This window comes from Corvus hawaiiensis, chromosome 1, assembly GCF_020740725.1.
Source record: "Corvus hawaiiensis isolate bCorHaw1 chromosome 1, bCorHaw1.pri.cur, whole genome shotgun sequence".
NCBI lineage: Eukaryota > Metazoa > Chordata > Aves > Passeriformes > Corvidae > Corvus > Corvus hawaiiensis.
The window spans coordinates 86,363,519-86,651,876 of record NC_063213.1 but is presented as its reverse complement, the minus strand read 5'-3'; the positions used below and the strand labels follow the sequence as shown (position 1 = coordinate 86,651,876).

At 39.6% G+C, this 288,358-nt stretch overlaps 1 protein-coding gene and 1 non-coding gene across 17 annotated transcripts; both read left to right on the top strand.

The window, feature by feature from the left end:
- The first annotated feature begins 59,245 nt into the window (after positions 1-59,245).
- COBL (cordon-bleu WH2 repeat protein) lies at positions 59,246-265,670 on the top strand. 16 transcript variants are annotated; one of them, XM_048312734.1, is made up of 21 exons: positions 60,324-60,421; positions 99,688-99,947; positions 103,390-103,453; positions 105,322-105,393; positions 107,535-107,597; positions 137,334-137,444; positions 150,483-150,689; positions 159,636-159,846; positions 160,556-160,784; positions 162,905-162,949; positions 165,292-165,386; positions 168,775-168,858; positions 192,747-192,941; positions 213,759-213,897; positions 216,852-217,022; positions 240,155-240,467; positions 252,533-252,636; positions 253,882-255,899; positions 256,515-256,634; positions 258,903-259,154; positions 264,355-265,670. In XM_048312734.1, the coding sequence occupies exons 4-21, from the start codon at positions 105,344-105,346 to the stop codon at positions 264,370-264,372; spliced, it is 4,425 nt and encodes a 1,474-aa protein (XP_048168691.1). In that variant the 5' UTR covers positions 60,324-60,421; positions 99,688-99,947; positions 103,390-103,453; positions 105,322-105,343; the 3' UTR covers positions 264,373-265,670. The 16 variants fall into 16 exon arrangements, with proteins under 16 accessions (XP_048168733.1, XP_048168691.1, XP_048168706.1 ...); XM_048312749.1 differs by lacking the exon at positions 103,390-103,453; XM_048312743.1 differs by lacking the exons at positions 60,324-60,421; positions 99,688-99,947; positions 103,390-103,453 and having other exon boundaries at positions 105,106-105,393.
- TRNAI-AAU lies at positions 159,188-159,257 on the top strand. Its single transcript has one exon. It is a non-coding gene; the product is annotated as a tRNA-Ile (tRNA).
- Positions 265,671-288,358: the final 22,688 nt, after the last annotated feature.

Here is a 288,358-nt window from a genome sequence, read left to right as displayed (position 1 = left end):
AGCATCAAAAAGCTGCAAAATATAAGGCTGACAAAAGGAAAAGATCCATATATGAGCCAGTGACAGTAATTGCCAGGTTTAACAAGGATGAAGGGTTATATATTATATTCTTCATTTGCAAAGAAAGTAATAATCTGTGCTGGTTTTGTTGATCATGGCATTTATGTATTGTTCTAAGTTCTTAAGAGAGTTCTCAGAACCATTTTTTTGTTTCCCTGACAATATAAATTGAACGCCTCTGATGTACACTGTTCTATGATTTTAACAAGGATGATCTATCTGTTTTTGTACAACTTCTTTTTCACATTACAGATTTTGTCACAAGTGTGATGAATCCATATTTGGATACACGCTTTAGTTTAGGAAAGACAACAATATACATCCAAGCTTTTGTTTTCTGATATTCTTGTATTTGTTTTCTCTCCAAGTTACCATCTTCCTGAGGTTTACCCCTACCCCAGGAAAGTAGACTAAATGCAGTAACATTCTGAAGAATCTGTTACCTGGGGCAGAGGCTTGCTTATGATGTATCAAATATTAAAATAATGAAGCTACCTTGCTAAACAAAGACCGTGGCATTGTATTTCAATGAGAAAAAAAAAAAACCACCCCTGTTAATTAGACTAATGTCAAGTGTAAAACTGCTTCGAAGCAAGGAGGTTTTGTTGTTGAAGTTGTAGTTTTTCTTTATTTTAAAGATAGAAGTAGGTTTTTCCTACCCTTGCTGACATTCAGTAGCACCAAGCACTGTGAGTAGGTCCACTGATCTTCTCTGTATTGTTTACCTTGACTGTTCCAGTGCTCTCTGTGTGTCACAAGAACATGCACACAAGCTGCTGCCACAGAGCAGTTGATGGCACATAGGCTTTCATCCCTGCTTGTTCCCCCAGTAATCTGTAGCAGCAGGCAGAGGGCCAGCTGTTTTTCCAAGGTTTCAATTTTTAAGTGTCTGCCTTGTGGTGGTAAATTGATGACACAGGCACAGATGTTTTTGTAACCATGAAAGACTTGTGATTCTAAAGATTTCTTCTGTTTCTTTTTTCCCTTTCTTAGGAACAATTTGCCATCTGAAAAGCAGAAACTTCTGTGAGCAGTTCAATTGCAGCACCAGAAAAATGAGGCATATGCAACACCAGGTGGGTTTCTTAGTTAGCTGTTTCATCTGTTGGTCTTCTGCCTGACTTAAAATATTTACTGTATCTGCTATTCCTTACTCTTTACTCTCTACATTTTCAGATTTTTACTAACCGTCATGAAATTCTCTTTTTCTAAGGCAGGTCAAATTTGTTCATGTGGATTTTCTCCCTATGCATATGTTACAAATCTAAATATATCCATTCTTTGTGTATCAGTTATATTTACAAATATGATACATGCATTTCTTTTAAGTTTCTTTAATATGGAACAACACCGCCTTGTGCTGAAATGAGTTTAATGAATTCCAGTAATAGCAACTCAGCTTCTCTTAAGAAATTGAAACACATCTGTTCACAAATTTTTCCTCCTACACATTTTGAACATTTGCTGTCAGAGCACATATCTGTAAGCCAAAAACGGGTTAAAGGCCAACGTTTTATACTGTCTGTGAATTTGACAAGTCTAGTGTTAATTACAATCTTGACATCCTTGGACAACTTAAAAAAAAGGAATGTGTGGTTGACTGGTAAAATTCAAGAAATATTGAATATAAAAAACCCCAATTCACAGATATTTACATCATGATTTCAATAAAAATAGATTGAACCAGGAAGTAAATTGTACTAGGGAAGCTGGAGAAGAAATAAGAATTTGTTAACATTACTCTAGTTGTTTTGTGATCATAACACGGAATTTCAGGAATAATTCACTTCTGACACTGGAAAAGAACTTCACTGGAGAAAAAGTATCTCATCCTATTCTTTCTTTAACTCCAGTAGTTTGTCTGCTTTGTGCTTAATCCAAAACCAATCTGAACATATAGAATCAACTCTCCCTGAAAGAATTTCAGGCCAGGCTCTAAACTGACTACAAAAAAATAATTGTAACATAAAATTAGCTCAGTTTTAGGAATATATTGCAGATGGCATTTGGCGTTTTGTTTCTTGGAGGTATGTTTTTCAAATTTGTGAACCTATTAAATAGAAGTACAGAATTTAGCATATTTTTACACTTAAAACCTGTAAAATATTTCCAAATTATATTGATTTCTTTATTCACTTTGCACATCTTTCTCAAGCATTGGGCTCCAAATAGGCGGGTGTTATATTATAGGATTAATTTACCAGTGTTGTATATTTAAGTCAGTAAATTTTTGTTTCTCTTTATTTCACTGAGTTATACCAGCATTAAATTGATATAATGTAGCAGTGGATATGGCTCAGAGATTATGCAGAGTTTATTGTGACTTTATGCTAGATAAAAATAAGGGAATCGAAACATTTATATTCAGAAGAAAGCAGTTTAACTCTGATAAAATGAAACTCAGCAACTTTACTTTTGTAAGAAAGCATTTGTTCCTTTCAAATATGCCAAAAAGTAAATTACACTTAATTAATCAAACTTTGAGTGATTTCCAATTAGCTTCCTACAGTTCTTCTATGACAGCTCTTTCCATTATTACAGTGTGAAAAAAACAAGCAAAAGAGAAAGACAATACATAATAACCAGGACAAATTCAAGCATTATAACTTCATAAAACACTCTGTTTTTCATGCTCTGGATGCTTACTTATAAGTGAAAAAACCCCATACTTGTAAAGTCCAAAATTAAGTTTGGGTACACAGTCCAAGCAACATCTATTAATAATATCTCTGGCACCTTCCATAGTGATGGGACTGTCCCAGGTAGTCACACAGAGTGCTCCTTTGCTCCTGTGACTTACTATAGGATGAGAAAGATAAAACACTTCTCATTTTAACTAAAATCTTAATTTCAATGTGTTCTAATTTCCCTAAGCAAAAATAACTCCCGGGTGGAATTCTGTTCTTGCTCTTGTTCATCCTTGTCTTGCTGTTAAAGCAAGTAGAATCAGAAATTGAGCCTCAATGTTTTCCTTTCTATCTAAACCAAGACATTTAATCTGAGAAAACAAAACCAGACAGGAAATAAATACAAAAATATAACTCATAAGTCAGTACTTCCACAAACAATAGCTAAGCTGAAAAAGATAAGGAGATTTGTAGTATCAGGCCCATTCTTCCTACTACATAAACTGAATTTGTAATTATTCTTTGTAGAATGTCAGCTCTGCCAGTGTAGGAGAAACATTTCCAGAGCAACCTATAATTTCTTTCTCTGTGTCAAATGTTACTGGTGTCTCTTACACAAGCAGATCACTGATGCACTCATTTTCAATTGCATCTCCCTGACTATGAGATTTCTCTGTATATATTTAAACAAGTGCTTCAGCAAATGATGATGAGAAATCAGTTTGTTTTAAATAGTATCGTGTGCTATTATATTTTCATGCTTTTACTTCTTATTTTTCTAAAAGCCAAGCCAAAGTAATTCTCAGTGGTTCTGACCCGCTTCTCTTTGCTTTTTTTCTTAAAAAAAATCCCACTTAAAATTATATTATCTTGAATATAGCCTATTTGCAGAGTATTTCTGATTCTCAATGCTCAATCATTGCCTTCTTAACCCTTAGCTGATTTTAACAGTAGCATCCTTTGCAATATTGTTCTGGTTTCTGTGGTGAAACAGTTAATTACTATATGGACTTCACATGTGCTTGCAACCATCTCAACAAAAAGTAGCATCTGGAAATTCAGCTTTATTTTTTACTTTGTTCCTTTTACAGGGAATATTTTATATCACACCCTTCTGTGCTGGCAATTTTCAAATCTCTATGTCATTGACAGCTGTTAAGCCTAGGGAGGAGGCTGCTGAAAACACGTGCATTGTAAGACATGCACAACTTCTTTACTAAGCACAGCTGCTGGCTGAACAGTGTCTTTTCAGGGAGCAGAATAGAAGAACATGGAAAATTACTTGGGAGAAAATGGACAAGAGAAGTCATGTGGGGGAAACTCACAGTTACCAGAGATAATACTTCACAAAAGGTAGAGGGCTGGTAAAATGCCTGGCAAGTTTCTCAGATGGATAGTAACAAGGTAATAGTTATCTGCTGCTTTTCGCTGTATTTTCTATCATCTCTCTACTCAAGGATAAACAAAACCATAGCAATTGAAGTGGTCTAAAACTTTCAGCTCTGGAATTTTCCAAAATTTTCATCTCTTAGCTTAGGATGGGAAGACTTAGGTAGCTATGTCCAAAGAATAAAAATGCTGTGCAGTCATAGTATGAACAGGCAGACATAGAGGCAAGAGTAACAACATATCCCTCTTAAAGGTAAGGAGCCCTTTCACATGGGAAATAGAGCAGCTAGGGTGAGAGGCAGGAATATAAGCGAGTTGAACCTCCAGAAATAATCTGATATCTTCAGTGAAAAAAAAGAGTGATTTATAAAATATTAGGCTTTGACCATTGTAAAAGACAGTCAATGAAAATATCATTCAGTCTCCAAGCTAAAAATGACATAAAGTCATAGTGGCTGCATTTTACTATAAAATTTGTTTGCACTTCAGTGCAGTGCTGGTTGCAAGGCTGAGGTAGCTCTGTCCATTACTTTTTCCTGCTTGAAAACGGTAAGAAGGGCATAACTGACTAACATAGATTCAAACTGGTAATAAGAATTATGATTAGTCTTAAGGGAGCACCTCTGTAAAGAACCGGATTTCTGCAAAATTTACGTGAACCACTCTTCACACTTTTGCACTGGAGATGTTAGGTGCAAATTGGGATCAGACAGTAGTGAGATCAATCCTTCCAATGGTTTCAAGCTGGGAGGAAAAGTGTCTGTCTCTTTTCTCAAGTGAAAAAGTGGTAGACTGTGGGAGACAGAGGAGTAGAAACTCCTGCAATTAAAGGAGGCTTTGATTTACAACCCTGAAAGAGACTAGGTCTGGCTTAATTGACAGAGATTTGTGGACTTTAAGCAATAGGATTACAAACTCGTGTTCCTATCATTATAAGTAAAATTGTACACTGGGTGTTTTGGTGAAGGGTTTTAAAATATAATAGTGTGGTTTTATATAGTTTAAGTTAAGAATGTAGATGGTATAATTGTGTGTATGTGACATGAGAAGTTATTGGTCAAGACATAGCTGCATTGCAGTGAGAAGAGCCACAGGTGATAGGTCATTAATCTAAAACAAAGTGTCATTTTAAGTATCTATTGGATTAGAAAGTTATAAATTACGATTTAACCCTAAATCTTGCGACTAGTCGCCATTACTCGGAGGTGTTGTAAAATCTCACGCCTCAACTGATGCGTTTGTTATTTTAAACAATAAATTTGTGTAGTTGCATAGTCCCATCCCTTAAAGTTATTTTCCTCCAACACGTGAAAAAGCAAGAAACGGACAGTAGACAAGAGGAAAGAGCCCAAACTGGCTGCAGGGAAGTTTAGTCTGGATATTATGAAAAAATTTCAGTACTGCAACAGTCACAGCATCGGAAAAGGTTGCCCAGAGAAGTGGTTGAGTCACCATCCCTGGAGGTATTTAAAAGGTGTGTAGGTATGGCTCTTGGGGACATGGTTTAGTGGTATTTTTGGCAGTGTTAGGTTTATGGTTGAACTTGATCTTAAAGGTCTTCTCCCACCTAAATGATTTTTATAGTTCTACTCTTACACTGCTGCTGGTGTACGCGTGAGTGAGCTGGAAACTCCTCAGGCAGAAGAGAGAACAGAGTGATCCGGAGTTTCACCTTATGGCTTCAAATCTGACACTGAGGTATTCTTTCATCCAACAGGCACAATCACAGAAACAGCTTGGAGAGGAAGTCAAGAAATAGTAAGGGTCTATATTTAATTTTTAGCAAAAAATGAAGGCAACTCATACAATACAGGACATAAAAGTTTCATCTCTGGGAGACTGTGAATAACATTGGACTTCCTTCAAACCCAGCTATTCCTGGTGGTATTCTCTATGAAAATCTTTGAGTTAACCTAATGGCGTTATCCTTCTGTTTCATACTTTCCAATAAGCCTGCCAAGGATGTTTAAACTGCATCTCAGAGCTACAACATTTAACTACTCTAAGGAGTCACAGACCTTCACAATTAATCGAAAATCTCTCCTTTCCCCAGGAGCTCAGGGATTTGAAGTTGTCACAGTGCAGTTTTTTGGGCCTCCTAGAGTCCCAAAAGGTGGTACTTACCTGCAGTCATCTTAAACAGGATTACAAGTTGATATTATCATGAGGCCTGTTTAGTCTGATATTCTTTCTCCCCTCTCCCTATCACTGGCTCCAGGAAGTGGGGAAACCCCTTTCATAAAGTATCTTTATTATGTGAAGCTCTTAAAAAGGTGCTTTTGATAAATGGGCTCACCTCTATTAATGAAAATCTAAATTGTTTTAAAAGCATAATCCTGAGAACTCTTTTTATATATAGTATTTTCAGAAAACACATTGTAAAGCAAGGCTCTAGCCCCATGTTCTGAAAAGAAAACAATTGATCTTTATGCAAGTGTCTGTTGGAGAGCAAACCCCTTTGGGAAACATGATTTTGTGGCCTTCTTAGCTGCCACTGGTCAAGGATGTGCCCATCTGAAAGAAGGTTGTAACCAGGGGGCTGGCCCCTTCTCCCAGGCAACTAGTGGCAGGACAAGAGGAAGTGGCCTCAAGTTGTGCCAGTGGAGGTTTAGATTTAATATTTGGAAAAATTTCTTCAGCAAAAAGGTTACTGGAAACATTGGAACAGGTTATTCAGGGAAATTGTTGACTCACCATCCCTGGAGGTGTTTAAGAAAAGACTGGACGTAGCACTTAGTGCCATGGTCTAATTGACATGGTGGTGTTCAGGCATAGGTTGCACTCAATGATCCCAGAGGTCTTTTCCAACCTAACTGGTTCTGTGATTCAGTGAAACGGATCAAATATAATTCCTCAGAAAAATTTTAAAAGCAGAAAATACTACTAAACTTCTGATTCCTCTGGAATTTCTAGAAGCCATCATAGAAACAGTAGTGAGCATGAAAGGGACACTGTAAACACCATCAGTCTGAGGAGTTGCTGTAGCTGGTGCTCCAAGGCCAGTAGTCATGCATGGTTTTCAGGGCTGAACACACAAGATTCAGCCAAGTTTACATTTTTACATTTTTAATTCCTTTGAGTGGCACAATAGAGTTGAAAATGTGAAGCAGATCTGAACACTCAAGATTCAGCATGGATTTGACCTAATTATCAAAGTGATTCAGAATCCCTACAAGCTGTCCAAACTTAGAATCCTAGGAACATGAAGTCCTAGACATCACCTCCAGTGTGTGTTTAGTAGGGATGGTTTCATCATTCAGCTAAAAAACCTGTTGAGTTCTCCATCTGACTTGAGACAGACCCTGTGCCACCACATATTTCCATTGCAGTTTAATCAAGTCAAACAAAACAAAATCAGTATATTTGGCAATAATTTTTCAAAAGGAAAACTGTTAGGAGACCTAAAATACTGGAAAATCTCCTTTAAATTCATAGCATTAAGGATGGAAAGAATATCTAAAATAATTTCAATCAGATCTAGAACTACCGTGTAGAGGATTTAGTACTCAAATAATAGGTCACTGTATGGTGAGAAACAAAGAATCTAAAGGGTCTTTTCACATGTCTGGAGTCTAAAATGTCCCTCTCCAAAAATGAAAACTCTGGGCAGGAATGAAACGATTGGATATTTTTGACATACCAGCCAAACTGTAGATGATGAAACGGAGAAAGAAGAGGGGGAAAAAAAAGAGAAAGATAATAGATTTGGAACAATATGATAGTCTGTGCTTAGCAGATAATAATGTCAGAAACACTTTTAAAAGAAATCTTTTAAAAGTGAAGTTATTTTTTTCTGTGCCTCTTTTAGAAAGCACCTAATTCTTTCAATTAATTGGTTTGAATGACAGTTGTAAACTAATGAGCTACAGATGTCCAACTCTATAAGCTGCAGTCAGGAAAACATGGTTTATTTATCAGTTCTTTACAAGGGGAAAGAAAACCCAAAAACTTTTTATCTTTTCATTTGTGTTTAGTTCCTTCTATCTTTGCAAAAATCTCTAGCTCCATCTTCAGAGCAGTAGTGTGTCTGCACCTTCAAATCAGAGGCATTGGAATCTGTTAAACATATCACAGTGCTCTGGAAAGTAACACTGCCCAAAAGCTTTGAAATAAGGCTAAAAACAAGGGAGAATTTAAACCAAGTGTGAAATGGAAAACCTTAAACTACAACACCTCCCATGGATTGGTACTGATTATGGAAGTTGTTTGTCCTAAGTTGGTTTGAGGAGTACTTGTATGGCTTAAACATTTGTTTGAGTAAATACTTGCCTGAACAAGGGTATGTTTTACTAACATGCATCTAAAAGATCACTGAAAAACTCTTGGCTGGTTTAGGGGAAAAGAGTAGGGAATGCAGGAAAAAGTGCAGTAAAAAATGCTGATGCATTTAACCCAGTAAATTAGTGAGCACAGTGCTGAGGGACTTAAATCTGTGGCTGAAAGTTGACACTCAGCTGTTGATAACAGAGGCTGAATATTTAAGAGCCTACCATGTTTGGAAACAGGAAAGCCATCATTTGGCAGAGTTAATGGGCCTGTTGTCAGCTGCATGATAGTTGGATTTTAGAGAAGTAAGGCTAAGGAAGTCAGAGGACTACAGAATAAACTAACTCTCAGCTGAGATTATGGTTGCTTTAAATGTCAGTACTTTGAAGGCATTTCGTCACTTGGAAATGCCAAGTATGCTTTTAGCAATGGGGTTTTTTCCCCCCCTCCCACCAGTACAGCTTCTGTCTGAGATCAGGCAGGGCTATGACCTGTGCTGCTGCAAACTTTGCATCTCCCTGAACTGCCAGTAAATCTGAGCAAGCTTAGGTTGCTTTATTACTGTTTCGGTTACTCAGCTTGCAGTGTTTTCAGCACCCACTTCATGCAAATAACTCTTGCAGCTCAGTAACATATTTGGGATCCAGTTTTACTGTAACCACATGGGTGTTGTAGAACAGACTTAAATCCTTACAGGTTTGATGTAAATATACACATTCAGTTGAAAATGCTTCAAGTCCAACTTTAATAAAACAAACTTCCTCATCTCAAATTCAGCAAAGTATTACCTACTGTAATTAAAAAGCCACTGACACTAAGAACATTAATGTTTGCATTGTTTTTTTAATAAAGGCCAATTAAAGCAAATTTAAGTTTTTATAATAGCTAGGAGAATAGTACTTAAGACAATTCAAATTAATCTGGACACATTATTTCCAAGACAAGTGTCCCAAAGCAACCCTTACTAATTGCCAATTGTCCTCATTTCTGCAAAATGCAATCCTTTCAGTCTTAGGAAGATTCGTGTTGCCCTGGAATTCACTTGTTATCTCTTCATCTCTCTCCCAAAGTCAGGCTGCAAAAAGAATAGCTTTAGCACTTATGGAACTTGCTCTTACTCGCATTGATTCAGGGTTGTGCAAAGAATAGTTGGACTGGTTCAGCAAAACATTAGAAGCTGCTATAACCATAACAAATTTCTGAGTTACCTAATAAAATCTGCTCCTAAGGTGCCTGTTGCTACTGATCTTTTTCTTCATGGGTTACAAACAGCATGTTCAGCTCAGCTGGTACTTTCTTCTTTACCTGTCAAATGCAAGTCTGCCTATCAATGGAAGGACAGATAAGTTGACTCAATCTCTCTAATACCAAATAAATAGTTAAAATAGAAAGTGGAGAAGGAATGTGCATGAGGTGTAAAAACAGCAGCAGCTCTGGTCCCTCAAATTTATCCCTCTAGAGATGCTGGCTTGCACCAGATACTGTAGGGACTACATTAACTTGTCCCTAAAAGTAAGCAGTACCCCACAAATTAAAAAAGGCAGCAAACATGTGTGGGTGTTCTCCTCTAGTCAGAAAAAGATGTTTCCTGAATACATTCCAAGTAATCTTCTCTGCCAGTTATTCAGGGAACTGAACGGTTTTAAGCAAAGGATTGAAGGTCACTTTTCACAGCCTTAAGAGACACAGTTAGAAAAAGAAATACAGTTGCTCTCCCAGTCCTACACTAACATGAAGGAAAAGCACAATCTTTTAGGAAAACACAAATTCATATGACAGAAGACCTGGCAATACCAGGAAGTTGTAAGATAGCCTTCAGACAATTCCCTGCCCTGAAACTGAAGTCAAACCATAGACTGTCCTGGCCAGCAGAGAGAGCATTTCCCAGGATCTACCCATTCTTATCTCCTGCTGCTCCCTCCACGCTGTTCTCTAAGTTAAGGTGTGTGTATAGTAATATTGGCCCTTCAAACATGCCTAGAAACCTGAAATTAAACAACTCTTCCCACATGTAAAATTAAGTAAAGGAAACAAGAGTGATTGAAAGAGGGGTCAGCTAGGCAAATTATTTATGTTCTGTATGCGTAAGTGCGATACTCTTAATATTACCTAGACTTTGTAGCTGGATTTATTTCTTAGTCTTGTGTAATGCTTTTTCTTAGTAATTGCCAGTCATTGTTTCTACTTTATTTCTGTTTATTTTTAAGAATACTCTTTCTAGAAAAAACTTGGTGTTCTCTAGTTCTTAATCTGGTTATAATTAATCTGAACTGCCAATCTGATTGCGTTAGCATATTGACGTAAAGCAAACGGGACCCACAAGTTAGAACTTTCAGCTTGATGGCTGGTGGGCATTAATAGATAAACTTATGGTTGCATTAATTCTACTGGGATCTAGTTCATGCCCAGTGCATTAAAACTGTCTGCTCATACTTCCAAGAGCTATTAGAATTTCATGTCAGAAATATCACATGGATGGCTGAAATAAGACATTTTATACAGCTGTATACAATAATTTTAGCGTTTTGCTGACTAGTGGATTTTGTTGGGAGAAACATTCTATAAGTATTCTAGAGACACAAGGATGTAAATAATGGGATTCAAATTGCTAAAAAAAATGCTCGTCTGGGACAACACTGCTAAATACAGCATACCAGGTGATGGACTCAATGACCATTCCAACTCAGGATACTCTATGATTCTATGATTCTATGGTTCTAGGACTCTATGCAAATTCAGGCACAATCAGACTAATTGAACTAGTAATTTTTATCTTTTCTCTTAGATAAAAAATTAAAATAGGGAGCAGAAACTTCATGGTAAACACCTTTCCATGTCCTGTGCGAGCCTGCAAGCTCTCTTCTACGGAGATGTTTTCATATGGCCTCAAATTTTCACCACTGCAAAAGCCTACCTTCTCTAGTACCTAGGATGGATGGCACACAAGCAAAGTCACAAACAAGGAGAAGCAGTGACTCACTGTCCTGCTGAATTTCACTACCTTTGGGCTCCTGCAAAACTGCAGTCTCTTTCAACACAGATGTTGGTAATTTGAAAATTAGCTCCAAAATCTCTAGTTCCACTGTCACAGACTATACTGATGATGCAGCTCGGTACAACAGCTTGATAAGACAGTTTTAAAGAGTGTAGAAAATGCTTGTTAGTTTTAGGAAATATCAAAATATAAATATTTGTATCCTTCAGGCCCTTGATATTCCAGGATAAAAGCAAAATAAAATCTAACCCTTCAGTGGGTTATTTCTGTTTTGTACCACCGCAAGTTCATTTTTACTTGCATATCAGACAGCATTTGCTCTCTGTCAGTTTGAGTACTTTGAACAGGAGATACAAATAACTATCCTCATCCACATACAGAAGAAACAGAAATGAAAAGATGTGAACCAATCTGGGAAAATTCATGATGGAAATCACTCTAATAAACAGGAATGGAACATTGGTTTAGTAGAAGAGAGGTTCCCTATTTAGCAAGACATGTTGCTTTTCATTAAAAATCCTTTTAGAAAGTATGTCCTAATTCACTTGTTCAAGGTGACTATGACAATATTCTGTGTTTAAATAATGCATCTACCTCATAATATATTATCCATACTAAGCACAAAAGGGTGACATTATTTACTATCCACATGTGAGAATAAACTGATTTTACATACACAGCTCTAGTGTCCATTTTCCTGAGGGGAGCTGTAAGCATTTCATGGATTAAATGGTAAAAATTCATAGAAGCTAGATAGTGCATAGTTTTATCTATGCTGCTCTTCTACATATCATAATGTGTATGTATAGAACACTTTGCCCCTTTTTTTCCCTTGGTAAGGACATGAAAATAGGTGTTTTTACTAGAGTTCTCAGAACCGGCTTGTTCTACTAAGAAGCAGAAGTTGCAGCAAGTGCATAATTGCTCTTTACCCTGCTGAATTTATCTTTAGAGATTTCACAAAGCTCAGTTTGCTTGCAAATGTGGAACTCCTTTTGTTGTTTCCCCTTGTTCTTACATTGTACCATGCATCATTCCATTAGTCCACAGCTTAGTGCTCATTGACTATCATCATTCTTTCTGTGCTTAATAATGTTTACTAAGATTTTAGCAGCTTTCCTGCACACAATAGCTGTAGCTAACAGATGAAAAACACAGCCATTTCAGTGCAAAACAATTAGCTTACATATCCTTGAGACACTGCTTGCGTTATAAAGTGTAAGTTAAGAAGGAAGAAACCATGCATGATAATTGGAAATCAACAAAAATACATTACTGCCATGTATTCAGATGCAGCAAAATGTAGCACTTAAGCACTGCAATTAATAGGTTCACTTCACAAGGAATATTTTATTGCTTTATACTCTTGCTTTAGAGGTCTGCATAAGTAATTCTGATCATCACACGTAATTCAGGATAGTCTTGCAGTACCCAAGAGGCTGACAGAATATGTATATGCCCCTTTCTTCCTCATTGTACCCAAGCTTCCTAGAACATCATTGTGCTCTGCATCCATGCAGGCAGTCTTCCAAGGAAGCCAGCAGTATGTGGCTGGGCATCACCAGAGTTGTCCAGTACCGAGCTTTCTTTGAAGTCTAGTAGAAAATCTTTTCAGAACAGTCAAAACTCTTTTCTGCAGAAATCGAGAACAAATCCAGGAGACAAAAAGTCGTTTATGTGGCCAGAAAGTGTTGCCTGTGAACGCAGAGGAGGCTGGAAGCGTGACAAACTGCTGCCACCTGCTGCTGGTTCATTTTCAGTCACCGAAGCTCCAGCAAACCAAATTCAATCAGCAGCCAGTAGAAATTGCAGATCATCTCTTTCTTTAGGGGAAAAGGGAAGAAACAACCTGCTATATTTATCCCAAGAGAAGGAAAGCACTGATTAGACCTAGGGCACCAGTACCAGTGCTGTGGTTGCTAGCATTCAGTACCTTGGCTTTTCTACCCTGCAATTGCCACTCTGTCAGTAACTTAAATGTGTGACCTTGAAAAAGCAAATTGAGCTTCTTAATGCTATTTTCCAAACAGTAAAAGGGAAATAAAATTTCTGAGGTTCTTTCAAGTGTTTCTAAAGGCGATGAATATATTTGAGTGGTTGTTTAGGAGTGTGCTTTTTATTAATATCTTCACATCTTAATTATTTCAGAAGGCTATTTTAATAAAGCTCCCACTGTAATAAAATTTTCAGGCTTTATTAGTAAGCAAGAATTAATATTGAACTGTAAGGCAGTTATTCTGCTCCAGTTGTATATATAATAGGCAAAAAAAGAGAACAGTCTGGATTAACAGAGTGAGGTTAGATAATGTAATGTTTTTGTGAAGGTTTACATCTGTGCATTGTATGTGGCTCTGTGCTGTTGTCAGTGAGGCCATTAAAAAAATGACAGGGTGTATCCAGAGACCTGCTTTTTAAATATGTCAGCAATCACTGAATTTCAGATCAAACTCAGGGCTCAAGTAACCCTGCTCCAGGTTTACTAATACCTATTAGTAATTCATGAAGCCCCACCATCTACTAGAGGCAATAAAATGAATGTAATGTATGCTAGCCAGATAGCTAAGATCTCTGACTATTTTTGCCACCTGTGGGTATCACATACTTTTGAAGGAAATCCTACCGTGCTGGTGACAGTGTAATGCAAATTGTCCTGATCTCACTGCCAAGTATAGAAGAGTGAGCCACAGAACTGGAACTGCGAGCATTTGATTTTCTGTGATCAAGATGAGTGTCTCCATGAGGGGGCTTTGATGGCCCTGGGTGAAGATGAAGGGAACTGGTTCCCAAGCTGGCAGCTCTCTCAGGGGCAGGAGCAAAATCCTTGAGCTCTCAATGTTGGGGATGGCTTGGAGCCTGATCATAGAATCATTAAGGTTGAGAAATACTTTCTAGCATCACAGAGTCCAACCATTAACTCAACTCCACTATATTCACCACTACATTAATATCCCCAAGCGTCACATCGCATGTATTTTGAACGTTTCTAGGGATGGTGACTCTACCACTTCCCAGAGCAGCCTGTTCCATTACCTGACCACCTTTTCAGTGAAGAAATTTTTCATAGTACCTAATCTGAACCTGCCCTTGGGCAACTTGAGGCCATTTGCCTCGTGTATTGAGGGACCCAGAAGTGAACACATTTGTGTTGGGTCTAGCAGGGGTGAAGTTAATTCTTCCCACAGCAGCCCTCACAGTGCTGTGCCTGGCATTGGCAAGCACAGGGACATTCATGGTGTAGCATCAACACTCTGAAGGTGTTGATGACACACCGGTGTTTTGGGTACTGCTGAGCAGGGCTGGCACAGCATTGGCGACGTCCCCACCATTCTGCCCCTCCATCAGTAGGCTGGGGGTGGGCAAGACCTTGGGAGGGGACACCACTAGGCCAACTGAACCAAACTGGCCAGTGGGATTTTCCATACCATGTGACATCTGCTCAGATATAAAAGTTAAGAAAAGTGAGGAGAAAGAAGAAGCATTAGTTTTTATGTTCATCTTGTAGAGCAGCTACTAGGTGCCCTGAATTTCTGCTTCCCAGGAAGTGGCAGAACACCACCTGCTGATGGGAATCAGAGAATAAAATCTCTAGTTCCTTCCTTAGCTTGCACGCATGCAACTTTTCATTTTTGCTTTAGGAAACTGCCTTATATAGACCTACAAGTTTTTTACCATTGCATTTTCTTCTCCTGTCTTGCTGAGGAGGGGGAGTGTTTGAGCAGCTTGGTGGCACCTGGTGTCCAGCCAAGATAACTCACTGCAACAGTATTTGAGGTGCGGTTTCACCTGCGCTGAGTACAGGGGGACTGTCACTGCCCTGGTCCTTCTGGCCACACTACTGCTGATACAAACCAGGATGCCACTGGGCTTCTTGGTCACCTGGACACACTCTGGTTCATGTTCAGCTGGATATCATCAGCATTTCCAGATCCTTTTCTGATGGGCAGCATTACATGTACTCTTCCCAAAGCCTGGAGCAACGCGTGGGGTTACTGCGACCCAAGGGCAGGACCCAACATTGACTTTGTGGAACCTCACACCATTGGTCTCAGCCCATGAACCCAGCCTGTGTAGATGCCTCTGCAGAGCCTTCCTACCCTATAACAGATCAACACTTCCTTCCAGCTTGGTGTATTCTGCAAATGTCTGAGGGTGCACTTGATCCCCTTGTCCAGATCATTGAAAAAGATATTAAACAGGACTGGACCCTGGAGAACACCATGTGTGACCTTCCAACACCTGGATTTAATTCCATTCATCATCACTTTCTGGATCCCTCCATCCAGACAGTATTTACCCAGGAAACAGTGCACCCATCCAAGCCATGAGTAGCTTGAACATTCAGGCTCTTATTTAGTTATGCTTCTGAAGGCTGCACATGCTCACTACAAGGCAAGTATTCTCCTGATCTGAAAAAGACCAAAATAAACATGAAGTATAATAATTTTATCTACACATTGTCCACACATTTTTAATCATTATTTCAACCCCAAATGTTTCTAAGGTCGGGACCATGGGAAGATGCTCATATACATGTCTGTTATAACAAACTGCACATACAAGACATTCAGTGACTGCTCACGTGTGTGATTTTTGTATTGGTTTAGGCAAATGAGCAAGTTGGACCATGCAGTGAGTACTCAATAGCATTGGAGAAAGCACCCTGGGGACAAACTGCCCACTGGCAATGTGCAGTGTGCAGCTGCTTCAGGGAGCTGAGTTTCTTATTTCCCATCTCTATATCAAAGAACAAGGCTTGTGCCTCCGTTGCTCCTTTCATTACTTCAATTCTCAGATACTCAGATACAAAATTGTATTTGAGTGGTGGTATTTCTCCCATGTGGTTTTTGTTTCACCATAATCAAAAGGAGTACATGGAGGTTGCTGTCTGTGATAATCTTATCTTGGAGCCTCTTGGCTTTTCAGATCAAAATTAACTCCATGAAATCCCAGGGACATTCATGGTGTAGCATCAAACTCTGACACTGTAAAAGGATGAGTTATACATTTCTCAGTATGACAAACTCTGCTGTAACTTCTTCTTACTTCCTTAAAAAAATATGAATTTATTTTAAGAAACAAACAACATGTGCCTCTTCTTTCTACTGTGAAAGAAGGGTAATTCATCCCCTGTGTACAAACAAGTGATAGCAGTGCATCTTTACTCTCAGTCAGAAAAGTTTCCATTAGTCAGCTCAGTATAACAAGCTAGAAATTCTATCTTTATTTGAAGAACGGCTGGGGTGTGAAAAAATTCTTGATGTTGGTTTTAATAATGGTTTTTGTTATCTATCATTGTTGGCCTGACTGTGAAATAAAAACCTTACCCAAGATTTTCATTAAAATAGAGATTTTTATATTAGGACAAAGTTATTAATTTTTAATGCTTGAATGTAAACCAAAGTGTACATACCATATTTTTGTTTTCAGCTTGGAGCACAAACACAAAAAATAAGAAAGAGAGGCTCCTCCTGCTTGCTGGGCTAAGGCATAGCCACTCTCTGCTGTCAGCCACCTTCCTTACCTTGAATGAGTCGCTTGATTTTTCAGTACTTGTGTTTATGCAAGAAAGAGACAAGCCTGCATCACTTTCCACATAAATCTCTCCGAGAACTAAATAAATACTCAAGATTCCCTGGTTAATCTGTGAAATGTTCTAAGGCCTGTTCATGTGATACTTTCACCTCAGCTGAATATTAATAAAAACCAGAAATTCTGAGAAAATATAATCCTTTGAGATTTTCATGGAAACTGGTACTCACATGCCCAAACGACTTGTAGAGTAGTCAGCTAAGACAATGATATATCTGTAGTTTCTTATTTTTAATCTTATTACGGTATAGTTAGAATAGTTTATGTCCTCAACTTGTAGGTCCATAGAAGAACATACTTGTCTGCTCCCTCTGGAGCTGGAAACGGTACTTTCCAGAGGGAAGTTGTGCTGGGTCTCATTTCTTGTTTTTCCTTTCTTCTTTCCACAAATCTTACTGATAATGTCGTGATACAGATTTTTTTATTTCTGTTCCCATCAAAAAATTATATAATGATCCCAATTCATGAGAGAGGCAGCAGAACAGGATGCAGTATTGACATTAGGCTAGCCTACTACACAGGAAATGTGAAGATCTCTGGACAGTTGCAGACGGGTAGATTAACTGGAGTAAATCAGATGTCACCTCCTTCTGTTTGAGTTCTATCACGATGAGTTACAACACAATCAGTCACTGAGGCTGAATGGCACATCTGGAAATGGTCTAGTCAAACCCCTCTGCTTAGAGCAGGGTCACCAAGATCAGGTTGCTCAGGGCCATGTCCACCTGGATTTTGAACTATTTAAAGGATGGAAGATAGTTTTGTTCAGTGTTGAACCACCCACACAGTTTAGATTTTTTCCTTATGCTTAGGTTGGGATTTTCATAATTAATTTTGTGCTTATTGTTTATCTTGTCCTGTCACTGATTCGGTCTAGTTTCATCCATTTTTTACCACTTCTCACATCAGATTCCAGCTCACTCAGCCTTTTCTCATACAACACATTTTCAGTGCCTTAATCATCTTTCTGACCCTTTTCCAAGTTTCTCCAGAACATCCATGTCTTCCTTGCACTGGACCCAGGCTCCAGATGTGTCTCACCAGTGCTGTGTAGAAGGGGAGGCTCACCTCCCTTGACCTATTGGCAACAATTTTCCTATCACAAGCCAGGGAACTACTGATACCCTTTACACCACGGCTGAATTGCTTGCTCATGTTTGTGTCCACCAGGACACCCAGGTCTTCTCCTGCCAAGCTGCTTTTCAGTCACTCTGTCCAAACCTGTACTGTTGCATGAGGCTGTTCCCTCAGGAACAGAACTGGACATTTTCTTTTGTTGAACTTCATGAGGCTTCTCTCAGCTCATTTCTGCAGACTGTCAGTGTTCCTCTAAGTGGCAACATAACTGTAGTGCATCAGTCACTGCTCCAAAGTTTCATATCATCTACAAACATACCAAAGCTGCCTTCAGTCCCATTATTCAGGTAGTCAAAGATGCTGTTAAATAATACTGGTCCCAGCATCAGCCCCTGGGGTACACCACTACAGACAAACCTCCAGCTGGAGGTCCTGTGACTGATAACAATCCTCTGAGCTTGGCAGGTCAGGCAGTTCTCAGCCCATCTGGTGATCCACTTATCTAGCCTGTTTTTCTCAGTTTGTCCATGAAGAACCTTTGAGAGACAGTGTCTTGCAAAGTTTGAGATCAATGACATCCACTTATTACTTAATTATTTCAGTGTACTAAATTTGAAATACAAAGTTATACGAGATGCCAAAGGGGAAAGCATAATAAAATATCATGAATTGAGATGCATGACCTTTCTTAGATTTGTTCACTCCAACACAGAGTGTGTTTTGGGATAGTCCAACTAGCTTTACTGGTATGCAAGAAATTGGCCTGATTAGAACAGATGAAATATATTGCTTAGGCAATTGGAAGTGAGAGCTGTCAAGGTCACAGTGCTGATTATGGAATGCTTTTCAATGTCTCTCTCCTTATGTGTTAAGTTGCTATAGTGATTATCCATCTGCTTTTACAGCAACTTCATAAACATGAAGGAAAACTAATCCATTTGCCTGTAATATTCATTCTGAATATTAAACTGTTATATGAAATAGGGTGATACTTGACACTTCTAGTTCATTAAAGGTTTCCCTGGACACATCTAAAATGATATTACAGGGCATTTTTGAGCTGTAGGCAAGAGGTTTTCAAACCTGATAAGCCAAGTAAGGAAGTTACATATGTAAACAAGAACAGCAACTTGTACCAATAAATCTTAGTAAGAATTTCTGAATGAAATTGTAGTCTGTAGTACATGTACAGCCAAAGGAAACACCACAGTGTGGTGTTTATTTTTTTCATGGCAAGGGTGCTATCATAGCATTAGCATCAGTGCACAATTTGAGGATCATGTCTCTGTGCTAATTTAGTTAAGGAGCTCTGCATATTAAGGCCTTCCATCTATTAACCGCATAAAAGGTATAGTGACCTAGAAGATCCTGTAGTTCACATATGTCTTAGTGGACAGGGATATTTTTTCCCTTACCCTGTTGTGAAGTATTGACAATAAAATAATAACTTCCTCAAGCTCTTGCAGAGCACTTTAGTCAGCAGATATCCACAGAGTTTGCAAGGAAACACCTCTCTATTGTTGCAAACACAGTAAGGTAGATCCCCAAATTATGTTTAATTTCATGGAATTTTGTAGGTAGTCATGCAGATAAGAATATTATTTGTTTCTTTTAGAGCATTGGCAGATTTCCTTTTAGTTCCTACCAGTCATATATTTTAACTTGAAATTACTTTGCATGGGACTTTGGAAATAATAGCTAAGATTTTCAGATAACTCTTAGAAAAATAAATCATGCTGTGATATATAATTTCAATCACAAAGAGACTTTCTGGTTTGTGTTGTGGCTTCTTCCACAGCAGGGTAAATTTCCATAACTGGAGATCCTGAACATCCCTGTGATGCAATGAATAAATAATAGTGCCTGATCCAAAACCAATTAAAAGCAGCTCAGCTTTAAGTCATGCTTAAGCACAGATGATAAATTGGGAAGAGATCTTAGCATCTTGCAAGATATCCAGCTGTTAGGTCCTGATAAATACATTTCTTCCTAGCCAGGCATTTCGTGGCTTATAGGTTCACTTCAAGCTCTTTAAAAACATTGACTAGGGACCTCTCAAAAAGCAAATAAAACTTCTCCCAGTCCCTAAAATGAAAGGGAAAACAAACCAGACTCTCTTTTTGGCAAGTTGACAACAGCAGCTTGATATTTTGCAGCCTACTCTGAGGAATGTGAAACTACTGATAATGCTTAAAACTCTACATCTTCCCCTGATGCAGGAAGGTATCCACAGTGGAACTATGTAAAACAGGATGATGTTAATTTATTAGAACACTTAAAATACTAAAAATGTGATGATCCTTTCTTACAGATAAAGGCTTTTTAAGAAGAGATTTAAACCACTCAAGTAATTTGAATCTTTACATCATGTAGCAAGAACTCCATCGGAACCGGGATAGTATAATGCAAGGACATGTATACATAAGAGCAAATCTAAAAAGTCTAAAAAGCAAATCTAAAAGTCTAAAAGGGAAATTGTGGAACCTAAGGTCATATTCACCCTTTTCTTTAAGCAGTACTGAAAATAGAAGTAGAAATGAGAGAGAAATGTCAGAGCTTCTCACTTATGCAGTCAATCCCTTCTTTATTTAAAAAAAAAAAAAATGGCAGTGAGAATGTACCCAGAGAAATAAATACGGTGGTGTGAATGATGTTGTGTGGTGTTTGCAGGAGCTAGGGAGTAGGAAACTGGCATACAGAGCAGCAGAATACTTGGACATACTTGGACAAGGATCCTATGTACAAGACTGTGGATTTGTTTATGATGGATGGTCTAAGGGCTGATAAACCCAGGAATGTGTAGCCATCTAGCAAAGATAGCCAAGTATTCGTGTTCTAACAGTAGCAGAAAGAAGATGCTTGCAGGAGATAGGAAGAAAGAGAATAAGGGAAGAAGGGCTCTTAATAGCTCTCTAGCTTCTGTGACATCTGGAAAAGCATCTGGAGGCCCAGTAGAGAATATTTAGAAATAAGTGCAAAGAGGTTAAAAAATAAGAGACCCAAGTGTCAGCACTGAGTTTTGTGATGCCTGCTTGGGAGTGATGTCAACCAAGTCCTATAATGAAACATACAATTGGCATGATGATTTTTTTAATTCCCTGAGTTTGCTAACTGAAAAGCACTACAAACCAAAGATGGTCTAGATGACCTGCAGCTTACCTGGGCATGGACTTATATGTTTTCTTCAGATAAAAATTGAGTAAACTTAACAGCTTAACAATAGGACTCAATGGAGTAACTAAGCTCTCTTCAGGCAGGTGATAGATACAGTTATTGGGATAGATAACTGGGCAAGAAACTTCCTTATAACCACTCCGTGGCAACTCTTTTCTCTAGAGATCAATATGGAAGAATATCCATCCTGTTATTCTAGAATGAAGTATTTACTAACCCATCCTGTAATTCAGAAATTTCAAGCAATTTTAAGAGACAGTGGCTTATTGTCGGTGTCTTTGTCGACAAACGGGATGGGGAGCCTGGCACTCCAGGAGCCTTTTATTATTTTATTCCGTTATCAGTCTCACATACCAAGTGGAGACAGAGTTGGTACAAAGCTCAAGCTGCCAAGGACATCCAACAACTTCCTGATTGCAAAGCATTTTTAAAAGCTCCTTAGCCAATCAGCATGCTTCTAAAAGTTACAGACAGCTGTCTTAACCAATTCGTAATAGCGCATGTACAACTGTTGAACACAATTCTGGCTTGTTATGCCTTGACATAACAATACACAATATCCCATTAAAAGGCTCAAACTTATCTATCTCGCTAAGCATATTTTTTTGCAACTCCAAAATCTATCTAGGCCAAACCTAGAAACCCTTTGTTTTAATGTCCTTGATACTGCATAACTCTATCTTCTTCTAGTTTTCACAGGCAAAGCTGAATCCTAAATCCTTTTGCTTTATTTTCTGAAGCCTGCTTTTATTTCTCACACCTAAAATCCTTTCCACCTTTTGTGTTTCCCCACAGCTTATCCTTCTCATTTAGGAAGAAAGGTACAGATTAAATGAACCTATCTCAGAAAGTCTAATTAATTTTCTGGGTTTGGCTCTCCTTGTAGAGTGAAGAAGTTCCCTAAGGCAAGTAAGAAATAAAGCAAAATTGTCTGTTTGGGTTCACACTGGAAAAGTGAGTACTACACAGGCAAAATTCCTCAGACGCAGATCTGAAAACATGGTTTGTTTGTTTTTTTCCTATCCATATGAAGGAAGTGGGTTTTTATGCCTCAGTGCTTTGTTGTGGGTTGTTACACTCCTGAGCTGTACTACAGGCACAGCTGTTGCCAGTAAACAGCCTGAGCCTCAGTCTCACAGCCAGATGAGTACCATTAAACTCTTACCTTTCACCCAGTTTTCAAGCTCCTTGCATTTCATGTTCATGAAAATAACAGGTATTTTTAGGTACCTGGCTCTTCAAAAGGCTATTTGAATTTACAAACATGTGCAGTTTAATTCACAAAGAAGATTTAGATGGTTACAAATATGCTTTCAGTTACAAAATTGACCTCTGAAAATTAGCTATATTAGATAAATAAAATATGGTAAAGGTTTGTATTGGCAGGAATAATGCATGGTGGGGTGTGAACTTTAACAGCTTTAAGAGCATGCAGGCCTCAGATACATTGATGAGTAGAAGGCTGAGTTCACTTGCACTAGAGAAGAGAATCTAACTCATTGTCGTGCTTTAATCCCAGCCAGCAGCCAAGCCCCACACAGCCATTTTCTCACTCTCCCACCAGCAGGGTCAGGGAGAGAATCAGAAGGATAAAATATAAAAAACTCATGTGTGGAATTAAAGACAGTTTAATAGGGAAAGCAAAAGCCAAACATGCAATCAAATCAAAACAAGGAATTAATTCACTCCTTGCCATGGGCAGGCAGCTGTTCAGCCGTATCTGGGAGAGCAGGGCCCCATCACACATAATGGTGACTTGGGAACACAAACACCATTCACTCCAACCTTCTACCTCCTCCTTCTCCCCACTTCATATAGTGAACATGATGTCATACAGTCTGGAACATCCCTTTGGTCAGTTGGGGTCAGCTTTGGCTGTGTCTCCTCCCAACCTCCCAAGCACCCCCAGCCTCCTCCCCAGCATGGCAGTACGAAAAGCAGAAAAGGCCTTGGCTCTGAGTAAGCCCTGCTCAGCAATAACAAAAACATCTCTATTATCAATCCTGTGTTCAGCATAAATCCAAAACACAGCCCCATACCAGCCACTGTGAAGACATTTAACTCTACCCCAGCCCAAACCAGGTCACATATTAGCACCACAGACACATGCACCATGGCTGCTCACAGAGACAAGCTGTTTCCACTGTATTGACCCTTCCAAGAAGTGTAGGCTTAACATCTCTTCTGCTGGTCCCTAAAATGTTAAGACCTTGTGGGAAGATATGTCATAGAGAAAATCCATTGATATTGCCTTCCCTGAAAATATCACCCTGCCTGGAACTAATAGCCACCTAAAACTCAGCAGCAGTGAGCCTGTGAGAGCCTGACTGTGTCAGCACATGGCCCCAGGGACCTCAGCAGCACACCTTAGGGCAGGGAGCAATCCAGCAGAATGACTTTGAATCACAAGAGGAGCTAACACTGTCTGTGTTACGGGTACGGTCCTGTCTAGCTGCAAGAATATCAGGGGTCATTGACACCAATTTTGTGGGCTCTGATGTCCTTTCATGGACAAGACCAGATGAGCAACATCTCACATCACAGTTCCTGCATATAATAGAAAGCAAGCAATACAAGTGTATCAGCTTATCCCATTTATGGTGAATCTAGAAGAGGGACTTTTTCAGCTTCCTAACCAAGCAAGCGAAGAGCTGAATGATATGCAATATTGTTTACTGTAGGAAACAGTATTATGTAATCATTGGTCATGCAGTTTGCAAAAACAAATAATTGGTGTATTTCCTACTTCTTTCAGGCCTAGCCTATATTTCTGCAGTGGAAAGACAAACAAATTAAGCTGTTCAGCTGACAACATTGAGCTTGGCCAGGTCATCTCCCCAAAATCTATTACTCAAAGGAGAGACAAACACTTTTCCTAGCAACAAATGAGTACCAAAATCTATTTTCTTCACTGAATTGCCTCTGGGAGACACCCATTTTAAGTCTGGTTGCTCAAATTTGGTGGTCTTGGTCATTGAATCATAGAATCGTTAGGTATGGAAAAATCTCCGAGATCATCAAGTCTGCCCTTTGACCAAATACCACCATGCCCACTAGAACATACCACAGAGTGTCACATCTATTCTTTTTTTGAACTTCATTCACTTCCATGGATGGTGAATCCACCCTTTCCCTGGGGAGCTCATTCCAATCCTCTACCTCTCTTTCAGTGATGGAATTTTTTTGACCCTGGTGCAACTTAAGTCCATTTACCCTTGTCCTATCACTACTTGCCTGGGAAAATAGGCTGACCCTTTATGATCTCATATTTCCTTATATTAAATTACACTTCAAATTGGACATCATCTCAGTGAATACCCACTGGTATGTTTGTCACCTGTTTTAGATTAACTCCCTTCCAAAAGAGTAGGATCAATGATGTGCACTGTGTTAAGGCCTGATGCTAGAATCCTGGCAGTCAATTCCATGTTCAAAAAAATGGGGAGGATGAACTTTCATGATGGCAGTCTAAGCAAGGAAGTCTCTTTTTCTGCAGTCCCCAGCTGTCAGAATGCCACTCACTAAAGGAACACAGCAGGTAATGTTGAAATTGTGTCCCTTAAACTGGCAGATACTCACTTGAAACCTGAACATATTCTACTGTCAATCACACTGTTTAAAAAATCTTTTTTTAAATCATAGTGCTGCTAACTCACCTTTCCTGCAAGGTGACTTTCTATAAATAGTTAAGTATTTTAAGAGTGCTATATTTTAGATTGAACAAAAAAGGAAACGTTTACCATTTGCTTCACATGGAACACAGTAATACTGTCTGGTTCAAAGTCTTACCTGGACTTAAACTCATGAGTCACACATGTCAAGGCTTTGCTAAATTTCTCCAGGGGCTGACTAGGAGGTTTTTTGGGCTGCAGATATTCTGGACCATAAGCAGAAATAGCTTGGGACTGATGAGAACTACTAAGCTTGAAGGCTGCAGACAGAGGGCAAGTCAGAACAGAATTACTGCTTCTTTTTTGTAGGGTTTGAAATAGTCTGCTCTCTCCCCAGTGCCTCTAATCACTGGCTGTACGTGTAGCCTGTGTACAGGTCTGAAGCTAACAAAGCATTTAAGCATGTTGTCAGAGAAGGTTGAGACTGCACATAATTCACAGCTGATGACAGCATAAAAAGAAGTTACTTGCAGACTCAACCTGCAATGCTGACAGTCTGAGCCAAGAGGGTCAGAGAGAGGATTACTTTAATCAGATTCAAGTTACCTTTTTTCCTCTGCTGTTACTAAGCAGTGAAGTTGGTAGTCAGGTAGATTTCAAGGAGTATAAATGAGTCAGCAGTTCCATGTTAGGACTGCTTTCAAACTAATTTTCTTTCTTACTAGCATTGCCATTTTCCCAGAGCTTTCTGTGGGATGTTATTACTTTTTTTTTTTTTTTTAAAATACTCCAGAATCATCTAAGCAGAGAAACTATGGGCTGTTTGCTCTGTCACAGATAAGGTGAATGGAGGAAAGTATCCCACACTAAGGGCTGTGCTTTTGTCCAGCTGCTAGTAGAAAAATCCAAAGTTACCCCCAAACAATAAAAATTAATAGTACCCCAATAGTACTACATTTATGTTCCCTGCTCTATCCCAGATTTTCAAACTAATCTCAGCAAGTGACTGAGCCTTGGTACTTTAAAGCGTTCATAAGTATCCAATTCCCAAGAATTTCAGCAGGAGTAGTCTTTCACTGCTTTGTGGTTCTGGGATTTAGCTTCTCTATACCTCACATCTTCATTTGTGAAATGGAATAAAGAGAATTGAGTTCCCACTGTAGCCTCCCCTTCCCAGCATAGCATTATGAGGCAGAACAGTGCAGAGCTAGTTAGCTGCTTCTCTGCAGCAGAGGAAACTTCCCTGGCCTCAGTCCCTCCCCTGCCTAACTCACCCTTCCACCAAAACTCTTAAAGAACATGTCCAAGTACTTTACTAAATCATAGCCTCTGGTACAAATTAGGAGGAGCAGCTTTCATTACCTTCCTCAGACTCCTGAGAAAAATGAAAGGCAATACCAAGATGAAGTCACTCAAATGAGGAGATAAGTAATCAATACCACACAGTCCCAGACTACTCCCATCTGGAATTAATACACGTGGCAATCATTTGAAAGCAGAGAAGCTGAAGGTTGAAGCAGTGGAAGGGAAAGAGGAGAGAGTATATTTCTATCTTTGAGACCATGGAATGCAGCAACACAGAAGATGGGGAAGCTTAATTTGCAAATAAAAAATAATAATGTGCCTGCAAGTAAAGTGTACATTAATCAGCACTGTGCTTCTCTATAGCAGAACTTTGTGCTTTTAGTCACTGAGGTTTTTTTCTACACTTGACAATGATATACAACTACTGGGTAAAACCCTTAAGTACTGTTTTCTAAATCTATATTTATATTGGAACAGATAATTTATCTTTTTGACAATATTAGTCACCCAAAATACAATCTGTAAATTAAAAATCGTATAATATTGTTACCCAGAAATACTCCATCCAGCTGAGAACATTTGTTTTCTGTGTTGCTCTTCTAGTAGAAAAAAAGGTACTATCTTATTCATTTAACTATATCTGTATTAATTATGTCATAATTTTGCTGTAGTTTTCTCAGCTTCTGTAAATTAAATGAAAGAGTTGACTCCTCGAGAACCTCTTCAGATTCTATGTTTTGAAGATTTATATATATTGCAAAGTGTTAGAATATATTTTGTCAGACATTTAAAAGTCTAAAATTCTTTACTAAGCTGGACAAAACAATCTAATACAAAGCACATAGCTTAAAGCTCCTGAGTAGCTCCACTAGTTTACATAGTCGTGGGCCACTTGCACACCAAGAGCCTGGTATGAACTGTTTCACTAATACACCATAGATGCTGTTGTTATTTTGCAGAGATTCTCCATTTTCTCCATTTCTGCCACCAAAAAAATGTTCTGTAGTTGGAGCCAAGAAATGACCACCTGTTGCCCTAAAGCAGTCATCCATGGCAGGTTCCTTCCTAGGCATCTGTAGGCACACCAAAATCCATGAAAATATCAATGGGAAAGGAAAAGAATTACTTAAATTTTCAAGCGCCTACCTTATCTCCAGAATCACCTGGTAGAAACCTTGAAAGATTTTCCTTTAAGACTTTAAAAAATAAAAAAGACAATAGACAAAAAGGAAACACACTCCTTAAAAAAACTCCACTGTATTAACAATCTCCAAATCAGTTATAATTTTATATGTAGCTGCACTGTAGAATTTGATGTCTTTGTAAACCTAATTGCAAATTAGATTACAGAGCAAAAGTATGATTCATTGTAATCCTCAGGCCTACTGAACTAGATAAATCCTGATTACATTAAATTCTTTCCTTTTTTTTTCATTTTAATAGTAATTTTTGGCTGACAGATATCAAAGCCCTCTGAAAATTTTGCAAAATAAGAATTATCTCTAGCTCATATACTACGTTATGCCTATAGGTTAAAAACGTTTATCAGGTGCCTTGTAAGGTGACACATTCTATTTTTCTGTACTTTTAAAGTACCAGCCTCCCTTTTCAGATAATTTACTATCAATATGGACATATTAATTCTCTAGCATAAGGAATTGGTTAGCACTGGAAAACATTTTTCACTAAGTCAGTTCTTTTTAATTTTTAACCCATTAGGACCATCATTTGGAGTGTTTCTGTTGAATAAAATATTATCTCTGCTTTTCAGATCCATTTCAAAGACCAAGTAGGAGGCAAATCAATAGAAGTCAGGTTTCATTTGTTTATCTACTGAGAAAGTGAGGTGGTTCTTTTCAGATATATTCACATCTGTATATGTATATCACATATATATATCACACATATTTATATTACATCTATATAACATATAGATGTATTCACATATTCAGCTCCATCTCAAGCTTTTTCAAAGTTCAGTATCTGCTTTTAAAAGATATTTTGACTTTGTTCCTGGTGTTTTGCCAACTGACAAATGCAGGATCTTCATGTTCTGCAAGTTTTCTCTAGATTCACAGAAGTCAACGGAATTTGTTCAGCCATTAAGGCTGTGTCAGATTTCAGAGTTTGGACAAAAAAAGCCTCTCTAAAAGACTTAGGTCTCTTTTTCTAGTCAAAGTTTTGTCCTTCTGTAAAAGCTGAAAAAGAAGATATTGTCCATTGAAAGCCTAAATAGACCAATATTTGAATCCCTAGCATGCCATAAAACATGAATGGTGCTAATCCCTTTCCATCACTACTCTTGTGCATTTTTGACAGAGCCTGCTGAATGGGACATGAAGGCTCTCTACCCAGTAATCTCAATACTATATTTTCATAGCATGCTCTACAGATGAGAAATTGAGCTCGTTAGTCCCTCTGAAGTTGACAGGATGCATTTCAAAGAACTGAAAGCATATCTCAACCAGATTGTTGAGAAACAATTTTAAAGCTACCTGTAGCTGTCAACTTTTTTCCCTTTTAAAATCACTTTCTTCATTTTGTACAACAAAAAAATAGTAAATGCCTATTTCATTAATTACCTACATTAGGCTTGATGAAATCAGTGATCATTTTACTCTGTTTTTTCTGCCTTCCTTGGTCCATCTTTATTCAACCTAAGGTTCACCTCTTTCTCACTGTACACCTTTGGTCTGTACTCAAGAATTTTATTTTGATGTGACACTCAAGGTGATTCAATTATATCAAATAATTGTTTTATTATTTTTGTTCCCCATGAGAGACTACAGTATTACTCACATGACTAGTTCTGCAAATCAGCAGTTCTCAAAATTTAAGACCTTATGAGGTCAGAAGTAATTTATGTATATCTCATTTTATAAAGTACAGTTATGAACTCTTTTAGTTACACTAGGCTAGTTTTTAGCATGTATGTGTGAGGCAATTGGGTTCTGAATACAGGCCGATCAAAAGTCTTCCCCAAAAATTTCCCAGTAAATTCAATATCAGTTTTACATAGAGATATCATAATTACACAGAACACCAGGCAATCTAAACAGCATTATAAAACGTGACTTTATCTTTTTTCCTCAGATATTAAAGAGTTCCTACTTAACTTGGACCAATAGAAAAAGAAATTTAATCACTGTAATGAAAAACAGTACCTGTGCATATATTTGTCCCATCTTCCGTCAATATTTGTAAGTGAGAAAGAGAGATTTTTGCATATATACCTATATATGCATATACACGCACATTTAAAAATGAGGTGTTTATTGCACTGTGGTTTCATTTCACAGCTCAGCTAAACTGCAGAAAAGAAAATTTCCTACTTGCCAACTACATAGTCAGTGTGAAAAGCCTTTAGTTACCCTTGTAGTTAAAGAAGATCATACTAGAAGAGGTTCTTCTTGAATGCTCCAGAGATGTGTGTCCATAATTCAATACAATCACAGAACTGTGAAATTATTGTGTAGGGACGATTCATACAGAGGCAATCTATGGCAAATGTAGTCACAACTGCCTTAAACATGAAATGCCAGGAAATGTCAGGAAAAACAAACAGAATAAGCACATGTGCACTCAAACATCTCATGACTGGATTTTCAGAAAACTGTTTCATTTGGTTTGTTATTGTCAGAGTATTTTCAGTACTGTGTCAATAATAACTGTCATGAGAAGGTGTTCCAAAATACAGTTTTTCAGAACCTTTCAAAATCAGTACTTACAGGAAAGAATTCTCTTTTTTCCCAAGATTTTAATATAGAGAAGAATAACAGCTAAATACAGAAAAAGAAAATCTGTCTTCAGCTTCCAGTGGGCAGCTCAACTGGTTTTGTGAAAGAAGGGCACAGACCTGCCTTTGCTCCCGTGGATATAAAGGGGAGCAAAAGTCAGCTAAAAGACAGCTATATGGGATAAAATTTCAGCAACAGTCCTTACTCCCTGCTGGCTCTGTGTATGGTAGGGAGTAAGATACTTTGGGGAAAAAGACTGTATAAAATCATCAGTTGTCCCTGTAAATCAAGAGTCAGGGACAATGAGTAAACGTATGTTCTCTGGTCTGCTGCTCAGATGGATTTCAAAGTCTTACAATAGGCCTTGAAGCTTGAATGAATGTGACAAGGTAGCCCCACCTGAGGGCAGGAATATCTCAAAATATCTGAGGTAAATACAGTGGTTATTTGGATTTTGAGAAGCTCATGTGTTTCTTAATTGGACACTTGGGCATGCATCCACACACCATTCAGCCACCTAAAAAAAAGAAATTAAGCTCCTAAGTATCTCTGATGCTGTACATACAGAGCAGGTATTAATAAATGCAGTGGCATATTAATAAATGAAGTGTCACTCTGCTTACAAGGAGTGGCTCCTGTTTAAATTAAATGGGATGTACTTGATCAGAGGTAAGTAAATGAAAAGCAATGTCTAGGGCACATTAACATGAGTTAGAGAGATGAGAAGAAGATATGAATCTGAGGTAACTATGTCTCCTTGGTTACATGGAATGTGGATGAGAGAGAAGAACAGCCAAGTAGATAGACTTGCTAATTTGGGATTAATTTTAATAACATGCAAGCTTACTCTTTCATGTGAAGATTCTGACCTATGTAGGGTTTGTTAGAAATTGTTATTTGTTAACTGTATATTGTTAAGTGTTTTAGAAAGTTGTATCTAAGATAAATAAATAATTTGTAACTTTGGATATAGTGAAGCAGGGGACTGGATTTTCCTGAGCTTCAAATTACTAAAACTTTCTTTTGAATTCACAGCTACCAGCAAAATTTGTAGCCTAGCTGTTATGAAAAGTCTGGAGAAAAAGGCAGGTGTTTACTCTTAATTTAATTCCACTTTGAATTATAGATTTTTTTTATGCCAGCTGATTAAACTGGACTGAATTCCACTGCTGGGGTCTGCATAATACTACCAATTTACCTTTCCAATTAAGCCACATTTTTTTCTTTGTTGGACTGAATTAAACATTCTGTAGACCTGTCAAAATAATCAGTGGGATCAGCAGATGGCAAAAATTTAGTTCAGGATTTTCTTTTAGGCTGGTCATCTGGAGACCAAGTAACACCTCTGACAAGTTATATAGATTTACACACTGGAGGAAGTGTTTTATCCAATATATTTGATTTTGTGGATACTACTTAAAAACTGTACAGTTGGCATGTACATTTTTCTTTTACCCTTTCCTTCTGTTGGCACTAACGACAACAAATTTTATCAAGGTGTCAGTTCATAACAGACCTGATTTTTTACCCTTGTAAATATTTTAGTCACCAAAATTCCAGTTTGATTCCAAGCTCTTCCATTTACACACTTGATAGAATATAGTTTGAAATCTGATTGGACAAAGTGAGGAAAGAAATCCCTTTATTCCAATTGCCTCAAAAGCCTAAATTATGGAAGACACTGCAATGCTGGGAAAATCCCTCCCTCTACTGAAAAGTTCTTGAAACCCAGGACTGGTTTCAGCTACAAAGCTGAGCAGGTAATAAGACATCATGGGACATATATAACACAATTGGAAAGATGTCTCTACCTCCTAGTAAATCCTTTGCTCTTTGAATTGTCATTTCTTGTGAGAGTCATTTTTCCAGCATGCTGGGTTGACAAGTGGGGCTAGAGGTCAGAGATATGCTCTGTATTGTTTTGCTGATGCTGTCTTAAATATCAATATAAAAAAATTAAATATTTTCTCAAGGTGATAGTCAGTGAATTATCTCAACCCTCCGGGCTAAGGAGAGATATCTTTCTTAACTCACTCTGTTCTCACAGATCGTCCTTTGCTACATTCCTTTCTGTGTAAGGTTAACTAAATTTTAAAAATATTTAAAATTAATTTAATGTTTTAATACCTAGTATTTTAAATTAATTGTAGAATAACAAAGTCACTTTTTCATAGAGATTTGATCAAAAGTAACTCAAATTGGCATGAAAAAATATGTTGAAAGGCATACCAAAGTTTCTCAGTGCTGAACATTGATTCAGGGAAGCATGACACAAAACAAAAAATATCCACAACAGTCACATTTTGTTATATCTCATTGTATGGTCTGACCACACTCTGAGGAGCAAGGATATATAATACTGGTAGGCAAGTACAAGACAGTGCACAGATATGCCAGCTCCTGGGCAGAACGATAGGGAAGCAATTTTTCTTAGGTGATAGTAGAACAGAAATGCCAGTCATGTAACCACAGAATCATTTGCCAAATCCACAAGACTCGACAGATCTGCACTCATCTCTTTGTCACTGCTTAAAAATCATGAGTTTTTTCAGCTGCAGTGTCTGTGTGTGATTTGTCAAGGTGTTTTTTAAGGCGTGGCTGAAGGTCAGTCTCCACAAATCCATTATCACATCAAAGTGACTGATTGCTGTCAAGCTGGCCTGAGTCAAGAGTCAGCAATGAGCTGTGTTTATTTATCATGACAAGGGGTGTGGGTAAGATGTGAGGCACCAATATCCATGGAATGTGAACTCAAAAGAGTGTATGTGACAAACATTTTGCCAATTAAGACTTATCCCTCTACAGGCAAATGACTTGATAATTGAATCAATCATGGAGACATTCAAAAGGGTCTTTAGTAATTACAGAAAGAGATAATGTATGATAGCCAGAAAACAGGAATATCTTATTACTTTCTGCAGATCTTGAGGAACAAACCCTCTTAAGAAAAGGGAAGAGAGACCTGCTGGTTTAGATCTTGACACAACTAGATGTAACATTACTCCTCTGTATGTTCCATCTAAGTATTTTGTAACTATAATGTCCATATTTGGAATTTGTAGCCAACTTTTATTGTCTATTTACCTTAATCCAGCTTGTGCTGCAAATGATTTCAAGGTCCCAGCAATATGACAGTGTTCATTCTGGCAGGTCAGTGACCCTCGTATCAGGACACTGGACAGGATGGCAGTGCTGTAGAGCACTCCAACAGATCCAACAGGCAGCTTCTCCATGTAGCTGGTAGATCAGGGAGATAATAAACATGGAGTTTTATGTGGTAGAAGTGAACTGTGGCACTTCTGGAGTCAGCCTGGTGAACACAGAATTAGCAATAGGACAGTGGTCCAAGTGTCCTTGAAACCCAGCTACCCTGGTGAGTTCATTTCACTGGGAAAGTGTGTGAAACAGCTGCTTTATAAGTTAAAGCAGTAGAAGATTTTTAACAGTGATAATACTTCTAAATACTACCATTTTAGAGCTAGATGTCCTTTCAGAAAGTGTTTTAACAGTGTGCTGGACAATTTCTCCTTGAACTCCTCTCCTTTTACATTACTACTAATCCAGGTATTTTAGAACTATATACCCATTATTACCCATCACTTATGAAAGTCTAAACTATAGAGATAAATCTTCAGCAGCTGCCTATAAGCAAATGGATTAAGACAGATGTTGGTAGGTAAGGACTGTGCTGTGCACAAATGGGCTGAAACATCGGTCAAGAAGCGCTATGAGACATAGCTCCCTTTACTGCAGAAAGACATATGATGTAGGAAACCCTTGGGACCCATCCCCACTGTTAAGTACAGATTGAAAGTATGATTTTTTTTATTTCCTTATTTTGAACCTGCCATCATCTTAGTTGCTTCACACACAACAACTTCAGGGATTATTGTGGAAATACTTACAGCTTTTTCCGGCTAGGCTCATAGTTCAATACCTTAGAAAGCCTCAGGCAGCCTAGAGAGGTAGCACGGGCAATCCAGCATTTCAGTAGCTCTAAAAGCGGCAAAATGGTAGCTGCAAAGCTGATACCACCAGTGGAAGCAGAGGGAGAAATATAGTCTTCGGTTGCCAATTCCTGCAATTAGAAGCTTTCAAATAGAGACAGAGACAAGATGTTCACAGAAGGGAGGTAAGCCAAAGAGGGGGGGCTCCTCTTGGGCCCTTCTTCTATTCGGAGAAGGGGAAAGGGGAGGACTGGGGGCAGACCCTGGGTGACCGGCCAATCAGATACTGCTAAAGAGTTTGAGTTACATTTGGTTTTGCCCACGCTTGGAACAAAGGAGTTCAGAACACATGGCAGAGGCAAATCCTGGCTTGTCTTGGGGTGGGGGAAGGGGAGCTCAGAACAGACAGCAACAGATTACAACCTAGAAATTGTCACAGAAAAAAAAGTCATGCAGCAAAGCTGTGTGCTTATATTACAAACCTGACTTTCATCAATTAATACTTATATATGCATGCATATGTGCATATCTATCTGTGTGTGAGAGAGAGAGGGTATTAAAATTATGTATGTACTATAGTTTTAAGTACCATACTTTAAAATAAAATCCCATCCTTTAAAATACTTCACATAGTATAATGAATATGCATATATATGTTTTATTCTGTTCCTCTGGTTAGTATTACTCTTGAATTATGCAACCTGAAATGAGAGGATTGAGTCTCTTGAGTGATCAAAGAGGGTGAAAAGGTGCTTGCTTATTTATTTTCTACATCAAACAGAGCTTTGTTTTTCTAACAATGAGCTAGATTAATTTCAGCTATTTATTCTCCCCGTGAAAGCTGCTAACCCCTTTTTTTACTATTTAAGCAGGAACTGCTTGCCATTTTCATTTACACTCATCAGTAATGGTAGAGAACTCTCTATTCAGTGCAATAGCCTCATTGCATTAGCCTCCCTTCTGTTTTGCATGGTTCTATTCTTTCAAATATCTGTGTATCAAGAGGAATTTTCTTTTACCTCATACCTGAACCTCCCATAAATGTAATTTTTTGTTGGTGGCATCATAAGTACCCTCACAAAGGGAAAGTTTTCACAAAGGGTTAGGGTCATCACATTAATAAAACCTAGATCTAGGTATGCACAAAGAAAGAGCATCCATTTGCAATCACCCATCTTCACTAATTAGCCACTTAAAGAAAAACCAACCCCTAAATAAATGATAGATCCAAATGTTTTTGAAACTTGACTGAGTTCATAAGTTCACTTCTAAAATATTCATCCTGATGTCAAAATGGTAATGATACCAAGAAATTGTTTTCAGTGTCTATATCACAGGTATTGTATTTTATTTCTTTCTCTTTCTTTTTTTCTTTCTTTCTCTTTCTCTCTCTCTCTCTCTGTTTCTCTCTTTTTTTTTTTTTCAAGAATAAGCACAGAATTTGAATTTTGGATGGTTATCTGCAGACCATTAACAGGACAACACATGCATTCAGAGGGTCACATAAGTGCAGTGATTTTTCAGTGACTGTAGGGATAGGACTTTTATTTAGTTCCTGTGACAAAAGTTGTAGCAATAAAGATTGATTGAAGACACTGATGATACTGGAACAGGACTTCAGCTAGAATGAACCAAAGCATCTGAACTGAGGACCTAGTCCATTATTTCAAAAAGTCTTTGTTCATTTTCTGTACTTTTGGTCTACTGCCAAATACACTTAAGATTGCACTGATAACAGTTCAAGTTCAGCCAAACAGCTACACAATACCAAAGCACAACAGGTGACATAGAAGAGGCAAAAAAGAAAATCTGTAGAGTTCATATGTGTGTCTGCCAAGTATGAACTTACCTATATGTCGTGGGTTGGGTTTGTAACCGGGCGGAAACACCAATTTATTGTAGTGGTTTGGTCCAAAATACTCATTACTGTTTATCTTCTGTGAGATAAGAATTAGGAGAAATGCAAAGCAGGCACCAAACTTGAAAGAATAGAAAGAAGTTTATTAACAAACCTAAAAGAAGGAAAAAAAATTATACCACCTTCAGAACTCTCCTCCTCCCCCCACCTTCCTCCCTTCTCCCACTGACAATGTAAAAAGACAACCCTTGAGATGTTCAGTCTGTTTACCACTTCCATAATAACCTTGTTCAGTCCATTTAGAAAGAGAAGTCTCTTCTTGCTTGTGCTATGAAAACATTATCACAACGAGACAGCCGCCCACTTCCAAATAACTTTGTTCAGTCCATTTAGGAAGAGGAGTCTCTCTGCTCACATGTGAGTCCCTTCCCCCCCCCCGACTTGCAGCTTTTCCCGCAACTGTTTTCGAGGGTCCACTCTTGAAGATTTTGGGGTACAATTTTAAGGTTGAGCCGTTCAGAAACAAAAACAGAGGCCCTTCTCCTTCCCTGGGAGCAAAGGGTCTTCATCATCTTCATCATTAGGACTATCTCCGGGAGCATCTCTAGGAACTGAGGTTTTCTCCTTTCCCGTTTGGAGCAAAAGTCCTCATCTGGTTCATCTCTCCCTGTCCAAACTTCTCATGAAATTACAGCTGCGTCAGCATCTGCCTATCTCAGCGCAGGTGCTTTTGCTTACGAGTTGAACACTCCACCTCCCATATCTTCATGAAATTACAACAGGATACTCTGATATATCATAGCTTCACAACAGAATTTCAGCTTTAAGCATCTCCTCTCTCTCTTCCCTCAGGTTTTCAGCTCTTCACAGCAGTAAAAGGGTTAATCTCACCTCGGCCTTGCAGCTTTGCAGCTGGAATGTTGAATTTTCTTATCGCAGTGGAGAGGGGGGAGAGCCGAGCCGATCCGGCTGCCCACGGCAACGCAGTGGGGGGGGTTCCATGGCTGGAACAGGGCCCATCGGCTCCAGGATGGCCGTGGCCCGGCCCGGCCTGGCCCAAGCAGGGCCTGGCCAGGCCTGCTGGCCCCCACACGGGGCCCGCAGCCACCTGTCCCAGCGCTGGAAACGAGAGAGAGAGAGAGAGAGAGAGAGAGAGAGCTGTGAGGGGTTTGTCTATTCTTAAGTGTGTATCACAGAGGCAGTCACAACTTTAAGTGGCTTAAAGAATTGTCCATATTCAAACTGGCCAGCTGATAGGTTCTATCAGTTCCCAGAGGAAACTGTAAGCACCCCTTAGCAAGGACATCCCTTCCGGGACCATGCTTGCTAACCTATGACACTATAAAATAATGGCTGTAGAGGCTATCAGGATGTTACATGATTGCAAGCATGTGATGATGTGTATGCTCAATCATAGTGTGTAGAAACCCAAAAGCAGCAGTTTTTCTAAAACACTCTCCTAGCCACTTTAATAAGAGCTTATAGAATAACCACAGAGGAATGTGAACAAGTGTAAAATACATTGTAGTGCAGATGTGGTGCTATGGATGCTCCGTTTCCCCTTTGCTCAGGGCACATCCTCATCTGCTGGCAACCACAACACATTAATGATAACACAAACATCTTACGTGCGGTGATGTTGTAAATAGATGTCTTGTTTCACTAAGTTGAAAATGCTTAAATACCATAGAGAGCCTACAAGCTGAAGAGATTTTCATATCATTGAAATGAATAGAGCCTGTATATCCAAAGTTTCTCTAAAACTTTCAGCTTTGTTTTCAAATACATGTTTATGACCTATACATCTACTAGGAGTATATTTATTCTTAAAGTATTAATGTGAGTAGTAATGTGCATTATTCTTTGATTATTACATTTTAGTATACTGAGGCTAACAAATAAAAATAATAAATTCTCTGGAAAATATAGCTCAGTTGTTCTACATGTATTTTGAATTTACATTGTATTTATTGAATATTTTCTGCTCAAAAAAGATATTCCATCATCGAAAATTGACTGAGGAGGAAATGTGTGAAAACTTCAGAAAACCTTGATGATTGTGTTCAATGGGGGAGGAACAGAAAGGGATGCAAACAGAAACAAATGGCAGCATTGCCAAGGCTCAGCTCAGACTTATTCTATGAAACTTGTTACATTTTTCCAACAAGGCCTTAAAATCCATCACAGAAGCATATGATTAGGATAAGCAATTAAACTTTGTTATAAGAGCAAGCGTTTCTGAGTAACCAGAGAGAAGTGTGCTCCAGTGCACATTTAAATGCTAGTATTAAGAACAGCAGCAGCAAGACAGAGAAAGAGAATGCAGGGGTTCAGCAGAACAAATTACTACACTGGTTTTCAGAGTATTTCACTTGTTCCCCATGTTTCAATGTATGCGTGCCAAGGCTACTTCTATGTTCACTTTTTTCTTCCTTCTGGCTTCCAATAAGAAAATATTTGCTAATACTTGTTTTACCTACTGGTTAAGAGGAGCAGCTCTGCTGTCCTTTATAAACTGCTTTGCAGATCAATCAATAATACATGCAGTCAGCATCCCAGTAACTAAAAGGGGGTAATCATTTTTGCTTCAGTGACAATTAGAGGCAAAAGTACTATATTTGCAGCAATGAAATATCTATTAGTTAGTAACCTTGCTCATGTAAGTCCATTTTTCAGATTAAATACTGGTACATTGTGCATACACATACAGATGTCAATACATACAAAGTAGGATGAAATAACTGTCCTGTCAGTGTACTTATGGCAGCACATGATGTATTTATGGAGCAATTTCAACAAGGCTAAACTATGAAATGACCACTTCAACTACTATTTTATTATGATTGCAAAGTCATTATTGCAAACCATGGGCCCAACCCTTCTGTTATGCCAAGACTATCAAACATTTCCATGATAGCTGCTTCAGGCTGACAGTGAAGTACCTGTCAGAGAAATGAGAGCTTCTTTCTTTCTGACAGGTTCCTGTACTACACCATGCTATGCCAAAGCCCGGTAACAGCCATGAGCACAGAGCAGCAGCAGTGATGCAAACAGGGAGCTGCACAGCCCCGCAGCCTTTGCTGACAGCTTAAAATCATATTGATTGCTTGAGGGTAGTAACAACTTAAAAGCATAGCTGTATTGCCCTCTACCCCTCTTGCTGTATATCTTTTCCTGGCTTTTGAAAGCTAAGACTAGCTCTTTATAGGACCTGAATCTCATTGAGGCATTGAATTCAACTGGAATATAAATATCAAGTAAAAGTAATTTTAAAACCTCTATGAGGAAAACTTACTGTAGGTACAAAATACATTTAACTAAATCCTTCATATAATTATGTAGTCAGTGAAGAATTTTACTGGCACTCAATTTAAAGTCTTACACAGAGGCATAGTTCAGCTTCATCTTGGCCTTTCATACCTGTGAGATTTCAAACAAACTGCAGACTATCAGCCCCAGAATCTTGAAGCTTGTTAATCAAGGTATTAGCATATTCCAACAGATTGTTAACAAAGCAGAGACTGAAAAATGCAAACCAACATTAGAAAGGAGAGGTTTCAGCATACTTATGTTCTGCAAATGCTAAATAGCACTCAGAAAGTAATTGCAGATCTCGGACATAATCCACACGTCTTGTTCTAGTATTAGAAGTGAATTGTGGTGAATCTTTATCTCAGGAACAGGCTGATTAGGATTTTCTTGCTAAAAATGAAAGACTCATCACCTGTTGCAGTTGTCTTGTGCTTATTTGGCAGCTGCTAATCCTTTATATAAATTTCAAGTGAAAGGAATTTAGCAGCCAGAAAGGATCTGTGCAGCTGAGACTGGTGGAAATGTTTATTGAAGGCCCTCCAGAAGGTTTCCAGCTGTTTCTTCCACCTGCTTTACTCTAAAGCCTGGTGCAGAAAAATGGAAACAGCTGAGTCCAGATGCCCATTCTGGGATTCATTTCAGTGTAGATCAGCACAAAAACTTCTTGGACATACGAAAACTATGTGGCCTGTGTAAGGTGGCTGCCAGTAACTTATTTGTGTCCTTCAGATGGCACATTCTGATGTCCATGCCAGGAACGGTGAGTGGAAATCTTAGCTGCTGGTACCAAAATCTTCACCGCGTTGGCCAACTTTGACATGGTCTCGATATCGCAGATTAATATCCTCGTAGTGTAGTCTGGAGGGTAAATTTTGTTTCCCAATGTGACGAGAACAAGAATGTAAGTGGCATAGTATCTTTTTAAGGACATTATAAGTAAATAAATGGTCCTGCTGAATACAAGACCTGCAGAATAGAGAAAGAGCTAAAGATTGTATGCAACTCCTTAGAGCTGGTTATAAAGCCATAAGTTCAGAGTGAGGTTCTTGCTGATGAAAGCTGTCAAGAGTAGCTGAACTTAAAAGGGCTTTCCTGGGTGCAGAAAACACCTTTCTCTAGAAATTAAAATACCCGAAAGTGACTCCCATTCAATGTAAGGAAAAGTGGCAGCATCCTTATTTCAACAGTCTAGATTGTGTGACTATTCTTTCTCTATGAAATCAAGTCAATTAGCGAAACTTTTAATTAGAATGGCTATTGGTATGTGCTAGATCATAACCAGGTTGCTGCAGAAAGCAATCACAATTATTTAATCTAAGGAGAATTATTAAATAGAAGCATAACATCTGGAGCTTCTTGGGAAGAGAATAATATTAACCTAAAATACAGGGGATTAGAAATATGGAAGAGAGTAAAACAAAGGTCATCACCTGATAGAAATGTTTTTCATTATCTCATGGCAGGCATATATCCTATTAAGGTAAAAGAGGAAAAAGTGATCCTTGCACTCATGTCATGATTTAACCCCAGCTGGCAGCTACCACGCAGTCACTCTCTCACCTCCCCACCAGCAGCCCAACCAGCCCAAACCAGCATAACTTTTCTTTCCTATCAGCAGGAAACACACCTCACTGCTACCACCAGTAGAGCATGGCGAAAGTTGTCCTTTTTCCTAGGAATGAAGAGACTTTCTCCTTCAGATCTACTCTCTCCTGCTTGACAATTTCTCTCTCTGGGTTTGTTATTTTACTTCTAACTTTGCTTTTCATTCTCCATTTTTAGCTGTTTGCTGAATTTTCCTTTTTTTGCCACCTTCTGTTTCACTGCCTAGTTTTTTCACACTCTCCTGTTGACTCAGCATCTTTCTCTTTGATCTTACATTTTTATTTTGCTTTCTGATCTCAGCCTTCTCTCCAGTGCAAAGTAATCCTTTCTGTACATAGAGAAAGAGGGGTTTAAACTAAAGTTTCTGGAGGAGGGGAACCTCATTCCATCCTACTCTTACCAGTTTGATGTCATTTTCAGAAAGAGATGCCCAGAGCTTGGAGAGGCATCACATGTCAGGGGGAGAGCACCTGAAGAGCAGCACAGAGGAATTCCAGCTACTAGGTCAGCCTCTTGGGGGGCCCAACTCAAATGCCTCTATGCAAACACAGGCAGCATGGGGAGTAAACAAAAGGAGTCTAGAGACCTGCACACGCCTGCAGGGCTATCATCGCATTGACATCGAGAAGATGTGGTGGGAGGGCTGCTGTGACTGAAGTGCTGGAATGGAAGGATGCAGGCTCTTTAGGAAGGACCGGCTGTGCAGAAAAGGAGAGGGTGTCAATGACCAACTGGGGTGCATAGGGGTAGATGAGGATCTGACTGAGAATTTATGTGTCAGGAACAAGTGACATTATACTGGGGCTCTGCTACAGGTCACCCCGACAGGAAAACTTAGCAGATGACAGATATAGACAGACACGAGCACCGTCACGTTCATAAGTCCTGATCCTCATGAGAGACTTCAATCATCCCAATATCTGTTGGAAGAACAGTCCAAGAGGTTCCTAAAATTCACTGGTGTTAACTTTCTTTTGCAAGTGAGAGGAGCCAATGAGAAGAGGTGCTGTGCTGGACCTTGTTCTCACAAACAGGGAGGGTCTGATGGGGAATGTGAAGCACAAGGGCAGCCTGGACTGCAGTGGCCATGACATGGTGGAGTTCAGGATCCTAAGAGAAGTGAGGATGGCACTCAGCAAGCCCTCTGCCCTGGACTTCAGAAGAGCAGACTCTTCAGCGATCTGCCTGGTAGACTACTGTGGAATACAGCCTCCATTCCTACAGAGGGAAGAGAGGCCCAAGAAAATGGGTTAATATTCAAGGATCATCTCCAAGACCAGAAGCTATGACAACAAAGAGGAAGTCAAACAAAAATGCCAGAAGACCTGTGTGAATGAACAAGGAGGTCCTGGACAAACTCAAACATGAAAAAGGATCCTACAGAGGGCAGAAGCAAGGAAAGGTAGGAATACAGAGAAATTGTCCAAGAAGCCAGTGATGAGGTTAGGAAAGCTAAAGCCCAGATGGAATTGAATATGGCCAGTCATGTCAAGGGCAACAAGAAATTATTCCATAGGTGCATTGCTGATAAAAGGAAGGCTAGGGAAAATGGGGGTCCTCTCTGGAAGGGAACAGGAAACCTGGTAACCCAGAATATAGAGAAGGCTGAGGTACTCAATGACATTTTTGTCTTTCTTCTCTGAGAAATGTCCCAGCCATACCACCCAAGTTGCAGAAGGCAAAGACAGGCACTGGGAGAATGAAGAGCTGCCTGCTGTAGGAAAAGACCAGTTCCAAGTCTATTTAGGGAACCTGAAGGTGCACAAGTCCATGGGACCTGATGAGATGCATCCATGAGTCCTGAGGGAAATGGTGGATGAAGTGGCTAAGGTACCATCCATTATATTTGAGAAGTTGTGGCAATCTAGTGAAGTTCACACTGACTGGAAAAGGGGAAACACAACCTCTTTTTCCCCAGCAAGGGAAAAAAAGAAAGAACCAGGAAACTATAGGCCATCTCACCTCAGTGCCCATCCAGGTCATGAGCAAAAGCCACTGAAAACACTCTAAGGCGTATGGAAAATAAGGACATTTGTGACAGCCGAGAGTGGCTTCACTAAGTTCCAATAAAGACAGGCTGAGAGAATTGGGGCTGTTCAGCCTGGAGAAAGGCAGGCTCTAGGGAGTCCTTACTGCAGCCTTACAGTAACTAAAGGGGGCCTACATGAGAGCTGGAGAGCACTGCAAGGGCCTGTAGTGACAGGACAAGGGAGAATGGCTTTAAACTGGAAGAGAATGGGTTCAGATTAGGTACTAGAAAGATGTTCTTACTGTGAGGGTGATGAGACACAGGAACAGGTTGCCCAGGGAAGTTGCGGATGCCCCATCTCTGGAAGTGTTCAAGGTCCGTCTGGATAAGGCCCTGGTCCAGTGGAAGGTGTCCCTACCCTGGAGGGTTGGAAGAAGATGAGCTGTAAGGTCCCTTCCAACCCATATCATTCTATGAGTCTGTGATAACCAATCCCCAACTTATAAATCTCATTTCCTATTCCCTCTCATTTCCTTCTGTCTCATACATTATTTTTAATGTTTTCTCTTCATTGTATTATTTTTATTGTTTTCTCCTCTACTTTCCTCCACAGTACTCAGAGCTCTTTCTATCCAAGGCATTTACCTTAACCTTAACATGGGAAAGGGTTACCCAAAACTTACTGATTTTTACTTGCAGATAAAAGTTTGTCTGCTATTAGCTTGTTTTATTTAAGAACAAAGTGTAACAAGACTTCAGATGTAATGAAAACGCAGATATTCTAGTAGGCATAGCAATTTTATTAAATAATATTCTGTCTTCCCACTTCTTTAAATATTTAAAATCGTTTTGCAGCTCTTTTCACATATTACACAAGCAGAAAGCAATTGGGCAAAAATAGCAGTCATTAACTTTGTAGATGCACTAAGCACAGCAGGTAGTGTACAGGATTCAAATTCAAACCACCCCTTTTCAGAAGCAAAGTCTGGAGGTGTTCTGCTTTCTGCAGAAGACGCAGGGAGTATCATCTGAAGGCTCATTAAAATAAAACATGAGGGCTGATCCTTATATCTTTGTTGCAATGAGTAGAAAAACTTATTTGGAACTCAGGAAAATTATGTGTAAGAGGAGAAAAAAATCCTTAAACAAAACCTATGAAAAATATGCTAGATTAATGAAATAAACAAAATATTAGTTAACTGCATTACAGACTCTAAAGGAAGAAAACCTGACTTTTGCAAATGTGTGAGTATGGTGGGTAGAAGTCCATAAAAGTTATTTGGTACTTTTCAGCATGCAGAAGTGCAGTATGTAGTAATCCAATATTGCCCTTAACATGTTTGTTATCTCTTGGGGAAAAGGTACATAGGTCATATTTGTAACAGAACATAAAGAAAAGTGTGCTATTGATTGGTCTCACTGGCTGTGCACTCTGCTTTTGCTATGTTAATTACAGCCACCTTCCTTTTCCACCTTCTCCATGAAAGTCAAAAGTTAGATTCCTGTCCAACAGTTGTAAACTGTAAATAGACCCCACTGAAAACCAAAGAATAATTTTCTGTGAAGGTTGAGTCCCTTGTCCCAGCAGGAATAACCACACTGCAGATCACCAAAGCTGCTCTCAGCAACCACAAGATTTTTGGCAGGAGTACAGTGACTCCACATAGTTGCAGAATCAGTGGTGCCATTCTTAATCTCTCTGTGACCTCCAAGACACAGAACCTCCCAAGTTACCCAAGTTTGTTTCTTTACTGAATGAGAAAACCAACCAGATTTTACTGCATTTCATATCCCTTAATGTCATGTAATTTCTATATTAGTAAATTTAAAAGCAACCACCACTGAAAATTTGTATCCACTATGAAAGTAATCATGTCAATGTTATTGAGACAGTACAGGCTGCACCACAGGCACAGGTTGATGCTTTAGAGAGGTGCCATTCAAAAGAGATTTTTGCAAATCATTTAGAGGCTTCTCCTTGGGGTCTGTGAGTTCCTCCTGTCCACAGACATAGGAAGAATGCTGTTTTTTGCAGTGCTACTTCAACTGGTCAAAAGATTATCTACTACCCTGGGCTGAAATAGAATGTGAGAAAGGGCCAGTTATCCTAAAGTTGCTTGGTATCCAGGGAGTTAAAAAAATATGTTGACAATCAATCTTTGGAAACTTTCCTGCTAACAAGCCCTTTGTAGTGTCCTCTGTTATATATGAAGAGTTGCTGGTTTCAGTCTCCAGCTTTGTAGACAGCTTTCAGAAGGAAGGAAACCAACATAAAACTGCTTTGGTTGGTTGCAGCCTCAATAAAAGGTCAAGGATTAAAGGTGGAAAAAACAGAACTAACCTTCTTGCTGCAAAGGTGCCATGGCTATATATGGGCAAAAGGATGGTAGAGAGGCAGTGGGAGAAAGTTCACTTATCCTTACCCCATATCTACAGAAATAACTGTCCCAAGGAGAAGGCTGAAGGACTTCCATGTGCAGGGACTTCAAGCATTCCCCTTTCCTGAGCACTTCATTTCCCTCCATGAGTTTTATAATTAATTAGCAACATGCCATTAGCTATGGCATCATACAATAGACTTCACCTAGTCAGGCCTTTCCATCCATATCAAGCAGGATAATATATTTCAAAGTCAAAAGGAAAAACGCATTAGGTAACATGATGGCAACAGTAACCCTTCTGGATATATTGCACCATAAATACTAGGAACCACTACAGTAGAGCTTTTATCAAATCCTGCCCCTGAATGTAAGAGACTGAGGCTTCCACAAATCAGAAAAATGATAAAATAAATCAATCTTCCTGATGTCATATTATTGCAAGCTGCCATCCCTAAAGAACACAAGATAGCCAATAGCTGGTATGACAAATGGACCGTCCACTGCTGCAGCTTTGAGACATACAGTCATCGCAGGTTAATCAATGTAAAGGAAATAAAATACCCAATTCTTTGATGCTGTTATTCAAAGCTCCTGTTTGGCAGAGTATTAAAATATATATTGCTAATTTGGAATTCAGATTGCCTTCACCAGCAGCCCTCCTAAACTTAAAAGTAGGCATGCATTTAAATTTCTTACAGAAATGGAACTTAAAAGGGAAAATGGGCTAATAAAGATTCAGTAGTCTGAGCTGACAAACCAACCAATTTTAAATTCAGACAGGGATGGTGCTTTTCATGTTATAAGGAAGGCACCAACTGTTCATGTTTGCTACTTTGTAAACCATCATACTTGCTCTGTTGGCACTGGCATCCCATACTTTTTTCCCTTATCCAATTAAGGCTGAAGCTGAAATTCCCCTCATAAATCTTTCTTCCCCAAATAATTCAACTGGTTTTACTTACCTCCACTATGATTAGCTGAGCATGCATTTTCAAAGCCTTTTTCTTCCCCCCATTCAAATGTGAGGTCATGTGCTGGCTTCGAAATTGATTTTCAAGGAAAATGTGCTTTACTGAGCACCTCAGCTTCCATGAACATGGTGGGACAGGATGTAAACCTGTGCAGGAAGGCCTGTAACCAAGGTCACAAAGTGGTAGCGATATCACTAGAAAAAGCAAGAAGGAGAGCTGACACCTACTCCTGTATGAGCCCTGCGTGACTGTTGCTGGCTGCCTCCTCCATGGCCAGAGATGAAGTTCCTGCAGAAGAAGGCATAGAAATGGGTGTTGTACGTACCTGTATGTTGCCTGAAACAGAATTGCCTCTGCATATGTGCAGGTTATTAAAATAAATAAATAAAATTTTGGCCTAGAAGCTAAGAACCATCGTCTTCATCTAACCATACCTAAATTCATGCCAGCTGTTGTACCACATCAGACCTACCACTCTTCAAATTGCTGGAATAATGCCGAAACATGGTCCAAAACACACTGAATCTAGTCTGTTACTTTGGGGCAAAACTGGGAAAGAACTACAACTTATCCGTAAATATCATTTAGCACAAATTGCAAAGACAATGCATTTGGGAAGGTCTAAGTGAAGTTTTGTTTAATATAAAGCAAACTGTGAAATTGCAGGAGTCTCTGGAAAATTAAAAAAACATTCTGTTTTATTTTTAGGAGCCAGATAGAGCTGGAGGCAGGAAAAAAAAACATTTGTAATTTTATATGTAGAACAAAAACATTTTTATAGAGTAAAAAAAAATGCATGCAGTAAGATGGTATTGGTTTAGGTGCTTTTAAAAACAGACCCCAGCTGAAGGGACAGATTATGTGAAGGCACATACACTGCAGCACCAATATTTTATATATGTTGTTGTACAAAATGTAGTATCACTGGCTGATTTTTCTAAATTTAATAATAGAGTAAGAACATGCCTGTTTGAAAGAGTCTCCAACTCAGTAAGGAAAATGAAGGGGTGCTGAGACAAAACACCAAATCCTGTGTTTCAATGACAGCTCCTCCTGGTTTCAGGCACCACCACAGCTGTGCTGATACTAACCCCTATAAATAGGAAGACTTTGATGTTTTTGCTCTGTTTCAAGTAGGAAAAGTTAAATAGACAAGGGAGAGTCTTATCAAGCTTTAAAAAAATAAAAAAAGAGAGGGAGATGTTTCTACTTTGTTTCAAAACATGAAATAAATTAAGAATTTTTAAAAGAAATGGTTCTAATCCCAAATAAGCTTTAAAAATACCTTCTTCTTCAAAACACAGCTGGAAAAATAGCTGTTGCTCCAGTAATTCCCACTTCATTATGTTCCCACTGATGTTGAGACATCTTCACCTGGTGTGAGGTAATGCTCTCAATGAAGAATTAGGAAGGAGGGACTGGAGAGCAGTGTGCTTTGAGTTGGGCTACAGTATATCTTCTAGTCTTCAGTTCTTCCAGCATTTTGTTCCAATGGCTCTACTTTCTTGCTATTTATGTGTGCTTCATTCCTATTTTGAATTGGCCAGTCTTTAACTTCCTTTTTTTTCCTTTATTCATTCATTAAAAGGAAAAAACAAAGTCAAATGGTTCTGTCTTTGAATGGGTTCTTTTTGTGAACCTGTATTTCTGAAATTAATTGTTTTATTGATATGGGGTGGCATGCTGTTTGAACATCTCAAGCAATTACATAAATTTTGTAAACATAGGCAAATATTTGTAATTAATCAGTGACCATTATTTTTTTTTAATTACTTTAAAAGCTAGTCAAGTATTTTACGGAGTTATGCCAAAGCATTTTTCCTTTGAGAAAAACAATGTTGTCGACATTGAAATGCCTGGGGGACTCTTCAAATCTGATACACCCAAACCTTTAAGTAGTCAGTGAGGATGAATGTGATAAACGGGAAAAGAAGGGAGTGTATTGCTTGAAAGATCATAGGAGCACAGAAATGAGAGGAAAATGTAACACTAGAAACTATAAAAGATTTCATTTTGGCAGTGGCAGAAATCTTTATCTGGTTTGGAGTCCATAGCTGAAGAAAGGATTTTGAGAAAAAATAATAAACACACATGAAAATATTGTATGAGTTGGTAAATTGATCCATACTAACAAATTCAAGTGGTCAAATATCAGATGCATGTGGGAAAACTTAGGAAGCAAAACAAAGTCCAAAAGGGCAATATAAAAGTGGTACCTCAAGGGGTTCTTTTTATGAACTTAACAATATAGAGAAGCAAGACCATATGTAGTGAAACTAGATGAACATGCAGATTGTAATAATTACTCTTAAATTAAATATTACTGAGATTGTAGTGAATTCTATGACTAGCAGTTTTTTCCACCAAGACTGTAAGTGTTTACTATAACTTCTGCTTCATGCAGTGTCCTCTGACTCTTTGCCATATCTGTTTTATAGAATAGTGTTCCTTAAATATATGTTAGTGTCAAAAAGCCTGAACTGGAAGTATTTAAGGTGAATTGGTTTTTAGTAAACGTTTTTCAAGAAATCTATGTTTTCTTGACTTGAATTCTTTGTATTTAAAGAAAAATTGCTGGAAATTTTAAACTTCCTGTGAAAATAGTGTTGGTTTCCCTGTTTTTGATAAGCCCTTTGAAGAAAATATCCATTAAAAGCTGTATACTGAAGACATTTCGAAAAACATAGATTTTCAGAACCAAATTGAAGCAGTCATCCATTACATATTCAAAGAATGCATCTTCTCTTTACTTGTGTTTACTGCATTTATTGGTGCTCTAACAATTGCAAGAGTAATTTCAAGTATGTTTGCACTATACCGACAGCCTTATGATGCTGGATCTGTTTGTCTTAAGAGATATTCTTCTAATTCATTCTGATATAACCTTGGCCATATTTATTGTATTTGCTAGGATTAATGGAGGGAAGCCAATTTGAAGGATTAGGATTTTCAGTCCCCAATACATACAAATATTTTCCTACGGAATACATGACCTCAGCCCATAGTTATTGTGGGGAATTTCCTGTCTTGGGGGCTCTCTCTTATTTCACCACACAAACCTTGGCACTTTCCCTTTTGCTTATTTTAGAGATATTTCTATCATGTCATCAGATTCTGTGATTTTCTAAAAACTTAGTTGATCATATGTTTTCTGCTAACCTCAACCCTTTATCTGCTCCCTAGTTTATGTACTGGAGTTCAGAGGCTTACTCCATATTTTTTGTCCATACAATCACCACATCTTACCAGTCTGTGCTGCTTCTTGTGGAAATAGTTTCTTTCCTCCACTGCAAGGTACACACCCACAGTAACACCAGTCCAGATTCAGCTGAACTCTTGATTTTTATCAGATTCCCAGATCCAGCTGCTCTTTGGAGAAAATTTAGGTTAGGTCCTGTAGAGTTGAGCTTGGTTATACTTGGGTTTCAAGTTCAGTTTATAAAAGCAATTTATATTCTCAATAATATTTGAGTTTTGTTGTATTCTACACTGATTTTCCGGCTGCTTCCTTTCCAGTAATTCAGGTGAAAATATCCATGGGTTTGCCTGTTTAGGGCAGAATCTAACAGAAGGGACACAATAGCTGTTCCCTGTCAATTGCTTGCTATCCAAGTAGAAGATTATTCCTCTTCTGTTTGAGAGTCTGTGAATGAGCTGGTAGAGAAGTCTTCTGGAAGAGAGATCTGTATCCTCTCTGAGAGGTACAGAAATACTGTCTTAGCTTTATGGGAGTTTTGATTTGAACACTCACAGCTATGGAGGTTCTTTAGGCTTTGTGAGTTAGATAGGGGCTGCAACTTTCTCAGCAAAGCAGCAGTGTTGAATACTGAAATAAGTGATGTGTACAAGAGGAAAATAAAATTAAATGAAAGCGGCTCAGAGAAACCACAGCTGACTTTTCTGGAGCAATTGGTCCTACTGTTAGAGTATGGAGTAATATGCTGTCTTTAGCTGTGAATCAGGACATTATGCAACACAGGACAAAAAAAGGGTAGAAAACTCATTGCCCAGTTTTAAAAATGAGTAACAGTGCTACACTGTGGTGTTCCAGAAAATGAATGGGCTTCTTTGCCACCGATGCAGACTGCAAGGAAGGAACTGGATCTAGATACAATACTGCTAGTGCCAAATCCTCAATAATGAGACACAGGCTGTTGCTTGTGTGTTAACTGGAATTTTAGAAAGACTATCAATAAGAGAAGAGATTTCTTTCTTTTGAGAAGGATTTCAAGGTTATCAAATTAATTTCATTCCAATTAAACTTTAAATTCTGAAACTTAAAAAAAATTAAAAGAAGGTATGAGAAATCGGGATGGGGGGGGGAGGATTGTTACTGATTTTTTCCTTAGTTATACTTTTGGCATCATCAGGGACTTTAAATACCCTAAGATCATGAAGCAATGCCTTTATAATGCATTGATGCATAGCACTTTAAATTGACAATTAACATTTTTCTTAGCATGTATTTTCTGTCATGTATATTATGTCAATAAAGGCATTGACTGGGTGAAACTATAACTACAGTTGGGCTAAATTCAAATTACCACTGTAATTGAAGATTTTGCTTTCAGGTTGCAGGATCAGCCCCCATTCTCTGGCAAGTGTTTGAATCATGACTAAGAAAAAACCGAGTCCATAAATGGAAACAACAATACTACATATCTTTAAGATTTTTATATTTTTATTTGTTTTTGTTCAGAATTTCTATCCTTTTTTCAAAATATTTGTGCCCTAGTAAGTTGATAATCTCAAGAGAGTTAAAAATATCAAGAAAGGGCAAATTATTCAGTTAATACAAACATCCTTTTCTTTTCCTCCTGCCTCAGTGTCACTGTATTCAAAAACTCTCCTGATGATTTACTACAACATAGCATTTTATATTTTATAAGCTGCCAGAAAAATAAACTAGTCTAAACAAATTAGATATTTCAAAGATACCATTTTGCAAGTAAACTAGAAAGATTTTCTTGGAACTTGTGATACTAATAACAAATGCTGTTTCTTGAACAGCAATTAAGTATTTTCCCAGTGAAAATACTGCAACTACTCAGAGCTGTTGCAGGCTATTTTTAGTCCTCGCAGACCTCTGTAAATATTTATAACACCAAAAGGCAGTCAAGCAGTGACACCCAGTGGTTTCAGAATTCTGTCTTCAGTCTCTATTGCAGAGAAGTCTTTTGTTTATCTCATTTTCAAATCCAGTGTTACTCAAAATGAGTAAAAAATTTTCTGTTGAAGAGGTAATCAGAATCCAGTAGTTATTCATGGTAATCCAGACTTCTCCACCTCACTAGGGTACTCTAGATGAAATGATTTAACTACCACCAGTATGGATATTAGTCAGTTCCGTGTATTCAGGGAGTTACTCAAGAAATGCATAAACTATGCAAATAAGCTATGAAGTAAGCCTTTGAACAATCAAGGGTACAAAATTCTGTGCTTAAAATCATTTAACTGTCAGAAAGAAAGAGCATTTTTAACCATTTTTAAAGCCTTTGAGACTCATGAATGGAACACAATTTTCTATTTAAAAAATCTATTAATATTTATTATATTAGTAAAAATAAATAAGGGGTGATGTTAGTACTGGCATTGGGATGACAACTTGACATTTTCAAAGTCACCTGAAATTTAAACTGCAAAGTAAACCAAAATTCTGCCAAAACAACTTTTCCTATCAAACATAACTGAACTACAATTTCATCAGAGGCATGTCTTGACAAGAAATTGTCTGCCACCATAAGGAGTGAATGCAAGAAGTCTCTTTTTTTTACTGCTGTCTCAAAGATAAACAAATATGATACTTTGAGTTTTAAATTAATAGCTTTGCTTTATCAAAACAAGCAAAACATCTTAGTCACATAGTACAGATGACCATAAAAACAAATCAGATCACCCAGCCTTTTAAAACGTTCCAAGAACCGTTCTCAGGGTATGTCTCTACCAATCTTGCAGACCCTGCAGAAGAATCCTAGCAGAATTCCTTGTTTTGCTTCTCTACCAGTCCAGTGTAACCAGTTGCACGTGTGGGAATAAAGAGAGTGTGGAACTGCATTATAGCTATTTCAGAATAAAGGCTCTATGATTTAACACAAGTTTTATTAAATGAGCCCAGGAAGAAGATACAGAAGTCCATGTCCATCACTCTCACACATCTCAGCGTTCTGTCAGGTTGTTGACTGCCCACTGCAGGAGATGATGCAAGACAAGCATGCACCACACCATTCCTGAAAACATCGATGGATGTCTATTTCAGTGGAAATTCTGTAAACAGCAGTTGTGATCGATAGTCTGTACTCCCACAGCAGTGGGAATGTGTAGGGGCATCTGATGCCTTTTCCTGGTCTTAAGATCAAGAGTCAAGCACGGTTAGAAGGGAAATAGTGATTTTACCTTGGTATTTATTTTAAGGATCCTTAGGTGCACACGTCCAGGTCAAATGCATCGAAATGCATACCACAATCCCCCCCAAAAGATCGGGTATAACCTTATAGGTTTTACTAATTAGCATATCTATCAAAGATTCCCCAATGAGAGGCTTGAATGAGCCCCCCTCCCCTAGGAACCTTCCCCTGGATGGTTCTATCTTAGTTTACAGAATGTGTTCTGGAGAGGACCTTGGGGTCTGGGGCACACTGATCCCTAGCTACAAAGCTTCTAAAATGTTTAGTCTCCTAGATGAACAAACAAGTCCAAGAATGTAGGCAAAACAATACAGAAGTTGTTAAAAGGTATAACAGGGGTATAAAAGAGAAGGCAAAAAATCTTCATGGCATCACATCTACTTAGAAATTCATAACAACTCCCAAGCCAAGGTGTCGCTGAAGATCCAGCCAGACGTTACGTGGCATGAGAAACAGCAACAGATGAGGAATGGAAGTCAGAGAGAGCTGTTCCTCTGGAAAAGGAAGACACTGCAGTTCTGCCAGGAAGATCTGGCCTTCAGCACCAAGGTTGCCCTCTATAACTGCTTCATTAGGAATTCTTTCCAAAATTGGACAATAAACAATTTCAAATACAATAAAACAAGGGAAAACAGTAAAAGTGCTCAGGGGCCTGTTAGATAACAGCTCCAAGGTCAGAGACGTTTCAGGCTAGAGAAACTGTTTGCTGACTACGCTCTTCTTCTTTCTCCTTTTCTCTTCTCATAGCTAAAGGCCAAGGGAGCTGGGACTGTTTAGGATGGAGAGGACGGAGGGAGAACCTTATCAGTGTATCTAAGTATCTGAAGGGAGGGTGTCAGGAGGATGGAGCCAGGCTCCGCTTGGTGGTGACAAGCAGTAGGATGAAAGTCAATGGGCAGAAACTGATGCACAGGAAGTTCCACCTGAACATGAGGAAGAACTTCTTTACTGTGCAGGTGACTGAGCACTGGAATAGATTGCCAAGGAAGGTTGTGGACTCTCTGTCTCTGGAGATGTTCAAAACATCTTTGGACACAATCCTGCATGACGTGCTCTAAGGAACCTTGCTTGAGAAGGGGTGTTGCACTAGTTGATCTTCAGTGGTCCCTCCAATCTTACCCATTTTGTGATTCTGTGAAATTGCAGAGGAGACTGGATTGTAGCAAGGTTTTGGCATCTGGGGAGCTACAGGTGAGAATCCACCAAAAGCTGCCCCCATATTGGACAGAGCCAGGACCAACTGGCTCCAAGACAGACCCACCTCTGGCCAAAGCTGAGCCCAGAAGGAACTTTGGTGGCACCCTGATAACAATGGGAGGGAGTAGTAACATCTGCTTGGAAATTCATAACAACTACCAAGATGGAGGTCTGAATAAAAGAGACATTGTTGAGGTTTTTCCCAGGATATTTTACTCCCTTTTCTTATTTTTCTTCTTTAAAATATACAGTGAAGTATTTGTTGTGGACACCAGATGCTGCTATGGCTTGTTTTATACTGAGGTGCCAGCTATCCCTTATGTTCCAAAAACAATGCCAAACCTGCTGGCAAGAGACTTATTATAGTGTCTTTCTTACAGTGTTAAGTGTTCCAAGTGGGCAACTCTTCCTGTTAAAGTTTTCCCTCTTTTTAATAAACTAGACCGCTGTTACCATTACCTGTAGTGACTGGCTATTTGGAGTAATAAGCCATATGGGAGAACTACAAGTGATGACCAAACAGAGAACGGAGCAAAGAGAGAAGTAGGTATTTCCATAATTGTATCTACATTTTCAGCTGTATTGATTCTACAAAGGTGGGGATTGTGCAAACACTGCTTTTAGGGAAAATCAGTTTGGCTTAGCAGAAGTGAAAGTTTTTCCCTGTGTTCAGGAGTGCTCTTCTACCAGAGTAGTAAGACAGAACTTGTAACCTTGCAAGCAAAGCATCAGTGCCCACTGCCTAAATCTTCATGAACAAGCATATTGGAAAAAGACTTCACAGAAACATTTAGATGATCCCATCTCTCATTGCTAACCCACCCCCTGCCCCAATATCATTTATCTAACACAACCATTTTTGGGTATGAGCTCAGTTATCTAACAGCAAGAGCTTGGGCCCCTTCACAATATCTATACTAGTATGATCCACAGCAGCTGCTAAGTACCTGGAACCCTCAAATGTCTATTCACAGTCTGGTCACTCCGTGAGTAGGTACCACAAAAGTCAGGTCCTTATCTAGAGGTAGGTAGAAATCTCCCCAAACCAAAGGTCATAACTGTGTCTCTTTTGTGGGAGTTCAAAACGTCTTTATATGTATGCAGCTCTTCTAGAAAAGACAGCTTTTGCAGCATTTTTGGCTTTCAAACTTGTTCCTGTCAGACAGTTCATGGTATTTCGGGAGTTTCCCAAGAGACTTGCTTTTTCTATTTCCCCATCAAAAAACTTTGCTTTCAAATGGAGAGAATGTATTTTCTCTAGGGATGAAACCAGGGAAATACCAGCATAGCAGACACTAATAATTAAGAAGTCAATATTGTTGGTGCACATTTTTTTATAACACCTGGGCACAAATGTAGGGTAAACAAATGATCCTGATCTGCACAGCTCTCTAATTGAAATGACTTGGAAATACTGCCATGACAAAGACTGTAAATAGACAGCAAGCCATGGAATTAGCAAAGTACAAAACCAGGTATCACTGGAATTTCTCCTGCTTAAACCCAGGCTGCACTCAACAGATTTCATTTGATGTCTTTTCTCCTCAGGTTACAACATGAAATGCTGTCACTGAAAAGACTCAACTAGCTAAAGATACAGTTAGGACCATTTCTCCGAGGTTTCATGAGAAACCTTAGGTACGACCTAATTGCAGTCTTCCACTGCCTGAAGGGAGTCTACAGGAAAGACAGAGAGGGACTGTTTACAAGAGCATGTAGGGACAGGACAAGAGGGAATGGATTTAAACTGAGAGTAGGTTTAGATATTGAAGAAATTCTTCACTGTGAGGGTGGTGAGGCACTGAAACAGGTTGGACGCCCCGGCCCTGAAAGTGTTCAAAGCCAGGTTGGATGGAGCTCTGAACAGCCTGGTCTAGCGGAAGGTGTCCCTGTCCAGGGGCAGGGGGTTGGAATGAGATGATCTTTAAGATCCTTTCCAGACCATTCTATGATTCATGACTAATAAAATATTCTCCATATTTTCTGCAATATAGTTTCTCCTTCCTTCAAACGTGAATATTTGAGAATTGCTGTATCATTTTAGAATATAACACATATATAGTCAGGATGATCACCAGCAGTATCTGCTTTTAAGTTAGCATTCATTAGTCATGCACTTTTCTCCTGTAAGACAACTGCACTGACATTCAATTCTTACCTTATGGTATGCTTACAAGAAAATGGCTCAAAACAGAATATAAGTGCATGTTCTGAAAAGAGACAAACCCCATTATTTTCAGGCAATTCACCATCACTTCTTTTTAACTTCACTTCCTTTCCATTGCAAATGTAAATCCTACAAACCCCACGTTCCTGTGGGCAGCAAAAGACTTCAGGAATTTTAGGGTCTGTGTGCAAACACACAGCAACCCTCACCTGAACAATCTCTTCTAGCAACATAGTATATATTAAAAAAAACCCCCAGCTTTAACGTATAAATATAAATACCTTACATATGACTTGTTTACATTATATTAACTTGGTATTTGGTGATGAGGAAAATATTTTTTTAAGGTCATGTTCCCTCCTCAAACAGTAAGGTTTTGTTTCCTGCAAAACGGGAAGTCTGCACAGCAGTATATGGTTTACCGAGTTACATCTACAACATGAAGAAGGGAATTTTTGGCAGTTAAAATTATATTGCTTCAAATCCGTGGGCATTCTCAGATGGCTGGAGCAGGCAGCAATCCATCTTGGTTTAAACACACCCCTAAAGTGAATGCTATTAATTAGGACAACTGGCTATGGCTGATATGACCAAGATCCTAAGCTCTTTCTGAGCAGCAAGCACCAGTCAATATGAATTATGAAGCACTGATGCAAGTTTGTTTGCTGGTAGATTGTTTAACAAATGAGTCAATAGCTTATGCATTTAAAATCATGTTTTCTTCGTCATAATAAGTCACAGCCTCAAATACAGTGCACTATAGCAGCTGAAAACACAGAGATGTGGCCAAGTGTAAGAAAAGAAAATGCTACAACTGAGAAGAGGAAGTTTCACTGGACATTTAGGGTGCTCACAATTATCTCCTCAAAGTCTAATAGAAGGAATCTACATTGATGGAAAAACAAAGAGGTAGGTAAAGGAAATTATATATGAAATCTTTTCCGGTTTCTCCAGGCAAATGGTACCCTTGTCTCTGACAAAGCAAGTTATGTTTTGTTAATATAATGTAAACTCCACCTTGTGCCAGTTTGGCCAAATTTAGATATATATCCTCTGAGAGAAGGCACAACCACCCCTCCCACACCAAGTTCGGGAAAAATAAATTTTCCTGGAAGGAAAGTGAAGGAGATAAAAACTATTTATTTAACAAACACACAGGAAAGGAAAATAATGCTAAATAATAAAATCTTTCACTGTGGAGAAAAAACCTGGGAAAGTGTTCGAGTCCTCCCTTTGGTCTCCTCGGAGCTGGGGCTTGGCCCAGGGCCAGGCCCTCTGCGCCCAGTGGAAAGTCCTCCCGATGTGCTCTGATATTGGAGCAGTCCAGCAGAAAAGAGAGAAAATCTGAAATTCCAGGGAAGGAAAAAAAGTTCAACTCTCAGTCTCTCTTTGGAGAAAAGGAAAATGAACAACTGGCCAAAAATTGACAGGGCAGCAGCAAGCCAGGTGCCTCCTCCCTCCCCTGCTGCAGCTGGAAAAAAAGTCGCTATCTCTGTGTGACCTTGAACAAGCTGCAAACTGCTTTGAAAAAGTTTTGCTCAGTTTTTTCTTCCCCCTCTCGGGCTCAGTTTAAAGGCATAGAAAGGCACAAAGTTTATTTCTGAGCATAGGGCAAGAATATGGGATACACATCATAAAGTCACCCCAAGACATTCCACCCCTTATCCCCTATCGTTGTCTCAATGCCCAAACTAATATATTCTAACTCTACACACACACATCAATACCTACATATATGTGTACAGCTATGTACAAACAGTGACAGTGACACTCAGCAAGCAGAGGTACACAGGCATTTCACATTACAGATGGTTTTCTCCCAACAATCAGATCTCCCTGTGGTACACAACATGTTGTTCCATCTTTCTGCATTACCCACCATGTGCAACCAGATCCCTGAGCAAAGACAACCCCACGGATGGGTTTGTCTGTACTCAAGGCAGAATTTATCCACACAGTCTTTCCTAACAGACCTCTGACATGCACTACTGGGACCTCATCTACTGTATGCAGGGGTTTGGATTGGGCTGGACCAGCTCTATTGGCGGAACCTCGGGTGTTAACTAACGAGGTAGCCTTTGCTAGATACTGTTCCCAATTTTTGAAAGTTCCCCCACCTAGTGCCTTCAAAGTGGTTTTCAACAATCCATTGCACCGTTCCACTTTGCCTGCAGCTGGTGCATGGTAAGGGATGTGGTACACCCACTCAATGCCATGTTCTCTAGCCCAGGTATTAATAAGGCTATTCTTAAAATGAGTCCCATTGTCAGACTCAATTCTCTCAGGGGTGCCATGCCTCCAAAGGACTTGCTTTTCAAGGCCCAGGATGGTGTTCCGGGCAGTAGCATGAGGCACAGGGTAGGTCTCCAACCATCCTGTGGTGGCTTCTACCATCGTGAGCACATAGCGCTTGCCTTGGCGGGTTTGAGGCAGTGTGATGTAATCAATCTGCCAGGCCTCCCCATACTTGTATTTGGACCATCGCCCGCCATACCACAGAGGCTTCACCCGCTTGGCCTGCTTGATCGCAGCGCATGTCTCACAGTCATGGATAACCTGGGAGATACTGTCCATGGTTAGATCCACCCCTCGGTCTCGTGCCCACTTATAGGTGGCATCTCTGCCCTGATGGCCTGAGGCATCATGGGCCCATCGAGCTAGGAACAACTCTCCCTTGTGTTTCCAGTCCAAGTCTACTTGTGACACTTCTATCTTTGCAGCCTGATCTACCTGTTTGTTGTTTTGGTGTTCCTCATTAGCCCTACTCTTGGGGACATGGGCATCTACATGGCGGACTTTCACAACCAGCTTTCTTACTCGGGCAGCGGGGTCTTTCCACTCTTCAGCAGCCCAGACTGGTTTTCCCCTACGCTGCCAATTAGCTTTTTCCCACTTTTCCAGCCATCCCCACAGAGCATTGGCTACCATCCATGAATCAGTGTAGAGATAGAGCTTTGGCCACTTCTCCCTTTCAGCAATGTTCAGGGCTAGTTGAACAGCTTTGAGTTCAGTGAGTTGGCTTGATCCACCTTCTCCTTCAGTAGCTTCTGCAACCCGTCGTGTGGGACTCCATACAGCTGCTTTCCACTTCCGTAGATATGGGATACACATCATAAAGTCACCCCAAGACACACCTTCAAGCCTAAACTGGAATTGCTACATTTAAGTCATGTCTTTGTGTCACCTGGGTGTCCCAAGAACAGTGCTGCTACATGTTTTCAGCTGTATGTTGTGCACATCCTTGTTAAATTAATTAATGGCTTTACTTCATCCAATTTCTGCCAAAAAGATATAAAAATGCTTACACACAGGAACACTGTTGCCTCTGGTTATAAAGAGCTTTCAGATGCAAACCCTCATTCTTCCTATAACAAGTCTCTCAAATATGTCTGTCGTCCTCCGTGCTGTGCTGAATGTGGGTCAAGAGAAGCTTCATTGTCACAGAACTTCTGATACTGCATGCAGAGGTTGAAAAAAGACCATGCAACTGTAAGTAGATTAAAATGGAAAATACTGAGTCTTATAGGGTGCTCAGCCCCTGACAGTGAGACCTTCTAATCTCAGTATATGGATTTCTGGAGTTTGTATATCACAGTACACAGTGGAAGCTCCACGAATTATCTGGAAAATGATGAGTTGCATTTGAGAAAGGCCTTAGAAATGGGGTATTCTGGAGAAACTTCTTTTTTGGTTCTGTATCACAGTGATTTGAGAGGCCATCATTTAGAGGTAAGAAAATCTCAATCTTTTACATAAAACAAAATATTACTTAAAAAAATAAGTTGTTCTTGTCTTTCTTTTTTTTTTTAATTTTTTTAGTTGAAAAATATATAAAATAATCTAGAAGGCCGGCTTGTTCCGTCTGAATAGAAAAGAGGAGAAAAAAGTCTAATCGGAAAAAAATAAGATAGAAGGGTATTTTAGAGAAACCATCTTAGAGATAAGTACTGAATCTTTGTTCTCAAGTACTTTGTAGGTCAGAATTTCAGGTGGCTGTTTCCTCATATTAGCTAGAAAATGCAACATAATAAAACCTAACAACAGTGTTATTTACTTGCATGGTCTCTCTTGTGGGTAGCATGTAGACTTCTTTTTTTGTCTTCATTTTTGCTTAATCTGACTCTAAACTATCTTAGATTAAGTACATCACACAGGCAGTGATCTTTTATAGTGTCTCTATTGCTGTTTTGTAATGGCCTTTGCTCTCTGTAGCAAAAAAATGGTCATGTTTATCTAACATGAGTTCACTTACTTATTTGCCTCTTCATTCTTTTCACTTCTAGCACTTCTAATTATTCTTGAAATTTCTTTCGTTCATTATTCTGAAGCATAACCTCCTATACCAGGTTAAAACCAACTCTTTCTAATGCCTTGTGTTCTTTTATTGGCTGTGTTATGAAATCTTGGGGATTAAAAAAAAAAAAGCAGAAAAACCAGTTTATATAAACAGCTTGATATTTTTAAAGCACAGGGTCAAGCCGATCAGCTTTTAATTAGAAACAGATTAAACCTTGATCACTCCTGCAGAGCGCTACAGCATTGACTGAAGGTAATCCCCATAAGCTTTGGAGTGAGCGTAGTTGAGATATCTTGCCGGTGACTTTGCATTTAAAAACTGAAGGTCAGAAAGTCAAAGCAGCACGCTAAAGCTGGGAAGATTCTAAATCCTACTGGGTCATTGACACAAATGATGTGCTACTGGGGAACGCAAAAGAAGAGCAGTCCAAGTTACAAACCAAGTGCTAAAGTTCTCCTAAGTTCTCCAGTTCACTGATTTATGGTAATGTATGAATATCTTTTTCAGAAAAACTTACATAAAAATAGATAGTGTTGTAGCTCTTATCTGAGGAATGGAAATAACATTTTTTGTTTCTGTAGGTTTTGGCCACAGAAGCTAATGGTAGCTTCAAAATGCAATGGAAAGGCTCATGAGATTTGAGTAACAGTGTATAACCACAGAGCTGTTTAAGGCATTTCTATAGTGATCAACTTATTTAAATTGCTACATCCCAAATGTTTAAACATTCTCTGTGCTCATGTAGATGTGCATCTCTTAATATTGCTGACTATTGTGAAATCTCACCAAAGTTCTCTTCAAAGCAGTGCAGCTCCACGAGCAAGTCAGCAGAATAAGATTCTCTATCCAGCTCTGGAGAACTCAGCTGAAAACACTTTTTTTCTTATTTTACTTACACTTTTAGGGGAATATCCCTATAGGAGTACCACAAGTATTTAACTTACTGGATAATCTTATTCCTTGCTGGTATATGTTATAGTGGCTTACTTGGCTCTAAATGAAGGGCAGAGGCACTGGTGGCTGCTGTTACCCTCTGGGCATCTGCAGGAGAGACAGAAATACAGTCAGGGAAGCACTAACCTTATGGGAAGCTTTTCACTTACCTCTTCAGTCTGAAGTGTATTCAAGTATTTGAGATTAAAAGAAATTACTTTTGGAAGCAGCTTGCTTTTATTAATTAATTGAAGGTGTGTCTTGTCATGGTACCATGAGACTTAGGTAAGAGTACCTGGCAAACTGTGTGTGTGCTACAAGAACATCCTAAGACCAGTTTAGTTTCCAGCTTTTTTCAGTCTAGTGTTGATCTTTTATGTCTAATTTTTTCCATGCTAAATTGGAGTGAATTTATGGGTTTTTTATTGTGTTTTGTTTTGTTTTTTACTCCCAGGGCATCAATCTGGGAATGCATAGTACATGAGTTAGTATCAGGAACATTTACTCTTGGTATTCCCACAGGGAAAGTTACTCTGTCAAAAATGTGGAAATGAAGACATAATGATTTCTGTGAAAACCTTTTCTGGAGGAACAAATAAAAATAAGTTTTATAATTTACATTTTAAGCATAATATTCATATTTTCCTAAGTCATTGGATTGAATACAGTGAAAATTTGAATTGAACTGAATTGAAACTAAAAATCTCAGACTTCAAGAAAGTCACATGGCCTGATTAATAAGAACTTTGTTTTCTAGGATTTCTTAAACCTAATTTTTCAGGAAAAGTTGAGAGAGACTAAGCAGAGTAAATGCACTGAGTTCCAACTTATTTTTTCAGTACACATTATAGAAAAACTTTTGATGGGTAGACGGATGAGCTGGACTTTTTCACCCTTTTGCAAGTCTCAGGTGTCTCTGGTCTCTTGGTGAAGCTGGTGACTGAGCAATGACTGGCTCTTTGCACTTGACGTTTGTGTTTTTAACAGGCTTTCCTGGCCCTAAGGCTTTGCCCCCACCGCAGCACCAAGCCTTGATCAAGCCATTTGTGGCGGCAGGTGACTGTCACTAGAGGGCGATGCACATCCAGAGTTTTAGGAATTTTTGTCCCTCCAAAGGAACCGATAGGTAGCCCTGCGGGTTGCAGTTGATCCAACACAACTTGCTGCTGCTGTGCTTCTGAACTTTCTGATTAGTCGTTAGATATGTATGATAACCCTGATAAGAAAATATAAGACTTTGGGAAATGGCTAGGAGATCTCTGCCTGGAGTTTAACTGGAGATGCTGTGTCGTTTTTATGAGCACTTTTCTTATTGAGCTTTGCTTAAAACTTCTTTGCTTGTGGCACCTCTGGTTTTGTCTTTTTTTTTTCTCAAGACATTCATGGTTCTTTTTTTCCAATTACTTTTTCTTTAAGTCATTGAAACATGAATGGGTTGTTTTTTTTAATTACATAGCTTCATACTTTCTTCCAATGAACTCAGTAAATAACTTTTGCACTTGTCTAACCTATCTGGTAATGTGCAATGGGTGGCCAAAGGAACAGCTCATGCTAATTGTAATGATCTGCACATGTATCTATTGTTACTTAATTGCTATGAACTCCTACTGACACTTTACAGCAAAAGCTACACAATAATCTGAGGTACAGTGCTGTGAAGCAAAACAAGCATGCAGCTAGAAAAACACCCACACCCCAGTATTGTTTTAGTCTTTTTCTGTCACCATTTAAAGTGAACATTTGCTCTTTCAAGCAGACCTCAGCAGCAGCAGGAACATGGCCTGTGCAGCACCACGTTACAAGGACGCACAAGCCAGCTGCGAAAGGAGCTGGGCTGGACAAGATAGGAGATCCTGATAAGCCACTTACAGGAAATTTAATGTCATTTCCTGTGCCTGGGATGAACTTGGCTTCTAGTAAGATTTATCACTTGTCTCCAATTAGTTTTATTTTGGGAAACAATTGCCATACTACAAGGGTAGAAGTGATGGCACTCAGGTTTCCACAGCTACAGCCTGTTTTTCATTTTTAGGTTAAACTGCTCAGAAGTTAGGGAGGTATCTGAGTTGGAAACCATACCAAACTATCTCAGAGCTTTTGCCAGCATTTGAGAATTAAGAGTATGTTGTTATCACAGGAACCATCAGGAAGTCAGGCAAGGGTTTTATTTCTTGTGTTGCCCATTATCCTAACCAAGGAACTGAAGGGATAGGCCTGCCCAATGCTCACTTGAGAAGATATACCTTTTTTACCCTCCAGTTCCCCCAAATGGAATGGAGAATCTGTTCCTTTCTGATCTTTAGGACTTTTCAAGGAAGTTTATTTTGGTGTCCGTGTTAAGAGTCATTGTGAAACCTTCTAAATCAGGAAAACAGCAGTGACAAGCTCACAGCTGTTACCAGAGAGAGATGAGGTTGGATAGTGGGTTTGCTGGTATATTCTCCCTAAGGTGCCGTGCTGCGTCACCAGCCGAGAGATTTGGTGACTTCATGCTGACTCGTGCAGTGGGATTCCCAAAGCTCAGATCTTGGTACCCTGCCTTACACCGGGTCACTCTGGGGTGCACCATCACTGTCGGGTGTTAGAGATAAAATACTGGATTTTTCTCCAGCTCTTCTCTTTTTGGATATGTTCTTTTCCAAAGGCTCAGCTTGGCTGGAGAGCCATGTTTGGGAAAATACCACTCCCAGTATAATCAGAAGAGATATGTTACCTTTGGGTATATACATGAAATGAGCATTTATCCAGTGAACTTCATGCACAATTATTCCACTGGTGAAGCACAGCCATGTCAAGACATATCACAGATCATGTCCCTGCTCACCAATTACTTCTGCCTGGTCCCCCTGACAGGCGTGTTCAAGATGAGAGAAAGCTGTTCCTCTACAGATAAATGCTTTTAAGTTAATTAGTTCTAATACAAAATAATCAGAGCTCCTTTTTGGGGGGGCCCTGGTTCTTCCCCCTTCCGAGGGCCTAACATTCTGTATGCCTGTTGTGTACCCACACACAAGCTGTGAGATGTCCACGTAAAGAACAATAAATGCCAGAAGATGTTTGCTTACTTTCTCCTCTTCAACCTCAATATGGAGTTCCTGCTTTACAGTGATTGTTGTATCCTGTTTCCATGAGGTCTGTGGTATGCAAAGCAGTCAGGTGATGACCTTGAATCAGAGCAGATGTCATAGCACCATGTACTTGTTTCCAGTGCTATTTAACATTTGCTGTTTGCTGTAAGATAGCAAGACGGCTTTTCTTATGGTAGTTTTCTTTTAGAAGCTGGTCTGCAAGAAGTTCCAATTTAAACCTGATCTGATGCAAAGAAGTAAGTACACCATGAAGAGGTTGCAGATGAAGTGAATTCATGTTTGGTAGCAAGAATAGCTTTGACAGGTTCCACATAGCAAATCTTCTTGTACCCTCATGGCTTAAAGGGAGAAAAACAGGATTTTGGTGTTTTACTAAGATTTGTCTTTGAAAAACCGCCTCAGAAAACAGAGTTACCTTTTTTTGCTTTTCCAGTGTGAATTCTGAGGAGATTATCATCTAATAGTGTAGTCTCTGAATAACTGGGGAAACTTAATCAAGGAGGAGAAAAAGTAGAAGCTGCTCATGGTGTGCAGGGTTTTGGTACTTGTCTTTGAGCATCCTGTTCTAGGAACTCATATTTGCTAAGGTTCAAGACCTGTCTTCTCATATACCTTTTTTCCCCCATCAGGAGTGCATGCATGACATAGCTAATTACATTTTCCCCTGAGCTTGGATTTGGGGTAGAGTGGTATGTGCTGCCTACTTCCACAGCTTGTGGTGATATTCACATTTGGGAGAAATAAACTGAGGTTAAGGAATAACTATTGAGGCAAATCTCTGATTTGTACAGCTGAAACTGGCAGAAAGTCTTTGCTTAAGATTAGGGGTTTTGAAAATTACTGATCTTCATTACTTAAATTTTTCCTCAAATGCTTGAGGATCTTGGTGATCTTGTTAATGAAATTTTAGCTGGGTTGGTTATTGGTTGATATTTGTTACCCTCAGTATAACAATTTTTGTCTACTTAAGATTTTATCTCAAACAGAGACTTTTAAGTCCTAGGCCTCAGATCTCATTCAACTATATTTGATTCGAACTGGTTTCCCTTCAAGTAAGTCCTCTTTTGCTACCAAATAAAATTTGGGGAAAGTGACTTTCCCCAATACCCTCTATAATGTTATAATTGTCACTAGTCTGTAAACATCATAACAAACCCACATCACAGTGGCTAAAACATTACAACTGAAACAGTGGCATTCCACGATTAAAAACATGAGCTTCTACAGTGTAGGTCAGGTCAGTCTTTTTGCTCCAATAGTGTGCCTGCTTCTGCTCTTCAGTTTCAGTTTTCTTACCCAAAAATAGCTATTTCTTCTGATCATTAGGGTACTTGCAGAAATGCAGAAGGAATGGTTTTAAGTTCTACTATAATTGACATAGTTAAGTGTCAAACCTGTCTCTGCATTTCCCCACACAGGTATCTTTGGGATTGCTTTGCTCTGAATTGAAACCTACTAAGAAAGAGTGTCACATCCATGGATAGAATTACAGATCCTTACCAAAAAATTTCCTCATTAAAAAAAATTATCTCACCTAAGGAAAAAAAAAATTAATTTACCAGATGTCCTTGTGAGCACTGTAAGCTGAAGCACCTATTTTCTTCTATGAGTTTCAATGTATTTTGATATTTTTTGATTCCAGTATTAGGACCATTAAGATATCAAATTTACAGTAAAATTAAACAATCCCTATCCATTTTTTTTTTCTGCTCTGGTACATGAACAAAGAGCAACATTTGGGAAGTATTTATTGGTGTCTTTGTCAGGATTTCAGATTAGTAGTACATGTTTTAAGAAAAACTTTTATTTCTTGTGTACTTTGAGTAGTTGGCATTTTCATGATGCCTTATGACAGCACGTTACCTTACTGACCTCTTTTGGCACAACACACTGCAATTCCTTAATTATTTTTAATCTCTTTTTAATGTCATTAGTGCAACTAGCACATTTTCTACTGCCAGTGGAAGTGACCTGTGATAATCTTAAAATAGGGTGGCCTGACTGTGCCTGCTGCCTTCTTTTATCATCCATTCTTTTTTGTGAAGCTCTAAAAATTGGGACAGGTAAGTGTCACAAGACCTGTCTGTCAGCTGGCACGGGAAAAGTCGAGTTGCTCATCACAACTACAAAGAGTGAAATTAGCCATGCCTTGAGAAATGTCGCCTGCTCTGCGTGTGGTTCATTTTGCAGCTGCACTCTCCAAACGCAGGGAGTAGTCTTATGTGCATGAGGCAGATGAAGGTTTTTGTTTCAATGTGCTTTAATTTCTTTCAATTTAAAGCTAAGACATAACAAGTTTAGCCAATCTGTAGGAGGAAATAAAAAGGCAGTTAATACTTTTCTGTCATTCAAGCTTGTCACTTCAGATGTTTACTACTTATGAGAGCAGGCTCATTTTGACCAAACTTCATATAATTTCTTTTACAGAATATACTTGGACACCTCAGTGAAAGGTGCTTTCTTGTATTTTTTTTTAACAGCAGCTGCTGCTTTCTTGTGGTTTTGGGTTGGTGTATATTTTGTTTCTCTCTTTAAACTGCAACCTTCACAAGAATGACAGAACTAAGAGGGTTTGGAGCACCACCAAATCACATCATCAGAAAACCTCAGGATCAATGTTCTAATTAGCACCTCTCAAGAGGAGGTGACTGGCCAAAATATGCTCCGCCATCACCTTTATTGGCTTGGTTACTGAAGGTTGGCGATACAGGAGTTTTGCATCATTAGACCAAAAATAACAAAGGGAAGCAATCATATTAGTGTAATTCACTTTAGAACAAAAAGACTATCTCTTCTGAGATGCCTGCTGCATCTAAACGTTTAAGATACTTTAGTTTCTTTCTTCATGATAAGATTGCCTTATGGGAGGGACTGGGTCAAATTAGACTCTGCTCTACCCATGTGTGCTCTGTCTTTTCCAGTGTGATAGGCTTTGGTTTAAAGTGATCCTTAGACAAAGGGTAACACAAACCGAAGAGGAGAAAGTGTGGAAATGTCTCAGCAGGAGACCTTGTACTGGGGAAGGACTTGCTTTGCCTGCTTCAGTTCTGTGGACTTCTCTGAAAGGGAAGAATCAAAAATCTGCTGTTCCAGCTTTGGTATCTGAAGCCTTGGCAAGGATATTGCCCCCTTCCTTCCCCTGCAACCCCCCTTCCCCCAGTTTACACATGCATTCATTTATGATGGCACATAACAGCAAGAAAGAAAGCTGTGAAAATGAGATCCTTTTATAAAATGAAACTTGTAAATTCATCTCGCTCTAGAAATCCAAAGCATGATGATGTAATGCTGATCACTTCGTTGTCCTATGAAAAGATGTCTTTGTCCTTCATAGCACTCTGGAAGCCAAAGGTTAAAGGCTGAATACTTCCTTTGCTTTTTCTCAGGCTGAATCTTACCCAAGAGATCAACCAGGTCCAGGCGTTTTGTCAGAAGCCCTTGCAATACAGGATGAGCTCAACTTGGGAAAATGTGAGAAAAGCCATGAGATAAATGATTGGTAGGAGAAGTATGAGAGAGAAAGAAAGATTCTTTTTAGCAACTATTACATGTTATCCCACTTCCTGGTAAATGTGCCCAGAGTACAGTGTGAGTCCTGGGTCTCTGAAGTTCTTTGTGCATTATCTTGTTTATTAGATCAAGCTGCCTTTTTTTTTCTTTTCTTTTTTGGTTTCTGATTGGAATGGCACCTGTGCCACTTAAATGTGCTAGAAATTGCTGCTTAACTGAAAGGAAGACATAATGATAGGAGGTGGTCACCATCACTTGATTTCTGCTATCTTTGGGGCTTCAGTGTCACACTCAGACTTTCTAGAAGACACTGTATGTGTGCCTAGATAAATGATCTGCAGGTAATTAGAAATCTAAGATTTAAATTTAGAACTCAGCTAATATTTGAATTTGGATAAGCTCCCTGTACTGTGCATGTCTTCAAGGCCAATCTTTATCTTAGGTAATAGCAAGTGAAATTTGAAGGTGAAACTTTCCATCATAGCATTTTTTAGTAACTGTTCTTGTATTGAGCTCATCTTTATTTGTATTGTTGTAGAGTCTCAGCCTTGGACCAAAATAATAAATGTGCCCCATCCTTTGAAAACACTTTAGAGTATTTGACTAGATGATGTTTAAGGCCCCTTCCAACCCTAACTGATCTATTATTTCTGGAAGTAGTCCATGGGGGAACCCTGTAATGAAGGCACTCTAATTTTCTGCCCATATGGCTTTCTGTCATGAAATAAAAGCTCTTCGAGAATGTTCAAAATGCATTTAGGGAAAGGTCTATCACAGAAACAGGACCCTTGCCAACTTCATCCACCAACAGCTGCTCTGAACTTTTTATACAGCATTTTCTGAAAATGGTTGTACTAGGTTATGTGGGACTATGCCTCCTTATCCAAATTCTGATTTTCAGAGCCAAAGTAAACGGTGAGATTCAGAGCACTATTAGCAAATAGAGTAGTACTCCATTAGCTAGTTATGCAGCCCCTTTGTATTAAGCCTAGAGCTGGAATTCAATGAAAAATTGTAATTAAAAGGACAGTTTGGAAGAGGTAATGGTTTTATATTTTAATATTTCCCTTTACCTTGTGAAATTGTATATTATGAGCAGCTTACCTGCATTGAAGCAGCTGCCCACATTGGAAAGAAACTGTGAAATGGTGTTTATTGATCGGGTTGGCCCCTTTCTAAGGAAAAGTGAGGTTGTGCATATAGTCCAAAAAACGTTTGTGTATTATATTTATAGGCCTCAGCTGTCATATCGCTCCCAAAAGTCTAACTGTGAAAAGTTTAGCTGAATTGAATCTGTCTGGAAATTCATTATTCAGCAAGTCCAGATGCTATTGTCAATCTGTACCTGAACCAAATCCTTAGGTGCTTGAACCAGTTTTGAAAACTGAATCTCTAGCGAAGTTCATAGTCTCACTTTCTCTTAATGAGAGCAAGAGAGTACAAAGCGCTCTGAGACCAGAAGGCATTTAGTGCATTTTCTGGAGTGTCCAAATAACATATAATTATTCAGGGCAGCAGTAAGCCAAAGGCTTTTAGTTAGCACTTAAAAACACAATCATACAATGGTTTGGGTTGGAAGCAACTCTACAGATCATCTCCTAACACCCCCCATGTCATGGGCAGGGAGACCTCCCATTAGAACAGGTTGCTCAAAGGCCAACTTGACCTTGAATATTTGCAGGGATGGGGTACCCACAATTTCCCTGGGCAATCTGTTCCAGTGCTTCACCACCCTCACAGTACTCTCCTTAAAGAACTGTTTCCTGATATCTAATCTAAATCTGCCCTCTTTCCATTTAAAGCCATTCCCCTTTGTCCTACCACTACATGCCTTTGTGAAGTCCTTTTCCAGCTTTCTTGTACTCTCTTTAAGTACTAGAACATGTTCTGATAAGGTCTCCCTGGAGCCTGCTTTTTTCTAGGCTGAACAGCCCCAAATTTCTCAGCCTATTTATATAGGTCAGAGGTGCTCCAGCCCTCTGACCGTTTTCGTGGCTCTCCTCCACACTAGCTCCAGCAGGTCCATGTCCTTCTTAAGCTGGTATAAATAATAGTAAGGGTGATGACAACACAAAGTGAGAAGCACTGTTTGTGCTGGTCTCCAACTCTTAAGTTCATTGGTTCAAACCTATAAAAACATATAGTTTCATTTTCTTTCTTTTGAAGTCTTTTTGGTAGGAAATATATTTGATAAGCATGATAGTTTGAAAAGTCTCTGCAGTTAGGAAGACATGATTATTGAAGTCAGGGAAATAGAAACAAAAACTACACCGAGTCTTATGAAAACTCCAAATAGCCTTTGTGTGAGTTTTAGGGGGGCTTATGTTTCTGGTTTTTGGGGTTTTTTTAAGCTTCTCAGGCCAGCCTTCTTGGGGTGCACTTTCCATCAGAATCTTGTGCTTGCTTGTATACAGCACAGCAAACATGGTAACTTGAGGCCTGACAGCAGCCTGGTGTTTCATCTTGGCTGACTAGATCTGCATCTCTTATAGTTGTCCTCTGCTGTGAGCACACTATCACGGCTTCAGGTACCTATATACCTGTGCTAGTTAGGAATTAAGTTATTTCACCATTTCTATACACGCAAGTGTACAGAAGACACAGCATGAAAAACATCCTGAGAGTATCTCTGGTTTCTTACTACTCTTTTTCTATGAAACAGCTCTTTTATGTAGATAGCCTGCCAGGCTATCAAACAGACCTAGTTTTGAATTACTGTTTCTTGATATTTTCTGGGCTTTTAAATCTAATTAATTAAATATGCTATGGAAAATCAAGCAGCGTTTTCCTCCTTAGCCCAGAAAAACATTGTAATCTTACAAGAGTGCTGGCCCAGCAATAGATAAATAATATATTGGGCAGATGTTTGACAACAGACTTTATTAGCAGTCATGAGTTTCCACATAAGTCATAAGTTGCTCTGTGCTGTAATTTGTGTCTGTTGTATCTTTATAAGCCTTGGGGCAAGGTATTGTGTCTAAGACAAGTACTGCTTTATGTCCTTGCTGATGTCTGTCATTTGATTAACCTACAGTGTTTAATCAATCTTGGCTTGAAGGACAGGTTCTGGTCAGGTGATGTGCTCAAACATACAGGCAGAGAGTCCTCTGGGTAGAAAGAGAGAGAGTGGCAGGGTCTTCATTGTTTCTCTCCTGCCAACAGATACAGGAAAAGTATAGAGAATAAAACATGTGAAAGTCTTGGGCCTGTTCTCTGTCACCCTTGCTCCACAGATGTTTAAACAAGTCCTTTACTCCCTAAGCATTTGTGCTAGATACTTTATTTCCTTTGAAAGCAAGACTTCAGTTATCTTCCATCCTCAGAAGAGACCAGAGATTTGTTTTCAATGTCTTTGCTGAAGCATGCTGGCTGCCAGTTCATCTTCAGGTACCTGGTATAAGCAGAAAAGACAAAAGATTATGTGAGCTCATATACCACTTCATATTGGCTGCAAAGTGTAAAAGGAAACAAGGAAAAGATTCAGAAACAAGTTGTGGAAAAATGTTTTCAAGACAGAAAATTACCTGTAATAGACAAATATTCTTTAAAAACAAGCAAATGACAACAAAAAGTGCTGCTTTGGAGTATCACTATGGTCTAGTTATCTTGATATATGTTTTAGAACTTCAGAGCTGTGATAAGAATGGACTCCACATTTTTTCAGTCAGGAAGAGTATCCCACTGCAAAGGCAGTGTCCCCCTTGGGCCGCTGCCTGCTCCTGTAGCCTGCCACCAGTGCTGAACAGCAGTGTTGGCAGACTGGTACTCATCTGCCAGGGCCAACACTGAAAAAGTGAATGGACAGTTCTTGTCAACAAATTAGATAATATCACCACTGAAATTTAGGAAAGACCAGCATGTACCTGTACGAGCTGTCAAAAAGGTCTGCATTCACAGCTCCGGAGCCTTGAAGCAATAACACCAAGAGTTAATTGTCTGGGCAAACTCCCAGTTTGCTACCTAAAGGGAATTTCATCTTTTACTCTGGTGTTCTTTTCTTTTTCCTCACTATTTAACCAATTTCTGTTCTGACAATGCTTAAATAACCAACTATTGAATCATAAATACATTTCAACAAGTCTTTTTATTTAGAACAACTATGTCTACAGCCTAAAGATACATAACCACTGATATAACAAGGTAATATCTTATTTCATTAAAATTTACACATTTAAAAGAAAAACAACAAAACCTGACTTTGAGGTTGTACTAGTATGGGTAACTTTCATGAAGGTGACTTTTAGGAAGTAGAAGATAACAAATGAAATGGACAAAGCTGTTAAAATTTTAAAGGGTAACTTTCTATTTGAAGAACCTTGTTTTTGATCCCTGATTGAGGCAGTCTTAGGAAAACCGTACTATGAGGAATGTTAAACCATCTGCATCCAAATGTTTAAGGGAATGTGAAAATTCACTGAATCACTAGTTGTTCTTGAAATGTCTATGCATGTAAGGCATGGACAGGATTTGGAATAACCTGGAGAGTTGATTGTTTGCACAGTAGTAGGGAAGAAGTGATCCAGATCAGAATAAAAAGCAAAACTGAGACATGCATGAAATTGTTAGACATGATGAGATCAAAATACCATGCAAATTAAACAAAATATCTTGTTTACTTATAGCTCAGAGTTATGCAATGGTGAATTAGTTGGGCTAACATAGGCTCATTTATGCAAGATACCACCAAATAACCCATCTTGGGTGTTGCTTTTGTACCTGTAAGGGATTGTCACAGCTTGTCTTCACAGGACATGTGAAAATCACAGCATGATCCTATGGATATCAGTCACTACTTCTGAAGGGACTTAAGTGGTACAATACAGTGGGAATTTATATTTCACAAATATAGATTTTTTTTTTTTTTTTAACTTCTGGTTTAAAGTGCTGGTATATAAACCAGTAGTCATATATAGGGAGTCAGGGAAATGGAGACATTTTATGCTTCTCTGTGGATTATACTCTCTTGCCTTGAATTTGTTTGTTTTTTTCTTGGCACAAAGTCTTCAGAAGAAATATAATAATGTACATACGTGAGGCACTAACAGTAACTTAAGCTTGCCTGTTGGATTGAAAATGCAGAATACCTTTGACAGCTCTCCAAGTCTTATGCTTTCAGCCAAATTAGTAATGTTCCAATTAAATCTTCTTCAGGAGGAATTTCTTCACTGAGAGGGTGGCCACACATTGGAATGTGTTTCCCAGGGAGTTGCCAGCCCTGGAACTGTTCAAAACACCAAGTAGACATGGCACTTTGAAATATGGTCTAGTGGGAGTGGTGGTGTTTAGCCAAAGGTTGGAATCAATGACTTTGGAGGTCTTTTCCAACCTTAATGATTCTATCAAAGCAAAAAGCTACACAGCCTAGCACATTTCACATTTTTGAGAACCTACCCCACAACTTAGAAGTTTCTCCACAGCTGCCAGTGCTCAGTGGCCTGAACAAGCCAATGTGCTGCAGACAGCGAGGAGAAATGCTGACTCCTCCATCCCTTTGTCATTGACCCTGTTTTCCCTATGGACCTTCCCTCCTAGGGCCAAGAAAAGTTCTCTAGTTTAGGGGCTGCTGGTTTTTGGTTATTTTTTTTTCCTGTGGTTTTTTTTTGGTATTGGGGCTTTTTTTCTTTCTTCCTTCCCTTCCAGCAGAGATGATGCCCCATAATGTCTGCAGTTTAACATTTGAAGGCAGAGACAAAGTTCTGAGTATCCAGACAGAAGGAAGGTGCTGCCTTTGGATACCTGAACTTCATTGTGTTAATGCAAAACAACATCTTCCTTAAGCCTTATGATGTGACCTGAACATTTACTGATCGAAGGACGCATAGCCTGACAAACAAATCATTCAACAAATACTTTTCTGGATACTTGTGAGCTTTGTACTCGAGTTCTGTTTGTCTTTCCTTCCAGCAAGCAATCAAGCTAGCAGGATTACTTGGGAAGTTTTGGCATTAAAGCAGTGATTGGAAAGAGTTCACAGAAAACAAGACTTGAGCTCAGAAATGCAACATTTATAAAGTAAAAAAAAAAGAAAAGGTTGGGTGATCAACTTGTGCTTGTGTGTATTTTCAAAATACTTGGCATTTTAAGTATGGTTCCTGAAGCAATGGGTGGACAATTATTATACATCATTTTAGTTTAAAAAATGTTTAACATGTAAAAAATCTACAAAGAAGAAATTGACAAGAAGATAGTGTTCTTAAATTATCCGTATAGCTATTAAATCCACAGTTTAATCAGTGGATAACTTGAAATATCAATGCCATTTTCCCCATGTGAGAAAAGCTACCTCTGCATAAGCTAAATACCTGTTCGCAGTTGTTAGTAGCAATTTGATACAGTTTTAATTATGATTCCAAGACAGCAATGCAACAAAAGCCATGAGAGGGCAATACTTTTGCATAGCTTGCACAGGGAGCTGGGGTTTGGATGATTCCCCTAATCAGTCTCCGTTCCAAAAACTACAGAGCAGTGCATATTTCTTTGGGATCCTTTTAATCTCATCCTTTGGGATGAGATTAAACTCCTTCTCCATTAGCAATGCACCTAAAAAGAGTAGTTTTTCAGACTGCCCACCTACACTTCAGAGCCATTTACAGTTCCAGTAGCAACCGCTGAAACTACTGACAAAAATGTCTAATTGGAAAAAGATTCAATTATGCTTTAATTTTCAAGTGGAAAATTAGTAAAATGAGTTCAAATGAACAGTGTATTCTATTCAGACACCCAGCATGGGAGCAGCCTTGGCAAAAAAATGAATGCATAATTAAAGGTAGCTTCGCCCTCCAGATTGGTCCAGATTTCAGCTAATTTTCTGCCTTAAACACTGCTTTAGACCTCTTACTTTTTCTTTTTTTTTTTAATTGTTCGGATTCCAAATCACTGCACTTGCTGAAAGGATGTATTCTTTTCAAAGATTTCAGAAGTTAGTCTTATTTTCTATCTGCACGTCATTTGGCTGAATTATTCTGAACAAAAACTGCCAGAAAGTAGCCTCAGATCTCAAAAGAATTCTTGAATTTCCAGTACCTTACAGGTTTTCACACTTTTTTCCTTTTTCTGTAAATCTGTAGATGAGGATCCTGGCTCCAGAAAGAATCTAACTAAGCTTTCTCTTAATGAAAACAATTTGGTTGGGTTTTTGGATTAGATTTGATTTTGCTTAATCTAGTCATAAGGCCTTTTGAAAAATAGCAGTTAAAACTACAGGCCTTCCCATGTTAAAAAGAAAATTTTTCTGAGTTCTTTGCATTTAAAAAAGGTGTAGCTTAATTGAACCTTGTCTCTAGAATATATTGGGGGGAAAAAAACACAGTGATGGCTTTTTTCGTTCTTGGAAAAAGAGGCTGGGATTTTTTGTCAGAATCGCTATCACCTTGGTCAATGAGATGGGGGAGGCAGTGGTGTAACAACTGGTGAGCTTTGTGAAATTGTATCAATTTACAAATCCTAGTAATTGAATGATTTACATGCAGCAAAAGAAGTAATTGCTAACTGTAAGAAATAAAAAGGGGTGGGGGAGGATTAGGGGAATCATTGGGAAACAAAGACTCTTTGTGGGATTTACAAGAGCCAAACACAGTTTCTTTAAACCAGTTCAGCAGGTTAAATGTAGAGATGTTTTGTCTTTCAACAAGAAATCCCCTGGAATTGTCAAATACTCTTCAACCCAGACAGTGATTCATTGTCCACTGAATAAACAAAGTAAAAAAGCAGCTGTGAACATCATGATAAAAACACCTCTGAGAAACATCCAGAGCTTTGAGGGCTGAGATCTCAGTGGCAAATTGTGATCCACCTCCAACCTTAGCTTTACAGTAGCTCCCAGTTTGTTCCTAAAAGGGTGCAGGAGTTCTCTTCACTAAGCACCATATTTCAGCATCTACCCGACTAGCACTGAATCAGTATGCCTTGGGGGAAAAAAAAGACTGGGGAGAACACTTTTTAAATTGAATGGAAGGTTTTACAATTATTCCAGCTCTGTGTTCACTAACTAGGTTCCTGATACTGACTCAGTGAAAACAACATGTATTGTATATTAGCACAATGGTGCTGAGTGGAAAAAAAAATATCTCCAAATGAAATTTCCATCTCAAAAGCAGTCTACTCTTATCTGAACTTAGCTGTTTCCTATTAGTTGATTAGTATTTAAATCTGGTGATAAAAATGAGATGGAAAGAATGAGCTGTGCCTTAGCAGTCTTGATAGAGCTCCTGTTAGGTGTTCTAACTCTGAGTAAACACAGAGTACAGTAACAAATCGCTTTAAAACTTCTGCCACCTCTCAGGTAGAGACCACTTCTTGGCAAAAGGAGGAAATGTTCTTACTCAGGGGCTGGGTTTATTAAGGGCACATAGTAGATTACAAGGAGAAAGGTTGTTTCTAGTCCAAATTACGCTGTCTCTTTGTAATCTACAATGATGGATCTAGAAGAAAAAAAAACATCTGTCAAAAGAGCTGTTATATTGGGAAAACAGGAATATGTACATTTATTTCTCTGCAAACTTTTCAAAGACTTCTGCTTATTACTTCAATAGAGAGAGTAAAAAAAAAAAAAAAAAACAAACTTCCAAAAGCCAAAAAACCTTCTGACTGGACCAGATGCCAGCATAGCATGTGAATTTACCCCTGCCTTGAGATGAAATAGTCTTCTAGTACCTAGAGCTCCTGCCAGTGTTTTAAAGCATCTGTTGAAAACAAATGCTGCAGTAATCCAGTGGACAGGCTCTGTGCATGTAGTCTGACCAAATTTTCCAGTAAACAGCCACCTTCTAGGCAGGACCATTATCAATGAGGTGATCTTTTTCTAGCAAAACTATCAGAAATGTTTAGGGTGAAAATTGTGACAGGACTGGAAAAGATCAAATTGTCTCATGACAACAGTAAATCATAATGTGCATGGAAGTGCAAATATTGTCGACCAAAATTTCTTAGCAATTACTGGTGGTTAAAAGAATGAAGAAGTTGGTAAAATAAGTGAAAAGAGGTATTGTTGAAATACTCCAAAGTTGTGTTGGGAAGCATGACTATTATCTCTCAATTCCTGGTTCATCAGTCACCTTGAGACTAAGAGCTCAGAAACATGCATTTGACTTGTATATTTATTTTTACTTTAACTTTTATAATAAATCCAACCCTGAAGAGAAAGTTGGAAAAGAAGTTTGAACATCTACTAGAGTGAGATTTTGCTCAAGGTATGTGATTGGGTTAATGGAACACTACTTTAATAAATCCTGCCAATGAATAACAGAGTAATAGCAATAAAAGCTCAGTATGAAAAGCTGCTTCAATTTCCAGACATGACAGTCTTTTGAAGAAATAAACTCCTTCTCTACCTTACCCAAATTGTATAGTGCCATTAAAAATTTATCTCTTGCTGTTACTAGGTTTTAAATTATAAAGAGAAGGCTGGAAGATATTATATAAAGACTGAAGCTACTGTTTCAGTGTCTTGTTCGGGCACTGCTTACCAGCTGATTTACTTATGCCTTGTGCCAAATTATGTAAGAGTGTGTTGAAGAAACAAGAATGTTTTTTCTTGGCACTTGTGATTGGTTACAAATACACCCAAAAATGTTTCTTAAGACCCAGAGCTGTACTAGTTTCTTTTTGGCATTTCTTATTTGCAGCTGAGGTGAAGAGCTTTTATTTTAAAGGGTGAAATAGAAATGGTAAACTGTTTGAGGGGACGCAACTTTTTTATTTGGTGGAGGCACAAGACGCTTAATACTTTTAGTAGTTTTCTCCTTGCTTTCAGAGTAGCTAACAGGAACTCATAAAATAATGGTCTTAAAAAAAATCATCACCTTCAGTAGCCAATGTTTTCTTCATACCTGAAGAAAAAAAAGTTAAATATTTAATATGTGCATACAGGGGGACACCTCCCTCCCCACACACACACACACACACAAAACCCCAAAACCTAAAACAAAATCCCGAACCAAAACCACTGCACCCCTAAAAAACCTTTCTGAAATTTTTTTTTCTACTGGCTTGAGAACCTGAGTTCTCTGCTGGCAGCATTGGTAACTGTAACAAATAAAGCAGCACAAAAAAGTAAATTATTGTTTTCAGATGCTGATGGAAGACCATGGAACACTTAATCAGATGTTTCCAGGCACAAGTCTTTTGTATCAATACTTGAAAGCTTACAAACCTCTCAGTGGTTTACATGCCAGACTCAATTAAACCCTCATTTAAGATCATTCACCTTCACTGAAAGCTGCTCGCTCAGAAAATCCTAACCAGAGACTGCTTTTCAGAGGTTAAGTATGGATGTTGTAGGCAGTCAGAATTGGTTCGGTGTGAGACATCTCTGGCCAATACATAAGAGAAGCATAACTGGAGTCGCAGGATTGCTTATAGAAAGGGCAGAACAGCAGCATGCTTGGGATTTTTTCTTTCTGTCTTTGTATTGCTTAAAGTCCACTCTCCTTCCACAGTTCTATTTCAATTTCAGGAAACAAGATTTTTACTTCCAGTACCACACTCCTTAAATTGCAATTTTTTCCATTTTTCTGCCACTTGTGTTTGGGAAATGTACTAATTGCCTCTCCTAACAGAAACAGATAAGAATTCATGTTGCTTGATCCCATTTTTGCTGGTACTTCTTGTGGCCTGGGGTGATTAACCTATTTTTGCTGGGTCACTCTCCACTTCTGTAAAGCAGGCAGAATTCTCAATACCTATATTATTCCATAAGGATGTTTTAAAACTTGGGTAAAGTGTTAATTTTGTTAAACTTGTAAAGCATAGTTAAAGATTTACCAGTGAGAAGTACTATATTCATGCTAACATTTTGAAGACTACCTGCGCTTACAAAGATAACAAGCCAGTGAGTTGAAGATTAAAAACTAGGAACAGAGGTCCCATTGACATGTGTTTGTATAAATTAGTAGGAAGGAATAGAACAACTAAAGAAAACACTTAGATAAAACAGGATTTATCATTCCCTAGCGTTTCACTAGATATCAACATCTACTTACAGCTTCTATCAGGGCAACTTTTCTGCAAAACTGTGACATTTTCAAAGGTTGCAGGAAGAATTAAGTTATCATAAGATGAGATGGTTCTTTGCTTCTAAAACTGCATTTCTATGTGGGTGAATAGTAGTTCCCTTCTTGCTGCTTTACCAGGAAATAATTGCTTGCATTTCTGGCAGTTTTAAGTTGTTTCTGTTTGTGACGCAAGTTTCCATCCAGAACTTTACCTGAGTGCTATTATTCCAATACAAAACTGCAAGTTAGGGTTTCTTTCCAGAGCCTTCTACAGTATTTTGTCTTTTTGCTCTCTTTTTTGTCACCACTTAAAAACCATTTGTTGGTTTGAAACAGTCACTCTTCCAGCTGAACAGATGTGAACCAGTGCATGAAAGCTCTAAGGAATGTTCCATGGCAGCATCTGCTGCTTCACTTTAAAGTTTATTTTTAACATGAAATACTTGTGAGCTTTCATTTGTAGCTGAAATGCTGTCTTCTCAAAGCAATGCAATTAGGTCTGACCCTTCAGCACAAGGGAAAAAGGTATGATGATATGTGGTTTTAAAGTAGAGCTGCTGCAGGCAAGTCTGCAAGTGACTTTGCTTTGTTATTCATCACGTTTGTGCAGATCTATATATCTTATATGCTAAAATTTCCTTTGAAGTCAGGTTGTGTCATAGAACTGCATCTTCAGAACCAAATCTTATCAAAAGCTTTGGTAAACTGTTTTTGGGGGGTTTGAATGTATTTCTTATTCTAGCTTACAGTCTCCTTATTGAAGACAATGTGTTGTTTTTAATAGGAAATTGTCTCCTTAATTTTTGTGTGACATCACATTGGAATCATTGCTGCTATTTCTGTGCATAAGACTGATGTCAAAGTGGTAGGTATGAGGCATAATATGAGCTCTGAGCTTCTGGGAGACAGAAGGAGGCAGTAGCAAAGGCTTTGCTGTAGTTTATAGCCCCTGGGGAGTCAGTGTGGGCCTCAGCATGGCTGGAGCACTGGGGGAATGAACCATTGGGGCTGCCAGGGTAGCACAGAGATGCTCCCTGTTCTGCTCACCCAGGCTTGTGAGAGAGGGGGGTCATTTTACTGCCCAGAGACAAGTGGCAGCTCACATCACTCAAAGGGGAGTCCCAGATTCTGGCTTACAGCAGTTTTCCACTCATTTGGTGCCAGGACTGGTGGAGTAGGAGAGAATCTCTAACCCATTATTTCCAGCCATGCAAAAGGACAGGCAGGAAACATATTTAAGCAGATGTCTTGTGTTTTAACAGAATTTCAGTGAGTCATCTGCATGCTGTTAGGCACTCAATGCACCAGACAGCTTTCTAACGGCTGTGGCATCTTGCTCACAATCTAATATGATGCACACATTCCACATAATAAAACCCCACATCTTCAGCTGGGTAAGGTCCATAATACCTTTTTAACCTTAGTAAATTTGCAGTTGAGGACCTGGCACAGGAATGCAAAGCCCAACACAACCTCAGTCTGATTTGGTGGTAAGAGCCAGAACCTGGCCCTGGCCTGTAAGTTGCATTGCTGCAGGAATCTTTTGGGACATAGCATTTGTCATCTTTAGACAGCCCATGCGGACAAAAGGGGTTTTGTGAGCTGGCTGGCAGCCTGTGAGGTATGTACGTGGCTGTGTGCTACCTTAATTTTCTCCTTCTTTGTCCCGACATGCCACTCGGGGACTGACTCAAAGTGAATTAAAAGAAAAGAAAGATGTTTCAGCTTTTAACAGCAGCAAGCTCTTTTTCTTCTATGGGTGCAAAAATGAATGTCTTAAATCAGGTAAATCATGATCTTGTTACACGTGACAATATGGTGCAGCAGCTACTGAGGGCAGTAGGAAAGTTTCTCTTTTCCACCTGTCTTTTTGATACTCACCTGCATGTTCCTTCTCCCCCTAGCAAAAGAAATAAAGCCCCATGTTTCTAGTCCTCAATAATATAATCTCCTTAATCAATTTGATTGCTGAATGGAAGCAGCAGAGGAGGACATGCATCCAGGTAATGATTTACTTACTGCAAGGTCAAGGAAAATACTTGCGCACAGCCATGGCCTGCATAGCTGATAATGAACAAGCCTGTTTCCTTGGTCCCACACTTCTGGCCTTCCACTAAGCCTGGATGTGAAGCAGCAATTTCTATATCAGGAATAGCAAAGCAAACCCTCACCTTCATCACTTGCTTGGATGACTGCCAAATGTTTGCACATATGCTATGTGTTTCATACACCTGATTACTTGATGTCAAGAATTGACATGGAGCCATCCCTGGGAATAAAATCTAGGTAAATCAAAACGTGTTACAGAACCACAAAGAAATTATTTAACAGTGACAAGTAGTGTGGGAAATAAACAGACAAATTTATGGCAATATGATCTCTAAACTGAATCTTACACTGTTGCAGAGCTGAACTTGGATTAGTATAATTTGGAGTTTCTTATAAGCCTGTTTTTTCTGTTTCACACAAACAATTCAGTCATTTTCTTTTAAAAGACAAATTAATGTTTTTTCCACTCAGTGTCTCCACTTATTCTGTAAAAATAGTTCTCATCAAATGTCATTTTTACTTATGATTATCATACCAGATTGTCTAAAGACACTTTTAATTATGCTATGCTGGATGGGGAGGGATAACTTTAGAGACTGCTTTGCAAGTGCTGCTGTTTGGTTTTGCTTCTTCCGTGGTCTCAAACAACGCATATTGCCTTTTTGACTAAGGTGCATCCTTTTTATCAATGTACTCATATAGTTGGCTCGCAGCCTCAAAACTGGGAGTTATTTCAGGTGAATCAAGCAGGAGCAGTATTTCTTCTCCTGAAGAAAAAAGGCCTCTTAGTTTCACCCTTTGATTAATTTCAGGCTAATTTTAGTAGATCTTGAGCTTTGAATATGGTGTTCTCTGAACTGTGTGAAAACACTTCACTGACTTAGTGTTGCTGAATTTCTGGCATTTGCTTTCTCAGATTCTCTAATGTCCTGCAGAGAATTCACATTGAATCCTAAACTGATGAAGAAGTGATCTCACTTTCACCTACGGTAGTATCAGACCTTTTCTCTTTGAAGTCTCAATCTACTGCAGCCTGTTCTGAATAGCTTTGACTTGCAAGTTCTGTTCCTATATTGGAAACCAAAATCTTGTCATGCAAGAGGATGGTTTGTCCTGCTATACATACTTTAATTTGCACTGTTATCACAGAGAGGCTGAAAAGCACAAAATCAATGTAAAGAACCTGGCTTTTGGAAATCTAGTTTATTGCTCTTCAGTGAAACCAAAGAGAAATTGCATCATACATCTCTGCTTTTGTGAAGTTTAATACAACATAACATCTGAGGTTACCTGTGTGAATGCCTCATGCCAGTGTCCTGTACCAACAGCAATGGGAAATGAATTACTGTGACTCTTTTAATAACAACATTGGTAGAAAATGAAGCCTTCATTGCTGATGAATTGATTTGCTACAGAAGTGGGCACAACAATTCTTCCCTGCCTCTTGCTTGTGAATTGTTCTCTGGCTATGAGAAAGAGAGTGTGTTCATGTTGTAATTAGTAAACAGGCAGCGTAACTTCTTCTGAGTAGTGGATTCCTTCAGCTTTATTCTCTGTTATGGAACTAAAGGAAGTACAAAAGCTCCTACAGACTGCAGCAAGCAAATGTAACAGAGACAGTGATGCACGTGACTATTTAAAAGATGAATCTGAATGCACTGGAATGTGACAGTCTACATTGTAGCTAATCAAGAGCTTCATTACATCCTGTGCCAGAATTTTAAATACCTTAGCTCACCATAGACATATTTAAATAGAAACTTTTTGCATTGACAGCAATCCATATCAAGTTTTTATTCGGACTCTGAAGATAATCAGGAAACCTGGGTTTGTAGGTTTTTGACTAGGACTTATTTTCTGTTCATTCAACACATAAATTCCATTTATTCTGAATAGAAGCCTGCTCAGTGAGGTTCTTGAGGACACTGTGGTTATTCATTGAGTAGGGTGATACTTTGAATGTGTAACCCCATCTTTTTCATATCAAATGTGGTAGAGATTGGCATCTAGCCCACTAACATCCTTAATCACTGAGCTCCTGCTAAAGAAAACTACAGCTGATGGAAACAGGGTATTTGTTGTGGAAACAGAACAAAGTGGCCACACAACCACACATGCAAACAAATACTGGACTAGTTCAGCAACTAAAAGATGTATTTGAAGCCTAAGGTACCAACAAAAGGGATATGAATGAGGAGAAACTTCCTAAGGCATATGTAAACTCCTTCTTGCTTAACAGTAGTGATAAATAAAGTTCACACAAATTACATATTATCTCTAACATTTAGGGGACGTTTCTCAAAGAAAACTCTTTCAGTATGTGACATGAAAATATCAATAGGGATAGTAGTGTGCTTTAATAATGCTAAGAGAACAATGGAAAGGTTGACAATTTTCAGGAAAATCTGGATGATATAAAGATATTAGTAAATTCTGCCCTGTGTCTGAATTCAAATGTTTTTGTTTGCACAATGTTTAGTGGAAAATAACTAATGAAAGATGCACCATGATGATTTCATCTATTACATAAATTACATTACCTATGGAATCTGTTAACAGCATTGCAGTAAAGAGTGATATTATCCACAACATTTATTCTTGAACTGTTAGGAAATTAGCTGCTGCTGGAAAATGTTAACTGGGAAAGAAATTTTGTGCTGGTTTTGATATATGAAAATGAAATAGAATCTTGACTGTAGAATGAACTGTATAAACAAAACTTGCCATGAAAGGCTGACAAAGCCAGTGCCAGAAAGAATGTAAAAAAACCCCAAATCTAGTTATTTGGGAGTGAACAAGTACACTTGATTCGGGTAGATTGGAGCTTACAATCAAGGTTTCCTATGTTACTCCACTTTCTTAAGCAAAGAGCTGGTGAATTGTATGGTGGAATATGTCCCTCTGTGAAGTTTTTCCTCCAAAGTTGAAAAGGATTAAGTTTCTAGCTAATGTAGAACATGAACACCTTTGATAAGTGAATATGAATAAGATAGAAGTATTTAATCTCTAACACTACATTGAGGACCAAAGAATTGTATGCTATGCTCTTGCAAATGTCCAATCAATCTGAAGCTTTGTGCATTGAAATTAAGTCTATTTTCATTCTGAGCAGGACTTGAGTGAAAATTCTGCTCAAATATCATCAGTTTTTAAATACCCTTTAGCTTTTGATCTGAAGTGTCACAGTTTATCAGAAAGACATGTAACTGGAAGCATCCATCTCATCTCATCTCATCCGCACAAGAGCATTAAGATGTCGCACGTACATTACATGTCCACAGAACCAAGGATCCCAGATATATAAGACAGATATCTATCTCCTATATAATGTGTTATGACAGCAGGCTGGAAATTAATCTACTTCCATTGTATGAATAACAATAACACCTATGTATGCATTTAATACATTAACTTTGTAAAGATTGGCTTGAGAGTAGTGGAAAGTTTTGGGGTTTGGACCCATTTCTTGAAATGGGCATCTGTGATGTTGTTAGTGAATATTAGCAAAGTCCAATTGCCATGTCCTACATTTCAGACACAACAACCCCATGCAGCGCTACAGGCTGGGGGCAGAGTGGCTGGAAAGCTGCCTGGCAGAAAAGGACCTGTGGGTGCTGGTTGACAGCAGCTGAACATGAGTCAGCATGTGCCCAGGTGGCCAAGAAAGTCAAGGGCATCCTGGCTTGAGTCAGCAATAGTGTGGCCAAGGAAGTGATCGTCCCCCTGTTCTCAGCAAGGGTGAGGCCACGCCTCAAATCCTGTGTTCAGTTTTGGGCCCCTCAGTTCAAGAAATACACTGAGGTGCTGGAGCATGTCTGAAGAAGGGCAACAGAGCTGGTGAAGGGTCCAGAGGATAAGTCCTATGAGGAGAAGCTAAGGGAGCTGGAGCTGTTTAGCCTGAAGAAAAGGAGGCTCAGGGGAGACCTTATCACTCTCTACAGCTGCCTGAAAGGAGGGTGTAGCAAAGTAGGGGTTGGACTTTTCTCCCAGGCAAACAGTGACAGGACAAGAAAGAATGGCCTCAAGTAGCACCAGGGGAGGTTCAGGCTGGACATCAGGAGGAATTTCTTGACTGGTTAAACTTCTTGACAGTTAAACACTGGAATGCACTGTCCAGGAAGGTGGTGGAGTCACTGTCCTCGGAGGTGTTCTAGAAACAATTGGACTTGGCACTTAGTGCCATGGTCTAGTTGACAAGGTGGTGATTAGTCAAGGGTTGGACTTGATTTCAGAAGTCTTTTCCAACCTAAATAATTCTGTGATTCTGTGACATGGTGTATAGAAGCTCTGCCTGTGTGAATTTGCATCAGAAAACTCTCTTTGGATTTTCTTTTTTTTTTCCCTGCTTATGTTCAGCAATTGCTGTAGAGACATTTTTTCTTTTGTATTATTTGAATAGGTACCCAATGGGATAGGTCTGATGTTTTGTGGATCCTAATACTCAACAATAACCTATTAACTTTGTGGAGAGGTACAAATTTATATTTTGGTATTCCCTGTTTTTATGGCAGAACTTCTGATAGTCATCCTTGAATTAGCATTTGTTGAATTCATTAGGGAACGTTGATGTTTGCTAAACAGCAGATTTGGTTAATAATTCAGTTCTTTTCAAGTCTTTTAAAACATGATTCTCATACTTATAAGTGTGATTTATTTGCAAATTAGGCAAGCTGACAAAGAGTGTCTTTTGTCAAGAAAACCCACAGTCTAACAGCAAGGAAGGGAATGAACTGAAAGATGAGAAGTTGAGGTAAAAGACTGCAACATTCAGGTTGTAGGCTTGAAGGAATTTGCTTCTCTTTCTAATGGCCTAAAAAAAAATTTTGCCTTTCATTTATCTTGCACTATTTGGGTTGTCTTCCTTCCCATTTGATATGACTGAAATTCCAAGGACATTAGGAACTGCTGCTTTTGGCAAGTGACTTGCCAAGAACTTTTCTCTGCTCTTCACAATCTACATCAATACTACGTGGACCAAATTTTATTTGCCAGCTACAAAGAGGTCTTGATGCAGTTTCCACCCTGTCTGACATATACTTTCTCAGCTATCAGAATAATACCTCCCTTTATACTTAAGGGAAAAGATGGATTCATATTTCTCTGCAAATCAAGAAACTGGAGTGCTCTGAACTCAGTTCTCCTGGAGGCAATGTCTAAAGTAAAAGCAGATGAACTTAGATACACAAGTTAAATGCCTGAAGGTAACCATCTCAGTTGAGTATTAATTAGTGCCAAAGAAGCATTCAGGTCTTTGAGAGCTCCATCTGCTACTGAATAACCAAGATAACCAGCAACTACCTTACCAAAGTAAACAAGACTCACTTTCAGAGCACTTGTGCTTTACAGATACATTCTTTTTCCTGTAGGAAGCACAACTTATTTCACAAGAACAAAATGAGCTAGATTTAATGCAAATGCCAAGGCAAGTATCAGCTCTGCAGTCACTGCCAAGCCGTAAGTATGATTACAGGGCAAGGTCACTGAGGGCATTGCTTCTCTCTGTTTCCTCCTTCTCTCTCTAATGCAGTAACTGTGGAAAGACTTTTTGCAAGGATATTATACAGTCTATTGGGCTTTTAATGGGCTACAGACCAGACTGTAGTGTTTAAAACTGTTCTTAATGTCCACCATAAATTTTACCTTACATTTCACTTTCTAAAGATTTTTTCTGTTCATAGGAGGAACAGGAGTAAAATGGGATTATATGCAAAGTTAAGCCTTGCAGGCTGCCTGAAAGAGTAACAGCAAGCAAAAGAAAATGAAAACAGTATTTTAAGCTGTTATAAAAAATATTCCTGTGAGCAAAACATTTTTAAAAAAAAAAAACCTCTTGCCTAAAAGTGACATGTTGAGCTTCATTCTGTTACTGGATGCTTGTTAAAAATCCTTCTCGGCTATTGCTTTTTTGGGTTACAGCATTTAGGTTACAAGAGAGATGAAGAGGAACTTTTCACAAGAGCATGTAGTGATAGGACAAGGTGGAATGGCTTCAAACTGAAAGAGGGTAGGTTTAGATTTGATATTAGGAAGAAATTCTTTACTGTGAGGGTGATAAGGCACTGGAACAGGTTGTTCAGAGAAGCTGTGGATATCCCATTCCTGTAAGTGTGCAAAGCCAGATTGTATGGGACTTTGAGTAACCTGGTCTAATGGAAAGTGTCCCTGCCCATGGCAGAGTGGTTGGACTATAGATGATCTTTCAGGCCCTTTCCAACCCAAACCATTCTGCAACCTCATCCCTGAAAATGAGGTTTAGGGTGATAATGCAAATGATCCCACCCTGGTGTCTGAGAGCTGATCAACAGTTTATGTGTACACAGATTTCGGTGTTCAGTAAGTGGTCATATGCCTAGAGGCATACAAGTGATCATTGTTTCTGTGAGCATGTGACAGAGAGCTTACTGGATTGTTTTGCTTTTTGACTGTTTTCCCCAGTATGGGTTTCCCCACTGGAAGAAAAAAGATAGCTGTCTTATTGTCTGAGAGCACAAGAAGCTGCTTCTCCTTGACAGGGAGCAGCTGCCTGTATAGAGATGATAGAGCTGGGTTTGAGTTGTAGAGCTTGAAGTGATTCTGTCCTGACACTATGGGCATCCTTCCTACTTACTAGGGCAGTGCCCTACTGATGTTCTTGAGTTCAGACGTGGTATCTTAAGGGTTTGCCTGTGTAGAGAAAAATTGAAGGAGAAATGGCGCTTGCCAAGAGACCGTAACTCTTGGGCTCAGCTAACATGCCTGGGAACCCAAGGATGAATAATTTCAGGAACAATATGAGTACTTCAGAAATAAACACAGACATGAGCAGAGTGTGATGTGATGTCTGCACATGATCTTATCTCAACGCTCTTGGAAAAAATGGGGGAATTTTTTCAGTTGATGGGAATTTGATACCTAAGTCTTGTGAGTATTTGTTGGAAATCTTACTGTGAAGCTTATCTGTTTAGGCATGCATTCAGCAAAAATTATTTTTGTTAGGGGGGTTTTGGGGTGGGATTTTATCTGAATAAGGATGGGAGAGGGCTAGGTTCCAAGTTTCAAACAGATTTTTTTTTAAATGTTCCAACAGATTCACTCTACTTATTAGAAAATGCAAAGAAATGCATTTTAATGTACTTTAAATGAACAGCTGCCTCTCTGAAGAATTCTGATGCCAACTACAAAAGAAGGCTACTTATCTTGTGGACACCTAAGACATGGGGAAATCATGTGGCATGGCCATAGAACCTTTTCTCATAGTGGACAATGGTTTTTTTTTGATAGGAGGTGAAACATGTAACCTGTTTGCACAAGTCAAAATGGAAGTATATCCACTGGACATATAAAATATCTTATATATACACTGTGGTCAAATTCACAGTCCATATTCAAGTGACTAAACCTAAGAGACTGGTACTACTTCTGTGAATACAGCAATAATAAATATTTTATGCTATGTTTGGTTTTTCCCCTCATTTGCTTCTGGTCCTCTCTTTCTTGTTCAAAGCATAACTTACTGAAATATCGGTATGTGTTTTTCTACTATGTAGAGAATGAAGAGATAGAGACCCTTGAGCCTCATCCAGCAAACAGCTTTTAGATCCTGAAATAGAAATAAGGAATTTGTTCTAGCCATCCCTGCAGCTTTTGAATGAGGCAAGAGGACTGAAAAGTGCATGGTAAAAGGCAAGCATCTCAGTTTTTCAGTTGCATTCGTTGCCCAGACACCAGACAAGACTGGCATATGCAAGACTGTTATGACAAGGCTCCAGTTTAAATTTTATACAGGTTTTTTTCAGAGTATTCCTGGTGATGGACAGGAGATTTTTCCTCAAAATTTAAATCTCCTGGCTAGATGGGTTCCATTTATCTTTAAATGCCATGAAACATATGCTGAGAATGTTATCAGTCATAAGAGATTATATTTTTAATTGAACTTAATATTTTAAGAATGCTTGAGTATTCTGTGATGCCCTCAAGTGCTAATGTTTGTGTAAAGACACCGTATTAGCACATATGCAATGTGCTCCAACCCATCCATCATACCATCAGGGCATCCATCTGCCTGGTAACCCTTCTCGAAGGGGGCAGCTGAGCAGCATTTAAATTCAGATCTCATTTCTGCCTGAAAACACACAAGTACAAGATGGTCATGTGCAGGGGTTTTAAAAACAAAATCCCCTTTGGATCAGACTTTCCACCTTTGTGGAGATTTACCTCCTTGCAGAAAATAGTGAGCAGCAGCATGAACTCTTGTCTGCAGAATGGAAATATCAAGCTGATCAACATTTCCGCATTGCTAGCAAGATAATCCTTCATTTGAGCTGCTTATCTGAAATCTGTCTCATGAATCTGATGGGAGGATTTGCCCTAAGTAGTTAATTATGGTGTTGCTAAATTTCCTCCTCTCTACTTATTTCTTCACTTTAAGAAAAATCATGCAGCTATAAAGACTGTAAACTTCAATTAAAAACAAATGAAACATTATCTAGCTGAAAACTTATTAAGGCACCTGAAGTTATCTTTTTAACTTTCATTCCGATCTTATTTTCCCAGATGCTCACTGTAGGTGGATTTTTAGTTGGAGCTAATCTGGCTGTTCTGACAAAATTGTGGGGCTTGAGGGTTTTGTTTGGTTTGTTGGTTGTTTTTTAGTATGTTTGGAGGCTTTTTGCTTGCTTGGGTCTTTAGGTTGTCGTTGATCTGACTTAGAGCATTTAAATGGCGAATTCTTCTATGTCAGGCTAAGCCCTGTCTGTTGTCCTGGCCTGAACCTGGCTGTTAAGGAATTGCAAAGACAGAATAAAGATGTTGCCAGGTTAATTATTTCTATGGCATGTGATACTCTTACAATCTTCTAGTCGAACTTATACTGCAGAGAGGTACCATGGTTTTGGTTTTTAACATATTTTGTACCTAACTGAGATTCATGAGAAAGATTTAATATGTTTTGCAATTAAAGTGCCACTTCTGACCCCTGATGTGATGGTGATAAGGAATTGCAAAGACATGTTAACATGGATGATGAAAAAGTACCATGGTAGTACGGGAAATTGTTGGGTCATTTCCCACACACAGAATACATTTTGTCCATGAGGAAACATTTTGCTGGTTATTCAGATTTCTCACCCAACCTCTTTAGGAAGATCCTATTCAGGTTCTGTTTGCACACAAACTTTCTTCTCCCTCTGGATGAGGTCAGTATATTTTTCCTGGTGCAGACACTGAATGGAACTGGATGTTCTCTGTGCAAGTGGATCTGCCTTAGGGTGGGATTTCTTATACAGTTCAGCAAAACATGCATCTCGTGAGACACATGAAAAAAGGACTTGAATTCAAGTAATAAAAGGTATTTTCCTATCAGAGAAAAGATACCTGTAAGATTTAAGTTTTACTCAAAAAGTTATAAAAGTTCTCATTTTCCTTTTACTGAGCTGCTAAACAGGACAGCCCTGGATTTCATGTGGTGCCGCCTTGGGCTCTTGGGAAGCTGCTGGGCACAGCCTTTGTCCTGGAGAGCTCTCCTGCCCAGAGCTGGGTGTGTTGCTTTCTGCAACAACCCAGTCCCTAGAGAAAATGGAGCAAAATGTACTTAATTGTTCTTGCCATGAAAAATGACAATCTTGGAGGCAGAAATGGCTCCTGTCCAACCTGGTTTATGAATTCCTAAAAGAGGCTAAAGTTTCTCCCTGGAAAGTTTAAGACTTTGGGGGTGTTGTCAAATTGCCTTTCGTTAGCTTTCCATAGCTTAATTCTGGATGAATCCCTGAAGTTCCCACTAAATCCTCAGGAAGTTCTGTTCTCTAGTATTTCAAGAACAGAGGCATAAGTGTTTTATGACGACATCTCCTTATGCATTTTTATGATTTTTTTTTTCTCTTTATATTCTCTTCACACATTGACCAGGGCTAGTGTTACCTTACTTTTTTCTTTTGTTTGTGGCTGTTGAAAAATTTTTCAGAACCTTTTGGTATGTGGTCTCTTGAATCTTGCCAAATGTGAACTTATTTGAACCAATAAATGCTTCCTGCTAATTGCTCCAACCAGGCATTCTCCAGGACATGTAGAAGTGTTACAAGAGTTGTGCCTAAACCATGACTATAAACTCTTTTCTTCTCTCCCATGGATTTTAGCTATTTTCTTGCACAGCATGCAGAGTTACTGTGTGAGAGTCCCAGTCATTTACATCACCATGTACAAATGACTAAGTTCTGAATTATAACAGATTTAATATGAGACACAGCTTCAAAGTTTGTTTTTCACTTGGTTTCTGCTGAGACCTGTGCTCAGAAGCCGTACCAGCCCTGAGGTAGCAAGGTTCTCCATGTGTGCCCAGTAGTTTGGTGGCCAAAGAAACTCATTGATTCATGGAAGACTATGTAGGACTTCCTTGAAGATCCACTTTTAGGGTTTTTTTAACTTCTTTAGGCCCTTGCTACACAGGGCTGGTTTCTATTGTTACATTTCATACGAATTTTGTAACTTGAGCAACAGAGCCTGCAAAAAGAATGTGAGGAAATAAAATGACTTTTCTCCTGCTTTCTTGTATTAAGAAGCTATTTCCTAAGGCTATCTACTTAACTGCAACTGCTCTCTGTGCCTGGAGATATTAGAAAAAATGACCTTATAGCTCAGAACAGCAGCTTACTCTGGTTTTGATTTCTTCTGTGTTTACTACCAGACTCACTGGGGCCCTTACACTATCAAGATTGAGTAGATTGTTAAAAACCCATGTGGTGGATGGCTTGTTTCCCCTTAACTGTTTTCATGGTTGGTGGCAGGAAAGTTTCTTGCCACTCCCTTATCTGAGGTTTTTGAAATGAATTGATCATAGGCAGTGCTCCCTTTGAACTTGTTCCAGTTTGGCAGATCTCAGCTGTTTCTGAGTCACTGCGACTCCCAGAGGAATTTTTCCTGACTTTAGATGTAGGTAGGTGATTTATCTCCACCATGGGCCTTTTTAAAAATGTCCCCAATGAGAAATCAGGCTCTTAAAGAGATACTGAAATGGCACCATTGTACAGGCACACTCTGATTTAGAGTCTAAAAATACAGACTCTGACTCCAGGACACATGCTGAACTCTCTGCTCTGTGTGCTGTCCTTCACTGAATGAGATACTCTAAGTGCATATTCTAGATACCTCTGCCAACTAGGGTCAGTTTGAATCTCCTTACATGAGTGTTTTAACACATGTTGTCATTTCTGCACTCTGTGTGTGCTTGTCTTGTTTTCCCACAGACAAGGTCTAAGTGTGTCCCCATTGTCCCGGGAAATAACAAACTAAACCTTTCACCAAGAAGTAATGATACTAGATGTAATACTTCCTGACAGATAACTCTACTTTTCCTGGAAGCCTCTAGATACTGAACAGAGCAACCCAGAATTGCACTGGCAAATAGCCACAGTCAGCAAATTGGAAGTTTTTCTTAGTGGTTACAACCTTAGGTAAGCAAAAAGCAGAACATACCATAAAATAGCAAGGAGTAAGTCCTCGCAGCTGCTAGAGGATGTTGTGCCCTGCTGACAGTCTGGTGGGCTGACTTCACAGTTAATGGGCTTTATAATGACAGTAGTGAGACACTGGGACAGGATGCCCAGAGAAGTGATAGATGCCCCATCCCTGGAAAAATTCAAAGCCAGGCTGGATAGGGCTCTGTGCAACCTGGTCTAGTTAAGGTGTACCTGCTTATTGCAGGTAGGTTGGATCAGATGACTTTTAAAGGTCAATTTAAACCCAAACTATTTCATGATTCTATGAAAACACTCCAAAGTAACATAGCTTGATCACACTGCAAAATCATCCCCACCCCAAAAGCCTCCACCCAAAAACTCTCTGTATGGTGTGTACAGTGAGGTGCATTTGTTCAAGCATCTCTCCCAAACTGTCACTGTAGGCCAGGCAGAATTGCCTGCTAACAAGCAGGTAAATCCTCTTTTTTTCCTCCTTGAGTCTCTTTTGGAGTTTCTGATTCACTTCCTTATCCTCTAAGACACACAGAAAACTCTGAAACTGTGACTATTGCTGCAGAATCCCTAGCAAACAGGGGTGTTCTCTCTCTGTTCTCTCCACAGAATTTTCCTTTTTCTTCTTCACCAACAGGTGGAGCAGAGATGTTTAACCTCTGCCTCTCTCCACAGGAGCCTTGCAGTAAAATTAGTGAGCTTGCTTGTTTGTCTCCCTAGAAATGATCCCAAATCTTGACATTATTTCCCTAGCCTTTTTTGCCAACTCACTTCTACCACTTGTGTGCCTGTTCTCCTCCACTGGCAGAATGCAAATGCACCAGGTGGGACCAACAGTCAAGGTCTTTTTGGCTCTGCTTCTAAATGTTCACTGTCTGTAAAAAAAACTTCAGAGCACCTTTACTAAATAAATAAATAAAACCAATAAAATTGCTTACTCCTTAAGATATTTGTTCCTATATTTTTGCAGGAAACTCTCCGAAACCTGTGCTTTGCTCCTAAATTACTGAAAGTGTCCTTTCAAATTGCTAACAGAACCAAATAGCATGTGTAACTGTTGCACAACATATACATAAGAATTAATGTTTAACAATAGAGTGCCACTGCTGAGAAGGTATCTATAAACAGTGCTTGTTTATATGAGAACCCTTGGCATTTCTCTGGTGGTGAAGAGCAGACCTCAAAAAGACTTGCACCTGAGTGACTGACTTACAGTTGTTCAACTCCTCTAATGAAGGAGAAAGCCAGCTTCCTGCAAAATGAGCACATGACCTCAGAAATTATCCCAGGGGACCTTTTGTTCACTGCTCTCCTATTTATAATTTGTTTTTAAGAGTTCTAAATGAGGCTGCTGCATTTGAGTCGTATTTTGTCTTGTGCAATTACCTTTAAACAAGCATAGATATTCAGCTGTGGCATTGAGGTTGCACTTCAGGAAAAGTAGAATTAGGTGTACACATGCAGGCACCTACTGTGGCTATGTTTGCTGAGTTCAGCTTGGGCTCACTGACATAGGATTAATGACTCCAAATTATTAATTGATGCAAACGTCTCATTATAATATTCAAACAGGAATAGAAGAGTGTTGATATCTTAATGGGACAAACAATTTTTAAAAAAATACATAGCGGAAAAAAGCGCTTTTTTCCTCCATGGCTAGAATAAATAGCATTTTGCTTGGCTATATTTACTTGGACAAGTCACCAGTGGATCAGGGCTGATGCACTGTGACATCTAGAAGTTAATATGTTACACAGCAATAATATAAAACAGTGTTAAGGTAGCAAGTGCTGGAATTTGTGCCTGCTCTAGGGCATTTCAAGTCCACGTATCTTGACTGCTGCCCTGTTTCACAGTACTCAAGGTATGTCACTGTACTGTCATCACAGCTTGAAGACATCACTGCCCACCCTCCCGGCCCACCCCAAACCAGGAAACCTATCTGGCTTAGCAAAAGCTTTCCCTGTTGTAGTCAGGATGGCTGTAACATGGATGGGGGCATGGGCAGGCTGAAAGTGTGTTTGGGCGCAGCAGGGTTGTCCCTCTGGGCAAGCTGCCTGCCCCACTCCATGCCACACAGAAACAAATAAAGCTGCTCTGTGTGTGAAGGGGTGGGACGAGGGGAAAAGAGAGGGACAGACAGGCAGGCGAGATTCCTCCTTTCATAATCTGTGCCAATTTAGATTAGCTTGAAGTGACTATGAAACTGCAGTCTAAATTAAGTTTCATCCCATGTACCCAGCATTATTCATAATTGCTCAGAGACAAGGAGCCTGTTGAGTCTGGGATGGTATTTAGTTATTTTAATACACTGTCCCTTTTTTTTGCTAGAATCTCTTTGTTCACTTTGTTTTCAAACTAATGAGATAGACTACACTGCCTTAGTATATCCTCAGACTTCATATCCTCCATCCTACATACCAGTGGTAGCAGGGATCCTCTGGAAAAAGAGAGATTTAGTCATTTCATTGAAACACTGCTGCTGTTGTTCCAAAGGAACCCTCCTGCCAGGACGTGACTGGCAGCAACAAGGTCTGGGTTCAAATTGAAGGGAGTTGCTCCAAATGTAGTGACTTGAGGCCACACCTGGACAACTGGAAAAATTATACTGAATTCCAGTATTTCAAAAGCAGAGGCATAAGTAAGAGGCAAATGTTAATCAAACACTTCAAAAAGATTTGGGTTTTTTTGTTGGTTTTTTTTTTTTTTTGGTAAGAGAGAACAAAAACCTGACCAGGTAGATAAACAGTGATAGTAACTGACTGTGACAGTTATTCTTTAACAGTTCATAGTCTTTTTTCTCTAAGGAAGTAATTTCCAGGGTAGACTTTTTCCCATCACCTGCAATAAGTGAAAGTGAAGATCTGTTGGGCGAAACTGCCATGTGAAGCAATGCTCTGGTAGCTGCTTGGCTCCCTAAGGGCTGTGCCTCTGGCTGCTCCATGTTCATTCGTGGGCCCTGGCAGCTCTGCCAAGAGCCCTTTGCTCTCGGCTGGCTGCTCTCAACCTGGCACAGCCACCTGTATGACTCCAGTGGCTGCTGGACTTCCAGTGCTTTAATGCTCAGAACTACCCACAGCCGCCTGCCTGAACTGAACCAAATGAGGAGCTGGGCATGGATCTTCAAGGAGGCAGAGAAATAGTTTTTTTCTCCCTCCTATGTATATACAGTCTGCAGCACAAAATCTTGTGAACCCCCTGCCCAAGCTGTCTAAACGTGACCACTAACCTTCCACTCAAAGCACAACATCAGCTGCTGCCTTAGGCTGGCACAGCCATTTGCCCAGATACATTTTCACAAAGCTTCAAATAAATTCAAAGACTGTAAGTATCATTGTTACAGCTGCAAACTTTTCTCCAGTTTTTAAACTCCATTTCTCAGCAATGACTCTCAAGCGTAGTAACACAATGTACAAAAGAAATATTTAGGGCACAACTATTGGGGTGTTCTGTTTACATCCGCCCCACCCCTCTGGAGAGAAAAAGAGTCTACTCTGGTGGGGTCCAGAGGCATCTAGGGGGAAGGCTGTTCTTAAATTTTTGAAGCAAGACATCAGGTTCAGGACTCACAGGGACTGAGTTAAAGATCATTCTGCTGCCTAAGTGTCTTTCATTTCTTTTTTTTTGTTTGTTTTAAACATAGAATACCTGGGAATACAAGAGACAAAAATAAAAATCCTTCACAAGTGGCTGAAATCATTGTCCCACTGATGGTGGGTTCAACCTGACCTCTTCAGTTCTTCAGAGCAGCCATGAGCTCAGAAACTCAAAATCCTTTGTCTTATTTTTGTACCGCTCTCTCATCAGAACTGGAAGCTCTGATAAAAAATCTACCCAGGATGTCCTTTCAGCTTCCTGCTGCAGCTTCACTTTTATGATGATGTTAGCAGGATCTTTCATCATCCACCTCCTCAGAGCATCCCCTTTATGCCCACGCATTTCACTCCCACTTTAAGAAAAAAGTAAAAGCTGTTTGGCTTTGCTTAGAGCATAGAAGGATTACAAAAGCAGATATCATTATTAAAATAAAGCCAGCCTGTTCTCTTTCCCAGGAGGTAGTAACACCCTATTTCGTCACCTTAGGAAAGGAGCTGACCCCTCCTCCCACAGATTCATACTGGAACTATCAGCCTTAAGTCCCCAGGGGGCGGTGACAGAGGCCTCCCAGTGGAGAGGTGTTGGATGCAAACATTTAAAAGCCTAATTTTGCAATAAGACCATGGGGAATTCTTGTTGGTTTGTTTTGGGTTTGTTTTCCTGCTGATTGCTCTTTTCCCTTTCTTAACCATTAGTCTTTTCCAAGACTTAATCTAATAATTGAAACGTTATTAAGACCTTCATTGGTCATTTTCTTGTAACAGACCGTCACAAGACTGTTGAAAAAGTCATGCTCATTAAAATTTCCTTCCCTGAGCTTTCCACAGCATGTTTTCTGATCATACTGTTAGGCCACTGTGGAACCACTGATTTAATTTTGAGCTTCTACAGTAAAAATTAAACTAGGGCTGTGTTCCTATCTATTTTGTTGGCTTAGCTACTGGATTCTGTTTCCCTTCAAAGAAACTCCATTTAGGAACAAAGGTTCTGAATCCTGGAGTTTTGTTATCAGTTGACTTCAAATATCCTTAGTTGGCCAGCAATGAATCCTATATTCTGACTTGAGTCCACTAACACAGACACCCGAATCCTCACTTGGGCACTCAAGAATCAAAGAACAGTTTGGGTTGGGAAGGGCCTTTAAAGATTATCTATAGTCCAACCCCCATGGCATTGGCAAGGACCTATTTCACTAAACCAGGTTACTTTCCCCATCCAATCTAACCTTGAACATTCCCAATGATGAGGCATCCACAACTTCTCTGGGCAACCTGTTCCAGCCTCTCACCACTCTCATTGTGAAGAATTTCTTCCTTATGTCTGATCTAAATCTACTCCCTTGTAGTTTAAAGTGTTACTCCTGTCTTTTATCACTACATGGCCCTAGTAAAAAGTCTGTCCACATCTTTCTTATATGCCCCCTTTAATTATTGAAAGACTGCAGGAGCTTTCACTTCTCCAGGCTGAACAACATAAATTCTTTCATCCTTTCTTCATAAGCGAGGTGATGCAGCCGTCTGATGATTTTTTGTGGCTCTCCCCTGAACCCACTCCAACAGTTCCATGGCTTTCTTGTGGCCCCAGAGTTGGATGTCATTCCTCAGGTGGGGTCTCAGAAGAAGCCAGAGGCATCTTGACCTTCCAAGTAAGTCAGTATGCAGAAAAAAACCACCAAAACGTAAAACCCTACCACAAAGAAAACAAAACTCTAGAATGATACAATCATATACGTACGGATAAATACATATATTTTACAGTCTATATTACACCCATCTGAAAATCCCAGGTTTAGCCATTCTTAGTGCTCATCCATCAGGAAGGAATGAGGAATTCATAAACCAGCAGGGTAACAAATGTAGTTTTCAAGATCTGTATTAGACAGCACTTTGGAAGTGCAATCGTAATGTATAAACAAACTATATTTTGTAATGTTATAAGGAATCACCTTAAAAGTGAAAACATGGTAGCAAAGTACTGTAGATTTTCAGTGTCACTCTTGCCCACACCATTCTTTTCCAAAGGGTTAAAAATGCCACTCCTCAAGTTGCACAAATATTCTCCTATGTTATGACATTGAAATCTTCGAGAAGGGGAAGGTTATACCTGCACAGGGTGACTGAGCACTGGAGCTGTACCTGCTGTTTAAGATGTGCTGTGAGCTTGACAATAGTTCAGCTGGGACTGGGCAACCTGACAGAGGTGGTTTCAGTAGCCATGAGCTGAGGCAGCAGTGGGAGAGGGCACGGAAGCCTTCTGTCTGTGGTGTGCCCCAGTGTCTGCAGGTGGGAGCCCATCCTGTTCCCACATCAGGGCAGGACACAAGGTTATCTCCTGCACATGCAGGGATGAGAACAAGCAGGGGCTGCTCACACCAAGCACCCTGAGAAACTTTTATGTAAGCAGTGACTTAGGCTGCAGAGGTTGCTGCAAGGCTCACAGCTGGTCACTCTTGTGTGCACACATGATCTGACTCAAGCAGACACTTCCTTCAAGCTCAAGAAGTGTTTAGACAACGCTCTCAGACACGATGTGATTCTGCATGTCCATTGCAGAGCCAGAAGTTTGACTTGATGGTCCTTGTGTGTCCCTTCCAACTCAGTATATTCTGTGATTCTAGGAACCACTGGGGTGGTAAGGCACATCAAATGCAAAGAACATTCAAACAATTAGTATGTCACTCTCTGACTTTTAGTTTTCCCATAAGTAAGCTATAGACAGGTTACAAAATACATTATCAGTGAAAGTTTGCAAATATTGCCATGTGCATTTTGGTTCAGTACTGATCAATAATGTTAATGTGGCTTTTGCGACAGACTTAAAACACAGGCCAGTGCTGTGAAAGCACCTCCATAGTTATTTCAGGTGTTAGTCTAATGCATTTTAAGAGGATTTAAACCCTCATTTGTCATCTTCTAGTAAAAGAAAAAAATCACATATAAATCTGTGGGTTCCTTTAATATTGTATCAAATTATGAACAAGTATAAAACCAACCTATTCCTTCAAATCTCCATGGACACATGCCTATTCACTGAAGAGTTTGTGGTCTTTATCTTAGACCCTTCATGGCCACTAAGGCTTTTCTGTGATAGAGAAAAGATGGGAAAACAATGGGATTATTGTTTTCCTCCCTTGTCATCCATCTCTGCTGAGAGAGTAGAATGTGGAGAAAAGGTGGGGCTCTGGCTTGCCGCCCACTGCTGGAAAGGTAAACTGTGCCAACTGGCTGGGCAGCAACCAAGTGCTGATCCAGACACCAGCTGCTGCCAGCAGAGCTCTTGCCATAGGGGCAGAGGAGGAACCAAGCACAGATCTTGTCATCACAGTTTGTTTTCTGGGCGGTTCCTGAAGCCACACAGTAGTGCACCACCCTGTGTAGCAAATTCACAGGAAGTATGGAAATTCTCCTAGTTTGCAACTGAGAAGAGCAAGAAAGTATTCTCTCTAAGTTGGTGCTCCATATTTATTTTTCCTAAGGACATCTAACGAGCTACTTTTATATTCTTAATGCCCTGAACCTGAGGTAATTCTCATGCTGTAAATTTTCTGGATACCTGCAGATGACTCGCTTGAAGAAAGGGAGTGTTGTTTCATTTTAATTATGTAATAATTTATACCCCTGCCCTAAGCTGAGATTGCAGGTTGAGGAGAGCGGCAAGCCAGGAGAAGACAGAGAAATAAAAGGGTTCCAAAGCTCCATCAACCACACTACACCATGTCAGGTACAAGGTGTTTAAAGGGTGTTTAAAGGACGTGGCAGACTTTTTACCTTCATGCTGTCTTTTAGGGGACAGTACACAGCAGACCCTTGGGAAGATTCACATAGCACCAGTACAACTGGCCAGAGGTAGGATTAAGACATGATCAACTTCACATTCAAAAGAAAGAAGGAAACAAATGAGAGAAGAAAAGTTGTGTAGAACAGACAATCATTACGGCCTGTGTTTGCAAGTGATATGAAAGATTTGGTAAATGCAGTTGGAATCAGTAGAAAAACTCTCAATATTAGTCGGCTTTGGATCATTACAGTGATATTGTCCAGATAATTCATAATTCCTCCACCCCTCTTTCATTCTCCAATCCCTTCATTGATGATTCAAGGACAGTTTTTCTGGTTTCTAATTATACGTATTGCTCACAGGAGCAGGGTGAGGAAGGTGACCACAACCCTTTCTAAAAAGAGAAGCTCTACCCTGTCTTGTCGCTGCGTGACCACATCAGTTCAATGATACTGTGGTGAAACAGCTGTGTACTTAATCTCAGACCAAGATCTCCTGGATTTGTACCACCAGACATCTTTGGAAGACATCCCTTCCTCTTCTTTAGCCATATCCAAAAGCATAGTTCTTTAGCTAACCCAAATTTCTGGAAAAAGACATAATCAGCAGGATTGGTCTCAAGGTATGTTAGCAAAAAGAAAAATATTATTTTGTCACTTATTGATATTAAGGTGTAAAGTTTATGAAAGTTACAATGGGAGAGTTAAGAAGCCTTTGCTGGCCTCAGAGGCTCAGGTGATGGGAAAGCCACCCTTTGCACCACTGATCATATCATGACATGATGGTAACTAGAAAAATTTTATTGTACATGATGTCAATTTAATAAGATCACAGAGAATTCCTCAAGGTAAGGAGGTAAGTTATTTTCTCATTTCTCAGACTTGTAACCTAAATATGAATTTTATATAAGGCTTTATGTATGTCAGACTTCATCTGCCTTCTTCAGATGCTTTCCTGACAATAGCATCAGTTAAGGCTCATTCTTTCAGGGCTATGAGTCTTGTATTAATATAATTTAGTGTTTTCAGCATGTTCATGATGTCTGTATTTGGGGTAGGAATGAGTAAAAGGTAGGCATTTGGGAGTGCATGTAGTAATTTAACAGCATGCAGCTATTCAAGTTCTGTTCAGTTCACAGAGAATTGTAGAGATTATATGACATGCCAAAGGGTCTCTTTTTCCTAAAGAATTAAGGAATATGATGATATAATATTGGTGAGATTTCTTTTTAAAGCTTTGTGTGCTTTGAGTTGTTGTTGAACTAAGGCAATCACCAATTAGGTAACTCAATAGAAACAGGAGCAGCACCAAGCCTGCTAATTTTGTATCTTTGCATAAGTAAGTGTATTTGTCTTTATCTGTAGTGTATTAGCTTTGACTCAAACACAGAACCAAAACCTGTTTTCATGTATGTTGCTATCAATCAGGATTAACAGAAAGATGCATCAGAGGATGCAAGAGTGAAACAAGAATTACATTTGTAACTTTGAAATTCTATAAAATCTATGTTGTAATTTATCCATTCTGAAACTTGAAAATGAAACTACCTCCTAACCATGGAAAATTTCTAAATTTCAGTGAATTACTGTCCTGAAAAAAAAATATTTAAATATAGTAGAAGTTTAACCCAGTCTGTGACCTAAACGATAGCTGTGGACAATGTTCTTCTTCTCCCATACAGTGTTAAATATTTACATAGAGGACTGTGAGTGTATATAGTTCTTCTGATTACAGCATGACTATATTTGTATATCAAAATAGAAATGGCCTTCTTGAAATAGAAACCCTGGTATTGAGTATTCACTATAGACATGGCTCATGAGAATTGTTTCCTAAGAGCATTTGGGACTAACTTACTCCAAGAACAACTCCAGGAGTCAGTAGCTGAAGCCTCGCCTGAGAGTCAGCAAAGGCAGCAGGTGCTCCTCATTGCCATCACTGCCAGCTCCAGCCGTGCTGCTGGCTGGAGAGCTGGTTGTGATACATGGGAGGGGTGCAGTCTGGTTGCAGTGGTGAACACGTGATGTTGTGCATGCAGTATACTGCACAAGAACCACTGGGAATGTGCCACATCCATGGCTTACAGAGAGCAGCTTTCTGCTTTATTGTGTCACTCGACCACACAGGCAACGTCCCTTCTGCAGTCTTCTTGTCAGTCCTGCCCGACTCTACAAAACCTTGGCCTGTCTGTACCCCACTAATTGGAAAAGCATCAGTGAAGTGATGTGCTACAGCTTCACACCACCTCTAAATGAGCTGTTTCGGATCCATGGAAAGTTATTTACACAGAAGGCTCGTTAAGTTTCCCTTTCTGATAGTTCTGCTGGGCTAGGTAGCCTGAGACCTTTACTTCTGTTTCACAAAATATCTGAAACAGAATACAACTTACTTGCATTACAGAAAGAGGTAAGGATAAAATGAATTTTAGTGGCATGAGCACCTGTGAGGTGGTGAGTCGCATCTCCGAAATGCTGCTTTCATAACCTCAGACTCTCTTTGGCATGGCAAACAAAGAGCAAAAACCTCCCAGAGAGGAATGGCTGTAGCTGGGTCACTCTGACCAGCAGGCCAAGCAGGATTACCCAGCTCATTACAATGAAGATAATTTTACATAAATTAGCTAGTGTTTTGATTCAAATTTGTTTTGTTAGGTAGCCAAGATTTCCGAAAGGCTTTTTTCAGTCACAAATTACGACATGGTCATGAAAATTGATTTTTTTTTCCTCTGGATAGTACTATTGCCTTCTCTGACACTGTTCAGAGAAGCATGCTCTCACTGTTCAGATGAGTATGAGTCATGTAACTACTAATTTTGAGAAGCATCTTCTATTATCATGTTGCCTAGGAAGGTTCTCACCGCAGCTGGGCCCAGGAACACGAGCTTTGGCCCACTGTGTCTGTCCCAGTAAATGTATTTTCATTAATGTCAGTTCAATTGTAGACTACACTTACATGAAAAAGTTCACATAAGAGGAATAGTAGAAAAGAAAGGAAATTGAAGGCTATTTGCCCAAAACACGTAGAACAAAATGGTAGGGAAAACAAATGTTGGGGGAAAAAAGAGAAAGCATGGAAGAATAAGCATGTAATCAATACCCAATCTTTAAAACAAAATCCCCAAAATTCTACAGTTCTTACACTCAAGGCTGTGTCAGTGTATTATAGAGATCAGCTTCAGTCTGGGTTATGTGGCTGTCTGCTGTGTCCACTTTTAGCCACATTTAAAATAACCCAGTTTTAATGTCCTGATGGCTGTGCTGTTCACAGAAATTCCTCTTGCTCTATTCACATCGTGGGTTTAAACCATTTCCCTGCCTCTTTTAATGTACATCACATTCCTCACCCTGCACACGTGCTCTGAAATACACTCTTAGGCAAAAGGAGCCTCCCTTTCCAGAGTATTTTTACATGGCATGACGGTGCTCGATCTGCCCTGTGGCTCCTGATTGTCGGCGCTGGGCCAGGACTGCATCACGCACCCGCTCGTCTGCAGTGCTGCTCCATCCCTCTCTCCACCACTTTCCAGAGCATGCCACAGTTTTAAGGCAGAAGTGAACGGTCAAGCAGGGGTTTCTTCAGCAGCCTTTTCCATGCAGGGGGTGGGCAAGAGTGTCTAGTTTTCTTCACCACACTCACGATGCTTAGTTCTAGGTCTTAAGGCCAAAAACCCACTAAACTCTTCCCTGACTTCAGTAAATTTTGGGAGACAAAAGGAAAAAATCTCTGAAGGGATCTTTCTTCCAAAACAGACTGGGTTGAGGGATAGCAAGACAAAGGAAAAGCTTCAGTATTTCTACATATACAGAAGACAATTACCCAATAATTCAGAAATAGCATGAACTACCTCAGCAAAAACTACATAAATCTGTATCCATATCCATATCCACATGCTCTTTCAGATGGATTGTCACGTTTTAGTATCTCTTTTGGTTCTTTCTTTGTAATCCTCAATTCACATCAGAGACGTTTTACACACATGTCTCTAAAATGATGAAGAAAACCAAAATCACTGTTCCAAAACCCCCAGGTTGTCCAGGGCAGGAACTGTCTTTGCTCTCTTGCAGATGCCGTGCAAGTGCAGTTTGGCACTGAGTCTCAAAGGAGGTTTCTCGGCACCACACAAAACAAGTAAGAAGAACAAAAGATGAAGCAGAAACTCATGGGCAATTTGCTGCATGACTAAGGGCAGATCCAAGCACCCTTGCTCCTTGTTCTCCCTTGAGTGCCCCACTCATCAAGCCACAGTGCCTTTCTGAAGCAAATTCAGCCTCTTCAGTGGTATCTGATAATGTTATAGACCAGCAATGACACGATATTTGTTCAAAACTACTGAATGTTTTTATCTGTTATTTCGACATGTTCCTCTAAAATGCATATCCTTTGCTCTCAGCTATTTCAGGTTCCTAACAAAAACAATAGGACATGTAGGGCCTAAACAAATAGCTCCCAAAACAAATTTCTGAAGAATGGGTGCTCTGGGACTTAAGGAAAAGGCTTAGCAAGCCCTGAAAATCTAACTTACTATCTCTTTTTTTCCTTTTCACTATGAGTAGCAAAGTAAAAGAGTTTTGTGAGCTTGAGGCTACACAACTCCAATTGCTATAACAACATAGCAAGGAATTTTACAATTGTACAGTAAGTCAACTCTCTTACAGGGACTAATGCTTAAATTGCAACTTCTAGATTGCTTAAAATGGGAAAAAGCCTTTTGTGGTTAAAAAATGTTTGCTATTAGCTGAACCTAACCACAATAACTAACTTCTATTCACAATTTTTTCCCGCTATAAATTTGGGGTTGGTTTTTTTGCTTTGGCTTTTAGGCTCAAACCTGGTTTCTGATTTTAGGATGGTCCTCAAACAGCTAAATCATTAAAAAGAGATTATGTGTTAGACTAGAGAAAAGGTTTGGTTAACTGGTGCATGTTAGCTAGTGCTGAGCTAATTTTAAGCTCTTTTTGCTACCTTATAAACAAATTCTTTGGTATTAGACTTGTCTTACTAGATTCCTTACGTGTTCAGTTACGTTTACACTATAAACTCAAATTCCTGAAATATTGCAGGCCAGTTGTAGCAGAAGAAAAATGTAGCCTTATAGGTTTGATTCAGTAATACTACTAGCAGTAAAGGTGAAGAAAAATAGGAATAGGGTTCTGAAAACAATACAAAGGCATAAATGTGAAATTGCACTGCTGAATAATTGATCTTTATTTTTTATTTGTAAAGGCCTGAACTATTTTACAGCAAGGATTTTGTCATCCAAATGACTTGATTTTCTTAGAAAATATATTGAAGAGGCCCATTGGAACAGAGATGAAGCTCTACAAACAGGAAAGGGTTAAAGCAGAACATGCCAATCTCACAGACATTTTATGAGACTGGCAAATACTCATATAGCCCCTCTCCAAACCAATGCCCTTTGCCCAAACAAAGGAGCATAGCACCCCGATTGTGGGGATTACAATACACACTAGAAATAGCCCCTTTGCCCTTTTTAAGAGGGACACGCAGTGCCAAGCAGCCTAGAGAAAAACAGATTCCCAAGTTGTATCACACAGTGTGCTCCTCACATTTCACTCAGCTTTTCCATCAGATATATGCGACTAAAGAATGGGGGACATGGGCACTTGGCCCTGCTGGTGCTCTGGGGATGCAAGGTCATGAATTTGGTAATTAATAGGTTTTCACTCTTTTGATGTGCTATACAAAAAGAAGGGAACATAATAAGCAAATACTAGTTTGATATTTTGTATTTTACACCGCTGCTCAGGTAGAAGTTACAGCTGAGGCAAGAGAAGTTCTTTTGGTGTAGTTTACTAATGATGCAGATGGGGAAAGGTTTTGGTGTTTCTGCAGAGGTTTTTGTGCCTGTGCAGCTTTAGCAACTGTTCTAGAATAGGGAGGAGTTCATTAAGACAGGAGTCTTAAAAAGGAGAGATGAAAAATGGCTGAATACTTGATGAGCAGAGCTGTGAAATCAAGTTCCCATGATTTAATAGATGACCATTCATTCCTGGAGCTATGGAAACTGACAGCGTGCAGCGACTGAACCAATCCACATGCAAAATAAGGTATGTAACCTAGCCTATTTATTTTCATAAAGGCACAAATTAAGATCGTGCATGTGGCTCATTACCGTGGCATGTGGCTCAGATGACCGGGGTAATTACTGAACTGTGGTGACTCAGTCAACTTCGACCCACGGTAACAGGGAAATTAGAGATCAATGTTTTGCTTCTGCAAATTAGTATTTTTGTTTCTCTACATACAGCTACGGCAGGCAGCTGCCTCCTGAAGGCTGGCTGTACATGGGGGGTTGGAGAAAAGGAAACAGAAGCCAGCATTCTCGAATCTCTGCTGAGGAGTTGGGAATTAAGGGGAGACTACAGGGTGTCAAAGTGAGAGAAGATAAGGTTGACTATAGCACAAGAAGTATTCTGTTATACACTGGGGTAAATACATAGAAACTGGTATTTTGATCATAATGCAAAAGCCTTGGTAGACAAAGCTGGGCATTTACAGTGATCTTCCACTCATGTAGTACAGAAAGATAAGCATATCTTTTCTGTTACTTGCAAATTAATCCAATGTCTGAATGTTTCAAAGTATTTTCAATCTGCCTGGGATGGGGTTTTTTTGGACATGGCAATGCCATCAGCCACATGCAGCTTCTGACCCAGATTTGCCAAGTCTTACTTGCTGAGGAAGAAACTCACTTTTGGAGCCGGAGAAGCTGCTTGCATTTACTCAGTGTGGTTACTGAGCTGGGCAAGACACGTTCTGATGGGCAGAATATGCAGAAATAGGACCTCAAGACTAAAGAGATGGAAGGGTTTGGAGAAAGGGGAGACCATAAAGCAGAACCTGTGTGACTATCACCAAGGCAGCCAGGTAAAAAGCCAAGCTAGGCAGCAGCTCAGTTCCTCACTCGAGTTTCGTCCTGTAACTTCACTCAGCCTGCGTGCTCCTGTCTCCTGGTCCCTGTGTTGGCTGCTGGCCTGACCTGTTTGTTGTCTCTGCCGTCCTCAAAGCAAGGTGGCACAAACGGAGAGGAGCAGAGAAGCTCCTGAAATACTTGCGGAAGCCAGGCTGCCCAACGCCAGGCGCGCCGGGCTGCGGACACACACAGCAATAGTGACAGCCAGACTCGCCCGCCTCCAGGCTTGTTCTGCTTTCACACACAGGTGTAGCAGTCGATATTCTGGGGAAAAGGCGTGAGGGGGGATATTCCTGAAACAGCACACACAGATTTTAACGCGATGCCCACGTTTCCATGAAGACCGCACCACTGGGCGTCTCGCACCGCCGGAACAGTGGGACTGCTCTCCCCGTGCTGGGCTCGTTTCGCAGCAGGAAAACCCCGGGGAAGCCTGCCTTGCCGTGCCACGGCCCTCCAGCCCCTCTCCCTGAGCAAAGCCGCTCGCAATTTTAAGAGCTGTTCGTGCTGCCTCCAAGAGAAGAAAAATTATCTGTATGAACAGAGGTGACGAGAAACAGGCCGTAGCTGGCAGAGCCAGGGTTAGGCAGGGTGTGAGGCTGAGGAAAAGCCTCCACTTCCCGCGGGGCTCAGTCTCGGGCACAGCTGCCTCACAAGCACTGGGTTTGCCAAGGCGGTGGCAAAAGAGACGGAGGAGGGTCCTGGGAGCTGGCGCTGGCGGGGATGTTTATCGCTCCTCTCTCCCGCCTGTTACCCCATCCCCTCCTCTCCCTCCCACGCCGTGGCGTAGGCGGCGTGGGCAGCCCCCCTGGCAGTGCCCGCGGGGGCAGCCGCCGTGTTCGCGTTTGTGCCGGGCAGTCACATGGAAACCGGCCCGCAGCGCCCCCGCACTCCCGCGCCGCCCGGGCAGCGGCCAGCCGAGCCCCGCCGCGCCGGGAGCTCCGCCGCCTGACGCCCGCCCCGCCGTGCCCGGCTGCGGTCTGCCCGGGAGGCGCGGGTGTCGGAGCCCGCGGCGCGGCGTGGCTTCCCTGCCGGCCCGGTAAGGCGGGTGGGGGCCGCCTCGGCAACACATCCCCGCCCGCGGCCGGGCTGGGCAGCCGGGGGCGGCGGCGGCCCGGGCAGTGCCGCCCGGTGGCGGGGCGGGGAGCGGGGGAGGTGGGGGCGAGGGCGGCTCTCACTCCTGTACTCTTCTCTCTTCCCTCCCTCTCGGTACCCCCGCCTCCGACCTTCGCCGCTGCTGGGATCGCGTCTTGCACTGGCCCGTCCTCTGAGAAGTGCCGAGGGGGGCCCGGCCATGGAGACCCTCGTGCGCCCCGGGGCCACCAAGCCCCCCACCGGGTAAGCTCCCGCCGGGACCCGGGCCGGACCGGCCGCCGCTCCCCTCCACGGGCGGGAGTGGCTCCGGACGGCGACAGCGGCCGTGCTGGTCGGCGGGCCGCGGTGCCTTCCCTCCGTCCCGCCTGTCTCGCTTCCCTCCGGGGCGCCGAGCTCGGAGCGGCGCGCAGGTGTCGCCGCCCGGCCCGCTCGGAGCACAGCCCGGGGACGGAGGGGGCACGGCGGGGAGCAGGGGGCGGCTGGGCGGTGAGCTCGGGTGCAGAAAGGTCAGGAGCGGGAGAAAGTGCCTGTTTCGCCTTTGCCCTGCGGGAGGGGCGCCTCGGCCCGTCTGCCGGCGCTGCCCCTCCGGCTGCGAGGCCAGAGAGCCGGTTCGGGGCTTGTTCCCTTCGGGGGGTGATTCGGGGCGGCCCTGCAGGACGAAGGGCAGCCGCTGCTTGCAGCTGCCGACCCGGGCCACCGGGTCTGGAAGGGACGCTGGCGGGGAGGGAGCCGGGGCCGCGGCGGGGCTCGGGGCGGACCCGTCCGGCCGAGGGTCCGGGGAGCCCCCGCGGCCGCAGAGGTTCTCGCCCATACGCCCGTCTGCCCGAGCGCCAGGACGCAGCTGCCAGAAGCCTTTGAAAGGTTTATTCAGCCGTCTCAGCCCCAGCGCACTGCCGCGGCAGAGGAAGGAAGAGCGCTGCCAACCGCGAATTAAAAGTGCCCAAAATTGTCCGAGGTTGGTGGGAGACCGCGGTGACTACTCCCAGTGCCTCCTGCCTTTGGTGACAGGCACCGCTCTCGCAGCACTATTGCTAAGTAGCGGTCAGCCCGAGTGCAAACCGCGGGAGGGTTTGGGGTTTTTCACGGGAAGAGACGAGTGGAAGATATGCCAACAGTGGAATTTATTAGTCCATTAATTAAACGACGAGAACAGCACCACGATGAGGTCCTAAGTGATCTCTTTTGTCAGAGCAAAAGCTGGGCAAGTTTTAAGAGCTGTGCTGTCTGCTCGCTGCAATTTACTGCTCTATTTCACACTGTCTGGACAGACTGAAAGAGACTGTGATTGCTTCAGCAGCTTTTTTATTTTTAGTTCTAATGTTTATGTCATAAATTTATTTTCAACAAAGTAGGAAACAGCTCTAAAGTACATGCTAGTGGGCTACAGTAGTTCTGTTCAGTTTCGTTTCCTTAGTTTGTGATTAATAGGGAACGTTGTAGTGCCTAACACAGAAAGTAGTACAGGGAGCAATGAGTGAAGAAAAGATGCCACTGCTAGTGCTGTCATGATGAAACAGTGTGTGCCATGTTTTTTTTAACTTGCAGAGTATGATATAGCTTGGTGCTCTTTTTGTAAATAAAATGCTTAATTCCAGCTGAAAATGAGGCTGTTTGATTGTGACCTTTTAGGCTAACCTTCCAGGAAAAGTGGTAGATGTAAGGTGCTTCCCCTCTCTGTATTTAGTTGATGTAACAGTACAGCTGCTTTCTAAAATTCTGATGAAGGGGAGATTTATGGTGCCAATTTACATGTGTGCTTTGAAGAGTAATTCAGATGCAGTGCTGATTAAAAATTTGTCTCGAGTGCTAGGTTTCCAAGCATTCATTAAAAAAAATTAATTTGTAATGGGAACACATGTCATTGGTGCATCTCAGAGATGACTAGTGGGGTCTGGGGGCATTTCTGAACAAAACTTCTGAATCTTTTGTAACCGGTTTCATCTGAGTAAACTTGTCCACAGCCAGACTCGGATATCACATATATGAACAGAAGTTACAGTAACTGCATTAACTTCAGTCATATTGCTGCGGACACAGCTCAAGGAGATGAGTCCAATCATAGGGTGCAGATGCACTGGTGATATTGTAGAACAAAGTGTGTGGGTGCTAATCTGCTCATGTGGAAGCTGATGGCCACACTGTCGTGTGCACCAAGGGGTGACTGGCTGTTTCATCTGAGCTCATTTCAGCTGTGAATTACTTCATGTTGCCTTTTTTTGCAAGTCAGACCTTCCCAGCCTGGATGTGTCTGTGCCATTAGCAGGGGACTTCGCTGGATGGTTCATAATTCCCTGAGTTGCTATCATCCATATTAGACACCGGTGGATGTTTGGTCCCTAATCAGATTTTACTCACTCAGTGATGAAATCTGCTAGAGTCAGGAAAGTGCAGCAAGAGCACAGCTTTGTTTGTCCTTTTGGTTTCCATGTGAATCCAGACATGAGCTGCATCTATGGAGCGTGACTGGGGACCTCTGGCTGTTAAGGCAGTTGTGACAGAAATACCTTCCTTTCATGGCAGAAGACGTGCTATACACGTTTCCAGCTTACTGATTGGCTTATCTTGAAGTTATGAAAGGAAGGTTAAAATGACCATAACTTCACAATTTTAAACAAAATTTAGGCAGAGCTGCTTTGTCTCTATGTAAATCATTAACAGGAACATTATGACCTTCCCTTGTTAAACAGTGAACAAATTTAATGTGTCACTTGATGCAGGGTAGAGCAGCTCTGCTGTGTGCTTACACAGATAAATTGACTATATGTGTTCCATGGCACAGTTCCTTGAAAATTACGCATTTAAAAGTAGGATACTGCTGTGGGTTTTTTTGTTTTAAATGGCAAAGGAAAAACTGCAGTTTGTGCTGGTGTTGCAAGGGTTTTCCCATTTTTCAGTTTAAAAAATAATTGTAGACTTCAGAACCAATAATTTTATTATTACTGATTGTTAGGTATGAGTTTTTTAAAAGCTTTACCAAGTTCATATTTATTTAATGAACATTTGTTTTAGTTTACAGAAGTGAACTTAAGACAATCAGTAGCAGCAGAAACTAGGATTTACTCTCTGATTATGCAATGGATATTAAAAGGCAGAAATACACTTGTTAAGTATCAAGTATCTTTTTGTCTGTATCTGCTCTTATTTCATTAGGGAGAGCAGAGAGAAGCTTCTCTGGGTGTCCGGTTGGTTTCTTTTTTGACCACAATATGGCATAACAGACATACACTGGTCATAAGCGGCACTGCAGGCTGGGCTCAAGCCTAAAGTGAGAACTTGCAGGATCAGTTCTGTCTTCTCTGTTAGGAACCTTGCAAAGAGCAGCGCATCTTCCCTGGCCGCTGAAGGCATCTCCATCTCCCACACAAGCCAGCAGTTTATGGGTCTATCTCCGTGCCTGTGTCTGAGCACAGAAAAGCTGCCTCTGGAGCCTGGCAAATGTGGGGAAAGCCTCTATGTTAAACTAGACGTATGAGTGCTTTCTTTTAGTAGGACCTTTATTTTCTGTGCTTCAGCCTCCTCCCCTATCTCACAGGGACTTACAGTACTAACAAATACAGGCATATCTTAGCACACCTGCTTTGGAGTGACTTGCCTGCTGGATTGAAGTGTCCCTTCAGATAAAGGATGTGAAACATCCGTAATGCTTACATGCAGAACCTGGGAGAGCAAACCCCCAGCTACAGAGAAAGTTGCACATCTCAGCTTGTTGAAACCCTTTCTTACTATTCTGTGACTACTACACATAGTTAAGCAGGTTACTTTGTGAAACTGCATAAACAGCTTTAAGAAAGATATTATTATTGTGTTTAGGGTTTTAGTTTCTTGTCTAGAAAAGCCTGGAGAGCACTGTTGTGTACAGAACACCTATTAGTCTGTGTAATACTAGTTACATCATACTCTAGCTCACCTCCAGGTGTTGCAAGATTTAGGGTAAAAAGAAACAACAGAGTAATTAGTTTTTGACTGTAGAACTGAGAAATTTGTATGTTTTCTTGTTTTGTATTTATATGAGATTTCTGTGTAATGTGCAGAGTACTGGATGGCTGTTGCAGTGGGGATACTGCAACACGCATATATCAAACCAGGAGTCCCGTGGAAAGGAAATATATATGGACAGACAGATTCTTGCTAGCTGTTTCAGAGATGTTTATTTCTCCAGCCGCATGGCCGGAGCTCTGCTGAGGAACTGTTCCAGTCACGGGACCAAGGGTCCTTCTGCCCGCGCAGGGAACACAAACCAACCAATGGGAACGAGGCTGAGCAGGGGCAGGGAAACCCCGTGTCTGTGCCCTCAGGGCCCCTCTCCCAGGGCTACACGGCAGGGGAGGGACCCCAACAGATGGCAAAGGGCAATGACTGCAAGTAGAAATGTAGAGTAGCAGTGTGGTAAAATCACAGAGTGGTTTGGATTGAAAGGGCCCTTAAAGATAGCTCTTCTGCCGTAGGCAGGGACACCTTCCACTAGACCAGGTTGCCCATCCAGTCTGATCTTGAACACTGGCAGGGATGGGGTATGCCCAGCTTCTCTGGGCAACTTGTTCCACTGTCTCATCACCCTCATGGTAAAAAGTTTCTTCCTAATACCTCATCTAAACCTACCCTCGTTAAGCTTAAAGCCATTCCCCCGTGTTCTATCCCTGCATGGTAGCAACTTTCAAGATTGCTGCCTTGACCAGTTGCAAGACTGACACTTTTGCTTTTGGGTTTGGCCTTCACATTGTGTCCCTGTTTGTATCTGCACCACTCCTGCACAGTTCCATCGACACTTCTTATGTGTCTACCCGAGACAGGGAGCTTCCCCGTGATGCATTTTTCTGGCACCACAGTCAACATTAACCCTACCTTCCTCCCAGTCTGGGTCCAAAGTATTTCTTTCTGTGTCAGTGGAGGTACATCACATTAAATAAGACCCTGGTAGTAATGACAGAAGAATTGCACTTGCTATTGCATAGAATGAAACGGCAATTTTTTCTGTGTTTTGCACCTCCATATGAATGTAACTGTTGAGCTAATATACTGTAACATTTGTATTTTCAGTCATGACTAGTATCTCAGGATTGCTGAAGATAAGGATACTAATTGTAAGAGTAAGCCAAATGGCGAGATAAATGCAATGCAATCCAGCCCTGACAGCTGTTCTTTATGAAGTCCAGGTTCTGATTTCTCGTATCTTACTTTTCCTTTTCTTTTCACCTTTTCCTTTCTTTCAGAAATCTGCCAGAGTAGAGAATGAAGGTGTTATAAAATCTCTTTCATTTCTGGACTGTGTAGAATATTCAGGATTTGTTTTGACTTTCTCCATCTCCCAGCTGTCTCTCATTATATTCTTCCTATGGAATCTTTTATATTTTTTCATCTTGCTATTTTATGCCACTCCTGCCACCATTACATGAAATTGAACCTTCTCTTTTTTACTGTCACCTGTCTCAGTTGTTGTTCATGTTCTTTCCCTTGTAATTTCAGGTTCATTTTTCTTCAGGTTTTGCTCCTGTAAATTTACATCTTGGTCAAATTGCTAGTCTTCATGGAATCACTTCACTGCTCTACAGGAGGTAGCACTACATTTTGATAGGACAGATTTTACTTCCCAGGCCATCTGGGCTGGCTACACCAGTAACAGTCAATTTCAGGAGACTGCACTAGAGAAGGGGGTGTTAATTACAGTTTCAAGTGTTCTCATGGGTACACTTTTAGATGATGTTGACCCTTAAAGAAAAACAACTTCCTAAATATTTATATTGAAGTCAGTTCAGTAAATACATGGCTGCTTTGTGTGTAGTTAATCTTGCTGGAGAAGTGGTATATTTCTTTTTGGCAAGTAATTCAGATCCCAATGCATGCTTATGGCCAGAATGAAAGGAATTTGTTTTCCCTTCAAAGGAATGAGAGTTCTCTTGAATATGTGTATTTATTCTTAATCATCTGTCCTTGTGTAGACTTCTATTGTCACAGACTTGAATTATATTACAAGCATTTATGAAGACTTCCTAACAATATTCATTTGGCTTAAAGAAATACATGTAGAAAACCCCACAATAGCCAAAACTGTGAACACATTTATATGACCAGCTCCAAAAGCAGCCAGGAGGCCTGTGACAGAGTTAGGGAAGTACCTCACTTCTCCTGAATCGCAATTCAGTGCCTTAACAAGTATTCCCCTGTGTCTGGGCTTCAACTACTCTGTTAGCATCAGCAAACACTTGATTTTCTGGCAAGGACTGTGTTCTGTATACTGCAGCTTTTTGTGTTGCTCTGGCATTGTGATTTCCATGAAAATTGACAGTTTTCACACTTTAATGCTGCTTCTAAGAGACTGACAGGCCTTTAGAAATTGTTTTTTCCATAGTGGGTTAAGCCAGTTCCTGCATAAGAAACTGGGAATTGAAAAAGACTTATAATCTGCATTTCCAGCTAAAATTATGATTTAAAGGTCTTTTAAAAATGGCTGCATTTACAGGTAATGGAAATTACAACCCTTATTAATCCTCTTAATATAGAGAGTCTTTCTGGAGCTGTTAGTTGTCCAGTGAGCCAAGCTGCTTATCATTAAATAAATGATGCTGGGAATAGTGTATTGTTGTCATAGCTTCAGCGTGAGAGTGTCAGTGATGAGGCAGGGACTTAACCCATGCTAAGGAGCAAGTCACAAAGCTGTGTGGCAGGGCTGTGCTCTGATGTCACTGATGCACAGCATCTCATATCCACTTTAGTCCTCTCATACCAGAAATGATGTATTTTCAGTTTCATTAATCCCTCAGATAACAGGCTGCCTCAGGTGCTGTGCATTTGTGCAGAGGAGTTGTCATAACCAGAGAAATGGGAAAGAAAATGGATTGAGAATGGGTTGTCTGTCTTATGTTCTTTTGTTCTTACTATAGCTTCCAGATTCAGAGTGTCTATGGGACCAAAAATGTAATTTCTTACTCCGGTAAATTCAACCTGATATTTGGATGTTAAGCTGTGTTTTGTGTGTTCCTTGGGATGTGTTGTATGGAAGAGAGTTGTCAGTCTCCTTTATAGTTTCAGAAATGAAATGTGAGTTACAAAACTTTCCCTAGTAGTCAAAAAATGCAACCGGGGTACACATTTTTTTTTGACACGGTGAGCATCCTTAAAGCAGGTAGGAAAGGTGGAAATGAAGTGGTGTAGTCTGGCCTAAGGTACTTGCAGATGTACAGTAGACAGACTGCATTTTCAGGTTTGGTTCTGTGTTCTCCAGTGTCTTGTTTTATTAAAGGTGGTTGACCTGTGCGTAAGTATTTAAGGCTGGTCTGTGAGCTGTCCTGTCTCTTTCTCTCTCAGTGTTGCTGTGTTGTTTGTGAACAGCTCAGTAAGGTGTGATGGAGAGTCCCTCACCTAAGTAATCATCAGCCATGTAATTAGGGAACTCTCCTACAGAGAACTTGCGTTACTTGGCAAAGGAAGGGCTGAGGATTTAACCTGCAGTAGCTTTTACTACACTGTATTGCCAGGACCACCCCACAGCCTGGAGTCCTCCTTTTTCCTTTATGTGGGAAGCCAGACAGATGCAAGCCTCAGTATTCCTGAAGCTGCTGTTTTCCTGTTGGTGTTTCTGTAGCCAGCTCTTAATAGTGACTCAAAGGCTAGAGAAAATAGGATCTTCCTCAGCCATGCTGGTGTTGTGGTGCTAACAGTGAAAACTTCCTTTGTTCAAAAAAATAAACAGGTAACATGCAAAATCATCCCTCTAACATGGAGCTTGAGCAAGAGAATTACATTTTATATTATCAGTGTTCTAAATATAGCCATACTGTACGGTTCCAACAGCAAGTACCAATCCAAAAGTACTTAATCAGATAAGTGTTATTTAACGTTTTCACCAAGAGTGACTAACAAGCAGTGTGTTTCTCTTTTTGCCATGCCTGCTTTCCTTTCCTGTGTGTTGGGCTTTATTTAAATAAAATGCCTGCTGATCTCATTGACTGTTACTGAGGTGTTACAGTGAAGTAGCGCCAAAACTGTTGGTTTTCAGTAATCAAAGATTAATGACTTTGGATTTTTTTGAAGATCATACAAATAGAGATTTAAAATGGGTAACATTAATGGTTGATGAGATGCTTTCTGAATTTTCAAGCATTGTTCCAATAAACATATTTGTTACCCTTCACAGTCAGATGATATAAAACCTCTTTACATTAGTCCTTTTTGGTAAATATTTCAGTGGGTTAGACTAAAGAGCAATAAAATTCAAGGGCCTGAGTACAAACGCACTCTTGATGATCAGATGTTGCCATCTCCAAAGTCTGACGGTCATTCCTGTTAGTCTGCTGGTCCCCTTTTCTCTGAAAAGGCAGGGTTCTTTTTTTTGGGGGGGAGGGGTGGGGGCAGTGGGGCAATGTTTCTTCTTGGTTATTTGTGTTATGTGATGCCAGGACATGGTGTGGTGGTGGTGTGAGCAGGAGTTTGTCCTTTGAGGCTGTGTGGAGATCTCCCTGCTGTAGTATATGTAAATCTGCCAGTTACAGAATCATCTCGATCAAGGCTGACATCTCCAGGGACACAAGAGGAAAGCTTTGTTTTAGATTATCTAGATGACTTTTGTTTTAAAAGCTCATTTCTTCCTTCTTGCCCCATGCATCCCACAGTTGGCATTCTCCAGTGCTCACCCTGGAGATTTGTTGGGTGCAGCAGTTTTCTGATGTAGGAGAAAATAAACTAGTGAATTCTGCTCAAACCCTTTAAAGCACTCATCTTTTACTTTTGTTGTGTAGAGTTATTTTGTGTTTGATAAAAACTACTTTTTCCCTGCATTAGTAGGTTCCAAAAGATAAATAAAAACTCAAAGTTACTTTACAAAAAAATATTATTTAATTTTTTTCTTAGTTATGTGCTTAGATGACTTTCCTTTCTGCATTTTTCTTTTTATGTTTGAGGTCAGCATCTTGCATAGGCAGCAAAAATACTGCCTAGGTAAATACATCAAGCATGGCATGTCTGATCTTACTGTGCACAGGACGTGTATTTCCCCTCCTGTTTTTGTCTGAGTTTGCCAGGAGGGGAGTCTCCAAAATCAATAAACAGTTTCAGACAAATTGAAAGAAAAAAACGTTTTCTGTGCTTTTCTTCAATATCTGCTCCTGTGGCAGTGCTTTATTTCTAAACGTCTCAGCAATGGTTCAGGATGTTGAGGAGGCAATATCTTGGAGCGAATCCAGATTCCTTCTGTTTCTTTTTGTGGTTGGGAGTTTGGTTTTATTTTTCTGGTTTTTTCTTTTGAATAGCTTCTCATGGTACTTTTGGAACCAAGCCTACAGTTTTATGGAAAATAAATAAATTACTGCTGGGTTCCCTGGGGGTACAGCTCACGTTTCAGTGTCAACACAGCTTTCTCTGCTCTAAGGGGGCTGGTCATGTTTCTTGTGGTCGTTCTGAGGAACGCTTGCTGCTAGTACAGGGCTTTTTTCTTGGGAAGGAGGTCAGCCTTTGGCTTCTGCTGTGATTAAAATCTTAGTACTGTGACACCTCCAGGTGCTCCTAAGATTGACTCTCCCAATTCATTAAATAACAGCTACAGTTAGGTCAGATCACATTGCTAAACTGACGGAGTTGGAATTAACAAAGTTACTTATTTTGGTTGCTTTTAAATACCTGTTGCTTTTCCTCAGCTGAACTGGAGGGTCATGTCACAGCAGCACAGAGCAGCATCACACGCTAAAATGATGTTACATTGTCAGATGTGCATAACCTTGTGCTTTCTGAGACGTAGTCTTTTTGCTGTCTTGTTTCATGGCTCCTTAAGGTCTGGTTTGCAGCTTAATTCTTTGGGTAGTGACTTGTTCTGCAGGGGACAAACTGGGACCATTGTCTGCTCAGTGAGTCCCCAACCCTTCATTTACCCAGGGAAGCTGCAAATTGTCCAGCACTGGGCTATGTGTCAGAGTAGATTTGCCTGAGCCCAGGGCTGACACACAGATGATAAGGACCAACCAGAGTGTGGCAGGAAATCATTCTCCAACTCCATCATATCTTTTATAAACCAGAAGACATTTTTATTCCTGCTCTTACACTAGCAAGTCAAGGACTGCTATCTTCTGAGCAAGTCTGTTATTCCTAAATAAAATGCGTTACTGCGGAATTGCTTCTTTTTATTAAACCTACCTTTTCTGTTGTGAGACAAACACAGACGTATCCATGTGTGATGGATAGAGGGTCCAGGATCAAACTTAAAATAAAAAGAAGTCACCTTTTACATGAGTCATTACCTAACAAAATTTTATCTTGAATTCAGAGATTTGTGGATTTTCCAAATTACTGTGCAGGTAGGAGAAGGATAAAAATTTACACTGCAGTTTTAAATAATAAATTTAATTGGCTAATTTTTTCCCTTCACCCCAAGTCTTATCTTAAGATTGTACCAACTTGATAAAACAGTTCAAAAAAGACTACCTAAGCAGAGCCCTAAAACTGCATGTCAATGATTAAAGCCTGTCATGATGACAGTAAAATTGCTTTTCTTCCGAACTTCTAAGCAAATACTGTGACTTGAACTCCTCTTCCAACTTCTACATGGATTTGTAAGAAACAAGAGAATACCTTCCTGAAAGAGCAGTTAGTTATTCTGCAACAAGTATTTACCCAGCTTTCAACTTTACAGGTATCAGGAAATACTAATGTTGTACAGAACATTGATTATAGTTGTGGTGTAGAATTCTTTCTGAAGAAGACAAATTGTGACTTTTGGAACTATTTGAGTATCAGTGGTGCAGCTGTTCTTTGATTTCTTTGTTTTTTAGTAGTTCTGTTTCACAAATAATAATGTCTCAGGTGATTTTATCACTTGATGCCAGGATGAAAATCCAGGGTCTTCCCTCTCCTGGCTCAGAGGTACTATTTCTTCCTATTTTTTGTAATGTTTACTATCCTCCAGCCCCATATAAAAGAAACCAGGAATTTATTTTTTTTCTCAGAAACACCTTTTTAAATTTTTTTTTACTTTTTAAAAAATTTTATTTTATTTTGTTAAGGCTGTTAGTGTAGTACTGTACAAAATGACTGCTAGGGACTGGGCAGACTCAGTGTCTGTCTGTCCCCATGGTCTGTTGGACTCTGTTGGGACAGAGTTGGAGAGTCTGCTTGTGCTTGCCCGAGAATGAAGATCAGCAAAAGCACTGGCTAATTGTTTAATGCAGTACTGGAAATGGGACTTTGACCAGCTGCTCTGAAGCAGCATGAATTTATTTGGCCTGTTCACCATGGAGGAGACTGGGCATGGCTACGCTCCCATTGCCTTAATATTCAGGTTTTGAGCTGAAGAGCCCTTTGGGTTTGGTCTTGCTCTGCTTCATTTGCCAGGCTGAGGTGTGCAAATCTCAAGCAGCTTGATTGAAATCTCTGGGTCTGCTCCTGCATCATACAAGTGTGAGAGAGACCAACATGGTCTTCAGCTGGGCAGATCAGGGGCAGATCAGGGAAATACTTGTGGATGCACACTGATCTTGTTGCTGTACAGGGGTTCAGGTTTATGTTTTATATTAAAGGAACAAAAATTTGGTATCTCATTATAAAAGGACAGGGGGTGTTTAGGTAAAGATGGGTGAGTGCAGTCTGTACATTCGCCTATGTGATCCTTCTCTGGCTGATTTTCGTTACGTGATGGTAAACTTTAAAGAGCCATCTTTCCACCAGTATTCTACAGCTAAAGGCCTCTTGGACAGTAACAATATATTGTTCCTGCTGGTTAAGCATACGGAGGTCACTTGTTTCTGTTCTCATTTGTTCTTTTTGCAAGTCCAGATATTGCTTATATTTTTTTATAAAGCCTATAGCTTGTCTTGCCATTGCACTAGTCTTATTTAAGAGTACTGCTCAAGTATATAGTTGTTTGTTGTTTATTATTGTGTATCCTCAAATTAGCCATAGTTATTTTGGAATGAAATCTCTTTGCATTCAAGTGGTTAAATACCACACTTTCTCCTATTAAACATGAGATCCAGGTCTACTGGAAAATATTTTACACATATAAAACTGCCTGAAGTATAAAACCTGTTTATACAGATACCGTGGATTTCTTGCCATAAAAAGCACCGTAAATTCCCCGTGCTGCTTCATTTTCATAAGGAGTTACTTGAAAAGAAATATTGCTTGCGGTGAGTTGCCAATTATTTGTATACTAATTTGCTACCTGAGAATAATTTCAGATTTTTAAATTCAGTTTGAAGTGATAGAGAGGAAAAAATATCTGAAACTAATTCATACTTTACAGTTTAGCTTAAATTTACCTGGAAAGAAACTGACCATATTGATTTTTTTTTTTTTTTTAAGGGGATGAGTTTATCTTTTAATAAAAGTGGTGTATCTGTGGAGAGTTTCAAGTCATTTTTTTAAATGTAAATTCCCACTAAGCCTGCAGTACAGATCAACCCTTCAAGTGAATGAGCCAAACAGTTGAATTCTTCTGCTTCTCTTTTAAAGGATACCATTGTTGTGTGTAGGAAAAAAAATAAGTTCAGTGGCATTCAGCTGTACTATAGTGATGCAGTTAAGAGACTAAAAATATTATTGCTTTATCTTCCAGCAATGAGATAGTTTTTCTTACAAAATTCAGGGAATTAAGGGAATTGGAGACTTCGTGTTCCTTTTGTGACTACTGAGGTACCTGTGATTTATTCCATAGTGCTTATCAGGAAAGACCTCAGTTTTTCAGAATTAAGTTATGTGGCTGTAGAGAGGTCCACAGAGGAAGCTGTTTTGGAGGCTTCTTTGCATGAGGTTTGTGAGTAGTACATGTACAAGTGCTTGGGAGGGATGTGAGGAAGGACTGGGCTGCAGATGCTCTTGCACAGCTCTAGTCCTTGCATGCAGGTGGTCTGAGTAGCAAGCCTTCTTACCAATGGGTAGCACAAGGGAGAGCAAGCACATGGCTTACTGCTTGCAGAAGGAAACAGATTTTTCTTTTATCCTGCTGGTTTGTTAGGCTCTCTCAGCATTTAAAAGGAAACGTGGGATTATTTTAGGAATCTTTGAAAATGGCAGCGTATCTCTGAATTAATGTGTTCGTATTTCTCACTGAGTTGCAGATGGAAGATTCAAAACTGTAGTTTGGGCAACATATGTTGATTAATACTGGAAATAAATGCTACCCTATGGGACCTTGCTTCTGGAGCCAGCATGTCCACTGGGTCGTACAGCTGTGCCTTTCCTTCCAGAATTGTTCTGCAATCTATTTACTTCGAACAAATGCTGCAGTCATGGATGAATTTATGAGGATAATGATCTGACAGACCATGCAAGCTTATAGATTATAAAATTTCCTGTACACAGGGAAACCAAGTGTTCACCAAGTAAACTCTCTTTATATAGAGGAGTGGTATTGTTGTGTTCCTCAAAATACATGCAGAAGATGAGAGGTGAGGAATATAATTTTTACAGCTGCACAGTAGGGTGCAGGCGTGTTGACCCCTGATGCAGACTCAAAATTGTCCAAAATTCTCTATTGGCTTGTGTAGCACAGTCAGCCTGTTTTTGTGGTTTGGCAATGTTGCCTCCAGGTTTCACAAGCGGTGGAGTTCGGATCTTCATGGGTTTCTTTTTAAATTGTCGGAAAGTACATGTATGTTCCTGGGAGCTCAGAGTAAATAGATCTCACTTGGAAAAACACTTGGAAAAAATGAAACTGTCCCTTGACAGTGGAGTCTATTCCTCCTGGCCTTTTTCATTAATTCTCTGTAGCAAGTTTCTAATTTTGTGGCATGACAGAAGAGGAGAACTGCGTCCTTGAATTTGTATCTGGAGTAAAGTTATCGTTGCTTGGGGGCTACGTTATACAAGCCCTAGAAGGAGCTGTCTTTGCCATGGCTTGTCATTTGACAGCCGCGTTCTGCTTGGTCTTGTGCTCCTTGGTCCTTTCAGGTCTTGTCTGCAAGCCTGCATCTCTCAGCAGAGCTGAGACTCCCCAGGTAGGCTTCAAGAAGCACTTTGGTTTTCTAATATTGTTCTTACAACGACAGTGGGCCAGAAAGTCACAAACTGTGCAGACCCGGGGAGTATGTGTAAAGACACAGCAGGGTGTATGGTAAAGGAAAGTTTTAGAAGTCCACAGCTACATAAATTCCTTTCCTCAAGCCACTTGTCTTTTTTTTGCCCTGACACCTTTCAGTTCTCTCTGCTGTCTTCTTTCACCGAGCATTACTGCGCTGCCAAAAAAAAAAAGGGAAAAATGTTACTCATTATTACTATGTATAAGCATAGTAATAATCATAAATTTTTACATGTTTAGATATAAATTTTATAACCAGTGTTTTATAAGAAACAGCTAAACCCCATTGATTTATTATTATAGGTAGGATTTAGGCAGGAATAGAATTACTATTTTTTCTAACTTAATCTAATTCCAGCTAATTTCAAGCTCAGACAATACCAGTGTATTCTGCTATACACCTTTGTAATTACATAAAACGGATAACAAGCTGTATGACCTCTGTATGACAGATCTAAATATTGCCATCAATTCATTTATTATGTCTGAATAGTTCTCCGTGCTTAGAATCAGTCTCTAATTCATAATTACTTTTTACATAAAGAAATGTAATAGAACAGTATGTCAATGAACACTTAAATGAGAGAACTGAGTATGTGATAATGCACTTATTTTTTACAGTGAAAATGTTTTCCTTTTTCAATAGCATTTAATACTTCATTCCGTTAAATTATTTTTATCACAAAGTGAAATTTGCATGTACATAGTCAAAATGTGACAAAATTTGTATGATTTGACAGATTGAGTAGACGGAGCTCTATTGGTTTAGTACTTCAGTATATTACCTTTTTCACCCCATCTTAAAACTTCTTCATAATCAAAACAAGTGAATGTTGTGTAACTTTTATGATGTGGTTATATAAGCCAGGAAGTTCAGTTTTAATAATGAAATTAAATATGATATACAAACAGCAGGGAGGGACCTTTTTATCTACAAAACTGACCTAGTCTTGAGTGAAAGTTCAGAATTTTACTGCTGGCAGTTTACTTTCAGCTTTGCTGGAAAATTAATGTTTTAATGACTGAATCCAGTTTTGAAAAAAGTACCCTTGTGAAAATATGGGATTTTTCACTTCATACAACACACATACATGTCATATCTTTCAAGTTTTGGTTTCTTCGTGAAAAAATTCTAGTTTAAATAAACTGCAGCAAGTTGTCTTTTAGGGAAAGAGGAGGTTATATTCTTTTTTTTTTCTTACAGATAACGTTTTAAAGCTTTTTTCCCTCTTCCATATTTTCCTGAAAATGACCAAATCAAAAAGACTTTTGTTTTATGAAACCTGCTTTTGATTAAGTTGATTGGGTTTTATTTACCTACTTAATCTGAACCATGCTTCTTCCTTATCATGTAAAGTTGCTTACTGTTGCTAAATATACCCATGTATTTTAAAGAAGCAAAGCTGTGCGTGAGTATGACCCATTCAGAGCGGGGTTGTAGGGTAGGGAGGGACCTGATGGTAACCTGAGAGCAAGAGCAGATGCTAAATTAGCAGCTGGATCGTTAGTAACGAGTCCACAAATGTCTGCTGGGAAATGATCTTCTTTGGGCGCATGTAGCGTGGGTGTGTGGGTTATTCAGAGTTTCTAGCATCTAGTTGCTCTTTACCCGTGACTCAAAGGAAAGTCACGGAGCCATGAGGATTTTTATTTGTGAAGCAACTGGCAACTTGTTTTTATTGAAAGTACAGGCTGCATGGATAAATTATCAGTATTGTGCAGCATTTTTTATTAGGACATGCAATTGGAAAATGATTGGAAGGGCAAGGAGATTGCTGGCAGTATTTAGTTACAGAGTTAAGTGGAAGCCACAAAAGATCTGTGGAAAATCCAAATAACATTATAAGGGCATCATTAGTAATCCCAAGGTTCATTCCATCTTCACCTTTAATATAAATAGATATCAACCATTGACTGTAGTCAGAAGTAGTTGAGATTACAACTGGATGGCACTCTAAATTGTGATGAGGAGCTACCAGATGATCGGGTTTAAGTGGTAGCCAAGCAGGAAAATCCAAATAAAAGATCATGAGGAAACAAGGTAAGTAAGAGAGCTGTAAGAAAAGTGCTGAGGAGTCTGGCTTTATTTCATATTGAAAATCAATGTATTTCTTTATATCTTAAGCTAGTGGTTATATAAATATGTGCTTTGCAGGTCACTATTTCTCCATATTGAGGAGCATGTTAGGGTTGGGTTTTTTTAAGCTTATCAATTTGGTGAAGATAATTGAATTTTGTAGTATAAACAGATACAAAAATGATACAGACAGATAGAAACATGGTATATGCACACCATGGCCCTAATGTCACCAACAGGTTTTGTGATTTTTTTTTTTTTTTTTTTTTTTTTTTTTTTTTTTTTTGGTTGTTGTTGTTGATCGGGGGGGAGAAAAGCCCAATTGGGCTTCTTTTTCCCCTTCCCTATTATGGAAGGGAAACAAGCCTTCTAGCTGACTCTGCTTACCAGTGACAGCCTTATTATGGGCACAAAGTGAGTTTGTGGTGTTTTGAGGCGGTGACTATGATCTAACCCTACCCAAAAAAACCAAACAAAAAAAATCCTCAGATGGCCCCCTTCCAGACTCATGTCCGGACGCCCACGCAGCAGTGATTTAACGTACTAAGGTGCTGTATCCTACTCAGCTATTCTCCTCTGGTAATTCCACTCCAGTACCAGGTCTGACTAAAGGTCAGTCAAAAGTTAAGGCTTTGGGGCTGGCAGTGAGGTTTTCAGTTAGGTCTTGGGAAGGGTTGGAAAGACAAGCAGAAGCACCCCACTAGACACAAACTTCTTGGCTATTTCACAGAGGGATGCACAAGACAGGTCTACAGCTCTGACTTTCTTATTTTGGAAAAGGATTAAGAAGAAACATTCAAACAACTGTTTTCATTTGAGACTCCTTTTCTGCTCAACAACCCAGCAAATAGACTAGATCTTTCCTCCTTTTTTTTTTTCTGAAGTGTTAAGCATCCATGTGAAAGACAGGGAACAAGTTACAGTCAGTGGGTTTTTGGGTGAGTATAGAAGTGCCTTCCTCCACCCCCCCAAAAAAGTATAGTATAGCCAGTCTTGGATTGTGGAGTGGCTATTATCTAAATATGGAAGAATGTTGATTTCATGTAACTTGTCAGAAAAAGACAGATATATTGCTCGTACAGACATTATATTATCAAGTTTTAATTAACATCTTAATGCCTTGGTAGAATAGTGCATATGTGTGAAGACCATATAATGTTACGCAGTTCCAAGTACAAGCATGGGGGTGGGTTTATTTTGGGAAGAGAAGAAACAGAGGTTACTCTCTGGTAGGTTTTTTCAGGGCAATTAAGGAGTGTGACTCTTCAGTTGCCTTTTGGCAAGGAATTGCTTTTCCATCTTTGTACACAATGGTAATTTAGCATTAATGGAAAAACAGAGCAGTTTGGTGTAACTCCTCCAGACAATACATCCCATTCTAGTAGGGATTTAAAAATGTTCTGCTGCATAGCTGATGTGTTGGTTGAGACTGCTGTTGTGAAGCAGCTGGGATGGAAAAAGAGGAGAGTTAGGCAATTCTTTGTGATCAGCAAGCAAAGAGCAGCTACAGGTTTGGTGTTTGGGTTATTTCTTAATTTTTAAAAAATCTGTTAAGCCATGTAACACATTTTTTGAAGAAATGAGGATCTCCCCTTTACAGCAGTTTACTGTGAGCCTTTGTCACTAGCAAAGTCACTAGCTTGTCTAACAATTACGTTCTCTTTATAAACAGGACTTAGATATTTGGGACCTATTTGGTCTAGTTCTCCTCAACTTATTGTTTGTACCAGTATGCCTCATTTTCTAGTGCTTCCTGATATCGTGGATAGTGTATGGGAATGACAACATGAATGATCTGCAAAGCTTCAGATCACTCTCATGTAATTTTGTGGTAGAGTCCTGTTCATAGCGTGTATAGGGAAGAAACCAACCATAAACTTCATTCTTTGCTAATTTATGTAATTGTAAATCAGGAGTATTTCAGTCTAAATTGGTGGTTTTTGAGACAAGTAGCCACAAGTAGTAGTTTTTTTATGAGATGTGAACCTTTAATACAGCATTTTAATATAAATTGTATAGTAATTTTTAAAAAGTTGATTAATGCAGAGAAAATGTTTATAATTTATGATAACTGACTATCTGTGGGGATTGTGGGAGCTAGCCTGGAAGGGCTAATGTGTCTGAGGCTTTGGTCTCCAACCCTGAGCTCGCATTGTGTACAAGAGCCAGTGAGGTCAGTTAAGTAGTCTGCAGAACAGACCTTTTTACGATCATGTAGGCATGACCTTAAACAGCATTTGGGATTAAACTGTTTACTCAGGAGTATGCATATTCTGTCAAATTTTATGTCCTTTGAAACTGTGGTTAAAAGAGACTCTTTCTTGGAAGTGGCTGATTGAAGTAAAGTATCTCCATGGATTTCTTTGTAAAGACCTGGAGGCTGCTTTGGTGCAGCATCTTCTGGGAGAGAAGCAGCACAGAAATCATTGCAAATGTGTGGTTTGATGCCTCCTATGTCCTTGTTCTAGTTCACTGCTGCAGAAGCTAAAATACCTCAGGTACAAGTTAGAGAAGCCCCTTGAAAAACTTTATTTGTACATCCAAACTTTATATATATATATCAATCTTCTTTTGTTATTTTTTTCAGCAAACCGTTTGTGTTGGATTTGCAGTGAGAAATATCTTCCCTTAGTGTATGGCCTAACATGTCTATATAAAACTTCTTTGCAGGTCAGAATTACTAGACTCAGAAGTGCAGTCAGTTCATGTCCCTGTGACAGGTAAATTCTGCAAGTGCAGATGTAACTGCAGTTGTCCCAACTGTGTGAGGTCAGGTCCTGCACAGAGAACACCTTCCTGTGTCTGTGTTGCATCTTGCTGGTTGTGGGTAGGGCATGGGTGATGCACACAGTTCTGTAACTGCAAGGCTAAAATAAAATACAACACTACCTAGCAAAATTCAGTCCAGTCCACCCCTCCTACAAAAAAAAAAGGAGAAACAGTTGCTCCTGCATGTCTTTTGGTTTATATATTCCTTTAATTATAGTCTCTCCCTGGACCCTGACCACACAGTAGACATTGGTAACAGATGAGCAAAGCTGATGTTTTTTGACACTGACAGTGGATTTTTCCAACAGATCCAGCTGTTGGGAAATATGGTTTAAACATTCATACAAAATCCTTGTGTTTTTTTAACTCGTGATTGGAGGAATTGAAGACTGAAGTAAAATATTGAGCTATCTCTGAGTTTGAGTTCTGTTCGGGTTTTTGTGGCATAGGACAAAGAGCCTTGGTGAGGAGGAAGGATATAACGAAATGCTTGTTAAAAGGTGTTGTAAGTCTTTGGTCTGTAAGGGAGCCTCTGCAGACAGTCCCTCCCTCACGGTGTTTCACTGCGTGTTTTAACACAGATCAACTTCGATGGAGCCTTTCTCCTCCTCCCCCACTCCTGTCAATGCCTTTCATATGCTTTCAAGTCTGCCTTTTCCACTGTGTTTCTCCTGCTGGCTACACCTGCCTCTCAAGCCTCTGTCCGGCTTGTGCCGAGCTGAGTGTCTGTCCGGCTGCACCCTGCCAAGTCACTGCTTTGACTCGGCTGCCTTATAGGAAAGCCCATTGCTGCTGGCTCCAGACCACTTGGGCAGGTTACACGTGTGTCTGTGCTTGGCAGGCAGGTGTAAAAAGAGTCTGATTCTGTGTGCTGGATTATTCTTGGCCAAAGCGTTTCAAAGATAACACAGGTGTTCCCACATATAAACCCACTTCAGAGGGGAGGGTATGGGCAGGTTTAAAAGAAACAGGGCACAAGCAAGGCAAATCCTGTGCATTTCTGTGGCATTGGGATCCCATGAAACCTGACCAAAAGAGAAGCATTGATTCAAGCTGAAGTTTGGCTCTGAGAGAGAATTCCTTTTTTCTTTTTTCCTTCTTTTTCTTCTTCTGGAGGGGGGGAAGATAGCAGTAGGGGCATTTTCCTTGCTGACTGCATACAGAGGAGCTGTTGTAATTTAGCTACCAAGACTCACTTGATGATCAGCTGCAAATATAAATCCAAGATGAAGAAAAGCAAAACAGGGCTCTGGTCCCTCTATGGAAATGGTTTCTCCTTCATTGCCCTAGGAGGATAAATGAAGGAGGCGAGACACTTAGCAGTTTGAATTAGGCTACTGTTTGGAGTGATTTCACACAAAACCCTCCCTAGGTAGATCACTTGGTGTACTAAATCTGAAAATGGAAATACTATTATAGAGTGAGTGTCATAAATATACAGCTTCATATAGGTTGTTTTAGAAAAGAAAGGTGGCATAACTGTCTGGATTTATATTCGAAGAAACAAGTAGTGATACACCCAAGGTAACAAGAGAAGGAAATCTGTCTTTCTACTTTCTCATTCACAGTTCAGTTGTGATTTTCAGCTTTCAGATTCCTACCTTTTTTTTTGTGCCAGTTTCTGTAGCAGATAGGTGGGTACAGATGCTGACTTGTAGGTTTGTGTTGAAATAAAGTGGTGAAGGCATGGAGAGAGGGGTTCAAAAGCAGGCTGCTGCTTGTAACAATGCGTGTGCCTTGTACATCTTAGATCCTTGAAGTATGTGGAATTTTGATTTGACTGGAAAGAATAGTTAAAAGCAGAGACTTTACAGGTGGTGTCACTTGACAGTCTTGATTTGATGAGAAGTGAAAGCAGATGGATAGTTAGCACTAGAGATGGGACACTACCACAAAACACAGAGGAAATTTTTGTCCAGTGTCTCTTGGTGACACTGCTATGAAAAGCTAGGGATTTTATTTTTTGATGTTGAATCTTTTTACGAGACAAATACCACTTCCTTAACTTTTTCAGATATGAGTTGTTTTCACTTCAAAAAAACCAAGTACGTGTTTTGTGTGTTTAGTAATGTATGATATTGAGTTGTCTGTCCTTAATGCCAAATTTTCATAATGAAATACAGAAGTACAGATTATCTTTGAGATTATGACAGTTGAGGACTATAAACTTTATACAGAAACACAAACTTTGGGAGCATTTCTAAAGTGGCAGTTTTTTCTATTTAATCTTGAGACCAAACTGGTAATGGGATGGAATGTAGAGCTCATTTCCAGGGATTAAATCAGACTAATAGGAGAAAGGTTACTTTGCCCGCAGCAGAATATCAGTGTCTATTCTGTAGTAAATCTAAAATGATATCATGTATATTAACATACTTCAGTGGGATTCCTTTTTGGTTCTCAGCAATAGCTCATTCATGATGATCTGGGAATCCTACTTTTAGCATATGGTGTCCTTGGGGGCTTGCATGTGCTTCACTTGCTATGTGTTTTCTTTGTGAATTTGCAGTCCAATAGCTGTTACTATGAAAAAGCTGTTGCTGCCTTTTTTTTTTTTAATGAATACTGCAACATGCCAACAAGGTTCTTTCAAGAACATTGTCTCGTCCTGGACAGATGTCAGATCTCTTCCCTTCTATTAGACAATCTTTCAGCTCCTCTGCTAGTGCAATGTCTAAGTTTTCTTAAATGCAAGATCTAACAGTAGAATGGGAAAGAGCAGTTTGTTTTAGGATATCCCTGAGCGCAGAAAGTACTAATGTGGATGCTTTTTTGCCTCTTCTTTGAAGCTCATATTCAAACTTGAGTATTCTCTTAGTTTTTTGTCATAGTAGCTGGCATCAGATAGATTATGATAAATGATGGAATATGATACTGACTGACTTCAGGTCAACTGTAGGGTATGCCCAGCCACTGCCCTGGAGGGATGTCTGCTGAGATAAGGAGATTGCTAAATCTCCCAGCAGGACTCCTCCTGGGAAGGCAGCTACTCTGCAGTTACGTCGAGAAGAAGATCGACCCAGAATCCTCTGGGAGACCCCATGCAGATCCTTTGTAACCCATTGGCCTTTACCCTCTGACACCCACCCCCTGTATCCCTATAAAAGCTAAGCCCTCTGCCCCTGCAAGGGGAGAGTGCTCGTCCTTAGCTTCCCCTTCGCTGGAGTACGGACCAGCAATAAAGCTACTTCGTGCGGAACCAGCCACACGAGCCTCTCGTCTCTCTCTCTGGTCTGGTCTGGCCTGGAGGCTGCCCTGCAGAGCTGAGCTGGAATCACGAGCTGACAATCACTAAAGAGCTGACAGCCTCTGCAAGGGCCCTCCTGGCCAGCAGCTGAGGGAAGACACTGGGCCTTGGGAAGGCGATTCCTTTTGGGACCATCTCCCCAGACCGGTCACCTCTTCCTGGGTCAGAGCTACTGACCCCTCACCAGCTGTCGTAGTCAACCACTGGCACTGCCAGGATGTTCTGCTTATCTAGAACAGAACAGAAAAGGAGTTCACAGTATCTAGTCAAGAATTAAACAGAGATGAGTAAATTGATGTGAGCACAAATGTACAGCCACTGCTTCGGGATCTCTGCATCAAACTGTAGAATAAGTATGATTGATGCAATAGTAAGCATTTTTCTGTCAGGAAGTTGAATATGCCTAAGGCATCTGGTTTTAATTCATCAATTTATCATTTTCTGGAACATGGTGCATAATCCCGCTATAGTGACTATAAAAAAACTGCTTCCACTTTTCTTTCTTGTTCCAAAATGGGGTACTGTAGAATATTTATTGTATATGCAACAAGAGTAGAGAGAGTGGTCTTTTTTTTTTTTTTTCAGACAATGGCTTACTTGTGATACTGAAGATTAGCTTTCAACAGATTATTAAAAAAAAAGATACACTGGGTTTCTGGCAGTACTAGATTTCTCTGCAGACCCTTTTCAGCTGGAAAGCACAGCCCTTTAGACAACCTTTGGATGAGTCTGGGTAGAGTGCCACTGCCATTCTTAAAAAATAATTAAAAACATTAGTGAGTTGTTTTAAACTGAGTGCTGAGTTGCACAATGACAGATTTCTCAGTATTAACTAATGACAATATCTGTAGGTTAGGTTCAGAAAACCTCAACTCTTAATCCCTCTGCATGCACAAAGCAGCAAAAGCTAGTAGTTCATACATCGAATTCTTCCAGCAGCCCTGCTCTTGCTTTTTGGAGGGAGGATGTATTTGCTCCTTGCTCTTCTCAATTGCTAAACAACTTGCCTACTTGTTCTTAATGGTTATGAATTTTGCTGAAAATGTTAAATGTTACTTCTTATTAGGACACAGGTAATTGATAGAAGTAAAGTGTGATGAGAGTGAGTGGTTCACTGGCAATGGATAGTGAGATAGATAACAAATAGTGAGTGAGAAGATAACAAACTTCTGCAGAGGAAGGGGTGTATATCCTCTTCCTTGTTTCCCTGCTGGATTTAGGCTTTTTCATCTTTTATCAGTGTTTTAGCTTTGTAGTACTCTAATTTTTAAGCATACCTTCTTACCAGCAGTTGCCAAGATACGATCGATCTGGCAGGCCACGTGTCTGTATCTTCCTTCTCCTTTTGTTTGTTTCTTTCTTTAATTTTTATTTTCTTTGTTTCTGCAAGTTAATTTTTTTCTTTTTTTTCCAGTTTGTACAGATATGGCTTTCATATCCTTTCCTTTTCTCCTGATGCCTTCCACCATGAAGATGCGATTCATGTGCTATTATTCTGTCCCAGGCTAGTAGATTTTAAAGGGTAACATTGCTGCTGTTGTGTCCTGGATTTACTGTATAATCAGGAAATGATCATGAGAAATCATCTACTTGTTTCCCGTTTTCTAAGTTAAAATAGAATGCTATAAATACTCGTAATACATATTTGCTTACGTTCTTTAATTGTAGACAGTTTTAGTTCTGTTGGTGTAATGGTAAGTGGAAACACTTAAAATCTCCATGCCTTGTGCATTGTTTTCCTTCATAAATTTTCTTTAAATATTTTTTTTAATAGAAAAATATAAAAGCTCTCAATTTCACTGATAGTTTGCCACACAGATGTTGTGCTCAGAAATAAACTTTGGTAATAGGATATGTATGTTAAAGACGTCTCGAGAGCAGGTTATTTCACTGGTTAAGGACGGGTTATCCCGTTAATGTAATGGACAATGCTGATTCACACACCAAGGGAATTAAACATTTATCAGTTTTATGTCTCTAGGGATTGTTACAAAATCAGCCAGACAGTTGTTCCCCTCGGCCCACAGAGTCAGCCCAGATGCCTTTTGTGATTCGATTAAGTTCGTTCTCTAACGATGGCGTAATTAGCGCAGTTTTGCCAGAGGCAAGGGGATTTCTCTTTTGGCTCCTGTATTTGTTTTCCATCGTGAACAATAAGAAGGCAAGCGCTAAAAATAGTGTTTAAAAGCACCATTTAAAAAAGTAGTCGGAGCGTCCCCTCTGACACGCCGGAATAGCGCGGGGCGCGGGCAGCAGCTGCCAGGCTGCTGCAGCTCGGGCTGGGCTCAGGCTGAGGGCAGGGAGGAGGCAGCGGAGCAGCGAGGAAGGCTCCGGCAGCCGCGGGCAGCAGAGGCAGAGGAGCAGCGAGGAAGGCTCCGGCAGCCGCGGGCAGCAGAGGCAGAGGAGCAGCGAGGAAGGCTCCGGCAGCCGCGGGCAGCAGAGGCAGAGGAGCAGCGAGGAAGGCTCCGGCAGCCGCGGGCAGCAGAGGCAGTGGAGCAGCGAGGAAGGCTCCGGCAGCCGCGGGCAGCAGAGGCAGAGGAGCAGCGAGGAAGGCTCCGGCAGCCGCGGGCAGCAGAGGCAGAGGAGCAGCGAGGAAGGCTCCGGCAGCCGCGGGCAGCAGAGGAGCAGCGAGGAAGGCTCCGGCAGCCGCGGGCAGCAGAGGCAGAGGAGCAGCGAGGAAGGCTCCGGCAGCCGCGGGCAGCAGAGGCAGAGGAGCAGCGAGGAAGGCTCCGGCAGCCGCGGGCACCAGCGCTCCCCCGCGCGGCGCCTGGGCCCCTCTGCCGCCCTGGGTGCGCTCAATGAGCGCTGCGCGGAAACACCCGGCCCTGCTCATTCCCTAAAAATACCGGCATCGCCAAACAGATGTTTGGTATCCATATGAAAAAGGACCTTTTTTTTCCCCCTCCCGCTCTCCTTTTCCTCCCTCCCAAGAGAAACGTAACAGGTTTTAAAGATCTGAAAACAGAAGCGTTGCTATAAACTGAGCATTAAAGAGGGCTGGAGTGCCTCCTCCCCTGTGGAGACCTGGCAGAGACAGCTTGGGTTGTTCAGCCTAGGGAAGAGATGGCTCCAGGGAGACCTTACAGCACCCTCAGTGCCTAAAGAGGATTTACAAGAGCTCTGGAGAGGGAATTTTTACGAGGGCATGTAGCCATAGTACAAGGAAGAATGGCTTTGAACGGAAAGAGAGTAGGTTTAGATTGGATATTAGGAAAAATTCTTAGCTCTGAGGGTGGTGAGGCACTGAAACAGGTTGCCCAAAGAAGCTGTGGATGTCCCATCCCTGAAAGGACCAAGGCAAGGCTGGATGGAGCTCTGTGCAACCTGATTTAGTGGAAGGTGTCCCTGCCCATAGCAGGAGGGTTGGAAGAATCGTAGAATCATCAGGTTTGGAAGAGAATGTCAAGCTCAGCCAATCCAACTGTCCACCGAGCCCTGTCACTGTCACCCCTAAACCACATCACCCAGTACCAGATCCAGACACCTGTTGAACACCTGCAGGAAAGGTGACTCCACCACCTCCTTGGGCAACCTATTCCAATGCCTGACCCCCCTAACAGTGAATATTTAATTTTAATCTCTCCTGTCTCATTTTAAGGCCATTTCCTCTTGTCCTCTCCCTGTAGTCATGGCAGAAGAAAAGAAGACAATCTTTAAGGTCCCTTCCAACCCTAAGCCATTCTGAGATTCTAGAAGTGAGTAATTTAAATAGATACATATTCCTTGATGACATTTTACACACCCGTTTTACCAACAGGTGGCCACAGCGAATGATCAGGAAACTCTTGAACTCAAAGTTGTGTTTGCACCACTGTAGCTCTCTTGGGACTCAAAAAAAATGGGTGTGAAGGTGTGAGCAGAAGAAAGTCAGCAACAGTGCAGATGCCTTACTAACAGTGACAGGTATCTCTATGACATGAGTTGCTTTTTTGGCTTTTTTTCGAAACCATTATGTTTTTGAAAATTCTATGTTTACTAGGACTGTTAGAATTTGGTTAATTTGGCTTTTTGTTTTTAAGACCACTGCTGCTAGTGTAGTCTGTGTGAGAAGTTAATGTTTTAATGATTGTAATTCTTGGCTTACTGGCATGTATTGAGTAACAAGGCGATTGAAAACCTGAAGTAAAAATGCAGGGATGGGGTTTTGTGTTTCAGACAGTACACACAGCTTGTCTGCCACCATCCATATGTGTTGCTGCATCCCTGTGCTGTGATAAGAGTTTGTAAGAGGACGCTGCTGTTACTTTGCTTCAGCATTTGACACGGAAGGAGCATTCCCTGAGCTGGATTTCAGAAACTGCTGTTTACTTCTTTGAATATTTGATTTTAATGGATGCTTGTGTGATTTATTTTATCTTTATATTCATGAAATTTTTGTGAGTTCATTTTAATTAAAGGAGAGATCTAGCTTGTTTGAATGATAGACTTTCAGAATTTGATTGAAGTTTCTCCTGGTGTACTGCCAGCCAAAGCTGCAGGACAAAGGTAAGACTGAAGCCCTCTTGCCAAAACCTGAGGCAGCACATGATCCCGTGTTGCCGGCCTTACGACAAGGAATTCTGCCATCTCTGTGCTGCAGGTGAAGCTTCTCATTGGCCTTCATAGTTGTCTTGTATAGTTGCATAAGGCCCGTCCCATGTTTGACATGGAGCGGAGGTGACCTGGTGGCTCAGGGTGGGGAGAGATGTACTGGCCTGAGAGTTTTGCATTGTTTTTCTGCACAGCCTTTTTAGGTCTGGCTTGAACCTGGAGTTCAGTGAGATCTGCTGGTGTTGGCTTCCACACCTTGTTGGTTGGTGTTCTTCTATAGCCGGAGGCTGTATTTTCTCACACAAGGCTTCTTGCACTCAGCCTGGTGCTTAAGTCACTTTTGCGTCTTGGACAGCCCAGGTCACTGGGCATGTTGTCAAAACACTTCTCCTCTTCCACAGTGTCTGAGCACTTTGCTGTAGTACACATGTTTCCAAAGAAGGACAAACTGGATGAGCTTGAAGAGGTGGAGGGATCTGTCTGGGTTGTGGAGAGATCTGCCTGCAGGAGAGGAATGAATGGAACCTTACTGTCCTGCAGCCTCTGCTTGTGCCTCAGCTGCGGATTCCCAGGCAGTGTTTCTGAACTGGAGAAGTCAAATGGGAAGTTACATTTCTTCTCTGCATCGTCACTTTTGCCAGTGTTGTTGATTTTTAACAGTATTGTGCATCACTGTCAGGGTGGTGGGGCAGCCCCAGTGAGGAGTGACACAGCCTTTCCAGCTGGCTCCACAGCAGGACATGACTGAGCCTCTCTGCAGGACTGGGATGAACCCAGCTGGCTGCTGCCAGTCAGGCACTGCGAGGAACATCCACCTTTCTTGTTAGATGTGCTGCAAACCTGTATACCTGTCCTTTAAAGAGTCTTTCCGTTGCCTCATCTCCCTCCCCCCTTCCCCAGTTTATATCAAGAGACTATCTAGGAAAATACTTGGAGATATGTAGCTGTGTTTGGGCTTTGTATGTCTGTGGCTTTTCTTCAGACTAGCTGAAGAAGAGACCACAAAGTGATAAAGATAATTACCTGTAAAAGTTACTTGTTAATACCAATGAAGTCAAAATAAGATTTCCTTTAACATTACTTGTTTCTTTTTTCAACAGTGAAGATGTTTCAGAAATTTCCTTTTGTATATACACATAATGAAAATGCAAAAACACATTGCTTGTCTACTTGACAGCAGTTCTATGTGGGTGATTGAAGTTTGCTGATTCAAGGGAGAAACTGCTAAGTGAAGTTAGAGTTAGGCTATTTAATTGTTATGATGTGTTTTTTCTATTCATGCTAGCACTGATTCTTCAATATTAATATTATACATAGAGGTTTTTTTCCATCCTAAGCCTGTTCCATCCTGCTCTGCAGCAGAAATGAAAAGCAATATTATGCTACATTCTATTTTCTCATTGGTATCCTGAGTGTAGGAAGCTTTTCCTTTTTTTCTTTGTTTTTTTTTTTTCTTTCTGCAAATTTCTTCTGAATCTTCAGATTTCTCTTTGTCTTTTCAGTGCCACCTACTTCTCCCAGCTATGCAGACTGAGTGCCCGAAAAGGGTGTGTGGAATTTGTAAGCCCAACCCAGATATTTTCAATTGTTCAAACTCTTCCAAGTTTAAAAATAAGCTGTTAGACTTGTTATGTGACACTATTCATATATGTTTAATTTAGCTGTCATTTGCCAAGACTATCAACATGCCAGGTATTCAGTCAAAGAGTAAACTTTTAAGTTATTACTTGCTTTAGAGAAGAGGTGGTGAAATGAAACTCTTCTTCTTCCTACCCTGTCTCTCTGGACCTAATCCTGTGGCCAAGGACATTTGTGATAAAGCATAGCTTGCTTTAGCAGCAGCATGGTCAGGATAATTGGAATAAGGTTGATGCATTAATAAGTCTTTGGATATTAACAGGGAAATGGGACTGTGTGCAAATAGTACTTTTGGTAGTGCCCATATGCACGGCATGAGTACGTGGAAGTGTTTGAGTCACTTGAGGTGGACTTTTTTTGTTGCTGCTTATGTCAGGCATATGTCAGGAGGCATCTGCTTGTGCGTATATATTTGCTGCTTCATGAAAAGCACAAAGAATATATGATTTTTCATATCAGGGAGCATGGTTTTTGACACTCACAGGTAAAACCTTCAGTGTACTCTGTTACTGTGCTTCTGGACCTAGCAGACAACTGCTCTGTCAAAATAGTGCATCCTCTTGGGAGGAAGCAATATTTACATTATAGCCAACAAATGACACCATCAGAATCACAGAATGAGCTAGGTTGGAAAAGACCTTGGAGGTCATCAAGTCCAGCCTATGACCTGACACCACCTTATCAACTAGACCTGTGCCACGTCCAGTCTTTTTTTAAACACCTCCGGGGACGGTGACTCCACCACCTCCCTGGGCAGCCCATTCCAATGCCCAATCACTCTGTGACACTCTTCACTTTTTCTAATGTCTAGCCTGAGCTTCCCCTGGTGCAGCTTAGGACCATGGTGCACAACTACCTCCATGTCTGTTTCTCTGGCTCTGAACATGGACAGTGATGCTACACAGATGGTTACAGTTCTCTTACATCTTCCATTATAGCATGGTAATATTTTTGTCATATAATTTTGTCATCCCCTACTCGGGGTGGGGAAGAAAATGTTTGGTCAAGCAGCTTCCTAAACACATTCATCTTCTGCTGGCTGATCCTGTTCCCAGATGCTGAGATTGAACTTAGCTTGCTAGGAGGCCTGGGGTGACTGCAGTCAGAGTTGGAAATGTCCATGCTTTGAAGTCAGCATTTGGTGACATCTTTCCATAAAGCAACAAGGAGTGATCAACCAGATTTGCTTGTGCCTGTGTCAGTAGATGTCCCTAAGAATTTCTTTATTCATGGTGTTGCAGAGGAAGTTGATAGAAGGTAAAGCAATGCTGTACAGAAGTAGCTGAATCTAAACAGTGAATATAATTTCTGTACTATGTAGTCCTATTTCTCATATATTACTGACTCAGAAGGAGAAATGATGGCTTATAGCCTGATAGCGTTCTTACCACATCAGATATATGTGCATGATGCCATTTGGTTAAGGGGAGAGCAGCCTTTACATGCTGTATGTCATGTGAAGGTGTGAAGCTGGCCTGTGCTTGTGTCAATTATGATGTGCAGCAGCTGTGGCTGTGGAAATGCTTCTGTGTTTGTGGCAGAAGAGCGCACCCTTCCTTCTCATGCTGTTATGAGTAGTCCATGCTTAATTCAGCAGCATTTATCCTGAAGTTCCGAGGTCAGGTGAGCTTGCAGGAGTAATTTGGATTGCACTGCTGTTGTTTCTTCAGGGCTAGAATTAGAACACAAGGGAGACAAGTCCCTTCCACTTTGTTTTTGTAGGTGTAACTCTGTGCTTCCCCTGCCTTGTTGCGTTGCAGTTTATGTTGGGCTCAGCAGAAGAGATTTGGAGGAACTTGGCTCTGTAAGCTGCATGCAGGATTTTCCTGTCTGGGAAGTCAAATAAACAAGAGAGGGGATGCTGGGTCTGCTTGCTAGCAGTTGAGTGTTCTCATCTCTCTTTGGGAAACACGGTGCCAGCATGTGTCAAGTGAGCAACTGTTAGGCCCTGGCTGAGGGAGTGCTCTCTGTATGCTGGTAATGTCACCAATTATCACTATGCCACTGGCCTTCCTATTTCAGAGGAGGTGACCAAAGGAGTTGTGGTGTGGCAGGTCTGACTTTATCTGGTGTCCTCAGATTTCCTTGACCTCTCTGACTCATTTTAGAATCGGAAATGATAAAAAGTCAGGGTGGTAATACATGAAGATAGCCTTGCTTGCTTTTGTAATTGTTTTTTTTTTCTGTCCCTCCTCCCCCACCCTTTTTTTCAACACATTAGTTGTATTTGATACTTCTGGTTTTCCATAAGATGTAGTAAGAACATGTAAGAGAACTGTGCCTTTGCATGGCTAAAAGGCAGCTGGTTGGATGCCCAGGGCAGTACCATGCAGTCGCTCTCCACATCCCAAAGCTTCTCTAACTGCCATGCTGGTGATGCTCCACGTTCTCCTGGTACTTGGAAGTTGCATTCTTACTGGGGGAGCTGGCAAGTGGGGCTGCCAACACAGAGGTGAAACTGAGCTCTTCTGAGGTTCTGCCAGACTGAAAACTTGGCTTTCTGCAACATCAGTGGCAGAAGTCCTATTGACTTCACTGAGTCCAGGATACCTTTGTTCTGGTTTTCATCAGTTGTGAGGAGGAAACCTCTGTAGTCAATCACTTCCAAACTCTTCTTTTCATTCATTGTTGCCAGGTGGGGGCTTTCAGATGGGACAGACACCCTTACTTCAGCAGAGCCTGCCAACACCTCATGTGACCATGCAATGCTAGATATAAGACGAAGTTTATTTCATGATGCTCTTTGCCTATATCTCTGTATTTTCTTGAAAAATATTTATTTGTTTCTTCACCAGTTAGTTTGATTTAAGTTTAATTGACAAGAGAGAAAGAAAAGCCTAATGTACTAGTTTTTCATAAGTGTCTAGAAAGTTGGTGGCTGGTAGGGAGAAGAGGCCTTGTAAACACCTTGTAATCAGTCAGGTGACAGCTGCAGGATAAGGTCCAGAGTTGAAGACAGTTATTAAGTGCCCCAGCACTGAAAAGAGCTTGTGAGACTTGCCATCCTTTTTAATATGAAAAGCAGTTCAGACACGACAAGGAATTTGGAGGAAATTGGATGTCATTAATGCTGCTGTTTCTTTGTTTTTGAAAAGGAGATGGAAGTTTTTTTGTCTTGGTTAAAAGACCAGCTTAAATTACCGTGCTTTTGTTGCTTGCATTTGAGGTATTTGTGCCTCTTTCTGCTTCTAGTATAACTATGGCAGTTCATTTTATAAGGTAGTTTAATATACCCTGTTTCTTCCTGTGTGGGTTTTGTAGGCTCTGCTGAGTGTGCAGCTGGCTCAGGCATGTCTACAAAATCTTGCAATCACTGTTGTGATGCCCCATCAGTACTTAGAGAGCAGCCTCAAGCATGTTTGCATTGAGTTATCTCTGAGTAGCATTTAAAGCTCCCAACAGCAGATGCCTTCATTCTCTTGGTGATGTTTTCTCATGGATAACATGTAACACCATCCCCATGGCTTCCAGTCTGCTGACAGGAAGGTCTTGGTTTTACTCTGTAAAGTCCGTAATGGTCCTGACTCTTTCCTGTTTCCTGTGTCCTGAGCCAGTGCCACACATCAGTAAAATGCCCACAATAATCATCTCTAATTTCAATGTGTGTGATAAAGAGGGAGGGTATTTGGCTGCTTCCTCTCTCGTCTGATACTGTCTGGGTGTGTTGACATGCCTGATTTATCAAGATTTTCTTCATAATGTGCTCTAGTTTGCACTGTGCAAGGCCTATATCCTTTTTGGTTTTGAGAGATATAAAATCCTTTAAATATCACATATGCCTACAGGATACAGTAAACAGAATCTTAAATGGAAACTAACTAAACAAATGGGGTTTTCTGGCATATAAAAATCATTACAACACTTCTGTTCTTACCTGATAAATCAGGATCACACTTCAGAGTCCTCCTAGTCAGCTGTTTGAGGTTGTGTTTTTATCTGTGCTAACATCTGCAGTATTCTTTTTGGTCAGACTTTCTGGTTTCTACATTAATGTAGGTCTTTCACCTCCACAGCAGAATTGGAGTAGAGTTTATCACTTAAATTTATTATTTGCATTTAATAAACCAAAATACTTGAATTTTAGTTTAAACCAAGAAGTACTTGATTCCTGTGTCATTTTGAAAGAAGAGAATATCATAAAAGTGAAAGCCAAATACTTGTGATTATCATAAGAAGTTCAATTGAGCAAATCAGCACCAGAAAAATACAAAGAAAGTCAGCTGAAGCTGTGAGATTTTGTGATAAAAACACATGTGGCATCCCAGAGGTACAGGGTCTGACAACAGTTTAGACTGTTGTGTTGAAGTTGGATATCTCTTTATTTCATTGACACTGCATTTTTGCTTCCTTAAGCTTCATTTAATGTACTGCTGTACATGATTTCTTGCTGTGTGATGGAGTATGTATTAAGACGAAATTATAAATGCTAATTAAGATGATTAGGGAAGGTAAGGAATGTTCTGGCATCCCTGATTCTGTTTCTTTGTGAGTGAATGTAAACTGTATCTCACAAAAGTGCATTGTTAGATCTTCTAGGGGATTTTTTCCTAGCTCTAAAGGGAAGCTTATCAGCCCTGTAGTTCAGGTGCTGGTTTCTTCTATGACATGCAGTTTTCTACAGTTAAAATTTACAGAATAACTGTAGATTTAAAAACAAGGGTAGATTGATGCTTTTGTCTTCTAGATCAGGCAATCCAAAGTTAATTGTCTTCTTGTTTATCTTCCAATACGTCACCAGATGTGGGCTTTTGAATATATTTGATGAAAATATAATTTGAGGAAATTTGATGTAAGGTCAGCCATGATAAGATCGCGAGTGTTTCTCCGAGGGCAAGTGAACTTGAGAGGAAGCACAGAGGCGCTTCCCCTTTTAGGAGAGCTCAGTGCAGCTGGAAAATAAATGGCTTTTGTAGTCCTGCCTGCCGTGCTTTGTGTCTCTCCTGCCTGGGTCCTTGTGGCTGAAGAAGTTAACTGGGTTTCAGAAGCACAAATGCCTTCTAGCCTGCAACCTCTAAAGACATTGGGGTAGTTGCCATTGATTATTTTAATTTCTGCCTAGAAATACGTTTGTAATGTTTTGAGAAGCGTTTTGGGTCTAAGGGGTTCTTTGGAACTGGGCCAAGATGCCTCTTTACTCTGGTCAGAGCCTTTAACTTTTTGTCTGTGTCCTTTTCTTTGGTACGTTAAGGTTTTCTGAAGTATCTGTGATCTTGCCACCGTTTGCAGACAGATGAGTGGAGGTAGGTGGAATAACATGGGTGTAATTCTGCAAATTCTCCCTTAATGGCCACTGCCTGCCTGTTTTTGTGGAATCTGTTTGTATCAGGGTTAATAGGTGAAATGAGCTTCAGTGGTGTACTCCTAGAGCGTTGTCACTGAATGAGGAATGATGATCTGTCAGCTGACAGTTACAGGTGTTATGGTTCACCATGTGTGTACTTACTTAAACAGGTAATCATGCTAAACAATTCTTCCCCATCTGCACCTCAGATGGACAGTGTTTTAAGGCTGTTTCTAGTTGAAACAGGTATTGGTAGGACTAATATTCTATATTAATGTTAGTGGTATTCCACTGAATTGCGCACTGGCTTCTAAGCATATTATAAAACTTAGGAATTATCCAGCCCAGAATCACATCAGAATTTCATTAGCAATGTATGTTGTTTCTCTCTTGATTCTTTCAAAACTATTCCATCTTCTGTGAGAATAAGGCAAGCACTTCACTGCAAGGAGCACTAACCTACAGTCTTCAAGCCACTAGAGAGCGATTCTCAGTAAATGGTAGTGAGGTTAAAAGCCTGTGGACACAAAAATAGTGCACAATCTGGGATACCTTTGCTCAGCAATACAGTGCAAATGCACCTTGAAATTGCATCTTAGTTGACAGTGCAAGTCACCGCAGGAGAGTTTATAAATCAGTGTTGCTAAGCAATAAACTTTTATATTTGTTTATTTAAGTAGCCTTATTGAAGGTGGTTGTTGAGAAGAGATTAAGAAAGGACAACCACACTGAAATCTGAACAGCACCTATAATTTCAGGGGACACAATGTTCAGTGCAAGTGTTTCTGGGACAGCCTCAGGCTTGAGAAACCATACCTTTAGCCATTGACCCCTCTAGAAACAAATCATCTGCTCATTACCGTCATAATTCACTGTTAATAAACATGATAAAGACTGCTGTTGTTATCATGACATAATAAAGCCTATTCGAACTGGCAAAGTACCTTTCCAGAGCTAGAGAGCTCATCAGGGAGTTGTGGCATCCTCACAAAACCACAGCTGATGGGTAGTAGGGTGAGTGTATCTGAAGGATGCCTGTTTGCTCACAACATGCAGAAGGCCAGCAGTGCTTCCAGCCTGCTTGGAAATACTCTTGCCTTGTTTCATGACAGTGTTTTCCACAGCTGAGCATGGTTAGTAAGAGTCCAGTTAGCCAACATGAACCTGACTATACCTTCCTGAATAATGCTGAGAAATCTCGTTAATTGCTTTGCCTTAAGTGATCTTAACCTTGTGTTTTTCGCAGTTCAGCTGTAGTATTTGCCCTCTGCAGAGAATTCAGTGTGCAAGTGGTTCGCCTGCATGGTTGTAGCCTGCTATCTGCTTAACTGAGCATCCTTAACAGCTCATTGAAGATTTGAGAGCACAGAGAACAGAACAGAGTGCCCTGGCAACAGGGCTTGGGCATTTTACAGTATAATCATCAACATTTTGGTTTTCTCTCTTAAGTACATTTGGGATGTTAGCATGGATGGCTTTGGCATTTTGTTTGTTTGGTTTGGTTTTTTAACTAACCAGTGCCATTATGCTTAAACATCAATAACATAAAAATAGTATAGTTCTCTTTTCCCATTGAAGCATACCATGCAAAGCAGCCCGATTTAGTCACAGATGAAGGAACTAGATGAGATTTCAGATGAACACGAGCAATGTGATGTTTTCCTTAGTGTTTTCTTTATTTTAATATTATTGTTGCTTGGAATGGAATGAGACTAATAGCTCAGTACTTGATAAAAGGGGGGAAAACACTGTGCGTTTGTGGATAATGAAGGAAGAAGTTAAAAATACTGGTAGGGGTAGGATTGGATGGCTGTTCACTGAATGCTTTTCACTGCTGCATTACTTTTTTCCCTGAAAGTCAACAGCAATCTTTTGATTTTGGTCAGCATGAAACTGGCAGGCAATTTCAGCTGTGGTGCTGGTGGTTAAACATATTTGAGTCCTAAAGCCTAAATGTTTATCGCCTTTGTTCATATTTTGGTTCATCTGCAGCTTCTCTTCTGGCAGATGTCATTGTGAAAAGAGTGAGGCTTCACTATCCCTACCTAGAGTGCTGTTACTCTACTTTGCTTTTCTAGACCACATTTTTTTTAAGATTAAAGTTCTTACCCATCCTCCAGCATGAATTGTTGGTGGCATTTTGTTTTGATCACATCTCCCAAGCTAAAGAGTTAAAACTATTTGTGTATCTCTTACTGAGAGATGTGATATCACTGCATTTTAGATTGCAGGTTTTTACCTTCCCAAAACAGAATTTATCTGCGCTTTCTTGCCTTTAACCTCCAAAGACTTCTGTTTTTCTTCAGCATGTGATTCAGCAGATGAGGCCAATAACTAAATAATGTTAACTGCTCTCCCATTTCATTCATCTTTACTGATATGCAACCCGGTGGAGTTGTACAGCATGACACCAGCTCATAGTGTGGTCTTTGCCACACACTGAATGTGTGGGTGGTATCTCAAAAGTCCTGTGATACAGCTATTAGTGATACAGACCTTGCAGTGCTTATTCATGCAGTGTTTTCATTAACTGCAGTGGGCATGTACCCAAATCTTGGGATTTGGCTGCTTTTTAAAAGATTTTTTTTAGGGCTTGTTTTCTGCTTTGTTTTGGGAACTGATACAGGTAGATCTATTAGGCTCCCTAGTGTGGCAGTGGTTACCACGTGTAAAGGCATTTGCAGGCTCCAGTGTTATCCTTTGATCAGTTAAAGCCCCCCACCCCATGTACAGGTCCATCCCTGCTTTCACTCTTAGAGGGGGCTTTCTAAAGTAGCAGTGGGGAGCACTGCATGGCACATGCCCTACAGGAGGTCAGGTTAGAGTGCTTCTGGCTTCTTCTGGCCCTAAAAATGACTCTGTTATGAAACTGGTATGTCAACTGCTCTGCTCCAGATCTTGAGGGAATGCCTTAGTGACTGGAAGGAGAATTAGGCTTTTGTTGGAGGATAGTACACTATGATTCTTAATCAAAAGTGTGGGTGATGTATAAAAACAAGATTATTTGAGGATACCAGCCTTAGGCTAACAAATCCTTTGGCCTTCCGGTTGGAGGGTGAGCGCTCAGTAGCTCATCTACATTGTGTCAGTGCAGGAGTCTGAGTCCTGACTGGGCAGAAACCTGTTTTCTCTTGTTTGGCAGCTATGCAATGTTTCACAGGGACCAGAGTGGACAGGTCTCTGCTCGGTATTGGGACACATTTCAGCCTCTCATGAAATGGGTTATATGTGGGGAGATGCCCCTGGTAGCAAATTTTATAACAGCTTATTCATTGGCATGTCTGAGACTGGGAAACTGCAGCCCAACACTTTTTAATGATTGGTTAAGTTTGTGAAAAGTGATTGGTTAAGTGGTTGGTTTAGTGGTTGGTTAAGTTTGTGAAAAGTTTGAAATTAGATAATGTTAGGAACTACTTCCATTAGACTGTATCATCTCACATTGACTTTTGTTTATTTTTCTTTAACTTCACCCTTGGGCAACCATGATTGTATACTTCCATCCCTGCTTCCTCTTCTACAGATGCACTCATTCTATTTCCTGCTGGTCTTTTTTTTTCCTTTTCTTCTGGCAAAGAAACTTTATTTTTTAAATATGTAAAGCTGTAGGGTTTCTCATGAGTAGAATCAAATGGAAGATCAAAAATATAATTAAATAACTTTCATTTCTTTGCCAGAAACAAATTATTTTTTCTTGTCTATTTTGGGTGACTTTATCATGCCCGCAAGGAAATAATTTTCATTGTGTCTGTCAGTGTGATCCTGCCTTAAAAATAGGATGATCTTTTAGAAGTAATATGAAATTCAAGTAAATGTTTGAAAAGAGAAAAGCATAGAATAACTGCATACTATAACAGCCATGGAATTCTGCTAAAAACAAAGCAGCAACTTATTTAAAAATAATGTAGAGAACCCCAGTTGTTGCCTGAGCCATATCTGCTAGTAATCTAGTTCATTACTTCTTAGTGTCTGCTGAAGATTTCAGCTCTTTAGAAAGCGTAATATTTGTGTAATATTGTTAATGTTACCAGAATGTTGTAAAATAATACTGGAAACAAGTTACTACAATAGTGTAATGCATTTTAGACCTGTAACTTACTTACTGTATGAGACATTTAAAGGTTACCTGTGTTGCACATAATTGTAATGAATTGGTATATTTAGCCTGTGATAGGCAAAGTAAACTTGAGAATGTTCTTTGATATTTTTGTTTTGTTTTTAGTTTGTTGAATTGGTTAATTTAAATGTTATAGATAGCAAAGTGGAATAAAGTTCTAGTTATGATGTAAGGCTGTCTGGGTGAATTCGGGCCTCTTTAGTAGTTATGGACATTATCCTGCTCTTCTGGTGTCTGTTCTCAATCTCTCCAGGATTTGTTTGACTTTTGGTTTCCATTTTCAGAATTCATGAGGTGCCTTTATCTTGCTGCTGATCTGTCTGTATTTCCTTTACATTTGTGTTGTGTTACAGTTTTTCTGAGCTGCTGCATCTAGAAGCTGAAAGGATTGTTCTTACAAAGAGGGAACTTGGTGTGCTCTTAATTCTGGTATCGTGGTTGTCTCTTTCCTAGCCTGTGATCTGGCTTTTCTTTGCTTTGCCATAAGCAACAAACAAGGAATGAAAAGGAAATGTTCTCTGAAAGATATCTCCTTCACAAGTTAGATCACTGAGCAGGAGTGACTTCTGCTCTGCTGTGACTTGGTGGTTTGGAATATCAGGTGTGTGCCTCAGGGCTGGACTTCTGGCTTTGCTGCACAAGTTGCCAGGGTGAAGGGGGAAAGTTGAGTGAACATACTCATCTGCATTTTTTTTCTTGCCTATGTGCGCAGATTTCCCCTCAAAAGATGGTAGGAGTGCAATCACCTGAAAATCAAGAATGTTTATTCCCATGTTTCCTGTTTTTCACCCAAAGGACGCTGTGTCTCTATTCACTCATCACTGAGCACTCACATGTTGGTTTATTTCTCCTAATTATGAGATGGGATGTACACAACTGCCACAGAAAAACCCTTTGCACCTGTTCAAGCCTCTTGACCAGACTGCAAATTGACTTGACCAGACTGTGCTAGTTGTCCATTATATCAAAAATGAATGTTTTCCATAATTCTGCTATGTGCAGAGTTGGTTGATTTTTTGTTTTGTTTTGGGTTGGATTTTTCTTGTTTTTGTTGTTGGATGGGGTTTTTTGGGTTTCTTGGTGGGCTTTTTTTCCTCCTTTTTTTTTTTTTCATCCCTGCTGTTTTGGAGGGTGGGTGTGTGTGCACGTGTGTGTTTGTGCTTTTGTTGTTGTTCTTGCTTCTTTAAAATGAATGGTTAGAGAGAAACTTCGCATAAAAAGGAACAGATGCTACAAACTGGTGAATTATGGAGCACTTGCCAAAGTCCTGCTGATGTGCATGGAATGAAGTCTGTCCAGTACCTGTTAAGTTACCTGTGTTTTACAGGGCAGAGAGGATTATTTATTTGGAATGGTGGGAATGGGTAGGACTTCACTGTTTCACTTTCAGTTTTTTCTTTTTGTGTGTGTGTGTGTGCGTGTGTTTGCCTGTTAGACCTTATCTGACAAAGGCAATCTGCATATCTTTGCCATGGGCGTGGAAGTCTCAGGACCAGTGCTGTTCAAAACAGAGATCACGTTTTTCTACGATGGGATTGTAAAGTCCAGGTTACATCCTGTTTCTTAGCAGTTATATATTAATAAATAGTAGGTCCAAAGGGCTTGTGTAACCTTGTCCTGAAGTTCATAATCTGATGAAACTTTTTTCATTTCTCTTGCATTTCTTCTGTGCTGAACTACAGAAACATTGGTCTTGTTGGTCAGTTTCCTTGTTTTTCCATTTTGAAAACCTGCTGCTTTAACTGAGAACAGTGCTGGTAGGTTATTCATATATTCTGCCTAATTGTTTCATGATTATATGCATTTTTTCCAACTTACAGTTAAGTGAGAAGAACTAGTTCAAGCCTCAGCAACAGCCACTGTACATTTGTGTATTAGAACCAGCTGCTTGTTTTCACTGTCTCTGTCTCGAGGACTGAATAGAAGCATTCGTGTAACCATGAGTTAAACCTGAGCATGGATCTGATGTGTTCCCACTTGTAACTCCTCCTGCAGACTAGAAGCAGGTACAGGGTCTTAACAGGTATTTCAGTAGTGAGCGCAGTGAAAGATGTTTGTGGAGAGAAGATGGCTGTTGAACTAAATTTAGGTTGAATTTATCTCACACTGAAGAATGGTATGCAACTTCTTATTAGTATGTTGTGTTTATAGCGTGGAAAGTACCCTTGCTTCCCATGCTTAAAACAGGCTTTTAAATCACTCACTTTCTTTGTGCATTATTTTAGTGGGGTAACAATAAGGCTTTTATTACAGAGTGCTTTTGTATTGTCCTTTAAAACCATTGTTGCTCTGACAGAGAAAGATGAATTCTTTTTCTCACTCACTTTCAATATTATTAACAGGCTTCTAGGCATCTTCTGAATGCAGTTGCTGGAGCCTGTCAGAAAAAGCAGCTGCTCATGTCAAATCCAAGGTAGCTAGATCTGTGGATTTCAGTCTGTGATTCATGGAGCTACATTCTACTACTGCGATGTTTCAGAAAGCTGGCTAGGAAATGCAAATCTGTGCCACATATCACTCCACAAATGTGAACTGCAGAGGGATCTGCTTCCACTGAAATAGTTTGAGATCTGTCATTTGGAAAATGTTGAAAACAAGACATTTCAGGCAGTCTCAGTGAGAATATGTAAGTCATTATTGTGGAAAAGTTCGTATGAGGTCACCTGAACTGTTGCTAGGTAGAGAGACTGCAGTAGGAATGTTTTCCCTTTTCCTTTCTCTGATGTCTCTGAAGGAAACAGACCTGCCCTGTCCTTTCTGCACAAAAGAAAAGGGGGATTGTAGTATCTAAAAGGCCCTGTCTGCAAAATGCCAAAAAGAATATGCACTGTTACATAGAGTTAAAGTGAACATCGCTGGTCAATGTATAGCTGATGCTTTTGTTGGTGTGATGCCTGATTTGCTGACACACTGCCCCCTCTCACCCCTGGCCCCAAGCAGTTTTATACAAGGTCTGTAACTGCAGAATTGGCTGTGGAGTACTTTAAAAGTTTTAAAAAATATTAAAAAAATTAAAATCACACTCTCATTAAGGTGTCTGACTTTTTTTGTCTCTTCCCGTAGAAAACCACAGGCAAGTTTATGTTACACCAGGGAACAGACAGATACCTTGTGTAGCATGCTCCCAATTTACTTCCAGCTCTTTCTCTAGCTTCAAAACTCAGTCTTTCTTCACTTCTTCCCTAAAGTTTCAAGTGTCTACAGCTTCAGTTGATTTCAGTTTCGTGATTATTTTATTACTATTGCTTTATTTCTTCTACCTTTGTTCACTGTGAGATCTGGAATTTACAAGGTAAATCATTAATTACAGCTAGTTCTTCCAGGCTCAGAACACTTGCCTGCTTCTTTTCTTCCTACCCCCTTTGGTACTTTGTCAGGAGCACTGTGTTGGAATTATCTCCCACATTACAGAACAAGCTTTAAAAACAAAAAATAAAAGCTTGTTTTAAGAAACAAGTTAAACTCTGTAGCTACTTATATGGATGCAGTTGATATTATTAAGGGCAAGAATTACATGATTTATAAATTGATATGAAGCTCTTAAACAGCATGACTGTAAGGCTGTGTTGGCATGAATCTGGATGTACGCAAAATTCCCTTGTCTCTCACCACCTGCTTACAAATAACAACTGTGGCTAAATGTAAAGGGATCTGAGAAGATGAATCCCAATTTCTCTTTTTTTTCTTTTCTTTTCTTCAATAGACAAATAAGTTAAGAGTCTGGTTCAGGGAGAGTCAAGGTAGTTAATTACTTCTCAAAGGCCTGAACTTATCATCACCTTGGAGTGAAGCGTAGGAGCTGCAAGTTAGTGACTGATGACTTCATGCCTCACTCGTATACAGGATAAAAACTGAATGTTCAAGGAAATTGCTGATGAAAGAAAAATTTCTGTGTGCTAGTAAAGAAGGCAGTACCTCTCCCTGTATATCTGTAGAAAATGCTATTTGTTAGGCACACAGGAAAGGCAGTATCTTCATCACTGCTGATTTTACACTGCCTTGCTGAGGTTTCACTGAAATGTGCATTTTCAAGGAAGTGTAAAGAATTTTTGCAAGTTGAGACGTGTCACAGAGATTGTTGGTCAAATGCAAATACTGATTGAAAAGTATGGAGGGTTTGGATTGCTTCTGAACACTTTTTTTTGTTGGTTTGGTTTGGGGTTTTTTGTTAATGTGAAATAACTATTACTTTTTTCCTCTGCCAGGAGCTTACAGTGGTAATCCAAACTCTATGTTTAGTCTTTTTATCTGTGAGAATAGAGGTTATCTCTTATTAAAGAAGAGTTTGATTTGGTATTTCAGGTCAGGTTTTAATTTTTTTTCCCCTAAACACAGTTTTGCCCTTGGCTGATTTGACCACTAAGCTTTTCCGGCTTTTAAGAGTTAGAGTGCATTTTCTGTGCTCTTCCTTTCTGGACCTCAGTTTATGTTGTTTGCAGGGCAGAAATCGTGTGAAGAATCACAATCTCATCCTGCACCCTAAAAACAGGCAGATTAAAAAATGCAGGCAGTAGGCCTCCATAATAATTTCTGAGTAAATATTTTACTGCTTTTTCCATCTGTTACACTAAAATCTGACTTAAACTAAGCGTAAATCTAGTCAGAAGAGGTCACTGGAGTATTAATCATCAGAATTAATCCTCTTAGACATGTGTTTGGTACGAGGCCAGCTATTCAGAAGTTTAACAGCACACATATGTTGCTTATCTGCCTGGCAGCTTGCCAGTGAAGTAAACTTCAAGTCTGTGGTGGGTTTATATCTCTGTAAAGTACACTGCTTGTTTGGTGCAAGCTGATGCAGCTTTTCTGTATATCACACATGGTGCATAGCCTGCTACTGAAGAATGAGTTCCTTTCAGGGCGCTTTCAAAGAGCGGTAGTATTGGTGTTGTATGGTAAGAAGTGATATCATTCACAGTTGACCTTTTCATGGTGCTTCCCTATGAAGTATGATGAGCCATATTTAATACTACTAACTCAGAGCAGAGGAAGAGACAATATTTCAAGTAGAGTAATACTGTGGAACCCAAATATAGCTGAATGAAACCTCACCCTGCCTCCACTCCTGCCATTCTGACTTGGAGGAAACATTCATGTACGTAAATACAACTCTTTCTTGAGTCAGGTCTGGACTGGACCCAGCATTTCTGTTTCTCACTTCATAGGAGTATGCTTCACACTCGACAGAAAAACGATTATATCATATCCTAATTATGGAACTGATTCATTCCCTGGGGCATGGAAAGCAAACAGTAGGAGTGAGCGCATCATTAAAAAATTAGCATATTTTTAGAGAGGAGGTAAAAAATAAAAGTGCAACTCCACTGAAAAGTTTAATGATCAAGAAAAAATTACTTGCATTAGAGAAACTTCTTAAAACAATGTGAGATTATGGCCAGAAGAACATATATTTCTTAGTAACGTGTTTGTATTTTCTTGCGAGAAATTAATTTTCTTCTTGCCTTTCTTTCTCAAGGAAAAGAATGAAAGCTCGTGCTCCCCCTCCACCAAATCAACCTTCTGCAGCAAGTAGAATTCACGGTGAGCACAAGTCACCTGCAGAGACAGCTGTAATTTCTGATCAGAACCTTGTGAGCATGAAGGAGAACATGATAAACAGACTGGTGGACTTCACAGTCATTTTACCCTGTGGGTTAGAGCAGAAGTGTACAGTGCAAGGAAGGTAAGGCTTTGATTAGCTCCCACTTTTTAAAGCCCTTTGTTCCCTATGGGATGCTTACTGATGCTGTCGGTCTTTCTGAGTTTATGGGGCTTCTCTGTCATGCTTTTGTCTGCGTTTTAAGCAGCTGTTGCACCAGAGAGTCCTGAGAGCCATGTATAAAGGACTCTCTCTTCTGGGGCAGGAAGGATTTAGCAGCTATTGTGTCACTGTTTCCCCATGGATCAGCACATGTACAGATCTGTCCCTTTCATGTAGTGTCACTGGGCTTAGGTTGTATCACCTCTCATAAGCCAGAGTGGGCTTGGTGCAGTGGAAGAAGGTGCTGCTGGCAAACAGTCCTGACAGTATGAGTGCCTGGAGCCATGCCAAGAAGCAGGCTCGGAAGATGGATGATTCATCGCATTCAGAGATCCCGCCTTCACAAATATGTTGCAGTTGTGTAGACAGAAAAGCATCTGCTCATATTTAGGAAGTGTTTTATATATAAAAGCGTATATTTTTTTTCCCATGGAAAGAGAGAGGGATTCTCCTTGCTACTTACTGGGTACAATCAAGGGCAATTGGAAAGGCAATTTTGAGACAATTCTCTTCACTATGGGAGCTCTTCTTTATCCTCATTCTTTCTGTGTAAATTGTTTTGAAGGAGGGATGCATTACTTTAGGAAATAATATGCAGAAGTTTCAAAGATATAATCAATACTATGATGAAACCGTAGCAAGCAATCTTGTGGTCAGGAGTAGTCAAGAAACTGTAGAAAGTGTAATACCACAAGCAGAGGGTATGTAGGTGCCTGCAGATAAATCAGATTCTGTGTTTATTTTACATTTGGTGTTTTCAGTAGTTAGTCTGCATTCCAGAAGAACTACTTTCTGGTTAGATATATTAGTCTGTTTTGACTGTTTCCCTCATAGCGCATTTTGATGGCCGAGGAGGATGTGTAAAGCAATGTTTGATGTCTGGGACTTCCTTCTTCCTCCCACTTTTCTCGTAGAAACTAGCATTCACTTATCCACTCTCGGGAGACTAGTGCAACTTGTGTGTGTCCACCCCGAAGTCAGAGTGATGTTAAAGATTTGAAAGGAAAGCAGTGCTTATCAGAGCTCTCAGATTAGATGCGTAGTGATAAGCGTTTTTATGGCGAGATTTGGACCTTAATGAGAGAAAGAAGAGAACAGGCCTGCTAAGTGGAACAGAACATGAAACTCACTGGCCATTGGATCCCAAAGAAAGGTGATATTTCATTGGCACATGCAAGCCACCTGGGAGCTGACAAGAGGTTAATATTCATGCAGCATGTTGTACTGAGACATAGATAATGGCCATATGGTTAGAAACTTCTTTTCTCTCAAAAAAGTATAGTCTCAAAACAAGCAGTCCAAGAGCACTATAAAAGTGGTCTTTTAATGTGATTTTTTCAAGAATGTAAATGCTACAGGAGCAAAGAACAAGTAGAAAGTCCCTGTACAGTAAATGTTCTGTATCTCACACAGGTGTTTATCACTATGTATCACATACATTGAGACTGAGTGTTTTGTTTGTTAGAGTCTTTAGTCTGTGGACTAAAACCTGAAAGAAATGGCAAAAATTAAATGTCACATATTTCTGTGGGGTTATTTATATCATCTGCATTAACCATTCTGAGCAACCAGAATGTTCTCTTTGTTGTCTGTGAAGGTGCTCACTTCTCTACTGTGTCTGCATGACAGGTCTAGGCCTCTGATTTAGGTGGCAATTAAATTTCTTCTTGTGTTAATGTGCTAATCTGCACATCACTGGTGCCTAACCTAGTAGGCAGTGGCTGTTCTCCCTCAATGCTGTCTTGAAGACTTGGAGTAGAGAAGTGATAGCCACACCTGTGGGAAGTGGAAGATGACAGACACTGAGGAAGGGGAATTAATCGTCCTAACAAGCTATGAAATAAGAAAAGGATATTCTGTACTAAGCCCTGTGTTACAGTGGCATCAGTCTATGAACAGACCTCATGCATGCTGCTGGTCTTTCTAATCACTGGAAGATGCAATTTTCTGTATGTTAGCACTGGTTCTGTTTTTAGGTATGTGGAATAGTAAAAAACAATAGTGTCAAGATTATCTGAAATTTTTAGGGGTTGAACTGCCCTAAATCTCCAGGTTTGGGTGAAAGCCCAGGCTTTTACAACTTTTTTTCATTGTTCTAATATAGTGAACTAAATAGCTATGAAATACAATGATACTCAGGGGTAAACATTAAATGATGAAAATGCTTGATTTAAAAAAATGTGGGGTTTTTTTGTTTTTTTTAAGTTTGAGGCAAGTATAAGAGCCAGTGCAGGTAATGAATTATTTTCTGTGTTCACTCCTTTTATCTGTGGTGATATCATGGGTGGACATTTCAGAAAAAATATGCTGTTGCTTATACTGCTATAAACCTTCAGTATTTTTTTTTGCCATCATTAAAACTGTAGTCTGCAAAATCTCCTTTTGGCTACCCTGGGGAAATAGCTTTTCTCTTTCAAAAAAATTTGCAAATCCTTGCCCTGGGCATATTCATAATGAAAAATGATTCTGTAATTTCAGGAAAGCAGTTCACAGAACAATGAAGTAGACTAGATTATATTTGAAAATATAAATACTGCAGTTAATTAGTATCACTTAAGGTTATTTTAAATGAACTAAAAGTAAAAATTATGTCTTTCAATTTGTTCATTATATGTAAGCAAAGCAACATGTTGTTAATTTAACTTTGTTCTCTATGTAAAAAGTTCCTGTAAATATCAGCAAGAGGGCAGAAAATTCTCATTAAATTTTCTTGAAAGATACTTTAAGAAAAAAAGTGTGCTATTTAAAGATAATTTAGTGGAATCTGGAACCTTGAAATTGTTTTATTTATGAAAGTTAACTCAAGCTGACAGTCTCTCCTTAAGAGTTTATTGCCATCTTGTAACACACAATTTCTTTGAGATATTGGAAATATGTAGTGCAGATTTTGGTACAAAGCTGCATCCTTAGGGAGTGTGCAGCAATAGAATAGTATTAAAAAACAGTTTTCTTTTTGAAATAATTGATCCCTGGGAACTCTACTGTAAAACATATAGAAGTATTCATGAAAAACTGTTAGCCTATTTTGCCCTGGAAAGGATTATAAAATATTCCCACGACTATTCTGTGTTTGTACTCATGTATGAACACTAACTGGTGTGCTGAAAGGATAGGTAAACTGTTGGCCACTTACACGTTTTATGCATATAGATTTGTAGCACATCCACACAAACTGTTAACAGGTCTGAGAGAGGTGATGGGCAGATGTTTAGACAAAAAACAAGTAGAAAAGCTCCCAAGTTATCAGTTTTCTGTTTGTGATTCTCACAGGTAATACTTTCAATTGGTAAACTGTAAATAAAGGGATCATGCATCTGTCTCTGTTCACACTGAGTGGCACTAAGGAGGCCTTCCTGATTAACACAGATACCGACATTTAAGTGTCAGCAAGCTTGAGACCTCAGTAGTATTTGAAATGCATTGCAGAAGAATGGGGGTGTTTGAAGCTAAATGAGGTTTGATTTGGAGTTGTCAACTCATGGATGACCAATATGCATAAAAGTAAACTGGACAATTGTTGCTTCTGCTGTTATCTTACATGTTACACAAATTCTCTCATACATATGAAGCACAGAGAGCAGGACACTAGAAGAAATAAACTAGCTGAAGCTGTAGTCCCATTCTGCAAATACTGGAGGACAGAGTTCAGTGCAGAGTATGCATTATATGGAGCATAAAGCTAAAGTCATCACAGAAAGAATATTCTCACATAATTCTCAGTAACAGACTCTTTATTGTGGGCTTATAGCTCAACATGCAGAACAGTGTCTCTAGGAAAGAGTAAAGGTGTGAAATCAGCCCAGGTTGGTAAAACATTATAGGTGTTGTTTGAAGAAGATAAACAGGGCACATGGAAAAAGGATTAAAAATTAGTTTAACTAAATACTAAATAAGAGTTGGGTCAAAACTACAGTAGTTCAATGTAGCTTAAGGGGAGAAAAAAAAAGTTGAACTAGGATAATTTACATTGGAAGGGGCTGCTGGAACACACAGTCTCTAGGCAAGTTTGAATACATTCAGGGAGGAGGTTTCTGGATTTCTCTGTATCTCTTTTCCAGGGCTGGAACCATGTTTATGGAGACAATATGTTTACTTGTGCCTAAATGGAATTTCCTATACAGCACTTGTCTCTTGCCACTTGTTGCCTTGCTGTTCACTGGCAAGAAGAGTCTGGCTCTGTAACCCTGCAGTTCATACTTACAGCCAATAGCAAGGTCTCTCCTCACCTTTCTTGCCCTAAGGCCTCTGCCTCTTCTTGTGTGTCATCTTGATGTTCCTCCTGTGGACTTACGGAAAGTAAGAGTCAAATGTAGGTGAGCAAGCTAAGAAAAGAAACGGAAAACATTTATGAGTGTCTTATTTATCACACTTCCTGAACTTTTTTGGATACAGCTTGCTTCTTAGTGTATACTTTTTCGGTTGTGTAGAAAAAGTTGTAATCTTTTCATGAAGTACCTCCTCTACTTTGGAGCATGAGAAAATAATGACTAATGCTATTTTCTGGTTTAAATGAAAACAGTGAAAGAATTAGAGACTTCGGGTCATCCACCCCCTTTACACAATCATGTTTCTTTTCCAGTCAATTCCCACTGTAGATTCTTAATGCACATTTGATATTGACCTAAAAAAAAGGATTCTTTCTTCTAGTTTTGAGATTTTTTTAATTTTTTTTTTTTAATCATAGAATCACAGAATGGTTTGGGTTGGAAAGGACCTTAAAGACCTTCTAGTTCCAATTCCCCTGCCATGCACCAGGGACTTGCTCAGAGCCCCATCCAACCTGGGCTTGAATGCTTCCAGGGATGGGCCATCCACAACTTCTCTGGACCAGTTCCTGTGCTTCACCACCCTTACAGTGAAGAATTTCTTTCTAATATCCTATCGAAACCTGCTGTCAGTTTGACGCCATTACCCCTTGTTCTATCACCACCTGCTCTTGTGAAAAGCCCCTCTCCAGCTTTCTTGTAGGCCCTTTTAGGGACTGGAAGGCATTTGTAGCATGAAAGTAGAAGATAGAAAGTTGGTTTCATTTGATAGAATACAACTTTACCCTACAAATTTATTTTTAGATGTACAAGGCTGTATTTTAAAATGGATTTCTCTCTGTGATCCAAGGAGATGAAACCCAGCTACACCCAAAACAACAACTCAGTTGTTTTATGCTTCCTAAAAATCATAGGCCTTTCCTCCATTTTACTGGAGAACAGCAGGAAACAAGCAGTCTGCTCAAACTTGATCAGATCTTCGGTGTGATAAATACTGCTGATAAAGTAGTTATTCTTTACTGTCCAGAATTGGCGTTAAATGTCAAACAGCTTAGTAATAGAATATCAAAACAGAGCCAAAGTACTCTCCTTTGCTAAGAATAGTCATCTGGACCTTGTCTGAGTCTTAAATTGGGTTTGCTCTCCAAATTCATTTTTGTGCTCTAGTATTTGCTTGTCAGTCATTAACCTTTGGTGTCTGTTACGTAGAGTTTGGTCACTCCACCAAAAATTTCAGCAACATCTTACTAAAATGAAAAAGTAAGGTGTTTCTTAGCTGAGTAGTTGGAAAGACAGGAGGCATTTAGCTTCATTTCAGCTTTAAGATTCAGATTTAAGACCTGCCTGAATTTCAAAAGAGAGTATGCTCTGTACCACACATCAAAGCAGGTTAAAATGAAGTGCAGATCTTTGTGGAACAAGATAGAAGCAAAGGATTGACTCTTTGCATCTTCCAAGAGCCAGATTCAACCCAAGGTTAGAAAGAAAAGTTGGTATAGATTAGTAGATTACCATTCTCTTGCTGTGTTTAGGGACTCTCTTTTGTGTGTAGCATATACATGGAGTCACTTGAAATAAAAGTCCCATTTAAAAACAAGCTGAACTCTTTAGAAAGAAAATTTTTCAAGTTGGTGCCATTGAAATCTGATATAAGAATAACTTCATGGCAAAGATTTCCCAGCTCTCTTACTTCACTTGAAACACAAGGATTTTGAATTTTGTTTGTGGAATTCCTAACCTCTCCTCCGTTCCTCCGTTCCTCCGTTCCTCCGTTCCTTCTTTCCTCCTTTCCTCCTTTCCTCCTTTCCTCTTTTCCTCCTCTCCTCCTTTCCTCCTTTCCACTCTCCCCTCTTTTCTTTTTCTTTCTTTACACTTCAGAAGTTTTCTGAAAAATGTTCCCCAAATTTACATTTTTTTAAGAGCATACTATTTGCTTTAAAGTTTTTTCAAAAGCTTCAACTGTACTTTCAAATGGAACAGATGTAGGCTGGGGATGCTTTTCATGGAACAGTTACATAGTCTGAGCAGCATGGCACAGGTTGGGATGTTGCAGACTTCCTTAAGTGTTATGTTTAATTCATGTCTGCTCATAATCAGCAATAAGATGAAACCTCAGATTCAGCTGGATTTTTTAATTGTCCATTGGCCAGACAAATTTGTTCAACTTGCATGATTGTCTGTAACTTATTTTTTCAGATGGCAGATGTGGATTCTGATCTGATTTGTAGTTGTGGTGCTGTTGCTGCTGAGTATATTTTATAATTTCAGGGGTACATTTTGGAGTCATAAACTGTTATTTTGATGAACTATATTCCCTTCTAAAGTCCTTTTTCAAGAGGCAGGATAAGTGTCCAAAGTTGAATGAATTATCACAGTATTATGCATTACAGAAATATATTAGTGTTCCACTTTAAATATAAATGTCTAGCACATAGGACACCATGTACTGTGATTCTGCCAGGTTATTTACTTTTCTCTGAAACAATAGTAATAAGGCTGAGGGAAAACAAATGCATGCAAATTTTAGTTTAGAAGAAATATGTCTGTAAACAGACAAGTTGAGATCTGTATCAGGAGAACTGATAAGCATTTTTAAAAAGTGTTCACTGCTGCACAGTTTAATGAATATTCATATAAATACTGATGTAGGTGGGATTCTCCTATAGTCTGGCCTTAGTAGGCATTAGTAAATGTCTGTTGGTATGTGGTGTGTAGCATATGAATTGAACATGATTGTGAAACACAGATGTTTTTAACTTGGGGACAGCGTCAGAATGAGTCATCATGAAATGGACTGATGCAGTTTTGATTTGGGTGCTACACATTTGTATTTGTGCTATGTTAGCAGTTGCCACACTGCTCTGTTTTTCCGAAGTGTCCTATACATATGAATTACATCTGTTCCTTATTTGATGTTCAGTCATCATCTTCTCACTGTGTTCTTCCCTTTTCAGTGAGAAAATATATTTCAAATTTTCCACACTTGCCACTTTTCCAGCTCACACTGTGTAACTCAGTTAAACTTGAAAAAGGTTGCTGTAAAGAGGGTTCTTCCTCTTCTCTTGCATGGGAAGAGCTGTCACCTGTTAATAAGGAATTGCTCTCGTTTTCCATTTTTGTTGTCTTTGCCATTAGCTCTCCAGGGTTCTTCATCAACTTCTTGAGCAGTTGTTGGCCAACAACATACCTACAGAAAGAAAATGGGTGGCCCTCCACAGAGTAGTTTCCCAGATGCCAACAGCTTGCAGTTTGAAGGGTAGTTCTTGAGCTACGGGTGTAATGTTGCTGGCTAATAATCCGTGGAGGATTTTATTTTCTTTTGAATTTGCTTGCATTTTGAATCTGTATACAGTTTTTTCCAGTTTAAACATTAGAAGAGGTGCCAGTTCTTTTGGTAAATTTGTTGTCTATGCCTTTGTTTTCACTTCTGCTAGAAGACAAATACCCGCTGTATATTACAGGTTTCAGCTACAACTGGTAATTTTTTTTCAGCTTACATTATTTTGTTGGTGACAGACACTGGTTTATGAAACCAAAACTTTTTGGAAAAGTGACCAGTTTAAATAAACCTATTTTCCCTGATCCTGTGTGGAATTTTTGAGGGGAAGGCTGGGAAAATAAAAGAACCCTTCAGTACTGTGGTAGAAGAGGATTTTTAGGGTGTGGGGGAGCACAGCTCATATCTGCTGTATTCAGCAGTATCAAGCTCCAGTGAATACTGAGCTCTTGACACAAAATGGAGTACTCTGTGCAGAGGCACGAAATGAGAGGGACAGTTGCTGACTCTTTTGAAACCTCATGGTTTAGGAATCATACTACAGTAAGAGTTACTGATAATGCAGACACTCAAAACCAGGTGGTTTTTTCAGGGTTAATATCTTCACCAAAATAAGTATGAACAGGATCTCTTGTACTGGAAAGTATTGCTGGTGTCAAATGGATTTGGAGAACTCAAAGTTGTAAACTGGAAAAATAAACCCCATCTACCATTTGCTCCAGATTTAAGTGCTCCATTTTGAGTTATGTGATTGTTCAAATCTAGGTAGAGTTCACTGCACTGTGAGTTCATAATTTATTCCTATCTTGTCTTCATGTTAAAGAACAGAATTTGAACTGGAGAGTTTAATGTATGGATTTAGTACATTATGACCCCCAGGTTAGCTCAGTTGGTCAGAGCATGGTGCTAATGACACCAACGTTGTGGGTTCAATCCCCACATGGGCCATTTACTTACGAGTTGGACTTGATCCTTGTGGGTCCCTTCCAACTCAGAATATTCTGAGATCTGTGGTCTGAAAATAAATAAAATGAACTTTGTCTTCTCTTGACTTATGTTTGTTAGTACTATGATTGGCGCTGTTTGCCTCATTGTGAGTGTTAGTTGTGAGCTCATAAACAGACACTGAAGTGTGAATTTTAATTCCTATCATTTTATCTGATCTGTTTAACATTTCAAAGCACTAGCACTGTTCCATCCCAGAGATGGTTAACTAGTGACACATCTACAGCTTGTGTTGTCTTTTACCCCCCATCTTAAAACTGAGGTAAATTTTGTAGCAACTGTTTTTTCTCATGCTAATAGTGAATGTCTTCTTCCTTGTAGTAAAGCTGTGATGGATGTACTGGTTGATTTATGCAGCCAGTATCGCTTAAATCCATCCCAACATAGTCTTGAACTAAAGTCTTCGGGAACTCAACAAGTTCTGAGTTACAAGCCAAACACTTTGATAGGAGCACTGGATGTACAGACAGTACTTCTGAAAGAGAAGATTCCCGAAGAGAAGGCAAAGCGACCTCTGCCAAGGGTCCCTGAGGTCAGTACTCTGTAGGGCTAAAATGGTGCCATGAAACACCATTTCATTCCTATGATTTCAGTTCTTGCAATCTTTTTATCTTTAAACCAGGTGGGAATTACTTGTGATTGATTATAACCTGCTTTATTAGTTTAACTGTTTTGCATGTAGATTGACAGATGCTAGTCTAGACATTTATACAAAATATTATGTTGCATGTGGTTGGATAGATGGAAATCTGAAGATTGGGGTGATTGAAAATTGCAGTAATGGCTGAAATGAGTGTTGTGGGCTTGTGTGGAGATAGTGTTTTGGTGATATTTTTTGTACCATCTTCACTGAAGATATGGGAGAAGACTGATCATTAATAAATATATTTCACAGTATAGTGATGATTGAGAAGTAGTCGTTTTCCAAATGTTTGCTGAAATTTTTTATTATTCGTAATAGCTATATCTGTTTATACCCTCCCATCTTTCAGATAGGGCTTGTTAACATTTACATTACATTTGCCTCTGATTCCTTTTCCTTCTTCGCTTGTTCTTGTGAATGTCTCCTTAGTGGAACGAGAGGTCTGAGATGTTAATTTTTTAAATAGTATTTTCTGCAGTGTGGGGTAAGTTTGCCTGGGAATAGTCAAGACAATACGGAAATCCCCAGTGCCTTTTTCATTGTAAGAGGACCTTTCCATCACAGAAGGGAGACTGAGACTTTGTGTTTGTTTCTGCAGAAATCTGTGAGGCTGGTAGTGAACTACCTGAAGACACAGAAGGCTGTGGTTCGAGTTAGTCCAGAGGTGCCTCTCCACAACATCATCCCAGCTATTTGTGAGAAGTGTGAAGTCAGTCAAGAGCACATTGTTCTTCTGCGAGATGGCATAACTGGGGAAGAGCTAGAGCTTACCAAGTCCTTGGAGGAGCTAGGGATAAAGGAGCTGTATGCCTGGGACAGAAAAAAAGGTGAGCCAAGACTGAAAGCAGTCACTGCAGGGTTATATGATGTGACAACAACATTATGGGCAACTTGAAAGCATTTGTGCTGCCATTCTTTTGGGGTCCAGCTGAAACAGCAGAGTGAGATCTCAGTCCAGAGAGCAGCACGGGTTTGTTCAGTGAGCTGTGCCCAGAGCAGCAGCCAGGTCAGCAACGTGCCCAGCCGTCCTTGGTTGCTCTTGGGCCTTGCGCCAGGCTGGGCTGGACTCTGGCAGGGTGCAGGTTGGTCTGGGGCAGGGCAAAGGGAGGAGCTTTGCTATGTCCCAGAGCTGCTGTCAGTAGAGGTGTGCGTAATACAAGGGGCCTCTTCCAGACAGAGTCTGTCACCTACCTGTGCTGTGGGTTGGAGAGAAGGAAAGAAGAGACATGCCATAGTCATGGCAGCTGTGAAAGCCGAGAGGCAGAGGCGACAGAGCAGGGCTTATGAGAAACAGACTGGATAGGATCAGAGACGGTTCCTCCAAAGAGCAAAGTTATTGACGGTTTAGTGAAGAAGAGCTAAGAGGTATTTGTATTTAAAATTTTGTTCTCATGTTTACCTATCCTTGCTTTCTGTTCTCATAGACAGAACTGTAGTAGCAGCTTCTTGGAGTTGAGTTTTATCAGCCTGATTATGTATTCAAATAACATAATTCTATGATGTGCTTTAAAATATAGCTGCTTTCAAAATACACATTGACAAGCACTACTTCCTTTGAGGTCAGAAAGTGATATTCATTAAAATTGTCTCCTTCAGTTTGTTCTCAATTGCTATCACTTCCAGCACAGTAAATGTCCTTATTTATTGTTTAGATAACATCATTCTTGTAGGTGCTGAGCTGTAGGCTTATTTTTTATTTATAAAATTATTTATTTATGCTGACATTCTGTCTCTTCTTTCCAACTCTTTGGTAAGTGACAGTTCTACCTCTGTGTGAGTCAAATTTCAGTGAGTTTGGACTTCTAAGTAAACTAGATATCTCCTTTTCTTTTGAATTGGTAGGATGTTCCAAGAAGAGGCTGACAGCATGTCATAACTCAGTTGCATGTTTGTTTTTTTCCATACATGTTTACTGTAATTAAGCTAACCATTTTGGAGCAACATATCGAACGTGGAGTGTATTCAACAGGATTCATTCAACGTGCTTCGGGGACAGCCTATAGAGTAATTATCATAAGCCTTCATGAAAGTCTTTCCTTTCAAATGGAAGTGGCAGTGTGTATGCTGGTGCAGTGTTGGTCCTCAAATTTTGGTTGTTCCTATACAGTCAAAACCAAGACTTCACTACAGGGCTGGGATTATAGCAGCAAATTATCACGGAATCAGAGAATATGTTGAGCTGGAAGGGACCCACAAAGATCTACACATCATAGTGTGCTGCTCTCTACATCAACTTTTTTTTTGTATTCTGTTCTTTTTTAACCTTTCAGTATTCCTTTCCTGTCATTGTGATAAAATCCCCCTGATCCTGAGTATAATTCAATTTTTTATGCTTTCCTCTTACTCTGCACCATGGTGTCTGAGAAAACCAGTAAATGCACAGTAAATGTAAATTTACAAGAATTTTTCCTTTTTTTCAGGATATTTCTTCTTCAGTGTTCTAATTTGTAATCTCCAAGAGGAATAAACCCACTGTTTTCAGTAGCAGTTGGTCTGTGACTTGTGCATTGAGTGGGTATCTAGCCTGTTTAGTTAACAGAAAATAGATTTTTTAAACACATTCCCACTAACAAGTAAGGCATCAGAGATGCTGAAAGCCATAGGCTGTTCTTGTAAGAGCAGATTCTAGAAAAACTCTTCACTCTTTCCTTGCCTGAAACAGAAAACACCAAGAGCTGAAGGATTATTAAAAGGGAAGCTCTGCTGCCACCTGCTTACTTAATTTGATTTAGCAGTTGAAGCAGCTTCCTGAGTGAACCAGGAATTAATACAAATGCAGCTAAACTGCTTCAGTAGAGCTCCGCATCTCTGTTGTCGGTCAACATTTTTTTTCTGTAATGCTTAGGAAAAAAGGTGCTAGGACTAATTACTGACTATTGTGCCTTACAAGGCTGTATTAGAACTTTAATGTGTTTTCTCTTATCCTTTCATTGCTTGCCTCTTCCAGTTCCTCCATCAAAAACTCAGTCTGAACCTTCTCTGAACTATAGAGGTACTGTACAATGCTGCTGAGAGAAAACTTCACTCTGTGTTTAACTCTTTCACTTCACTCTATGTTTAATGTGGGTTTGGTAGATAAATCTTTAAGAATGTCAAGTAAAATGCTGTAGAAAAACAAGCTATTTTTGATCAGTGTTGTCTTTCCAAAGTGTTGCTTGTATGTCTTGTGCTTCTGCTAAGAACAAACACATTCTGTGCATACTGTCTCTTCAGTAATAGCCATTAAAATGCCAGCAAGTAACAAATTCTGCCATTTAACTCTTTTGTGGTGTGGTATGTCTATACAGATCCTAAGCCCGTTCAGTTTACCTAAATCATGATTAGTTAAATTTCACAGTTACTAACATTTCAGAGGTCTCTTGGGAAAAAAAATTATTTAGTAGCAAAGGCAGAATATTTTGATGTCTGTGAGATCTTCCACTGATTTCAATTTACATGCAGCAAAGCATTTTAATATCAAATGTATACATTCACATTGGGTAACTGAAAAGATGCTGACTTCTGAATTGTTACAGTAGTTGGGGTTGGATTATATTGGTGCTTCTGCTTCCAGTCAAATAGAGAATGTGTGTATTTAGTATATCCTTTCCCTATTGAGTCTGTTTTAACATTGCTTAAAGTAATTATCCTCAAGAAAGGTATGGTTGATTTCTAACCAGGTTTACTTCTTTGCATTACTAGCAGACACAACATAACTGAAGAAAAGCTGGATAACTTATTTAAATTTGTATGATGGAAGCCCACCTCCAATAGGTGACAGCCATTGAGCAAATCTTAGTTCATGGCCTCTTAGCTTCACTAATGCCAGCTCTATTCCCCCTAATCCTCTGTCATTACTTGCTGTGGCTTCCTCTTACACGGCAATCAATAGTAGATGGAATAGCTAGTGTATTTGTTTAAGAAAAAACTATACAGATTAATAAAGACTCATTATTTTGATGTTATATGCTTTACTTAATTCCCAGTTCATTGGTATTACACAATGTTCAATGTGGATGAGCAGGTGCTACGTTAGCCTTTCTGCAGCATTGTTTATGGTTGAAGATTGTGCAAGTAAAGGAATCACAATCTAGTCACAGCCCAGCCCCAAGCAAGAAACCAGCATACAAGCATAGGTAGTGCTTAGGATTTAAGAAAAGCATGAATTCATTATTGTATTTGTTTGCAGTGCAGTTGCAACCTTTCTTAAGGATAGTTTCTCCCTGTTTTCCTTTTTGTTCGTTGTATGTGTTTAACACCCACCTTCTGACACGTGAGATTGTTTATATGCAAAAGTGATGTGTGTGAAAATCACTTCATATGTTATGCAAATGAGTTCACAAGAGTTCTGGGATGAGGTTTTTTTGGTGAAGTAAACCTTTATTTTGTGTGAACAAGCAAGTAATTTTGAATTTGAGTTTTAATTGTTATTAAATAAATATTTACAAGAGAAAGTTGGTTTTTTTTCCTGTGAATTAAACTTTTTGAATGCTAGTGGAATACTCTGATGTGCTTGGAATCAGGAGGAAATATTTATAGCATTATGCAGAGTCCATTTTAAAAAGCGAGAGCGCTTTATCATCTGTTTACTAAATGGGTAATGTTGTTTGCTGTAATGCATGAGTGTGTCATTTTGCTCATCCAGTTTGTGGATGAGAAACTGAAGGGGGAAGTTGAAGGGCTACAAAATGGTATGAGAACTCATACAATTTCTTAAGCAGGTTCAAGGAAGACACATTTGAGCTCTTACAGCCTGAAATACCTATAAACTCCCCTCTTTTCCCACCTGAAGTAAAAGCACCAAGATAAGAAAGGTGACCACAACCAGCTAGTTCAAGTTCCAAGGAGGGCCCTATTTCCAAGGGGAAGGTCTTTTTTCCTCTTTTTACAGAGCTTTATCCAAATTACACACTGAGAATCTGTCATTTAACTTCACAGTATTGTCACACCTGTGAATTGTTGAAGATACTCACCATTATATCTTTTATTAAGTGTTTAGGGTTTTTAGTATTACAGTACTCTATGAGATTTAAGTGATACATCTAACAAGCATATGTGAAGTCATAAACAATTTTCTCATGTTTTGCCTTTAATAAGGGTTATTTAATTTTGATTGAAAATTTAGTGAAGTTTGTTGAATTATTCCATTTGTCTCCATTAGATTTTGGAGCATACTCAGAACAAATGAAAGTTTAATGACAAAGTAAGTGCAGGATCTGGCAGTTACTTAGATAATCCAGTCCATAACATCTCCAGCTCATAAAAATCCAGAATTAAACCAGGGTGTTTTAAAATACTCATGTTCTGAATCTTTATTTCAAAAGTGTAACAACTATTCCATTAAAATTGTTTCAGAACCAAATCGAAAGGCTTCAGTAAGCAGTGATGCAATAGAGAAAGAAAAGACAAGACTTTTGGGATTGTTTAATGCTGATAGAAGAAGCAGCAAGGTAAGTGTTCAGCAGTGTACTGCTCACTAAAGAGAATTTATTTCTTTCCAGATCTGTTATGTCTGTGGATGGCAGCATTTGTTTGGCCAGCCGTCCCTTTCCTTACAGAAAGTAATCTGTTAACAGGTGCATGAGCTCTGTGTGATCAGCGCAGTGTGATGGAGATATCACCTGCTTATTGAAGGAGTCAAGCACGTTGACCATTTACTTTATTTTTTTTTAATGCTGTGAGTTCAGTAGGTGTTAAAAAAGGGCAGTAGCTTCAAGCAACCTGTGTCTGCTTATTAGTAGTGCTCATATTGTAAAATGCATTTATGAAAGGACTGATGTAGTACAGAACAATTTAATTATCAAGTAGATGTGTCTTATGACCTCTTCTGTGCGTGGGTGATAATCTCTTTTAAAGCATTTATACCTCTTGGAAGCTCTATGCAGTCACACTATTGCCATCTCCAAGTCTGTAAAGCCGATGAATCAGGTGTAGAAGAAATAACTTGCAATACTGAACTGAAGGATCAGTGTCTGCTGGGGGACATGTTAGCCATTTTTAACTTTGTTTGTATTCTTGAACTGGAAAATTTAGGGAAGAAATACTGTATAAAATAATTCTGTTGACATGCATTTATGAGGAATGTTTTCATTTATCTCAGGAATAAAATACAGAAGAACTTTCTGAATCAGGAACATAGGGAAAATAGTGGGCTTTTAACTTCATACTTTTTGCATCCTTTGTTAAAAATATTAATGTTAACTGATTTTGGTTGTAAAGTATTTAATACTCTGGCATGTCAGAGGAAAAACAGAATTTTCTTTTATCTAGTTTAAAGAACCCTCCAAGGCTTTTGGAGTGGACTTATAAAATGTGTATCTGATTAACTGGCAGTAAGAAACATTTGCTTGTAAATGGACAGGTGTTTTACTTACCTAGTCTTCTCAGTCACATTCTCAAAACTATAAAAGCTGTTCAAAATCTCTCATAGTTCTCTGCCTTTTTGTTCATGATCAAATTTGTAGTGCTTTTGCCAGGGAATAGATTCCTTTACGGACATTGTGAATTACTGTGTTGGAAAACCTATTTTTGTCATAGGACACTTGGACACTTGTTTGTCAGAGATGCTGAACTATTCTTAATATCTTACAAGGGACACACGGAAGCTGTATTTTATGAGATAAGAACCCTAAACACACTTTCAGAGTGGTTTTGCACTGCAAGAAAATACTTCCTATTTAGAAGGGAACAAAAGTGTAACTGGAGCAATAATGCTGTATCTGCTCAGAAGAATCAAATAAACAAGGGAGCTCAGCCTGAGCCTCTAGAGCTGTAATTCCTCTGGAAGAACCAAACACATTACAGCATGCAGTTTATGCATCATACTTTGTCCTCTCATTCCATTTTACTGAACTTGGGTGTGAAGTCTGTGTTCTTGCAGTTCTAACTCCTGAAGCAGATCAGTTTTAACTTTTAAAGTATTAATGCTTACAACCTTAGAAAAAGTTGCTGTGAAGCATCCTAATTCAGGGCTTACTGCAGTGAGTTTCTCACAGCAGAGTTGAAAATGTGTTCAAAGATTGTAAGCTCCTCTGTTTTTTTTTTGTTCTCTTTCTCTTGGTTGTTAATCAAAGGAGGTGATACTCTGAGGTTTTTAAAACACTAATTTTAATGGATGCTAAGGATATTGAGGATTAATTAAATTCAAAATAGTATTTGACCCGGGAAAAAGTAGGAACTGTACAAACAAGTATGAAAAACAGCTTCTAAATCTGAGGAAAAGGTCTATGTCTTTCTTGCCTCTAGTTCTGACAAGTTAATTGATTTTTCTTGGTCATTTCTTTATTGGACACTTACTTTCAAATGGCAGTTACTCTGTAGGAAAAGAAACAAATCAGTCACTTTGTTTAGTCGAGCAAGGAAGTCACTGTTGCCTTTTTAATACAAACCTGTGGGAATTTGAAGCACAATAGGTAGAAGAATTACTGAAAACTGAAGAACAGAACAGCACACAGGAGCAAGCAGGTGTTAACAAAGCGTAATATATCTGACTTGCTATTGCGAAAGATTTCTAACCAAAACAGCAGTGAAACTGCTGAACAGACTTAGCAGGATGAGGGCACATTAATAAAGGTCTTTTAATAAAGGATGTGGTAGGTTTATGAAGGGATTAGATGATAGGATGCCTTATGATTTCAGGGAACTGGAATCAAAACCCCAGGGTGCCTAAACTCTTCTCTTTATGGCTATTTTTATATTTTTACTCCCCCACAAGGCTTATGGGGGAGTAAATAGCCACAAATACCCCATGGTTCTGCGTATTTATTCATTTTTGTTTGTTTGTTTGCATTATAATTTGCAGCGGTGAGGAGAGTGTATGTGGTCATACATAGTTTCTATTTTAGAACTATTTGATAGGAATAATTGTTCAACGTCCTGCACAGTAGTAGGACTGCAGACTTGCAGGCATTTGCAAGGGGAAGGCAATTTCTTTTGCAAGGGAAGGAAGAAGAGTGTTAGCCTGGGTTGCAAACTGTTCTGTATCAGGTGTCAGTGCACACTACAGGCCTACGCTCAGATTTCCATGCCCACGCACATGCCTTTTTTCTTAGCTGGCTCACTGAGAGCAGTAATTGTGGTATGACAATACACCAGATCTAACTTTTCTAAAAAAAACTTTCCGTTATATTGAAAACACTGTGACACAGAATGAAAGCAAAGTCCTATTCTCGTGGCTGGTACAAATTTGTTAAAAGTATTTCTTTGGTTAACTTTGTACTGGCAGGCTTAATTCCAGATCAGGTATCATCTTGTTCTCTCCATTCTAATTTTATGCTGGATCAGTTACCCTCTGTTCTCCTGCAGCTGGCATAAAAACCATAAAGGTGGCATGAACTCCATTTCTTTTTGATGTTAAGTGTAGTCGTTTGCCCGAGGCTAAATCCAGATCAAATTGGCACTGCTAAGCAATCCAGTGGAGCAGAGGTGCTGTGCAGACAGTCATGGGATCTAGGCTTAAGTAAGATATGTGCTAGTGCACAGAAACAGTTCCTTCGTGGAGAAGTGGCAAGAAAGGAGCTCCCTGCTTGTTCCCTTGTGTCTGTGGGTACAGCAGAGACTAGCAGTCTGGTCCCTGATATTACAGGAATTAGTTACTCCCTATTTTTATCCTGGCCCAAGAATTTTTTCTTTGTATTCTTGTTCTTACATCTTTGCTGATGGCTTTCTTAGCTACTTGCCTGAATCAGAGTATTTTGCAGACTACTTCAGAGTTTCTCAGCAGTCAGATCCAGCACTACTGAGACAGTTCTGTGATGGGGTTTGGTATTTTGTTCTGGCATGTTTTTGCAGTTTTGTTTCCTTTGCTGCTGCTGTGTAGGACACTTGTTTGTGTTGCAGACAGAAGAATACTTGAGGATGAACAGAGATTGTGGTGAGGAGGATGTTTTTAGTTCTGCATCTACAAGTGAAGGCAGCTTGGATGTAAGTACTAACACAGCTTGTCGATGCTATTGCATTCTTATTAGATCCTGCAGTTTGAATTAACCAGAAACCACTGCTTTTCCTAATGCTTAGCCAAGTAGAAGTAGAAATAGCTTGTGCTTTAGCAGGCTTCATTATGTGAGTGCACAGTTCACATATCTTCATGAAGTTAAAATGTAATGCCTTGTCTTCAAATAAAACTTGCTAGCTTCACTATAAATAAAGTTTCTTTCAATGTTAGAGTCTAAGCAGTTGTGAGAAAGAGGAACATAGGTGTTGTGACATGCAGTGACAGTACTGCATGATGCAAGAGAATGTTTGCCTTACCCACAATATTTAAAGGGAGCTTTTCTTATAAAACCACACCTTTCCTTTTCATCCCTTTATCTGACTTCTGCAGCATGGCAGCATTCTATTTGTTTCATAAGGAGCTTGGGGGTGAAGAGTAAACACTGGAAAAAACAGGATTTTTGTGAAGTACCTCAGTAGCATTTGGGGTACTAAAATCCTGTGAATCACATTTAGAAACATTTTTAAGTGACTGACAGCCTACCAATTTATGAGGGTCTAAATAGGAAGGTATCAAATTAGGAAGTGGGAATCCTAAATATAAGGTGGTTCTGGTGGTATAGTAATCATAATAAATGGCACATCTTTTTATTACTTTTTAAAATTACTTGGCTTTTTGTTGCCATATTTTCAAAACCTGGAGAAGACTCTGATTGTGTGATAGAAGTCTGAAATGTCAGGTTCAGCTCTGAATCCCCCTTTCATAAACAGATCTTTGGAAAAGGAGTGCAGATATGCAAAATATAGAACCCAGTAGCCACAGAGAAGGGTGACAGGAAATTATGGAAAAAATGGAAGAGTAAGAGAAAAAATCCCAGATGAAAAGAGTTATATAAAAGGAGTCCAAAAGGAGAAATAGATAGAAAATTGATTGGCTGTGAAGTGTAAAAACACCATACTCTGCAAATCTCTGAAGATTTCATAATGAAAGATTACTGAAATGGGAAAGCTGCTTATGATACTAAAAATTTGGGCAACACTATAAAGGTTAATAGATCTCTCTTACTAAAAGAAAGTCCTAGAAGAGGGTGACTGTGTAATTGAAATAGACTAAGTAAAAGTATAGAAAAAGCATCACAAGCTTTGCCAAAATAAAATAATTTTGTGGTTTGTATTCACTGCCATTATAAATTAATCTCAATATCTTGATACCCAAGTACTAGAAAAGAAGGAAGGGTAGGAATTACAAGCAACATTATGATGATAAAGGTGTGTGGTGCTTTCCCCAGAAGACAGACATCACCTTATTTTTCTAGGGAATATTATAGGGCAAACTGTAAATTACTATTTTTTTTCCTCTGACATTGATGAAAAAAGTTTTCGAAACTGTTTTGAACGTGTAACTCTGTTCTAAAGGTGCAGGTTATAGGGAGGAAAAGACTCTTGAAGAGGTAGAAATGTTTTCTTTTTATTCAGTTAAATGACCATGTCATGGATTTAACCTTTTCCCATTTTCTTCTTAAGAGGGATTAATCTTGAAGAACAATGTAGCCCTTGTTCAGTGTTTATGTCTTTCACTTCTGGTTTGACACCTGTATTTGTATGAGCACCAATCCTGCTAAGGCATGAGCACATAGTTAAATGAATGTGTTAACTTTGTTGCATTGAATTTGGTACTATTCTGTTCAAGCTTGTAGAAGGTGTATTAAATAAGTCTAACAGATTCACTCAGCAACACAGAAGGTTCCTCCTTTCAAGATGCTAGATGGGATTCAAGAAAAAGTTCAACAATTGTGATGCCTTAGGTGAAAAATTCTAAAATGTTGCAAACTTGCTATAGATAGTTGGCACAGATAACTTGTATTAAGATAAAATTCAAATGGAAACACCAGCAAAAAGCACATCATAATTTTAAAAGTTCAGTTTAGCAGTTCCTTATGGACTAGATTTGAGACCCTCAAATTCTGAGTAATTTGTTATTCTGCTTGTTCAAAAGAGATCTCATTTACTTCATAAGTATCCTTACTCCAACTAGGTGGTATCTTACATGACCAAATATGGGAAATATGTATTTAGAGATTATTATATACAAGTTTTATTGCTGAGATAGGATTGTTGGCAAAATGTCATCCCGTAGAGGCTTCCTCTTTTGCATTTACCTCAGGTCTGCTTTCTAGTACTGTTTTGGGTGATTTGAAAGTATTTTGCTTTTGCTGTATGGGAACCAAAGGCAGTTTCAGTTTTATTTCTGAAAGAAAAATATCTTGCCATTGCTTTTGGTACGGTACCAGGAGTTACACTGACTGGATCAAGAAAATTTTTTTTGCCCATAAAGTAACAGTTAACTTTTGAAGTACTACCAATGATGCCTTGGAGTGGCTACCTGAAAACTGAGGCTAGACAAGATTAGGAGAATAAAAGCAGGTATTTATTGAGGGGCCTTCAATAAATGTACACTACAAGTACAGAGCCCGAGGGCTCCACCCAAGATGGACCCTGGGTCACGGGTTTTTCACACTTCCATAAGTTTGGTCCATTTGCATATCAGGGTTAATTCTCCAATTATAATTTCAAGTAAAGATGTCATTACCCCAAGTTTTCTCCCCCTGTCCAGAGGCTTAGTTTACATATTTCAGGGCCTGGGACAGCAAGGTGTCTTTGAGTTCAGGCCCAGAGAGGGTTTGTTATGTCTAACCAGAATGGGAGAACAGTAGCTAACAGGCTATGGAGTTTTAGAGTTACGGACTAAAGCAGTACAGGATCTGAAAAATATAAAAGCTAAATTCTAAGGCATCACCAAGGTAAAGGCATGAGCTTTCACATGTTTAGTTTAAGTCCTTTTCTCACTATTACATGGTGGTGATGTGCACTGAATTGTAGGGGAAAAAAAGTAAAGACTCTATTCTGGGTATTGATTTGGAGTTGGTTTGTTTCTTTGTTTAAACTGAGCAATATGAGGTAATGGAATAAAAGTGTAAGAAATAAGAGACCCTTAAGTGTTTATTCAAGCACAAGTTATATTCACTTTTTAACCACCAAAACATTATCCGTGCCATATTTATCTAATTATTATTGGAATTATTAATGCCTCTAAAAATACTTTGAGTTATTGATGAAGAAGCAGATTTTCAAAGTCAAGATGGCAAAGTCAACACTTATGCTTGAGGTGAAAGGACATTTTTTCACAGTATCAGCAAAAATAAAGGTGAAAAGAATTTGTTAACAGCTTAGAGAGAAGGTGTAGAAATGCAAGAAAAGACTTCTCTGTGAAAATCCTCAAAGTGCCCAGTTCATTACACCACACACCAGTAAAGGACACGAAATCCAACCGTGTATTGTAAATGATGCAGAAATACCTTTCCCTTAATCTGGGAAGAGAAAAAAATCAGTTTTGTGCTAAGAAGATGAGTTTTATATCCAGGTTAAGTTTTCACAAATCAAATGCTATTGAAATACACAACATACAGATAAAGCAGTTGGAAGTTACAGTGCTGTTATCTGTATTCAGCTTTTTCTGTGCCGAAGGCAGACTGTCAGAGGTGGAGTTTAGAACAGCTGGAAAAAAAAGGGAACTTGAGTCCTCTCTGCCGCTTGGTGTCACTGTCCTCATATAAGTTGATCAAGCTAAAACACAGTATTTGGAACACAGTACTAAAATTAGCTGGTTTTATTTTTGGGACATTTGTGTTTTCATAAATCAAGAGCAAAAAAGCACATCCCAAGTGCTGAACGATGTGTAGCTCTGATGTGGACTTTGTTTATGTAATATATCAGCTTGGGAAAAAATATTTAGAAGTACAGCCAGGAGCGCTTATCAGAGGTTTTGAAACTTCAGCACAAAGTCTTATCACACAAGGTTTCTCTAGTTCAAACAGAACTTCAGCAGTGTGATGTTGGAGGATTTTCATCAGCACTTCATCAGCACCATTTTTAAAATACTGAGTCTTCAGTGTATGTCAGAATGTAGGTTTTGCCCAGAATCAACTCATTAAATGAAGCACATAGTCCCGTAGTTCTCTGCTTGATGAGTCTGTCCTGCTATGATTACATATGTTCATATGCAAAACTACAAGAGGAAAAGAAACGTCATTTAAAATACTAAACAGTTATCAGATATGTTTAGGATGTGGGGAGGGGGGATTTTGTTTTTATTTTTATTTTGTAGTACCTGTGTAATTGCAAGATTGTGCTCCAGAAGAAAAGTACCGTGCTAATATTTGATAAAAGTCATCAAGAATTTAGGTGCATTAGTAATCTTGGCAATCACTTCTTAAGTGATGGCAACAACTTTTTTCTCCATATAAAGGCTTTTAAAACATGTATGATTTACCTTTTCAGTGCCTTGTACTCTAACTGTAACTTGTATGCCCTTGTTGAAGGCAGGAGTTAAGCCATTCATGATGCACTTTCTCGGTTCAGAATGATTGGAAAGAAGGATCAGGTGCAGTTAGATGAATGTTGTTTCTCTTCAACCATGTCAGGTTCCAGGTGATCAGGTAATATATCCTGTCAAGGATTTCATGTCACATAGGCAGGTGCTGTTTAGGGTAATAGGAGTGAGAATACTGCCCATGTCATCTAAATGGAAGCTAACAGTCATCCATTTTTAATATTTCCTTGTGTTTGACAACCACATTTGCTTTCAATTCCTGGTCTCACGTTCTCCATTCTTGGTCTCCTGACAATGCTCAGGATGTGTTTATTTGTTATTAGCAGGGACAAATCCTGGCATTTTGTAGAGTTAGAGCTATATGCACTGTCCAACATGTAGATTGTGATCTGGCCTTGAAACAATTCTGCTTAGTGTGATTTTGTTTGCAAAATACTAAACTCAACAAACTGAGTATGGAAAGTTGTCAATATCTTGCAGTGGACAGGTCTGTTCCCCCCAGTCTTTCATTAAAGGGTGCTTGTAAGCCAGTAGTTAGATGTCAGAGGATGACACTAGGGAAGATATAAACATTTTCATTTGTGCATCTGTTCACATGATCAGAAGAAAAAGAGATCTAATAAATATCATATATCTCAGCATAAGGCTCACCATCACAGTAGAGTTAGTTTTATTTTGATAGCCTGTGATACGCCATGGAAAAAAAAATCATTACTGTTAACTTGCCTTGGTAAGATGAAAGGTTTGCCCAAGGCTTGAGCTGGCATTGAGAGAATTTCAGTAGGTAGTAATGATGCTAATGATCAACTTTATTTGTCCTTGTCTACTGAGGGCAGGACAGGAAGCAATGTGCCTTACATATAGCAATAGAAATTTAACTTGGATACGAGAAGGAGAAAATTTGCATGGAAATTTCACAGGGGAGCATGCTATTAAAATGACTGTGAAATCCTTATCATTACCTAATCTGTAAAACCTCCAAAAATGTCTAGAGGATGAGCTACACGTACTTTATTCTGTCTCAGAGCAGAGTTAGAGATTAAGCAGACCATGGAGGTGCCTTTCAGCCAGACTATGGCTGCTGGAGAGATGCAGCTGTACCTACCTCCTTTTGTGGTGTGCACTTACAGGATATTAACTGTCTTCACTCATGTGAATCATAGATGGTTTTGCATATTATAGTGTCTTCAGATTTTTCTTACAGTATGTGATAGCAGACGGCAAGTGCTTGAAACAGTGGCTGCCTGCCACCATCAGACTTCAAGTTTTTGCTCCAAAATATGGTGTTACTAGACCTCTTCAAAGAAAAGGTCCTTGGAGTTAGTGCAAAAAAAATCGTCTTAGAACCAGCTGAACTACTCTGGCTCAAAAAAAAAAAAAAAAAAATAGCCTGAGGCAGACACCTGGAATGGAAAGTCTCAGCATCCATGGTTAAAGCATGGTGAAGTTACAAGCTATTAAAAACAGTATCTGGTGAAGAGACATGTCGGCTGACCCCTGTTCTGTCTGTGCTGCTTAGCTTGTACTTGCCAACTTCATGCATTCAAAAATCACTTGTCAGCTCTTGCCCTCACCACACAAAAGTGGCTTAAGATCATGAGATTTGAAAAGAAATCATTAGGGGGGACTTCCCTCCATTTGACTTCTGAGTGTTAGGTTTGTAGAAGTCACATTTAAGCTTCTGTTTTGTGACCATAAATAAAGGTTTTGTTTAAAAAAAAAATATTATCAGGTAGTCAGTGGTTACCAGAACCTGCATCTTTATTTAGATTTGGGTGGTTCAGAGGTAAATCATTACAACTCATGGTATTCAAGTTGTTGCTTTTAAAAAGATAACTCATAATCTTCAGCTCCTGCAGTGGTTTTAACAGGACATTTTGAAGGAAATATTGTCAAGAAACTTTCTGAGATGAACACAGAGAAATGAATTAAGTCAAATCAAAAGGGCTTGAGTAGGGTCATATCTACAAAAGGAACTGGGTACAAATATGCCTGGCAGTGCCTGTTTTAAATACCTGACAGTGTGGGCGTCTGGACTCTGCATCTAAGCAGCCGAGAGTCAGATTTCCCAAGTTTTGAATCCACTGAAATCTTCACAGCAGAGTTGCTTGTTAAACTCTGCCCATCTCTGTCTGTTACCTGTCTCTGCTCAAGATTCAAACCTTGAATCAGCTGTTAGATTCAGGTATTTGAAGCTTTTACTCTAGAATATTACCACCTACCACTGTTATCCAAAATGTAAGTGAACTAAGTTCTCTTTTTTGCTTTTAGAGATATCAGCATCAGAGAATTATTTCCTCCCTTTCAAAAAAAACCCAAAATACTTACTGGGCTGGAGACTGCCTGGAACAAAGCTGTGAGGTATTCTTGATGTGGGAAGCACCCTTTTGTAAAAATACCCAAATATTCAGTGACTCAGAGAGCAAGAGCAAGCTTAACTATTCAGACCAGTAATGAAATAACTTAAGTGTGGTGGCAGCTCTGGGTTCCAGTGCCAGCGGCAGAGATGTTTTTCTGTGTTTTATGCTAAGCAGATGTTACATCCAGCAAGTAAGTAGTCACTAAAGCTAGAACTGGTGGAGCCAAATGGCTTCCTGCCCAGATGAATGCCCTAATCTCTGTCTCTTTTTAGCTAAACTCATGTTCATGTCCTTGAACAGAGAATAGTCTTGCCCTCTTCACAAGAGGGGAAAGTTTGTTTCTTCTCAACTACACAACAGTTTTGGACCTGGATTTACCATGCTTTTACTGAATCCCCAAATTTGGGGTAGGGGTTTGGACAGGACAAGAGGTAAATGCCATAGCTGCCTTTTCAGGCAGTTGCATTTTTGTGAAGCCCAGTTGCTTGGTTGTGCTTTAAACACACCTATTGGATCAGGCCCCTCGGCTGACAAAGAAGGAGATTTGCACATTTTATGGATCCTGTTGGAATTTAGGCAGGAGGTTAGAAGCATAGTTTCTCCGCAGTTTTTGTGCTCAGCATGCCCAGAAGCAGAATTCAGGCACCAAAATGGAAGTAAGCACATCAGAGGGATATGTGTTGGGATTATTGATAGGAAAGCACAAACTTTTAGGGATTTAGGGAGGCATAACCTGACAGGAGCACGCTAAGTTAGGCTTGCGTGTGGCAATTGCAGACCTGGTCTGTATGGCATCATTCTCTACATGGTGATGTACCCAGTCAGTCTGGTGTAAATTGGCTCAGATATCTCCCTCGGATATTTAATTAAGGCCTGGTGACACACCCTTAACCACCCAAATCCTTTTATGTCTGATTCATCTTTTGTAACTGATTTCACTGAAAAGTTCTGAAGTTAACTCACTGAAAAAAAAAAATAGAATAAAGCAGCAGCTAATAAGACCAATGGCTTTTAATTTGCATTAATAAAAGTACATTAAAAAATACCCAAAGACAAACTCAAATTCCATTTGAGATTTTTCTAGTGACATGTCAACCACTCAGGCTTTTCTTTCTTGGTAATTAATATTACCAGAACCCCTTAATAGTCTATAATAGCCTTGTAATTCACGTTTGGTCATAACACATTCAGCATGTTGTTCTTATGTCAAACATGCAGTGGTGTGGAAAATACCACCTTTAAACAAAAGTTTATACCAGGATCAGGCTTTTCACAATTGGATAAGCAGAGATGCAGTTCCTTAAAAAAGTCTCTCACATATTTCTGTGTAGATGAAATACTTTTTTGTTTAAGTTTGGGATGGTGTGGGAATTAGTCAGGGAACTATTTACTCCACTGAAAAGTACATTTCTTTTTGATTTCATGATAGGTATCCAAAATATTTCTTGTCAAGCTTTCCTGTGGTAACTACTGTAGTGAAAGGATTAGTGTGTATTTATGCCAGGGCCCTTTACTAGATGAAATCAGAAATGGCTAATAATATGTCATCGATTCCATATTTCTGATATACAATGGAAGTTTTTTTAGAGAGTAAAACCTGTTTTTGTAGTGGCATAATCTGAATCCCATGTAACCATAGATTCATTATATTAGCCTAAAATATCCTATTAGCATATGTAGATTTTAGATACAGCAAAAATCTTCAACACCGGTTAACATATAATTTCTTTTCTTTTGCAAACAATTTCTGAGGCATTAGCGCTAATAGGATTTGGTTGCTTTCCAGCCTCTTCTGTGGACAGTGAAGACTCGATTTCATTAAAAGTAGTGGCATACAATAACATTTCTTTTAATTAGATGATCTCATGATTTCCACACATATTTGTTCTGTGCATTATTGTTCTTCGTTGGCAAAACTGAGCTGCTTGGTAGCGTTTGAAACGATATGTCTCAGTAACATCTTATGGCAGGTGAGGGAGGATTTGCAAAACACTTGCTGACAGGACACAATGCATTTTACTTTGATGCGGAAGTTTTCCTAAGTGAACTTTATGGCTTATTTTTCTCATGCAAAGTCAAACCTACAGGAGGCTTAGTGGCCCTTGCAGGTCTTCCTTTAATTCAAAGAGTTGTCTGTATGAAGCAAAGAGTGTGCTTCTCAGTGTGTGCTTCTCAGTGTGTGCTTCTCAGTTGTTCATCACTACAAAAAGAGACCTTCTAAAGCCTGTAGTCTGTGTAGATGTTTCATATTCTTTCTTCCTTTTTTTAACAGACAACTGTTGAGTTAAGTTTTAGAAGTCTTTTACGTGCAGCTGCAATACTGATCTTCCCCTCTGAGCTTAGCAGAAAGGACTACAAATAATTTCAGCCATTGCTTTTGCTCTTACTCTGTATAAAGTAATTAATACTGTTTAATACTTCATTTGAATTCTAAGAAACATTTTGAGATGCAAACTGAAGCCGGGAAAGAGTGTGGCAAATAGTAGTCAGTCTTTTTAAAGGCTTTTACAATGGTATGAAGTAGTAATACCATCAGTCAGTTAGACTTTCTTGAATTGTTTTTTTCAGTGCCATTTGCATCTTTAAGCAGATCTCAAAACATTTGGGCAACTAAGGAAATATTTCTGGTTTTGTAAGTGGTCAGCTGAAAGGGCAGAAGAGAAAGCACATCAAGGCAAATAGCAAGCACGTAGCCATACAGAACTCTTAAATAGGTGAGTAGCTGTAGGCATTGGCCTCACTGACTTGTTCAGTGCCATACCAAGCACCTGTTTAGGTGTTTTGCTGGTTCAGTCCCTCGGTGACCTGGTGTGAGCCAGGCGTGACCAGTGTGTAGGTCATGAGCTGTGTAGGCAGTCTCTGAAGTGCACTGACATAGCGAGATGGAGAGATTACCAGTAGGTTTATGTTGTTAGTGCTAGATTCCCCGCACCCCCCTTCTCTGATTGTAACATTTTCTTCTTTCCATCCCAGCAAATGCTCAGGTATGCATCTTGATTGCAGTCTCTCGAAGTTTCAGCACAGAGATGGTGTGATTTCATTGACTCTAAATGGAGCTTGTTCTGATTTACAGTTGTTTGCACAGGACAAGAGTCAGGCCAGTAAAGTGCACTGTGGAGATTTGCCTTGTAAAAACCTAATGGCAGTGGATTTGACAGATGGGGGAAGGGAAGAAGAAACATTTAAGACTATTTATTAATCAAGAATTCCAGCAGGGAGGCTTTTCTTGCCTTGATTCTGGCAAATGTACAGATGAGAGATACTGTGCAGAGGCTGTTTCTGCGCAAACAGAGAAAGCCCTTCAGATGTAAACATTTGAGCAGCTGGCATGGGAGATTAGTGCAGCAGCAGTGGGAGGGGGGGTAATAGTGGATAGTGGTGCTGTCTAAATTTAACAAATGTTAAACAAGGTCCTTGTTCTAGTTTAAGGGTTACAGGTCAGAAAGACAATATCAACTAAAAATACTGGCAATTGTACACGTCAGACAAAATTATTAACTAGTATTTAATTAAAAGCAATTTGCCTATCCCAAGTTGTGACACCTTCTTACCTCCTTGCCCGAAAAGGGGGGAAAACAAGGGAGCTGGGAAAATATATTTTATGTAACCTGTTTGAGTTAGGGAAAAAAACAATTTATCCTCCATCTATGGAAAGGAAACTCTTTGGGATTTCTTAATGTTTTTGGTTTTGATTGTGAACTTAATATATCGTTCTACTTTTAATATCCTGTGGCTGCATATTACATCAAAAGAAAGCATCATTCCAAGGGTGAAAGTAGTGTAGGGTCTGTTAGCTTCGTAGACATCTTCATATGCTGTTTAGCATCATGTGTTTTGGTTTTTTGAACCCTTGCCAATTAGTTACAGAACTAGTCTATATATCAGTGTAGGGTATCTGATCATGCATTGGGTTCTTTGGATTTTGGTTTTAATCTGTTTTGATTGTGCTTTTAAAACATCTCCTTGCCTATTTGTTGGGATCCAGTTCACATGTGTTTTGTTGGAGGTCCTTTACTTTCTTCATTTCTTTAACAGAAGAGATTAAAGTATGGATATCTGGAACCAAATTTTATGTTTAAAAAATCAGAGCTATGCTTTCTCGGCTGTCATTGTCATGATTTTCACTGAGCTTTAAAGTATACTGAAGAAAAGATTTTTCTGGAGAAATGACAGCAGCAGCATAGTTTAGAGTGTTATTGTCTTTCGACATCTTACTGTTAGATTGACCATCGGAGAGTCCATGCAGAACTCACTAGAGCCAATGGAAAAATTCCTGCTGGTTTTAACTGGCTTTGGACCATGTCCTTTATGAGTTGCTAGCCATTACCTACACCAGTCCATTTTAAAATCATTCCTTCTTGTGCTACTTCAGGTTCTCAAAAATCTTCTGGCGCTTTCACTGTCATCTCTGAAAACATAAGACTTAATTCCTTTTTGATGGGCAGTTGACGCAGATAAACCCCTTGAAGTTGCTTAATTTATAGAGCGTTTTCTCACTGGGGAAGGAGAAAACCCCAAAGTAAACATGTTAAGTCTTGTTGAAGATGAATTGCAAACAGTGGCAAAGTAAGGGAGTGGCTTTCACCAACCAATAATTTGTTGCAAAAGCAGGTTTTTCTTTGTTATCTGAAGCAGTGCGTACCCACAAGTGAGCAGAATTCCCAGCACTGGTTGCCCTATTTAAAGCTGTAATTGTGCCAGTTGAAGTCCAAGTGGAGGTATATTTTGTATCTATTTCCACAGGTTTTTAACTTCTGTGTCAGTTAAATTTGGGACTGTGCTTTAAAAGTTTCTGCCAAAACTTAGCAGTGGGGAGTTCACTCCAGTGAATTGGAGTATGCCAGTCTGTGGAACTAAATAGATTGGAGAGATGTGATTTCTTAGTATTTCACACTAAATTCACAAAGAAACAAGGCTATACACAATAGGAAAATTCGTTTCATGGGAATAATAAACATTCACAAGTCAAGCTCTGGTTTCTCAAGGATATACCACTTAATTTTTTGACTTGGAGAAACTTTGTAGGCTACAGTATACTGCAAAGGAAGATAAAATTATGCATTTATATATATGTATATACAAAGTGAGAAAAGGCTGAAGTAGCCTGGTCTCCAGCACAGCTGTGCTTCCAGCCCCTTTGCGGTATCCTATATTATCACTTCATGTTTATTTAGAAGATGAAGTGGTCTAGACAGAGTTAGAGTTAAAAGAATAGCAATGAATGCTCACAATAGGAAAATAATTAAAGGCCAAGGATACTGGAATAATGTTCAAGCATTACTTCAAAGAAAATTCCAAGGGAGGGTCTATTTCTTTGTTCTTAGCCTGTTCCTGTGAACCCAGTTAATGAACTTGCGTGATTTTTGCCAGCATGATCACAGTATTGATTATTCTCCAAAGAGGATAGTCTTTGGAGCATCCTTCAGGATGGAGAGGAAGCTTGGATTTGAATTTCATTGTCTTGGAAGATTCAGATCCTGAAATTAATTCACTTGACTTCTTCAAAGTATAAGCATATGTATTTTTCTATCCAAACTGATCAACTCCTTTAATAAGACAAGCTTAATTTCTGCAGGTATCGATCTGTAGGTATTATGAAACAGAAAGTGGCTGTGTACCACACCTGGATGTGCTCTATCCATTGTCCAGCAGGAAAGTGTTGTCTTTAAACTTTCTCTTCACCCCTGTACTTTCACATGATGTCCTTCTGACTCCTCGTCACTCCTGGCCACTGATGCTGATCTGGGACTAAATATTCAGCTCTTAGAATTCAAAGTGGTTTATTGGCATCAGTACTCGAACATCAAGTTGTAAGCACGATGTGAGTTTGTCTTCTGATTTTATCTTCTGCAGAAGGCTGTCATATCTTGTTAAGGGGTTGGTTTCCTCCAGTGCAGTAGTTTGCAGTCACAAGTTCTCATGAAACTCTTGAAAGCATGAAAGACACAGAGACTTAGGGAGCTTGCTTAGGCCAGCCCTTAGGACTTCAGACTCAGCATATTGTACTCAGTGTGTAGTAAGTATGTGTGCATTCAGGCACAAACATGCATGCAGATATCAGGAAGAGCTAACTGAAGGATGAACTCTGTGCATATACATCCCTGTGTTTGTATGTAGATACATCTATGTATGCACAGAGGTTATGTACATGCACACCTGCACATCCAGACATCTGAAAGAGCTAATTGAAACAGTAAAATTCCTGGCTGCAGTCTCCTGATTCATGTTGCTAGAATCCTCTTAGTGACTCAGTAATTAGGATTTGTTTTAAGATTTGCACTAATTTCAGAGTTCAAAAGCTGATTTGTTCTTCTAATTTAAGTTTTAAAGCCTTCAGAGGTTATATTGTTTTTCAGTAATATCTTTGGCAGTGTTTTATCATTACAAAGTGTAAAGCTTCCTTTTTGAAAATTTAGTCTGACAGTTGGATGATTGTATTTGTCTCCCTCTAGCTAACCACCTATAATCACCACATACTTCAAAGGGAAAAGTTGTTGCAGGACTGCATTCTAAGTTAATGAAGTATTTGTGTCAGAATTGGATTATAAGGACTGGAGCTAGAAGCCAGATCCCTGAGCTTGAGTAAATCAGAGCAACTCCTTTGACTTCAGAGAAATTCTGCAGATCTTGGTGAAAATTTGCCTTTGAATCTCAGTAGATTTTCTTCATTCATCAACAGCTAAATAAGTAGAGATTTTCAGAGGCCAATAGTCGTGTCAGAATTTCACCAGACACTGAAAGTTAGTGAGGATTGATCATTCGTGTTTCTTGTCTCTGGAAAACTTGACTAAGGACAACACCTACATTAAAATGTGAAAAAAACACTTTTTAATTCAACTGGAACAAAAATACTTTCAGTGAAACCCAGAAATTATTTCTCCAAAATCAAACAAATACACACCCAAAAACCTCATGCCAGGAGCTATTCCATTCATAATTCTGGTCGCCATAAAAATTGGCTATGCAGACATTAAAGCAGATATTTTTAAAATTGTATGTTTTATGTAAAGTTTCCATCACCTCCTCCTCTAAACTGGCATATCTACAATGAAAATATATTGAAGATGATCAACTCTAGTGGTTTAATAGTTTCTATATGTTAAAAGAATTTGCTGAGAAGAACTTTTCTATAATAGTTTTTAAAATATTTTGAATTTCAGAAGGACATATATTGCAGATGTAATAATGCCTATCTTCCATGAACCAAAAACACTGGCTGATTGATTTAAAAGAATTAGTAATTCTAGAGAAATAAATTCGTATGTCAATGATTAATTAATTTTGCACAGGACTTCTGATCCTTTTTGTGGTTATTTATGATTGATGAATGCTTAACACCAGTGGAAAAATGTCTTTTTCTTTTTCTATTGTCAGTCTTTGACCTTTTGAACTCCCTGTTTCCTGAAGTCTGTTGCCAGACCATTAGTAAAGACAGATTTTGATTTTTGGCTTCGTTGTCCAACACTATTGGATTGAGCTAATCTATTTTCATGTAGTGCAAAAGTATAAGTGAAAGGAGAAACCAACTTTTTCAAGCTTACAAAAATGTGCCTTTTTCCATCCCCAGTCTTCCAAGATTGCTCTCACTATATCTACTAATGGCCTTCCAAGACAAAGTGTAAATAGCCTCTTTTCTAATGTTCTTTCCATGTTTTCCTTCTGGCTTAATATTTTTCTGTCTTCCTTCTATACTGGGATTGATTGGAATTTTGGAGTCCATGTGAATTTTCCTCTGTACTTCTTTCTTCAGGTTCCTTTAAAATGTGTTTTTCTGTTGGGGTCTGTCATTGGCTTTTGGACCTCTCTTTGTAGGTTTCAAAATGTTTCTTTTGTTAGTTTCTTCCATTCTCCCTCATTCCATGTCTTAGTATGCATTAAAGCCCTACCACAGAAATATTTATTACAATTTTACAAATCTATATATATCAATCCCCCTTTCTTTCAGTGCTAAATCTTTCCTGGTTTGAGTTCTGTTCATGTGACTTTTCCTCAACTGCCTTCATGACAAGTGAACATGAACATCACCATCTTTCTGTACGGTCAGTCACGGAGTTTTCTTACAAAGTATGATTTCTGTCCTGCACAGTCTCCTTAGTTCATTGTTCCTTCCCCAGGATATAAGGCAGTACTCTTATCATCACATTCACTGAACTCTTCTGCTTTTTGCTATGCTCCTCTCCTTTTCCAGACTTTCATCTTTGAATTTCTTCAAGGACTTACTTTCTAGTCAAATCTCATGAACATGTTCACTTTGTTTTTTGCCACAGTTACTGTGTTCTTGTTTCCATCCTCACTTCATGTGTTCTTTCCTACTTCTTTCGTGTCTGCTTTTGTTCCACTTGGACAAATACCCAAAAAGAGATTTGTAATGTTTTCCATGTTTTTTTCATATTTCCTTTTATGATTCACCAATTCTTTTATGATTCCCTGCACATCTCTCATTACAAGCACATAGCTATCAAAAGAAAAAAAAAGTTATGTGAGTAGCTGAATATGCTCACTCTCTGTCTTTTATTAGATATTCCTTTCTGGGAATCTCTTGAAATTAATATTTCTTCCCATAGTGCCTTTACATACTGGTATTTTTGACAGTTATAAAAAATATATTTTCAAAATACAGTAGTTTTTTATAGGCTGACATATTTTGACAGTGCATTGTGACAAAAAGTGTTGGACTTGTGGAAGATAAATTTTGAGCAGTCTAGCCAGAAAGATGTAAATCAGCCCCGAGTGTGCATTTTAGATGTAAATTGATTCTAGTATTTTCCCAATACGATATTAAAAGAAAGAAGGAAAAGAAAAAAAGAGAACATTCTATCAAATGAGACACAAAGTTGTCCACACACTTCTGAAAGTCAAGATAAATAATTTTACACTTGTATGGAAGGCAAACAAACCTTACCCTAAGCATCTGGTGGCATCCCAGACTGTCACCCGCAGTTCAGCTTGATTTCAGAATTCACTTCAGATTGTGCCTGCAGCCTGCACTCCCTACCTCCCACCTGACTGATGGGTAGCAGTGTTTCCTTTAAACTGCCAGGGAGCACTGGAGCATTTGATCCCAAAATGTTTTCTGTGCTATATTAATGATGGTTTTTTCTCACTAGGGTTTACATATACGAAACAAGAGCAAAAGTATTTGCATTTTATGGGTATTTAAAATGGATCTCACATCCAGAAAGATAAAAAAGGGCCCACATGCTTTGTGTGCTGTCACTAAGCCTGATGGTCTCAGTTGTGGAGCACAATAAGGGCACAAAGGAGGTTGGCATGTTTTGGAAGCTTGTGCATATATGTCCATGTTTTCTCTATGGCGTGTCTGGCACTGTAAAGTGGCATTTTAAGGGACTGGACATGCATGTCTCTTTTTTAAAAAATGTGCTGGGTTTCGTATATCTTTTTACAAAGATACCTGTAATGGACACATGCTGAAGCCTGTAGCTATTTCATGGATATCATTGGATTTATACTAATGTTGAAGTATCTCCCACGAATTTTGTGTCTCATCATCTTTAGCTGCATTTTTGTAAATTGAGAATCTGGAGAAAAATGGAATATTAAGTGTAAAATATGTCAGTTTGTGTGGTTCGAGCTGAGGTTTGCTTTTTTGAACATACCCTTCCTTGCTTTGCTGATCACATTTGTTCAGAAAAGATTCTTTAGCAACCTAAGTTACTTTCATTTGTGGCTAAATATCTTTAGATTTTAGCAGAACAACTTTTTATTTCTTCACAGAACACACAGTGACAGAAATTAAATCAATTATGCATTAGAAAGAACTGTAGCAAGTGTATTTTCACTGCACTGAGTTGAGAGTGACTTGTCAACGCTAACAGCTCTGAATCAAAGAAATTATGTTTTTCTTTTTAACAAGTTCCGCGGCTGTGATTCACAAGGCCCACAGGATACAAGCTTGCTGGTTACTGCAATCAGTTCAGTGTCCAGACTGATAGGAGAGGACACAAATGATTTATAAGTGTGTGCCTTCCAAACACCCATTTATACACTTGGGTCTTGCCATTAGTACCAGGCAGCATTCTGCCTGTACCCACCTTTTGGGTTATTGAAACATGGTGACCCTCTTCTGTCAAGAAAGGTGATTTTTTGCTAAATCTGTTCGAATGCTACTTTTTTTAAAAACATGAGTTTGTTTGAAACACACTGTCACTTACAGAAGAGGTGATATAAAGACACAAATGTAAATCAAGCTAGCTTGTCTTCCCCTTTCTGCATGTATTGCTGCAACGGAAAAGAATTATTGCATCCATTTCTCTTGATACTGATTGACTTCTTCAGATTGACATGAAGGAATTTGAGTAGCAGTAATAGACAAAGGTTTTATTAAGCATGAAGTGTATTCTGACTTGAGAAAATCTGGAGAGTGAAACAGGAAACGAGAATCTATTTGGAGGAAATACATTGCATTTTAAATCACAAGAAGTGATTTAAAAGCTTCAATTCTCAAAGCATTGATCTGTCATAAAAACTTGAAAAAATATAACTGATTTGACAGTCTGTGAGTTGCTTGATTAATACACATTGTTGAATTCCTAGACTTGTATTCCACTGCTTTATATGTGCCGTGGTACTTTCTTCAGTCTGGGAGAACTCAGATTAAATTTGTGATCTCAGACTGGCAGAATACTGAGGGAGGTGGTAGTAGTGGGTGATACTGATAATAGCAGCTACGGTTGGTCTTAGTGCATCTGTTTCTTTATATTTGCAAGAGTTTACAGGCATGTTTATGTTTAGCTGGAATTCATGTATTCCCAGCCCATGTTTTCTAACCTCCTAATGATTTGAGCAAAATGTTTATATTCCTAAACGTCAAAATAAAATATTTGACAGTCCACAAAATTTAAGCAGCTTACTTGTGGTTTCTGCCATATTCATTCAGTATTCATGCAATTTTTCAAATGGAAAATGAATTTTGAATATTGCTTCACTTCTTTTATATATACTATGTGCAAGAAGTATAACAAAAACTAAAGAAGGTTCTTGGAAGCTCTCTGTGGTCGTGCAACCTTGTCCTCAGTGTAGTGCAAGGGGCCAGAGTTAATACCCACACTTGTTCCCTGCTGAGAAATTCACGGTGAATCTAAGCGTCTTGGTGTGTTTTGGAAAACCTTTTTCCTGGAGGCTTCCATTTTTCTAGATCCTTTCCTTGGGTGGTTGTTCTTTCAGCTTGGAAGCAGTAGGAGTTTCAAAGTGAACATAAATCAGTTGGAGCTGGAAACCAAGGTTGTACTCTTATCTGTAAAGACACTTTCCATCACATGAGCTTACCTAAGTGAAGGGAAGAAGGAATCATATAAGCTTCTAGGAAGGGAAATTATAGTTAAGGTATAAGGAAGAAAAATTAATGATGAAGATAGTTAAGAAGAAAAACAGCATAATTGCAGATGGTGTGGACCTGTGTCATAGGAAAATTTTAATAACCTCTACAGTGACAGATTGGTCTCTAGCATTGGGAGATAAAATGGATGATTTTGTATGGGAGGTGACCGCCTTGCACCTGGCACTGCTAGGATTTCTGATCAAAAAACTCTGTACTAAAACAAGAGGAATGTGGTCAGCCACACTGAGGGAGAGCTGGCAGGGGCACAGGAGACAGAATGTTCTCAGACATTTCTCGTTCTGGCTGTGTAAGTTCTGCTGTCTACCAATGGACCCTGACCACGAGATCTGGAACTGCTATCTAAATGCTCTGATAGGCTCATACAAGTGTAAGGTAGCTCTGGTTGTACAGACTTCAAACTACAACTCAAACCTTTTACAGTAAGAACTTGAGAGGCTACTTGCCAGGCATATAAAATCAACACAGTACAGCCTGTGTAAATAACTGTTGTGGGAATGAAATAGCTGCTTTGCTTTTATTATTGTGATGTGTGACCAGACAATTGTCTGCCAGTAGCAAAATGCAATGAGATAATAAAGCAGCAAAAAGTAAATTGCATTAAAATCCTTTTTATTTTTTTCCCCCTGTTCAGAACAGGAAAAGGTTTAACTTTCTTTTCCTTCTGACTGCAGACTGTCAGCACAAGTGCTTCAGGGAGTACAAAAAAACAAACTGTATTCAGTGTGGCTGGTTAGAAAGGAAAATCTGAGTAGTCACAATTTTTTTGTTTTGTTTTGTTGGGTTTTTTAACTGTGTCTCCCAGCAATCTCATGACTGCAGTATAATGCTTTAGTTTTTAAGCAGGAGCTTGGATTAATTCAGTTTCAGTGTTGTAGATTTTAGTGCTAGTATAAGTAATAGAGTATCATGTCAGGGAAAGCAGCCTCTAAGTTCAGTTTGTGCAGTAGGTCTGACATACCCTGTCTGACATCTCATATGGCCAGTTGTAATCACTTGTGGTGTCATTCAGCTAATCAATAAAAGTTTACATTAATGGAGATTAAATGTCCAACAGGCATAAATATTCTTGCTGTCACTGAGTAGATGGATTTTTGCCTGCTCTAAATCTTACCTTTGGTATTTACCCATGGTACACTTGTAAAAAAAATTATATCCTTTATGATACTTTTAATTTTTGTCTCTATTTTGGAAAAAATAAAACCCTTACTTTTTGCTGATACATCTGGTACTTTGAGTGCTTAAAAACAGCTCAATTGATTACTTCTGATTTAGAAACTTCTGAGAAGGAAGTTACATAACAAGGCTGGGAGCTCAAATATGTGAGTTTTGGCAGAGAGCTGCGGAAGAAAGGCTTGTCTGTAGCAACCTCACAAGAGAAGAACTTGACATTTTGAAAAATTTTTATTGACCAGTGCGAACAGGGAACGGGAAGTCAAATCACTCTCACAGGCAATCTGCAGTCTTTTCCTTGCTGACCTTTAAATGCCACTTAGTGTCATCAGAAAGTTAAGGAAATGCTAATAACAGGGCTTTGGGTAAGAAAGTTATATATAGGGGACATCTTTTGAAAACAATCATAAGCTGATTTCCATTTCTGTGCACATCGGGTTTTGTAAAATGGAATTCTCACAGTAGTACAGTTATATTTTTAATAGATTAATCTTACTTTTATTTATATATGACTTTAAAATTTTCAAAGTGTCCATAAGGTACCAGAACTTCCATTTATTATTGAAAAGGAGGTAGTATGAAAAAGATATTTTACAATTGCATTCTAGGTTGATGACCTTGGAACAGAGACTGACATCAGCTCTAGGCTCTTAAATTATCTTGTGTTGAGTTCAGCACGCTATGGGACTTTAGAAGTCTTGTGGAAAGCTGACTGCTCAGTGTCTTTTGAAAATGGGAGTGGTATGCCTACCTCACCAGGTTACTCTTAGCCTTCATACTTCTGTGTTTTTAGCAGTCCCTATTTTCCCTTCAAAAATATCTTTTTTGAAATTTCACTTAGAAGAACTGGTAGGAAAAAGTCTCAAAATTAAATTGCTGAACCCAAAAGAAAACACCTGGTACATTAGGGAAGAAGAAGGAAGTTCCTTGAATTTCAAAAGTTTAGTGAGAGGGAAAAAAACTATCTGACAAGTTTAACATGAAACAGTGATGGAACCTGATGGCACCATAGGTAGGTATGGCAGTTGTTTCTTGCTTCCTTCCAATATCTACTTCATGGAATTGAAGTGGACTCTAATCCATGGTTTTGCTTCAGTACATATTCCAAACCCTTGCTCAGCTAGTGTCTAACCTGTCTGCTGACCTACGCTGGTCTATCTGGTTTTGTGTTGGGTTTGCTTTAATTCAGGGGGAAAAAACAACCCCAAACCAAACTGTTTCTTTTTCTTGCTAGTTTGCATTAATTAATTGCTGTTTGAACTGGTAGCAAAGTGCTCGAACACTGGTGGTTTAACAAAGACTGTGATTTTTACAAGTTGGGAGACATTTTTGAAAGCTCTTTATATAATTAGTTTCCATGAATTTTCTTTTTATGAATTGATTTTTCTTTTTTCCTTTTTTTTTGTTCGCTTTTCTTGTGAAACATAGGGATTCTGTGAACTGATTTGGATTCTGAGCAGAGTATTCATGCTAACCTGTTTCTCAAATGAAATGGAGGATAAGGGCTGACTTTTTTAAGCCAGCAACATTGGCTGCAGTTCCTGAGCTTGGCTTTCCTCACTTACACTGCTGTAATTTGAGTAATTCAATCGGTTCTTTGATAAGAAATTAGAAAAACAAGAAATGAGAGATGGTTGGAGTATTTGGCATGTACATATCATGTCCCTGCAGTTTTGCTTGATTAATGTTGTATGCTCTTAATAGTTGCCTTGCTAAACTGCCTGAAAAACAATCCTCCAAAATCCCGTGATTTGGAAAGAAACTGCATCACATCTAACTCAACATAAAATATAAAAGCTGAATTAGGTGTTGTCTCTCTGTATTAGTTTTATGACAAAAGACAAGTCATGCCACAACCACCTGTCAGTGTTTTGTGTCCAGGGTTGTTTTTTTTCTCTTAAAGCTAATGAAAATGACTACACACATGGGAGAGGTTGAAGGTCTGCCTCCAGTTAGGCAAAGCTCTTGTTGCTGCATGAGAGGGCTTTCAAAACTAGTTTGCAATTGTCCTCATTCCATTCCCCTGGAAGCTGTGGCGAGTTTTTATTTTAGGGCAAGTGTCTTTACATGAGCATTCTTGAAATGCTCAGTAAGGGAATAATGGGCTTGATATAAAGGTTGGACTTGGAAAAGAAAACATAGATGAATTTGCAAGGTTGTTTGGTTTTTTTCTATCATTAAAGTCTTTTTATTATAAACTACTTATAGTATCATGGAAGTATTACCCTTTTTTCCCCCTGTATGTTCTGTTAGGAAATCCAAGCTTAAAAACAGAACAAACCAGCTTTAAACTGTTTAGTTGTTCATCACTGTATTCCTTCACAATGGCCTGTAGCTTTGAACAGGATTCTGATAGATCTTCACCCACAAGATCTTGTGATAGAATTGAATATTCATTTAAAAGTGGTTATGGCCTATAGTCTTACCAGCATCCTGTATTTGTAGTGCTAGGAGGGAAGTCTTAGGACTTTTTTATTATTTTCATACATCTTTGTCTGCAATTTCTCAACCCCTATATCCAGAAGGCTAAAGAACTAATACAGTCACTAAAGCATACCTGCAGAATCCACTTTGAAATTGTTTTGTTCAGTTGTTTTATAAATATGTGAAAAGAGGAAACTACTTCGTATTTCACTCTGTGAACCCTGCCATTTCTGTAGGAGTAAACAAACTTTATTTGATAGTACCTTGTACAATATGCACTGATAATACTTAAAACTGGTAGCTTACAGATGAGATCATTATTTTTTCCACTGCCCAAGATACAGGGCCAAGACAAGACTATTTCTTTATTAGATTATACCTAAACTTTTAAACCCCACCTTCTACTTCAAACTTTTTTCTTTATTTACTAGAAGGGTAAAGATGTTCTTGATGCCATTCAATTCAGAGAAATTGATGATGAAAAAGGTGTGGCAAACACAGCTTTTAGTCAGAAAAGACTGGTTCCATGCCCCGCTTGTGCTAAATACATTATTCCAAGATGAAGTGTGCTGTGCAGTGTGAAACATAAAAGTTAACAAAAGCATCTAAGTCAGTAATTGGTATCATATGCACAGTAAATGCAGGACAAGGCACGAATCTGTTTGCATTTCAGTTGCTTTCATGGGAATCTACAGAACATGGAACTTTACCAGGCAGTAAAGGAGCCTATATTATATATATTTCTGCATTGCTCTATTTTTTAGCTCCTTATCCTTTATACATGCTTCCTCAATGGTCCTAAAACTAAATGAATTGTGTTTTTAAGCTTGCTGCCCTGTGTTTTTAATTTTTACCTAAGCTTGAACTTGGCACTTCTGGAAAAAAATTATCCTTTTTTTTTTTTAAAGTAATGGCATTTGGGGTGGCCTTTGGTTTCCTGCCAGTATGTATTCTGTGGTTTTGGACAAAATTCCACCAGAGAGCTTTATGTCCTACATGGGAGAGTTTTGTAAGTGTGGTAGCATGTTCTGTTGTGATAAGAACAGCATTATCAACCATGCTCATCAGCCTATGTTTCCAGAACTGCTATTCAGCTCCAGGTCATGGTGAAGTGGTATCAGTGGTGATTCCACAGGAGATATTTCTGGGAAGAAGTTACAGTCAAATAACTTAATTAAAAAGTAAAATCTTCAATTTAATATGGAAAGTTCTCTTAATTAAAAAATGGACAAGGTGACTCAGATTTTGAGGGAAAAGTTTTTGCATGGTTTTTATTAGCAGAATAAAATATGTATTGAATTTAAGAGTAAAAGCTAAAATTAAAATGGACATTCTCAAGCAATCCTACTTCTAATCTTTCGTATTTGTAGAGTTGCTGCTATCTAACTGGATATGTTTCTATTTGTATATAGATATAAAAATGTATTAAGGTTCTGTAATCCATTAAATTTTTTCCATTGATTTTATTAAGTTTTCAGTGAGAGCTAAATTAATTTTTAACAGTAAGGAATTACTGAAATAGTTTTCTGTTTCTCCTTTCATCTGGGTTTGTTAGAATCCAGAGTGGTGCCTGTCAGTAGGACTTCTTTTCACCAAGTTAAATGGCTGTTTTCAGTAGGTTGTAAGTGATTATGCTTGATTGTGCATGTAAATTGGGAATAGTTTAATGGTTACAGAATTTCTCTTATATAAATCTGCAGAGAAGACTCAGGTAAATCAGGCAGATTGATAATAAAGTAGACAAGCCTGAGACACTGACAGCATTTTATTAATACAGTGTTCTCATTTAAAAGTAAATCTTGCTTCCAGAAATGTTTAACACTCGTAATTTAAATGTGACTGCAAATGCATTTGGATAACTGTAATTATGTGTCTTGATGTGAACTTTATATTTTAAATAGCAAGCAGCAGCAGTGTTCCCATCAATACTACTGTTAAACCGCAGTAGGTGCTTATCGCGCCTCCTGTCTTATTAATACCGCCTGTAAGTTTTGTTCCAGTCAACCTTTGGAAGTTTCCAAAAGTTGGAGTTCGCAATTCACTAGGTTTGGCAGGGGAACATACATGATTATTCATATCATTGTTTAAACGGTAACCAGATGTGTCTTGTTTTTCTTCTTTCTTTCCCATTGTCTTTAAAGAGTGATGTTAATCCAAGATGTTAATCCATTTACAGGGGTTTTCCACAGCACCAAATTCCCCTTCGGTGAATTCTCGTTCCAGTAGCCTGGGTTCATCACTGTCCCTTGGTAGCATCTCTGGAATGACAGCAAACCCAGAAGTGAAAAAGCGCAGAGCACCTCCTCCACCAGCTGCGACACCAGTATTGCCGAACGCGGAGGTGAGGGGACAAGAAGGGACAGCAGCACAGGTAACAGCAACACCACTGAGTGGGCTCCTTTGTCTGGTGTGCTGGGTACCATCAGTTCTTTCAGCAGTCCTAAAGCCATTCACAGGTATTTGATTAGCTACAGCTGACCAAAACTCCATCTTGCAAGACAAAATTATTAAAAGCCTTAGTGTTTTGTACATACTTACTGAGCTCTCTTGAGACTGCCCTGAGCTTTCTCCCCTGTCAAGAGTCATTCTAAATCAGAAAAGTTTTGTGAGGTGTTATGCTAAGAGAAGGAGGGTAAAGAAAAAGCAAGGCAGAAAAGCTGGAAATTGTATAAGGTGACTAGGTATCCTTACTGGCCTGGGCAGTCCTGGAGAACAGGGGAAAGTTCTAACGAGAGATGAAAACCTTCAGCATATTGTTTTGTCTAGACACTTGTCTTAGCTGTCGCCTGTATCCCTGTTTCCAGTGCTGCCATGGGATACCAGAATATCTGCTCTGTTTTCTGAGTTGTGCTATGTGACCTTTTAAAGCAGTGCTCTGGTTGTGCTTTTATAAAAGGTCACCGTTCCGCAGTACATTATCAAGGATTAAACAGAAATGGGGGGAAACCTTTTTGAGGACCTAAGCCTTTAAAAAGAATAGAGCTAAGGGGAGAGGAAATCGCTCTTGCTTTTATAGTGACACTCAGGTGTGTGTTGCTAAACCTGCACAAGCACATGAAGTCTTCTGGTTCCACCAGCAGCTAACAGTAATGCTGTCTAAATGTAAACTGTAGAAATCAGTGTGTAAAGCTAAATACGGGTGCCAAAGAAGAATGTAAGGAGTCAATATCATCAAAGCTGTGTAATGTGGACTGACTCTTCTCTGCTTAGGGCTTGTCACCTCTACAGCAGACTGATCTTTGGAAAGCAAGGTGTCCGAGTGCAAAACGGAGTCAGAAAGGAGTCTGAGTTCTCTATAGAGGGAGAGGAGGAGCAGCCTGATGCTGAGTCCCACTCCCTGTCACTCTCTTATTTATCTGCATTAAGACATATGTTAAATGCCTTCTTAAGTGAAGTATTGTGTAATAGAACTCGATCCACACTCTTGGTAAAGGATTGTGGATTTTTATTTTCCCATTCTTAGGATATCTGTGATTGCTGGAACTTAGCAGTGTTTCGTCTTTCAAAATTGGAATATATGCCTTTGAAATAAAACTCATTTATAGACACAGCTGAAGAGAAATAACAATGTTTCTCTTGCAACATTTGTGCACCTTTTTTCTTAAAATTCCCTCTTGAAATTCCTATGTAAATATTTTTATGAGGTTTCTTACGTCCCCCATAGTTAAAGATTTAATGTGTTTAAGATAAATAGATCTTCTCACACAAAAATGCTTATGGTATTATATCTCCTAAGTTTATACAAGTGTGGTAATCACAGACTACATTATTCTGCCATTCTCTTTGTATGATCTCCCTGCAGTATGGCATGGAGATTTTAAATTTTGATGCACAATAACACTGCAAATATAAACTCTCTTTAAACATACTAACATTTCTATTTTCAACATTGTTGCAAAGAGGCTAAAGTGCTGGTTTTCTGAAGCCATTGGGAGAAAAGTATATATTTTATTTATCACAAGTAGTACACAGTACAGTATCAATTTCAAATTCTCTTAGTCTGAAGGACAAACTACATTGAAGAAGGGAAACAGATAAAGGTTTTGTCAGAGGATTTTCCATAGCAAAGTTCATTTTGGGCAAAAGAAATGTCCTGTGTAGCTGACAAAGCCAGTGAAGACCACGGTAGAGGTGCTGGAGTATAGTTGGCTGCATTTGTTGAGTAAAGGACATCTTTCTGGGAATGATGGCATAGGTAAAAATGTTAGAGAGTTATGGTGTGTTTCTGAAGCTCCCAGGCTGAAAGTTGTTCAAAGGCTGCCATGTAATTTTAACAGGAATGAGTAGAATTGAAATAAAGCACAAGTTCCATGAAGCAATCAAAAACTGAGGGAAGAAATTAATTATTCAGTATTATGGGGCAAGGTAGCAACAGAGATATTGTTTATAAGAAAACCCAAACAGTTCCATTTTATCTACGTGCAGACAAGCCAGTTTGCTGTGAAAATAGAGTAAAAAATCTCAGGGTGTACGTTTATTTCTTTAGTTTATGGGAAAGAATTAGCGCTGATCTTTTTTTTTCAGGGAAGGACGTCAATTCCTTATTAATGGACTTCCTTCCAGAAAAAGATAAGATGTTTGTTTAGAAAACTTTATTTATGTGCAACTGTTACTAACAGGAAGATCCTGCAAAAGGGGAACATTTTTATTTCCAGTGAAGCTAGCACACTAATAGAAAATGAAAAAGGTGGTATTCTGAACTTCCAGAAGGTTTTTTTTCTTTTTTAGCTGCCTGTTTCCATAAAATTGTGCAGGAAATAAAATACTGTAGCTGTTATGAACACCTGTAACTTTCCAACCCAATAAGCCTGTTATTTTTAACCCATTGTTATGCTCCAGGCAGACATGATTCTTTAGGGTTATAGATATCTCATCTCCCTGCCTAGTGGTTCCAAAAAGAAATTTCTATGTGTCTGAAGACTGGGGTGTTTTAGTTTATGCTGTACATTTAGATTTTCTCCACTTCCTTTTCTGGATAGGTGACTTAATGCAATATCATTTTACCATCTTGCAGCTTTTGTTCCTGTAGGGCTTAGAATAATTTATCTCCTTGTGGATAAGGCCCCGGCAGTAACTTTATTTACTTTTTAGTACAGCAGCATAAGTTTTCCATGTCTATTTAAAGGTAGTGTTCCCTCTGTAACTGTTTTAAATCTCCCCTAGAAAATATTCATGTCTGTTCAGAGTGTGCTGAGCATGCACTAAGTAGTATGCAATGGAATGCAGAGTCAAAGGAGTCTGCAGATTTCTTCCCTGGAGAATTCACCCCTGGTTTTTTTTTAAACGTCTTCCAAATGATGCTATTATAGAGTGAGAAGTCACTTGAAAAAGTAATCTTCAAAAGGTCAGGGTATATAACAATAATTCCAGGACAAAATCCAGTAGGTTTGATGCTTACAAAGCAAGGAGGTCCTCTCCTTTCTTAAGTTGCAACATGGAGCCCACACTGTCCAAAGAGTAGAGCAGAACAAGGTAGGGATGAGTTAAAACTGAACACCCTGTGCAGTCTTTGTTGTCTGTCACAGCACTCCAGAAGATGTGCTAGCAGAATTTGGGGCCACCTTCAGGTAAGCATAGTGTAAACTGATTCTGGCCCCCGCCACGCCCCCAAAAAAGCATGCACCATATAAACAAAATATAAGAGAAGATCTGTATGAGTATGACATTGTAGACAGAGTACACAGAGAAAAGCCACACGTGAAATCTGACAGAATTACAGGCATCTCCTTAGAGGCTTATTCAGTCATCTCTCTTTAAAAGAAACATGTAAAAGAAATGTGTTTTTCTTGGAAAAAATACCCTTTTGGAAGAACCTGAAAGAACTGTGAAATTGAGTATTTGAGTCTTTAGGAAGTCAAGTGTATTGTGCACTGGCAAATTAGTTTATGGGAATAATTACTTTTTTTGTTTTTTAACATGTATGGGGAATATACAGAAATTGGAGTGGGGGAGATAAAGTTGGCCTCAAGCTTTTCTTCAAGAGCTTTGTCTATGAAATGAAGTGGTTTATTCAGAAAAAGTTAATGGGTTTTTTTAGAGACAGCATAGAGTTAGAAGTGCCTTCGTGAGTATAAAAGCTCTGATAACTTCAAAAGTCAGAAATGCAACTTGTAGACTGTGATAAAGGAGCTGTGTGTTACTTCAGCTGCTATCATTTTCAGAACAGAAGCACTGTAATATAATAGGGAAATGTAACAGGAGGCATCAGGGATTTTTTACTAGCCAGTCAAATTCCTGTACTAATAGAAGAATGGAACAGTATATCAGATACAGTAGTCTAAAATTTGTTTCACAGACTTTAATTTTAGTTGTTATCTGGCAAGACAGTGGGCTTAAATAAAAAATGTGTTGATGTTTTTAGTGCAGGTGAAGAACTGGAATCACACTTTTAGAAGGTTACATTAATAACCAACACAATTTTCAGGTTTATTTCTGTTTTTATGTAGTCTCCTGTATGTTGCTACAGATGAACTAATGTATATAGCATACTCTGTGGGGTTTTGCTCTGCTTCTTACATTCCTCTCTTCTCCATTTAGATCTCAAATTTGGGTTGCTGGGGGCAGTTGTTGACTCTGAATTATTAGTCAAGGCCGTATTTTAGAGCAGAATAATTGCGCCCAGTGTTTGATCAAGGCTGATATTTTCTCACTAGTTATAACTTATTCATTGAAGAGTCTTACTCATCTGAATAAAAAAGCAAGAGAGTGAAAAGAGAGCCACAGGTTTATTCTCATCATTTCTGGCAATTTTCTTTCCCACTGTCCACAGTTAAAATAAAACAATTTTATACCTAAATAAGAAGTTTGGCTTTAAGAGAATCATCATAATGTGAACAAATGTTAATGAGACTTTCATATATTTTCTGGAGAAATAAGATACACTAAAAATCTGCCAAAAGTCTTGCTTATATAAAAGATATTTTCAGCTATGCTTTTGTAATCTTAGGGGATGATCTCTTATACTGACTGCCACCTAGGGTGGTCCTCCCCTCCCTTCCCCTCCCTGAAATACTTGAAATGACACTGCAAATGAGCACAGCATATAGTGAAAACATACCTGGAATTCATTCTGCCTGCAAGAGCCACAGAATAATCTTCAAGCAGTAAAAATAAAGGAGAGGCAGTAAAGGAAATGTATGATTAATTTAATATTGAAATCACAATTAACATATTAATTTTTTTCAAAGTGTTATTAAACTGTAGACTCATCCAAATTTTTAGAATCAGTCCCTGAATTTGCAGTTCTTAAATTTCTCATGTGTATGTGTGTATGCTACAGGCATGGACTTGGAACCTACTTGGAACTGTGACTCATTATCTTCTTTAGAAGTAAGATCTATTTTAAAACAGTGGCCAAGATTTTTAGAAATTGTTAGCTCAGCTGTCCATAATTAGGAAGCTGATTTTGGAGCTTGATGTTTTCTGAACTTTTAAGATGTCAGAAGCTACGTCTGGTTGCTCAGCAACTCAGTATCTGGCCACTCTGATTTTAATATCATATTATTTTTCAGTGTACCACCTTCTGTCGCCAAAGGAGTTTAAATTGAGGTTGTTACTACAAAAATCGGAGCAAAGCAAGCATTTCTTCCAATAATGTCCCCCCAGCACAGCAGGATTTTTTGCACAGTTGTCTTTCATGCATGTTTGCATGAAGTGATACCATCTTACTTCTTTATACTCTAATGCCACAGATTTCTGGTTTGCTGCCTGCAAGGATAATCTTGATTGATATAAAATCACACTGTTGCTGTTGTTCTCCTCAGGATTCCAAAATGACGTGCTTCCCTGTGGCTGCAAATTAAGCCTTAAAGCCATGAACACACATCCTGTAGAACAATGTAGAGTAAGTTTTTGCTGCGTACATCTCTGTCAGTATGGATGCCACCAGTAGATCTCTCTGTCTGTGTGCCCTGTGAGTCCTAAATCTGCTTTGTCCCTGGGTATTGCTAATAAATCTGATATTTCAAATAGTAATACTCCTGCAGTTGGCTTTCCCTCTGAGAAACAGCCAAGTCTTCAGGAAGAACCTGTGTTTGTGTGGATGACAGCCTTTTTTCCTCACAAATTTTCTTGGACTATGAGAATCGTCATTTTATAAGAGGATCATGATACCAGCAGGCACTGCAGTTGTAGGAAGTTGAGGGACAGAAGAATCACAGCTGAATGAGAACACCTACCATGGCTCTTACTGAACTGAGAGTTATTGTAGGCAGCTGTCTAAAACCCACTTAATTAACACCACCTCTAGAAGCACAGTACTCTTACCAGCTTATTTTCTTCTAATTCTTCCTTTGTGCATCTGCTATAATTTATTTTTGTCTAAAGTTCACTCTGATCAGAGTCCTGTGTCCCAAGAGAAAAACTTTCAAATTAATTTAGATTTACCTGGTTGGTTGAACCTACTTTTTGTAGAAAATATAGTGGTCCTGCTTGAAGGAGGGGTATGTTTCTTGTTCTCCAACAGGATCCATTTATGCTATAGGTATTTTCTTCCATTCTACCTTGTACTTTATTTCCCTACTTCTATATAAGGTGCAAGGTAATGAGCAGTTCATGGGGGACGTGTGACAAATGTATTCTGTTTTAATAAAAAGCCCAGAATTCAACAAAAGGGTGGATGGATTCAGATTCCTTATCTCTCTATCATAGGTTACACCTAAACCAGAAATGTCTACTAGAAGTCAACAAGATATGAATGTGTGCTTTTTTTATCATCTTTTAGAGAGGAAGGGAGGTTTCTCTTGATTCAAAGGTCTTCTGGGTGAGGTCTTCTCAACCTTTTTCTTATGACACATTTCCTTTCTCCTTTAAGTGTTCTGTGAATGTATTTTCATTTTGCTTTGTGGGTTTTTTTCTGTGGATCATCCAGAAGTCTCCTTTGAGAATAACAGATACATTTTTTCACATTCTGAGGAAGGATGCAATGAATCAGTTTTTGCTGTAGGAAAAAGCTGTTTTTCAAAATGTGTCTTTTATTTCTACAACCTACTGCACCTTCTAAGTTACTTCTCAAGTTTTTATAAGTTCCCTGAGGATATGAAAGCAGGATTAATTCAGAAGGAGGAGGGAGAACACTTGACTGACTTTTAAATTTGTTTAAAATGTTGATTTAAAGTTAATTAATGACTGGGTTTATATGCCTTTTTTAATTGTTCTGATTTAGATTTTCTTTTTGTGCACAGAGGCCTGAAATGTGAATGCTGCATGTTATTTTTAGAAGTGTCTTTGCCTTTGTTCATTAACTGAGGATGTCATAAGTGTTAGCTGTGATTTTCTCCAATCTTTGTGGCAGACTTGTTAGAATTCTCAAGCAATATGTGATATCTCTCAACAGCATTTTTGTGATGAGGGCAGGGATATTGAATCTTTATTAAAGAAGCTCTTTGTCTGGAACGCTGTTCAAATCCCCAAGTTATGTAAGCCTTAAAGAAGGAAGCTAGTTTTTTGTATTAGAGTTTGGATATTGGGTGCTGGAGTGCACATTTTACTGCTGTAGGATGCCAAATTAAGAGGCTGAGGACTTGTTAGACAATTGGTATGGGGCAGTATTTTGATAAGGTCAAAGGGGCTGTGTGTCTCTCTCTCTCTCTCTCTCTTTCTCACTCTCTCTCTGTTGATACAGATAAACAGATAATTATTGATAAACCAATTAAGAATGGAGATTATATTTGTTTTATTTGTTTCTGTGTTTCACATCAAATTCATGTAGCAATTGGCTTCTTTTGGATGTACCAGACTGTAAATACTGCATGGTAATTACAAAAATTTTCCATTAGGCTTTTAGTGTCTATGGGGTTTTTTTGTGCTTTTCTTCCAGTCATTTTACCTGACATTTTATTTAGAAGCTAATTTATTTCATTTGTGCATTTCTGTAGATGTTGAGAGTTTATTGGTATCATGGAGTCTTTTTCCTTTGTTCATGGAACCATATAGAAATAATTTATTTTGTCTTACTCTTTGGCCAGAGAGTTGCCTGTTATTCTGGGATGGTAAAGCAGTTGAACTTGGCTTAACATTTTTCACAGATTAAGGTTACTGGCACAGACAAATGATAAACATCAAGCTTGTCCAATAACAGAGATAAGGAGTGCACTTCAGTTCTTTGTCTAAGGAGCGCGCTGTAGTTCCTTTGTCTGAACAGCAAATGTGTGAAGTATTCTCAAGATGGTGCACCAGAGACTGCAGTGCTATCTGAAACAGGAAAGATTGTATAAAATAACTGCGTCTGTATTAAGTCTCTTTCTACTATGTGGAGCAAAGAAATAGAGAAAAAAATTACTCAGTAATACTGTTAAATACTGCCAATGCCACATTCTAGTTTGTCATGAAGAAATTCAGAGAAGATAGGTGAAAGGTAGAGTTGGTGTTTGGAAAGCATAAGAGATATAAAAAAAAACCCCAAGCCTCCTTATCTGGCTTATATACTGGAAAAATTACTAGAAATATAATAGAGAATTTAACCAGTTGGCATCTTTGTGAAGATAATGAATAGGGTAAATGTAGCTTTAGTAAAAAAGAAACCCTGCTTTACAACTCCTTTACAGTGCTTTTGCATTCAGCAAACAGATGGGTGTGATCTGGTTGATACAGTCTGTCTGGGTTTCCACAAAGCTTCCAAGTTCCCTCATCAAGGATTTCATAAGGAAACCAAGTCTCAGTTCCATAATAAGGAAGATCATCTTACTCTTAAATAACAGACAGTAAAGAAAAGTTGCAGGTTAGGACTAAATGATCTCCTCATCTGTGGTGAAATGTTGCAGCAGCCTTGGAGTATTTGAGCATCCATGTTGATCATATTAAGAAGTGAGGCGAAAAAGAAACAGTAAAGTGAGAAGTTTGTTGCTCCTGCTTGAGTTATCTGGATAGCAAGGACCAAGGCTGAGTATGACACTAAAAGTTTACATGGGCTTAAGAGGAGATTGAACAAATGCTGCATGGATGACAAATCCGTTATGAATTTTGAAAGATAAATCACACCAGGAAGTCCCTGAAATGAAGGCGGCTGGTGGCTGCAAAAGTATTTGGGAGAAGGTAGTACTGAATGTACCTTTCCTCTTCTGCTGCTATCTTGTAGGTACCTGCTACAGTCTAATAAAGAAGCCTGAGCAGAATCCTTGATCTAACCCATGCGTCTATTTTTGGAGAATACTGAAGAGAGTCGTACTCAAATAATTGTCTAATATGATCTGATATCACTCCAGAAAAGTCACAGGCAGCATTCACAATGACTTCACTAGGTCTTCTTATCTGTGGTAATTTGATGACCAGAAAAACATGTTTCTCATTAAATACAGAAAGAGCTGCCTTTGATTACTATTCCCAGTCATCAATCTCTTTGTTTTGTACTCCTAAGTGCAAAACTGCATTTGCAGAATGAAACTGGAAGTTTTGCCAATAAATCCTAGGACCAATAAGAATTTTGCACCATGAACCCTAAAGCAACTTGCCTGGTATACATTTTACAACTTGATGGTGTAACTGCAGTATCAAAGAGCCCCGCAGAGCTCTGAGGGTCATATTTGCAGGTCCCTTGAGCTGCATCTCAAAATACTGAGATGTACTTATGTAGCTCATACTACAGGTGGCTGGGAGCTGTCTGGGTGATGTTCAGTGTACTCTACAGGACATGTGCCTTTCACTGACAACATAAAAAGCAGCGTGAAAGATGTGGTCCCTTTGCATTTGAAATCAGTATCGGATCCAGTTGCATGCCAGATATATTCTCTGGGTTGCAGGTCCTCTGAGGAAGGAACTGTTGGGACACTTCTGTCTTGTGCGGTGACAGGGCTATTGTTTTACTTAGAATATGGTGATATTTCTACCTTCCAGGAGATAGAAAGTCAATCTTTTTGGGTGTTTCCTCCCTCTATCCACTTTTGCTTGAAGGACCAGACAATATTTTTTTAAGAGTGTGTAAGTGTGGAGCTTTTCTTAATGACTTTCATTTAATTGCTTTGTTGAAAAAGCCATGTACAAACTGTTGCCGTTCACAGACATAAAATTCTGTGATGACATACATTGTTTTATAGAAACAATAGTCCCTGTAATCAGTCATAAACCTGGAAATTTTTATATATTTCATACTTCTACTGGAGCTGAACTTGGCTAGTGCTATCCGATTGTAAAGACCATTATCAAGGTGTACCAGAACCAATTAGTAGAAACAAGAGTGAGTAGTAAAAGAAATCTCTGGTCTTTAAAATGCCCTATACCATGGTAAATGACTAAGAAATTAAAACTCAACAATTAATTTCCAATTTGAAGGTGGTTTGTTCATTTTTTAAAGAGCTTTTAAAGAGCTTTTAAACATGATATTCAGTTATCTGAATGAGAAATATCCAGACTTGTTCATGTCTTACAAAACAATAATGAGATGGCAAACATGAAGCCAGCTGACAGCACATCAGATAATGTTTGCTGTGCAGTTTGGATGCTTAATTTAACTAACAGCTGCACTTTGGTTTGGATAAATGATGCAGGCCCAAATTAAAAGAGTAAAGTGCAATGATGGCTGAAGGCTTATCTTGCTGTCATGTAAAGCATGAAATTTAGGAAGGCTAAAAAAAGCTGCTAGAGAAAGGGAGTAATTTGTACTTCTTTTTATGATAGAAACAGCTCCAAAAATTAATTCTGGTGTATGCGCACTTAAACACATTAATTCTTTTAAAGTAGTTATTAAAAACTACAGCTAAATGACACATGCAGTGTAGTGACTACTTTCTCAACATCTCCAAAGAGTATCAGTTAAGGGTATGTTATATTTTAGTACTGTATTACAGAATTTTCTTCTCCACACCACTAAAGAAACTGTTGTTTCAGTCCAAATTGCCACCCATCCTCCTTACTGCTCCTAATGCTCAACTTCATTTTGCTGCACTTTTATTTACTAACAGCATATGTCTCATTAAAAAAAAAAAAGGCAGAAAGCATTTTAATAACTTTAGGCAACACGTTTTTTAAGCAGCCAACTTATTTTCCAGCAGCTTTTTTGTCCCTCCTTATCTTCCAACAGTTTTTTCCTGTAATTTTAAATAGAGTAAGGTGTCGCAGTGTGATGAATTATTTAAAAGGAATCTAAGCTTTCTCAGTCAAGAAGTGATTAACTACAGTTGGTCATATTTTTTCCTGAAGCTTGGCCAGTATGAACTAGGATGTTAGTTCAGATTTTCAGTGGAGGTTTTCATGTTAGCAAGGTACAGCCTCTCAGAAGTGCAGTTGGAGATAAGACTCATTTTGGAGCATCCCTTTGAGAGTCTGTCTTTACTCAGATAATGTTCACAGTCAATAGGTTTTGCACCAGAAGAATTTAAAATTTTGAGGTCTGCTGTAAAACTGTCTTTTTACAATGTAAGAGGAATCCATTGTGTGGCTTTCTTGCAGTTTTAGAAATACGGTTTCTGAATCTTTGCCCAGGAAATAGTAGCAGTGTCAGTTCAGTGGTGGTTTAAATTGCTTACCTGCTTTAACTGAAGGCTGGAATTTGTGAAATGCTGAGTATTTCACTGTTTGACTTGGATAGGCTGTTACTTTAGAGGGGTGGAGAATGTAATTACAAAATTTTGTAAGATTCCTCCATGGTCTACTTTCCTATTGTTTTCTGGAAAATAGTCCAGTCCTGCACTCTAACCTGTGTAGATATAATCTCTGAATTGACATCAAAGTTGGAGTGACCTGGTGATGGTTAACATATATGCAAGAACACAAGCAAGGTGAGCTTACAGTGTCTTTATATTACAATTTAACGTGCATAACATAATAACCATGCGAAAATGCAAGATTTGTTTGGCAGGAGGACTTCTATTTTTTTGCAAGAAAACATATGTCTTGAGAGTTGAATCCTTGAATTATGTGCAAGAAAAATTCTTGGAACAGTCTTTTTGCCAGCATCAATAGCGTTCTTGATCTTTTGCAATAATCCAGTTGCTTCTGGCTGTGAGTTCATGGTTCACCTGCCAACTGTTTCTGAACAGACTATACTACCTGCCTTGGGAATGATACCACAACTTACCATCTGGTGAGATCATGATAGTATCACTTGACCTCCACATGTGGTCTCTGTCAAGCACTTCATTGAAAACTGGCAAGACATTAGGGCCGGAACATACTGTTCTATGCAGCCTGAATTTTGGCAGGGTTGCAACGCTCAGTAAGTAAACTTCATCTGGCTTGCGAGTCTCAGACAAATAGAACAGGCTGATGTCATCGTAAGCTTTAACTCTCATTAAAGAAGAAAGTATGTGTCAAGTAATTATGAGATTTTGTTGGGCACAGTATTTAGGGGAAGTTAATAGACAAAGATCATTTTGAGCAGCAAGACTTCTGAAGAGCTGGCATTCAGTGAGCGATGAAAAATGACTCTAACACTGTGCTTAATTTAGAAACTGGGTTTGCATCACTTTTCAGACTTTGCTTCTAACTCCACCTGACATAGTTCCTAAATTAAAAAGGTAAAAAATTACAGAATAGATAAATTAACAAAGTAAATATGTGCTGTGTAAATCAGGTTTCATTTTCTGGCTTAATAGCATAGTCATCATTTAGCCAAATAAAAAAACAAGGGAAAACATCACAAGTATAATAAAAAAAGAAAAGTTGTTTTCTGCTACTTCGTTGTTAGGGTTAGAAGGGACCTCTGGAGATCATCCAGTCGAACCCCCCTGCGAAGGCAGGGTCACCTAGAGCAAGTTACACAGGAACATATCCAGGTGGGTTTTGTCCCAGACAGGGAGACTCCATGACCTCCCTGGGCAGCCTGTTCTCAAGGAAAAGAAATTCTTCCTCATGTTGAGGTGCAACTTGTGTTTTAGTTTATGTCCATTGCTCCTCATCTTGTCGCTGGGCACAATAAAAAAAGAGTCTGGCACCATCCTCTTTAAAGTTGGCATAGGTCACTTAGAGAAATAGACACCTCATTTCATTTTCAATGTGCCTGTCTTAATGAGAATATAATTTTTCAGCTCCTGAGAACCAGCAGACAACCCCTGAGTCCTGCTCAGCTCTATGTTGCTGACACTTCCAGGTCTGGATAACAAGCAGTGTGCCATGATGGGTTCCTCAAACAAGTCTTCCTAGCAGAGTGTATTTATAATTTTGGATAATAGAATCTTACACTTGTGGGGGATAGCTTGATGTAGAGCCATGTTATGCTACTGTCCTAGTAATATATCTAACTGACACTGTGGTACCACTCTGCTATTCTCCTCTCTTCTTGCTTTCAGAAGAGTGTGGAAATACAGGGGCTTTTGGCTGGCATTCATAAGTGCAGGCCAGAACTAGACTTGAGTGGGAATTTGAAGAGGACAGTGGGAAGGTGTGGCACAAACTAGGTGATTGTTAAGGGTCCCTTCTAACCCAAACCGTTCTGTGGTCCTATCAAGTTGGAAAGGAAACAGAATCTATCACTTGACTTACTGCCTAAACCATGTTTCCCAGACATTCTGTGTGCCTGCGGAAGGAGAAGGCTGATCAAAGTGGGTAGAACACTGGAAATAATCAGATATATTTTTCTCTAAATTGAGAAGACTGCCAAAGTGATTGCCTAGGACTTAGTGCTAAGCACTAGAAATACAACTTGGCTATCTCTACAGAAGAAAATGTTAAGTCTAGAGGGAAACCTAAGCTCCAGGGAAGTATGTAGTTTATCGGAAGTAAAAAGGATAGTGTTCTCCTTGATCCTTGTCATATGTTTGTGTGAATTCCCTTCCACTTTCTAGCTATAACAGATTTTAGGCTACAGCCCATCCTTTTGGCAGAAAATTGGACAAAGATGCAAAATAATTTCTGCAAATCTTCGTGATAATCTCTGAGATTTTTAAGGACAGACAAGCAGCCAATCATCCAGCCTACAATCCAGGATGTGAGACTGTGAAAGAAAAGACAATGTATAAAATCCTTAGTCTAGTGCCTTCCCAAAAGGAAGTCTCTTAAAAAGATGACATCATATCAAATTCATTAACAAAGGTGTCAGAATAAATATGAACTGCACTGCTACTGTGCATCTTACATTCTTAATAATGTTCATTTGTTCTGTTAATTGTATAGTTCTAACTAAAAAGATGAGCACAAGTATGAGATTAAAATCTGGGGGTTGATTTTGCCTTTTTTGTTTAACTTCTCTAGAGGAGAAATGAATCTTGGTAACAAATTAATTTGTGGTGGTTTTAAAATGTGATTTTTAAGTGATTGAGGGTTTTTTTGTTGGTTCTCCTTCCCCCCCCCCCCCCCCCCCCCATGAAGACATAAATAAGGAGGATTACATTGTATTCAGAGAAAGAGAGGAAATTCAATTCTTTGCCAAAGCAAACATCCGCAGACTTGTGTAGTCTACATGTTTCAATGCATGTGAAAATATTTGGTGTTGTAGAGTGATTTCCTTGAGTGGAAATAATACTGCAGCTAGAAATGAGATTTTGCAAAGAAGGAAATCACAGCTATCTTAGTAATTTAACATCTCAGATTTGTTTATGGATAGTTTCCTGTCTGACACATTTAACTGAACAAGTTAAAGTGTTTAAAGATTAGAATGACATTAATTTTTAACTGCCCTTGACTGTGACATTTCACAAAGGGTGTGTTCTATAAAAACAGACGGAAAAATGAGCTTGCCCCTTCACCTTGTACTGGCTTTCTTGTGTTAACTGATTTAGCTTTCTGTCACCAATCAGCCAAGTATTCAAGGACATACTTGGTTTTTGTCTTCTTCATTTTATGAATAAAATAGCACAAGAACATAGATATTTCTCTAAAATCCAGTAATGCTAAGCTCTTATCTGTTATTGGGACCAAGGTGTTTTTGCAGTCAGGACTTGATTTTTGATACCCAATACTAAATTTTGTTTAAAAATTCTGTTTAACACCAATAAAATAAGAAAAATTTATTCTGAAATTAGGCATCTTAGGCAAAATGATGCAAAATATTGTGATATCTGGTTAAAATAATAATGATAGGGGATTTTCAGAAGATGGATGCAGTTTGCACTCTAGTTTCCCACAGTGCCTGAGCACCTCCAGCAGCAAAGCAGCTCGGAAGCTGAGGCAGGGAGTACAGCTGGGATGCAGCCGTCAGGTGAGACAGACACCTGCACAGTACAAGGACGCACAGGGCTGAGTTTCAAAGTCAGGAGGAAGCCCCCTAATAGAGAGTGGTGTTGTCAACGGCTGAAACATGGCTGTTCCAAGAGCTGCTTGCTATTATTGTGGACTTAAACTCCCATCTAAATTTGTTCTCCAGGAGAGTGATGTGTCCAGAGTTACACAAGCTATCGTGTCTGGTTGGTCTGAATATCAGTCTTGCTACCCCAACATACTTACTCATATGGCTTACTTAAAACTAAACCTATTATTATTTATTTTATTTTCAGGCTTGTGAGGTCCAAGACTGAAAAATTAACATGTACAGAAGTAAAATGATCAATGCAGAGAAACTGCTTGCTAATTTCTGAAGTGTAGTTATTTCTATGCATTTTATTAAAATGACAAGTTTTCCAAATAATACCCTTTTTACAAGTGACTCCTTGTGCTAGATTTTTTAGTATCTCTGTTTCTTTTTTTTTTTTTGGTAATATGTTGTTTTATTGCATGGGATCCTAGTAAGTATTTTAAATAACCCACACAAATGCATTCTGCAATGTAAGGACACATTTCTGGGAGACATCAGGCTACTGCTTTTGAACTCAGATTCTAATATACTTGTGTCTTAGTGCATTTGTGTACTTATGGATTAAACATTCATTTTTTGATCAAATGAAGCAGGATACCACCCAGTAAAGAAAGAAGGTAGAGAAGTTCAGTGCTGAATAGACAATTTTATTCATGTAGCTTACAGTAGTCACCTCATGAGTTGTACATACACAGGGTTTTAAGCGTTCACTGAATTTTCCTTTGTCAGTATATGCCAGTGAAAAGACTAATAACGTATGACCTGTCCAGGGAATATTAGACATATGAGTAAATGTTGTTTAAGGCGCATTAATGGTCAGTTGGGACTTCTTGTGGTTTCTAGTGCTAGACATGTTGAAGCATCTGTTGCTTTGTGAAAATGCAGAATCAGCTCGGCTGAATAGCTTTTATATCATCAAGTTTAGCTGACAGATTTATGTCTCCATTCTGTAGCTGAAAGATTTATCTCTCTGATTTTCCTAGAACGACTCCTCTTGGATCAAAATATTTACTTCTCAACTGTTTTAAGTTATGTCCTAGGAAAATATCTTTAAACCCATAAATCTTACTTACATACCAATCTACCACTTGTCTTTCATAGAATATTATAAAGGATTAATGCAGTTATGGTTATATCAAGAGTTTAAAGCCTATTAATAAAGCATGTGTCTTTTTTTCTTTTAGAACTTCTTGTAAAATGGCTCTTAATTATTTCAAGATTTCCTAAAATTCTTTGTGGGAAGAGGGTTGGGATGGTCCCACACATAGTTTGGGATGATACTGTTGTTTGTTCAGTTACAGGTCAGCTCTGGGTTTTTTTTCCTTTGGATTGCATTTAAACATTTATATAATTCAGTAGGCATTCTGACCCCACACGTTATCATCACCAGCAGGTGTATCAGAATCTGGCTCGCTTAAATCAGCGTGTGTGTCTAGTCAGTGTGGGATGATGGAGCAAGTTTGTAATGAGGGCATGCAGGTGATTGAATCCATGTGTCCTTTTTCCAGTCCTTTTTCTTTAATTCTAAAAATAATTTCTACAGTCAGTCACTGTTTTCACGAATGAGACAAATTAGCTAATTCCTCTATAAAACAATTAAAGGTCCTGATGTATAGCATTGCATAAAAAGGAGAAAGAAGCAAGAGAGTATAAGGACTTTCTTCACACATTTTATATCATATGCTTCAATATTTTATTTGCATATGCTCAACAGTCATGTGGCATCCCTTAAAAGCAATCTTTTATTCCAGACATGATTCTATTGCTGATACATCTGTATCATCTGTAGCTATGTTGTTTGAGCAGGAAGAAAATTGCTTTAAGGAGAATTTTGTTAAATATCGAGACTGGAAAATTCTTAGGTTTTCAATATTTTTCCTTTTCTGTGGCAAAATGATAGGAGTGATAGTAAAAGGAAAAATTTGTTGCCATAAGACAAATGTTTCTTGTAATGTTTATAAAAATATTGGAAAGACTGGTTTGGATTTTGAAGCACAAACGATGCAAATTAATGGTACAGTTTCTGGCTTACAGAAGGAGGCTCAGTTTTGGGAGCCATAAACCTGCAGTGAATTTGGGCCTAGTTGGGTCTGTGCATAAAAGAAAGTTGGCATTTGCCAGATGACTTGGTACTTTTATAGATAAATATTTCTGTTAGAAAATTTAAAAGGGAATGGCTGACAAATGCAACACCAGTGTCTGGCCTGTATGTAGAGGACAGGCAAGGCAAAGGAGTGGAGCTCACACTGGAAATTTATCTGAGAACCTCCTTGTTTTTGAAGGCTTGATGAATTTTCAGTAGTGGTGACTTGTTTCCTTGGGCCTCATTTAATATTTTTCATTACTTCATATTCAGTGCAGTCTGACCCAAAGAAAATACTAGACTTTTACACATGAGGAAACTTAAACTCAGTTTACACATCCACTCTTACAGTATCCACAGATTGTTTGTAAGTAAGGTGACTGTGAAATGCTGCTGATTGAAAATATCAAGCATTGGCCTTGTAGGATCCTTTTCCACACAATTTTGACAAATAACCTCCCCATGATGTTGTTTTTATGCTCTAAATATATTCTAAAATCTTATCTAGAGCCCTCCAAATTTGATAAGTACGTTGAGCTTTCACAGAAGGAGAACATGTTCAGCACATTGCTCAGATATTTTGTCTACAGTATTGGAAGTATTTTTCAAAAAGCATGTGAGCCCTGAATATAAAGGAATTTTTTTTTTTTAATTGTGTGTGGTTTTATCAATATGGGAAGAGAAATTACACTATTTTTCAGACTTAGATCCTTTTGACCTTTTTTATTCATCTCTAGCTCAGTTCATGGCATTAATTATAGTCAGAGAACACTTAATGAACATCTTTTAAAATTATGTATTTGTTGTAACAGGAGCTGATTTAATGATTTCTTGTTTATAAATACAGGTGAAGCACAAGTGCTAAGACAAGGAAATATTCTGTTAGACTCAGAGAGGGGCTCCTGTAACAAAGTTTCAATGGGAAATTACTCTAAATAATGTTGTTAAGGCTTGATTTCTTTATAAAAGAAGCAGCCAGCCATAACAAATTATTTTCAAGTTCTATTGGTTTTGTATATGCAATTGGAAGAAAGAAACAGAATGTTCTTTGTGCTTTTTCCATTTATGTTTAGCCTCACAGTTTTACTGGAATTGGGATTAAAGGAAAGCTACTTTTTGCAATTTTATGACCTATTCTTGAACTAGACACTTCTTATATACATTGTAGCATGACTGGCTTTAAACAAGCATTTCATCTTCTTTATGGTGTTTGTGAAGAGTACTGCACTTAGCTGACAGTATAATAAAAGCATTTTTGTGTGTGTACTTCACCAAACTTGCATTATTGCAGTCGTGCACTAGCTATTTCCTAGCTTATTCTTTAGCTGTAGCAGTGTGTCCATCCATACATCTATCTAATGTTCCTCAGGAGATTCGACCTAAATAAGAATACATAAAGCTGAAAAAGATAAGCTGACTTCTAAAAAGGATCCTTTCTTCATAGGAAAGCACTTACGTGTCTTTGAGGAATTTGACTACACCAAGCTAACATCCTTCACTCATCTGGTCCTTGGGCAAGGGTGATCAGTAATCTCTATCATTTTAAGTGGGAAGACTTTTCCTTACTTTCTGCCTTGATTCTCAAGATTTCCTAGCTTTATCCTTTAAATCAGCAGTCCAACCATTTTTTGTCCTAAAATAAAATGACCTTTCTGTCTGGAGAGGGAGGAGTGAACATGGAAGCTGCAAAATGCCATTAAACAACTGCAAAAGTCAAGCTTGTACTTGTGAAGTATCGGGAAAGTTCGGATGCTGCCTGTCTCCCAGATGATTCAAGTTCTTCATAGCTACTGAATTTTGCAGTCTCTGTAGTAATCAAAATCTCCACTTCAATGATTTTCTTTTTTTTTTTCTGTAAGGTGGTATCCTGAAGAATCGAGATGCAGTATTAAGTGCCTACATGTTTTTAGTTATTTAAAATGCAGTGCAGAAGAGTGGGGTTGTTTTTTTTTTTTTCCGAAGTGTGTATTTGCCCATTTCTTCAGTAGAGAAGAATAAGGCATTAGGTAGCTGTCCTCTGTGTAATTCCCCTTTAAACTAAAGCCTGATGGGTCTGTTTCACTGAACAGGGTTTCCCATGTTCAGCTCAATATTGGGCATTCTGTTTAAACTTCAGTTCCTAATCACTGCAGGCAGTTCCTTTGTCAGGGGATGTGTCCCATCTTAATACAGAGCAACACTATAACATTGGGCAAAAGTTTTTCAGAGGAACTCTATAATTTTGCAGTATCCATTCCTGAGCATTTGGTGTGGTGTTCTTTTCTGGGTGTGAGTCCAATGTTTTTTAAATTCTGTGAAATTTGGTGATCAAAATTTAAGTTTACAAATTCTTAACATTATTGCCCATTTACTTGCCTAACTTTGTCTAGATTGGCCTCACTGGCTTTAGTCATGCATTGCATCTGGTGGAAATTTAATATAAAATGCTGAAATAATCTGTAATAGTAGGAAGTAGGACCAGGACACCTTTCTTTTCCACTCTTGTTTGGTGCAAAGCTGCAACTCATCCTGGTTGCTGTGCTCTATGTCCAGTGCAGTTACTGCCAAGTTTCTCCCATGCAGGATGCAGGTTCACCAAGGGGCGGAGAGTGTCCAATTGCCATGTGGCATGGTGGTTAAAGCATCATCCTTGAAAGGTGGGAACAAAAAGGTTCTTTTTTATAATGTAAGACACTCCTGAGTGCTTTTGAAAAGGAAGGCTAAGTGTATGAGGCACTATTCATATCCTAATCTTAGTAAAATTCATTTATTCTCAGACTTTTTACTCAGCGTAGGAAAGGAAACCTGTAAATCAGTGCCTTTCCTCTGAACTCTGATGGTAGATTTAAGCAGTGTGAAGCTACTATTTGTTCAATGAAATCTCCCGCAACAATTGTCTTTTAAGGGTCCATTAATCCTCTGGATTAAAGGAAATATTACGAATATGATTGGGTTTATTTTTATTTTTATTTTTATTAGCTGGGCCTTTGAGATAGTAGAAAACCACCCAGCGGTTTTCTATATTAGATACAGGAGTATTGGGACAGACAGAGCAGTTAGGTCAAAGAAGTGAAGGCTTCTTTGGAGGAATGCCAGCAGCATGTCATATGTGGGCAGCCACCATTACTCTCTTCCTCAGCAAAGCCTGGTACTGACTACTGTTGTCAGTACCTTTCAAATATAAAAATTCCACAGACTTTTCTACATGGTTTTTTTATTATTATTATTATTTTTCTGGAAAAAGGAAATAGAGCTAAGTTCCAACAAGCTACGGAAAATATTATGCAACCCAGTGAAACCCAAGTCATTTGTAATAACATTTTTCATATTTTTAAAAGCAGCATAAACAGTAATGAAGTCCTGGCATATCAACCAGCATGTTGCAATTATTGGAAGCCAAGGTGTTACAGATATTCAAAAGTATGTCTGTGAAGTCCAGTAGGCATGAATAGAGTACAATATGATCTCATATCATCATGCAAGCAAACTGTCAATTCTGATTCTTCTCTCAGAAGTCCTTAGACAAGAATTTGAGAAAAAAATAAAAGAAACGCGAGAGAGAGTTTATGCACTACACATGCCAACTGGAGTATTTAACCATAATTTAAGGCTTGAAGAAACCAATGGAAAAAGAAGATCATGTTATGGCTTAAGATTAACAACACACATCGTATCATACTCTGCTTTGATGAGTGTTGGGCTCCCTAGTTCACTTTTTCCAAAACCATCAAATGCCTACCAGACTGTTATTTCTGCTGTGACACTCATCTGCAGTTCTTGTCTCTTTCCTTTTCTGAGTGCAATATTACTGTACTTCTTTAATCACCTGTTGTCACTATAAATGCTCATTATAAATAAACTGTGCTGAGAAATTAGGTCATATGGAAAACACTTTTCTTTTGCTTGTTGACAATTTGCAACATCAACAAAATACATCCTTTATTGTGCTTATTTTTCAACTTTGCTAGATATCACAAGGAGCGTCCCTCAGTGATTTAAGGAAAAAGAAGAGGCGTGCCCCTCTTCCACCAGCTGCATCTGCTCCCCCCACTCCTGCCATGCCAAACAGGACAGAAGACAGGGAAGACAAGAGGAAGAGCACAATGGGTGAGAGGCGTTTTCTCCTGAATAATCCTATTCATGTGCTTTCACTGCTCACTGTTTGAAGTTGCCTTAATTCTGTTATGCTGTGAGATTGGAAACTTTTGTAACTTGGGGAAAAAAACCTACATTTCTCTGCAGAATGAAAGTCTGGAAATAAGTGTTTGTATATTACCTCTTGGTTTTTTTAATGCCACCATACAGAGTACCACAGGGTAGTAAAAATGTAGATAACACTCATCAGATCATTTGAATATTTGGCACCAACTTTACATACAAAAGCACTAGCCCTGGGCCTATTCTGCACCTTGAAGGTCATGATTGGTTTGCTAGTAAATGGAAATACAGAAATAGTAAATGGAAATGCTAATAAATAATAAATAGAGATTGGCCAGGCAATACTAAATGCATCTCAAGCCATGAAGTTCTGCTAGAACCCAAGTACAGTCAGGCTGGTTCAGTGTCTCCTCATGTTTCTAAAACCTGAAGGCATTTGATTTTCATATAGTCCTCCAACAATTTGACATCAACTGCCCATACAGAGTAAAGTTGGTTTTTTAAATTTCATCCTCACTTTCATTATAAATAAATATCTGCTGAGTCTTTAGCTAATCAGTAGAAGAAAAGAACTGATGCTCTCAAAGGAATGCCATACATACCTAGAGACAAGAAAAGAGACTGTAGTTTCAGCTGCATGTGGCATCACGTCTACTCCTACAGGAAAACTGAAAAACATTCTCCCAGAACTCTGTTGTTATCTGCCTGGTAGCTTGTTCAGATTGGTGAGAGCTTTGCCTGAGTGAGGACACCAGGATTATGCTTCTAGCAAGCAAAGTGATTTTATAATGGATAAAGATATGAGATAATGACCCCACATATTGGAACTCATTTTTCAGTACATTAAGAGAATCATTCTTCAAGTGCCATAATGCACTCAGTGCACTTCAGTTCATGCCTTTGACCTCATGTTTCATCAAAATGCCTAAGACATACAGATATGACATTCTGTCATACATAATTGCTTACATTACAGATGCCTTACAGTTTAGAAAGAAACCTCTTGGCTTTGTTCCAACATTTATTTTCAGTAAATGCTTCACATTTAATGCCTCAGCATTTATGTAGCAGCAGGAGTCCATTATCATGTGACATATTCGACTCCATTGACATCTCTTATTTAAACTCTCTAAGGGCAATGTTATTGCTGGGCCATATAACACAGAAGTTTTCAGCAAATTGGCTTACTTTTAGCCACTAAAGATGTCACGCTCTACCACTTCTCATGCTTTGCCCTACTGCTGGTCACTTTTTGCTGACATTTGTTGCTTTAACTTTTTATAAGTGTTCTTTTTTTTTGTATTGGTGCTCAAATGTTACAGATGAGATATAGCAGAGGTACTTCTAGTCTGTTCAATACTGTGTACGTAAGTGCCTGCTGGCCAGACTCTGCTCATGTGGGATTCTGTAGTATCGTTTGCTTTAATGGAGACTTATTATTTTACACTGACAAAGAACTTGTCCCACAGTAGCCCTGTCTTCAGTGCTTTTCGTTTTCTGCTACTTTCTTGAATGAATGTGTTCATTAAAAAGAAAAAATGTTACAGCCAGAGAGGGTTGGTAAAACAGCCTCTCTTCGGGGCCCTTGCAAGAAAACAATGAGAAAGCACAGATGGCTCTGAAAGCATGAGAGAAAAGCTGTGAAAAAAGCAAGACTCCAGTGAGGGGAAAAACGTGCTGCAAGAAATAGTCAGCCACATGATTGAAAAAGTATTAAAGGTACCTATGTAGCTCTCAAGTTAGCCATGTGAATCAAAGCAGAAGATCCTATCAAAAATATTCTCAAACTGGGAAATTCACTGTAGTATTCAATACTGAATCATTTATTGTGATACCAAAGTATTGTGCCAAATTTCCTCAAAGCAGTAAAAAAAGGGCTTGCACATTTGCCAGTGTTAAAATGTGTCTCTGGAAGATACTCCCCTGGAAGCTAGTGACTCCTAAGTAAAAAATCATAATGGTTTAATCTTTTATCTTCCCCCTTGGTGCTGCTTCCCTTCTCAGCAGCCCCAAAGCACAAGCCCGAGAGTGTAGGAATGGATCAGACCAAAGATCTGTCCCTGCCAGCATCCATGTTCAGCAATGACCACATGCTTGAGGCAGGGTATGAGAGCAGGACGAGCGGGTAGTTGTGGTTCCTCAGTGTACTTTCAGCCTCTAAGGGCTTTCCAAATAGCAGTAGCTCAAGTTCTGTACCCTACAAACTGGCAGCAGCTCTTTAACTTTGCAAGTGGTTCACAGAGTACAGTGAAAGACACATGTATTTGTTTAGTTATTGCACACAGTGTTGAAATAATCCCCCAGACAAAGTTATGGGCATTTCCTTTGATAGCTTCAAACACTGTTTTGCATAAAACAACTTAATCATCTGCTTCTCTACAATGTCAAAATAATGAAAACCAACTCAAAAAAAAAAGAACAGAAAAACCTGTAAGATACCTACTTCAAAATACTGACCTAAGGCATCTTCCTCTTTTTCTCAGGAAGAGTCAGGAAAACAGTCATATAAAGTATCTGAGAGGTCAACAAACTCAGGCAGTTTGACACTTCAGAAGATAAAAATAAAACATATTTTTCACATTTTCTTACACCGCTTTTTTTCAATTTTTTTATTTAACTCAACTACTTTTCTCCTTCTTTATGTCTGCCAAAACCGGTGATTTTAACTGTTAGTTATAATGTACATGTGTGTACTGGGCTCAATTCTGGTCCCACTGCTGTTGGTTTAAGACCCACCTTTTCCTTCTGCCTTAATTATTTGTATGTAAATAAGAGCGGAAGTAGATCCAGAGAGACCTTGGATGTGGGTAAGGGAAAATCAATGTGTAATTTAAAAAAAATAACAATAAACAGAGCAATCATTATCTTGCAATGAAGTAACAAGTTAATTGATCCCCCTGTAGGTGATGGATGGCAGGTGCCACAAAAGCCTCCTAGGGGCACCACTCGTGGTCCCCCCCAGTTAGTGATCCCCCCACCCCCACCTTACCCTCCTCCTGGCAGTGACATTGTGGATCCATCAGTGTGTTACAGAGAAGCAGATGTTACAGCACCAACAGAGCTGGTACCTAAACGTATGTTTGAAAATATCTGTATTTGCATTTCCACTCTTTTGATGATTACTCTCAGGGGTAGCTTTTCCAGACTTTCCTCTCTGCTCTCTAGACATCTGTGTCTGTTTTTCCCCCTTTTTCCAGCCTGTTGTCTTTCAAAATGTCCAATGCAGTGTAACTAACTAATATCAAGTTGTAACTAACTAATATCAACACTTGTTTCGAGAGAGTTTTGCATGTGATACCTGGCCATTGTACAGAAGCATTTAAAAATAACCATCAAGCTTTTTTGCTTTGTTCAACTGAAAAAAAAAAAAATCTGTTGTCTTGTATTAATTCCCCAAGTTTGTTTTTCTGTACTAACAATTTTTTTGTCTCCAGAGACAAGTCCCATTGAGAGTCAATGGGTCTGTCAGTCTAGGTTGAAAACTCCAGTATCCTCCTTAGGAAAATTAAACCATTTACAGGAGCTGTATATTGTTAAAGGCCATCCTGTCCTAATGGGTACATCTTTCTTGGCATCTCTTGGTAGTCCTTTGTGTGCTCTTCACCCTGGGGCATAACAGTTATCAGACAAAGAAGTACAATATTTTCCACGTCCCCATGTACTTGTGAAAAGCATGTTTTCATGCTACTTTTTCGTGCTTATCCATTGACTGCCTTTAAATCTTTGTACACAATCCAAGTCTTTGATCATGTATTATGTTCCCTGTGAGATTGCCCTGCACACCCATGTAGAGCCAATAAAAGCAGCAGAGCTCTGCACGTTATGACATCTCATGGATGCACTTCCTTTGAAGACTAGGAGGGTGTCTCCTAACCATGGGATAGAGAAATGTCTCCATTAGCTGCTAATCTGACAGAAGGTCTCTTTCCAGGACCTTATGTTTGCCAAAAGTACTCTGCAGGTTGCAGCTACTCTGATACATTATTGTGGGTGTGTTTGCTGTTGATTACCAGCTAAATCTAAAGCAATATTTTTCAAATCTGTGCTGAGGAAATACAATTGGTAAGTTTTATTGGAGCTAGTGATGGAAATTAAGGAGATCATACTAACAGAAAACATGAATCTTACTGAGGATTAACCCTAAGACATCTTTACCAGCTTATGCACAGAAATCATATCATACTTAAAATCTTCTTTTTGTTCTAGATACCATCAGCTTGCCTACAATGTTTTCTTTATTAAAAATCTATTGTGGCCTTCTTTGCATTAATATTTCTGCTTCATTTGATTTTCTATCACTGTTAATTTTGCAATGCTTTCCTGATCTACCTTGCTGATCAAATACCCTTTAATCAATGCAGCCTTGATTTAATCAGTGAGATAATTTGCTCTTAAACAAACATAGTATCTCAGCCAAAAGGATTTAATGAAGCTTGTACATAGAAACAAAACATGCATTTTTATTATCCTCAATTTACTGAGAGCAAGAGCTTAGTGGGTACTGATTTTAGACTTAAAGCATCAGTGTTGGAGAGCGACAAGTTTTAGCTCTGTAATTATGCTATGTCCTAGCTGGATAAAGATAAGTGTGTAGATTTACACAAGAGAAGTGTGTATAGATGTACCCATGAGAGACAGCAGCATGTAGGACAGATGCTAATTACATTGCCTAATGCCACTCTGAAAGGTGCTTAGATACCGTAGCGATTGAGCTGTGTAAGAACAAGGTTTTGCAATGATGTCTTTTATTGCCTGAGAATGCCTCAAGCAGTGCAAATAAGATTTGGGTGGTAGATTCAAAGAACAACAAAATTTTTGATCTTCCCAACTCTAACCTCAGTAAACGTGTTTTCTCATCGAACAAGGTGGAGAGGAGGATGTTCTGAAGTCATTCTCAAAACAGCTTTCTGTGATGAGGATTGTGGTCTTCCTTTGCTGTGTGGGTGACTGTCAACAGCAGTATGTCTTCCACGAGAAAAAATTCCCATTTAGAAATTCTGTGATATGTGGAGTTGAAATTCTCACTCCTTTTGATCTGCCACCGTCTGTGAAGGGACTGTCCTTCACCCTTCCTTCCTTCCTTCTGTTCTTCCGTCCTTCCTCCCTCCCTCCCTCACAGTTGTCTCCTTGTGCTCTGGGAAACACGTGTTGAGGGATTTTCATTTCATAGAGAGTGGTGGCCATCACTCTTCACTGAGTTTCCCAAACTTATGTGGAGTGTAAGTAATTCATGAGTATGAATAAGATACTTCAGCTTTTCTGTATCAAATGGTAAGAATCTCTTCCATAAACAAGAGTACAAAAGTTCCTCACAGTTTTTGCTCTTAAATCTTTTTATTCTAATTACCGGACTGTTTCACTAACATTTGGTCTGGTAGAACCTTAGCTGCATGTTGTGTGCAGGTTTAAATCGATGTGTTTATGGGATCCTTTCTCCTTCCTTATCTTACTAATCAGATTGTTCACAGCCTGATTCTAAGATTGAGTGTACTTTGGGAATGCAGAGATGGAGATTGTTGCATGGTGTTTGGTTATGTCACATTGCCTGTGGAGTTCCCAATACGTGAGTTGACAGTGAGCTCTGTGCTACTTACCTGAGGTAAAGAATGCACATAGTGAAAGGCTGCTGCACCTAGACAAACAACTGAAACGTGCTGCCTTGAAATGTCAGCCAGCTCGTTAGAGTAAATTCAGTATTCCTGTGAAACTCCACGATCAGCTCTTTGTTTGGCTAGTTACGAGCTATCATTATGATATGCAGTAAGAAAAGCTCTATGAAAAAGAATACACAGTTCACCTCCTTGTAGAGTGAGATCCCGAAGTTAAAATTTTTACTCTGGCACTGGATAAGTAGTAGTGCTCTCAGGGTTCACACTGGGTAAGGGCTTGACAACTGATTGATTTGTAAATTTCAGAAAGTGCTCTGTCTTTGAAGAAATGAAATCTTGATTTGAACCTGTCCTTGTTTGTAACTATAGTTCAAAATAGTCAATCATCACTTAATTGGATGGCTTTTAAGGGGTGAAGGAGTGGGTACAAGCATTTTATTTTCTGTAAATGACATACATACTACCAGTTGAATAAAACCAGGTTAATTTTAAGGAACCAGGAGAACAGAAAAGAGCCTTATATCTATTCTTTAATTTTTTTTTCATTATATCACTGATGAGTGAACAGATAATACAAGCCAGCTGACAAAGGCAATGACAGTTTCACAAGAAGTTCAGTCGTATTTCTTCAGTCACCTTAGATATATATCTAGTCTTTCACAGGGCTAGATTCTAAGACTTGGGTTTTGTTAGCTTGAACCAAAAATGGGTTCAAGAGGAACAGAGGAAACTTCACTCTCTTACATGTGACTCTAAATCAGTTGAGAGCTGAGGGCTGCTATGCAGGGAGTTTTGCTGGCTTGTCATGGTACACTGCTTCATAAGGCACGTGTCAAGTGACCCAGCCTTTTCTTCCTTAGAGGTGGTCTTTAAAGCAAGAACACCTGCAGGTGTGGCTTAGGAGGCTTTCATTGCCCTCACTATTTTTACTCATTCAGGCAATCTGAGGCTAAAGAATGAAGTTGAATCTCCAGTCTCATCTATCTTGCACCTTCTGGAGAATTAAAATTCAGGTCAGGTAAAGCAGAATTCATAGACATACTGTATATCAGTAGGTCTTGTGCTGTTAGGATTGAGTTAGCTTACACATGAATCCGGGGAGTCAGTCTCAGGGCATCTGTGGGATTCCAAATTTTAACACACGTGCCCATGCACCTACACCTCCTTTGGGCATCTGATATTTTAATGTTACTGAGCATGCTAGCCATTCTTCTCACTGACCTACACAATACTTACAATTTTATTCTTTTACTCTTTTCCCCCAACAGTTTACTGTTGTGCATCATTCCCTTCATACTCCAAGCGTGTCTGACAGACCTTGCCTCTCCTCCTATGACCTTCATACTTCTGAACCTCCTGTTGCCTCTGCTACCCTGATTCTTCTGTTGCCTTCCTTCCTCCCCAGCTGGAAAAAAAACCCCTCTTTTTCTGACTGAGATTTTGGCTTCTTGTCTTTTTAAACTCGCACATTCTCTTTTAATTACTATTGATTATTTTTGGCTGTGGTTCATACTCATTTGTGAGATGTATGCTCCAGAACTGAATGGTGTGTTATATAAATCTGTATACCAGCCTCAGAAAAATTATCTGTCATTCTTCTCCAAAAGATTCTCTTTATTTTGAGCCATGGTTCAATTTGATTGGATGTTGCAAAAGAGTGTAGGTTTGGGACAGGGTGTCTTACTTTTCATATTGTTAAAAATTTTAATGAAAAGTTTCTAAAAACATTGTTTTTTCTTTCTATTACTCTTAAGTATAAAATTTTGTATTCTCTATTGTTCTATCTTCCTCTTATTGCATCTATTTTGTTCCTTTGAAACAAAACTAGAACTGGGCATGGCCTAGTCAAGTTGAAGTGCAAGATTCTTTCTATATCTTGGCTATCAATCAAGCTGTCAAGAAAAAAAGAAACAGGAAGATCTGTTGCATCTATAAGGGGCTTAAAAGGAATACCAAGAACCAATACCAAATGCACTGATTCATATTCTTTACTTCTGCTTTCATCCTGATGCTTAATATGAGTAATTTTATCTTGATGCTGGAGACATCCTGTGGAAATCAAGGTGTGTGTTCTATTTCTGTAACAAAAAATGCAAACACTGTTTGCTCAACAGAAATCTCGTTCCACAAGTCTCCTTTTTGCACTTGTACTAGGAACAGTCAGTGAGTTTTAACTAAAATATCATATATAAGTTTGTACTTAGCAAAATCTTCTTTGTACTGAAGGAAGTTCTTCATGAGAACGGCCCATAAGACATATATTTTTAATAATCCTGAACTACAAACATAGGCTTTATGAGTTGAAATGTAATGGTGCACACACCCAGAACTATTCTGACCTCGCATGTACTGTGCTTTAAGACATTCATGTTATTTAAATGAGTGACTTGCAATACATAACTCTGATTTAAATGATGAAAAATTATTGTTTTACCCTCAAGCAAATAATCATGTTAATCTTGAATCCTTTCCAGGTAGGCAAAATGGAGAATAAGAAAGCAAAGCATTACTACAAATAATATGAAATATGACTAAAATGGGGTTTGACAGTTTTTAATACAAATATGACATGTAGTTAATAAGTTTTAAGTGATGCTTTAGAAAAGTATACTTAGTACCCTAAGGGTCTTCTAATAAAAGTGGAGTAGATTTGAACTCTCTGAGCTGCCAGGTACTTTGTAATACCTTCTTAAGACAGGACAATAGTTTAATTGTAAGTCTTCTCTTAAAAAAAAAAAAAAACAAGTAGATGTTCACAATGTGAAGATTAAGAACCTAATTTACCCATTCTCATTACTCTATTACATCCTATTTGTAACTCTAGAGTTACCTGGCCCATGGAGTTCAGACTAGGGTAAAAGTAATGAAGTGGTGAAACAAAGTGTTTTATATTGAGTACAACATACTGTGTAGTGTCAAAGCAGTTCTTTCCATTGACACCATTTTCGCTGAAAGGTGGCACAAGTTTGCAAGAAAATCACATTTTTAAAGAAAAAATTTCCTTGCTTTGAAAGGATACAGCTATGGCTCTTCTCCCCATTGCTGGCATGTTTCCTATGAAAAGCAGTCTCTTCAGGTAGCCTCCTCAAGCTCTTAAAAGCTGTAGGTGAAAACTCAAAAAGTTCATTATTTATACTTAATTTACCTTTTCTTTTATTAAAATGCAAAATTTACCTCTAAAGTATGTTTGTGGGAATTAACACTTTTTGTGAAATCCTAGATAAAATATTTTAAAGACCAGCTTAAGCTAGCCAGCTCTGCCTTTCAGGATTTTAAAAAAAATCATTGCTTATGTTCACTCATATCCTTTGTTTATTATGATTTCATAAGTTACAGGTACGTGTATACTATTAAACAGAACTTACAAAAAAAATAGAAGAAAATTTTTTTGCATCTTTACAAGAAATCATCCTAGTTTTAAGAAATTATACTGTGACATTAGCATAGTTTGAAACCTCGCAGTACTGTACATGGTGTCAGAAAAAACTTTCAGTGACACTCATGAAATCCAAATCTGTGGAGTGGAATGGCACAGATACTCAGTGTATCTGAGTCAGTACTCAGTCTCAGAACTGTTAATTCATAATATCATGTGTGCAAGGAGGTAAAGGGCTTAAGCAAAGCACGATTGCAGGACTGGGAACTCACTGGGAGTTGGTTCATGAGCAACAGCTCAGCCCTGAGGTACAGTTGGGGAATTCCTGTTTGTTCCAAGCTTCAGCTCAGGATTTGTAAGGGCTCCTCAACCTGGCTTCTGAAAGAGAATGAGTTTTTCTGTCATGTGCAATAACAGGAAGGAGTATCAGTTTAGGTCTCCATCTGTTTGATGGAGTCTTAGGTTAGCAGTGATATGAAAGGACATTGGCTTGGTTTTACTCCTTTTATTTTAATCTTGGAGACATTGGAAGGGTAGTGAGAGTGACATGGAGAAGTTGGTAACAAATAGACTACTAGAATACAGTTTTTCACCAGAATGCTATTACCAGAGTTAGTAAGCAACACATTTAATATAATCAGGATTTTTCTGTATTGCCAAACAGCCTTGTTCAAATGCTGTCCTTCAAGTTAAGATATCTGGGGTGAAAATCAAATAAGCAATCCAAAAAAATGGAAAATACCATTGAGCCATTTCTGGAGGACAAATAAATGCAGGGGTAACTTATAAATCAAAACGAATTCCTGTCATACAGCTCCAATGTCAGTGACATTCAGTGCTCTTAGGGAATAAGGACAGAGGTATAATTTATGATTAAACCTATTCTGATGAATTTTCTCAACTCGTACGAAATCCAGTGAACTAGAAACTGATTAAGCTTCGCGGTGCACAAGATTTTACTGAAATCCTTTTGTACATTGGTCACCAGAGGGAGCCGGTGTTGTCCCAGATTCACAGTAGAGAGCAAGCAAGAATAACGCTAAAAGTGAATTTTAACCTGATAGATCTCACACTTACAAAAAGTTTTTCAGTTTTTAGTTTTTTGGAGTCGGTTTTTTTCTGCAACTAAAAAGAAAAAATACATTTTGTTTTTAGATTTTTTTAAAATCAGTTTCATCACAAATAAGAAAATTAAGATAAAATTACATTTTCAGGTGATGCCACTGCAATGGCGTCTTCCAGATGCAAGCTCAAATCTCTTCTCCAGGCTTTCTCAGAGGATGGTGGCATATTGGGTTGCCTATTATATTGCATGGATATTTCCTCTGTATCTATGGCAGCTGTGGAAATGGTAGGTAGTGCATGTGGTTGGTATACGTGCTTGAAACTATGCGTAAGTGCATAGGAGCAGGTCAGGTTTAGTACCAGTATAGAAAGACTGTGTTCTGCCTGGTGGATTTAATCAGCTTGAGTCTTAGAATTTTAAAATCATGACCAGATCAGTTTAGTACCCATCTTCTTTCACAGACAAATTACTTCATTTTCAGCAATCCAGTCACTCAGAGACTAAAATCCCTGATTCTCAAAACATCCTTAAATATCTTTTCTACATGTAATGCTTTCATTTTTTTTCTTACAGTTGGAATCTTTGAGGATTGAAATGAATGTTATCTTTCTTACTGGGCAGATGGATTTTTTCCCCTTTTCTAATGACAAGGCTGTAGAGTAATACTAAACTTTGAACTCGTTCCATTTTTGTCTTCAGAAAATGTGCTACTGGTCCAGCACTGAAAATTATTCTGGGCAGGTAAAATATGGAAAAAAATATTCTAAATATGTGAATGGAAAAAGGAAATATTTCTCTTCTTGTTGTTTTTCAACTGGAATTATTTAAAGCTGTCCATGGCATGTAGAGTGCTCCAGTAAGTGCCATGGGAGAATGATGGGTAGAGAAATCATCCAGTTCAAATTGTATGATAAAGTGCAAAGACTTATGATGCATTTGTTTATTAAATGTATGGCCATCCAATCTATCACATGCCCATCATCTGTCCCTTTATTATGCTTTTTTAAAGTAAAATCTGTGGTCATGATTCTCATACCCTCATCATTTATGTTTACAGCCAGTTTAAGCCCTCTCTATTGTTCTGTTCCAGTATAAAAGTGCCTTTTTTTGAGAGCTGGGCTCTGTGTGTGTATGTATGACAGCAGTTCTGTCTTCTGAGCTTGGCTTCCAGTCACTACCATGACTCTCAATATATATTTAGTACATGCAGTAGGCACCATTTAACGTTCCATACAAAAATACATGTTATTTTAGAAAACAGAATGGAACTTATTCCATCCCTCGGAAATTACAGCTATGTTGTTTTCTGATGTCATTGCAAAACTATGGACTCCCCCCTCAACGACAGTGAAACAAAATTGCTGTCTCTGTTTACACACTTCTTGTTCACAAGCTTCTGCTGTAGCAGCTCCATGGGTAGAGAAGTCCACTGCTAAAATTCATAAGAAGTTGACAAAACAAAAAGTGACATAATTAGTTCTTTGTTTATCCAGAAGAGCTTACAGGTAATAAATGCTGATTTTTGCTGAGGTGGATGAGGTGAAAGGTGATCTTGTATATTTCTTTGCAAGAATCCCCTATTTTCTTCCTTTCTTATTGCATATTCTTCTGTAGTGCCCTGGCTCCAAGTAGTAAATGACTGTTGAAAGCACCAAGGCAAAAGAAAGAATGAATGACTCCAGAAGCTGGTAACATACGGAACGGGTATCAACCACTGAGTCCTTTCTATTCCTTAAATGTACCCTGAACATGAAAAAATTTTTTTTTCTGTTCAGTTCTAATAAGAAAATTGTAAATTTGGGTCACCAGATCTGCTTCATTTTGTCATGCCTTGAGAAAGTTCTAAGGAAGGAGTCTGAGTCCTGGGTACAGGAAACACTGATTGGAAAGTGGGGGTATTTTGTATCCCCTTACATTCCTTACACTATGCTGCCTGCCTGTATTGGAAATAAAAGTTGTTATTTTGCAGACTTTGAGGCAGAGAAGTCAGTCTGACTGTAAGGGAGCACACTCACTTTGAATAATCAAAGAAAATGTTTCCTGGTTACATAAGTATGGGACTGGACCCCAGTAAATGAAATAGTCTTTCTAGCCTCATTTCCTGGTATTTAGATTTTTAACTAGCTATTTACCTATTTCCTGTAGTGTGGAATAAACCTGGTCTTCCCTTTTCCCATCCTGACTGAATGTCAAGGCATTTCTCCTCTAATTCCCTTGCAGACCAGCTTTGCAATCCAAGTGGTCTGTGGATAAGCTGTGAATGTTTCTTCCAAGTGAAACAAAATTCCCTTTTTTCTTCTTCCTTAGTCAAAATAAGAGCATTTTTAACTACCAGAACTGTACTGTTAATACTTGAGTGGCATCTTGGACACACTCTGCTGCCCTTGTATGGTGGAATGTGAGGAAGTCATCATGCCCATACACATAGAGCAGCTCACACTTTATCCGCAACAAGCAGGTCTAAACATCTGTGTTCAACCAAATACATGCATGTGGTACAAGTGTGTGTGTGTGTCAGTGTTCATCCTGGGTGTGAATTTGAAGTTATGCCAGGTTTACACATAAGGTATGGGCCAAATCTAACTGGAAGGTTGGTATTTGAAGTGGCATTTGTAGTGCCAGATTGTACTGATTCAAACACAGGCAATGCTCAAGGAGTTACAGTAAACAAACTGTTGAAAATTTTTCTCTGTTCCAGGTAGGTGATGATTCTCATACCAAAGTGCTTTTCCATCCTTAGAGATGCTCATACGCAGTTTTTCCTATTACCACTTCTAAGTCAGTAAACACTGACTAAAATGCCTGCCTACTTTCTTCTAAGAAACTGAGAATTCTGGCCATGGACATTCACTTCTGGGTTTTCGGGCATGAGGGAACAAAAGGCTGAGAGCAGAGAGAGCGTTTCTTTTGTCAGCTCGTTTTGTGGATTCCATAATTGGTTCCTGGCATGGATAAAATAATTACTTTCTAACCATAAGCAAAGGTGGGGTGTAATGGAGGACAATGACCTAAAACAAAAGAAGATGGAGGAAAGAACGAGAAAGGAGCACTATAACAGACAAATACAATTTTTTTCTTCTAAGACTGTTGTGATTGAAAGGTGAAAATAAAGTTTCTAAATATATGGTGCCCTCCCGTAAACAGCGAAAGACTGGTAGGGGATTATCTGCTTACTTGTTAGAGCAAACAAAACAACTAATATTTCTACTTCAAACATATAATAAAAATTGTTATTGATTTCTGATTTTTAAAACATGTTGGTAAGCGTTTTTCTTTTCTCCTCCATGTTTGTTTTTTTTCTCAATTTTTTCACTTGACAGAAAGTTAAAAACTAAAAGGGAAATATTTTTACAGTTTGTAAAAGCATAAAACTTCATGCAGAAATAGTTTCAACTTTTTTTTCTAAACTTATGGAAACATGCAACAGCTCTATTTTTAAGGTGTGTCTATGGATGAAACAGTCATGTTTCATGTTTCATTCAACAGACCTGAATGAATATACTTCTTAAAACATAAAAATTATGATGAAATATATAAGAATTGTAAAGATTGTATGAAAAAAATAATTACTGGCTTCAAGTTCAAGATAAGAGCTTTGTTTACTTAACTTTTACTTGTAAAAGATGGAGCATTTTGGAAGGCAAACAAACTGTTACGGGACTTGTTCTCCAGAAAACCTCACAGTGGACTGCCAAAGACTGTAAAGGGCCACCCTATATAACTTACTGGTGGTGTTGGAAGTAGATGACACTTTGGGGTCTACTGCATGAATGTATTGGTATCTTGGTTTTGTTCTGAAACCTTTTTGGGTACTACCAGTCTCAGACGTGTTAAATCAATGCTTAGGAGTGACATAATTATTTTTTGCTAAGTAAAACTTATGCCACCGTTCTCCCCTAAAATAAGCAACATCTTTTTTTTTTTTTTTCCAGAAGAGATCTTATCCCAATTAAATGTAATGTATGTGACTATTTTATTGATTACTTACAGTTTAAAATGGTATTTTTTCACTTCTAAAACTCTTCTCTGCTTGCCTTCAGAGAATTAGGGCAATATGCTGATTAACTGACCAGTCAGTTAAAGAAACTTAGAGGTTTAAGTCTCCAAGTTTTCCAAATGAAAACATTTGGGTAAAAAAAAAAAAAAAGCATGCATATACTGTAATTTGCTTGTTTGCTCCACTGCCTTGTGGACATGCCCAGCTTCCTCTGTACCTGGCAGCTTTCCTGTTCTGTATTCATCATGCTAATCAATGGGATTCAGATGTTCCTGAAATAAAATCATTTGTCTTCAGCCTGCTCTTACAAAGGACACAGACTGTACTAAAAAGGCTTTTCTTCACTTTCAGAGTACATTAAATACATGTTCATAATACAAGGCTTTGGCAATGTATCGATTGCATTCTTTTACACAAAAAAGTCCTTGCACAGGGAAACTCCTTGCGGTTTTTTCCACAGACTTAAATTAGTGCCTGTGAGAAAATTAGCAGGCTGAAAGCAATTGAGACAGAAATCTTTAGACTTGCATGCTGTAATGGGAAGAGTAATAACAAACCACCAGCTTGATTCTGTGCTGGTTTGATAGGGGCCGCTCTAAGGTGAGTGGAGACTTTTATAATACCATGCTGAAATTATGAGCAATCAGGAGAATTAAGGTAATGTTTGAGCATTACTGTACAAACTGTACTGTACAAAGTAGAGCAGTGGCCAGTCACACCTGCTAAAAAATTTTCCAAACACACTCCTTGTGTAGTGGTTTTAGGAAAAGAAATTAACTGGGTTTTTGGAGTTTAAAAGAGAAGGTGCCTTGTTTTTTTTTTAATTGCCATTTTGGTTTTTTAATTAGGGATAAGAACAGGAAAGAGAGAGGGCAATAATGAATAAAAAAGGGAAAAAGTAGATGAAGATGAAAATCACAGGAGCTTGAGGTTCTTGCTTTTCAAAACCAAAATGGATGTTAGGATTTGAGAACTTTTCCCTTTTTTCTTTCTTTCTTTCTTCTTTGTTTTCTTATTTTCTTCCTCCAGACCCCATCAATTCCTTAAGCATTTCTTTTGAACTTCTGCATTAATGACTGAGTTCTCTGATATCTAAACCCCACCATGCTTGGAGTTGCAGTTTTGCTATTGTTCATAACATCCTTCCCTCAGTATCCCTGGTAAATTATAGAGAATGAGCTTTTATGTCAACACATGAAGAAAGTCTCTGTGCTCTGTCCTACCTCTTTATTATAAACATCTGGAACTGAACATCAGACTGTTATTCTTCCTGACTCATTCAGGAGAAGCTGGTAGCCAGTTTAAAAGTTACTGGAGGGTTTCATAGACAAACTTAAAACCTAAACCAGGGTGACCTTCTCAGCCTAAACTGAGGAGGAACTGAGGCTAAAAAGAAAGAAACTCAAAGACATTCCAAATTTCCCCCTTTTATGCTGCTCCTATTTAAGCCCATTAACTCAGGTGAAAAATTCCCCAAACTAGCTTGCCTGTTTTGAGGGTGTGATCATAGCAAATCTTCAAATTCTAGAAATGGCCCTGCTCCAGCAAAGCACTTAAGCATGCTTAATCAGGTACCCCATTATACAGCATGCACATTATTATTGAATGAACTGTGTAAATGAAAGCCTTAAAATGCTTCACATGAATAAAAATGCAGACAAATTTTCCCTGTGGGGATTCATCCCATGCAGGAGATATCTGCAGCTTTGCATTTTAATCAGTGAACGGTCTGATCCTGCTGCCATTGAAGTCAGGGGCAAAACCTAACTGCTGCAGAGGAAGCAGGATCTGATACTAACAGCACATAAAATGAAAGGGGGAAATTTTTTCCAAGTGGGCGTTCAGATGATGACCCATTTCTTGCATCAGGCTATTGTTCACCAGAGCACCAGAGATGGCACTGCCATTAACATTTTACTATCCACAAATCAGTACAAAGCGTAACATCCAGTTACTGCTCTTGCATGTTTGCATTTTTTGAAGTTAATAGGGAAAGAGAGCCCCAGGGCAAAGCATGATTGATGAGATAATTGACTTCACAAGAGGACTGTGGAAGAGCAGGCCAAATTCAGCTCTGACTTAAGTTTTTCTATCTCTGCTTATGTCTGAAATAATCTGATGTAGTCCGTCTTCTGTCAAAGAGGAGTGGTGGCATGAGAGCAGTGCTCTTCTGTGAGCACTTTGTTCTCTACTTGTCTGATATTCCTCTTCTTACTAGGCTCCCGGGGAGAGCTTCAGTGTGCATTGCCAGAAAAGGTAACTTCATGTATGGAGTGTGGAGTTCATAGAATCAAAGAACCATACGATGGTTTGGATTGGAAGGGACCTTAAAGATCATCTAACACCCCTGCTCTGGGCAGGGATACATTCCATTAGACCATGTTGCTCAAAGCCCCATCCAACCTGATGTTGAATGCTTCTAGGGATGGGGCATCCATAGCTTCTCTGGACAACCTGTTGCAGTGTCAAAATGAAGAATTTCTTCCCAATGTCTAATCTAAACCCACCCTCTTCCAGCTTAAAGTCATTCCACCTTGTCCTATCACTGCATGCCCTTGTAAAAAGTCCCTCTCCAGCTCTCTTCTTAGGCCCCTTTTCAAGGAGCTGAAAGGTGCTATGAGGCCTCCCCAGAGCCTTCTCTGCTCCAGGCTGAACAAACCCAGCTCTTTCAGCCTGTCTCCACTGGAGAGGTGCTCCAGCCCTCGGATCATCTTCATGGCCCTCCTCTGCAGTCATGATACCCTCCCTGCATTTGATTCTTGTCCCATGCTGTGGTTGCTTGGCTATGTCTGTGTCACTGAAGAAGAAGTCCATCTCTTGCTATAATTCTGTAAAACCAATTGCCCTTATGGGCCTCTGCAGCATGTGTGTGCCTGTTTCCTGCTAGTGGAGACCCAGGGGTGCGTGGCAGTGTTTTAGGTGCTGAGTGTGATTGGCTTGCACTCTCCTGGCCTCACTGCTCTTGGTTTGCCCTCGTCCAAGCACGGGAGTCTGGTCTTCAAAGGGCCTAGGAAACATCCTTTAAAAATGGTACAATGCCCTTGCGGAGGGTATCACACAAGAACTCCAGGGAGATAATTTAGGTACTCCAGCCCTCAGTTTTCTTCCCTGCAAGAATAATTTTTTCTTTACTGGGCAGACTGTTCAGAAGGCACACTGTTTTAGTGACAAGAAGTGTTCACGTACTCAAATTAGTCTCTCACCAGGTATATGCTTTTATTGACATAATTGGATGTCTTACAGCCCTGAGAAATATGATAGCAGAGTAATCCAGTGTGTATGTGCAGTAAAATGTGTAATAACTAAACTCAGAAAAGAAACATGCTCTTCTAGGTTAAAATATTTCTGGAAATATAATTGCCAAAGTAAACCACCGGCCCAAGTTTATTGAAAAAGCCTCTTGGAGAAGAAAGCAAGTATTTCACTGATCAGGAGGTCCAAGAGGAGTCAGTTAATATACATCTAAAAAGGTCAGAGTAAATCTTTGTGTCTTTATACTGTAGAGGTGTATGAAAATGTTTTCATATCTAAATCTGGAGCTAGCTGCTGAAAATCTTCTGTGTAGGTATTTACATTATTGGTGGTTTGGCTGAAGTATGTTTTGGCCAATTAAATGGAGTTGTTTTGTGCCAATTTAATTGTAAGTTAGAGAGGTGGTTTGTTCACAAAATTTTCTCGGGGCTCTGTCTGACTTCAGATTATACTATAGGTACTATTCTATAAAAAGAGAGAGAGATGTAAGGGAAAACGATGGATGCACTGATGGGGGAACTGGAGGGTTCTGCAAGAGTGATGAAATCCCATTTTGTTAACCATCACTACAGCCTGTAGTTCACTATTAGCTTTAGGTATTACACAAAACCAGTATTTGTTGCCATTACTGCCTAGTAAGTCTGCATTGATAGGAAGGGTTTTTTTCTCATTTGTGCAGCAGTTCTCAGTAGAATTGCTTCTGTGCCCAAAACAAGTATACTTTGTCCCCAAAAATAGAAGGCAACTGTTCAAAATTTTTTATTTGTATGTGTGTAATACCTAATGGTTTCAGTAATAGATTATTACAGATTGACCTGATTCTCTTCCACCCTTCCAATCACTTTTAATTAGAAATAAATGTACAACTGTGAGTAGAGTGGTGTCTCTGTACTATGGAAAGAGCCCTTAAATCCCACAAGGGTGCCTGTACATATGTGTATGTGTGCTCGGTTTAGGGTTGGGTTTTTGTGTCTCTTCTTTGCTGAGCTTGCTGGCAGCCAGTTGCTGGGGAAGGAAAGGATAATTACAATGCAAAAGTGTTTTATAGTTTTCTGCTGGGGATTATGCTATAAATACGAAACTGCAGTAGAGATTTTATGGAATTGTTAACAAACTAAGGAAGAGAATGAATTGATACAGAGTGCACAAGAGGAAAAAGATGGCAAAGTTTAAAAAGAAAAGTTGAGCAAATGGCCTTTTTTCTGTGGTCTTAAAAATCACCTAATAAAACATTGTTTTATTGCATAGGTACACTAATCATTTCTGGTTTTAATCATTACACTGCATATACTTTTCAAGCAATTTTATAGAGTGTGTTCTCTAAGGTGGCTCATGAAAATCGCCTTCACAGTCCATTTGTTTAGATGCTGCAGCATGCTTGGTGGAAGCTGACCACCTCTGAAAAGGATGCAGATTGGCCAAATCTATCACTTAAGACTAATAATTCCCAGCAAAACAGGGAGAGTGAGTTATTTCTTCACCAGGCTCATTATATTGGGTTTAGATCTCGATTTTCCTGTCCTGCAAACACCCCCAAAGAGCCCTGTTACTTAACACAGCATGTTACCAGTGTACACGTGGTGATTTATGAAGTGCAAGTTTGAAGCTATCTATAATTGCTCTTAAATGTATTTCTGTGTTATCTTCCTCCTCTAACCTACGTTGTCTGCTTGTTGGCAGTCTTTTTGAACTGCACAGATTAGGCACCCTGCCCCTCTCCTCACCTGAAGTAAGGGACCATCTAGAGCCCTGAAATCACCTTGTGAATCATTCTAGCTTGCTTTTAACCTCAGATAGTGAACACCAGGAACTGTTGTGAAACTCTCCCCATCATACTTTATTGTGTATAAAAGGAAACTAAAAACGCACACTACTGATCAATTTTCTAAAGTCTGTCCTTCGCAAAGCCAAGTGACAACGTTCTCCAGTTAATCAGGGAAGGATCTACTTTGACACATGATCCTTTTTCTGTCAAAGAGCATTTTACTCTTTGTGTCACTTTATGACATCTGATCCCTTTGAATAAGGAAGGCTAGTTACTGGCTACGATGTAGAGTTGTTAGAGAGTCCAAACAAGGCTTTTATAAAAGCAAGAAGCTTGTGGGTTCAAGAGGGTGCCAAAAAGGAGAGGATGAAAAGCAGTTCAGCAATAGCAGCAGCATTCTAGGTCAAATGGGCTTTGCAGAGGTCAGAGAGTCTTTTTCAGTCACTGAAGAAAGGATTGTGGGAAAGAAATAGGAATAATAAAGTCCAATATGCTGATCTTCCCCTGTCTGAAAACCTGTGCTGCATTAGTTCAGAAATTTTTCTTTGCTTGTTTGGCAGGTGGTAAAAATAAAGGTCTGAAATGGGAGAGGGTAGCAGACCTTTACCTGCAGGGGTAGTTTTCTCTGAGTCTTTCAAGAGCCAGCAGACATTTTAGGTAGTGTTGTTTTGAGAGAGAGAGACTTCACAATCGTTTGCAGTGTATGTATGAAAGGAAAAGCAAACAGTGCACAGATCTTCACAGCTGCTTGTACATGGGAAAAACAATGGAGGGACTGGAACACTCTTCAGTTCTCATTCCCTGCCTTGATCCTATCTTGTATTGCCTTTGGTGTAGGAAACTCCATTGCCAAAAAAGCTTTTGCGAAAGTTACAATACTCTTCTGTTGTGATATCAACTAACAACAGTCAAGTTTAACCTCAAGGGAAGTGCTTAACTACCTCAAATTCATAAGGAAGGTTAAATGAGTCCACATTGCATTTATTTTTCAACCATAGGAGAGTATACCTAGCTAAGGTAATTGTCATTAGTTTGGGATTGACTATGGAAATGCTGAAGATTCACAGGGTGTAACTAATAACACTCCATTTGTACCTTTCTGATGATGTGTCTGGTGAGACATGTCCTTTGTGAGTCTTTTAATTTTTGTTATTGGTGAGCATGTAAAGGAATGGATTTAGTTTTGTTTGCAGAGTTTGCAGTGAGAATAACTTCAATTAAAGAGCCTATTGGAAAACATGAGGATGGGGCATAAGACTAGGAAGGAGACTGAAAATATCTCATAATGTGAGGCTGGAAGTTGCATGCAGGGCTGTGTGAGTCAGCAACGTGCCCTTGCAGTGATGAAGCACTAACCACAGGCTGGGTTGCACTACCAAGAGCACAACCAGCAGATCATAGGAAATGATTATTCCCCTTTACTTGGCTGCCATGAAGCCACGTGTGAGTCCATTGTCCAGAAGTGAGTCCAGTTTTGAGTTCTGTGTAACAAGATACTGACACACCAGAGCAGAGGCAACAGAGTCTGGCAGGAAGTGTCAAAGATGTACATGAAGGTGCTGAGGCAACAGGGCTTGTTCAGCCCTCCCCTGCAGAAGGGAAGGGTAAGGAGAATTTGAATGCTGTCTTGCATCTAAACCAAGAGGAAAGACTGAGACAGACTCTTCTCTGAGATTCACTGCAAAAAGATAAGACTGCAACAGTGACAAGTTGCAGCTAGAAATTTTTTCGTTTGACATTAAAATAATATTCTTAAGTGGGAGAAGCATTAGACATTGCCCAGGGAGTGATTCATGGTTTTTTCCAGAGAAGCTGTTGAGTCTTCATGCTTGGAGATTTTCAAAGCTAAGCTATTCAGGGCCCTGAGCTACTTTGTCAAAGCTGGAAGATAACCTTGCTTTGAGCAGGACATTGAACTAGGTGACCTCCAGAGGTTCTTTCCAAACGAAACTGTTCTGTGATTCTGTGACCTAAATAAACTGGGCCAACATTAAGCTGCTCTACATCCTCATTTTGGAGGAGGGCTGGAGCTGCAGAACATGGGACCTCAGCTCAGTATTTCCTGACCTCTTTTTTCAGTTTCTGCAAGGCAGTTCCAGGAGTTGGGAGAGGAGTGCTTTGGAATTGATCCATTCCCCCACTCCTCTAATACTATTGTTAAGGTATAACAGTGGTCATTTGTTTTCTCTTAGTTTCTTTTAATTTTTTAAAAAAGAAGAAAGGATGCATGTAGGCTCAAATATGCTAAGAAGCCCACTGAATTAAAATAATTTTAATTGTGATAGGGAGAAGGCCACCCATTCTGTCTAGTACTTTATCTGCTTACTGAGTGGTCTTTAACACTTACCTCTACATACAGGTTTTTGATCCATGAGCAAAACATATTGTACCTGCGTGAAAACTCTTAAGCTAATCCTGTGTTCTCCATTTTCATAATCTCTGTAAATAATTGCCATAACAAATGTTTTCTTTTCCCATCTCTTCCATCAGCCGCCTTTTCCAAGTGTATGAATAAAAATGTGCAGTTTCTTAATACTGGTCTTTTGTGATGGTCTTAACTTTTTACTTCCAGGACAAATAATTACAGCAGTATTTCCTTATCCTGCTAGAAGTTTTAAGTACTGTCAGTGAAAGAATTATTTTCTAATTTGGGGATCATTATAAAAATTAATATTCTTTAACATCACGAGGTTTGTGGTAATTTTTTACAACTTCATTATAATAGACCACTTGAACTACAGCAAAGCAATTTTAGTCCATGAAAAGAAAGTTCTTTGGCAGTGGAACAAACGATGAAAGAAATTGTAAAACAATTACCAACTTCTTAGTAAGAGTTAGATGACTTAGGGAAACTCTGCATCTCTAAAACGATTGTGAACTTCAGGTTACTCATCACGTAGGGGTTGAATCAACTGTTACATCTTCTGTCTGTCCTTATTGAATGTAATAACAAAACATCAGCAGTGCTGTAAAACCAGAAGCTAGCAGCACTTCCTGACACAGTTAGGATTTACAACCTGTGCCCATTGGACTCAGAAGTGATGACTTGGGCTTTGGTGACTGATTTTGTAAGCCCAGGTGGGATAGGCATCTTTTGAACACTTACGTCCAATTCTAATCTCATTCAAATTTGATGGTGGTTATTTTCATAGTAGTAATCAAAGTATTTTACCCATGGAAGTCTTCACGCATTGAATGAAATGTTCATTTCTGAAAGTGCTGATTTGCATTTAAACCAGGTGAGGTTTATCTGTCTCCTCATCATTGGCATTCTGTATGAGTAATGTGTACATATATGCGATATCAAACTGCACAAGTGCAGATATGACTCCTCTAAACTCGGAGTTCAGTGTTTTCCTAATTACTTACAGGCTATTGAGATTAAAGCAACAAGATCTCTTTTGTGTTAAACAAGAAGCTCACATTCTTTACTCATGAGCTACTCTCCTCTTTCCCTCTTGATGATCACAGGCAACATTCTTGCAAGCAGACGTCCCAGTCCATCCCCCTCTGTAAGAAAGCCTTTGTAACTTGTGGTTGACCTAATTGTGCAGCGACAGCACTGCTGCTGCGAATCTGGGGAGATCCCCAGTATAGCACTCATGTGGGCTTAGCAGTGTCTGCAACCTGAAGCAGGATATAGGTAAGCGGCAATGCAAGGCTTTGAAGGACTCTCTCCAGTTTCACGTGGGGTTGAGATGTCCCATGGAGACTTTAGAATAGCCGTGACCATGGACCTACTTCTGCATACTTTTCAATATCATACCCCACCTGATGCCAGTGAATGGGGTCACGTTACTGAAAAAATGATCTTGGCATTGTTATAAATTTGAAAACTCAGTCTTCTGTATAGAAATGTTTCAATAATATGTTATCTGTGGCAGTTGTTATTTGTTCAATCCTGAAGTACTTGCTGAATACTCTTTCTTAACCTGGGTATGTCTCCATGAGGTCCTGAGGATCAGAGCCTGAATTTGTCTTAGTGTTATGACAGAGGAAAGAGAAGAAAATGTTGAGATTTTTCTTCATTCAACCAACAAAAAACCTCAGTAGCACCATCATTGTGGTCACACTGTGTTAGTGTGGGGTGGTTTTCTGCATGTGCATCCCTTAGAGAAAATAAAGAGCAAAAATTGTGTATCTACTACTAAATGTTACCCTGTTCTCCATGTAGAATGAGAAAGTTTTATAAAGTATTTTCTGACTCCTGGAGACAAGACCACTCAGTAATGTTGAGGCAGGTTTTTTTCATGTCATGTATCATTACCCGGTAATGCCCATCCCATCTTCAGTTTGCACCAGTGAAGGCTTAATCAAGCATGTAGGAGGAAGAATAGTTCTTACTTAATCCATCCGAGAATGGCTCAAATTTGAAATGGGTGTTTTAGTGCTGCTCTTAGCTGAAACAAGGTTGTTAACATGACACAGAACCATCACAGTCGTGTTTTATATGTGTGCTTGCACATTCAGACGAGTAGTAGTGGCAATCAAAATGGTTTGTCTCAGCCAGTAACTCTGTTCAGTGCCACGCGTTAGCTGTGTTAAAAATTCATGAATCGTCTTGGTGAAGATAAAAGATAGGGAAGCACTTTTTCAAACTGATAGGCTTGAAGAAAGGGAGACATTTTGGTTTTGCTTGAGCATTGGGAATATAATCATTGAGTAGAAAGATGACTATTTGTATATCCATGCTTTGGGATAAAACTGCTTTTTAAATGAGGTTCTTATTCTGGACTGGGTGATTCATCTGCCAAGATCCAGATGTAACAGGGATCAATTCACCCGTGGACTCTGATAATAAGAGATTGGTTTTCATTTTGTTCATCAACATGTGGGGACAGTGGGCTGGGAGTGGGGATCCTGCTGCAGAGCAGGGAGAGACTTGAGTGTTGTTGTAACTGCAGTAGGCAAGTAGGTCTCTGTGACCAAAAGGATCTAAATCCCTGAGCAGAAAGATGCAGGAAATAGTTGCAGGCAGGCAAGAAGAGGATGAGGAAATGCGAGAGACAGCGAGGGAGGAAAAGGCTGCCCCCCTTGTGTCAGGATGTGGGAGTAGGTACTCGGTGATAAATTGCTATGCCAGCTATAGGGTGGAGGTCATTTATGGCATCCATGTGACAATAGATTTGTCATGTGTTACAGAGAGGTCTCTTTGCATCGAGGTATATATACTGCATTGTGCATTACTTCAAAATCTTTCCATGTGCTTTCACTCTTCAATTTCCACTCTTTAAATTGATTTCTTTGTTATCCTACTTTGTCCTGGTTTTAACATATTGTAGCTTTTATTAACATTTGTTACTGGGCTTTTTTTGTTCCTCTAAAAGCCAAGAAGCCATATACTCATACCTGTTTGTTCACTGTCTGTTTTTGTGGGGTTTTACTATTTGATGTTCAATGTCAAATTATTCATATTTATCCTTCATGTTGGTGTTTTCCTAACTGTAGTTCTGTCATAAGCATACTCAAATCCATTCAGTGGCACATCCTTAGTTCCTGTAATTGCCATTTTTAAATGGAACAATCTCTGAGACTATATTCAGAATCTAGAACAAATGTTACAGAAAATAAGGTCAAAGAAATCAAATAACATTGCTTCCAAAGTTGCAATAGAGTCTTTGGATCATCTTCCATCATTAATATCAACGCTTGACAGCACTTAAAAGTTTAATCATGATTTGTAACCCTCTGAATTTTATTGCTTCTGCTGTCGGAAATCAATTTCAGTACTTAATGGCATCTTGTAACCTCAGTCAAGGAGAATGTTGGCTGGATTTTTATTCTAGTTTTACTCGAAGCTTCACTGCTAAGCTATATCCTGACAAAATTATTTCAGTGACATTCTTTGACAAAGTTGTTTTCAGTTCTCTGACTTAAAGAAAATACTTTCGTCTATACAACATAATTCAGAAGTATTTCTCTCCGTTGATCATTTTATTGAGCTATAATTTCATGTATGCTTCAAAAAGTTGTAGATTCTGAGCCTAAAATACAGTGAAGTGTATGTTTAATCTTAGTCGCACTTGCAGACCTGGGACTTCTCATGTAATTAACATCCACCACAAGTGTCTGGAAGATCAGACCATAAACTGTTGTTTAATCTTCCTTGTTGCTTACTGAGGTTCACAAAGAGAATGGAGCACACTTATAATTCCAAATTAAACATTTAGATTAGTCTTTATTGATTCCTTTTGATCAGGAGAAGTGTGTTTAGACTTGATTCTATGTTTCGTCACTGAGTAATTTCAGTCATTGAAATTATTGACCTGGTTGGGAGCTCTCCTTTATGGCATAATTGGCAGGATGAAGTTGAGTACATTTCTTAAGGGAAAATAAAATTGTATTTTTTATCAAAAAACACAAAAGGGGCTAGCTTATAGGAACCAAACTAAAACAGGGTACAAGAAACTGTACTGCATCTACTCTCCTCTCAAAATTTGCAGCTTTTAATAGAATTAAACATGCAAAGGGCATCTCCCTTGATCTCCTTTATAAATAACTAAACATCGGAAAAGTTTCTGCTTTAAGCATGGTACTGTTGACTTTTCTGTACACTTATTAGCAGATTTTGTATGCTTTGAAGAATAGAAAATTGTTATTCTCCCACTTAACGCAAAATCGAAATTGAAGGGTGATAAAATCAGTGACACCCACTGGGCCAGCAGTAGATCTAGTTTACCAGTTAAGTGTCCTGACTGGGAAATGCTGCCTGTTTTTACCTGTTTATAGACTTCTTATTGGAAATTTCAGCTGTTTGGCAGAATAGAAGAGAAATAAAAAGACTATGTTGCCATAAGGAATAACAGTAGTGATTTCTTGAACCATGTCATTTAAACTTGAGTCTAATTCCTCAAAAAACTGTCCCTGGAAAATTGTTTCTTCAGAGAATTTAGGAAACTGATTTGCTATGAAATTTGTAAGACCCAAGCTCCACAGGACCAGCATAGCAAACCACTTCCCTAAAAGCAAAGGACATAATTTTTGTCACTTTTCAAATCATCTTTATCTTATATACAAATACTGAGCAGCCTCCCACCATTTCTAATGTATTTCATGTGGGTTTTTCCAATTACAAAGGGACGGCTCTCTGATTTATGTACTGATGACTTCCAGCTAACTTTCCTTGTTATATTTCATTTAGAGAGCCTGCTGTCTGCACATGATAATGTTTATGTAGTGGATGACACGGTTCTGGAGCTATCGGAGGTGGAAGAAACGGCGTCAGAAAGCAGCTGTTTTGCATCAGAGGACACCACAGAGGACTCGGGTGTTGTGAGCTCCCCGTCTGACATTGTATCTCTGGATTCCCAAAATGACAGTATGAAGTTGAGAGACATCAAGCTGGTCAATGGCTACATGGGGCCAGCTGAGGCAGGTGCAATGTGTGGCACAGAGATGTGCCCTGTACGGAACGCCTACTGCGGCAGCGTGGGACCTGACAGTGCTCCTCTGAGGTAAGTATTTACTTGCCACCAGCACTTGGAAAACATCTTGCATGTCCTCCTGGTAGGGACTCGTTTAAGAAAACCAACTTATACGTTCTTCTGCTCTTTCATAAAGCAGTACCAATGCCAAGTGACTCCTCCCAGTGAAAAGCTCACTGTCAAATCCCCTCCAGCGACACACTTGTAGCAACAGGCAAAGGTCACTTTTTTGTTTGAACTTGTAGTTACATTTCTTGCAAAATACCACTGCCCTCCAGAGTTGATTTCTTCAAGGAGTCTGAAATAATTTTGTTGCAGTTTGGTTTATTTTGTACTTCTGATAGCACCTGAAGTGTTTAAAATATTACTATTTATTGATCCAGAAAAATGACATGCAGGCCATATAATGGAAAATTCAAGCCACTAAAAGCCAGGTGGAAAAGGACTGTATGCAGTGACCTTTGGAGATCGGTTTGGAAATGTTTGCATGCATATATATATATATGTGTGTTTATATATCTGTTCACCTAATGCTAACCTCCACTGGTGTGGTACTTTGGGCTGGCGGTTTTTTCAGCATATTTCCTTTTTTTCTCCCTTCTTTTTTTTAGCATAAACAAACATTTTTCTGCAGTTTTTGCAAGAAAATACGAGAACCTGGAATTTACCTAGAAACTGCCTTCAAGCACAAATGACTCTGACACTGTTTGTTTGCCAAAACTCACATAGTTGGTGGCAGGGCTGCAAAGGGAACCCAAAATTTATAGGACTTTGCAAATACAAACTGGCCAAATAGGAAGCTGTGCCTCCAGCAAGGAGGGTGGCCTGGTAATACTGACAGGGATCCGCTCTGTGTGATGCTGCAGAGTCATGGGACAGGGGCCAGAAATTCCTCTGAATTCTCAGTTGACATGAAGTCTGTGCTTTCTGGTCTCTCTCCATTCAGCTGCTAATCTGTAGCCCCTTCATAAAAGTGTGTATCATGACCTAGTTATTTCCATCCACACATTTCTGAGTGTGAACTTCATCTTGGATCATGCAGTGTGTGATAACTTAGGGATAAATTAGACCAAAGTCAGTATTTAACCTACTGGAATGATCTTGGGGTTTTTCTTTATCCATCAGTATCAATGGGGACAAGGTCAAGCCTCCCTTAGATACTTGCTCCACAACACATTTTTCTTGTGATTTTTTCTTTTGCAGTGTCTTAGGTCCTGATGCAGTTTCTATTGGAAGGATTAGATAGGCTGCTATCGTAACTGCAGTTAACATTCCAGACCTGATCCAAAAAAGCAACCCATTAATTTCAGTAGGCTTAGATTGGTCCTTTTGAGTTAAATAGGCTGTCCCAACTTTCCTCAAAATGCGGGATCTAAAGTGGTTTGAAAAACACACATGTACATTTGGTGGGGAAGGAAGAAGTTAGCATTTTGTTGACCAAAGACATCAAAGCAAAGCCCTGTAATAACAATACTAATCAGCTACCATTTGGGGGGAACTTTTTCTGGTTTTCAAATCAAATAAAAGACTGACCACAGGTCACTGTGATGCACTTCCTCTTGAAAGGCAGTATTCCCTCCATCTTTCTCTTCAGCCAAAGATATATATTATGTCCGTGGCATTCAGATTTACCTTTGCCACACACACAAAATTTTTCTTAGTTGAAAAGAGTGCACAGAGAAGAGACAGCAGGATGTGTCATAAACTGTCCAGCAGGACTGCTGTCCAGGGGTCTTGCTGAGCCAAAGGAGTGCAAGCTGGAAGGATAGTGTGATGCACTGCCCATTGCAGTCAGGGAGGTGCTGAGAGGCCAGTGCTGTAGTGTCCTGTCATGGGCCCCCAGTTCAAGAGAGAGACTGGAAAACTGGAGAGGGTCCAGAGGAGAGCCACTGAGGGAGCTGGGACACTGGAGCATGCAAGGTATGAGGGGGATGGGAGGCAGCTGGATTGTTCACCTTGGGAAAGCAACGTTGGTAAGGAGGGACCTGGTTGCAGTCTTTCCCTAACAAAAGGAGGACTAGGAGGTTTCTCAGGCATACACTGTGAAAGGACAAGAAGCAATTGTCACCAGCTGCTCTAAAGGAAATAAAAATTAAATATGAGGAAAATCCTCAAAATGGGAATGGCTAAGCAGTGGAAGAGGCCTCCCAGAGAAGTCAAGGAATCTCCATGTCTGGAGATTCTCAGAACTCAGCCAGGCAAAACGTTGGGCAGCCTGTTCTGGCTTTGAAATTAGCCCTGCTTGGAGCAGGAGGTTGGGCTAGGCTTCCTACTTGCTTTTTTTCTGTGATTTTATCATGCTAAATATTCTCTATTTAGCTAATATATCTATAATTTTAAAAATGTGTTTGGGACTGAAATAGGAGACAGTTGTTGTTGTTTGGGGAATGCAGTTATTTTTCATAAATACTATTTATTTTTTAGGTTCTGGGACAGGAAAATTGCTCCAGATCAGCTTAAGGATATACAAAACACTTAACATTTGTGATGTATTTTAATCTTGTGTCAACAACCACTTACATTGACACTATAGTGTTGCTGGGAGCAATATCTTTTAAAATTTTATGCTCTGAATGTTCCAGTAATATTTGAAGGTAAATCCAGTTCCACTCCTAACATATCTTTGTAAACAAAACAGCTTTGAAAATTGTGCTACCCTAAATCCTTTTGAGGTCAAGCTGCTAAGTTTTTAAAAGCCACTTCCTAAGTGTTTAGAAAAGGGAAAAAAAGTAGGTTTTTAAAACTATTTGCATGAAATTCTTGTTTTAATCAGATATAAATAAATTCTTAGTACAGTTTTGAGTACAGGCAAATTTGGAGAACTTCAATTTTCATTTTCACTGTCAGAACAACTGCCACCCTGCTAGTAAAATGTGTTGGGAACTCAGAAATTTTACATAGTTCTTTGATGAATGGACTATTTCAGGACCAAACCAGCCTCTTAAATTCCCAGACAAGTCCAAATGCACTTCATGTGAACAACCAATACCAAGCTATATAGAGTTTTAAGTACATTTCATAAGCTACAAAATTTAAAGGAAAATTTTACACAAAGTTTACTCATTCCTTTCTATCTTCTACTTGGTACACTAGTGATCTAAACTCAATTCTAAAAGGAAGATAAGAGCAAAGAAATTGGAAGAACATGCTGCTACTGTAAAGTAGTAGGGGTTAGCAGCAGTGAGACTGAGTTCTCCTTGAATCTGAGCTCCACTGAAGCCAGAAATTTTATTTAGTGACTAATTTGGCTAAGGCTTGGGAAAAAAAGGTTAATAAGAATAATGGAAACATTTAGGTTGTCATTTTGAATTGTAAAACTGACTAAAAATTGGGCTTTTCACCCAGTGAAATAACTAATTCCTAGGAATTAATAATGCACTGTACTAAAATCATTTTGTACTCTGTGGATTGTGAAAACTACCCTTAAAGTGGAAGCAAATTATATTTGGAGTGTGAAGGGCTGTGAAAAAAGTCCAGGCAGTATTTTGCCCATTCATTGTGGAGAACTGCGAAGAAGAGCAGAATCAAGTCCACAGTTCTTACCTAGGTTTGCTCCGAAGGGTTAGCCTGTGGTCCAGATCAAGAATATTTTTCCATGTTGCTTCCTTTAATTAGTTGTATGTTTAGTTTTAAATTAATTTTTCTTAGCATTTCTGGAGTTGTTTTCTGGATGTCCTGGGTGGTCTCTGTGTGGCTGTAATGCCTGATAGCATTAGAATATCACAGCAGGGTCTTCATCTGCTGCTGAAGTCAAGGAAACTTGTGAGCATTTAAGGGTACAGTCTCTGACATGGGATATGTTTGTCAGCACATTGCAGGGTAAGAGCGTGGCCAGGTCAGAAATTACACCAACCACAGGCTTTGCACAAACAAATATGAGAGCACAGCAGAGCTCAAATCTCCTTCAGCTCCCAGAGCACAGAAACAGAAATTTCTAAAAGAAGGTACATGTATTCCTGGGTTTCCAAGCTCAGGTCTTTCCTCCACGGTTTTGTTTTCCTGTACATGGGAGCAATTTGCAAATGCACTCTTTTTTGTTTGGTTTGGTTTGGGGATTCTTGTTCGAGCAATCATAATCTAAATACACATACTACTTAGCAATTAGAATATCAAAACAAATACCAAAACACTCTAGTTCTACTCTTAGCTCTGCCTTTAACCTGTTAAACCATCTTGGTCTCTCCTCCTGTGAGATCCCCTTCTGCCACTGACTGGTTTTTTACAGTAAAAACCATAACACAGCTATCATATCTCACAATACATTTGTACAGTGCCTGGTGGAGCAGAATCCAGACCTCAGCTGGAGGTGCCAAGGGCTAAACCCATATAAATAATTGACTACATGCAACGTTCGGCTGTGAATGTTTTAATATTAACTGCTGAGTCTGAACATTGTACTACATAGTTCTCTTTATTCATATCCTTTCTTACAGTTGATGTCTTTGTATTATGTATCTGTTCACCAAATTTTAATATATAGTGTTAAATGAGTAACAAGAAAACCACAGAGAAGCTGAAATGTTGCTTATGTAGCAGTAAGTGCATCTCATGATCTCACAGTGTTGCAACCCTGTCCTCCCATACCCCCTCTTTTCCCATCCCTTGTGTGGTGTCATCACGCAAGCTCCTAGGGGCAGGGATCAGACAGTTTTATACGCCTGTACAACATTGTGCACACCTACTGTCTGGAGCTTTACAAATAATTACACATTAAAAATTATGTTAATATTATTAGGGATGCTAGGTCATGTGCTCGAAGTTAGGTAACTTCAATATTAAGGCTTTGTGTGTAATCTTAGATTCCCCCCTTTTAACCTCAGCTCCTCCCTTTTGTACAGTATGATAACGTCTTCGGTTAAAGTGATGGAACTCAATTTTATTTTCTAAGTTTCAGAGCTCAATTAATAAAACAGACATACCAATGTTCACTCAGTTCAAATTCTCATCTGGAGACTTAATTTCCTTTGGCTCTTTTTATCTTACTCATTGCAGTAGTATTCACGTGCCATGCAGACTTTCGTTCATTTCTCTGCACAGTGCTCATGTGATATGAAGAGGTGGCATTTTCCTGTTTTAGGGAAGGAGAGCTGATGGGCAGAGTCAAGGCAGAGTAGTGAACAGTTAGAGCATGAAGGACCACCTTTTTTTCAGAGGACTGAGCATTAAATAGAATTTCATGTATCAGAATGCAGCTCTCCTTTTCCTCCAAGCTCTGTTCTTGGAAGAAATTTAAACATTTTGGTTGGAATAAAATAATAGTACGATTATGGGCATGTTATAAAGTGGACTGTCACCTCACAGAGGTGTGTAGTTTCTCAAATTTACAAGCAACTGAAATCAGTGTTTTAAAGGGGGTCACTCTTAAGAGTGGTTCTGCTGGCCTGTCTCGGACAAGGAAAAACACTTTAAAATACCGGACTTTTTTTTTAAATTCTGAAAAGATTTTAAATTTACTGATATGTTTAAGAAATAAAAGTATCTTAAAATGTGAAGGGAACTTTGTAGTTATAAAGATAGAAATGAATACAGGCTTGTGTGAGGAGAAAAGACAAAATACCTTCTAAATGTCTGAAAGGGATTTTCCCCTCCCTTGAGTGTCTGCTTCAGTAGCCATGAGAGAGGAATATTTTTTCACGTACAGCTAGCAGAGGACATAGGGTGGGGGTGGGGGAACCTTCCAGAGATCAGTTCATGCTGTGGGTCTGGCCAGAGATAATCCCATTTCCTCCCTTTCTCTTGGAAGAATTTGTTACCTTTGGCTCTGGTCAGGGTAGCTGAAGCTACTGGGAGGACAGTCCTCTTAGTTACCAACCTGAGAGATACTTGCTGTTTGCTACTAAACTCTTCAGGTTTTGAGAAGTTAGTTTAAAACAAAAGCTTGAAACGATAGGGGTGGGTGAACCTGTTCTGCTTAATTTTCAGTCCATTCAAATTCAAATGTTACAGGGTTTTGTATTCCACTTGGGAAGGACAGGACAGAAGGAGAAGTCAGCAGCTGGAGAGAATTCAGCATGGGAGCCGGTCAGAGGAAATAAAAATAGTGAATGGCAGAAGGCAGGAAGGAAAGAGAAAAACTGCAGTGAAAAATAGCAGTGTGTGTATATATTATATATACCTCTGTGCAAAAAACACGTTCTGTATAATTACTTATCACTTTTAACTGTCTCTGAGAAACAGGAGAAAGTTCAGTTCTGTTATTTCTCTATAGGATAGGTTTTATTTTAACTGGGTAGGCATGTTTTACTTTTTTGAAAACAGTTTCAAGGGGTAGGAAGGTAGAGAAAGGGTTAAAGTGACAGGGAGAACCTCAGGGATGAAAAATTATTTAATTAAGACTCAGGTGTCTGACAGATTTGCAAGCCTCTGCTTCTTACATAGTTTTCCTTCCTTATCTCTGGCTTTCCGTTTCCCCTTGTTCCAGAAAACTCTTTAAATTTGGATACTTTTGTGCACTTTTTTGCTGGCAGATCTTCATGGAGGAAAGATATTGTGGATTTTATGGTTAAGTAATGGATACTCATAGTCGTTTTAGGGCAAGAATACTGATTAGCCTTTCTGTTAAACTCACCCACTGGAAAAATACTGTATGCTTTGGAGCTGTAGAGTATTTTAAATATTAGAGAGCAGCTTGGGTTGCTGAAGGCCTGATACTGGTTTCCAGGAGAGAAAGGCTCTGGTCCTTTTCTGTTTCTATTTTTCCATGTAAATCAAGAGAAGTTATTTAACTGTGCTATCTTTTAACTTGCAATGTTACATTGCACAGGTAATGTGGCTGTATTAAGGTCTAAATCATGCTAGTCCACTTTCCTGCCTATTTCTGGCAGTGCTGTCTGCCTGCGGGCTTTCCTGTTGAGAAGCTGTTGCCAGAGGAGGGGGAGTGGGGGCATGCATCCAGCTGTATAGCAACTACAAGCTGCTGCTTATGCAGCAGGACCCTGGCACTGACATATGTCGAGGCACTCTGGAAGCTAAAATCACCCTGGTATGTAACAAGCTTAGAGATTTCTAGCATTAAAACACAAAATGATACTATACAAAAGCATATTCGTTTGCTTTCTGTTTAGATTCCTGACCAGTAACCATGGAGGAAAATTGTAAAAGGACCATAAACCCAGCTGCTGTTGAAAAATTGCTTCGTTTTCCTCCTTGCCTCTATTTGCAAGTTCTTGTTGTTAATTGGGTGGCAGTATATCTGAAGCTACTACTGGACCTGTGTATTACAGGACTGAAAAATCGTTAAATTCAATATGTGATGACTTTTATTCAGCACAGATATAAATGCAGCATAAAGACCTTTGTTTGATGTAGTCCTACAGACCTAGAAACAGAACACAAAGTAAAAATGGAATGGAAATGATGCCTGTACCTTGCTCTCAAAAATAGGTGCAGCCTTTTCTTACTGCCTATCTAAGAACATAAAAAAGAAGGTTATCTGGTATTCAACAGAATACGACCATGTGCTTTTTCCCTTTCCTAGTTGCCAGCCACTTCCAGAACTCATGCTTCTAACACAAGTGATGACTTTGCTATCTAACTATATTGGTTGCTCAGTCTACAACTTTTGAATTTTAACAGGCTTTGGTTAAAAATTCATTCTCAAGTTCACAGGAGGCAGTAGAAATGGAAAATATCACCGGTCAGGTCATGGCTTAGGTGACTAGAAAGTCCAGCATTTACACTAGCTGCTCTCCTGCTGCAGTTATATTACTTCCTTGAAAAGAAATGAAAAAAAAGTTACCTAGCCTAAGAAATGGAAAGAATGGAAAAATGGTCTCTAAGATTGTAGAAACCATTGGTTACTCCAGAAAACAGTTACCTCCACTTTTGAAGAGTACTTCACCGCATCGCTCACAAAAATGAATATATAAACACCCTGAGTTTACTTAGTGCCATGTTTCTGGCCTGATTGAGTAGCAAGTTGTTTTCAAAAAGCTTCTTTTAGCCATAGCCATAGCATTTAGCCATTTAACTTTTTAGCCATACTTTCTACGACTTAAAATCCTTCAATATCAGTCTCTTCTTTAACACCCACCTTGCTATATACACAAGGTAGAAGCATTTCTCTTTGCAGCATTTGTGTGTGAGGTGAATATCATGGATTCATTTTAAAGAGGACAAATTTGAATACATAAAGATGGGTTAATGTAATTCCCCAGTACCAGACTGGGACAACTGGGACAACTGTCAGAGCTGGGAGGGGAGCCTGAATCCTTCAAAGCCCAGTCCTTGGAACTGGAGTAACCATGTCAGTTTTCCATGTTGGTCAGTCCCTCTTAGCTGCCCAAGGCACATGAGAGAAGCTGAATGCTCTCAATGTGCCTCACAGTTGTCACTACATCCCTGCGTGTCCTTCTGCACCAGAACTCCTAAGAAGTGCTCAGAGGGACTTGGGTCAGTTTTATCATTTATGGACCCGTGGGTAAAGCTGCTCTGACTATAACAAAATGGCAGCTTCTCTCATTGAAAATCCCTTGTCTTACCACTAGTTTGGGTTTCTTTTAATGCAGCGTTTCCAGCGAGTTTTATCAGAGACATTTCTCTCTTTCTTAGAATGTAAACCTTCTCATAAATGTATGTCTCCCATGGCACTAATTTGGTAAAATGCTGCTGTAAGTTTCATTTTGTCTCCAACTGCGCAAATGACTGCCAAGGAGTAATTTAGGCGTTGTAGCCTGAGCTCAGTGGAACATTAAATGCTGTAGTTTAGTAGTCACTTTGCTTCGTTCTGTGCTCTTGCACAAATCTCTGCTAATCTACATAAGTAATATGTGTGCAGGCTTCCAGGAACTGTGCGCATTTGCCATTTTGGGCTTGGGCTAAATGCTCACCAGAGCTGTATTTTTAGCACCTCATGTTTTAACCAGGAAGGCAGCGTAAAGGTTATCAGGTTCTTCCCTAAGTCAAAAAAAAAAAAAAAAAAAAAAAAAAAAGGCATGTATGAGAAAATACCACTGGTAATGTTTATCCAGAATGTAAAACATGGTATCAGAATAAGCCATATTTTTCTTGGCTTCTGGCCAGAACAGCTGTCAACAAAAGAAAAGTGTATGGGCTTAGAAGGGAAGAAGACTATGGAAAAAAAAATTTGAGGCCCTTTCGTTTTCCTTTTCCTGTGAGAAAGAGTCTTCTTAGATATATTTTTAAGTCATGTGAGCTACTGGAAACTACCAGACCTTCATCTCACAAAACACATAGCCCGTTCTAAATTCCCAGTGGTAAGAATTTTAAGAAAAGCCTTTATGATTAATCTATACCTTCTGGCTTGCTTTTGTAGGTGAGTTTGGAGATGCATTGAACAGTAGCTCTTTCAGAGATTTAGAAATGCAAAAGAAAAGATCTGCTTTTTCTGAAGCTCCCTCTGTAGCAGCAAATAAGAATCCTTTCATTTGCACTGCATTGTTCTCTTTCCTTCAGAAGAATTTTGTGAATTGGATAATATTATCCCAGTTGTCTAAGTAAGGAGATTGAAGCAAAGATTGAGAGGCAAATTATGTATAGTCGCTGCATAAGTGCACAGGGGATAATGAAAGAGACCACTGCTGACTGTTGTGCCCAGCAAGGAGAGGATAATTTTGCTATGAGGAGTCATTGAAAGATTCCCACTGATAGACGTGAGAAAAGAACGGTTCAGTGCAGTGCAGTGGACCTACACTCTGTGTTTGAAGCCCAGGAATGCTTGTTCCCATCCCAAATATGTTTTTCTAGATAAATTTCCCATACAATTCTCAACCCTATTATTTCCTGTCAAAATTCCAGCACAGACAACCTTAGTAGTACAGATTTTGGTTATATTGTAGAACAGTCCGGCACTAGACAGCAAAATACAATCAGGTACCAAAAAGGTGGTGAGCTGTCATCGCCTCCATGAAATTAGGTCTTGTGAGTTTACAAATTTTCCTTTCAAGGCTTTGTAAACAACTTGTCCACAATAGGTCAGAGTCTCAGTGTCACTTACTTGCCTCCATCTGTGTACAACTATTCTGAAGGACCATCTTTGTAAGGAAGAAAGTGCTATTTGCTTTCCATGATGCATAGACCTGTTGCTTAGCTGGTGCACAGTTTGAATGATTCTCCCATTCAAAATGCTCTCTCTGAGTTTGCAAATAAATTGTTTTAAAATGCACTCAGAGGAGAGTGTTTTTTAATAATTTTACAAAACTTTCCACTGCAAGAACAATATGAAATTCAATTAGTTCATTCTTTCTGACATCTTCACATTGAGGGTTTTGTTTGCCAGTCTTCTCTCCCAATTTAAATGTTGCAGTAAGCGTAAATCTTTTTGTCAGATGGCTCAGATGAGTAATCTCATTGATGTGTATGTGTGTGTGTGTGTGTGTGTGTGTGTACCTCAGGGTACAGAGGGACTGCAGTCCTACAGTGCCAGGTGCCTGCACTGGAGACTGTAACTGATTTGCACCACCATCCTCATAATCCATCAGGGGGGAAATTCAGTTCACCATGAATCTTGCAGTGTGGATGTTGAGCCTGAGCATCATTAGGTCACATTGGCTTGTAGGCGTGTTCAGGGCCTGTCAAAGCTCAGGTCAGTGGCAGGTATTGGAAAAAATTTTATTCCAGTCACAGAGCACCCTGTCTCTTCCTCTGTATTTAAAAACAACCCGTTCTGATTTCTGTCTTAGATTCCGGTTTAGGAAACCTCTTAGTCATATATCAAGCCTTGTTGTCTTGAATTAATCCCATCTGTGTATTCAGATACACAAGAACGTGTGTATGGCAGTTTTGGAAGGCTTCCTTGGCGGTGTACCTTTTTGTTTTCATCGATACCACATACATGAACTCAGCTTTGTAAGTGCAAGGCAGTTTAGGTAGAAGTAGAAGGATCAGGCTGCAGAACTACTACAAAAAACATAAAGGAGAGTTGAATGCTAAATAAATAATGCACTAAAATAAAATAAAATACCTGATGCTTCAACAAGTGCTTTCAGTTGCTCCTGGTATGAGCAAGAGGGAAATCAAACAATAAAATAGCAAAAAATGAAGCTACATTGTTGGACACAATTTAAATCAATGTCAGGAGATGTCCCTGAATTTTTATTCAGATTGCTATCTTAAAGGGGAGAATAAAAATGGCGTTTTCCAGGTAATTTTTTGTGAAATAACAAAAAGATCTGTCATCTGTTATTGTATCTATGAGATTAAGGGTATGATCTTGAAAAGGGCAAATCTGCTTCACCCAGCCAGTGATAGTTGTAAGTGTGGCTAGAATGGAAAGCTACTTTTTCAACAGGCTAATCACAGGGGCAGAACTTAGATACAGTGTCATAGACCACAACATCTTAAATTCGGATGAGGTAACTGAAAGAAATAAATTGTCCAATGTGAAATTCTCATTTCAATGATTTAGATAAAAATGTTTTGATCAAGATTTTTCTCTCTAAGAAAAAGGAGGACTGTTTTGTACAAGGTTGCCATACAGGTTGTTTTTCAGTTTTTTTAAGTTTTAGTAATTTTTGTTAGGATTTTAGTTTGTTTCATTTTCTTCTTCTTTTCTTCTTTTAATAGGCCAAAGCAACACTTGGCAGTCATTCTGATTTCAGACTTGTCTTAGGTCATTGTACAGCTTCATCAGTTTTCTGCCAAAATCAGGTCCCTAGATATGGTTCATTAGAAACTGCTCTCATTCCCTCCCACACCTCTAGATGCAGAGTGATTGTCTAACAGTACTTTGACTGTATTTATTTTTCATTATCATGCAATTTTTATTTAATTAAGGTGCATATGTATTGTTACAGTGCATGCACAGGATGGTTAGTGGTCTGCCTTAAAATTGTATGGATATGCAAAACCTTTGTCCTGGCATATGCTGTGTTTCTGCAGTCCAGCTGAAGTGTGTACTTCACACTGAAGCCAGACCATTTCTTTGCAGGCTTTATTAATCTTAATCTTTTGATTGCCAGCACACTGAGTATGCTCAGGCACCACCAAGATCCTTCCTAGATGTGGATGTGTCAGTGTGGTGGTGTGTATCTCTAAGGCTACACATTTTTCATGCTTTGGAGAATGGGTTTCAGAACCCCAGTGGAAGCAAAGGGGCTGAAATTGTAGACCCAGTGATTTTTTCCTCTTTCCTTTAGCAGGCAAGATGAAGCAATGGCTTTGGCTAAGCATGAGAATGAAGATCCATTCATTGCAGCACAGCTCCAGCAGACTTTGGCTGACCTGGATGAAGATTTAGAAGGTGGGAAAGCGTGTGTTACCTCTGAAGTACAAAAGACAGAGACACAGCCAGTAGATGCAGAATCAAACCATACTCTTGAGACCACCTGTATGTTTCTCACTAAGATCACTGGGGACAGCTCATGGTAGAATGTGGTCCCCCCAAAGTGGCTCCTTTGCTTCAGGAGCAGACACCCTTTATAGGCTCACACTGAATATTTTTCAAACTGCATATCAGACTGTCATTATATTTCAGTGTCTTTTACCAAAAACAGATAACAGCACTCAGTGGACATATTTTATAGGCCAAATTTAGTATAATTTCATTGACTTCAGTGACGTTAAATCAGTTGTGAATTTAGCTCTGTGTTTAATGAAGAATCTCTCTGGTTTTATTTTATCATAATGAAGTGGAAAAGGATGGAACATTTTTGTATCCATTGCCTCCTCTGTGTTAAAAGGCATATTTAAAAGTTAAAAAAGGGAAAACATGAAAGAGTGGGAAGAGATAAAATGCCATATTGTGTTCCTCTTTTTCCTACTGTGAATTAAAAATACTTCTCTATTATTGGTTTGTCAACAAGTGACATTGAATACATTTTTTTTTTTACTTCCCATCTTCATTTTAATACTTCTGCAGTGGACTTGAGTCTGATTTGATTTCTTGTGAGTTCTCAGACACAGCCATTCCTTAGCTTCTGTGTTGTAACCTTTGATTTATACAGCAAATTTGAGAGGATATATAGCCCTGTTGCACAATGAGGCTTCTGGAGTCACTGGTTATAAAGGGTGAGAAGAATGGAGAAAAAATAAAAGTACTGTTTCTTTGTTTGCTTGCTCAAGGAAATCCTTCAGCTGGGCTGTTATTACTAACCAGGTCTGGGAAACATAATTTGGAGCTGCTTGCTGTTTCTCAGAAATATTTCTCCTTTGGAGTCATGTGGTGAAATGTTTATCACTGAGATAAGTTAGTCAAAGATAAGGTATGAACAATAGATGAAATCCTGCTTTCAGCTGCATTTGTGTGTTTCCCACTGGCTGAAGCAGGAGGACTGCAGGAATATTTTGCCGATCCTAATCAGCAACCAGACAATAAGAAGGACTGAGAAATCTCCTTTTTTTTGTAATAAAGGCATTAAAGAATGCCTGTTACTTTTAGTGTAACTAAAATGGCTGGTTTGCTTATGCTTGTACTGGCTGTTTGTGTAATTTATAGTCATGTTGCCTAAATACTGCCTATATGTAACATTGTATGTGTATTTTGCAGCAGTGGATGGTGTCAGTAACTCTGACTCCGACTACACCAGTGAAGCCTTGAACCTACATATAAGAAAAGTTGAGGCCACCCAAGATGTTTCCATTTCTGTTCCAGTAACAATCATAGATGATGCTCCAGAAGTTAGCACCTCTAACTCAGATGAAAATCAAGAGGTGGAGATTAGGGTTTCACAGAATATCTCAGATGACTCTGTTAATGCAAGAAACTTCACAAATAAAAACAACAATGCAGGTTCCTTTGATAAGGGACACACAGATGGTGGAGCTGTATGCAAGGACCTAATATATCAGCAACCATCTGAAAATGAATTCAGTCACTTGCCTGTGGAACAGAGGAGAGATATGTTTGAATCTCTCACATCCTCCTTTGAAAAAAGAAGTGAAAAGAACTTAAGACTGGAACTCTCTCCTAAACACGGTGTGAAGTCTGAGGAATGTAAATCTAAGCTGAGTCCGTCTCACTCTAAGGCCACGACTGAAATCAGTACAGCAAAAGAGAAGCTAAATCCATTTAATGAATGTAGTAGCAGGGAAAGATCTCTGAAAAAAAGTAAATCAGAATTAGAAATCAAATGGCCACCAGCAAAAAAAATGGAAGTAGAAGAAGTCCCATCAACACCCACATGGTGTCATCGTGCCCAGAATTCAGGATCAAGCTATGAACCTAAAATGGGTTTGACAACCTTTAAAGTTGTCCCTCCCAAACCTGAAGTAAGACATTTTGATAGAGGAGTTTCACTCTCCACTGGTGCCATTAAGATAGATGAATTAGGCAATCTTATAGGCCCAAATACCAGTGTTAGTAAGCAAGTACAAGGCTCTTCTTCTGCTGAAAGTGAGGAAATTCATATTGGGAAGGTGAAGGCATTCTGGAGGTCAAGTTCTATGGAAAAGCAAAGTGATGACCCTGCTGAGCATTTTCCTAAAAAGTCAGCAGTCACCACAAACTCTAAGCCCTTTACTATAAAACATGAACACAAACCTGTCTGTCTTGCAGCTCCAAAACCTGCAGCACAACAAACTGTTACTGCCCAGGTAGCTGAAAGACAATCTGAGAATGAAAGGACCAAACCAGCTCTTTCAGTTACACAGTCTCAGGTAACACCATTAGCAGCCCCAACCATTAGTAAGGACAAGCTGGAACTCCCATTTGTAAAGCCACACAGGAGAACTTCAAGTCAGTATGTTGCCTCTGCCATTGCAAGACATATCAGTGCAACTACCTTTAAATCTGACACTATGGAATATCATGAGAAAGATGAAAACAAGCAAGGGGCAGGAGAGATTAAGAATGAAGCAGAAGTTTCACCAAAAAGATGTATTATTGTGGCCAAATATAGCCCTGTGGAAACAGAATCAGCAGAAACAAGAGAAACACTTTCAAGTATTTTTGCTTCCAGTCAGAAAGCATCCCACAGATTTACACCAGGTGATAATTCTGGCATGGAAAACAAAGTAGTTAATATCAGGGCACCAAATCAAGCAACTCCTTTGAGTTTCTATAAAAAGAATGCCAGTGTCCCACTTACTAAATCCTCTTCAAAGGATAACAACAGTGCAGAAGATGATCATGGTTTAAACAGCAAACAAAGTATAGCAGAGAAAAAGACACGTCTTGTGTTTGACCAGAAATGTGAGACTTTGACCCACACTAATTCAGCCTCATCCCTCAAGTCTCCTGATCTCCAAGGAGTCCCATCCTCTTCCAGCTCATCTTTGCGAGTCACTAAATGGCGTCCTGCTAATGGTGTACAAGTTAGTTCACTGAAAGCTTCACCTGAACTAAATGGTGCAGCAGCAAATGCGGAGTCAGAGCAGGAGGAGAAACCTGATGATTCAGATATTAATACTGTCAGTGAACTGGATGTTAACGTGCAGACTAATATCTTCGGACCAAAGAAGAAGTTCAAGCCTGTCGTCCAAAAGCCAGTTCCAAAAGACACATCTTTGCACAGTGCCCTAATGGAAGCCATTCAAACAGGAGGGGGAAAGGAGAAACTGAGAAAGGTAAAGGGGAAACTTTTTTTAACCTGTTCAGATTGTAGAGCCCTGTATTCATTCTGTCAGACACCAGAGGTTTGGTAACTTGTTCAGTTGCTGGTGAGCTGGAGAACACAAGGTATTTGAAAAATTTATAATGGCAAAATTCAGACCAAGCTGCTGCTTATTCTGAACATCCCGTATATTATGCAACATTATGGCTACTGCACTAGCTGGAAGAGGCAGAGGGTGCACAGACACAGGTAAAGGAGAGGTAATGGAGGTTAGTCTAAGAGCCAAACCTTCATTTCAGTGTGTTGTGTAAAAAGAGGAACACGCAGTATGGAGAAAACTTGTAAATACCGGCAGTGAAAGAAAATTGCATTTTGTATCACTAGGGGATAATAGTATGCCACTTACTTCATGCTCAGGGGATATGGACTGCATCTCTAAGTACAGCATTACTATCTGCACATACCCTCACTGTTCAGTGTGAATGAGGTTTTACAAGCAGGCCCCAAAAAAGACAAACTGATTAGTCTTCATAGTTTGCATTCTGGTACAAGTGCCAAAAAGTGTTTCCAAGTTATCTCTAAGTAAATATCTAATAACAATGTGAGGTTTATTCCCTTTTTATTCTAGGTTTCAAACAGTGCACTAAATGGCAATCACAGGAAACCTTCATTTGCTGACCCAGAGAATGAGCGTTCAGCCCTACTAGCAGCAATTAGAGGCCACAGTGGCACCTCAAAGCTAAAAAAGGTAAGAAATCAAGATGGTAAGTGATCTTTGAAGTTGTCTGATCCTACTGGATGTTTTGAATAAACCCAAATATCCCACAAACGAAACGCTGTGCTGTGAAGAGAGAAGCTGAGGGAAGTAACCATATGACAGAAGACCAGATCTGACTTAGGCAGAGAGCATAGCAGGTTCAGTCCTATTCTCTGCCATAAAAATTTCTAAACTTTTAGCTTAGAAAGAAGCACATAGAAATCCAAACCAATTACAGGGAGTTTACATCGAAGATATCAAATGTTAATCATTTTCACTTTTAAGTGGGGTCTTTCTGTAGAATGGTTTTGGTTGGAAAGTACTTTAGCATTATCTAGTTCCAACCCCTCTGCCTTGGGCAGGGACAGCTCCCATTAGACCAGGTTGCTCGCGGCCCCATCCAACCAGGCCTTGAACACCAACAGGGATGGGGCGTCCACAGCTTCTCAGCACAGAGAAGCTATACTTTAGGAGTTTGCAGTTAGATTAATATATTTGCATTACCTACCATATATATCCAATCCCAGCTTCCTGAATACACACATGGGGTTATTCATACATCCTGGTTATCTGCTAACATGGTGCAAGTTGTATGCGAGTAATCAATGTTGATGTTTCTTCAACATTCACCACTGCAGGATGATTCCTTCTCTCTGAAAGATTTATCTAATCATTAAAGTATCTCTTATTCCTAATAGCCAAAACCTGCATTGTTCTAGCCTTAGTTTTCACTCATTTGACTAATCCAGCCAAAGATGTGTCCTTGGCAAGGAGGTTCCCGTTTCCCTCGTGCAATGACTCAGTTCATTAGCACATATCCAGATAGCTGGCATTAGATAGAAAAATTCTTGTGTTAGGGAATTACTTCACCCCTCAAATATCCTACTGCCCTTGCTGCAGGTAGGGCACAGCTTCCTCTGAGCCTGTGAGCAGGATGTGCTAAGCAAAAGCAATCTTTACATGTACTTAACTGCATTCTGCATTCATTAGGAATAAATAGCAATTTGTGTAAAAGAGGCTCTAACAATGAAGTCATCACAGAGACTTTTTGGAATACTTTCCTCTGGCAGAGAAGTTTATGCCATGATTCTAAAGGAAGTTGCCTAGAAACCATATGCTTTTTCATTCTGTGTCACCTGTGCTAGTTAAATCAGTTTGTGTGTGTACAGAGCCCAATACAGATGTGCTGTGATGAAAGAACTGTCCCTTTCATGTTGTCTCAAATGTTCACCTTTTATCTATCATGACATGATGCTCATATATACTGTGTGTATATATATATATATATATATAGGGAAAGAATATAATACAGGAGCTCTCTGTGGATTGTTTGATGGGAGATGAATAGTTTAATTTTTCACCACAGAAGCTCTGTGCCTCAGTTTGTCTGAGAAATGAATTATAATGTGTCTGCTTGGAAACCTCCTATTTGGCCCATAATACTGAATTTCCTAATAATTGCTGAATCATTGTAATTACTAACAATTCATCATGATTATAACTAGTGATGGTATTAATGGCAAAAGTATCTCTTGACATAGTTGATGGAAAAGCTGGCTTAATCTGAAAGGCTGTCTTCTTCTCCTGCATGTATTTAAAGTAGGATGAGTTTCCAAGCTGGTAATTGGTGCAGAAATTTTAGTTTCAGAAATTCCACAGAAACACACTTGGAAGAATAATCAATTGATTTTGTTCTCAATGCTTTCACATAGTTCTCTCTGGTCTTTTTTTTTTTTTTTTCCCTTAACTATGGCTGGAAACTTTAGGTTTAATGGCTTTTTTTTTCAGTGAAGCTATGTCTGAGAGCTCAGATCTGGAAGAGCTTCCCTGTCATCTGAGATTATTTCTGTGCAGCCCAGACTGCAAAATGTAATCATATTCCTGGGTGGCTACTGCAGACTTAATATATCTTCCTGATTCCAAAACCCTTGTGGTTGTTTCCAAATTAATACCAAGTCCAACTTTCTCTCTTACCTTACATGCCAAGAAGAGTTACAGGATGCTGAAGCTCACAGTAAATAAAGATTGAGTTTCTGAGACAGACTTAATGCCAAGTCCTCGATGCTGGTAATCAGCCCAGCTGAGTGATGTGAGTGAGTAGTAACAGATGTTCAATCCCATGAGCAACCAAAAGTTTTATGTGTTTTACATCGTCCAAGAAAAGTGAAATCGGCATACTGAAAGTGCATCAAATGTCAAATAATTACAGTTTAGCCATGCTTGATATTAACCACCTTCTTTCAATTGCATGATGAGCAGATCTCCTCATTGGCCTCTGAAGAGCTGCAGCGTTTTAGGGATGCAGAACTGTCCTTGCAGAAGGCAGAAGACCTTCAGGAAGAGCAGCTGTATATCCCACCTGCCCCTGCCCAGCCACCACCACCACCTCCCATTCAGCTGTCAGCAGCAGCTCCTAAATCCTCTGCCACAGCTACAGGTAACCCAGCAGAGGCAAGGCAAGCCCTAATGGAGGCCATTCGCTCTGGTGCTGGAGCAGCAAAGTTAAGAAAGGTAAATGTACTTTTATGTTTTACTGGGATGACACGACTTATGCCTGCTGTGTTTTCAGAGCCATTTTTAAGCTGTTCTAGGCACACATTTCTTCCTTCCATCAGAAGAAGCTACATGCACTATTTCCTCTAACTGAATCAAAGATCAGGAATAGATTTGAAACCTTTGAACAGCTAATGAAACACACCTGTGTGACTATGCAACCATGTGAACAGACAATACTTTTTATTAAAGAGACCATCAAGAGCATGACTATAATTTCAGAAAGCATTTTCATGACCTTTTCGTTCTCTGTTATCCGAGATAATACTAGATGTCCTTTAGACAAGGTGAGCCTAAGAAAGATCAGATATGAGACCCTGAAGCGGATTTATAAATAAATATTCTCTCCTAATTTCAGTATTGTGTCCTAGACCTTGATTCCCAACACTTAAACCTTGGTCACATGTGCTGAGAGCTGTCAGTAAAACTGTGAGGTCAATTTAATGTCTGCCTGAACTTCATTAATTGAATGATGTGTGTTTCACTTTTCTGGTTAGATGTGAATCGGTCAGCTCCCAGATGGCAAAATGCTCAGTTGTCTGTGTGTGATTTTTGGAGTAACTTCACTTATCTCTTTGATCAAAGTTTGTTGTTCCTAATCTCAAGTTACACTGTATTTCTTGGTAAAGAGAAGCAGATCAATTGTCCTTAGTGGAGGCATCCCAATTACACTGCAGTATCCAAGAATAGATTTTGATCCAAGGACTTAAGGGAATGTAGAAAAGCAGATGTAGTTTTCCTAACGCATGATTTAGCTGATGCCAACCGTGTGTAAATAGACTTTAACCTTGCTCACTTGTCCTCTTTTAAATTTTAAAATGCCCTCAAATTTTAACATTCAAAAATTGTCAAAAAAATCTGGTTTCTGATGAACCAGAAATTCCACAGAATCATACAAATGGCACAAACAAATCAGTGTTTCATGGAAATTTACATCAGCATGTTCTGATTACATGAGGAATCTGGGTGTACAGTTAATTTTTCATGTGAAAAATTACGTCTGTGTAATGCATACGATGAGTTCACACTTGGTTTGTTCAGCTTGGACAAGGCTGAGGAGCAACCTCATCGCAGTCAGTGCCTTCCTTGAGGAGGGCAGCTGAGGGATGGGCATGGTTTCCTTTCTGTGGCAGCCAGCAATAGATCCCAAGGGAATGGAATGCAGCTGTGTCAGGGGAAGTTCATATGACTTTCCCGTTCAGTAGGAAAAAGTTCTTCACCCAGAGGGTGGTTGTGCACTGGAACAGCTCCCCAGGGAAGTGGTCACAGCACCAAGCCTGACAGAGTTCAAGGAGCAGCTGGACAATGCTCTTAGTCATATGGTTTAGTTTTAGGCAGTCCTGGGAGGAGCAGGGAATTGGACTCAGTGATCTTTATGGGTCCCTTCCAATCTGAGAAATTCTATGATTCTAAGACTACAAATTATGAAGAAGTCAGGCCTTTATTTCCCCACTTCACCAGTTGACAGAAAAAATGGGACTTGGACATTCAAGGGTACTTCATGCAGTTGTTTTCTAGATACTTCAGATTTCTTATTCTTCCAGCTGCATTGCTCTGAGGGGATCCATAGCACTACTCATGAAAACAAGTCTTTATCATATCTTTGGGGGATTTATTTCAAAACACTTGGATAACCAGTGCAGGTCATGAAAGTACACCAGATATACTGATGTATTCTGCTAAATACTATGCCTGTCTTGTCTCATTTCCAAGGCAGAGTAATTTTAGCTAGTTTCGACGTTGGAACAGCAGAAGAGTACATCTCATTATATAGGTCTCTTATGAAAATACAAGAGAGCAGTGTTTTGTCCAAGACAGAGTATGATTTTCTTATTACTCTGCTGTCCTTCCAGATATTGGATATGCAAGCTAGTCTTGTATACGCCAAAGTCATCATGACACTTTGACATCTGAGATCTCATGTCCTTGATAACTGATTAAAGTAAAAATGTTGTCAGATTTCTGAAAAGACTTTCTATCCAGTCTGTTTTAATATCTCTTCTAGTTTTCTGCATTATATTGAGAGCCAAATTCTGATTCTTCCCTGCAGTTAGACAAGTTGTGGCAGCAAAAGTTGAATCCACAGAGGAGAGAGTACATGATAGCTGAATATCAGGGTTTTCTTCCTTTACTCGTGTCTAAGGAACACTTAAGTTTTTTGTAGGCAGTGGCTGACAGGTTGCTTTATGCCAAGGCTGATGCAAACTTTTTTCTTTGTTTTGCCTCCTCTGTCAAAGTTCTATGATGTTGTGATTTAGAGATGTGAGCACAGGGCTGGTTTTGGCTTTGCTTTCTGGAAGATTTTGGTTGCAGCAAACTAGACAGCGGAGTAGGTAGTTCAGTTCAGTAATGGCATCTGTTTCTCTTCCATTGTCTTCTCAAAGTCTTCTGGGACAAGGGCTTCTGACAGCAAAGTCATTTTTTTAGCTGATATTGTAGAGAACTGGGAAAAATCTGTGTTGCTGACAACAGAGTCATTTATTTAGCTAATATTTTAGAAAACTGGGAAGAATCTGTGTTGCACAGTTATGTGTGACTCGATGCTTATTTATGTGGGGTTAGTTGCAATGGAAGTAGATCAAACGGAGCTGTCAGGGGAAGCAAATGTAAAAAGCAACCAATTGCCTAGATAAGGAGCATCCCAACAAACATTTGAGCTCAAGTAATATCTGTGAAAAGGCAGCTCCTCCACTCCTCCGCTGATTACACAGCTGTTTGCTAAAGTCATGAACTTTAAGGTCAAAAGATTCACTGTGCAGGAAGTGAGGAGAGAAGTTGCTGCAGGCTGACCTTGCCTAGCTGAGAGTCAGGGTCTGCACAGCACAGTCTCTAATTGGGTCAGCCAAAACAAACCAGAGCAGAAATAGATGCTTCAGGGAAATGCCAAGTATAGGTAAGATAGTATATGCACAGCTCTCCTGACTCTTCCTTAATCCATTTTTTCGAGTACTGTGCCTGTTTTAGGAAATAAATCTCTCTTTGTGTTGAAGAAATGGCTTCTGTTTTATTGCACACTGTTGCTGTTCACAGACTCCTGAAGAAAAATCCTTGCAGGTGCTAAGCCCAGTTGAGCCTGCTCAACTGTGGTGTCAAGTAAAGCCACCAGCCATGGTGGCGGCCCTGGTGCCTTTGGTGGTTTCTTGTCTTGAGAAATGAACATATCTCACTAGCGAGGAGGCTGCGTCCCAGCCATGGGGCCTGCTGCATGTGCAAAGGAGAATCAGTTGATTTAGGAAGTTCATCTGAGACCAAATTTTGGCTAATTCTGGTGGGCAAGACTCAGGCCATAGAGCTGTACCATTTGACCTTCTGATTTTAGAAGTGAACTAGTGTTTTTCTTAAATTGTGTCAAAGTGTCATATAGTTAAGATCTATATGTCCAGTTTTTAACTTCCTATTTGCCATCTCAGAAAATGCAAAATAACATAGCTAGATTTCTGAAATTCTGTATATCAATGCATGAGTATTTTTGTGTTTGTGTAACTTGCCTTGGGATTTACCATGATTATCTGTGAAAAAAACCGTAACTACACATGCAAATAACCTGTTAGATGTCTAGCTGTAGGTATAGTTGCAGCACAAGTCCATGCAGGATTAAAAATCTTACTCAACAAAGAGAAGCTATAACAGTTGCTTTAGCTTATACACCATCCACTCACTTTAGGTAGAGTTGTACCCAGGGATTTGGTAGAAATATTGCAGCGGAAGGTGTCTGCACATGGTGGAGAAAACAAGTTATATCTCTAAAGAACAGGCTGTTGCTCTTAGTAAAATCATTGTTTTAGACCACTTTTAAATGGTATGTATAAGGGAGATTCTGCAGATTCCATGTATTTTCCAATAAAGATTGGAGTTGCACCGAAGTAGCCTTTTCTGTTTGTTCACTGAGGTTTTAAAAATGAATTTGGCTCCATCACAGTTCGCACAAGCATTCATGGCGATGTTTGGCATCTGTGTTAGGTCACGTCAGCTCTTGATATGTGCAGTGTATCATTCTGTTGTCAATCAAAGGAGCCAGATAAGGTAATTACTGCACCAACTGCAATGAGTCCCTGGTGTTCTCTGGAATAATTTGGAGTTGGTTGTCAACAAGTAACACATCGATCGGAATTATGGCCTGTTGAGTGTCTTCTAGGAAGCATGGCCTAGTTCCATACCTTTAGGTCAAGCAGTGGACTATTCTTCTCACATAAACAGAGAAGCATAATTGTGAATGAGCAAATACAGTTTGTTATCATCAGTATCTGTGGGTCAATGACAGAAATGACAGACTCAAAGCCACAGCTGATGTAGGCTTTGGTATGCTGGAAACAGGGCAGGAGGCCCCATGATAAGGTTGGCCAAGCTTGATATACAGGTTATAATGAGCCTATAAAGTGATTCCAGTTCCCATGCAGAGTGAGAGGCAGGCATTTGCATGCTGTTACTCTGTTTGAATTGGAAGATAAAACTTAATTTGAACTCTTCACCTTGCTAATAATTAATACCATGACCTATTTTTTTCTCAAGAATAAAGGCCAAAATGGAAAATTTAGACTTGATTAAATGGATTATTCCTGTTTAGCTTTTGCAGTGACCTTAATGTATATCTCTCTGATAGAACCAAAGCTCAGTAACTTTGAATTTGGAAGGGCACCTTAGCATATGTATTTAAAATTAAGCATATGTTTAGATGACCTGAGGACTGGGAAGGAAGATAAGCATTTGCTTAAATGTTTTCCTGAATCAAAGCCATTGGGAGTTTCCTTCATCCAATCAGGAAGCAAAGTACTCATCAATTGATTTTTATGGCCAGTGACAGCTAACCAATACAGAACAGATTTTGACTGTCAGATGTTGCATACTTCCAGCCTGGGCTTCTGTTCATTCCACAAAATGAAGGAATATCTCAGAAAAATGCATCACCTATGCTCCAGAAACAACACAATTGCGACCATACTTCCTTAGGACTTTTAGGTGCGTTTTTAGGGAAGGACAGCACTTTTCATTAGACCAAGTGATATAGCTAGAAAAAAAGCAGATAAGCTTAAATAGTCTCAAGGAGCAGATGAACAGACCAAACTTGAAGTTGGCCCCATGGGAGAATGTTTGGTTAACAATGTCAGCAGTTGGAGGTTTAAAAATATCTTGAATGATCATGTGCTTTTCTTTGTTACAGGTCCCTCTGCTCGTTTGAACAATGTAAAAAGAATAGGTAACTGGAAAATCTAACCCCATATGCACCCATAATCATCATTCAGAGTCTGAAGTGGCAAAAAACATCAAGAAGTTTAGTTTATTCTCTTGACTACAAGCCAAAATAAGTTGTAGTTAATTTTCTGTGTGTTCCTGCATAATGGTTCTAAGGGGAAAATATGTTGCTCTGCTGTAAAGCTTCTGTGCCAAGGAATTGTGTTTTGCCTCTGAATATTTAAGGTTGCCAATAAACTATTCTTGTTGGCAGGTTAATAAGAATATAAACACTGTGCAGTCCTGTGTTAATACTTAATTGTGTTTATGGGCAAAATTAAAAACTTTGCTAGCTATCTGAAAAGTAATACTCATTTCAAGCTGTTAAAAGTATGTAAGTATTTCAAACTATTTACTTGCTTCTTTTTTGATTTCAAAAAGGGCTGTAAGTGATTAGGGTGAAACCAGAATAAAGGTCTATAAAAAACAATCACAAGAAAAAAGTTATGATACCTAAGTTGTCATATGCTGGGGTCATCAGTTTTTAAAATTAAATGAACTTTGCGTCTCTGCTGGAGCTCTGAGAAAGCAGGCAATCAATAATGAACGTGAGACAGTGTCTATTGAAAAGTTACTTATGAGATATGACGTATAGAATGCTGATGTGCAGAGATATGCTGAACCCTGGTAACATTCATGGCACTTCAAAAATATTGAGCCACCTTAAAGGATCTCTATTTGCAACAGACTGTGAAGGTTATAAACAAGAGTCAGAATATAGAGGTCCAAGATGCAGAATTCGTTCTGCATTGCAAAATGAAGTGAAGCTGCTTTCTATCAGTATCCAGGACTTTTGTGGCCTGTTGTTCAGGTCATGCATAAGTTGGCCCTTGGTTTCTAATTCGTATGGCTGTTGTACGTTGTCTCACAAGTATTTATAGCAGCATCTTTTTCAAATGCTAACTACTTTGGTAGTTGTTGTTGTACATATTTTGAAAATATTTCGTTAAATTGATTAACTTAAAAAGGACAAATGAAAATGCTTTTTCACGTTTCCTATATTGTAGTGAAACTGAAGAAGGGGAAGTTTGTACATTTACATTTTTATAATCACAGACTAGAGTGGTGGCAGATTCTTTTTTTTTTTTTTTTTTTTTTTTTTTTAGCTGGAATTTAAAATGTATAGCTATGGACTGTTGAAGCATGAGACTATTTAGCCATCTGCATTTAATGTGACTATATATTATATATTGTAAAATACTGATGTCTGTTAGTGCCACGAATAAAAACAAAATCAAAACCTGACATGACTTTAAAGGCTCTTTTTTTGCCAGATATTTTCTATTTACTCAGAGAAATTAGAACTAGAGATAGACTTAAGCAAACCAGTATTCTGTGATCAGTATCTCAAGTCTAATGTAAAATACCTCAAGCCAGGAAAGTGCTCACAGCTAACAGTTTAGAAATGCAGTAGAAATCACCAGCTGGGATCGATATGTGAGTTATATACATTTCAACAATAATGGAGTACTGATAATGTTCCATTTCCTCATTAGGGGAGCTTATGTATTCTGAATTAAGGTGCTCTGTCGCACCCTAGGATAAATAAGATCACCTTTTTTGATTGTGATTATGCTTCTTTTACCTTCAAAGTCTTCTCAGTATGCTGAAGATCAGAAACAACAGCATGTTGAAAATGCTGTCACAGGAAAGGATTCAGTCACTCATAGGTTTGATGCTGTAAGATACTCCCACCAGCAGCAAATACTGCTTCCTTGGCTGGCTGCTGCAAGACAAAATTCAGTGCATCTCTCCTTCTTCTTGTTCTTAGTGTTGCCTGGAGGCCCTGGGTATGTAGCCCTTCCACACTAACAGCCTTTTAGTGCAATAAGTTATATAAGTACTTACTTTTCAATGTAAGGGATCCAAAACTGGATTTTTGGACAATAACATCCTCTGGGTTTCACAATGCAAAGGTTCTGGTTCTGGGTGCTGGCACTATATAGAACTAAAGTTTCTAAGTTTTATTCATGGATAAATTTCTGAGTGAAAGCTTTCAAAAGCTATAAAAACAGCTACAAGATGAGATGTCATCTTGACTTTGACAGCAAAAATATTACGAAAAATCCTGATGGCTCAGTCACACCTCAAACTAAAAATGGAGGGGGAGTTCAGCTACCTACAGGAGGAAGCCTAGGCTGGATGTTCATTCCTTTCTCATGTTAATGGGAGTTATGTCTACTCTTAAACTGTCATCCAGGTGCTGTTGAACTCTTGGTAGGAGCTCAATTAAACCCCAGATAAATGCAGATTTTACTGTAAACCCATTTATGGTGAAACCTAGTTACAGGTATGACCCTTCCATATAGTAACTTTCTGTTCATGCTTTTAGTAGTAATATTGGTTAGCTCATCCTGAGTTAAAAGAGAAACCCTGAAACATGTCTGGTAAAGACATGGTGTTCTCAGTACCAAGTATTTTCACCATTATGGCTGCTCTTGCTGTCCCACACTGCTAGTGCAGACACAGCCTGTGTCTAGAGATGTACATGTCGCCCAGGTTACACCCTGACGTGTCCTGTCATAGCACAGTCTGCAAGCTCCTGTCTTTTTTGAAAGACTGCAAGAAGGACAGGGAGCTCCCCTTTTCTTTAGTGTCCTTCACCCTAGATTGTCCCCACATGCTCTTGCCTCAGTTCAACCAGAGGAAAGACTCAGATATATGCCTGATTCATCCAGCCCTTTATATTTTCTTTTTTAGTAAGAGATTGAAATTAAGTGGAAAAATGGCATCACCACGGAAACTGAATGGAGAGTTTGGATTTGGTATCTTTATTTTTTGTACAGGTATAATTCAATGTTTAGGGCTTAGAAAAATCTAGTGTCACGTCTGAAATAAAAATTTCTGCTTCTGCTTCTTCTCTCCCCTTTAAGTTTTTATTAACTTTTTTTTTTGAGTTCAGACCATTATTCAACCATTAAGTCAGCATTAAATCTCTCTGATTAGATATTTAATTTTAAATAATACTGGTTGTCTGCATGAGCTATTTGACTTACAGGACTTCATTATAGATTTTTTTTTTTTTTTGGTAGAGACAGCCTGTTAGTCATGCAAAGTATTGGACCAAAAGACCTCTTGACGTGCACATCAATCTGCGGAGTTCCAAACATGGCAGGGTTCAACTTCCATAGCTCATACAAGTGATTTGCACTATTTATGCTACATTTGCCACAGCCAAAAATTGGCACTTCATCAGTGTGAAGGAGAAAGAAAGAGAACAAGAGATTCATTCATGAAACAATGGAAAATGACACCCCGAGATAGTTTTCCCTCTAACCTCTCCAGAAAAGAAAGAAGTAGTTCTATTGTTGAGTGCTGCTTAGCTTTAAGCACAAGGTTTAATTTGAATCCAAAGATTTGCACAAATCTTGATTTGAATCAGTTAGTCTGAATAGAATGTTTATAAATTGGTTCTTTGTTGGTGCAATATGAAAAATAGTTGTCTTCTGCAACCATTAATTAGCAACTTTTACATATTTAAAGTATTTATTTGTGTGCATTGTTTCTCATCTCTAATTCTCTGTTGGGTTACATATGCATTATGTGTACCAACGTGCTTTGCCTGTGACACTTCTGTTAAGATTTATTAGACTATTCCCATTGTTACTCCATTTGTTGCTGCTGAGCACACACAATAAAATACGCCATTCCCCTGCTATAGCTTTAGCTGCCATAATGGTTGCATTTCCTTGCTTGCAGAAAATTACTTTTGCAATAATAAAGTTCTTTTTAAGCATAAAATGAAACAAATTCCTGATGTTTTAGTAATGTTCACCTGGATTTTGTGCATCACTGTTTTGGTCTGCTTTTCTTTTTTGTTGCTGAGTAGGGCATGGAGTTTGATTCTTCCTTTGGCTGGAGAAAGTTTTTCTGTGTAGCTGCATTCTCAGGGTTGTTCATCAAAGTATGGTAAGATGGATGACCCTTTCTGAGAGCAAAAAGGTACTTTTTTTTATTATTGTTACCAAATATTATAAAGTATTTGTTAAATAAATATAATTTGCTTAAGTACTAGCAGGTTACATGATGCTGCGCCAGGTATCAAAGTCCCACTATCCTGTGTTTGTCTACCAACTTTTTGTTCTTGTTTAAACAGTTTCTGATTTATTGCAGTATTGAAGACTTCAAAAAGAGAGAGAAAATAGAACTACTTAACAGGAATATTGTGTTTTTCACACTTAAGGAGTTTAGGAACAAGCTCGCTTCCATAGTCTGTTCCCTCCCATCACTCATTCCATATGTACAGGAGCACGCGCGCACGCAGAGTCTCCTTCGTCATTTGAGAAGGTCAGGAATAGTTAAAAAAGTATCTTTACCACGGGATCCTTTTCCATTTTTAACAGTAGCTTTTTTTGTCCTGTAAAATAGGAACTTCCAGAAAGTCAGGGACTAGGTTTTGGCGCAATCACAGCAGCTATACGCAGTCCCTGCTGGAGGCAATGTCAAATCCAGCTCCAGATAATGCTATCTTCAGCCAATTTCTTTTCCTTTGTTTTTGTTTTTTTTTCTTCTTTGCTTTTTTGTCTGTGAACTGATAAAAACATGTACATGCCATGTCTCTTTTCTGGGGTCACTATTTTGCCTGAAACCCTAAAAGGTTTTCCCCTGAACAAAGCATAGTGATGTTGCAGTTGAACACCAGGCTGAAAGAGGACATTTATTCATACACAAACACCACTGTCCAGTTTGCAAGTCAGGAGCTGGAAGAGGAAACCTTATTGAAAGAGCAAGACTGTGGAACATCATTGTCTTCTACATCAGAACCTGTGTTTACTGTAACAGGAACAAAGCAAACATAGTGCAAATAGGCGTGGGCTGCCTTTGTCTTGTTCCATGCATTCAACAGAGGGGTTTCTGTCAGAAGCACTGGCATCTGTCCCTAGTAGTGCTTGGCACGGGTGAGTGGGTCACAGCTTGAGGGTACTGATTTGGGGTGGCAGTACTGCTGGATTGTGTCTCTGGTTTGGGCTTTTTTTTCCTTGTGATAAGCCAAAATGTGGTTTGATTTAGCCAGTACTCAAGACTGCAAACCAAGTGCTTGTCCTGCGGCGATGAGCAAAGGCTCCACATGTGGACTGCAGCTGGGGTGGAGAATGATCCATGATCCAGTGTTTGCCAACTACAGCACCCAGATGCCAGTAGCCAGTGTAATCTCATCTTCTTAAGCCAGAGGTAATGATAATGTTGAAGGGAGAGGGAAATGGATGCATCTGCCCTCTGACAGAACCTAGGAGTGAGGCACATGTACTTCAAAGAGCTGCAGCCCTTCCTGCCCCAGCCGCATCTAAGAATGCAAAGGACGTGCAGGAGGTGCCTCAGGAAGCAGCAGGTCCACCAAAACTACTGATCTGAATTTTACCAACAAGATTCTGAGACTGCACATATCTCTGCTGATACAGCTACTTGGTGGGTTAACATGCTCAGGACCAGACTCCACCTCTCCCCAGTATAGACCCTTTGCTGATAAAATCCAGCCCTCAGTCCTTCAGTCAGCCCAGGAGGTGGGTGTACCTGGCACGTTCCCAACCAGCAGCACCAAACACAGAGCAGTGGTTTGGCTGCCTGCACAGTGCATGCTTCCTCATTCATTAGCCTTGCTGCTAATGTTCCAAACTTCCCAACTTATGGAAGGAACTGTCAGAGGCAATTTGCTGACAGCCAGCGCTGCAGAACTGCAAAGAGTTATATTTTTATGTGTTGATGAATAATTTAGCAACAATTCTGTGTTATGTAAAATTACTGCTTTACTGCTACTGGGGCCAATGTTCGTACAAAGTGTTCTAAGCCCAGTTATACAAGTTAAAGCTTGCTAGTTTTATCCTATGCATCTGTCATTATAGATAATTTTTCCAGGTTCAAACTGGGAAGCAGAGCAGGTCTTTCATTCCAGGAGAGGGAAGTTCCACATCCTCATTCTCCTTTATAGTCCTGATCATCCTACCTATTTCCAAATAGTCAGTTTTGCACTAGGTTGTGCAGTAGCGCTGGTTTTCCCCGCAGAGGAGGATGCTATGTAATACATTTCCGTATAAAAGCCATGGAAATCATCAATCCTCCAGACCTTTGCTTTATATCACAGAGCAACCTAGGACGCATTTTCATGCAGAGTGGCCACAGGTTTCATCCCCCTACCCTTGTGGATGAAGCCTGTGCACTTCATGTGGGCAGGGAACATGGAATATGGGCAGATGTAGATATATCTGGTTTTGGTTTCAGGTTGGAAATTGTGCCTTTGAGATTCCGCCTTTTCTATACTCAGAGTAGGATTAAAAGGTTAAGGAAAGAAAGGAGTATTTTTGCCACCCAAAAACACGCTTGTAAGGGTAAAGTGAGATTGAAAACCTGCAGTAACTCAACATGGTCCACATCCAGAAATGGAGAAACTTGCAGGCTTCCTTAGGACTCTGCACCTCAGTGACTGCTTCTGCCATATTCTACAAGTGTTGCCAGGAGATGCTTAGTTGCAAATGCAAATATGTTCAAGGCTGAAGGATCAAAGAGCAATTAAATTAAAAACTGCTGACAGGTCAATCTTAATAGTCATTTCCATGCTGAAATAAGTCAATAAATCTTAGCATGCAATAAATCTTACCACATAAAGGTGGGCTTGCACAACAGGAAAATGTAGTAAAATATAGCAATATATTTTATGCAAATGCTTTTTAAAAGTAATGAGTAGCATGTTTTATTCATCTTGTCCTGGCATCAAAGCGGTCAAGAAGACATTGGACTTCTGGAATGGGTTAATCCTCTGCAGCAGCAGTATGCTGAGCAGGCAGAATGCCTTCTATTTATATTACTATTTACTTATATTTGTAAATACAAGCCTTAATTGAGCTCCTGAGTCCTGCTGTGTTTGGTACTGTGCAGACACCACATAAGTGACTGTCCCTGCCCCAAAGACCTTTACAAACTAGAAAAGTCAGAAGAGGGGGATGGGAGCAAAGCAGTCGTGTGACTTGCGCAAGGTCACCCAAGTTGTTAGTGGCAGAGGCAGAACTGGAGCCCCGGATCCCTGTGCTGTTCTTTAGCCCTGTTTTCCAAGTCATACAGCTTCCTGGTCTATATACTAAATACAGTAAGTAGGGATCAAATAAGAAACAGACTCAACCTCTCTTGGTATCGTTCAAGTTTCAGAGAGGCAAAGAAAACTGCTGTTCCCCTGGCTTTCCTACCAGACACCTTAACATGCCCTTGTGTTTTTACCTGTTCTCCCAAATGCATTAAATATGAAATATTAGATAGTGCTCCTGGGTACTCGTGTCTATAATGAGACACATCTCCAACAAACACATAATACAAGAGGGATTTGGAATCCAGCTGCTAAATTTAAAACAGATTTTCTGCGTGGTAGAAGTTCCCTGATAGTTAAATAGCCAGTATCTCCATTAGAGCTTCCTGCCCACCTGTAGCTGTGCTGCCCACTATCCCCAAGGGAAGGTCCAAGAGGAAAAGGTTCCTGATACTACTGCTTCAGCAGCGCCCGAGTGCTTTAACAAGGATCTTTCTATTAGCCCCTGTATAAACACAGGATGGCAGCCCAGGCAGGCAACTCTGGGTGGAGGGAGCACAGATCGTTTTAAATCATTGGCACGTTCTAAATCACCGGGCACGATCTGCAAAGAGTGGATCTTGTGTTACACACTGCACTTGGGAGGCAATGGAGACTATTCCCAGCTAATAAAATTCACAACAAATGACCCAGCACAGGAGAAGTCCTGTTCTCAAGGAAAAGCCTTACATCAGCACAGGCTCACAACTTGCCCTTCTTTTCACAGTGGAAAGACTGAGGATTTTAATCCCAATTCTAAAACAAGTCAGAACTTGGTGAGCACAGTAATAGCATAGACAAAAAAAAAGGGGTTGGGGACACCCTGTACTTCCCTCCATCCCCCTTTTTTTCTTGCCATTGGTTCAGAAGAGCTGTTCTTAGGCTTGCGTGGTCTATGGCAAGATGCAGTATATTTCCAGAGTGTTTTTCCTGGTGCTAACTGACAGTGTTGAGCCCAACCCAGGGCAATAACGTGCTGCATGTTCCCAAAACTGGGAACAAAAGGTGAGGACTTCTTGTTTTCCTCGGAATACAGATCTCATGTTACATGTCTAAGGATGTGATGCAAATGAGATTTCAAAACTAATTTCAACCAGTTCCCTTTGCATACCTTTAACCAGAAGAAAGCTTTCCACTGTTACCAAAAATGGCAAAAATGCCCTTTTGCCACATATGTCTAGGACAGTAAATTGTCACCAATAATCAAAGGTAGCATTAGAAAAAGTTTAACTTGCCAAGGGAGCTTTCTTCCAAGAGCAGGTAACATTACTCTCCATAGCAGCAAATCAGTCCAGCACTGAAGTCTGCCAGTGAAATACCAAATGGAAGACATAAACCTGGTTTTATGAAAAACACAACCCAGCTCTACCTGACCTGTGCCTAGAAGCAGATTTTATTTTTCAGATTGTGAGGCAGAATTTTCAGAGATGAAGAATGATGAGTCAGACCCACAAAATCATGAGACTAGTATCCAGTATGATGAGGGTTGCATTTTTCTGTTTTTAAGGGAACAGGTTCTGCCATGTGGTTTGGTCTGCCTGATTTCTGAAACTCCTTTGTCTGTCTGTGGGGTGTGGATACAGCTGTCAGCACCGTCCTCTCCCGCCTTGTCCCCCCAGCTGTGCTGCGGGGTCAGGCAGGGAAACACAAATTGGCCCTAAAGGCAATGAGCAGTTCCAGGAGAAGGGATGTTGAGTCAGTACAGTGCTTGGGCAGCCCTGATGAGCACAGCTTCTCACTCAGCCCTTGTCCACACCAGTATCTCTACACAGGGCATTAATTGCTGCTTGAAAAGGAAAAGAATGAGAATAAGAAGGATTAAAATACAATATTCCCTGCAAGCACTGTCATTCATGCTATCAGACTACTGAATATTTGACCCACATTTGCCAGCGAGTACTGAAAGGTAGTTCAAGCCAGTGCTCAAAATATATCCAGCCAGATTACTTATTAAGACAGTTTTTATAGTATTGATGGGGAAAAAAAGGAGACTGTCTTTTAAGTTTTTGCTCAGGCCTGTTTGACTCAGGTTTTGTACTGGTACAGCTATTTCCATTTGAGGTGTGATATTTTTTACTGAAGTAGATAAACCAATAGAACCACTAGTTGGGGACACTTGTACTGGCACAACGGTGCTTTATGCTGGTACAGCTTATTCACCTGCTTGTATGGAAATAGAAATTTAAGCATAAATAAGCTTCTTTATACTGGTATAACTGTTTCTACCCTATGAAAATTAAACCATTTTTACTACACCAGAGTAGTTACAATTTTGTGTAGCCAAGCCTTTGCAGTAGGACACCTTCTGGGTAGAAAAGCCCTCATGATGACCAGTGCCTTGCTGTGCCAAAAGCTGCAGAAAGTCAATGAGAGTATTCAGGTATTAGTTATTTCACTGGATCAGGATATCAAAACCTGGTGGAGGAGGAGGAGGATTGCTTTCATTTACTTTGGTTGTCTGCTAAAATAGTCCATGTATCTGGCATGGACTGGCAATGGTTTTGCTGTATCTAGAGGCAGCAGACAACAGAAATGAGAGTCAATTTTTTGTAACACATTGCATCAAGAAGAGTTACTTTTACAATGCCTTCTTAAGTTCATTTCACAGGAGAGAAATAAAGCTTTGGTAGCAGAAGCCTGTCACTGCGTGGCTCTCTGCTTTGGAAATGAACATCTTTCCCTTGCTCACACCTGGGTATCTCCAATTTAACTCAGCACGATGTAGAAGCAGAAAGCCATTATCCTGTGAGATAATAGCCTATTCAGTTGTCATCGCTTACAGACAGTGTATGTTAAGCAAAAAAAAAGAAGAAATACAACTTTTAAGGGTAGTCAGCAATTATGTGAAGCTTTTCACCTTAGAATGCCTTGCAAGCTCTAGTTATATTTAAACTCATATCACTGGAATACGCCTCTGCGAGTCTGTGTGGGTGCTCTGTCCTTTTTTCTATGCTCTTTGTAAACATACCAGGAAGATAGGCAACACTCACAGGTCAGTGTATGTAACAGGAAAATGAGGGAACTGTGCATAGCAGTGGTTGGGAAACGGTCGAGCTCCTGCTCTTGGGACTCCTGTGGGAGGGGAGGGAAGGGAAGGGCAGGACTTTGTTTCTCGCAGCCTCTAGTTGTGCTCAGAAATGGAGTCGGCCTCTCCATTTAGGTGATAAGAAAAGTAACTTAAAGAATGGGGGGGAAATGATTTTTAAATGCCTGCTGACAGTATGATTACTTATGGCATTATAGATAGAGTATGCAAGTTGGTGACCCAAGTCTTTTCCCACTAAATACAAATTCAGTCTTCCTCTCTCTGTCTGTAATAATTTAGAGGTCGTTTTGGCAGGGTGAAAAATGGATTAATCCACCTGCTATCCTGATGGCCATTATGGGAAAATCACAAAGTCAGAGAAGTGCCTTGATTTTTATGACCAAAGTCTTCTGCAGACATGAGTCTTTTATTCAGCTGCAGAGCTCTGTGGCCCTTGAAGCCGAGTTGCAGGGGTGAAGGTCACTGTTCTGCCAGTAATCACATTGCCATTACATGAAGTTTTAATCAGCAAATACTGAGCAGATACAGCTCCGGTACCATACTGTTAAATACAATGGAATTTGCCCCACAGATGACTGTAGGTCCTTGTTGTTAAATCAACTCTGCCTGTTTACCTTTCAGCTGCAGATTAAACACATGAAATGTGCCATAATCCAGCTTTTCCCACATCTGAGGCTTGAAGAAACCACTTTCCTGTAGCATTGCATATAAAGAGGTAACGTTTCTTCATTTGCCTCACATATCAAGATTCAAGGTAATCAGTCATTCATTCTACATCATAAATAATACATGTACCCAACCAAACACAAAAGGCTGTACTTCTGTCTGTTTTCCCTCCACACTTGAATAAGATCGTCTGAATTTCAAGATGAAATGTGCAGTCTCATATTTAAATCATTAGGTCCGTGTGTGGTATTTTGTCTCATTTTTGCAAGGTCAGGGTGCCCAATGTGGTCAAAGAAAGAAAGAAAGATAATGACTTTATCAGCAGAACAAAAAACTGATTCAGGGTGAAGAGGAAATAGGGGACCCATAGAGGGTAAAGGCTTGCTGGGGATTTGTAAGGGAGCTGTATATCAGTGGTTTCAGACTATGGCGAGATGCACCTTCCCTGTGGTACAGTGTCCTGCCATAATGAGCCCTCAGCTCCTCTCTCAACCCTTTCCCAGGCTTCAGTGTGTTTTGCTGAAAGGGTAGCAGTCCGACTTCCAAAATACATGTGGCAATTTTAGGGAATCTGGAACAGTCACCGAAACAAAACAAAATTTCACAATATCAGAATGTATCCAGTAGCTAAAACTTCCTCGTTTCTGTGCAGTTTCTGGCCATGATTCCCTGTTTGGAACAGAGGGTGGTCCTGAGACCCAATAAGCCTGGGTTACATTTTTGCCTCCTCACAGACTTCCTCCGTGACCCTGGGCAAGTCACTCTATTCTTGCATGTCCTGGTTTCCAGGCCTGTTTTAATACAGGATATCCTCTCTGCTGGCCTCCCCTGTCCTGTCTGCTTCAAAGGAAACCTGCCAGAGGACGAGGAGGGGGCTGGATTGGTGTGCATTAGTTAAGCACCGGGGAGGTACAAATCTTGGGCGGCATATGAACAATATAATAATGTGATTATTTAACCCATCTAGCTTCCCTGGCTGTCGAACTGCAAAGGTTTATGGTGGGTTGCTGCCTCAGAAAGGTGGTGTGGGTAATGTTTGTGAAGCACTGCTTAGAGTAAAGGTGCTGAGTTGTCTTTACTGCCAGGTCCCAGCAAGTGCTCACATAAATGCATTGGTCGCAGAAGGATTAAAGTAAATGCTATAACTCTGATTAGTCTTAGCACAAGCAGAAGTAGGACCTCAATCACAATCCAAGAAAGAGCGAGACAAAAATTTGGCATCTTTAAATAACCATCTCATGTCATCTTTAAATAACCATTTCACCTATAAATCCAGATAGAGATAGACGACTGAACTCCAAAGCTAGTTTATAAAACAGGTTTCCAAAGCCCACATGCTTATGTGTTATCCTGGACCACAATAACCTGGGCAATACCAGGATCACTCTCAGCAGTGACAGTTTAGGCACAGAATAGCTACAGAAGTGCATGATTAAATGTAGAGAGTTGAATGAGTAACACTTGCAGAAGTGTCATGCCTTGCCCCTAGTTATACCCATGGTAAATTTTGTCCAGCTAATTAAGTCTTCTAGGATGCTCAAAGCTGCTCTCCCTCTTCTGTGCTGCCCCTTACAGTTCCTTTCAGTAAGAAGCAAGGAGATCACAAAGGACCTTTACAGGGAGTTTTAACCAAGCTGCAGTAGTGGTCCAGCAAGTGCAACCACATGACAACTTTAACACAAGTAATCTCATTCAGTAATCGTCCAGTCTGGGCTAATTGTGCTCTTTTGGCAGGTTGCTTCTCCCACCAGGTCATCTGTCCCAGGCTCGCACTGCAGTGCTGAGCTCTGGGATAACATGCTTTGCTCCCACCATCTCCCAGGCCCTATTTCCAGCTGCGGTGCTGGGGGCAAGAGCAGACCTTGGCAGCTGGCATGGAGCTCATGGCATCACTGCTTGGCAAAGAGGTCAGAGATTTTCAGAATCCAGAGTCTCCTCACAGCCAGCACAGCCAGACCATAGTGGTCAACAAACCGCTGACCACAGAGCAGTCATAGACCCAAGCTGAAGATTATTCATGAGAGGAATAGATTGTTTCCCCCTTCAATTTTCTTTTTACTGCTGAAAGAAAAAAAAACAAAACCAAAACAGAACAACATCAACAACAACAAAAACAAAAATCCTTTAATTATATGGGTTTTTTTCCAAGTCCAACGTTCAGGATAAACCAGCAGGCTTAAGAAAGAAAATGTCCACACAAGACAAAATGAAGAATTCTGACTATTCAAAACACATATTCTTTCCTAAAGATTTTCCTCTCTTCTCTAAGCTGCTGAAAGGAGAGGGGCTGATACACATGTTCCTGAACAGCCCTTTGTACATGACATGTCTAGAAATTAAAATATATACAATGCATTATATTGACTGCGTTGTACTTAAATTAATCACAACACAGATGGAATGAGAAAGATTTTACACACACACACACACATATGCACACAAGCAGGTGTCTTACCTCCTGAGGAGGTTAAGAAAGAAACCTGTGAAGTGATGGATGAAAAAATAAGAGTTCTCCCTATGTCAGTTTAAATATGCATCCTCTGCAATGCTTATCTAAACCTGGAGCTCTTAGAGATGCTGATAAGCATGACAGACCTATTAAAACTTCATCTGAAAATCTCCAGAACATGCACCCAACCCCATGTGGACTGAAACCCTGCTGCCCACAGAGCCCCCAGGCTCATGCAGAAACATTAGTGATGTCTGAAAAAACATGGTGTGTTGCATCTCTGTGCCTCATCACTTCCAGGCATAACTGGTAAGAGTCCACAACTCCCCTCTCTCCTCTGCAAATGCTGCTCAAGCATCAATAAATATTTTCTCTTCAGGTCCTGACTCACAGCCCAACTTCATCCCTGGGTCCTGTGCCACACATTTTAAGCCAAAGACTGAGGTTTTCCTTAGAAACTCCCTTCCTAGCTTCCCTTGCTCCTCCTGGCAAGCAACCAGCTCAACTGCTAGGATAACCCTGGCTCCTTCTGAAAAACAGCTGAATGAGCTTGGCTTTCTTCCTCCCACAGGGCACAGGTCTTTCCAGCTGTGGGATGGCTCAGGCTACCTAGACAGATTTTTCTGATGCTCAAGCAAATCTTATGAAGGGAAGAAGAATCCACAAAGAGGGCAGGGGAAGGGAGCCACCTCTCAAAAGCAGCCCAGTGCAATGTGCCTCTCGGAGTGTGGCAAATTAATTCACTGGTGATGGCCTTAAGCTTTTTTAACACATGCAGTCCTAGAGATAGGATCTGGGCCAATTTCTGGAGTAATTATTATCCTATGGGGTCATTTGACTGAAGACAGTCAAAGGTGCACAGCAAGAACCCGCTCATACTTGGTTTCATTTAAGCACAGTCCCAGTAGCTGGGCGTTATTGGAGGAACAACCCTAAGTGCTCTCCATGTCCTGGGGCCTCCCTTTTCCTACCCCACCACAGGCTATTGAGTTAAAACTCCACCATGAGTTTGGTGGTTTGTCTGGTTTGTCTCACAAACCTGCTCCCCCAATCATGCCCTCAGATCATGATCAAAAGTTCGTCAGTGACACAGCTCAAATTTTGCTCCAGCTCTATGGATGGTTATGAGCTGTAACTCCCTTTTGCCAGGTCATGTCTATGTGATTGTAATTAGCTTGTGAACTTCCTAAAGAAAAATTTCCCATGGGGGTATAGAGCTGGAAGTGGTCTTTTTGTTCTGCTGCTGCAGGCTACACTTTTCCCTTCACAGATGATCACTTTTCCAGCACTAGGGTTGGGAGCCTTAATAGCAGCTGAAAGGCAGTTGCAGTCCTTCTGTCCCTTATTTAAGCCTAGTCAACATGTGTTCCTGGGCAGTTCATAGTTCTTCTCCCCTTGGAAATGTTGGAGAAATGCTGTACATCTTGTGAGTTGAGAAAAGGGGATAAACGTTGACTTTCATTGACTTCATTCTCAACCACAGCAAGCTCTTAGGTACAGCCCTGCCTCTCTCTCCTCTGCAAGTTCAAACCACATCCCTGTGTTAGGCAGCTGCTGTAGAAGGACCAAAGGGGTGTTTTCTCCCTTCTGCTGAGATATGAGCTTGCTTGCAGCCATGTAGCTGAAGAGTGTATTTGCACAGCAGAATAGCTGGTAGCTATTGTGGTAGAAATGGGCTCTGTAGCCTGCTCAGCCTTACAGGTAAGTACCTGCCTGCTTAACAAGCTGTTGTTTTGGGGCAATATTTAGGATCATCTTGCTTTAAAATAGCCCGAGCTTAAAAGCTTTGATGTCTCTGCAATAGCAACTTCTGTTTAAGACAAGTTTTTTTCTCTGTTATTACTCTAAAAGTGCATGAAGAAGTCCTAGACTGTTTGCTTAATTTTTTTGACCTGTAAGGTAGTTTTCTGATAGCCTTGTTCGCGCCTGTTGAGAGGACTAATGAAGTGGATTGTGACATTTCTCAACCATTTGCTGAAGAGACACCGTCATATGATTTTTGATAAACTGTCTCTCTACTGCTGGGAGTTCAATGGGTAGAAGCAAAGAGCTGAGAACATTTGGGTTCACCTGCACGTTTGCTTTGCTAGTGGTAGTGGTACTCCACAGGCTCTCCTGCTACAAGGCACAGGTGGATGGCTTTCTCCAAGTCCTCAGTGCTCACATCAAGTATGACAGCAAGAGGCATGCCTGAAAGTCTGAGCTGGAAGAAGAAAAAGAGAGCAAGAACCTGAATTTCTGAGCTAAAGTTTAAAGAAAATACATAAACAACTTTCCTATCTTTTATGAGATGAGAGAAGCGGTCAGGCAGGTAGACTGGACTTTTTGTTATGGTTCTCTTTAAGGCCTTAAAGGAGTTGAATAAAAGGCACAATCTCATATCTTTCTTTTCTGAGGATACTGAATATAATACGTGGTTTTATCTGATTAGAGAAGCAAGATCCTGACAGAAGGGGGAAAAATGTATCATTTTCTGAGGGAATGCTTCCTGCTGGTTTTTGTAGCCCCTGGGCCAGGCTGTAAGCCTTTGGACATGATAAACTCTGTGACCTCCTCATGGGAATGAAAGGTGGTTTGATTTTTTTGCCACTTTTTTTTTCCTTACTGCTCTAAGTGATATGCAGCTTGGCTGGAGACATTAAAGGACATTAACTTACTTGGTTTCCAGAGCTCACTTTCCTTCTTAGAAGGACTGCTTCTCTTTGCTTACTTTCCTTCTTAGAAGGACTGCTTCTATTTTTTTTCAGCTTGATAATTTGATGCTGCTGTCTGGAAAAAGGTCAGGCTTGCTGTCATTGTACAGAATTTCTGGGTATTTTCTTAGATAGGAAAAGTCTGGGTGCTGTCACCCTCCATGCTATACAGGTCCTGTCTTGCACTGAATATTGCAAAAAACTTCTCACAATTTCATTAACAGAACTGAGGTGCATTTGTAGGGAAAAATTACTCTGTAGAGCATTTGCAAGGGTGATTTCTGTATCAAATAGAGATGATATCTTAATTGCTGGTTGTGGGCAAATCCTCTTCTTCTGGAGTAAAAGCAGCCCCTATGAGTCTGCGATCAGAGCTCTCCTGTCCTGAGACCAAATGCAATGGCCTGAGCTTCTCTCTGATATACTCCTCAGTTGTACATGTGACACCAGCTAAGCTTAAGTCAGAGCTCCTGCTAGGTGGAGGGAGTGGTGGGGTCCTTTCCTTCTAACACCGAACAAGGAATTGCATCAGGAGAAGGAAAACTGTGACATCCCCAAACTCGCTGTTTCCCTGCAGCATTATAGGACCAGAGCTTTCCTGGATTTTCCCTGGGTATCCTTTACACTACTTTATAACTCATATCTCCAAGTCAGGCCTTTTAACATATATTCAGCATGCCCCCATCCATGGCCATGCTGGTTACAGGGCAGGACTTCTTGGAGCATGATGGGATTTTCCCCCAAGCTCTTGGGTCACGTCGGCAAAGCCCTGGCAGCTCTCTCTCTCACCCAGGTGGGCCTGGTGGTGCAGCACTGCCCATTGCTCCATGAAGCAGCTCTGCAAACAGAGCTTGGCCTCCTGCAAAGTGCCAGTGTCCGTAGCTGCCTTGCTGGACCCCCTTACAGGGATATGTTGTTGGAAGTACAGCTATAGCTGTGGTTTAGAAAGGTGGAGAGAGAGGGCTGTTTCTCAAGAGATCTTGAGGAAGAGGCAGAAACTAGAGCCAGGTGTTCTCATGTCCATCTCCACAGCAGGTTAGATGCACCCCAGGTGACTGTCAGGTGTTTGTTCAAGGGAGCTATAAGATGCCTGAAGGCCAGCAGATGCTGCTGACAAGGCTGAGATGGGCAGGGCTATCAGGACTGCCATGGTCTGCTGTGCCCTTTCCAGCCTGAACCAGCACCATGGGACGACCTATAAATCCTATGGCTCTGGGGAGATCACATGGTCCAAACAGGGATTTGCCCAACCCAGCACAAATTTTCAGTTTAGGAGATGTGGCCCAATGAGGGAAGAGCTGCATGGCTCTGTGTCTCTTGTCTGGTCCTTCCAAGCTGCCCTCAGATGCCCCATCACTTCTTACAGCCATGTCAGTCTTTAGCCTTGGGTATATTGACTCTTTCTGCCACTTCCTTCAGACAGTGTCCCCCACTCTCCCACCCTTCCCACCTCAGCAACCTGTCTACTCCTTCTGTAAAACCCTGCACCAGTCCTCCCCTGCTACCCAAACCAACAGGGATGCCTGCCCCATGGAGTAACAAAACCTCCCTGATTAAAGAAGGACACCAAAATCTCCTGGCTTTTTCCTGGAGTCTCTGGCACTTAGCTGCAATAAAAGGCGCTTTTGCCATTTTTCCTTCCCCCCATACTGAAGAAAAAGTTCTTCTCCCTGTGTCGTCCTGCACTCAGGGGCATGTTCCCATGCAAGGTCACAGTTCCTGCCACACACACATGCACACACACACGCACACACGCATGCAAACACACATCTCGTGCCCCTGCACAGCCATCCTCTGCTCACTGTCCTTCCCTCTCCAGAGCAGCTCCAGGGCCTGTCACAGGAGTCTGCCCTTGAGTCCACTCACATCTCCTGCCCGTGGCTGCCCTGGTGGCTGGGTCACCTCTCATCCCACCAATGTGCCCTGACTCCTAGTATCTCACTTCCTCCAGGACTGCTGGAACAGGGTTTCCAGTGAGTAATGCTGGATGAATACTCGTATTTCTTGCATGATTCAGTCTCATCAGGAAAATACCTGATCTTCTGCTGTGAGATTGAGATGTACACATCATCTCACCAGCCCAAGTAAATAAAAAGTACATGGGGATTTTTTTCTACCAAGTTAATAAGATTAATTTAAACCTCTGTAAAAGCATGTACTTTGGATTCTCTGTCTCTTTTCTCATTTTAGAGTCCTTTCAGTGCAATTGGGAAGGCTCAGAACTACTATTTCATTTCAAAAATGACTATCAGCCTTCAAACGATACCACTACATCCAGGCAACAGGCTGAGAACAGAAAAAGGAAAAGAAAATTAACATAATGCAAAACTTGTGATGAGATACTGAGCTGTCAACATCAAATACTTCAAGATAATTAGAAGACCAGACATGACTTGCCCAAATGGATATTTGATTTACTGCATACCACCACAAATACATACTCAGGTAGAGACAGTAGCAACAGCAGGTGGAGATACTGTTGTTCTGGGGATGGGGATGAGGATGGGAAATCCTTCTCTTTGTTGACTTCCAAGAGAGAAAGCACCAGGAAACACAATGAGAGTCAGGACATCTTGTTCCCGTTATCTTTCACCAGCGCTTCTCACATCTTTGGTATCCAGACAACCACGTTTTGCAGCTAAAGCAGTTTGGGTGGGTCTTGGTGCTGTTGCCTGTGCATTGGGACAAGAAATTGTGGTTGCTTTGGAGTTCTGTTATATGGAGCATCTGCCCAGACTTACTCCTCATGGCAGGACCATACAGTTTACAAGCAGCAGTGGAAGAAGTCACTGCTCAAGAAACACAGTGCTCTGTGGCATCCCAGCTCTGCTCTACTGCTCCTTCTTCAAGACCACAAAAAGGAGGGAGATGCTCTGGGGTAGGTGAGGCATTTCTGCACTGGGAGGAGGTTGGAGGCATGGGCAGGGGCTGGGCATGCAGTGTGGGAGAGGGCTTGGGCTCAGGCACAGGGGCTAAGGTTTTTCACCTCCTAAGACAGTTAAGTGACAAATTAAACTGCCATGTGAACTGAGGAAGAGCAGAGTGATACTGGGACAGGGCAAGACTGGGAAGTCACTGATTGTGCCTCAGCCCTGAGTGACCTCCCCTTTCTCCCCTGGGGAAATGCAGGGAGAGGGCAGGAAATGGACAGGCAGTTTTGGCACTGGGTCTGTGTGACACCAGCCCTCTGGCCCTGACAGCTGTGTCTCAGGGGGAAGCAGACAGGAGCCCTGGCCCAAGGGGGCAGTGGGAAGGCCAGGAGAGGTGATGGGAGGGGAGAGACTCCAGCGAGGGTCATGGAAGGAGGCAAGCCCCAGCAAAGCACTATTTTCAGTCTGTACTGGCAGGCAGGATTTGTTCAGGGACAATGTATTTCCCCATTGTGACAGCTCTGGCAGACGGTGCAAGTGTGGCTGGTCCAAAGCTCTGCTCAGGGGCTCACTTCCTAATTAGGAAGAGAATTTAGGAAGAGTTCCTGAATTTTTGCTGTTGTTTACCAACATCCTGGTGGTCACCTAGCTAGGACAAAGCAATTCTGAAGCCTGGAGATCTCTGGCAAAACCTGCCAGAGGATGGCAGATGGAGAAAGTATTCATACGAATGGTCACACAAAGGTTCTGTCAGTGCAGAAAGGGATGCACAGGCTTGGAGCTGACAAAGAAGAGAAATGAGCAATGATTTTTTGAGGATGTATTTAAAGCAGAAAAATGAACCTTATGGAGGAAGTTTTCATAGTCAGAGTGCAGGAACGGGAGAGGATCAAGCAAATTAGGAGGCAAAAGTAAGTAAAATACAATGCTCTTAAGGAAGGGCCTTTATACACAACCAATAATTAACTTGTGAAACTTACTGCCCCAGCTGCTATTATTGAGGTCAGCATAGAAATAAGATTTAAAAAGGCCCATGAATAATAAAAAACACCAACCGGTGCACTCAGTAGAATAACAAATTACAAGGGATATAAATCACCATGCTTTAGATCTTAAATAACAATAAATTGCCCAGTGATTAGAAGGCAACTTTTGCTAGGGGCAGGTTCCTTGGTAATTGCTCATTTTAACACTTCTTGCCCTTTTTTTTCTCTGAACGTGTGGTGCTGGCCACTGCCTCAACAAGAGAAATTAGTTTAGATGGCAAGCGGACATTTTCTCTGCATAGCGTATTATACTGAAGAATTTCAACTTCTTCTCTTAAATAAGAATTACTTAAAAGGGAGTTTCCCTTATGTAAACAGTACAATAGCAGCAGAAAACCTGCAGTATGCCATTGTATTCTGCACTGTTGGGAAAAGAGCTTAAAATAAATAAATTTTAAATTATTTTAGTATTTTTAGCTTTCCCAGACTAGTTCTTAGGTTTTGTCATAGTTTTGTTTGCTGACTTGTTTTGGGCTTTTTTAAGGAGGTCATAAAAAAATTTCAGGATAAACATTTTGCTTAGACTATTGTATTTTTGTGGCACCTACTTTTGGCTGGTCTGCCAGACAAACTGACTTATAGATTGGGTAAATGCATGTTGCTTCAGTTGACACACCAGAAAGCCTAGGTTCGAGCTATTTAGACTCCAGCTCCTTCCTAATAGAGATTAATACAGTTCTCTGAGTTAACATTTAATTTCTGAGCTGCCAAAAAGAAAGTAATTTGAAGCAGCTAAGAGACAGTCGTGGAGCTGAGCTGGGTACAAATTGAATCAAGGCTTTCAGAGCTCCTCTCACTGAGGCATTGCTCCCTGGCTTGCTTCCTAGCAGGATGAAGGGCAGTGTTACTGGCATAGGCACTCTACAAAGACATTTTGTGCTGCTTCCCCATCCTGAGGTTTTCCATATGTTTTTTCCTTACTCAGTAATTAAGCAGGGCTCAGGCAGCACCACCTCACTGCCCTTGGGATGAGGAACTTGTGCTTGGGTAAGAGGTTTTGTAGCTTAGGTCTGTCTGTACAGACCAGTGGATATTCTGGTACCACTCAGCTCTGCTGGGCATCCCTGTGGGCTTTCAACTGACAGAGTCCTTTGTTCTAATAGGGTTTTTTCCCTGTAACAATTCAGGAAAATTGAATTGCCTTCATTTTTGAAGAAAAGGCAACTGCATTACTTTTCTGTCGCCCCTCACCACAGCACCCCCTGAAATGCAACATCTCACCCTTCTGAGTACCCCTAACCCTTTTCTCAAGCTCAGTTTGCCGCCACAGCAGGATGTGGCTGGCTGAAACCAAGTTTGGTCATCTCCCCTTCTCTGGGCAGTCCCATTGTTGGTACAGTGAAAACTAGACTCCCAGATGACACCAAAGCTGCTCCTAACCCACGTCTGCCCCTTCTCTCCATGGGAAAGCATGATCAGTCCTGCCCCAGAGAGAGAGACTAATAATACAGTCTCCACTGTTTTGGACCAGCTGCTTCCCTAAAATTAAATGCAATGGAGTGCCTGGCGTTTCTTCTGAGGAAGTGTTTATAAATGTTAGGCAAGGACTTTACACCACGGTTATCACTTTGCAGGATGTGCTAATAAGGCAATGCTCAATGGAGCACAGGCATCGCTCCTACTGCACAAGCAAAAGCGGTGGCAACATTCATCTCCTCAGAGGGAAGCAAGGGAACAACATGCTGGAGGGCAAGGAAACTAGAAAAGATGTATTTGCACTAAAGGCAGCCTACATCTTAACTCTGTACTGAGAACATGATTTTCAGGTTTTCTGTAGGATTTTTCACACCTGTCCTATTTCGCCTACACAAACACACACACACACACATACACACACATATTTACCGTTTGGAAAAATTGGGATATTTTTGTTAATTCTTTAACAACTTTTTGTGATTGGGGCCAGTGTGGGACAGTACTCCCCTAAAACAGCCCTGGCCAAGGTCAGCAGCTTGCCCCTGTGGTCTCAGTGGGAAGGGGACACCAAGGGGAATGGCCACACTCAGCACAGTAACCTCCTGGTGCCACCTTATGAATGGACGGCCTGTGGCCCCATGATATTTACCTGTGAACACAAATGTTTAGAAAGAGCCTTTGGTTTGTTTTACGTCATATTTCTGTCTCACCACAGGGCACTTATCATCATTTACTTGATTATTTAGTGTCAAATGGTTCTGCTAACTTTATTCAGCTGGGTTCTTCTCAGGGAAGGACGGCTGTTCCCATCCACTGAGTCCTTGATGGAGCAGTTAAGTCAGCAAGATCCAGCTTATTTTCTGGGCCTCCAGATAGAGAGAAAGTAGATGAAAAGCCATAGAGCCTTGAGACCAAAGGGACAAGACAATTATTGAGGTTAATGATGTCTTGGATTGAATCGATACAATTTTGGCTAAGAAAGAATTTATGGTACTCAGAGATGAGACTCTGCACCCACACAGACAACTGGGCATTCCTCCCACGACTGTATCTGGCCTGCTGCGTGTAGCACATAAATCTGCTGCTGGTATTCTGTGCAAGGAATCCCAGGACCAAAACTCACAGGACCAAAAGGGCTTGTGGTGGTCGTTTTCCTGGCCTGCTCCTCCTCCTCTGAGGTGCTCAGCTTTCGGTGGCACTGGCAAAGCACTTGGCACCATGGTGTGCACACAGGCCTGTGTGTGCAAGCATGCACAGGCACATGGGAGAAGGAGTGAATAGAGGGATTCTGTCCCAAATGCTTCCTGGAGACTCTTTCCTCCTCTGCCACTGCATTTCACTACAGCTCAAGAAAACCTTTTGCACTGTTGGCTGAAAGTTATTAGGAATATTAACATTGACAATCACTGTGAAAAGGAGCCCTTCCTCTATGGCACTGCAAACTAACTTGGAGACCACATAGATAAAAAAGACCCTCCAAAAATCAAGTAAAGGAGATGATTCAAAATAATAAAGTTAAGAACTTCACCCCCCCCCCCCCCCCCCCTGCCCCCGCAACTATTTTAAAATGAGATTTTCTTCATGATGGAGTTCTGCTGGAAAAAATACTCACCTCAACTATTGATTGCAAACAATTACCCAAAAATGCTCACTTGTTTGTTTCCTTGCAGACAGAACCTCATTCTTCACCCTAGAGACCAGGTAAAATGGCAAACCACTCACCATGACTATTTGCTCATCCTCATTTAAGGCCTGTAATTGATACACTAAATGACGTGATATGTTTCTATTCCCTTGGTGCTGTGATTAGATGAGTGGATCTCTTTTAAACAGAAGAATAATGAAATAATGACTAGCGAATAAAAAATCTTTGTTTGCATGTTAATACTCTGTGGAATATCAGGTGTGGCATAAAAAGTGGCTATCCCCCAAACAATTTGCTCAAACAAAACCCTTGTTCTGAATTCAAACGCTATTTCTGCCATATCCAGTCATCTGTAGCCAGAGGCTTTGCAGAGAAAGTGTGTTTCAAGGAATGATTTAAATGAAAATGGGCGGCTGCTTGGATCATAAAAGAGGGAAGGAGTTCCAAGAATGAGAAACTGCAGAAAAAGGGCCAAAACCATAAAATGTAAATTTGTGCTTTTAGGAATTGTTCACTACTTTTCAGACAAAGGGAGACGCTTATCCTCCACTCATTGAGAAGCTTGTCTCCAGCTCTGGGAGAAGGGGAGGTTGTGACTTTGATGGGAAGATGATGGATATCATAAAGAAACAGCTCCAACCCCAGCATGTGCTGCCTTGTCATTGCTGAATTACGGTTGTGCCCAAGGCCCCAGGTTGCTGACAGGCCAAGGACAGGCTCCAGTGCAAGGCCAAGGGCCTTTGCTGCTTGAGGAGAAGGGCACAAATTCTGCACCAGCATGACCTGCAACGATTTCACTGCTGATATTATCGTGGAGATCAAGGAAGAGCACAGCTCTTAAAAAGAATTGCAGAATACGTACATGTACACAAGCACCCTGCATACAGGTAGCAGCTGTGATGGAATGCCAAGGTAATGTGGGTGCATGTGCGTGCACATGTGTGCATAACGCATCAGATTGACAATTGAAGTTGGTTTCTAAGAAACAGTTTGTTTCTAACACAGTTTGGGGATGTGATAAGCCTGACTGCTTGCTGAGGCTGAAGAGTTA

Excerpts from the sequence above, each read along its gene's own strand:
- COBL (XM_048312650.1), top strand. The coding sequence starts at position 106,796 with ATGAACAGAGGTGACGAGAAACAGGCCGTAGCTGGCAGAGCCAGGGTT. Across the intron at positions 162,950-165,291 it reads ACCTTCTCTGAACTATAGAG|AACCAAATCGAAAGGCTTCA; the intron begins GTACTGTACAAT and ends AAATTGTTTCAG. Across the intron at positions 192,942-213,758 it reads AAGAAGGGACAGCAGCACAG|ATATCACAAGGAGCGTCCCT; the intron begins GTAACAGCAACA and ends CAACTTTGCTAG.